The sequence below is a fragment of the Lacerta agilis genome, chromosome 11 (assembly GCF_009819535.1).
Source record: "Lacerta agilis isolate rLacAgi1 chromosome 11, rLacAgi1.pri, whole genome shotgun sequence".
Lineage (NCBI taxonomy): Eukaryota > Metazoa > Chordata > Lepidosauria > Squamata > Lacertidae > Lacerta > Lacerta agilis.
The window spans coordinates 55555966-55844323 of NC_046322.1; the positions used below are offsets into that span (position 1 = coordinate 55555966).

At 42.6% G+C, this 288358-nt stretch overlaps 4 protein-coding genes across 5 annotated transcripts in view; all 4 read left to right on the forward strand.

The window, feature by feature from the left end:
- Window positions 1-14691: 14691 nt before the first annotated feature.
- On the forward strand, window positions 14692-161279 carry FRMD3 (FERM domain containing 3). 2 transcript variants are annotated; one of them, XM_033163792.1, is made up of 15 exons: window positions 14692-14915; window positions 79659-79763; window positions 101613-101655; window positions 112352-112430; window positions 118129-118226; window positions 119823-119946; window positions 131402-131489; window positions 134153-134241; window positions 136380-136443; window positions 137195-137283; window positions 139377-139451; window positions 140717-140785; window positions 141576-141697; window positions 143428-143571; window positions 157310-161279. In XM_033163792.1, exons 1-15 carry the CDS (start codon window positions 14766-14768, stop codon window positions 157906-157908), a joined length of 1938 nt encoding a protein of 645 aa, XP_033019683.1. In that variant the 5' UTR covers window positions 14692-14765; the 3' UTR covers window positions 157909-161279. The 2 variants fall into 2 exon arrangements, with proteins under 2 accessions (XP_033019683.1, XP_033019684.1); XM_033163793.1 differs by lacking the exon at window positions 143428-143571.
- An 8056-nt stretch (window positions 161280-169335) lies between these two features.
- LOC117054912 lies at window positions 169336-210067 on the forward strand. Its single transcript, XM_033164144.1, has 14 exons — window positions 169336-171413; window positions 174767-174881; window positions 176394-176476; window positions 176821-176946; window positions 178417-178475; window positions 178773-178923; window positions 186185-186354; window positions 190482-190636; window positions 191127-191204; window positions 199599-199788; window positions 200876-201003; window positions 205072-205188; window positions 207630-207740; window positions 209814-210067. The coding sequence occupies exons 1-14, from the start codon at window positions 169391-169393 to the stop codon at window positions 209932-209934; spliced, it is 3627 nt and encodes a 1208-aa protein (XP_033020035.1). The 5' UTR covers window positions 169336-169390; the 3' UTR covers window positions 209935-210067.
- Window positions 210068-214531: 4464 nt separating this feature from the next.
- Window positions 214532-256139, forward strand: RASEF (RAS and EF-hand domain containing). The gene is made up of 17 exons (XM_033164145.1): window positions 214532-215041; window positions 229236-229382; window positions 230948-231038; window positions 232892-232987; window positions 236524-236601; window positions 238119-238234; window positions 238338-238406; window positions 239165-239249; window positions 240447-240538; window positions 242719-242953; window positions 243964-244101; window positions 244897-245044; window positions 249575-249656; window positions 251153-251267; window positions 252870-252989; window positions 253397-253473; window positions 255370-256139. Exons 1-17 carry the CDS (start codon window positions 214617-214619, stop codon window positions 255473-255475), a joined length of 2220 nt encoding a protein of 739 aa, XP_033020036.1. The 5' UTR covers window positions 214532-214616; the 3' UTR covers window positions 255476-256139.
- A 32204-nt stretch (window positions 256140-288343) lies between these two features.
- The window catches only part of LOC117054755 (telomere length and silencing protein 1 homolog), a 7911-nt gene continuing 7896 nt past the window's right edge, over window positions 288344-288358 (forward strand). Inside the window, exon 1 of the mRNA XM_033163804.1 lies at window positions 288344-288358. This exon is cut by the window's right edge and continues 100 nt beyond it. Coding sequence (XP_033019695.1) covers window positions 288344-288358 — 15 coding nt within the window.

The following is a 288358-nucleotide window of genomic DNA, read 5'->3' on the forward strand; positions in this document are numbered from 1 at the left end:
CCGCCCTAATAACATACTTGAGGGACCAGCCAGACCCCCTCGAAGTTGATGGGCATTGCCATACAAATAGCGTGTGCGCGCCTTGTCATGTGATCGATTGTGTGCGGCGGGGCTTACCTCCGCCCCATTTTATTCAAGTGGAAGGATGGCTACCTGCTGGCTTCGGTTGTTGCCCAAAGGTTACCAAGGCCTTAATAATAATACCGTGTAATAATAATAATAATTTTATTATTTATACCCCGCCCACCTGGGTGGGTTTCCCCCAGCCGCTCTGGGAGGTTTACAGCATATATAAAACATAGCAAAATATCAAACATTAAAAACTTCCCAATACAGGGCTGCAAAAAAAAATTTCTCCATCCTCTAAACCAGAGTTTCCCAAACGGGTCTCCAACTATTTTTTGGACTACAACAACTCCCATCATCCCTGACCACTAGTCCTGGTACCCAGGGATGATAGCAGTTGTAGTCCAAAAACAGCTCCAGACCCCAGTTTGGGAAACCCTGCTCTAAACAAGCCATGCAAGTCATCAATGCAACCTTAGCAACCATTGCAATTATAGGCAAACACAAGGCTGGATTAAGGGATAGCTCCGTTGGTAGAACATGAGACTTGTTGTCAGGATTGCCCCACGTTGGGCAAAAGATTCCTGCATTGCAGGGGATTGGATGAAATTACCCTTGTGGTCCATTCCAACTCTACAACGTCTATGATTCTAAAGTGGTTGGGGGGCCTGTTGCAATTCCTTAGGCCAGGGATGGGGCAGCCTGAGATTCCCCTCTCCCTTCCCTGTTGAACCCCAGCTCCCCTCAGCCCCAATGGGCAGCAGCGAGGGAAAGGGTCCAGTTTTGGTATGGCATGAGTCTCAATGGGCATGAGGTCCTTTCCCCCTAACCACTCACCACATACCAGACATATAAAGTAGAGGAGGTAGAGACCAGACTGGAGAACAAAGCTGCCTGGAAGTCACTGCCCATCAACTGATAGATACAAGTGGTGACCTGAAGCCTGACCAGCAGTGTCAAGTCCCAGCGATCATCATCTGACAACAGGTGATTGAGAAGTGGCTGGCCTCGCTCCACCCACCTACCTGTCAAATGAGCTTGGGAGAGGTAAGTGAGATAAGGATCTGGCCTGCTGGCATCTGGAGGACTACAGGGTCTCCATCCCTAAACTAAGGATATAATCTCACCCACTTTGGAGCCCCTTGAGCCCAGAGGGAAAAACCCAATATCAGTTTAAGCTGGAGACATTTTGCAGTAGTTTCATATGTTAAGTTGGAATCATTACCATATGACAAAATAAAAACTAGGAATGCAACACTGACAATAGAGTGTTCCAAGTCTGGCTGCTAAAACATATATTTCTAAAGCTGTTTTCTCCAACCTGGTGCCCTCCAGATGTTTTGTTTGACTACAACCCCCATCAACCCCAGCCAGCATTTACATTCCAAAACATGAGACAGCACCTGGTGAAGGCTGCTTTAAGGCTAGACCACAGAGCAATTACTGTAACAAGATTATTTGTTTTTGTTGCACAGATTATATTGTGGGGCAGTAATATATCTCAAATGGAAGGAAAATGGAAAAGATTAAGACATTGACTGATTTTATGCATGAAATCATTCACAAAGTGTTAAATTATACTCATAACGATATATTAAGATGCAATTTTTAATAATATCAAGAGTGAATTTTAATTATTTTTCTTATAATTTCTACAGTTTGTAGTTTCTTATATACAGTTTCTTATAATTTCCACAATTGCCTGTGATTTCCACAGTTTGTTCGGATTATATGCAGGTTTATCTAGGAACAGCTGCATATCATCCTAAGAATAGAACATATCCTCTCTCTGTCAATACTGCACTCCTGATCAAATTTGCAGGAAATGAACTTCAGTGGAAGATTTAAAGCAAGCTCATAATTTCCCCCTCTTTGGATGATGCTCAGGCAATAGCTGGAGAAAATTTAATTTTGCTGCCTTGATGACAAAGCACCTCCCTTTTGTTTCCAGGCTTGCTTGTGATAATACCCGGGGTTTGGCTTTTAAAAAATAATGGATTGAAATGGAATGCTTATCTATATATTTATTCATGAAGTCAAAGCCAACTTTGGATACGGTAATTTTTTGGACACTGTACTATAGTCATAGATAGACAAATGGAGTATCAAATTAAAGCACAGAACAAGGTTTGAAGAAAAATAATGGAGACCTTGTGAGGGAACATGGCAGTCCAGATGACCACTTGAAGTTGCATTAAAAAAAATTTATATTGAAGTAAAGACAGCTTTTAAAAAAAATAAAATAAAAAGTTGATACTGCCCTTCCTAAACAGTTCAGCCTCCAAAATCTCTCCTCCAGATTGATTTTCTCTTCCAACTTTCACCCACTCCCAGTCCCCATGAAATTCAGCAAAAAAGCAAAACAGAAACAAGCAGCTGTGGCATTATATCTGCTACATTTAAAGAAATATGTTCTGGAGCTTCCTCATCTCCATCAGGTGTGTGTTGGGACAAGGTTGTAAAGGGGAGGAAGTACTGGTAACTAAGTGACAGGCATTGTGAATGAAAATGAGAAAATGGAACTAGTCTCCCAGCAAACGCTCGATCATGTAATGTGCTGTTTTTAATGCACTCCAGCACAGAAGAAGACACAAAGTTGGTGGCAACATTTTAATTTGCTTATGGCACCTCAACCCCTTAGACTGGCCTTGGCCATGGGCATCCTCGGCAATCTGCAGAAGCTTAGTAGGAAAGGAAGAAATCTCAAGTGGTTGGAACCTCAGTTTTTTAGGGTCTGCTATATTTTCTATATAAGAACAAGCATTTGTCCAAGGAGTCAAGTCTTGCAATTTGCTGCTGAGCAGTCTTCAGCCTGAAACAATGCTGATAGTCTAATTTTGCATGAACGTTGGACTGGCTTGGAGACGACATCTCACACAGAAGTGCAATTATCCCATGTGTCAATTGCTTCTAGAATTGTTTTTAGAATAAATGTACTGCAGTAGAAAACAGTGAGTCTGCATGCTTTGTGTAGATGCACCAAAGGACTACTGTGGCTCACTTATTCGGAAAGGTCATCAGAATAACTGGGAGTGTGAATGAAGGGTCCTTTTAATATTTACTCAGCAGGATGTTACCTCAGATACCTCCCCTGCAGTCGCTACATAGTCAGCAGTTTGTGAATTGGGTTTGCTTTGGAACCTTTGAAGGAGAAAAATCCCCAAAGAAGGATTCAAAGAGCTGTGGCATATTGTGGAATGGAGCCTACAAATTTATTTTTGTCTCACCTGCTCCTGAGACCAGCTTGCTGCTCATTACTGAGTTGGTTCCCAGCAATTTTGGAGCTGATCTAAATTGTATGAGTTAGTGATCCCAGGAGCTGTACTAATAAAAAGATAACTGCTAAGATAATAAGGATGTCTTGACCATTATGCTCTTCACCCATTCAAATTCAATCTACTGGAGACTTGCATGAGCAGGTATTATCAAAGCAGACAAAGTTCCCTTCTGTTACTACAGGATTATTTGTTTATGCGGTTGAATATTGCTTTATATGATACAAGTTGTTTATTTTAAAGTTATTGTGACTTTTTGTATTGGATCATGTTGTTATTATTATTATTTGACATTAGCATGTTTTTATATGTGTTGGAAGCTGCCCAAGGTGGCTGGGGAAACCCAGCCAGATGGGTAGGGTATTATGAATGAATGAATGAATGAATGAATGAATGAATGAATGAATGAATTTATAGACCACCTTTCAGCCAAAGCATCTCCTAAACCAAATTAAGACAATGGTAAAACTATTTTTAAAAATCCTAAAGTAATCAAAGCGGAATGTTGAATTAGCTAAAACACAAAATAGAAGGCAGAATAACTTGCTTAACCTAAACCCAAAATGCACATCAAAAAGTGGTAAGTGCCTATTGTTCCCACTCCACTCCAGAACTAGAGGACAGAAACAATGCCTACTGAATCTCCATGGTGAAGGAAGTCCAAAGGACAGGAGCCACACAGAGAAGTCCCTGCATCCAGCGGAGGCCTTCTTAGCATCTACAGCCAGTGCTGCACACAGCAGGGCTTTACTGGGATATCTTAATGGCTACATTCAGACATGGGATTTATTGCATTAGTTTTATTGCAATGCTAGTGTTTTTGTCCCAATTTCTAACATTTCTTTTACACTGCATTATCTGGAACAGGCTTTTTGATTGATACACTGCCATGGCACACTACTTTGCATTCACACCAGTGGGTGTGCTGTGGCACAACAACAAATGTCTTCGAACATGTCACCACTTCTTCACCTTTTCCACACATGTGTCTTTTTGCCCCCCCCCCCCCTTTTCACTGCATAGTATCCCAAAATTTCATTATGTGAGCAGTGGACGCATGATCCATGAAAACCACTGGAAACTTAGAATGTAAAACTCCCACAATATTCTGGGTTTCCAGGTTTGCAAATGGGTTTTTTTTTTTTTGAATCATTGCAGAAATGAACACTAGACTATCTCAAGGTTCTGTGGGATTTCCAGAAGTGGATTTTATGTCTTATGAAAGATCATATAAAACACAAAATTTGCAGGAAACATTGAGGCGATAGACTGAAGTGTAGCCTGAATGCAGCTAATGTCTTGGGAAGTGGAGCTCATATGGGAGAAATAACTTCCTCAGACTCTGAGGACCCAGGTCAAGCAGAGCTCAAAGCTGTGGCTTTCCAGGTGTTGGACTACAACTCCCATCATCCCTGATCAGTGGCCATGCTGGTTGGGGATGAAAAAAGTTGGAATCCTAAAGTGTCTGAAATGCCACAGCTTCCATACCCCTGATTTAGGTCATTAAAGGCCAAGACCAGCACTTTGAATTGGGTGCATAAACAAACTGGTAGCCAGGAGAGATGTCTATACTGTAGATGCTATGTGACCATGAGGCAGCAAGTTGAATTCTGAATGATGTGAAGTTTCTGGACCATCTTCAAGGGCTGCTTCACATGAAAGTGTCTTGCAGAAGTCACCAAAGCATGAATGGCAGTAAGTAGCCAAATCCTCCTTTTCCAGTAGTGGGAGCAAATGGTGTTTCAACCACAGTTGATAAAGAAAAATGTCTCTGAGCCCAGTTGCTATTTCAGCATCCAGGAGTGATGCCAAATCCAGAACTGCATATTTGATCTCTAGGAGGGAGTATTTTTCCAGACAACTGGCTAGCTATCTTCCACATCTAACATAGATATGATGTCTGGACTGGCTTTCAGTTTAGTCACCTTCATTCAAGCCATCACTGACTTCAGGCATTCTTTAATGAAAGCCATAGCTCCTCCTGGATCTCATAATAGTGGGATAAATAGGGTGAGTGTTATCAGCATAATAATGACACTTGTTCAAAACCACGAGAGACAACGTTATCTCTGGAGGCAGCCAACGTGCCTGCCATGTAGGAGTGGAACCACTGCAAATTGGAGCCCAGGCTCCCAACCCACACAGACGTATTTGTTTGTATATGAAATTGCTATTTTGCCCTTTCTCCCAAAGGAGCCCAGGGTGGCAGACAAGGTAAAGGTAAAGGGACCCCTAACCATTAGGTCCAGTCGTGTCCAACTCTGGGGTTGCGGTGCTCAGGGGCATAGGGCAAACTTCAAGTCACCCCTCTGGGGGGGGGTGCGCAGCTCCCCAGCGCACACACCCTGACGTCACGACGCGTGCGCAGCCTCCTGGGTGGACTGTGCATGTGTGGACATGCGCAGTCCACCCAAGATGGCGGGCGCAATCGGCCGGCACCCCTTCCGTGCGGTGCGGCAACCTTTAAGGCTGCAGTGGGCGAACAGCAGCACAGACGCTGTGCTGCTGTTTGCGCGTTGCAGCCTTTAAAAGTTGCCGCGCCGACGGTGTCGATCGCGGGGGTGGGGCCTGCCCCCAGAGTGTCACCCTCCCTAGGGCGGTACCCGGTGCAGATCGCCCCCCACTGTCTTGCTCCGCCCCTGGCAGCGCTAATCTCGCGTTACTGGTCGAGGGAGCCGGCGTCAGTGGCGTAGGAAGGGCGGGGCGGAGGGGGCGCTCTGCCCTGGGTTCCAGGGGAGGGGGGTGACACTCCCTGGCCCCTCCCCCGCTGGCCGGCACCCCCGTCTGTGCTTTACGGATGGGGAACCCCCACGACCCGCTGCTCGCTCACCACCTCGCAGCAGCGCCGGCCGGGTTGTGTGGCTGCCCAACCCACCACTTGCTCGCCGGCTTGCAGCAGCGCCGGCCAGATCCACTACGCATGCCTGGAAATTCCGGGCATGCGCAGTGCATCCAACGCGTCATGGCATCGTCACGCCCCGCCCCCAGGGGGTGCCGCCACCCCGAGCAGCATGGAGGCTTCCACCGCCACTGGCCGGCATACAGCTTTCAGGTCATGTGGCTACCATGACTAAGCCACTTCTGGAGAACCAGAGCAGCACACGGAAATGCCGTTTACCTTCCCACTGGAGTGGTACCTATTTATCTACTTGCACTTTGACGTGCTTTCGAACTGCTAGGTTGGCAGGAGTAGGGACCGAGCAACAGGAGCTCACCCCGTCACGGGGATTCGAACCACCGACCTTCTGATCAGCAAGCCCTAGGCTCAGTGGTTTAACCCACAGCGCCACCTGTGTCCTTAGGGTGGCAGACAAGAAAGCAGTAAAAGCAATACAATTCTGATAAAAGAAAACATATTTAAAACAACTAAAAGCATTTAAACACAAAAAGAACATTTACGAACTTTGAAAAACAGCCATATACCCTCACAACTAATCATTTCAAAGCTGCTAGGAATGTATCTTTCACCCATCAAATGACCCAGAAGGGCACACATGTTTAATATATTGGGCATCTTCCACTATTTTTATGATTTATATATCACCTAACATGCTTACAAATTACAAAATACCAAAAGCAGTTGTACATCTTTCAGATTTAAGAAGTTATATTTAAGCTCCAGTTGCAAAAAGAACAATCCAACTGGTATGGGTTTTGATTGGGGAAGCGGTTAGTATCTGCTGATTGCTGCAACCCTAAATTATGTACATGTATTAGGGAGTAAATCTCATTAGACACAATGAGATTTGCTTCCAAATAAACAAACATGGGATTGCTTCGTAATCACCACCACATATATTGGTACTGTCTTTATGAATTCCATTTCTAGGCTGTTATCCCTGTTGAGTTTGCACAGTGGAAAAAAGGCAGAATGGAATTCTGAAAGCATACATACCGGTACATATGTAAACATCACTGTTGCTGGTGATGTACTGTTGTTCTGACTGTGCACGTCTTCAAAAATATTTCAGATTCCCAGTAAATCACACAGGAATAATTTAGAATCTCACACCCGAATATTCTTGTAATGCAACAGATTCCTGTAATACATTATTCCCAAAGGCCTTAATTGCTTTCAGATTCCTCTATACATCAATATATAAATCTTCCTCATATCTTCAGCCTAGATCAGAACACCCTGGAAACACATTCTGCAATCCTATGGGAACTCTGATGCCACTGATGCAATACTTGGTGGGGGTAGTTCTCTGAGGGCCACGCTTAATGAGAATGCCAGCCTCTAGGCAACAACACAGTGCCACTGCTGTTAATTAAACTTTAATATGTAGCATAAAAGAAGCGAGGGAGGAATGCATGACTGGTAGAATTTACACCAGAACAAATTTATGACGGAAGACCAGATCTCTCAATGTTTTTGAAGCATTCCAACTTCATCTAAGATCTGTACTAAAATAAGTATCAATGGTAGTCGAAGCCATGCAATTTATACTCTCACTTGTTGAGTCTGGGTTAGTTGAAAATGCAGAAGATGTTCTATGCAAGCTGTTAGAATGTCCTCATGTTTCCTCCAGCTTCCTCCCCTGCCTCCATCCACTATTCTTGCCAGAGACAGCTGGGATGGGTGCCTCTTCAGAATATGCAGCACAACTGCATATCAGCTACCTAAAGCATACAACAAAGTAACTGTTTCCTAAATGCAGTTTTCCATGGTAAATCTTTGTGGATATGATTAAATTTACAATCATCTGCCAAAGGTGTCCAGAAACATTAGAGGAGAGCAGGAATGGAAGCCCAACTCTGGCCAGAAGTATCATTTTTCTCACTTTGACTGCTCTTAAATTCTCTGCGTAAATGTTGTGTGTATATTCCCCTCCCTGCAAAGTACACATTAAGGACCTGTGTTCTGCATTGCAATGAGAGCGTTACTCCTGCCATATCTGAGAAAGAGAATGTTGAGCCAGATTTGAGCATTGTGAAAGTGGCTCAATAGCACAGAATAACTCCTGGGATATGAGCATATTTAATTGGTACAGAAAACATGTACAGTACAAAATAAATATCTCTATATAACACGTGACACCAGCCTGTTATTTGCATTCATTTTGTCTCATATAATCTGAGAGCACCACATTAATTCAAATGAATTCAGTGACTCTCTTTCAGCCTCACCTCCACCCCAGGGCTCCTTTCACCTATGTGAGAATCCAACATCTAGCACATGTTTTCCCACCAACACAGCATTGTGATGAGAGATTATGTTCCTGTGGAACTTCTGTCTTCCTCGGATGTTTTCCAGAGACATAAAACTTATTCCATTTGGTGATAGGTAGCATAATGTTTCAGCCAATCCTTGTGTTAGAAAGATCATTCTATTCCTATTAGGGTGGGCCACTTCCCAGGATTCTTTGGGAGAAGTTGTGACTCTTAAAAGTGCTTTGAATGCATGCTGTGGAATGCAGTGCCTTTATCCATTCAGTCCCAAACACTGAGGATCCTACATGCTGCCTTACTTTTGAGGTGACCCAACTTGTGTGTAAATATAGACTCCATAACCTCATCAAATCTTTAATGTTTGTTTGCTTTTTCAAAGTACCATCCTACCATGTCAGTAGGCTACTGGAGCAGAGCCAGGGAACCACCCTCCTGACATTGCCATCACTGCAGCTTATCTGGGCTATGCTGGTGTGAGGTGTTGGAGGGTGAGATCAGGGCTGGGGCGCGCGGATGTGCACTGCTGAAGTCCATCTGGCAACCCTACATAGGCCTAGCTTTCATCTTGCCCTGCTCCAACCCCATGCTATTCAGCTAAGCTCCTGCAATGCTGGTATTGGGACAGCAGCTTCATATTCGCCCCACTATAATGGCCACTATTACTGCTTTTAAAATATTTTTAATAAACATTCTTAAATTGGTCTTGAGCTTTGGCACATGTCTGCGACAGGCTTAAGGGATGATGTTTCTTCTAAAGTGCTCAGATTGCTTTGGCTCCATGCTACCCATGCCATTAGAGAAGCCTCAATGAAGGCAAGCAGATCCCTACCCTGCAAGAGACAGTGAGAGCGAGGCACTCTGGATGTTGCCTTGCATAAGTAAGCAATGTGCTGATACTGTTCTGGACTTCTGGGGAAAAGCCATGACTGTTTAAAGTGGAATGAAACTGTTTTAAATGTGTAGCGCAGATGAGGCTGAAATGTGTTCAGTGGTGCCTAGGTTCCCGAACTTAATCTGTTCCGGAAGTCTGCTCCAAAACCAAAGCGTTCTAAAACCAAGGCGTACTTTCCCATAGAAAGTAATGCAAAATGGATTAATCTGTTTCAGATTTTTAAAAACAACCCCTAAAACAGCAATTTAAAAAGAATTTTACTATCTAACGAGACCACTGATCCATAAAATGAAAGCAATAATCAATGTACTGTACTATAAAATAAATAAGACAGTAAAAATAAAAATTATTTTTTTTTCTTACGTGCACTGGTGATAGTCATTGTTTGGATGGGGGGCTTTTATCCATTTCTGCAGTTACACAATCAATCAGTAGCTGAACTGGGTTCCACACAGTCACAAAAATAAGTCACAAAAACGAAGTCACAAGCCACGGTCATAAGTCAGGCCCATAAAATGAAGAACAAGTCACAGTCAAAAAAATGAAAAAGCGACACAAACAAAAACGCAAAAAATAGCAAAACCAAAAGCTCCAAATATCGCCTCTGTCTTGCGTGGGTGCTCGGGACTCAACAGCCAACAGACTGAACAGGAAGCCTCTGATCAGCAGCAGGGGACTCAATTGACAAATAGAACACCCTCAACATGTTCAGCTTCCAAGGCAAAGTTCAGAAACTTGAACACTTACTTCCAGTTTTGCAGCGTTCTGTTTCCAAGTTGTTCATAAACTAAAGGTAAAGGTAAAGGTAAAGGGACCCCCTGACCATTAGGTTCAGTCACAGACAACTCTGGGGTTGTGGCGCTCATCTCGCTTTATTGGCCGAGGGAGCCGGCGTACAGCTTCCGGGTCATGTGGCCAGCATGACAAAGCCGGTTCTGGCGAACCAGAGCAGCACACAGAAACACCATTGGCAAGAGCAGGGACTGAGCAATGGGAGCTCACCCCGTCGTGGGGATTCGAACCGCCAACCTTCTGATCAACAAGCCCTAGGCTCTGTGGTTTAACCCACAGTGCCACCCGCTTCCTTGTTGATAAACTAAGCTGTTCTAAAACCAAGGTACCGCTGTATAGGATTGCAGTCTAATTCTCACAGACAGCAAAGAGGTGGTAAACCTGTATCTTAATTGGAGGGGGGTCATTCCTACAGATATTAAACTTATGCTAGGCTAGATTAAAATCCTCTCCCTGACATTATCATCTGTGCACGGATAGCTCAGTTGGTTAGAGCATGGTGCTGAGAATTCCAAGTTTGCAGGTTCGATCCTTGTATGGGACAGTTGCATATTCCTGCATTGCAGGGGGTTGGCCTAGATCAGCCTTTCTCAACCTTGGGTCCCCAGATGTTTTGGGACTACAACTCCCATCATCCCTAGCTAACAGGACCAGTGGTCAGGAATGATGGGAGTTGTAGTCCCAAAACATCTGGAGGGCCAAGTTTGCTTATGCCTGCATTACATCATAACTATTAAGTGCTCAGGTGTCTACTCAACTTTCATGCTAAGAGCAGAGAAGCTCAATGTTTCTAGTTGAATTCTGATGTCGAGGTCTCTTAGAGGACCAAGGATTGAAGCCCCAGTGTTTGTGGACTGTAGTGATGAGATACAGCATGATAGTATACCAGTATCTGATTTTAGCATGGTGCAGATGTGTTTTAAGAGTATACCTCATCTCATGGTTTACATATTTGATTTCGTGCAACATTGCGTATAGCATATTTGGGCTTGTTTACTCCTTCCTGGGCTCCTATATTATGCACATTGTCTGAGCAGAAGGAATTTGCTGCTTCATCCTCCTTTTGAAATGTTTATTACGTTGCCAGAATTGCACAGATGTGCACTTGTGCGATGTTGGGGAAATGTGATTGTGACAGCTTTCAAATTACTCCATTAACATCTTGATTGCCACTGTAATTAGCAACAATCTTGTGGTTTTGGAGTTCCACAATGTGAGTCCTACAAGTCAGTGACTCACTGCAAATTTGTTTTGTTGATAGTTCGACTTAGGTAAAAGTAGGAAAAGACAGACGGCAGACAGACAGATACGTACACTCCATAAAATTGTGAGTGACCAAGGTATACTTACTGATTTCTTTAAATAATTCATAAATGATGCACCATTTGAAAATATTGAGGCAGTGTAGAAAACAAAAAAGATAAAAACAATATATAAGATTTAAATAATGCATTAAATCCATCCATAAAACAGATATGAGAAGGGAGAAAGTAGGACGGCCAAGTGAGTGAGAAAGGACACACTTGCAGGACCATAAGGAGAATAATAATTGTGACAAGATCTTCCAGCTGTAGTTCTGGACAAGCACAGTGGTAATAACTGATTCCTGGCTATGCTTATACAGTAGTAAGGTATCAATGGAGACCAGGCCTTGAAACTGCACCTATCAGTAGAATAGATCTTAGGAGTCAGCTGATCTTTCTCATAAGCATCTATCTGTTCCGCTAATTATGCAGATGCACACAATGTCAGGCCTCTGGCCCATATCTGACCCCCTGGGGCAATCTTCTCAAGACCTGCACACAGTCCAGCAATTCTGATTGTTCAGAGAAAGCCTTGATGAGCAGTCACAGCCTGGAGATCTTAAAATTGCTCCTCCAGATTTAATGCAATTAACTCTTGTATATGATTGGGATCATGTATAGTAAAACCAGCACTTTATTAAATATTAACAGAAGCAGGGGTAATTAGCTTTTTATCCTTTCCACTCTGCTTTCGCCACTCTATCCTGAATTCACCAGGACATGGTTAGGTCTTGATTAATATACTACTATATCAACTGTTTACTGGGAAAGGGGGTTTAGCTGTACATTCCTCTCTCCCTTTCTTAATTACTTTACTATACAGTTGTCTGCTTATCACATCAAAGGAGAAGTGCACTGAATTAAGTACTTCTCTTCATCCTTATGCTATTTCCTGACTCTTTCCCACAGGTTGGTAAGGTAACAGCTGAAGATTCACAGTATGAAGCCATGACCCCATTCTTCCAGGCCTGATTTGGGTGCCAAGAAAGGCGCCAAGGAGCTAATAATATCAAGATTTACATCCTTCCACTTGGCAGAACAAGTCATTTTTAGGAACTGGGAAAGGCCTGCCCCCAACAGCTGCCAAACCTATTGTGTCTAGCTGTTACTCGAGTGCAACAAAGCAACTAAATCAGATGAAGGATGGGGTAGGGGACGAGTAGGAGAAAATGGAGAGGGTGCAAAAGAAAATGACCAGTAGACTTTTTATTGTTGCATTAGGTTCAGGTTGCGGATTTTTGCGTTGCGAACGCAGCAAACCCGGAAGTGTATACTTCTGGGTTTCGCCGCGCGCACACATGCAAAAGCGTTCTGCATGCTTCACACATGCGCAGGAGCACTCCATTGCGTCACGCACATGCACAGAAGCAGCGCTCTACTTACGGACTTTCCGGGGTGCAAACGGCACCCCGGAATGGATCACATCTGTAAGTAGAGGTACCACTGTATTTAAAATATTTATGCACCTGCCCTTACATTCAAAATTCCCAAGACAGTTTATAAGAACTAATACAAATTACTTTAAAAACAGTAATAGGCAGTACCGAAAATGATCTATGTCCAGGGGGTTAGGCAGAGGTTAATAAAGCCTGGGGAGATTAAAAAGGTCTTTAGAAGGTAAAGGATGAATGAGTAAAAGCTTATTTATTTGGCATTATTTGACTAATAATCAACAAATTCCTATGCCCCACAAATAACCCAGAGATGCATTTTAAATAAAAGCACACATTCTACTCATGTAAAAACACGCTGATTCCCGGGCTGCATTTAGAAGGCAATTGGGCCAGATCCAGCCCCTGGGCCTTAGTTTGCCTACCCATGGCCTAACCTCTTCTATAGGCCTGTTGCACAGATAATGGGGGAAAGAGAAATGTATGGGGAGGGAAAGATGAGATAGAAACCTAACAAATTACTAAATGCATAGGATGGGAAAGGTGAACTCTCATCCTTGGCCTCAGGCAGCAAAATGTCCTGCACTAGCCCTCAGGAGAACAGATCAGCTGGTAGAGCAGGAGACTTTCAATCTCAGGCTTGTGGGTTTGAGCCCCATGCTGGACAAAATATTCCTGCATTGCAGGGGGTACTTGGACCAACTCTACAATTCTATGAAATGCCCAAGCCCCATTGACGGTCACCACCACCCCAGTTTTTGCCAAAGAAAGCTTCCTTACTGCTTTCAGAAAGCAGTAGCCAAGGGAAGTGTCACCCAAGTGACTGGGTGGGTCTCCTCTGGGCGCCAAGGGAAAGGGAAAAGGGAATGAAGGGGCAGCAGACGACAGGCTGAAGACAATAAAAGGCGAGGAAGCGAATATGCGACGGAGGGAAAGTGGAGAAAACAAATGAAGGAATGAGGGGAGGAGAGAAAATAAAATAAAAGTTGAGGGAGGAAAATGGGCAATGGCGCAAGAAAGGGGGTAAAGTATGAGGGGTGGAATGGAGAAGGCTGAACAAGGAAATAAATCTGGGGCTGGGTTGGAAGAAATGGAAAGGACGCGAAGAGGAGCAGGAAAGGAGGCAGGGAAAGGGACAGGAAGCGAACGAGAATCGGGAGGAGGCTGAAGGAGACCGTCAGCGCAAAAGGAAGGGAATATGAGGAGCGAGGGGAGAGAGAAAGGGCGAGAAGGGGAAGGAGCGAAGGGGCGAAGGCGCGCGAAGGGGAGGGCAGGCGCCCGAGGGAGGGGCAACGGCGAGAGAGAGAGAGAGAGAGAGAGACGGCCGGGCGGGGAGGGAGGGAGGGAGGCTGAGGGAGGCGCGAGAGGGAAGAGCGAAGCCTGACGCAGCGGCGGCGGCGGCGGCGGCAACGCAGTGAGCAGAGCCGTCCCCACCGCAGCCCGCCGCTGTGAGCGCGCGATACAGGCGCTCCTCCTTCGCCTCCGGCGCGAGCGCTGCGAGCGGCCCCCTTTAGGCCGGGACAGGAGCTGCCTTGGGCAAGAGGGGGGGGGGGCAAAGGGAGCAACTCGGGCGGCGGGGACAGCAGCCTCCTCCTCCTCCGCCGCCGCCGCCTCCCCTTCTTCTCCGCTCCTCTCCTCTCCTCCCGCCCCGCTTCTTCCTCAGCATGATGTCCACCCAGCAACAGCAGCGGGAACCGCCGCCGCCGCCGCCTCGGGCTTGAGCCGCCCGCCGCCTGGCGAGGGAGGGAGGGAGGCGCTCGGTCCCTCCTTCCTTGGCTCCCGGGGTCTCCTCCTCCTCCATCTCCCCTCCCTGCGAGGAGGGGCCGAGGCAGCAGGGCTGGTCGCCGGGCCCCCCCGCTCCGGACTGCGGTGCATGTTCGCGCCCTGCGAGTGCGTGAGGCGAGGCGGCAGGAGGACCATGAAAATGATCCGGTTCCGGAGCTCGAGCATCAGGTCTTTGAGCCAGGAGATGAAGTGCACCATCCGGCTGCTGGACGACTCCGAGATCTCCTGCCACATCCAGGTGCTTCTAATCTACCCGGCTGGGATGCCCTGGGCTCCGAGGAAGGGGCTCTCTGGAGCAGGCACCCCACCCCTTCCGACCATGCTCCTCTCTGTGCAAAAAAAGGGTGCTGCCCGGCGGACGCCCCCCGGCATCCCCTGCAGGCTTCGTGCCACCCCCTCGCCCTCCTGCCGCCTCTCAAACTCTCCCTCTCTCGCGCACAATTCCCACGAGCGCATTCAGCGCAGGGAGAACTTACTCACAGGCGAAGGGTAGACCTTGGCGGAGGGCTGAGTACCACAAGGTGGGTGGGTGGGAGAGCCGCTGTTGGAAATGGAAAATCGGTGCCCCCCCCCGTCCCCCAGCTGTGCTAAAAAGCTGGAAAGTTAACCAAGGGAGGGCCTGAATCTCAAGCTATTGATTTGCAGCGCAGCGATTCCATAGCTGCCTGCTGCGCATTCCTTGCGTGACATCCAGACGTGCTTCCTCAAGAAAGCCTTTCTGCTTTGCAGAGGCTTCAGCTCTGCAATAGCAAAAGCTGCATGATATTGTTGCTTTTGGGGAAGGGGAGGGGATGCAATCCTTTTTTCCCACTCAGAGGGGCCATTGTGAGTTGGGGGGCTCCCTGGGTAGCATGGATGGCACAGCTCTGTTTGGGTGAAGCCCGTGACAATGCAGATGGCACGAGAAGCAACTTTTCTTCACCATTTATTAGTTGTGTTGTGTTTTCTGCTATAGGAAACTTGTGCATGCTGAATTTGACTCTTGGTCTGTCTGGGTGGTACTGATGATTCTGAGTCAGGGCGCTCAGCACTTTTTTATTTTTTAAGAGTTGAGCACTGCCTTACTGTGCTGTTCAAATACTGCACAGGAGTGGTCATGTAGTCCTTTGAAAGAAAGACACAAATAAAATGTAAGCACCACAAGAGAAGACTAAAGTATTCTGGTGATAAAATAGTGTGCCGACAATTTTTGCTCATTGAAAACAGGCTGTTATGGATAGAGGTAGGAGACTCTTGCTGTGCTACTTTCCTTTTGTGCTCCAGAATAGTGTATGGTATTTCTAGGGACATAGAATTCAACGGGATGCTGGAAGTAGCTGAAGTGGAAGGAGCTGCTGTATTTGGAAGGCTTGTAGACTTCATCCTACTGTGGGGAAAAGCTGGGTGGCTGGTCCTGTTGCCCGGGAGGTTTCAGAAGAATAAGGCTCTTGGTCTCTATGTATGGTGTCACTAGGTATATTGCAGCACAGTAATTCTCAGCCTTTAGATGCTTACTTATATTTACATTTTGCATCTGTATATCGGGATGGTTAGCAGCTTTCCCTTTTTTCCTGTGTGGTTAAAAATAAATTAATCTCCGACCAATACACAATCCAGCAACTGAATTAGGAGCTAGGGAACCCCCTGGCAGCAGCTCTAGCTGTGTTCAGTAATAGAAAAATATTTATGCAGTTTGTGGGGCTTAAGCAAAAAGAATGACCAGGGCTGGCAGCCAGACAGAGAATGTATAGTTGATTCCTGACAGGTTAAATCAATTAATTATTGAATTGATTACATGGAAATAAATTTTGTATATTATTCCTTTTTGAGGTATTGAAAGGAGTACAATATAGCTTATTAATTAATAAACATACGAAAAGCAAAATATCATGGAAAAATAAATATCCCAGCAAATTAAAACTAATTATCACTTATTAATCAACAAAACATTCATTTGAGTCATCTACTAGCCTAACTGATGAAATATTTCAGTTCTGTTCTAGAAGGAATGTATAGGAAACATAACCTCTGCTGAGAGTGGTTGGTAGACTGCATTTTTCAATGCCTCTCTGACAAGTGGAGATGGACAATGCAATTAGGAATCTATTACGGTAACCTCTTCCTCTCTCTTTATTTCTAACTGCCAGGTATTTTATTCCTGTGTGTTGTGCTGTTAACACACCCCAATGGCTTTCAACTGGACGATTTTGTAGCAGGCTCCATGAAATACAGGAATGGCTGAAATCTATTGAATATGAAAGCTACTATCTAGTTCCCCAAGGGGGGAATAGATTAGGGAACCACTATGCACTGTATACTGTAGAAATGGTTGATTGAGTGTGTATGGTGTATGGTGTATGGTGTAACGGAATTTAGTAGGAAAACATTCATTTGATATATGGGTACTACAGAAATGTTGATTTGATAGATTGCCAGAGAATAACATGAAGTGGTGGAGTTGTTGAAATATTGGTCATTTAAAAAATAGAGTACGTATCTGATAATGTTTAAGATGGTTTAGCACAAGTGGATACTTGAAGCAATTTGAATAAGCCTTTCTGCTTCTATGGAAGAATATTTTGAAAGAGATAGTTGTTTCTTTGTTACTTGCAGAGGTTTGGAGATATTAAGTAGGTGAGGCACTATAGCTTAAATCACTAACTTTTGTTTTTGTGAGTATATGTAAATGTCTGTGTTTGATAGCATTTTTTTTTCATAGGGCAGAAAAGAAAGAATCTTCAGTTATGACAGCAAATTTACTTATAGCAGATTACACAGTTAGCAGCTTGGAGTTTTCTTACTACATCAAATAAAAGAAAGCTGAGTACACTGATTGGGAGGGGGCTATCAATTGCTGTACTGACCCAAGAAGCTGATGTGACAACATAAGAAGAAGAAGAAGAGTTTGGATTTGATATCCCGCTTTTCACTACCCGAAGGAGTCTCAAAGCGGCTAACATTCTCCTTTCCCTTCCTCCCCCACAACAAACACTCTGTGAGGTGAGTGGGGCTGAGAGACTTCAGAGAAGTGTGACTAGCCCAAGGTCACCCAGCAGCTGCATGTGGAGGAGTGTAGACACGAACCCGGTTCCCCAGATTACGAGTCTACCGCTCTTAACCACTACACCACACTGGCTCTCATACATAGGGTTTGATCCTGTCCTTTGTACATAAAGATGGGCTTAAGTGCAGGGAATGGACCATTCCTAGGTTTCCTCATCACAGTTAGATGATCAAGTACATGAGGCCAAGAAGACCCTATTCACTTACTGGATGATGGAGAAGTCGGTGAGGATATATTGATCTGCAGTCCAGAGTCTATATTGGCTGCCCAAAGTACATATGCGTATGATACAGCAGCAAGTGGGCTTCCATCTGTACACTACACCTAGTTGAGGGGCGGGAATCAAAGCACATACTCCTGTTCATATTTGTTGTCACTCTGCACCATGCTATCTATAAATATGGGATAGAATCTGGATCATGCTCATAACATGGTGGAGTGGATGACTCAGCCTGGGTACTTGGTACAGCAGCAATGGCCAGGGAGACATAACCATGAAACTTCGTTCTCCTTTACCAGAACACTCCTTGACCCTGGGGCAGGATTTGAGGACCTGCGTCTGGTGTTGGGCCAACAAGACTAACGAGATGCAGCTTTCCCTGGCTTCTGATACCAGTTGAATGATTACTGGTTACTCTGAGTGTAAAAGTTGTTTTTATTGCTTCAGGAGGCAAGGTGCTACCAGTAGGCTGATGACACTCGGCTGTATTTCTCCATAACATCCAAATCAGTGCCTGGGCCAACGATGTTGGGATGGATGAGGAAAAAGAAGCTGAGCTTGAATCCTCACCAGTTGAAGGCACTGTGGGTCAGTAGTTCCTGTGTTTGGGAACTTGGTCAACTGCCTACCCTGAATGCAGCTTGAAGGAGCAGGTTTGCAGTTCCGGGTGATTCTGGATCCAGCTTTGACACTGGAGTCTCAGGTAGCCTCAGTGGCTAGAAGTGCCTCTTGACTGCCACTGTAATCAACAACAATCTTGTGGTTTTGGAGTTCCACAAAGTGATTCCTACAAGTCAGTGACTCACTGCAATTTAGTTTTGTTGATAGTTTGACTTAGATAAAAGTAGGAAAAGACAGATGACAGACAGACAGACAGATAATTACACTCCATAAAAACTGTGAATGACCAAGGTATACTTACTGATTTCTTTAAATAATTCATAAACGATGCACCATTTGAAAATATTGAGGCAGTGTAGAAAACAAAAAGATAAAAACAAAATATAAGATTTTAAAAAATGCATTAAATCCATCCATAAAACAGATATGAGAAGAGAGAAAGTTGGATGGCCAACTTACCAACAACAGTTGGTACAACAGCTACACCCATTGCTAGACCAGGAAGGCTTAGCCACAGTAGTTCATGCACTGGTTACCTTAAGACTAAATTAGTTTAATGTGCTCTGTGTGCACTTGATCTGGAAGCTGCAGTTAGTGCAGAATACTGCAGCACAATTGTTGACTGGAGTGAGATCTTGTCAGCATGCAACACCTGCGCTCACCTGGTTGCTAATTTGTACTGGGTCAGGTTCAAAGGGTTAGTATTGGTATGTAAAGCCCTTAAAAATTTGGGACCCATCTATCTGCGAGATTGCCTTACACTCTTTTGATCTGTGAAACTGGTACTGTTACAGGTGCCATGTAATACCTGTTCTGCAGTCGTAAGAAGTCGATCTTTTAATGTGGCAGAAACTACACTTCGGAACTCCATGCCTATTGACATCAGGCAGGTGCCTTCATTTTATTCTTTTCAGTGCTCGCTAAAACTTTTTGTTTCAACCAGCCTACCCAGATATTTAGAATGCTGATGGGTTTTTAGTTTATTGCTAGTTTTTAATTTTTTGAATGTTTTAATTGCTGGTACTAATAATCTTGTTGTTTTATTCTTTTTGTAAGCCGCTTTGAGGTTTTCTATAATCAAGCAGTGTATAAACTTTATGAAATAAATAAATATTGTTTATTTTATTGTTTTTCAGTGGTTTGTACCAAACGGTTTTGTTGAACACCGCCTTGGTATTATTTTAATAAAAGTAACATAAATATTTTGAATACTACTACTATTACTGCCACAAACTATAGCAACAGCAATGTTGCAAAGTTTGTGCTGATCTAATGGAGTAGAAGTGCAACCTTCATACAACTTTATTCAGTTTTACTTGGGTTTCAGTCAGTTTAGTTTCATTGAGTCAGGACAGTTGTAATTCATATTTGCCGGTGTAAGGGAAAGCTCAGGGATCACATTCTTTCCAGTCTTGGGGAAATGGTCCTTGTTCTGCAGAGGTTTTGTCATGGCTGCTGGTTTTTAAGAGGTTTCGCATCAACTTTTACTGTATGTTTTTTTCTACATGAATGGAAAGCATTCAGCATGTTTCCGTTAAATGTTCCTGGGACAAGTAAATGAAATAAAAATGCATGTGAGGTTATGTGTGTTTTACACATTATAAGTTACATAAATAATCTTTTCTGACTTGTGTTATTTACCATATATTCATGTTGCAGCCCAATACCAGCAATTCAGAGTTTGGATTCTCTTTTGGGGGAATTCTCCTATCTCATGCAAATTCTTGTGTGCTACTATTGATAAAACAGCCACTCTTTACGCTGCCCGTCCGTATTAATCTAATGACCTTAGTGGAGTCATTTGAGGACACTTCCTGACATTTTATGCTAGAAGAAAATACACGTACTTTAGGAGGTTCATGTTCTTGTAGCTCCAGCTGGTTCTGTTCCATGTGGACTAAATTCTCTGCAGATAGTGCCGTGAAGCATCATGCGCTGGCATGTGTTCACTGTCAGGCTGCCAAGAGGGTAAATGAATATGGAACTTGCCCCAGGTTTAGTGGAATGCCAAGCAATAGGAGGAGCAGTCTCTGAGACATTGTATGTATATCAACAATTATTTCATAATGGAATGTTATAGTGATGATCTCAAAGCTGACATGGGAAAGTGAGCATTAATGTCCTCCATGATGCCATTAAATGAAGCATTATTAGCAAAATAAAGTAAAACAGTCTCTAAATATAGGATTTGAAACCAGCTTTTCAGCTGTGCTTGTTTGGCATTGCATATTACTAGACTGTGGGCATGTTGATGCACATAGAGAATATGGGATATTGTGCTCTGGGAGCTGCAAAGGGAGATATATACTGGAAAGTGAGCATGAAGTGACTGGCTTCCATCCAGTGCAGATGTATATTATCCCTATGCACATCTTGCTTAGATGTCTGTGTTGTTAAATATAGAAAACTGTTACTTTCACAGTCACAAAGTCATTTTAAAAAGAGAATAAGCAGAAGAGCTGTGAAACCTGATATTATAGTACATGGTGCTCTTTGGTTCAAAATAGTCTGAATAACCCAGTCTGCTTTCAGATGCCCTTCAGCCAATAGGTGCTTTAGAAGAATATACCTCCCTTTTAAGATTTTGATTTACCCGTTTCCAACCAGAAGCACCACACAGCGACTAACTTTCAAAGCGTCCTTATGCTGTCGTTTAGCATTTTATACCAATAGTCTTTCAAACCAAACATCTGCAACGACTCTTATTTGCAGTGCATGTGAAGTTCCAGATAAACACTTATTTCAAAACAATCCCTCTCCAACATTACAGAAAGTGTTACAGCAGCATAAGGAGGTATAGCTCGGTTGGTAGAGCATGAGACTCTTAATCTCGGAGTCATGGGTTCGAGTCCCGCGTTGGACAAAATATTCCTGTGTTGGACTAGATGACTCGTGGTCTCTTACAATTCTACAATTCTACGATTCTAATATTAAATCAAAATAGCAGGCTATTGAACACACCAGAAAGGACATTATTGGTTATGTGGGATGTCTTTAGTTAATTCTTTTTTTTTTTTTTTTAAAGCAGCAACAGTAGTTTGCCCTCTCTCCCCAGTGTAATTTGTTTAGTGTTCCTGTGAAAGTAGCACTGGCACTGGAATGTTAATGTTCTTTGAAAATTGGATCTTAGGCACTCAAAAAGGAACGTAGTGCCTAACGCGGGTGATGAGGACTCCCTTTGTGGAATGACTGAGTGGGCTGAGGAATGTCTCAAATGAATCAGGCTATTAGGCCTACAGATTCTAACCAGCTGGTTAAAAGGCAGTAGCGTCATCATATAGGTTATTGCATGGCTTAGGGCTAGATTTCTTGACCAAAGGTCAACATTCAATATGCTGCTTTTTCATACATGGGACTTGATGGTTAGCAATTACGTGAACCAGGCAAGTGGCAGTGGAAAGGGTCAAGACCCACGGCAAGACTTAAGCAATCTTTCTGATGACATAGTTGCCCTAGTGTTTGATTTATTTCTTAAACCCCCTTGGGACTCAGCTGCCTTGCAGCATCGTTGAGTAAAACTGCAATGGCACAGCGGAAAAGGGAGACAAGTAGAATGAAAAATAACCTGAAATCATAATGGCCACAGTCTGTAACACGCAGACTCTTTGTAAAAGATGGTTGACCTGCCTGACCAAACGCAAAGCTAAAAAGATTTCAGTGAAGATCTCAAAAGATTTCAGTGAAGAGCAATTGTAGACAGACGTAGCTTAAAGCAGTGGAGGATTTTAAATCCCCTTTTCCTCAGCCAGGTTGGCAGATAGAAGTCTGCAAATACAGGAACAAAATAAAAAATTCTTTCCAGTAGCACCTTAGAGACCAACTGAGTTTGTTCTTGGTATGAGCTTTCATGTGCATGCACACTTCTTGTGCATGCACAAATACAGGAATTATAGAAAAACAAATCAAAGGCTTATTATTATTATTATTATTATTATTATTATTATTATTATTATTATTACAGTGGTACCTTGGTTTAAGAACAGCTTAGTTTATGAACAATTTGGATTAAGAATGCTGCAAACCTGGAAGTAGGTGTTTTGGTTTGTGAACTTTGCCTTGGAAGCAGAACATGTTCCGCTTCCTGTTGAGAGTGTTCCATTTTGTAAATTGAGTCCCCCGCTGCTATGGGAAAGCACGCCTTGGTTTAAGAAGGCTTTGGTTTAAGAACGGACTTCTGGAACAGATTAAGTTTGTAAACCAAGGTACTGCTGTATTATGATTATGATTATGATTATTTGCATTTATATACCACCCTATACCTGGATGGTAAGTTTGCCAAACCCATAGAGAATACATACTGGTATATTTCAGTGCCTGTAATATAAAGACCTTAATCTAGGGTGGGCAGTCTTCAAACTTGTAGGATCTTTTTTTAAAAAAATAAAAAATTGGTGGCCCAAAGCCCGCCAACTAGAACCAGGTGCACAGCAGTAATTGGTGTGTGTGCCAAAGGTGTTATTGAGGGGGGTGATGTCACGCGACATTGTGAGAAGTGCTGACATTACCACTCAAAATTGAAGGGTTCTCAGTCCTCTCCTTAAGAACTGGGGAGTGGGGTGGGCACAAAATGCTTCATTCCCCCCTAGCTCGTGCGCCAGGTATGTATGGGTACAGGTATACACTTAGAATTAAGAAACAGAATGCCTCTGGGCATGATTCTGTGCTATGATATTCTGTGTGCTCAGCCCAGGAATTTGTTTTCAGTACCACAGCTTACAGTCATTCCACTCCCAATTTTTTTTAAGATTTCCAGTTTTCCTGGGGCTTTTAATTTAGATTTGGACCAACATACATAGGTCGCTTCCAGAAGACTTGTTTATTGATCATTCATTCAGATTTGTTTGCAGGGAGATTAGACAAGGTTGATTATTAAGTGAACATTCAATCTGATTTGTTTGCAGGAAGGCAAGACGTTAAATCAAAGCAAGTGTTACCCCACAATTTCCACTGCACCCCCCATCACTTTTCTTATCACAAAATTCCGACCTTTTGGGGAAGCGTGTTTGTTGTGCAAGTCCTCCCAACCAATCTGAATTTGTGACTCAATCTTACCCCCAAAAAAGTGGCAGCCTGGAAGTGCCCTTGAGTCTCACTGCTCTTTTGAAGAGTGCCTGTCCTTTGTCCCACCACTAAGGCCAGCCAAGAAGTGCTCCTGACATTGACAGTGAAGGAGGGCAAATTTATAGTGTATAGTTTAATATCAAACAACACCAAACTAAATCTAAAGCATTCAGTGCTTGGTGTTTAATGTTGCCATATTTCTTGGAGGGATGTGGTGAGGAATCGACTTTAGAAATATCAACAGGGCTGTGTAGATTCTGCACTTTAAAAAAATCACAACAGTACCCTCAAAGCTCAATTTTGTGGTTTATATTCATTACCCAGATTAAGAAAATGTGACCATATTTGCTTATTCTGCATAACTTAATCTGCTGCTGCTGAATGTCGGGGAAAGGCTTCTGAGATTTCGTGAGCCCCATCCAACACACTTACAAGAACATCATCTTGTTTGTTTTTAAATAAAAGCTGTGATTTTTAGAAAGTTAAATTCCATGTCAGTACCAACTTCTTTGTTTATGAAGTGATCCAAAATGCACACAGCCATGCATATAAATAATTCAAAGTCATGTAGCTTTTTACATTGTGGGAATGCAATTCAATCTTCTTTCCTTTTCCTCTCTCATTTTGCATACTTAATTTAAACTATTGTCTTATGGCTGTGTGTGAAGAAAAGTTTTGTTTTGTTTGGAGAATGCACAGCTTAGCTGCCAACACCAAATTTAAAACAGAGGTTCTTAAGGAATTTGACAGCGCCGCTAGTATCTGTGGTTCAGGAGAATAAGCCCTGTTGAGATCACATTTAATCTGGCAATGGAGGATGTCCTCACAGTAGTTAATAAATTTGCTCCAGAATATCTAGACTGTAGGGAATTCCCATCACAGATGGTAGAGTGATCCAATCTGGCTACCCACTTTCCAACAAAGGGGACTTAATGTCTCTTTGATTATGTGCAGTCTGACAGGTGTTGTGTATACCAGTGGTTTAGCAGTTCGCCCTGGCAATTCTTCATGGAGATCAGCCTCTTGGCATTCATCACCCAGCTCTTGTTCCAGACTTCCTCCTCTAGTTTCTCATTCAGATCTGTGTTCCATGCCAGGGTGTGAAACCTGTATTTTCTAATGAAAATATCTAATAAAAGTAATACTTGAATGAAGGGGTTTTTGGGGGTGTGTGTGAGAGTTTTTCCAAGGCTAACTGAAGTAAGTTAAGAAGTGACTCCGACTGATTTACAGAGAGCAGCGCATTTTTGTAAGACTCTTAGTGTGTGTGGTGGTGGGGAAATCAGATTTTATTAAATCACCATAGATCATGTTTTCAATGTTTATATGGAAGCCTCACTCTATTCCTTGCTTGATTACTGATTATTCTGTGTGCTGAGGTAGGTTGCCTGGTTTATGTATGCTAGCCTAGTTGTAAAATGCACGTAAAAAACTCTCTTGACCTTCTTCAGTAGCAGACGTTGCACCAGAGCTGTGCTTTCATAAATAAAATACAGTAGTATTTAACATTCTTATAGGTTCATTATAGGTTATTTCTATTCATTCTGCTGTGATTGTGTGTTTAAATTGTTTTCCCTTAGGGGCAACCTGTGGTGTCAAAAATGAATATGTAGGATATTGTTTTGATATACTACTGCTAGTTATTGTAGAATTAATGTGAGATTATTTAGTTTTCTATTGTTTTTATGCAGTTTTATTATGTCCAGTTCTTACCTTTTCTGCACAGATTTTAATTGTTTAAATGTTCATATATATTTTTTTCAAAAGCAAATCAGATAATCAGTTACATTTGATGGTACATTTTCAGAACCATTTCCTGTAAACAGAGCATCTCGGCAGTGCACCTGATATCTGCTTGTACACTGTGCTCTGAATTGCACATAGACTGATCTTTTCAGCTTGCAGGTTATCCTCCTGGGCAGGAAACTATTTTGGAGGCAAATGTAGGATATGATGACCTTTGGTGGCATCTAACTCTGTTTATGACATTAGTCTACCTTTGAAGAGTACACCCTATGCCATTTCAAAAGCCAAGTTATTTATCTGCAAAACGGAACTTTTTATTATGTGTGTTCTCTGAGCAATAGGCAAGATACAGGCAATGACACAGTTGACTTCTGTCATTTTCAGCTGCACAGTTACTGTTGTAATCACCTACTCAGATGGTCAATAATTGTGTCATTTCCTAACTCCCAGTCTCTCCCCCCTCCCCGACTTTGAGCATTCATGGCTGTGATATGTTCTTTTAAAAATATTTATTTAGTAGTATGTGCTAGGATTCGTATCTTATGGATAGGTTCTCTTAAAAATTAGTTCCCTTTCTCCAGAATCTCTTATTTGAAGTTCCTCCCCTTAAGTGATGATTCATTGCAGCATATGTTGATGGCAGCCTTGAGGCACAAGGCCAGTGGTAGCTGGGAGATGAACCCCACCGTAAAGAGGTGACAGTCTGAGAAACAAGGAAGAATAGGAGGACAATAATGGGAATAGAGACCAATGGGGGCCATGGGTGTGTGTGCAGAAAAGTGCCTTGGACATGGGAAACAAAAGGTTAAAGGATTATGCAGACAGCACAGCAGGCAGGAGATTTAGTGAATATATTTATCCTGCAAGTGATGTCAGAACCTCAATAAACAAGAGCTCTGATCTGCTGTGACAGTTAGCTCATAAATAGTAGCAATATAAGAACATATCCTATAGTGGACATATTTAAAGATTGCTGCTGTTGCATGTTTTGCTAGACTCTGTGAATTCAGACCCCACTCTTTTCTCAAATAGCAGACGGAGTACAGCATTTCCCTTTTTCCAGTTTTAGTGCCTGCATGTTTGCAACTTATATTTCTCAACAAGATGCTCCACATGAGTCCATATTTTAGGATGAATTGGTCAAGCTGAAACTGTCCCCAGAGCCAGTGAGAAAAAAATTCTTGAGCTCTGAAAAATATAGCGCCCATAGGTGGTTCTCTCTCTCTCTCTCTCTCTCTCTCTCTCTCTCTCTCTCTCTCTCTCTCTCTCTCTCTCTCTCTCTCCACCCTCTCTCTCTCTCTCTCTCTCTCTCTCTCTCTCTCTCTCTCTCTCTCTCTCTCTCTCCACCCTGGGTTCCTTCAGGAGGAAAGGCAGGGTATAAGTGTAATTCAATAAATATGTTTATTTCAATTTATTACTGTTTGATTTTCTTCTCTAACTGACTTGCCTATTGGTTTGAATGTCAGGTGGACTTGCTGTGCTTTCAGGTCTCGAATGTCATAGTTCTGTTCTGAATGTGGGACTTTTCCTGTGAAATACAGCTATCTAACCACGTACAATCAAGCATAACAGTGCTTGTTTTCTGACTCATGCTGATGTCTGGGGAATAAATTGGGGAGATGAAATCCCAAAAGTGGACAGGAAAGAAGATTTTGGGGGGCCATGGCTTTTTTCCAGCCAGAACTCACTGGAACTCAGTTCCAGCACCTCTCAAGTGGATTCCATTGCCATTATAAGAGAACAAAGGTGGTGTTCATTATCAGTTCCGGCACCTCTTCTTCTAGAAAAATAGCACTGTTTGGGGCCAGCACACTTTGAATTAAAATTATTCTTCTTGGAAACTATGTGGACATCACTATGTTATTTGTTTGTATTGGGCCAATTTATTTTTCATTTTGGTGCATCCTTGATATTTTATCCCTCCTCCCTTCAGTGTAATTTGTGCCTTCCCTTTTTTGGTTTTCATGCTAATGGGTACCAACCTCTTTGTTGTTGTTGTTGTTGCTTTGATAGATTTGTTAATCTCATACATTCTGAGACTTCCATAGTAACATAAAACTGGGTAGACATTCTCACCACAGTTCAGCTGGTCTCTCTGTGTGCAGATTCTTTTATATTTTCGCTGGAAAACTTAATTACTTCACCTGAATCCTTGAATTAATTTTCATTCTTGGTATGACTATTTGTATCACAGAGACAACTCTGGGGGCTGCTGAGGTTTGAAGGATAAGAGTAATCAGTTCAAAGTTAAACAAAATCTACCCAGCTGAGCATAACAATATCCCTAGAGAAAAAGAGGCAGAATAGCTAAGTGAAATGTGAAGTGTAAATTGCACAGTTGCAGAGCATTCAGTTTCAATCAGTTTTAAAAATGAACCTTCTCACTGGCTTAATTCTTTTTAGGAGCAACAAAAACCTCTTGTAGTCAAATTCATTATATTGCAGGTGCAAGACGGACAACCAGAGTACATTCTATTTGATTATATGCAGTTCTCTTGTCCCTACATCACCATGAAATTTCTTTTGGAAGTCCAGCTTCTATCACTTTGGTTATTGTAAGAATATAGGAAATTGCTTCCCATTGAATCTGTCTCATGGTCAACCACTCAGTACTGTGAACCAGACGGGTAAAACTCTCCAGCTCACAATTGCATACCTTTCTTTTTTTTTAAAAAAAATGTTTTTATTACAGATTTCCTTGGCTTACAAAAGTATATCCCAGCCTTCAGGATCTTTAACGTTCAGTGTGTTTTTCCACTGAGCTTTTGCTCCTTCCTTGAGGTAACAACCCAAAGGACTGACATTGCCTTCAGTGGAGTTCCACTTCCTTTGAAGACAGGTTCACAACTTAAGTGTGCTTCTGCATCCAACTTTTGCCCAGGTTACAGCAGTGCAGCTGAGGCTTGCCCATCCCTTGAATTATCATACCCAGCCACAGTGTAACATGTCTTCTGGATTACTGTAACATGGTCTATGTAAGAATGCCTTCGATGAGTGTTCAGAAGCTTCAGCTGGGTCAGTTATCAGGATAATGAGACTCCATTGCTTCACTGACTAGAAATATATTCCTAGGCACAATTCATAGTACTGGATTTGAACTTCAAAGTCCTAGACAAAGTGGAAGCCGGGTGCCCAAAGTGGTGGCTTCTCCTATATGAACCCTACCCGGGTCTGAGAATTTATAAAACCTATATGCAGTTGGGGATGTCTCGGTTCTCTTTCAAAATCCCCTAATTATGTGGGCACCAGTAGCATAAGTTGAGCAGAGTTGCAATGGAGATAAGCTTCAAGACAGTATGCATCTGAAAAAACAGGAAATAAAAGAAGAAAGAGAGATAAATTAATTTGTTTTACAGGAAATCAGAGATCACGTGGCAATGGAAAAGAAAAGGAAGAAAATGCTTCTAAAACTGACTGAAACATGTGAAAAACAGAAAAAGAGCAATGTTCTTTAGACAAGTGTCTTCCTGCATTGGCTGGTCATGATGAAATATCAGGCAGGGCTCTCAAAACCTGCATCGCTCCAGGGGTACTTTTGTTCTCTGGGATTTTGATCCTTCAAGGAAACCATACACTTTACCTAGGTATCAGAAGCAAAAGCTTGACGAGAGAGAGAGAGAGAGAGAGAGAGAGAACTGAACTTGCTGAGTCCCACATTTTACATATAAAAGATCACTATTGACAAATGGTATCGGCTCCTATGGTGATTTAGACCAGCTGATAGCTTGCAGGCCCTCAGAGAGTCTGTAAGGATGAATGATGTCATCTCTGCAGTAAGAGAAATCTGCCCAGCAGTATTGCCCCTTCAGGTGGTACAGGGGGAGTCCTAAGAGAGGAACACAGGCAGGCAGAATTTATAACATTTCTTGACAAGGCCTATTTGAGAATTCGTTTTTCACATATGGTGAAAATGATGAGAGTGAGCATTGCCAAGTCCCACCCCTCCAGTGAATCAACTCTCCTTCCACACAACCAGAGGCGTAGCAAGGTCAGGTGGTACCTGGTGTGGAAAATTTCTTGTCACCACTCCCCATTGATTCCCCCCTCGCAAAAATGGTTTTACGTTATTTCATATTTTCTTACAAAGGAATAATAACAAGTAATAATAATAAAAAACTTTTATTTATATCCCGCCCTCCCCGGGATATAAATAAAAGTCAGGCTCAGGGTGGCTAACATCAGATACATAACATTGGTATAAAATCAAACAATAATTAAATTACCTCCTAAAAACATCTCAAAATCAAATTAAAGTCAAATTAGATGGCTTTCCACAGGGTTAGGGTTGGGAACAGTAAGTGCTCCACTGAACTGAAATTTCAGCCTTCACGACATAGGAAAACAGCCAAATAAACAGCTATTTTGGTGGAGGAGGGTCAAGATATTAACCGATATGCATGAAATTTCATATATAGCTATATAATCCCTAGTATAGTAAGGTAAGACCTTTGGAGCAATAAAAAAAATTATGAACCGCCCTAGTAGGGCACTAATTGTTCCTTGATGATTTGTCACCCCCTCCATTATGGAACGTGGGCGAACCGCTCCCTACGCCCCCCTTGCTACGCCCCTGCACACAACCCACTGTTCACAAATCAGAATTTGTAACAATATCTAAAGCTGAGTAAATGGTAAACAACTAATGATTTCTCTAACTGGTTATGCTGTGATACAAATAGAGGTCCCTTTCCCCCTCCCTGCCAAATCTGGCTTGTCCACTGAGAAACTCCCCCGGCTTCATTGGATTTAAATGGTGGAATATCAGCTTGTGAAATGCAGTCCAGTGAATGGGAACTTTACAGACTGTTGCAACTCTAATGCAAAGTGTTGCAATATGTCTGATGAGCAATCTTCATGCTGAACCAGCCTCACACAGACTGGCAAATGGTTGCCAGCAATTCAATTTGATTGGCTGGATACTTGTAGTTTTAATGAAATATTTATTATTTGATAGTGCTAATTATTATTTTATCATGGTGTCCTTCCTGTTGATATGAGACAAAGAGTTTCTTTCGTTAGAACATTGAGAACTGCCAAGGCTCTGATTGTTTTGCCTTCTTGCTTGTTTCTTTCCAAAGGATTTGTCAGTGGCTTTTGCCGGGAATTAGAGATGTGTTTCAGAGCATAATTGTGCCATTTTTGAAGCAGCCCAGTGAAAAGAAAAGTTAAACACTTCTTGTTATAAGCAGAGAGGTTGGGTCATAGAACATGTCAACCTCATAGGATCATTTGACTGGAAGAGGCCAGGTAGTTAGTAGTAGTAGTAGTAGTAGTAATAATAATAATAATAATAATATTTATACCCCACCCATCTGGCTGGGTTTCCCCAGCCACTCTGGGCGGCTTCCAACAAAATATTAAAATACAACGGTCTGTTAAATATTAAAAGCTTCCCTAAACAGGGCTGCCTTCAGATGTCTTCTAAAAGTCTGGTAGTTGTTTAGTGACTCTAGCTCAGAGGTGGCGAATGTATGGCACATGTGCCAGAGAGGGCACTCAGACCCCTCTCTGTGGGCACGCAGGCCATCGCCCCAGCAGGACCATAGCTTCCATGCTGCGGGTGGGCGGGGAGGAGGAGGAGGAGAGGAAGGCTTGCGCACGCCGCCCAAAGCCTGCGGCACCAGGGCCTGGCGAGCATTGAGGGGCTGAGCAGGCATTGACTTTTGATGTGCCAGGGCCTCCCGTCAGTCTTTTTTTCCTACTCGGGAGTAAGTCGCCTTGAGTTCAGCAGGGCTTAACTCCCAGGTCAGTAAGCATATAAATACAGCAATCTAAGAAGGGGCTGCTGGGTTTACATGTTCGCTGGGCTTTCCCGCAGAAGCCAACAGAGAAATTAATTCCGTGGAGGCTGCGATCTAGCAGCAGCCGAAGTAACGGCAAAATACAACAACAACAACAACAACAACAACAACAACAACAACAACAACATATTATTTATGACCTGCCCATCTGGCTGGGTTTATTTATTTATTTATATTTATATGTATGTGCGCACGCAATCAATATTATCTCATATTAAAAATTGGGAGAGGGTGGCTCATAGTACAGCCCTCCAGTATACACTAGTGGCCAGAATTGTGGAACCTTCTGGGGGGGGGGAATGTATTTCCGAGGTTTGATGGCTCACAACACCACTTTGTTTTGGAGTAATACCAGTGCTTTTTTTCCGCGGGGAAGCATACCCTTAAACATTTTGTGAATTTAACGGGAGAAGAAATTCACTGTATTTATTTTTCCCAATTTGAACTGTATTTCTTTTCTCCTGGTGGTGATTTTCTTGAGTCAAAATGAGAGTACCCCTAAACATTTTTTTTTAGAAAAGCAGTGAGTTATACCATAAAATTATATATCAGTGGAAAGATAATTTAATGAAGAATGCAATGCAACAACTTTCACGAAGGATTATTTATTACAACAGCAGTCATAAAGAAGAAATGTGAAACACAGGAAAAAAATGAGACATAGAGGTTAAATTGCCGTGTTGACACTTTGCGATAAATAAGTGGGTTTTGCGTTGCAGTTTGGGCACTCAGTCTCTGAAAGGTTCGCCATCACTGCTCTAGCTGTTTGCTCCCAATGTGGCTGTGGCCGGGGGGTGGGGGCCTGTTTGCCCTTCATCTGCTCCTCAGAAATCAAGATACGGTACCTAATCCAGACTGTGTGTTCTTAAAAGAGAACAAAAGTTAACAATGTGATGACAACTTGCATGTGTAGCAGCAGTGTTGGCTAATTCAGACAAATCATTTTAGCTACATGCTCACTAATACAATTCTATGAGTGTACCACATTTAGATTGCAAAGCCATTAAACTCAAGACTGGGTTGCATGGCACCTGATAATCAATACAGTGGTACCTCTGGTTACATACTTAATTTGTTCCGGAGGTCCGTTCTTAACCTGAAACTGTTCTAAATCTGAAGCACCACTTTAGCTAATGGGGCCTCCCGCTGCTGCTGTGCCGCCAGAGCACGATTTCTGTTCTTATAATGAAGCAAAGTTCTTAACCTGAAGCATTATTTATGGGTTAGCGGAGTCTGTAACCTGAAGTGTATGTAACCTGAAGCATATGTAACCCGAGGTACCACTGTATACAATTTGAAGGGAATAATGAGATATATTTTTCCTGGATGGTAGGTGAAAGATCTCATGTTTCTAAAAATAAATAAATTGTGCTTATAACCTTTCTCTGTAATATGCTTGTTTACTACAGGCGTGGGGTTTCTGAGATTTGGGGGATTGGGAGGGGCATTCCAACATGAGAGATCCACGACACACACTTCAGAGTAGCAACAGATACTTGGAAACTTTGCCCCATAGCATTCTGCTGCCCATGTGCCATAAAAAGGTAAAGGTAAAGGGACCCCTGACAATTAAACCCAGTCGCGAATGACTCTGGGGTTGTGGCGCTCATCTCGCTTTACTGGCCGAGGGAGCCGGCGTTTGTCTGCTTTCGCAGACAGCTTTTCCAGGTCATGTAGCCAGCATGACTAAGCCGCTTCTGGTGAAATCAGAGCAGTGCACAGAAACATTTACCTTCCCGCCAGAGCGGTACCTGTTTATCTACTTGCACTGTGTGCTTTCAAACTGCTAGGTGGGCAGGAGCTGGGACCGAACAATGGGAGCTCACTCCGTCGCGGGGATTCAAACCACCAACCTTTCAATTGGCAAGCCCAAGTGGCACAGTGGTTTAACCCACAATGATAATAATAATAATAATAATAATAATAATAATAATAATAATAATAATAATAATAATTTATTATTTATACCCCGCCCATCTGGCCGGGTCTCCCCAGCCACTCTGGGCGGCCACCTGCGTCATAGATAAGATTAAATACACCCTTCACTGATTATTTTTTTTTAAATCTCCCTATACAGGGCTGCCTTCAGATGTCTTCTAAAGGTTGTATAGTTCATTGTCTCCTTGGCACGGGTGTGTGTGTGTCTGTGTGTCACCAAACTCCATACCCTCCAACATTTCTCCAATGAAAATAGGGACATCCTAAGGTAAAGTGGAACATTCTGGGATCAAATCAGAAACCGGGACAGCTTCTGTAAATCTGGGACTGTCACTGGAAAACGGGGACACTTGCAGGCTCTGTACCACCACTCATTGCTTAATGCTATAACCATACAGTTGCTATAACCTTGGACTTATCGGCTCCACATAGCTTTATTTATCTTATCTTATTTACAGTATTTATATTCATATGACAGTTCTCTGAGCAGTGTACAAGTAAAAATAAAATCTGTAAGATACAAAGTTAAATAGTAAACATGAAATCTAAAACATAATAAAGACAGCAAAATCAGAACAAAATTAGCGGCAGAAAATAACATAATTAAAAAGCAGTGGAGGATTTTAAGATTCAAAAGGCTGGAAAAAATAACATGCCTTTGCCTGGTGCCAAACAGACCACAATGTAGGTGCCAGGCAAGCCTCTCTGGGAAAGGCATTCCGTCGCCAGGGAGCCACCATCAAAAGGGACCTATTCTTTGTATCCACCCACAACACGTTTGCACCCAGAGGAGGGCCACAGATGGCAAATGTACATAAAGCAGAGTCATTATGTTGCCATTCTGCTAATGGTGCTGCAGACTCTCTTTCCGTGCACTGCTCTCTCTTGCCACTTAGTGATGCTGCCAGAGTGCTAAAAGCTTGAATTCCATGGAGGTCCAACCTATTCCAAAATGTTTCCTGATTAAATAGGAACTTCTTAAAGTGCACCATTTGTGATACTGACTCCCTAGCTTTTAAATGATCGTTATCATAACGTAATAAAAACCACACATTCACATTTAAGGAACAGCACTTATTTAAAATTCTGGAAGTAATGCCCAGACATTACTGGCTCATTTACCTTGGATAAATACATAAAACATGCATGGCATCGTAACGGACGTTCTATTCAGATGAATGTTAGGAAATGGCAAAGTTATTATTTGTAAAATAACATTGCTAATATGTACTCTTTTCAGCAGCTGCTAAAAGCATTCATGTTTAGATTGCCTACCCAGATGCTTAGAAAGTTGAGGTAATTTCAATATTACAAAACCCCACTTTTTTGTATGTTTTGAAAGTAAAGCTGTGGGTTTCCCCTTATTTTACTGTTTTATCTTTTGTAAATCGCTTTGAGGTTTTGTTTTGTTTTGTCAATCAAGCGGTGCATAAATTATACCAAACAAACAAACAACGGGGCAGAATCACACTTTATTTAGGTTAACACAAAGAACTTCTCACTTGCAAAAGTATTTTTGGCATGCAGCCTTTGGGGGGGGGTCGCTTTTTAGGCAGAGGTGGGGGAACCCAACTTCCTTGGTTTGATTTTAGAAGGATGTTGACAAGCTGGAACATGTGCAGGAGGGCAACCAAGATGATGAAGGGTTTGGAAACCAAGCCTTATGAGGAATGGTTAAAGGAGCTGGGTATGTTTACCTTGGAAAAGTGGAGACTGAGAGGAGATATGATCGCCCTCTTTAAATATCTGAAGGGCTGTCACATGGAAGAGGGAACAAGCTTGCTTTCTCTGCAGAGGCATAGCAAGGTCAGGTGGTACCCGGTGTGGAATTACCCCCCCCCGCAACACCCCCCCCCAATATTGCAAAACAGATACACCTGCAGGTCACGCCTGCTAGTCAACACCACCAGCCCGGGGGGGGTGAGCACCGCCCCCCAGAACTGTCAGCGCCGCCAGCCTTGGAAATGATGGTAAAGGACTTCCGGTTTGGTGCCGAGTCAATGGCGGACGGGAGTCCGACGGCTCCGTCCTCCGTTAGGCGATAGGGAGCTCCGTGCCTGCGCCACGGGTCCCTTAAAGCCACGGGAAGAGCGTCCCGTGGACCGACGGCTTCGTGGGTCCCAGACGTGCTGTCTCCGCTCCTGATTTACCCTCGTAAGGGGGGAAATCGGGCGAGCGGAGCCCCAGCACGGGACTGAAGAAGCGACTGCCTGCGGAGGATCAAAGCAACGATCCCGCCAGACTTGAGCACCCGGCACTTCCTACATAGAAACTTCCAAAGAAACTCTGTAAGTTAAAATACTGGATTATTTTACAAGTTTAAAGAGCACTGCTTGCAGAGGAAACTTCAAAAGGAAGCCTGTTCCCTTTGAACTGTTTGCGCGAGCTTGGTAGCGCTAAAAGATCAAAGCCGCGGCTAACGGGAAAGTTTTGCGAACTCTGCCAAACTTTTTAAAAGTTACTTAAAAGTTGTTTAAAGGCTGTTTAAAGACTTAAAAATAGCTGATATGGCAAAAGAAGACACCGCTCCCCCTCTGGACTAGGATTCCGGGTCAGTAGCGGGCTGCAATATATTGTTGCCATTTTTTCTTTGTTGGTGTTCCAGTGTTACAGTGACTGTTTACCAGTGGAGATACTTTGACTCTTTTACAGCCAGATACAAGCTATTTTATAGACTTGGTGGTTACATTGCAAGTGAGAAACAGATACTGACTTGGGCTATTTAAAATAGACTCTTCTTGGCTTTAAGGAACTTATAACTTTTGAAAAATCTGAACTCTTTGCCTAAAAGTTGGATTACTGGACTGTTGTGGATTCCTGGCTCAGCAGCCTCTTTGTTCTCAGAAGCTAGCTGCAGGCCACCTGGTGTTTACTTTTGGGACTGTTGGTCTTCTGCTGTGAATGTCTGAGATAGTTACTACAGCAACTGGAGTGACCTTGAGATTACAGCTGCAGAGCCCACAGGCAATGGAAACTAGATCTAAAGGAACTGGCTCTGAAAAAAGAAAAGGCTCTGTTTCCTTAACTCTACAGGAACAAATGGAGAAATTGGTTGCAAGTGTGGCAGAAATTGCAGCAGGTTTGAAAAGTGTCACCGAAGGGTTGAAGCAAACACAAGAATCGGTGAACACTATTGGTGCATCAGTGAATACTACAGTTAACTCTGCAATAGAAAAACTCCAAGTGGATATTAAGGCTGACATTAAAACCTCCACCCAGACTTTAGAAAAATCAATTGGCCAAATTGAGGAAAATGTAAGAAAGAACAGAGAAGAAATTAATAAAATTGGGCAGGAGGTGACTACGTTAAAAAAGGACTCTGAGGAAATTAAAGTGGTCAGAGAAAAAATAAAAAAGGTGGAGGAAAAATTGGACAATTTAGATTTGGAGCAGATAGAAAATATCGGAACACGACAGAGAACTGTGGAAGAGTCTCTTGCTTTTCTGCAACTACACCAGAGAGAAGGAAACATCCGTCTAAGGGGTCTTCCAGAATTGGAGGGGGAAGACCTAAAAGCCTATATCGTGGAATTATTTTCAACTTTTTGGGAGTTAGAAGAGGTAAACGTCTCAGCACGCATAGTGAAGGCCTTCAGATTTGGACCAAGAGGCTCCAGAGGAAAGAAAGGCACTAAAACAGTCAGCGACTGTTTGATTGTGCTGCATGATAGACACGACAGAGACTATTTCCTGGATTTACACTACAGAAACAACCTGGTGGTACAGCAGAACAAAGTAATTTTTTATAAGGATATCCCCAGATTCTTTTTAGATAAAAGAGCTCCTTATAACGACCTGGTGACGGAGCTAAGAAGAAGAAAAATCTCCTTCAGTTGGGAATTCCCAGAAGGCCTGGCATTTACGTTTGAAGGGAAAAAGATAAGAATAAGGTCCCTGGCGGAAAAGCAAAAGTTTTTGGACAAGCATCTGGAATTCTTTAAAGGAACTCCATTGGACCCAGCACAGCTCTACAAGTTTCCAGAAGTATTCCCACCACCGCCGGGACTACCAGGACCAAGCCAAGATCCAGAACAAGACAAGAAAGGACAGGCAACTGGAGGAGAGGAATAAACAAAGAAATGGCGCTCAAGTTAATGACTTGGAATGTTCGGGGATTGAATCAGAGACCAAAGAGACGCAGAGTATTTTACAGCATAGAAAAGAAGAATTTGGATATAATATGTTTACAGGAAACCCACATAGTCCGGCGACACAGAAGACTACTACAGAACAAAAAATTAGGCCAGGAGTTCATATCATCGGACAAGGTCAAGAAGAGAGGAGTAGTGATTTATGCAAAGGAGAAATATAGCCCAAGACAGCTATTCAAAGATGAAGAAGGGAGATACATCGCAATTGAAATCAACGTACAAGGCGAAAAATTTTTGATTCTGGGACTTTATGCACCAAATGATGGAAAGTCGATTTTCTACAAAAAAATACACGACTTGCTGCTGGATTATTTGGACTATAAGGTAGTTTGCCTTGGAGATTTTAATGGGGCAGTTTCCACATTAATGGACAGATCTCAAAGAACAAAATTAACAAATGATGGGAAACTTCCAAAGACTTTCTTTGAAATGGTGGATAATTTGAATTTGGTGGACTCATGGAGATTAAAAAATCCCACAGAAACAGAGGCAACGTATTTCAGCGAATCTCAGCAGTCATGGTCGAGGATAGACTACATCTGGATCTCGAATGAATTGGCTCCAAAATTACAAAAGGCAGAAATCGGCCCTAAAACGCTTTCAGACCATAATCCGGTACAGGTAAACCTAAAAATGATTTCCAAGGACTCTTTTAGATGGAGAATGGATGACGCATTGATGAGAGATACCAAGCTAGTAGAAAGAGCGGCGAAAAAGATGAAAGAATATTTTCAGATTAATTGGACTTCAGAAGTGGAGAAAAGGATTGCCTGGGATGCAAGTAAAGCGGTAATGAGAGGATTCCTCATTAGTGAAAAGGCAAAAAAGAAGAAACAACAAAGTGCAGAAATGGAGAGATTGTTAAAATCAATCAAAGAAAAGGAAAAGGAACTAAGAGGACACCCCAGATGTGTCAAAATCCAAAAAGAAATCAAATACTTGCAATCCCAATATGCGAATATTATGAACCAAGATATTGAATGGAAAGTGAAAATGATGAAACAAAGAACATTTGAATCTGCTAATAAATGTGGAAAACTACTAGCTTGGCAATTAAAGAAAAGACAAAAGGCAAATGTCATCAGCAAATTGGTAGTAAATGGAAAAAACGTAGAGAAACCGGAGGAAATCAGATGGTGTTTTCAGAGATTTTACAAGCAACTGTACAAGGAGGAGAAGATAGAAGAAGTAGAGATAGACCGATTTCTGGAAAAGAATGGATTGCAAAAAGTCCCAGAGGAAAAATTAATAACTCTCAACCACCCAATATCGACGCAAGAAATAGAAGATGCAATAAACAATATGCAATTGGGGAAGGCTCCAGGACCGGATGGACTAACAGCAAAATATTATAAGACACTGAAAGATTGGCTATCGCAGCCGTTAAGAGAAGTTTGCAATAGAATATTAGAAGGAGATAGGGCACCAGAGACGTGGAAAGAAGCCTTTATCACACTGATTCCAAAACCAGATACAGATAAGACTCTAATGAAAAATTATCGTCCAATTTCCCTTTTGAATGTGGATTATAAAATTTTTGCAAATGTTTTGGCTACAAGGTTGAAAAGAGTGTTGAAAGACTATATACATAGAGACCAAGCAGGTTTCTTGCCAGGAAGACAAATAAGTAATAATACGAGAATTATTGTGGACATTTTAGAAAAACTGGAGAGAGACATAAATACAGATGCGGCACTATTGTTTGTTGATGCAGAGAAAGCTTTTGATAAAGTATCTTGGACATTTATGAAAAAGAATTTGGAAAAGATGGGAGTTGGAGAAAATTTTTTAAATGGCATTAAGGCCATTTATACAGAACAAAGAGCAAAAGTCATTGTAAACAGTGTGATATCGGAGGAGATCGAAGTAGAGAAAGGAACAAGACAAGGGTGCCCTATCTCCCCCTTACTTTTTATTACGGTCCTGGAAGTCCTTCTAAATATGATTCGGAAAGATAAACAGACAAAAGGAATCAAAGTGGGAGAGAAGGAATACAAATTACGCGCCTTCGCAGACGATTTGATGTTATCCCTGCAAGAACCAGAAAGCAGTGTCCCCAGAGCCTTGGAATTAATCGAACAATTTGGACTTGTAGCTGGCTTTAAATTAAATAAGCAGAAAACCAAGGTTTTAGGTAAAAATCTGAGTGCAGAACAGATCCAAAGAATACAAGAAGCCACAGGCCTCAATTTTGTTAAATCCGTAAAATATCTAGGTATCAATCTCACAAACAAGAACCTGAACCTGTATAAGGATAACTACGAAAAATTGTGGATGGAGATAAAAAAAGATATGGAGATTTGGACAAGACTTAAACTGTCGCTAATGGGAAGAATAGCAGTGGTTAAAATGAATGTCCTACCAAGGATGCTGTTTTTATTCCAAGCCATACCAATTTTGGACAAACTAGACTGTTTTAAGAAATGGCAAAAGGACCTATCGAAATTTATATGGCAGGGCAAAAAGCCAAGAATAAAATTTAAGATTTTAACAGACTCTAAAGAGAGAGGAGGCTTTGCCCTGCCGGACTTAAGGCTCTATTTTGAAGCTGCGGCCTTTTGCTGGTTAAAGGATTGGTTTAAATTAGAGAACGTTGATGTGTTGGACTTGGAGGGACATGACAACATGTTTGGTTGGCATGCATACCTTTGGTATGACAAGGTTAAAATCCACAGAACTTTTAAGTCTCATATAGTTAGAAAATCCCTATATCAGGTTTGGACTAGATACAAAGACCTGCTTGAGAGAAAGACTCCTAGATGGATCTCTCCAGTGGAGGCCAAGGCATATAAGAGACCGAATATGTCTGCAAACTGGTTAAGATATATGGACATATTGCAGCAGGAAGGGGACTCTTTTAAGCTAAAAAGCTATGACCAAGTAAAAAGTCAGGTCCCCGACTGGCTGCATTATCACCAGGTTCATGAAATATTCAAAATGGACAAAAAAGTTGGTTTTCAAGTAGAAAAATCAAAACTGGAAACAGAACTGATAGAATCAAACTTTAAAAACCTTTCCAAAATGTACAATCTTTTGCTAGAGTGGCATACAAAAGATGAATTGGTTAAATCGTCAATGATAGAATGGGCAAAAGATGTAGGACACAATATTATGATGGATGACTGGGAGAGATTGTGGCAGAAAGGTATTAAATTTACTGCTTGTCATGGTTTAAGAGAAAACATAATGAAAATGGTTTATAGATGGTATTTGACACCAGTTAAGATTGCCAAGATGAATACCAAAATGTCAGATGTATGTTGGAAATGTAAACATGCGAAAGGTACCTTTTTTCATATGTGGTGGTTGTGCCCAGCGGTAAGTGCTTTCTGGGATAAGATTTATAATGAGCTCAAGAAGGTAATGAAAGTTACCTTTTGTAAGAAACCAGAGGCATTTCTCCTGAGCATAACCAATGAAGAGATACCCAGTCAGGATAGAGTGTTTTTCATGTATGCCACAACAGCAGCTAGAATTCTATTGGCAAGAACATGGAAAGGAGAAGAGATACCAACGGTGGAGGAATGGCAGATGAAGATGATGGAATATATGGAACTCGCAGAACTGACCGCCAGAGTCCGGGACCAGAGGGAGGGGAAGGTGTCACAGGAGTGGAAAAAATTCAAAGACTATTTAGTTAAATCAGTCAAACTGAATATTTGAGCAGAATTAGACAGAATATCGGCTTTGGTAGATATGTGTTAGATATAAACGGTAAGAGGAATTATTGTTATGTGAAAGATGTATGTGTCAAAATATGTGAAGATAGGTTGTTAAGATAAGATACATAGTTATTAAGATATTTGACTAAGTAAAAGTTAAGTATATTAAAATTTGGGCAAATGTTAATTGAACAATATATAAAGCTACCTTGAAGAAGTATTCGTTTTTTGAAGACAGGGGAGGGAACGGGGGAAGTCCCCCAAATAGAGAAGTTAGAAACAAGAAATGTATAAAGATAGATAGAGGTTAAGGTTTGTATATGTTCTTTTTATGCTTTTATTGTTGTTATTGTTTTTATGTTGATTATGTTTATTGTTTATTATGTTTTGTGTTGATGTTGTATTTTGTTTTTTCTTTGTCTTATTGGAAAATAATAAAATCTCATAAAAAAAAAAAGGAAATGATGGTAAAGGTAAATGGACCCCTGACCTAGGTCCAGTCATATCCGACTCTGGGGTTGCAGCGCTCATCTCGCGTTACTGGCTGAGGGAGCAGGCGTACAGCTTCCGGGCCATGTGGCCAGCATTACAAAGCCACTTCTGGCGAACCAGAACAGTGCACGGAAACGCCGTTTACCTTCCCGCGGGAGTGGTACCTATTTATCTACTTGCACTTTGTGCTTTCGAACTGCTAGGTTGGCAGGAGCTGGGACCAAGCAATAGGAGCTCACCTTGTCGCGGGGATTCGAACCGCCGACCTTCTGATCAGCAAGCCCTAGGCTCAGAACTGCTTTGAGTGTGGCCCCTTCAGTGGCAGCAAAGCTTTTGCTTATTTTTTAAAAAAGGGCAAGGCTGTCTGGTGCCTTGCCTTAAATAACTGTAAGCAGACTTGCCAAAAACTCATTTTACATCACTAAAAATGTTTACACTTAATGACCATGCAAAGATGGGAAGAGGGAATATTTGGCCCCAATCTGCTTTCAAGTCCCTTGGGCTCTTCCATGAATTTGCTTTAAAATTACTGGAAAGTACAACAATTCTGGTGTGAACATTGCCATTTAAAGCATGAAAAAAGGATGTTTAAAAACTTATTGTTGAAAATGTGCTGTAGCAGGAAAATATAATTTAAATTGGATGCTGGAAACTCTTTTGATTCTTAGTTTTTCAGTCCTGACCAGCAAAGTGCTGACTCACTGCACAATAAGAAGTGCAGGTTGTAAGTGTGTTGGTTCAAAAGTTCTTAATGCTCTGAATAGGTGTCATTGCTTAGTCTGTTGACAATTTTCTTGGGAAAGAAGGGTTGTTCTGTAAACATAGTTTCTATGAGTAAAAATACAGAACAGTTGGCAGCTATCAGACTTTCTCAGTTTTGAATTTGTTTGGAATGAAATTGTAGGGCAAATGAAGCAGACTGACAGCATGGGCAAATATATCTCTTTTTTACGCTAATGTCAGGAAGTACTGCAGGTGGATTTGGGCAGAAGGGAGAAAATAAGAAAATAAGAAATGTTGTTTAAAAAATGTATTTTATAGCAGCAGTTTCCAAAATTAGACAAGTGCACAAAGGAAGAAAAGGGTTACAAGATTGGCAAATGAAGATGATGGAATATATGGAACTGGCCGAAATGGCTGGACGAATCCGTGACCAGAAGGAGGAGATGATAGAGCAAGACTGGAGCAATTTTAAAGTGTTTTTTTTAAAAGAATATTGTAATATTTGTTAAAGAGGAAAGTTTTTGGAAGAAATTGAGGCTTAAGTGTGTATTTAGAATTGGAATTAATTAGAAATTAGATAGTAAAATTAGATAAGGATAGAGAAAGAATGTAAATTAGAGGATTATAAATAAGAATGTTTAAAATGAGTTGGAAGACTGCTAAAGATGTACTATAATGAAATCAGCAAAGAGGGATTAGAGGAAGTCATGAAACAAAGTGAGAAAGAATAAGAAGGTTTTTTATATATGTTTTTATTAATGAGATGTATTTTTTCTTGTTATAGAAAAATAAGTTTTAATTGTTTCAATATGTGAAAATCAATAAAAAATTTATTGGGAAAAAAGAAAAGGGTTACCAACTTGGCGCTAAAAGAGAAATAAACGATTTCTGTGTAATACAGTATAGTAAATCTTCCCTATTAGACATTTAATGAGCAGAGGAGTGTAAATGTTTTTTAATGAAACTTTTACAGTTGATTTTTAAAAGCATAGTTTAATATGATTAAGGACAAGAATGCTACCAGATTGAATCCCAGAGATCAAAAACATAAAGGGAATTGGTTTCCTGCTTGTTCCATTATTCATATTCCACTCTAGGATATAATGTATTAAATTTAATGTGGCATTCATGAATTATGAAAGCAATTTGCTTATTTGCAACAGATTCTCCCATAGCTTTACTGACTGATCTATAATACCAGAAGTGAACATGAAAACCTCTGCAAGCATTCATTGCCAAATGAAAATCTTCAGGGTACTCAGAACTCTGAGTACAATAGCTTTTAAGATGTAGGAATGCCCCCCCCCAAAAGAGAATTACAGTGGACCAGATGTACCAGCACAATGTCTTTGCACCATTAACAAGAACGGCACTTTAATTGAATGGAAATGCTTCTAGGTGGTGTTTGGTCTGGAAATCTGATATAACATTAGTTGACTTGCCAATACCTGAAAGTTATGTTGGAAGCACAATCCAAATACTTGTTCTTTGCTTCCCAACATCTGTGGGAACTGGAGCATACACTTGCTTAGCCTGAGGCAGGATTACAAATGCTTAGGGAGGAAAATGAAGCTATAAAACTTTTTAGGAAGGTGGAGTACCTGGGATCATAGCTTTACTTTGTCAGACTTGCAGCCCAAAATCCAGGGCAGATGGCACTTGCACCTTCCTACAAAATATAGGGTATATGGAGAAACATTCTCCAGTGGAAATGCCATACAAACAGACATAGATAAGCTGGTGAAAAACTGCCAAGGAGTAAGTACCAGTCTGAAGGAGGGAAGCTTAATGGTTAGTGTTCCACCCAGCATAGCGTTTTGCAGTTGCCTGGACCTAGGGCATTCCTGGCCAGCTTCTTTTTCCAATGCATTGGACTTTGTTGTTCAGTCGTTCAGTCGTGTCCGACTCTTCGTGACCCCATGGACCAGAACACGCCAGGCACTCCTGTCTTCCACTGCCTCCCGCAGTTTGGTCAGACTCAATGTTGGTAGCTTCGAGAACACTGTCCAACCATCTCATCCTCTGTCATCCACTTCTCCTTGTGCCCCCCTCCATCTTTCCCAACATCAGAGTCTTTTCCAGGGAGTCTTCTCTTCTCATGAGGTGGCCAAAGTATTGGAGCCTCAGCTTCAGGATCTGTCCTTCCAGTGAGCATTCAGGGCTGATTTACTTCAGAATAGATAGGTTTGATCTTCTTGCAGTCCATGGGACTCTCAAGAGTCTTCTCCAGCACCAGAATTCAAAAGCATCAATTCTTTGGCGATCAGCCTTCTTTATGGTCCAGCTCTCATTTCCATACATCACTACTGGGAAAACCATAGCTTTAACTATACAGACCTTTGTCAGCAAGGTGATGTCTCTGCTTTTTAAGATGCTGTCTAGGTTTGTCATTGCTTTTCTCCCAAGAAGCAGGTGTCTTCTAATTTCGTGACTGCTGTCACCATCTGCAGTTATCATGGAACCCAAGAAAGTAAAATCTCTCACTGCCTCCATTTCTTCCCCTTCTATTTGCCAGAAGGTGATGGGACCAGTGGCCATGATCTTAGGTTTTTTTGATGTTGAGCTTCAGACCATATTTTGCGCTCTCCTCTTTCACCCTCATCAAAATGTTCTTTAATTCCTCCTCACTTTCTGCCATCAAGGTTGGACTACTTTGGATTTATTGGCTATCATTTTTTTTGTTCTCCTATAGTTGTGACTATCCTTTCCTTCAAATGAGCATGTATATCAGCTTTAATGACACACCCAGCAATATTTTAATTAAAAAATAAACTGGCAAGGTGTTGCTCCTATCTCAGTCATAAATGGTCATGAGAGAAGAGAAACAGACAAGGAGTTTATCCAGGACCTCTAGTATCGGAAGCAAGTGGCTGGTGGTGGAGGAGGAAGGATGGTGAAGATATTGGCAGAGGGAGAGGGAGACAATGTAGACAGGCAGAGTGGTGGTTACACATGATCACTGACTACTTGCTGGCCTTTGGTGCAGGGCAGATTCAGCCAACATCCAAGGCAGGCAAGTGGAGGGACAATTTTCTCTCTCACTTTAGCTGGAACGTGTGTGATGACATCTAAAGTGGGTAAGCTTTTAAGCTGTGAATGGTGTTGATATGCAGTTACCGAAATGGGGAAATATTCTTGAATGACGTTGAGACACCTTATAATGAATGTTAGATTCTGCCTCTGGAGTTGACAGTGTACACAGGGCCTATCATATTTTAGTTCAAAATGGGGGGAGGGAAGCTGTATGTGAAGCATTCCTGACACATCTGCCCCCATCCCTCTACAAAATAAAATAGCTGGGAGGAAACAACATTTGCATGTGGAAACATCTGAACATTCCTGTGGGCTGTATACTGCTTCCAACGAAGCAAACAGATATTTAGCGAACTGCTTATTTTTAGCAAGAAGCAACATTTTCTTCACCTGAAATATATACTGCCTGTCACATAATGAGAGGGTGAAATGTAAAAATATAACTTATAAATAAAAAAAAGTTAAAATTTGGCCTGTGGTGTTTTTAGTTGAAGATGATCTGCATTGCAAATCGAAATCTGGGGTATAGCTACCATTTAAAATAAAAAAATAAAATAAAAGTGAAGCAATACATACAGGTGATTTAATTCTTCCAGCTCACTAAGTTATAAAAAAAATACAATGCATTCGCATCTGCTCAGAGCAATGTCAGTACGTAATAAGCAGTGCATGTCAGGTCTGTTTTTACCAAGTGGATCCCTTTTCTATCCTGTTATAGATGTTAAGGTAGTCTGTTACTATAAAACGGCATGAGAAAAGTAAGTCAGAAATCTGATCTAAAAGCGTAACTATAAAAAAAAATCTTTTTGCATATTTTGCTTGCTTCGGAACTACAGCAGGCAGTTTACAGAGACTCCGCGTTTAAGAAACTGTTTGGAAATATATTTTGGCTCAACATCAAAGTATTGTATAGGTGATTAATTTGAACTTTCTCTCCATCATGTAGAAACCTGCCAAGAAGAGATCTTAGTGCTCTAACATGCTTTACGTCCTGAAAATTGGCACATTCACTATTAGTTATGCTGTGGTGGGTGTAGCTGTTAAAAGCCGTAAAAAAACACCGGTAGCTGTGAAGATATGGGTGGCCAGACTTCATTCGTGTTGCATCTACTTTTTTATCTACCAACTAGAGTAGCCCTTCTCAATCTTGGGTTCCCAGATGTTGTTGGACTACAACTCCCATCATTGCTAGCCAGTGTGGCCAGTCATCAAGGATGATGGGAACTGTAGTTCAAGAACATCTGGGGACCCAAGGTTGAGAAAAGCTGAACTAGAGTAAAGTGCAAAAAACAGCATTAAAGAAGAGGGTGCTTCTGAGCACCTTCCGAGCCTAGCGATTTGTTTCCAGTATCAGAACTGGACTGAATGAGTTTACAGTTATTTCGCCCAAAAGCCAACTACTGATTCAATTTATTCATTTCGGCAGCCCAACTTAGTTGGGGAAAGTATTGATGTTATTGTTAAATAATTGGAAGACAGAAACCCTTGGTAATATACTGAAAATCACCCTGGGATCTACCTTCTGCTCACCCTTGTGTTAAGAGGATGCAGTGTTGCTATAATCCAGTCATTTTTAAGTTGCGAGTTCTGACTCATTGATGGCTTGCTGAAGGGGCTGCTGGGGGTGGGGCTACTGCAGTATCCCCACCACCAGCATATTACTTGAGTGGCAAGGAGGCACACAATAATTTACTTTCTACTGTTTTGCTTATTTTGTTCTTCCATGATAAAGGAAATATATTTGGCAGTTTTAAGTTAGTCAAACTCTGTGAAGTATCTTAGTAAATAATGTGCATTAGGCTGGGGAAGAGACCTTAGAAACTGCAAGAAACAAACTTAAGAAGGATATCCTAAAGAGAAATAAAATATTTTTGGTGCCTTCCGCTTAAAGTAATGGCTCATTCACACTTGCACTTGTCCCACACTTTCTTCTGTGCTTTCAAGAGGTTTTTCTTTAGCCCCCCCCCATTTCCCCTGGGAACCCCCACTGCTTACCACTGAATCACAACAAACTTCAGTTTGCAGAAAACCTGATTGACATTTGTTATGATTCAGCGGTGAACAGGAGAAAGCAACAGGGCAAGCAAAAAACCTATTTGACCCGTGCCTAGAAAGCATGAGACAAGTGGGGATGTGGGCAAGCCATAAGAGGTTTAGAAATAAGAGGTCTGTTGTAGTATAATTACAACTACACTAACTGACATTATTTTGAGGTCACTCTGCGTTGCCTGGACTGCAGTCTGACTGTTAGAACACAACGTGGGTGTATAGGCATGCTGGATAATCTACTGTCATTTATTGTACAGTTTGGCTTGTTCTTTGGACTTGACTCATACCACTTCACTTTTCAAGCCTTTTGTGTTAAAATGGGTATTATACCTAATTCACAGAAATAGCTGCAAGAAATAACATGCAGACGTATAGTATACAGCAAATGCAAAAGAATTAAATTCTAGTGCTTGAGGTTTGTTGGAGTGTTTGCCTTCTCTACTCTCTTTTGTGTCCAGTGATCTGTTTGCACACATATGCAAACCTTGCCTGTATTTAATAATTGTGGCATTTGAATGAGAATCATTTCCAAACAAAGAGCATATGATCTGTAGTGAAATCTCTTTTGGCAGATATTAGTGAATACCTTTGAGGGGGGAAATGAGATGAGGCACTCTGAGCATATCAACTGCAGGCTAAAATGTGCTGTTGGGGTAAAAAAAGAAAAACCATTAAAGGAATGAATGCTACTGTTTGCTGCAAGAGCAATAGCTTGGTTTCTTTAATTGTGAGACACATAGCATTTGATTCGCTCTGCCTAAAGCAGCAAACCAGAGCTTGCTTGTCAAGTACTATGTCTGAGATGGCAATTTTCTGATTAAAGAAAGAGGACACATCCATGCAACTCTGTCCTAAAAATGCAAAAGAATTCATTACACAGACTTTTGTGGTGCATTGTTACCAACAAGCTAGCTCACAGCATACTAAATGAATATGCCAAGGGTTAGAAGATAACAAAGTTACTAATCAAATAATATGCCCGCAGAATAATTGGGTCAACTTTCCCAGTGAGATTGGATACAGTATTCAATTATACAATTTTAAACAAAAATATGTGGTCAGCTACCAGCACCTTCCCATAGTTTGTACTTCTTTTTTACAGCCAGCAAGTGGGGGGGTATGGCATGTTAGCATAATTGAAAGCCAAACACTTGACAACGGAGAATATTTTAATAATTGGAATGTAGAAAGTGGAAGCTAAGAAAGAGAGAAGATTTTGAGTTGCTGGTGGCATGACTGGTGTTCCTGTTGAAGCCCTGGCCAACCTAGAACATCCGAATGGCTCAGGTCCGTTTGGCTCCTGCTATACTCCAGAGCGTATGAGGAAAAAGGCCGGGAGATGGCTCAAACATGAGTGGAGAAAAATTCCAGTCAAATGCAATTGAAGAGCTCATCATTGAGACTATGTAGTGGCAATAAATGCAGCAAAGAAGGCATATTTTGCTGCCTCCGTTGCATTCTAATTGTGCTGTCTGGCAAAACCTTTCTGGGTACTGCGGGGCCTTTTACAGTCTGGCCCAATGGAGGTGACAGATGGTAGCTTGCTGTGACTTGTTTGCAAAGCATTTTGAGGATAACATTGCTTGCGTGTGCCGGGACATTGACTCCACTGTTACGGCAGATGAATCTCCAGGGGTGTCCAGAGCACAGTCTAGTCCTGTTATCATAGGAGCCAACTCCTAGGGGCTGGGGGTCTTTGGCGCCCTCAATAAAATATTTGAGGGGGCCAGCCCCCAATGTGGATGGGCATTGCCATTCAAATGGTGTGTATGTGCCGTGTCATGTAATCGATTATACTTAACTGCCCCTCCCAATATTTTATTCAAGTTGGCACCCCTGCCTGTTATGTTGGATGAGTTTCAGTTAGTAAGGCTCGAGGATGCGGCAAGGTGCTTGGATCAGTCAGGGCGACCACTTGGGATCTGGACCCTTGTCCCTCTTGGCTAATAAAAACTAGCAGAGAAAGGGACAGCTGTCTGGGCCAGTGGGGTGATTAATGCCTCCTTGTGAGAGGCAGTGGTGGGAGCACTGCTCAAGAAACCCTCCCTGGATTTGGAAAATCTTAAGTAATTACTGGCCAGTTGCCAGTCTCTCCTTCTTGGGCAAGGTTCTTGAACAGGTGGTTGTGGACCAGACCCAGGGGCTCTTGGAGGAAACTGATTTTCTAGATCCATTTCAATCGGGGTTTTGGCACAGAAATGGCTTTGATTGGCCTGTATCGGGGCGCCAGTTCCTGGGGGCTGAGCCCTTTTGGGCACCCCGATATGTTTGGGGTAGGAGCCAGGCCCCCCAATGTTCAAAGAGCACAGAGGTGAAGTGCAGAGCTGATTGTGGCACAGCTCCAGTGGCCAACTCCTTCCCCTCCTGCCATGGAGAAGAAGGAGACGGAAGCAGCCTCCTGCCAGTGGTGTCAGTAAGAGGAGGTGGTGGAGGAGCCGCCGACCATTGAAACCGTGTGGCCACCATGTTCAGCTCTGCTCCTGGCTGCTCGAATGTCCTGACGTCATGCCTGTGACATCTCCCCCCCCATCACCCTTTCAAGCTGGCACCTCTGCCCTTTATGGTGACCTCTGTTGGAGAAGAGCCAAGGGAAATGTGTCCGTGTTAATTCTCCTCTACCTCTCAGCAGCTTTCAATACCATTGACCATGGTATCCTTCTGGAGTGGCTGTCCAAGTTAGGGGTGGGTAGCACTGCTTTCTGGTGGTTCCTGTCCTACTTGGGTGGTCATTGGGATCGTTTTCTTGGGGAATGCTCTTCGGCCCCATGGAGCCTTCAGTGTGGTACTCCACAGGGTCTGATTTTATTCCCCCATGATGTTTAACATCTACAAGAGATCACTGAGTTGGATCATCCAGAATTTTGGAGTATGTTGTCATCAGTGTGCCGATGGCACACAGCTCTACTTCTCCTTTACATTTGCAAGTGTGGCAGTGGTTGTACTGGACCATTGTCTTGCCTCAGTAATGGACTGGATGAGAGCCAATAACTGGAGCTCAGTCCAGATAAGACTGAGGTACTGTTAGTGAGTGGTTCTCTAGACTACACAGATGGGAGATGGCTTGCTCTTGATGGGATCACTGTCCCTCTGAAGGAGAGGGCACACAAATTGGGATGGTACAGAGCTGTTGCTTGAGATTCAGGTGGCCTAAGTGGTGCTTCTCCCTGCCTGGTGTGTCTGCAGGTAACATGACATATTGCTCTGCCAGTTTCTCTTAAGTCCAAGTGCCCACCCCTTCTGTGAATATCACAATAATATAACATTTTGTCTTAATCTTACCTTACCTTCATTTTAAGCAACAAATTTGGTTGAGTCATACAGCATATTTTGATCAAGTTATCTCAATTTGAGATTCTAAACTGTCACTTGTTGTTTATTTTTTGGCATTTCTCCCACCGAATTTAGCATTCACAATTCATGAAGAAAAAATAATGAGTTGATTATTTAGGGATAGCTAACATAAATCTGAAGGATTGTATGTATGATTAAATGAATTTAGCTATGAAGAGCCAATTTAATGTGTATTAAAAATGGCCGTAATAATATCTATCTATCTATCTATCTATCTATCTATCTATCTATCTATCTATCTGAGTGAAGTCTACAGATTAGAAGAAAGTGTCTCATGTCTTCGCTCTCCAAGTTCAGCTTTTATTTTGTGCTTAAATGTGTTACTAGAGTTCATCTCTACATTGTATAATATAACAAGTCCATGCTGATTTTAACAGAATAAAAATGGTAGAAGAAATAGCCAACAGCAGAAGCACATCACTAGTGGATAACAGATCTTTTTGATTAGTTACACCCCCTTTTTCAGTCAAAAGATTGTTGTTAAGCACCAATTATACATCATTTATGTCAGTGTTTTTCAACCACTGTTCCGCGGCACACTAGTGTGCCGCGAGATGTTGCCTGGTGTGCCGTGGGAAAAATTGAAAAGTAATTATAAAATACTTTCTTTGTGTTTATTTGATTCCTATTCAAGAGAATTACTTTATATATAGTCAATATAGGCACAGAGTTAAATTTTTTAACATTTTCTAATGGTGGTGTGCCTCGTGATTTTTTTCATGAAACAAGTGTGCCTTTGCCCAAAAAAGGTTGAAAAACACTGATTTATGTTTTATTGAACTGCTTAGAAATTTATGATTGGGTTGACATCAAGGTTAATATCTTCCTGTGGAAGAGAGCTAAGTTAAAATTGCAAAGAAGTCCTGGAACCTAAAAAACCAGTCCCAGTTTGTTATTTAGTAATGGTAATTACATCTTCTTACACAATTTTGTGGATGTCTGTGGAGAATTTGTGATCTCCAGATGCTGTGGTAATCCAGTTTGTACCAGCCCCTGTCAATGTGGCCGATGGTCAGAAATGATGGGAATTGTATTCCAGTAACATATTGAGGGCCACAAGTCCCCTATCACCGAATTATGATAAATATGGCTTTATCCCTTCCCTCAAGCTGCTGCACCGTTCATTTTATCTTCTCATCCATAATATCTAACTGGATTTCCCTCAATCTATATTTCCTAGCTTTATCTATGCAGAACATTCTGATGTCACAGCTAGGGACACAGTCTTAAGTCCATTCTGTGTCAAGTTCACTGGCTCTGAATTATAGATCCAGTCCATCCCTTTTTGCTGACTTAGAGAATGCCTGAAAGATATGCTTGTAAATTGGACACATTTAGTATTTTAATATTTTGTTGGAAGCCGTCCAGAGTGGCTAGGGAAGCCCAGCCAGATGGGCGGGGTATAAATAAATAAAATATTACTACTACTACTACTACTACAAATACACATCTCCATTGTACATATTTCCGTGCAGTTCCCCTTAAAGTTCATATTTTATATGCATTTTAACATTTATGTTTATTTAACATAAAGGACGCAGGTGGCGCTGTGGGTTAAACCACAGAGTCTAGGGCTTGCCGATCAGAAGGTCAGCGGTTCGAATCCCTGCCACGGGGTGAGCTCCCGTTGCTTGGTCCCTGCTCCTGCCAACCTAGCAGTTCAAAAGCACGTCAAAGTGCAAGTAGATAAATAGGGACCGCTCCGGTGGGAAGGTAAACGGCGTTTCCGTGCACTGCTCTGGTTCACCAGAAGCGGCTTAGCCATGCTGGCCACATGACCCGGAAGCTGTCTGCGGACAAACGCCGGCTCCCTTGGCCTATAGAGCGAGATGAGCACCGCAACCCCAGAGTCATTCGCAACTGGACCTAATGGTCAGGGGCCCCTTTACCTTTACCTATTATTTTTGAGAGGCACTATTTTGGACCAAAGCTGGCTCAAATCCAGAGAAGTGTGGTATCTTACTGATAGTTGCATTCCAATCCACAAGCAAATTCAGGAACATCAGATTCCTGTGAAAAGTGGACTGAATGAATTCCTGCCCCAACCCTAGTCACATTATGAAGGGTAAGGGGGGACCTAGACATTCAAACTATTTGATGGCAGTTATGCAGTCACCTAATTTCTAGGTTGGCTAATGCCTAATTATTTTAGTATAGCTTAGTTCATATTCTGCCAATTGTTTTATCTCCGTTTTCCTGTTTTAGCTTTGGATGACTGGGCAGAATTTTAGCTGGTTTTTAATGCTCAGTTGAAGCACTGGAAACCTTTGAATCTCTTGAATCTCTGACGTCAATAGAGTTGATACAGAGCAGTACTGTATTATAAAGCTGGCAAGGGATGTACATCAAGTTAACTTTTGGTGAAGGGAAGGAACTGTTCAGCACACTTCATTCAGCACACACAGTTGCATGCAAACACTTTTGTGTGTGTGTGGGGGGGGGGTTTAGAATTAAGGCAGGTGATTTTTGCCCATCAAAAATATGTATGAGAAGATAGTGGAGACTGGAATTGTGACATAAAGAATAGGATTCCCTGACTAGAATTGTCATGCATAACTAAGCCTTAAAGGAGCTAGCAACTGCTACTTCACCAAACAAAGAAGGCAGTATTTGGCACAAACTCTTATTTTTTCCCTTTTAATAAACACATTATCCAAGGTCATGCTCTAAATAGGAATTTGTCCTAGCCATTGCCTTGGGGAAGATACAAAGTGGATCTTCTAGCTTATTATGAGATCTTGAGCAGTAATTTGATGTCAGATTTTTCCTGTTTGTTATTATAAGGAACATCAGATTAGAGTTAAAAAAAAACAACTTGATTGTCATGTTCAGTCCTTACAAATTGCTGCCAAGATTTGCACCCGTTTATTTGTAAATCTTCTTTTCCCTAAGTGCCTACTACTGCTTAGCAGTTAAATAATGTTATGAGTTTGGGTATTTGATTCTCCCCAAAATTCCTAGAGTTAGTAAATGCTACTAAATGCTTGGAGTCTTCACCTAGGTGCAAAAAAGTAGTGTAAAAATGCAGACCAAGCTGTTTTTCCTGATGGTGCATCTCCTGGGAGAGAAGCCATTAAGAAGAACAAAGGTGCTGATGGGCAGTCATCAGCCCATCAGGGAAAGAACAGGCAATGAGGGTTGCCAGGATTTTAGTGGGCAATGACATTGAGGCAGGAAAAATTGGGACCGTTTTTCAAGAGACTTGAAAAGCAGGGGAGAAGGGGGCCAGCAGAACTCTTGGCAGGCTTGCTGCAACAAGTTGAGGCAGAGAGATGGCGCTTGGGATACCTTTGAATTATTTGCTGTGCTGCTCCAGGGAGCAAGCCCCTCTGTAGATGTCAATGCTCTGAGCTCTCTTCATCTAGACGCAGGTTGTAAATATATGTAAATAAACCATATTTCATAAAGTCTCCACTGTGCCTATTTTCCAAAGGAAACACAAACCCTAGGGTGAACTTCTGGAACTCCCTGGAATCTTGTCACCACTTGTCAGAGATTGCAGGTGGCTTGTAACCCTGGGATCTGTGTTTCCTTTGCAAAAAAAAAAAAAAAAGGAAAGGGAAAAAAAGTGCACAGCGGAGACTGTAGTGTCTTTAAGATATATGGTTTTACTTACACATAGATACACCTGAATCTACTGTGGAGCGAGTTCAGAGCAGTCACATCTCAAGAAGGGCGTGCTTCCTGTAGGAGTGTAGCACTGGATTCTAGGGTAGCCAAAATGTCACCATTGTGTCCCTGCCTCAGCTTATCTTCTCAGCTCTCCTCCTTCTCCCCTGCTTTTTAAGCCTCTTGCAAAATACCACAATTTTTCCTGCAGCCTACAACATTGCCCATTGTAACCTTGGAAACTTCCCCCCAAAACTCTTCCCTTGTCCCTCTGAATGGCTTAACTACCAGGCGATGCCTCAGTCCAGAAAAACAAGCTCTGCTTGTATTATTGCACTGTTACATCATCTGGCATCCAAGTGAAGACTCCCAGCATTTAGTAGTTCCAAATATTCAGTAATCTCTGACATTTGCTAACTCTAGGAATTATGGGTGCCTTTGCACCCACCAACTCTGGGACCCGAACACATGACAGTATATAATCTTTAAATGCTTCAAGTTAAAAACATAAAAATTGCTTTTCTGTATCTGATGCCACATGCCCACCCAGCTTGCACTTGTCTCCAGTGGAGGCCAGAATTTTTACTGTAAAACTCAAGATTGCATATCATGCAGACAGGATAAAACTAGCTTCACTGTGTGGCTGGATGCTGGAGATTACCAGCTCTTCTATGGTTGTAGTCACTCTGTAGCTCTTTACATGACTTTTTACAGAGTAGGAAGCAGATCCGTGTCCCAACACAGGGAGCAAGAGGATGTGCTTGTTAGTGGTCAGAGGGACTGTATGACAGCCCTCTTCAAATACCCAAGGGGCCATCGTATAGAAGAGGGTGAAGACTTCTGTGCTGCCCCACAGGGCAGGACTACATCAGCTAGGCTTAAGTTAAAGAAAGGTTGGCATCAGTTGAAGATAGGGAGAAACTTCTTGACAACAATAGCAGTTCAACAGTGGAACCAGGTTCTCCTTTTGCTGAAGATCTTCAGTCAGAGGCCGGACAGGCATCTTAGACTAGATGGCCTACAAGACTCATCCAACTCCTGATTGTGTGAAGTTATTCATGTTGAAAGATCAGCTATCAAGCCATGTTCAAGGGTTTTGTTTATTAACATTTGAAGCCCTAAACAATTTGGGACCAGATATTCCCAGGATACTTCCAGTAGACCAAACCAATCTTTAAGGTCTTCCGAGGAGATCCAGCTTTACATAAGGAGGAGATTATCACTTAGTAACAACATAGAAGTAGGCTTTTTCAGTGATAGTACTCACCCTCTGAAATGCCCTCCCTTGGGTAATTTATAAGTGGAGATTGTAATGATTTTTAAACACACCTTATTGAAGCTTTCCTGGACTCTGACCCTCAATTTTTAATTCTTGTTTTGTACTCTACACAAATTTTATATTATATATACACTTGTGTTTTATTTTTGTCTCATTTTTATCTTGCTTTTAGGATATTTTATTGATTTTATTGTATTTTTATGTAAACAACTTAGAGATTTTTTTTAATATATGAAGTGATATAATTATAACTAATATATAAACCATGGGACAAATTACTGATTCAGCACCCTATTTGCTTTCTTGCTGCACTTCCTATAGGACAATTTAATTTAGGAATGCTTTCTGGGGGCAAAACCTAGTATATGACATCTTTAAAATGGCAACCATGGGTCCTGTTAACAACAGATGCTATAATGCAAATAACAGATACACATATTTCATGTCGGCTTTTCTGTGTATGCATTTTCCTTTGCTCTTAAACTGCTGTAAGAGTATTTTGTGTATGTGCAAACTCTGCTATTATTTCTCCTCCCTTCAAAGAGCCATAGCCAGCAGAGATAACAACAATATGTTTCTGAACTGACCAGAAGCTTAATCTTATTTTTCACATGTTCTCTCTGGATGATGAGTCCCCACTTTCTTTCCTGTATTACATCATCTGCTTACTTCAGCCTACTTGCTTAATGGAAGTTCTGGTGGGCAGCCGGGATCAATAAGTGCCTCATCTCACTTTCTGTCACCAAATCCTTTAATACCTTGCACTCCTTTTTCCTTTGTTGTTCTTTCTAGCAACGTTGCTCCTGTGGGGGCTCTTCTTGCAGCCTTTAAATTCCATATGCACACCCCTCTCTGCAGTGTCTATAGTTCAATGCTGTCCCATGAGGTATCATGTTATCTGGCTCAGGTTTAGAATTTGACAAGAGACACGGCTCAGTTTCAGCAGCTGATCTGAACCCAGTCAGGTATCGCAAATGCCTCTTCCTATTTATTTCTGCTCACTCAGTTTTGCTATTGTCAGTGTGCTTTTAATGGATCTTACTTAGTGTATAATCCATTGCCAAGTCTGTTTTTATCTTGTCAGTAAGCAATTTCTCCTGTCCTGTATTTCTCTCTTCCTCTTCATCTTTGCCACAGGTACACACAAGCAGAGAGATAAATTATGCCCTCGATCCGTGGCCTGGATGTGCTGCTGCACTCAGGCTTCTAGTGGGAACAGGATGCCGGGTTAGACAGGTCCTTGGCCTGATCCAGCAGGACTCTCCTTATGTTTTTAAATTAAACAACCCCATACAGAAAATGAGGGTGTTTTCATAGCACACCACTCTTGTCATCAGCGCAGATGAATTCTTAAGCTCCCCCAGTTTCCGTTGGTAGTGAATTAAATGTACACTTCGGAGGACAGCTCCACAGCTTCCTCAGAGGACTTGTTTGTGCCTCAGGGCTTGTATACACGCATGCTTCGTTTCCATGTTTGCAAGAAATAAATATTCATTAAATCACAACGTGCACAAGGCTTGACATATTGAAAGTATCTTGGGACCCCCTCTGTGAATATAAATGAAAACAAAAAGATATATCTTTGATCTAACCAGTTGAGTTTTTGATTTGATGTATTTTTAATTTTTCCATCAGTTGGTCTGGACTCTTAGTTCTGACACTCCCATGATGCTTCCATAGACTTAAGTAAATTGGACAGCTTAGCTACATTGGCTTCTTTCTTGCCTAGGGATGGGTGAGCTGAAATAGACAATATCCTGAAGCACATTGCAGTGTGGAAATAGTGATGTACAGATTCAAATAGGTAAGTATGTGAGAACACACAAATACACAATGTGCAAAGCATAATATTGGCTTAAAAGAACTTAGCATTGGTGGTCCTTGGGGGTCTCAAATTTCAACAGCACCCTGTCTGATCCCCAAATTTGGCACCCCCTGCCTTTCGCCTTCCATTCTACGTCATAGCTGACCAAACTGGTCACGTTTCCTTAAATCCGCCTCTGAACCTAGTCATAAGGTTTTTTGTTCTGTTTCTAAAGACATGATTTGGAAATTATTGTAGCCTTCCCTTGTCAAAGAAAAAACACCTATCTTTAGCAATGCCACACGCTGAAAAAGAAACAAAGAATAACACCTCACTAATCTATATGCTGGATGTTGCCTTGCTGTAGGGGGGCTGCTTCAGATGTTACAAAATAGGCATGTAAAATGTCATTTTTGAAAGGTGAAACCCTGCATGCATTTTGCAGATAAAAGCATGATTTATTTACATATGTTCCCATCATAAATGACATGTGCAAAGGAATAATTTCCTTGGTATGAAGTGTAAAGCAGCACCTGCAGTTGGGTAGAACTATGGAAAGGTTGATTTTTTTTAGTTGCTTAATTAGATTGCTCACTCATTCCAAGGGTGGGTGATGGTTGCAGCTCAGTCCAGCTCCTGTTGCCTCCAGCCTCAGCCAGCTGCTGGGGAGAACTGGATTGACCAACCAAAAATGTAAATCGAATGAACCAATTGTAGCCTTTTGGGAAAGCAGTGTTTCAGTGGTGGACTAGAACAGCCTTTCTTAACCTTGGCCTACAGCTCCCATCATCCCTGACCACTGGTCCTGCTACCTAGGGATGATAGGAGTTGTAGGCCAAAAACATCTGGGGACCCAAGGTTGAGAAAGGTTGGACTATAGAGGGAGCAAGGCTTCACTCTGGTCCACTGCTACAGTATATAAAGTAAAGGGCCGCTGCGCTGAGGGGTAGGCAGCACATTTGGTGATAGATATTCATGCAAACTCAAGCATCTGTTGCGTGGATGTTACATGTTCACAGCACTCAGATGTCAATGTGCGATTACTGCAAAAGATACAATTCACCCAGTCAGCTAATAGTTATAAAGCAGTTAGGATGAGTATATGGAATCTGATTGTATGGATGGGCACCCATTGGCTTTTCTCTGTGACACCATTTTCACCAGTAGGTTGCTTTGGTTGTATACTTTATATTTTACTTTCTTCAGTAATGTTTCATTCTGGGTTGTTCTATTTGTTGTTTTAATGTGTTGTAAACCACTGAGATTTTTTTTTCCTTACAAACATTTAGGGTGGTATAGAACTGAAATGAATAATAATAATATTTTTTCATGCTGAAAAGATACATTTTTAGACTCTAGGCTTTACAGCTATTTCCACTGGCTCAGCAGACCACTTGTGAATAAATGTGGGGTTTTGTTTTTTTTACTCCTTCTTGCTACCACAAGCCAGATAACTACTTTAAGTATGCTACATGGCCGTTACCCCTGGTACACTGCCAAATTGTTTCCAGATACTACCAACCCCTACAAAAGGTATAGAATTTAATGTGGTTTTCCAGTTTGCGGCCCAATATCAGTAGCAAGAACAAAACTGAGAAGAATGCTTATATTTATGTATTCTTTTGCATGCAATTTTACACTGAACATATGACTGGCTCTGTCATATGACAATGTGACACAGCCTTAGTCTTTTGCCAAGTATTTCTTACATAAGATTTTTATTTTGTATAATTTATCGGATATACTGGACGCGGGTGGCGCTGTGGGTTAAACCACAGAGCCTAGGGCTTGTTAATCTGATCAGAAGGTCGGCGGTTCGAATCCCCGCAACGGGGTGAGCTCCCGTTGCTCTGTCCCAGCTCCTGCCAACCTAACAGTTCAAAAACACATCAAAGTGTAAGTAGATAAATAGGTACCACTCTGGTGGGAAGGTAAACGGCATTTCCGTGCGCTGCTCTGGTTCGCCAGAAGCGGCTCTGTCATGCTGGCCACATGACCCAGAAGCTGTACGCCGGCTCCCTCGGCCATTAAAGTGGGATGAGTGCTGCAACCCCAGAGTCGGACACGACTGGGCCTAATGGTCAGGGGTCCCTTTACCTTTACCTTTTATTGGATATACTGATTTGAAATGGTTTGCTGTTTACTCGTGCCTGTCTTATTACCATATGCTTTGTTCAGTAAGTTGAAAAAGCTTTCTAATTTTTCTCCGTCTAAACACTGGGGAACCAAGTCTGGATCCTCCCACCAACTTTCCATCGGGGAAAATTGTGTGTTGTAGCCGTAGGCTGTCTTCCTGCCTTGGAGCCAAACTACAATTAACACATAAATTTGTCTTGCAGTTATAAAAGAGAGATACATTGTCTGTGATGGAGGTATTGCTTTTCTCATTATTTTCCATTTAGTAAAGCAAGACCATATGCTTTCTAGAGTGTTGCAGGTTGTTTTTTTTTTTTAAAGGTGAGCTGTCTGTTCAGTTTGTCACAGCTGTTGACCCAAATTCTTGCATTATGTATCTCTCTGTTGGGGTCCAAAACAACAGGGGAGTTTTTATCTTTCAAGGCAGCTTTGAACATTTGTGCAATTTAACTTGAAGATTTGGGCCACAATCCATATCAGAGTGAAGCATACTTTAGCCCATGGAAATAAATGACATTGTCTGTTGGCAATTCACATTGTACTTTTCGTACATGTCTCAGTGGGACTTGTCAGGATGAGCACAACTGTACAAGCATCCCAAGCAGTTGGCCATGATGCCAATATTTGGATTCCTGATTACATAGTCACACAATGTGATATGTAAAACTCAGGAGTAGACTACTGTTATGTACTGAGCTGAATAGGATCCAAACTGCAGCAGTCTGACTGGTCCCAGAACAATAGGATTGAGATTGCAGCAGTCTGATTGGTCCCAGAACAATAGGATTGAGATTGCAGCAGTCTGATTGGTCTGCAGGAGCCACCCAATCCAGCTCCAGGTGGAACTGAATCCGCACTCCGATTGGCATACAGGAGTATCCCGGAATTAGCCAATCACGTGGGGCCCATTGTGTAAATAGTGTATATAAAGCAAACGTTTTGGGGGAACTTCATTCCTCACTACTATGAGCTGAATAAAGAGCATGAAAGTCACACTGGACTCCGAGTATCTTTCAACTACACTAATCGGATCATGCCCAATCGGATCATGCATAATTTGGGAATTGCTCCCTGTCATTTGCAAGCTGCAAGGGATCTTAGGATGGATTTTCCAGATGGTGCTTGGGGCAGCAAAAAGTTTTGAGCCAGCTTCGGGGCTTACACATAGTTTCTAGTCAACGGAATTATGTAATTGGCACAGTCTACACATTAAATGATGTGAGTGCATCTCAGTACAAACATGCAAGTTTTCAAATCTGAAAATCCCACCTGATGTCATTTGTACTGAGGCCTAATTTTCTGAGCATGCTTTATTTGCTGGTAAAGTTTTTCTTTTTTAATTTTTTTTAAAAAATGAACCATTTGATTGGAAATGTTTTTAGCAAACATTTGTTTGTTTGTTTTTTAAATATTTTATTGAATTTTCCATACAAACATAAAACAAACAACACACACATTACAAATTAAACAAAAACAGCCAAATGAAACAAACAAACAAAAAAGCTATTTACTCTAACTTCATTTCTATTCTTCTTTGGGGGGACTTCCCCCGTTCCCTCTTCTGCGTTCAGTTCTAATTTACTTTAGTAACTTCTTAACTAATTCCATAAACATTCACCATAATTCTTCATCATAACCTTGAAACATCTTATCTCTATCACTATATCTTAATCTTATTACATTAATCTTATCATCTTAAGTTTCTATCTTATATTAACTTCTAAAATTTCCTTCAATCTTCACTTCTTACATACTACTTCAACCTAATATTATAATAGCTATCGCCTATTATATTCACTGATTTCACTTCAAATGTCCAATTTTTCACATTGTTTCAAATAATCTTTAAATTTCTGCCAATCTTCTTGCACCGTCTCCTCCCTCTGGTCTCGGAGCTTCGCGGTCAGTTCTGCGAGTTCCATATACTCAATCAACTTCATCTGCCAATCTTCCACCGTAGGGAGCTCCTCACCTTTCCAGCATTTAGCAATCAAAATCCTAGCTGTGGTTGTGGCATACATAAAAAACACTCTATCTTTCCTGTGTATCTCATGGTTGGTTATGCCCAATAAGAAGGCTTCTGGTTTCTTAGAAAAAGTGTATTTAAACACTCTTTTAAGCTCATTGTATATCTTCTCCCAGAAGTCCTTAACTCTTGGGCACGTCCACCACACATGATAGAAGGTACCTTCTACTTTCTTACATTTCCAACACTCATTGCTCAATCCATGATAAATCTTAGCTAATTTAACTGGTGTTAAATACCATCTATAAAGCATTTTCATCATGTTCTCTTTTAACACATTACAAGCAGTAAATTTAATACCTTCCCTCCACAACCTCTCCCAATCCTCAAACATAATGTTGTGTCCCACATCTTTAGCCCATTCAATCATAGCAGATTTAACCATCTCATCTTTCGTATGCCATTCCAACAACAAATTGTACATTTTGGAAAGGTTTTTGGAGTTCGTATCTAACAATTCTGTTTCCAACTTTGATTTGTCTACTTGAAAGCCTAACTTTTTGCCCATTTTAAAAACTTCATTAATTTGGTGGTACTGCAACCAATCATAAACTCCCTCTTTCACTTGTTCATAGCTTTTCAGCTTAAAACTCTGACCATCTTGTTGCAGTATATCAGCATATTTTAGCCATTTTGCAGGCATGTTTGGTCTTTTGAAGGCCTTTGCCTCCACTGGAGATATCCATCTACGGGTCTTTCTCTCCAACAAGTCTTTGTTACGAGTCCAAACCTGAAACAAGGCATTTCTAATTATATGGTTTTTAAAGGCCTTATGGGCCTTAACTTTGTCGTACCAAAGATAAGCGTGCCACCCAAAAACATTGTCATGTCCTTCCAAGTCCAACACCTCAGTATTTTCCAAGTTTTTAGCAAACATTTGTAAGCTCTTCTGTCTCTCATATCTTATTCTAGTAAGCAATTATAGAAATATATATCAAGACAGCACTTTTCTTATATATAAGAAATGGTCATATTTCTCAACAATTTTCTCAAATTACATTTTTCTTTCTTACTCTTGAGGATTTTTCATAAATGCGTAGTTCTCTGATCAACTTGTTTTAGAGAAGAAGTCTCTTTTATAACATTCTGACATTTCTCAGCAAGCTCTTATCTTGACAGATAGCACTATACATACACCAAAATCAAATGGATGCTTGCTGCATGAATAAGAGCGGTTTTAAAAAATCAGCTCTGTAATTTTGTCTTTGTTTCTTCCCTTCTTTCAATCAGTGGAACAGAGCATTCCCTGCTGTGTTTGTAGTTAGTAGTAATTCATTGGAAATGTTTCAGTGGTTTTACTACTGTTTCAAGAAGCCTCATTCAGCAGCCTGCATGTAGCGATGGATAAATGATGTGTTGTGCCTGAATCTGGGAGATGGAACCGTTGTGAGATTCCCTCAGCAGAAATTTCCTGAAACAACGGAGCTGTGCAAGGAACGATGATGCACTGCATATTACTCTCCTCCCCTCATATTCCTCTACCTGCTGTTTATATTAATTTTTAGATTGATTATGCAACTCAGATTATGCACATGACATTAAAAAAAAGATTTCAGAGTGGGAAAAAGAGGTATGCATTCAATCAGTGCTTCACAATGAGTAACACATAATCTTTTAGGAAACTCTGATCTACAACAATTTCTCAGAGACAAAGGGTGTAGAAGCAGGTAGAAGCAGTCACCTCCAGGCCAGAGGATACTCCTTTAAAAAGCCACACTCCTCAGAGAGGAGGTGGTGGAGTTCAGGAGAGGTATATCACACTCACGGCATACAATTTATAGCATATTTAAAGCATGTGGCTTCATTCAAAGAATCCTGGGAACTCACAGAGCTACAATTAGTTTGTTAAGTACTCCTAACAAACTGCAGTTTCCTATGATTATTTGAAGGAAAGCAATGTTCTTTATGGTATGGATGTCATAAAATGTGATGTATGTTGTGATTGGGGCAGGAGGACATATATGACCTCAGCCAGCCTCCACCTTTTGTTGTAGCACTTTGCTCACACAGAGATCTCCAAGGTGCTTCCCCACAATGTCCCATTGGTTTGAAGAATAGAGAAAACAGTGGTTAGCAGCCAAGAAAATCAGGTAATTGTGATGTTATATTTAAATCTGGTAAAATTGCTACATGTACACATGAGCCTTAGAGTTCCCTTTTAAGAGGGATTGGTTCTTAAACCACTCTGAAAATTGTAACTCTGAAAAGGGAATAAGGAACTCCTAACAACTCTCAGCATGCATAACAAACTGAAGTTCCAATGAATAGGGTGTGGGTGTGGGTGTGTGTTTGAGTGTGTGTTTGAGGGAAGCCATGACTGTTAAAGTGGTATAACAGTGCTTTAAATGTTTGGTGTGAATGTGTCTTTAACAGAACAGTATTACATACCCAGTACATTTGAATGTGTGTTTGTGTACAGTATATTGTTATTTCAAATACTGAATATATACTGGAAAACACTTATAATACATTTTACTAAACCAAGCAACCTAGGATTATATTTGCATGTTTTGCTCCAGGATAATGTATTAGTTGGTACATATGAGCAGCAATCATATTTTGGCATCCTGTTCATACTGGGCACTGGTCTACCCTCGAGTGAGTGTGCCAGGCAATGACCAGTGGGCACTGACTGGGAATAACAGAGGTGGCTGGCAGCCATTGCAAGTAGGAGGTGCTGCAGCTGGTTGCTGGAAAAAGAGTTGTAAGTATGAACTGCAGGACCCAGGACAGCTCCCAAACATTGGTAGAAACTGAATGGAACTTAAATGTACTTGCCTAATGTCTTAGTCAGTTAGAGTGAAGCCAAGACATGTGCCAAATGACATGTACCAAATTTTCTGATTGCACTACTGTAGTCAGTAACATCATTTAACAGAAGGTGTTGAGATGTACCCTGCACTGTGACTTGCCTCTGTTTGGAACAGTGTGAAATTCTCTGCCTTTGGTTCAAGGCTGATCTTTATCTAATCACCTGCTTCTTATTGTCACTCTGTAAATAGGATGATATTCTAGTTTGGCAAGCTGTTGAGTAAATGTGGGGGAAATGAGATAGTATTCACACCATTAAATTGTAAATTAGCGATAGAATTTATTGCTCAGAGTGCAATCTTACAAAGTAGGCCCCAAAGAGTTCTGTGGGGCTTACTTCCAGGTAAGGATTGCGACTCTGTTAAATCTGCCATCCAGTATCCAGATTTTCCCAATCCTGATGTATTCTTAAAGCATTAAAGTAAGTCCAGATGTCTTGGAATGATAATGTAACTAAAATATGACTAAATGCATCTAATATATTTTAGCCTTTCATTAACCCCTCTAGTCTGATTATTTTGTAATCTTGGCTGTTTATGAATTTGCTGAAGCAATTCCTTTCTAGAGATTGAGTAGTTTTGCTGCATTTCCCTATTTTTTAATTTAAAATTTTAAAATAAACCCAGAACTTCACCTTTAACACTAAAAACATTCAACACTGTTAAGGATGATGTCCATTGGGGGATAATAGTAGGTAACTACCAGGGCAGGTGTGCAAACAAGGGCCTCTGCAGTGAGGGTGGGGTAAATCCCCCTGCCTAATTTATAGAAAACTGGAGAAGGCTCTTCTGTGATCAAATTCACAGGCTCTGGGATAAACCAAGTGTACGTGAGAATAGTCACAGCCTTTTTCTCCTGCTTTTTCCTAAGCTTGGAACTGACAGTAGAGACACTGGGAAATAATATATGATCTGAAAAGTGGATATAAGAGGAAAATATACAACACCCCCCCTCCCTTGTCGAGCTTCAGGCCACTCTAGCCTCTGGTGTATTAACTCTTGTGCCAGCATTTCAGATAAAAGACTTAATCCAAATCCAAAACCCTTCTGCTGAACTGGCCACAGTGATAAGGAGAAAGAGATGAATTTGCATGAACGGCACATAATAATAATCAGTAGCATAACTAAGGTCTCCTGGCCCCTTTGGCCACGGAATAAACAATGCATTTATATAAGCTGGTTGCTGTAGGAAAAAAAATATGTAGAAGAAATTCTGAATTCAGTGTAGCAAATATCTCTAGTAATTTAATAAGCATACAGAATATGAATAGCCCCTCATTTAAAGTAAACATCATATTTTGTTCAAAATGTGTTTTGAAAAAGTATCCAAAAGAAGACAGAGAGTTGGAAGCCTCTGTTCTTACAACACCCTCTGTTCTTACAACATCAACATTAACTCTTCAAAAAAAAGCATGCAAAAACTATTACTTGAGAGCTAATTTTCATACCTAAACAAGCCCATACCCACAAACCATTATGTCTTGACAGGTAGCACTATACATACGCTGAAATCTAATGGATGCCTGCTGCATGAATAAGAGCGATTTTTAAAAATCAGCTCTGTAATTTTGTTTTTGTTTCTTCCCTTCTTTCAATCAGTGGAACAGAGCATCCCCTGCTGTGTTTTTAGTAGTAATTCTTGGAAATGTTTCGGTGGTTTTACTACTGTTTCACGAAGCAGCCTGCATGTAGCGATGGATAACCATGTGATGTGCCTGAATCTGGGAGATGAAACCGTTGTGAGATTCCCTCAGCAGAAATTTCCTGAAATAATGGAGCTTTGCAAGGAATGATGATGTACTGCATATTATGTCTTTGTCAATTAAAACTGTTTCCTTTTAAACTGTTCTGAAATTTCTAGAAGTTGAAATGCTAAATGTGGTTTCCAATTGTTGTTGTTGTTGTTGTTGTTTTTTTTTTAAAGATACCAGTTCTGCATTTGGTGGCTGGAAAGGGACTGTAATTCTGCAATGGTTTCTTCTTCGTAAAAATAATTTTGCCACTGGGATGATATTATTCAACCAAGGATGAAGTATGGTGCATGTCTCCGCAAATAGCATGAGCTAGGAACTGGTTTAGTGGACTAATTAAATGATTTCTTTGACTGGATTTCCTCTGATGCTTTACAGTGCAATTTTATGCACGCTTACACAGAAGTAAGTCCAGTTGAGGTCAATGGAACTTACTCCCATCCTAAGGCAGCCTTAGCAAAGAAGCTATTTGCCACTTGATAAATTTATCATATTTTGTCACTTGATAAATTTATCATATTTGTCACTTGATAAATTTGCCTGCAATTGCATGTGCTGTTTACACATGACAAGATAGTTTCAGATGTCTCAGCAATTTAATGCAACCTTGTTGTTAGGTGAGAACTGCAGCAGTTACTGGTCAGTCACATAAACTAGGCTATCTCATGTGGATGAATGCACATTACTATCATAGGGGCAATGTGCAATTGAAATGAGAAGACAAACAGCAGAATGAATAGCTTTCTCTCTTTTTTTTAATTAAAAAAATGAGTTTTAGAAAACTTGTTTAAAACACTCTCATAAAGAAGCCGAAGCACAACTATTCATAGCAATAAGCTTGTGCGTCTCCCCTCACCCTGCTCTCTGAGTCACTGCAGTCATGGGAAATTATTTCAGAGTGTTAAATTTAAGATAAGAACTGGGACCAGCTAAATAAGAGCAGAACGTATCTTCAAGGCAAACTTTCCTATTAATATGAATTAATTATACAATGTGACAGGAAATCTTGGCCTTAGCTGTTAATACTCTTTTCATCTAAACTGGTTTTCCACTGATATCTGTATATTAATTTCATGAAGTGTATTTATTTAAATTCCAAATTAATAAAAGTTTGCCACAGATGCTAAGAAGCATTTAATTGGCTTCCCCCCTATTTTTCACACTTTAGTTAAAAAGAAAACTGTCCAATTAATTATGAGCCACGTATATCTTCAATATTTGAATAGTAACAGGATTCAGATTTTTTCTTCAATTTTCTTCATGTAGTTGGGTAGTAATGTACGGAAGTGAGAGCTGGACCATCAAGAAGGCTGATCGCCAAAGAATTGATGCTTTTGAATTATGGTGCTGGAGGAGACTCTTGATTGTCCCATCGACTGCAAGAAGATCAAACCTATCCATTCTCAAAGAAATCAGCCCTGAGTGCTCACTAGAAGGACAGATCCTGAAGTTGAGGCTCCAGTACTTCAGCCACCTCATGAGAAGAGAAGACTCCCTAGAAAAGACCCTGATGTTGGGAAAGATGGAGGGCACAAGGAGAAGGGGACGACAGAGGATGAGATGTTTGGACAGTGTTCTCAAAGCTACCAACATGAGTTTGGCCAAACTGTGGGAGGCAGTGAAGGATAGGCATGCCTGGCGTGCTCTGGTCCATGGGGTCACGAAGAGTCGGACACGACTGAACGACTGAACAACAACAAGTTGGGTAACAGAACTAATATTTAATCCAAGGTAGTCCTTGTGTTTTGATATTCTGCAAACCACTCTTTCTCATCTGAAATTTATCACTGGTGTTGCTTTGCATGACACAGTCCAGATTATTTCTAATAACAAAAAATTACCCATGTATTGTTTTGAAGTGTGGTATTTCCAGCTGCTGAGACTATCCCACACTGATGAAGTCTGACAACTGCTGCTGTATGTAATTCTTTCTTAAGTAATGATTAAAACTTTTTAGGCCTCAGGTGCATTTAGGAGATGGTTTGCATGAACACATTTCATACAAATTGAGTTGTTTGTTGTTGCTACTGCTGTTGGAAGTCGCTGTATAAGTAAATGTTTGTCTTTTCTAAGAAATAAAAAGCAGAGACACCACCTTCCCAACAAAGGTCCGTATAGTTAAAGCTATGGTTTTCCCAGTTGTGATGTATGGAAGTGAGAGCTGAACCATAAAGAAGGTTGATCGCCGAAGAATTGATGCTTTTGAATTATGGTGCTGGAGGAGACTCTTGGGAGTCCCATGGACTGCAAAAAGATCAAACCTATCCATCCTTAAAAAAATCAGCCCTGAGTGCTCAATGGAAGGACAGATCCTGAAGCTGAGGCTCCAATACTTTGGCCACCTCATGAGAAGAGAAGACTCCCTGGAAAAGACACTGGTGTTGGGAAAGATGGAGGGCACAAGGAGAAGGGGACGACAGAGGACGAGATGGTTGGACAGTGTTCTCGAAGCTACCAACATGAGTCTGACCAAACTGCAGGAGGCAGTGGAAGACAGGAGTGCCTGGCATGCTCTGGTCCATGGGGTCACGAAGAGTCGGACACAACTAAACGACTAAACAACAACAGCAAGGAATAACTACTTCCTGACCAACATACATTTATGAAGCCTCACATTTCTGTGTTAACTAAAATATTGAGATAGGATAGGGAAGCTGGGAAGCTGGATCAGTGGTGGGTATTGTAATAATAATAATAATGATAATAATTATTATTATTACAGTATTATTTATTTATTTATTTATTTATTTATTTATTTGTACCCCGCCCATCTGGCTGGGTTTCCCCAGCCACTCTGGGCGACTTCCAACAGAGATTAAAATACATGAAAATATCACACATTAAAAACTTCCCTGAACAGGGCTGCCTTCAGGTATTTTCTGAATGTCAGGTAGTTGTTTATCTCCTTGACCTCTGATGTGAGGGCGTTCCACAGGGCAGGTGCCACTACCGAGAAGGCCCTCTGCCTGGTTCCCTGTAGCTTTGCTTCTCGCAGTGAGGGAACCGCTAGAAGGCCCTCGGCACTGGACCTCAGTGTCTGGGCTGGACAATGGGGGTGCAGACACTCCTTCAGGTCTACTGGGCCGAGGCTGTTTAGGGCTTTAAAGGTCAACACCAACACTTTGAATTGTGCTCAGAAATGTACTGGGAGCCAATGTAGGTCTTTCAAGACCGTATAATGCTCTTTATAAAACCTACATAATTTCTGTACCCTGATTAGAAGACTACCTTTTATGATAGAGCCACACCTTGAATGTCTTATCTCTTTCCCTGTCCTGGTTTTAGTATTTATCTCAGCCCTTCTGTCTTTCTTCACCCTTCACAAGTGCCATTGCATAAGTGTACCTGATTCAGTTCTCTGGAATGGCAGATATTTTGCTGAATGTGCCAGATACTCAGTCACAGCGCATATGCCCTTCTGGTACTAACTTCTTGCAAAGGTGACCAAGATAAACTTACTTTTGTGACCTTTGTATATAGAACAATTATTGCAGCACAAATGGATTCCATCTCTTCAAGATGTTGTTATGTTCTCTTAATAACTTGTGTTAACAAATATTAAATGAGGTCAGCATCTGTAAGTAATGGTGAGATTTGATGTTTTTTTCTTTTTAAGTTGCCTGCATTTTCCTGTTTACAAAAAGCATATGAAGTGACATGTAAATAGCATGCAGCTCTGTGCGAGTATTTGCAATGCAGGTGTCTCTTTTGTGTTGAGAATTTTGTAACTGTAGACCTCTTCCTTCCCACAAGGGGGCAAAAGCAGAACCTTACAATATGATGTACTTGCTCTACACAGTATACAGTATAAGAAAAAACTGTCTTTTCTGAAGGAGGAATTTAATATTGAAAAGATTTAAAACTGAAATAAGAACTATTGAAGCAAAGATGCCCAGAGTTTTTGCACTGACAGATTTAAATATGCCATAGGCCCATCTGTAACTTTAATGAGATTTTTGGACATTTTCTTTGAGGCTTTTCTGGATGAAGATTTTGGTGGGAAAACAAACCACAATCTGCCAAGTTACAAGAAGATCAGAACAAATGCTCTCTCACAGATTTTAGAGGATCAGGAGATAATTCTTCCCCTCTCCCCAACTGAATCCATGAATTAAAAAAACCTTTTTTTGTTTATTTTCTTCCTTATTTGTTGTAAATAAACATTGCTAAGGAACAGGGGGTTGCTATACGTTTACACAAGGATTTCCTTACACATAGCTTATTTCTTTTACAACTGTTAAGGAGAAAACAAAAATTGGGATACCCTACTTCAGTGTTTTTCAACCTTTTTTGGGCAAAGGCACACTTGTTTCATGAAAAAAATCATGAGGCACACCACCATTAGAAAATGTTAAAAAAATTAACTCTGTGCCTATATTGACTATATATAAAGTAATTTTTCAATTTTTCCCACGGCACACCAGGCAACATCTCGCGGCACACTAGTGTGCCGCGGAACAGTGGTTGAAAAACACTGCCCTACTTAAAGGGTTTCCCAACTTAGTCAGGATCTGGTTCTGTGGGTCCCAAATCTGTCAGGTTCAAGAAGAGACCGCAGCCAAGTTAAAGAGCAAAAGAGCAGCTATTAAGCCTGATTGTTAATTGTCACAACAATGTTTCAACTCCTAAGCAAGCAAAGAAGAAGAACCCAGAACAAAGGTTGCAACAACTTTTAAAAGCAACCACAAATTCCCACAATACATTTCAAGAAGCATCATAAAAATGTCAGAAACATGCCATAGAAGGGGTGTGATGACAGGTAAAAATCTGAGTCCCGTGCATGCCCCTTGTCACTCAAGGCAGTGATTATACACCTGTCTTGCATCTTTTAAAGAAAGTATTTACAGTTTCCTTTATCTTGAATCAGTTGGCATCATCTATTCTTGATGCACCTCTTGAATTCCCATCCTGAGATGGGTTCTGTACATTTATTGTTGAGTCTGGTGGGCTTCTGTCTGGCTCTTTGTCATGTGTGATATTGCCCAATCTGCAAATCAGGAGGAGGATTTGGCGATTATGGCTGACCCTGACCCAACCCCATGGCTACTCAGGTCTTCTCCCCTTTACGTATGTACAGCATCTTTATTACCTTTAGAACTAAATGAAACTATTTATTTGGCTATTTTGGGGTGAATTTCTATATTCCAGAAAATGGGGTTTCCTTGCCTTATTCTGGTAAGATGGTTGTAGGCATTAGTTCCTGAGGGTTTGGATGGGTCCACTGTGTATCCATTTGTGTACGTTGTTTCAAGGCCCTGCAACGCCTCTGATGCATTGGTTGCGTACCCAGGGCCGTCTTTACCCGGGGGTACAAGGGGTGTGGGGCACCCTGGCGCCGAACTCTGGTGAAAAGCAATGGAGCGAAAGTCTCCGCCCCCTCCTGCATCGTTCTGTTACTCCATAGCATCAAATATTCCCGACAAATCAGGAAACAAAAACAGGTTTTTTTCTGCTGCATTGTCGTTACAGGTGAGCGATTTATTGGGAGGCCTTTCATCCCAGCTCAGCTTCCTTAGCTTTCATTTTCACTTAGTACAAAATGGACTATGGAAAAGATTAAATGTTTTATCTTAAGCTCAAATGCTTGATCTTACAGATGTTTTATAGCCAACATGATACTGAGTTAGGACTTGAAAGACAGAAAGAAAAAGCTATTATTTCATCAATATTGCCCCAACTCTTGTGAGCAGAAAATATAAACAGTTCTGGCAATTATCATCTGGAGTTAAAGCTACGTAGCATTGGCTTCTCAAATCTTATCCCTTCAAAATTCCTTAGACGTTTTGGACACTTCATCTTTTCTCTACAGGCTTGTGTAAAGTTGTGTGTGGAATATGTTATTGCATAAGTCTTCATGGCTCCTTTCCTAGTAGTTCTTCCAAGAATAGAGCATTTATAAGCTCTACTGATCTCAAGTGGGCATAGTTAATTATTTTTCTCTGGTACACTTTTAATGGTTCACCATTGGTAAAGAAAGTGCAGAACAGGAATTTATTCTAGAAGGCTTTGCAATATTGTGTGAAAAATCTTTTGGATGCAGTGAACAGGCATAGTTTAAGGATACAGTGATTTGAAGCAGGGAAAGGGCCCTGTGATAGAGCATTTGGTTTTCATGCAAAATATTTCAGGTTCGATCCCTGGCATATTCAGGTACAATTGGGAAAGTCCCCCATCTTAAACTCTGGAGAGCCATTGTCAGTCAGTTTAGGCAGTGCTGAGAGAGATGGACCAATGGAAAACAGCTGCCGATATGTTCCTAGATGTGGTTTATGTGTACAACAGCTATCATGCCCCGTCAGTTCCAAAGAGGTGCCTAGAAAATAGTATTTTTGAGTGTTTGTACATTTCCAAATGAATAATTTTTTTTAAATGTGCAGTTTTGGAAAAAATAGTTCAATTCCATTAGTACTGGTGTTTTTCTTAAGGAAGCTGCTTTAAAAATAATAGATGTCACATGACGTGGTCTTCAGAATATTGTTCTACAGATAACTGCTCACCATCTTCATTATATAGTTTATTTTGAATGCTTTTACTAAGGTCCAGTCTTGATATTTTTCATGGTAGAAAAAAGGAATGTATTCTGTAAAGCACAATGAGAGCATGCGGGTGATTTCTGAACAAGTTTCAAATGTTTCCTGACTTTCACATTTGTAAAAAAACCCAAAAACCCTCCCCCGTTACACAGAGGCTGTCTCCACATAGGAAACCTTGTCCACTACAAAGCTCTCACCGACTGAAAATACTGTCTCATCATTTAGGAATCATGGAATTCCTAAATGTCTCAGTGCAACTCAGTACACCTAAGATATTGTAGCAGTTAAAGGTGTCTTAGTAGGAGTTCAGCTGGCATGTCATATACTAGCATGTTTCACTTGCCTACAAACGGTGTCATGTCTTGATGAATCAAACCAATTACTTTACAGCTTATGAGAGCCAGAGGATATAGTCATGATAGTAGTTCAAAACCGCCACATATCGGCTCATCTGTGGAGTAAGATTCATAGCCTACAGATGGCCAGGAAAGGTAACTCCTGTACAATGAAAGAATTCAATTGTCTCTTCTTTCAGGCTGTCACAAATGACTACTCCAGGTTTTATGCTGCCTGGCTGACATATCAAGATGTCTGTGTCTTGTGCTGATAACTTATGTGGACTTCGAATAAGATTTTATTTCATTTTTCTTTCATGGGTAAAAAGGCTTTTCAGTGGTCATTCTCTTGAGCATCAGTCTTTTGTGGATCTACTCAGAAGTAAATCCCACTGAGTTCAGTGGGACTTAATCCCAAGTAAATGTGTATTGCATTGGAACCCTAACTGATTTTGGTTTTCACTGCTAGATCTTAAAATAGCGACCACATTTGGTTTATGTAATTTGGATTAAATGTTACAGATGGGAAGAAATATAATCTGGTACTTTCAAGGTCAACAGACTCTCCTTTTTATATGAATGCAATTAATTTAAAGAGGATTTTAACCACATGAATTCTGTTTGGGACTAAAGTGTGCTGTGTTTTCTAGCTGCTGAATGGTCTAATAGAATCATTAATGGAATACTAGTTCACCACTGATTTCGAGGACTTGGATGTGATTGATGGATCTGATGTTTTAAGCGTGAACACACATAGTGAACTTATGTATTAACTGATGCAAAACTGGCATTCAATAGAAATGGACTGGATTTTCCCATCCCTATGTTGCCAGGCTGTAACCAGCTCTCTGATAACTGCCACAGAAAGGAAAGTTTGGAGACTGAGGTTATATCAACCATAGTTCTGGGCAGAGGACTAGAAAACTCAGCCCTTCACCACACTTCAGTTCCCAAAATTCTTTGGGGAAGCCATGACTGTTCTTTCGCACCTTATATTGGCAAAGTGGATAAACTGCATATGATGGCAAAAGGGGAGACAGGGATATTGCATTGCATGCCCTATGAATTCACATTGCGTATATCATTCTTCTTCCATTGTATAAAGTGAAATCTCATAGCCGATCAATACTTTTTGTGATTTTTCTTCCACTTCTGACACAACTCAGTACCTTGAACAATAGGAGGATCATAGAAACACAGGAAATTGTCCTGCCCTGAGTCAAACTATTAGTCCATCTAGCTCAGTATTGTCTACACAGACTGGAAGTAGCTCTCCAGGGTTTTAGGCTGAAGTCTCTCCCAGCCCTACTCGGAGATGCTGGGAATTGAACCTGGGAACTTCTGCATGCAAGGCAGATGCTCTATCACTAAGCTATGGCCCTTTCCCATGTCAACGTAGGCATCACTGGGACAGAAGTGTGAACATGTGGGCTAGGAAGAGCACATCTTTGTTTGAGACTCTGTCCTGCCACGTGATGCCCCAAATCTTCCTGACGCATATGGAAAGCATTGAGGCTTTGCTCCTGGCAGGTTTGTGTTGCCCATGGCTCACTTCCATAAAGCAGTGTGCTCAACACACAAGCCTGGTAGACCTTCATCTATTGGTCATTAGCATCATATTATTGTATACCCTTTTCAAGAGGCAAGCCATTTCCGTAGCTGCCTTACTAATAAGCTAGTCCAGCTCAGTGTCAATAGAAAGGTTGCTGGTTATGGTGGAGCCCAGGCAGACAAAATTGTCTACCACCTCAAGTATGTGGTCAGCAATGCTGATGCATGGAGTGCTGGTGATGTCCTGACCAAAAATGTTGGTCTTCATCAGGCTGATGGGGAGGCTAAACTCCATTCAGGTTTGGGCAAAATGGTTGATGAGCCTCTATAGAGCTTCCTCAAAGTGCACTATCAAGGCTGCATCTAGTTAAAACATAAACATCTATTTAATTAAGGAACATAACATCCATAACAAGTAGTCACTGTATACAGAATGCTCATATCCTAAGTCTTCTCCTTCACGACCATGCTAACTCCTTTACATATGCTTTCTTTAACTTTCTCATTGCATTCCCTGTGTCTCTCTGTCTCTTGTAGCCACTGTCTTTTTCAAAGCCCCTAATGGGACAATGCCTTTTAGGCCAACCATTGTTTACCTGTCACTCACTGTAACTCAGCCCAACGTTCTGTTCCTCTTGTGTCTCATTCTTCTGCCCACTCTTCTGCCACAGAGTCCTTATCCTATTGACAGTTCCCTTGAGGGTTTCCCTCCCCCCCACCGCCCAATTTCACCTGCAGGCTCTTCTCCTTAAAAGTTGACTGGGACATAGTTTCAGTTTCCTCTTCCTCTCTATCCTCCATTCTATCAACTGAAAATCCAATCATTCTCCTTGGGCCCCTTAGTCATATTCACAATTTAATACATCAAAGCCAGAGCAAAGCTGTTACCTTGTACTGTGTGGAATTGTTGGTCCTTAACAGGTTTCCAGAACATATTCTTTTCTACTGTCCATTGTACAACCAGCTATGTAAAGTAAGCAAGCAAGCAAGCTTTGGCTCTTTTTTCATTTTAACACAGAACTGAGTCTCTTAACATTGCAACCATACTAAATTGGACTGCATAAAGAGCACCTAGTTAAGATTCAAAGGACACAGGAATGTAATGCAGACATTTCATCCTTCCTCATCTTCTGTTGAACAACAGCACTCCTCACCATGCAGCAGCTTGGGAGAGTTTCAAAATTTGTTGTGGGGCATATGGACCTGCTGTTTGGTGAACAAGCTGAAAGCCTAATCGTGCTCATGCATGCATCTGCATTTTGCCTAAAGCGTTTGCTGGAAAGGTGGCATTCTTTCTGACATTTTAATAGACAATAGTGTGTGAAGCTGAAATTCCAGCCCCACTTAACCTGGGAATTAGCTCCATTAAATTCAATGGGACTTTCTTCTGAGTAGATAAGGGTAGGACTGCACTTTATCTGCATATGTTCAGATGATGAAGAAGCTCAACTAAAGTTATTTTTTGCTACTGAGCTAACTATATCATCCATTTTAAGTGGACTGGGTTTTTTGCACACTGCTTTATAATGAAGAGCTTCATTCTGACTGGACTTGAATTAGAACTCTTAAGAGTTCCACTTCCCTTCTTTGTTTGGTAAGGAAGACTCTCTCTACTTCCATGCCTCTCTCTCTTCCCCATCTCCTCTTGCATTTTATAGGAATGTAGGAAACTCTTATACAGAGTCAGACCCTTGGTTCTTCTAGTTCATTGTCATCTACACTACTGACAGCAGCTCTCCAGGGTTTTGGACAAGGGTTCCCAGCCCTAGCTGGATGATTCTAAAATGTGTTTTCTGAGTTGGAAGCTTTCATTTAAAATTGTACAGCTCAACTCCAACATGGGAAATAAAGGAATTATTTCTCTATTGTCCATTTGTAGATGCAAATCTATGAGATGAGGCATTTTGTTGTGGGAAGAAACTGTATATAATTCACATACTTTCAGATCAGTCTCCTGAGGAATGGCGCATTAGAGAAAAAAAATTAATCCATATTTTTTCCAAGCTGCCTCGTGAGGGATGACACTTTAGAACAAAGGCACAGCCATTTCCTTTTTAAGTTAGCAACATTAAATTGCCTGCAAGTGGGTGAGGAAGACAATACACAAATGAGCTGAACATAGGTCCTATGTCGGGAGTAAAAACTATATCCCCCCCCCCCAATGAACAGGTTTACCATGCCAAGCAGCTCTCTATAGTCCCACCTTTACATCTGTGAAAAGCTCCTACCCATTCACTGCCATGGGACAAAAATATTTTCTTTTCTTTGGCATTAAATTCACTTAAGCAGCATTTCAAGGTTGGGCTGTTAACTACAATATCCAGGGCGAGATGAGGAACTTGAGGCCCTCCAGATTTTGCTGGATAACAAATTCGATCATCTCTGTCCATATGCTGTGTTGGTTGACACTGATGGAGTTCAGTAACATCTGAAGGGCCAGAGGTTCCCCACTCCTGATCTAGGGGAACCAAAAGAAGTGTATAGAATGGATTTTATGAAGAGACCCTTAAGTTTGTAACAAAGTTTTCTCTTGTGCAAAATTGAGTTGTTGTTTTTTCAAAGCAAGCTTTGAAAGTTCAAAGCAAACTCTGAAAGTTCAAGCAAACTTCTGGCTTGAAAGCAGGATTTAGTCAGTGACCTGGTGACTATAGAAATGGAAGAGCACCAATGACTTGGTTTTATGGAATTATTCATTTAGGAATAGTCTCACTCAACTGACTCAGTGAGATTATTCAAGAAATGCAATTAACCTGCCTGCCTCTACTGCTCCCATGTGTAAACATGTATCTCACAGGAAATTGGTGAGGAGCAGATGTTAGGGGTCATCTATTGGCATTACTTGAAATGGTGATCTATAACTGAAATTGCCTGTGTGCTTATGACACTGGTAAACCTCTGGGAAAATATGTTGCAGCTCACTCTTTAATTATGCTTGCTTGGAAGCATGCTATATTTGAATCCTAAACTGAAGTAATGTAAATGTAAATGCAAAAGAAATGACTTCATATTTTAATGGACATAGAGGTGACTCTGAATAACAGTTTCCATAAAGCAAATTAAAAACTTTTATCTCTCAACACTTTCTAACAAGAAAGAGAGAGGAAATTTAATAATAGTTATCCAAAGAAGAAAACATTTCTTACCTCCCTACCTGTGGCTCAGTATTGGTGATTTTTGCTTTAGAGCCAAGGTTCTCAAATGTTCTGAGGAGGTGTCCAGTGAGTGGTCTTAGAACAAAAGATCCTGTAGCATTAGAGAAGCTAATCAAGTATGGATCTGGTTAATAATCTGAGATGGAGTCTATTGAGAGCTGATGTACATGCAGGATATACATACCTACATGTGTCTACTATATATTCTGGAAAGTTGTTTCTCTGTTCTCTAGGCATTTGGATGCTTTTTGAAATATTTCCACCCAATTTGTCATGAGGGTTCCTGTGGTGATTTGGGGCTGGATTGTGGGTCAGGAGTTCCCTGGGTCAGGCTGGATCTCCGGGTCTGGGGGGTGGGACTGTGCACAGCCGTAAAACTAACAGATTACAGTATTTATTTCTAAATCTCAATTTTTAAAATTTATGTTTGGTTCCTTAGAATTGCTGGCCAACACTGTGTACTTTCAGCTAGTGTTTGGGAAAGTTTCTTGCCTTTTTGATACGCATTTGGACACCATTTTTGTGGTGATGCTTGAGATGAAGGAGCAGTTTGGATATAATCATGTACTATTTTGAACCAAGGTGGTAGACTGAACCTTTTAAAAACTGCACTGATTTTAATTACTGGTTTCAAAATTGCATAGTTTGCTTTGTTTGTTTCTTATAATTTCAGAGCAACACCAGGTATAAGGCTGCTAATTTTAGACATATAATTTTTTTTAGACATATAAAAAAAACCTGCTGCCATGGGGAACTTCCCTAAGTTAAGAAAGATGTACATACCTTACCAAGAGAGTTTGAACATCTACTAAGTAGCTTGGATGCGGCTATGACTTTGCGGTGAAAGGTCTTCCAGTCTTTGCTTTACTCTGCTTCTCTCTCTCTCTCTCTCTCTCTCTCTCTCTCTCTCTCTCTCTCCCACACACACACACACACACTATCTGTATACTGTGGTTGCTGCTAGTGATCCTTGTCTGTCATGATCATCTCTTGTGTCTGACAGAGTACCAGACAGGCAGCTCACATAGCAGTGCACCACAGGGCAGCACTGTATGGTCTGCTCACAACTCTGCTGCTGGTCCTTATTGAGGAATTGGGGCACTTGGTTGCCTGCCACAAGCAACCAGACGTGGGTTAAATGCCAAAGCTCATATAGCTCTTCAAATACGTACTTGAGCAGGGGCAGCCAGCATGTTGTCCTCTTGTTGTTGTTGGACTATAGCTGCCTTCATCTCTGACCATTGGCCGTCTGTGGCTGATGGTGGTCCAACAAGATGATCTGAAGGGCACCACATTGGCTACACCTGTACTTGAGCGTAAAGGAGCTATCTGGTTGCATTTCTCCCTAGCTGCGTATAGATCCGGTATATACTGTATATACCAACTATATTTCCACTGAATGAGATTCTCAAAATGAGTGATAGGCTACTAACAAACTTGCCTCTCAGTCTTCGTATCTTTTGTTGAAACTTGTCTATTGCTCATGTACCTATTTAGTATAGCTTTTGGTTCAGAAGAAGAGCTTTGTTGTTGGTTTGAATAAAATGATTGCACTAATTAACTCAAGTACTCTGTGTATAGGGATCAGGAAGATTGATAATCCAATAAAATGAATGGATTAGAGAGTAAATCCTTGAACACTGTTGTTCTTGGCTTCATGCTTTCCAGGTGTAGTGCTTGTAAGATGTTTGGTTAAAAATGATATTTCCCTTCTAAAACTTTTTAGCTGCTTAATTAATTGAATAATTGGGCACTTTGCTAAAATATTTTTCACAATTCCGGATCCAGCAGGCTATTCTCACATTCTGGTGGTCTTAAGTAACACACATTCAAGCCCTTGCCTCTGAACCCAACAAGATGGGAGTTGGAGGGGGCAGAGTATCTGCATTCACTCTTAAAACTTTGTAATGCCTGAGGAGGACTTTAGACTGGTGAAACTGTGGTGCTGATTGAAGGAGAGAATAGATATTTCTAGTGGAATAGAATCCCCACTTCATGAAGCAACATAATTAATATATAAAGTGTGTTTAAATATAGCCATAATAATTATGTAGAAATAACCTATAGCCTTACTATATATATATATGTCCTTTTTCCTTTTCAGAGAGAGACCAAAGGCCAGTTTCTCATAGATCATGTTTGCAATCATTACAGTTTGCTGGAAAAAGACTACTTCGGCATTCGCTATGTGGATCCTGAAAAACAGCGGGTATGTATATGAACTCTGAACAGAGTGCATTTGTCAATTTGTGTCAGGTCTGTAAAACTGCTAAGGTGCCAAGCAGAACCAAGAATTTCTTCTCATTTTCTATCTGGTCTTTCATTGCCCTAGTATAGATTCCTCAAACTGTGATGCCGTAAGGGTCAGGGGTAAGTGTTAAATCCCCATTTGTTGTGTTGATGAGGAATATGCAATTCACTAGGACAAGTGCAAGAGTTCTCCTGTGTGGGATGGTTAGGACCCTGCCAGTCTCTGAGCTGAGATACATATTACAGTTGCCATGGGGATCAGTATCCCTGTGGTGGCTATAATGTGTAGCCTAGCAGTATCTCTTCCCTGTTGCTCGGTCAACCCTTTTTATAGCATGACCAGGGGAGCCACAACTGTAGAAGCTGAAGATCCACAGATCCGCTTCCACATTGTGCCAGAGCGTTTTGATGCTAGCCTTTTCATGGTCTGGAACATATATAAACAGTGCCGGATTTACGTATAAGCTAAACAAGCTATAGCTTAGGGCCCCACTCTCTTGGCCCCCCTCCCCCCCAAATTCACTATTAATATACTTCTTCTTAACTGTATTTCAGTTCAACAATTACTTTGATAAAAAACATATTTTGTTATGTGCAAATGGCTTGAGATACCTATTAGGTCCATAAATTACCATATAGCATATATTCAACACAAAAAACAGCGACAATTTGTTGTTGACAAAGGACAGCTGGACATATAAAGGGCCCCATTACCTCCAGCAGCTTAGGGCCTCATCAAACCTAAATCCAGCCCTGTATATAAATATGAAATGGACCTTCTAGGATTCTAATTATTGTTGCTTTTAACATTGGTTCATACCTTTAGAGCCACATTGGTATTTGGGATATAAGGTACCTTTGAAACTAAAATAATGGTTTCAAAATAGGCATACCAAGAATTAATTAATTAAATAATTTAAGTTTTGCACATTGCTCCACATTTTTAATCAAATCATTCCCCCCCCCCCACTGCTCTGGGTTAATCTTCTTAGATTATAAAAGTGGGGTCATGAATACATATGTTGTATTCTGAGAAGCTACAGCCTAGAAGCTGGCAAATGTAATGCAAGATTTGCAACTGCAAATAAATCACAGGAACAACAAGGCTGGAAGATGCAGCTGGCAAGTGGCTCTTGCAAGTCTTTGACTTGCGAACAATAGAATCCTTAGAAAAGCTTTCAAAGCATTTTTCAAAACTATGAATCTTCCAGTGAAGGAAGCCTCCTAGTTTAAGATTGTAACAATGAGAGGTGTTTATCACTGACCTCAGTAAATGACTATTAATAGACAAACATTTAGTTTTATACTGTGTAAGTGGCAAAATTCTGAGTGTTACTGTTTTGCATCACAGAGGTTGATGCACCCTTCCTGCTAAGGATTTAAAACTAGCAGTAGAAAAACTCCATCTTCTCATGCTGAACATCCTATTCATTTTAAATGAAGAAATAAAATTACTTCAATTTTTAGTGATTTTGCAAAAGTGAATTTTTAAATCTTCTTGTCAGGATAACCCAGGGTGTTGCTCACAAGTAACGACAGAGTCCTCTTACTCTAAAGACTACTTTATTGTGCATACTTATTTACAGTGCAGAGCTAGCTAAAAACATGACTGCTCAGTCACTTGCAGAATCTGGAAGTGCTTCTCTCCGGTTTCCCGCCCATCACCAAAGCCTCGGCACCCTGAAACGATATCTTCTGGGTCTCCTAGCCCCCCTATGCTGTGCCTGTGCCGGAAGCTGCAACTCTCCCTCCGATCGCGTCGGCTGGCGTGCTGGGTCTCTCCCTTGCATCCCTGACCGTCTGCTCCTCCTCCTCTTCTGAGGGAGAGAGCTCTAGCGATGGGCTTTGAGAGGAGTCAGATGACAGCAGTGGCTGGGGATCCCTGTACCTAAGCAAGACCTTCTCTCGAGGAAGTTCCTTGTCCCGATCCTCCCCCCTCGGAGGATCTCTTTCCCCTCTCTCCTTGCGAGGAGTACTCCCGCCCTGCCTCTTCTCACGAGTAGGACCACCGCCCGGGCTCTCCTTGCGAGGAGAAGGCAAATCCCTGACACTTCTGTATGGGGTTTTGATGTCCATTACATCTGTCTACCTAAAACCATAACACATATCAATCACTGCTAGTTGGAAACACTTTTTACCTCCCCGCCTTGGAAAAGGAACTTAAGCAGTTTCCATGTGTGGACTTTGTCACTTGATTTTGCATATATTACCGGTATGTGCTTAAATTCCCATTCTGTTTTTTAAAAAAGACAAAAATACATTGAGCTATGGCAATGGCTATGCATATTGGGTTGAAAGCAATATGCTTGTCAAGATGCTTCAGAGTCCCCCATGCCAATAAACATTTTAAATAATACATGGAGATGTACTTGCATGCTTTAGGTGACAAAGACTCCTATCTCTTGCCTTCCTTTACATGATCACTACAGAAGCAACTGGGGATATTCTTGGGATGGGTGGCAAATTTAAAAACAGATTTTTAAATACATTGGTAGAGTCTCCTGGGACTACTAAAGTTTTTCGCTGTTTCAGTACTTTGTTGCCCCCGCCAGCCTGCTCACCGCCTCTGATTTCTGCTGCCTGAGTTTTGGGTACAACCGAGTTTGCTTAATTGCAGTCTGTGCAGCTGCTTCTGCTTCCAGAACCATGTGGCTCAAACTCAGATTTATTGCTCATATTAAAGGACTCATCATGTTTATGAATGCATTAGTTGTTTGCTGAATTGCACAAAAGTCAAGGATCTTCAAATGGAAGAGCTAACACGCACACTTGGTTGGATAGCATTGCCTCTCAATAATATTTTTATATCATTGGCAACATTTATTCTTTTGAAAAGATTTCTGTCAGAGCTTTATTTCTCGCCCAGTTTGCCTCTTTTTCCCCTTATGATTTGTCCCTTTTCCTTATAAATTCATACAAAAGAATGTCTTGGTTTGGAGTAAAATTCACAAAAGTCTCTACAGAATTATGTACATAGGAGCTCAGGAAAATAATCCTTTGCACTGTTGCATTGACTGGTAATAACTATGCACAAAGCATATGAGTGGAGGAAGAGAGGAGTGCTGCCTGTGGCCTTTGCCCTAAGCTCCACAGAACATGTTCACAGCACTTAAAGGTAAAGGTAAAGGGAACCCTGACCATTAGGTCCAGTCGCGGACGACTCTGGGCACTCATCTCGCGTTACTGGCCAAGGGACCCAGCGTACAGCTTCTGGGTCATGTGGCCAGCATGACTAAGCTGCTTCTGGCAAACCAGAGCAGTGCACGGAAATGCCGTTTACCTTCCCGCCGGAGCGGTACCTATTTATCTACTTGCACTTTCAAGTGTTTTTGAACTGCTAGGTGGGCAGGAGCAGGGACCGAGCAACGGGAGCTCACCCCCATCGCAGGGATTCGAACCGCCGACCTTCTGATCAGCAAGCCCTAGCCTCTGTGGTTTAACCCACAGCGCCCCCCGCATCCCGACTTAGCATTTGCTTAATGTTGCTCCAACAAGAAGATGGAGATTCATTTGCTTTTAGAGCTGTCCAGTTGTTACTCATTTTGCATCTGTGAGGAGTTGGTCTTTTCATGTGATAAACATTAGGCAGGCCCCCTTATAAAACCATTTTAGATGTCTGCTAAAAACTTATTTAATTCCAGTAAACACACCCAAAAATTTCAGAATTTTCTATTTTGTTTCGACTATGGCAGACCAGCACGGCTACCCACCTGTAACTGGAACTATGGAAGGCACCACATTGAGCCGCATGAAATGGGTATCTGAAGAAGTGTGCATGCACACGAAAGCTCATACCAAGAACAAACTCAGTTGGTCTCTAAGGTGCTACTGGAAAGAATTTTCTACATGGATTTCAGTTAGTTACAGTTTGAAAACTATAGCCCTGGTCCCAAATAAAGAAGCAGTTGTGCAGTTAGCATTAAGTTTAAAATAAGCTTGATTTCATATGAGCTCAGAAACTACCTATGGAGACTTGTTCAAAGTTAATTGGATTGAGCATGCACTCTTGGGGACTTTTGCATCTCGTGAAACTTGGACATCAATAATGTCACTTTAGTTGATTTCCCCCCCCCCCCCCCTTCAATGCTGTATTTTGATCTATAGGGTCAGAAAACAAAACATGGCAGTGTGGAGAACTTCCTTCAGGGTCCCAGCCAGCCATTCTTTTTTCCAGGATCCTTCTTAGCCCAATGATGCCTCTCCCTTCAGTGTGTAATCCTGCTGTTTTGGCTGCATAAAGATTAGCACTTGAAAAACTGGATTTGCTATCGGTATATATGATGAGACTGTACGTACTTAGAATGGCCCAGGTTTCTTTAAAAGGTAGTATCAATTTAGCCAAGTGATAGCTGAGATCTAAGGTATTTCATTAAGCAGTGTGAGCGACTTTAGGTTACTTGGGCAACTTGCTTTCTCACCTGTACAGCTGACTGCAAAACAGCTTACGAAGTATTTGTTTGTGACCTATATTAATGCTCATCTGGACCAAACCTTTTGGAGAGATAGCTTTTGAATTTATGTAGTCAACTGATGCTTTATCTGCTTTTACGCAGCAGTAGTGGCACTGTTAAGAATAAAATGACAGCATGTGCAATTTCCCCAAGCCAGTAATTTTGGAAGACTCCTGCAGAGTAGCTAGAAGGAAGAAAGGAGAATAGTCTGCAGAAAACAGAAGTGAGAACACTGGGTTTCTGTCTATGATCAAACAATGTTATTTCTTTTACCAGTTTCCCAAGTGAAAAGAACACCTACAAATTGTAGCCACAGAGGAAGTGCTGCCTGGAATTGTGGGCTATAACAATGGGCACCATGTAGAAGATTCTCTCTCTCCCTCACCCCAAATTTCCCTTGTAGTGTGTATTTGCTTGGGCCATCACTTTGCCATATTGGTTAGTAGTTGAGGATGACTTTAGCAATTCTAAAGAATCTTTTAAAGTAAACATCTAAAAAAAATGTCCTGTGGTTAAGGTAACCATTTACACATTGTTGTTGTTGTTCAGTCGTTCAGTCGTGTCCGACTCTTCGTGACCCCATGGACCAGAGCACACCAGGCACGCCTATCCTTCACTGCTGTTCCTCCCCAAAAAAGAGGCAGGGGGAGAGAAAGTAAGAAAGGAAGGACAGAATGAAAGAAATCACCAAAAAGGAGGAAGAAAGAGGGCACAGACTGATATAAAATTGGCATATGCTGATTTATTTGTATAGATGCAAATTTAGAAAGCATTACTTTAGAAGGCATGTAGTTTAAACATAAATACAAGGCATCTCACTGTAGCAGGAAACGCTACAACCAGGAGGTGTGCGTTGTGCCTGTTCAGTCTGCTGTCCAAATGCTAACTGTGGATGGGGAACTTCAAGGCCTGGTCTCCTTTTTATGATTCTTCCTCCTGAAACTGAACTTGGAGCTGCTGGCCCTAAAATAGAGGTGTGGCCTCTGTAAAGTAAGTCACATGGTCTTCCAAACAAAGGCCAAGGTTTTTTGTGGACCAGAGCCTTCATCAGATACATATATTGGAAGTGGATTCTAATCCATGACAGCTTATGCTACAATACATATCTAAGAGGTTATAAGACTCTGTTTAAATTAGGGGTGGGGAACCAGTGGTCCTGCAGGTGCTGTTAGACTGCATGTCCTATCAGCCACAGCCAGCATGACCAATGGTCAGGGATGATGAGAGCTGTAGTTGAGCAAGTGTGTGTGTGTGTGTGTGTGTGTGTGTGTGTGTGTGTGTTTCTGTTGAAAGGGCACAGTGCAAAACAGATTGTGAGTGGCATTGCCTGTAAGTAATGCTGGCAATATTTCAAGTAGGTCTGGCAGTAATAAACAAGGCTTTTAAATATTTAGTTCCCACCAAGTGGCAAATCTATTGTGATGACTGTTAAGTTGGTATGCTGGGATTTCCTTGTTTCTACAGGTGAAACTCGAAAAATTAGAATATCGTGGAAAAGTCCATTTATGTAAGCAATTGTTTTCATTGGCTACTGGAGTTTAATATATGAGATAGACTCATGACATGCAAAGCGAGATATGTCAAGCCTTTATTTGTTATAATTGTGATGATTATGGCGTACAGCTGATGAAAACCCCAAAGTTGAAATTGTTAATTTGGGGTTCTCATCAGCTGTACGCCATAATCATCACAATTATAACAAATAAAGGCTTGACACATCTAGCTTTGCATGTCATGAGTCTATCTCATATATTAGTTTCACCTTTTAAGTTGAATTACTGAAAGAAATGAACTTTTCCACGATATTCTAATTTTTCGAGTTTCACCTGTATAATGCACCCTCTCATGGCTTAAAGCATGTTTCGCTTCTGAAAAATAGTGCTAGTATTTCTGCATAGTTTCCGCATTCCTGGGTCTAGAGAGCATTTTGAAATTCAATTTATTTTGTGTTTTCTAATTTGGAGGTGGGTTGTTGTTGTTGTTGTTGTTCAGTCGTTCAGTCATGTCCGACTCTTCATGACCCCATGGACCAGAGCACGCCAGGCACGCCTATCCTTCACTGCCTCTCGCAGTTTGGCCAAACTCATGTTAGTAGCTTCGAGAACACTGTCCAACCATCTCATCCTCTGTCGTCCCCTTCTCCTTGTGCCCTCCATCTTTCCTAACATCAGGGTCTTTTCCAGGGAGTCTTCTCTTCTCATGAGGTTTGGAGGTGGGTAGTATTCTTAAATGTTCTTAGATGTTCAGAAACCTCTTTAGGCACTTAGCTATGTTTAGAGCTTGACTAAGAATGCAAACAAATTTTCTGACTGCATGAAATGACAGGAACAATAAAACTTTTAAGAATTTTAAAAGCCATTCCATTTAATCCCAGCAAATCTTAAGACTTCTGCCTAGGATACTTTGTATCTAATTAACACTAATTAACAGTAGAGCTAGGAAATATCCCTTGACTGTTATCCCGGCCCCTACTTGGGAACAGTTCCTTAGGAAATGTTTCTCACAGGCAGAAGCTCCGGTTCCTCATCTGGAGCACTTGTTCGAACACCTACCCAGATGGCCGCCCACAGATCCAGGCGAAATATCAGTCCTAATATCCCAGTTGAAAGTGGGTAAGGCCCCCGGCCCTGACTTGGTTCCTGCAGAGGCCATTAAATCACATCCTGAGTGGTGGTCAGGAATCCTGGCCAAAACCTTTGACGCCATTAATGTTACTGGCTGTATTCCCAAGACATGGAAGGAAGCCATTATTATACCAATCTATAAAAAAGGTCCTCCTGCTGATCCAGGGAACTATCGTAGTATCAGCCTCCTTTCGACTATAGGGAAAATTTATGCCCGCTTGTTGCTGTCTAAACTGTCTCAATGGGCAGAAGAATCCAACCTGATTGGCCATGAACAAGCGGGCTTTAGACCCAATCGTTCCACCATAGATCATGCCATAATCCTTTATCATCTTGCAAGGAAATACTCCTTCCCCAGTCGAGGACATTTATGCGCTGCCTTCATAGACCTGAAGGCAGCCTTCGACAGCATCCCCAGAACCATTCTATGGGAGAAATTGGCGAGGTGGGGCATTGATAAAAGGCTCCTTTGGCTCATGATCCAACTGCATGGTGGATCCTCTGCCAGAATTAGACTTACCCCCGCTGGTGACCTTACAAATGCGGTCCCGATAAATAAAGTCCGACAAGGTTGTATATTAGCACCTTACCTTTTCAACCTGTTTGTCAGTGATATGAGAGAGCCTCTAAACGAGTCGCACGCTTACATTCACGCCCCCCGCATCGCAAACTACCGTTGTCCGCTGCTTTTATACGCAGATGATGCGGTGATCCTTTCTTACTCAAGGGTTGGGCTATGTAGGGCGTTAAAGATCTTTACTGCTTACTGTCAATCTAACCAATTGTCCATCAACCACTCAAAATCAAAAGTTGTAGTCTTCTCTAGAAGTCGGAAACTTTTTCAGTGGAAGCTTGGTGGAGTAAAAATAGATCAAGTTTTTAAGTTCCAATATCTAGGGATTGTTTTCCAATACAACCTGAGCTGGAAATCCCAAGTTCTACATCTACTTAACAAGGGCAAAACTCTATCGCATGCACTTCTCCAGTTCTTTTTCTCAGACGGAGCCCTACACGTGCCCTCGGCTTTAAAGGTGTACAACGCAAAAGTTATTACCACTCTTACTTATGCTGCTCCGCTTTGGGCAGCTCTGGTAAATCCGGCCCCGCTGGAGGTGCTGCAAAATCAGTTTCTTCGCCAGCTTTTAAAACTCCCTACGTGTGTTAGTAATGCAGCTATACGACTAGAATTGAAGATTCCTTCACTACAGACTCTCTTATGGAAACGAATATTCACCTACTGGTTAACTCTTTGGCATAGATTACCCAGCCATTATCTCGTCCAATGTCTTTGGCGTGACGAATTTGCAAACCCTTGGACTGGGAAAATCCACGCCAAACTTCTGTCTTTTGGAATCTCTCCTTCAGATTCGCTTAAATTAGACCCTGCTTCGGCAAAAAGATTAATCAAACAAAGACTGGACGATTTGGAGCTGCAGCGTAATCATATGCTGGGTGGGGGTGTCTGCTCGCCTCGGAATTTTGGAGTTACTCCAATACATCATGTCCCTCTATACCTATCCTCCCTCTCCACTGCTGGGCACCGATTCGCTTTCACCAAAGCGAGGTTTAATGTTTTTCCTTCTAATGTCCTGAGACATAGATTTTCCAAGGGCCTAGTTTCCGCCTTCTGTGATTGTGATAAAAAGTCGACGGAATCTCTCCATCATATAATCTTTATCTGTTCCCTGCATAGTGAGGCTCGGGCAAAATTACTAAGACCAATAACTCAGAAACTTACAGGTGCACCAGCTGAGTCACACCTTGCCTTACTCCTGCAAGACAATGACTCCTATACAACCTTGCAGGTGGCAAGGTTTCTAAACTCTGTCATATCTCAAAAAAGGCGCTGTGGCCAACTACACGACCACTAATTTTTTTGTTTTCTGCTCCCTGGTTGCAATTTTAAAACTTGTATTTGTGCTGTGGTTTGTTTCCCTATGACTCCAGGGTCTATGGTTTGCTGTAACTTTATGTCATATATTACATATTTTATGTTTTTATGGGCTTATAGCCGCAATAAAATTTGAATTTATTTAATTTATTTGTATTATTATTATTATTATTATTATTATTATTATTATTATTATTATTATGCCATTCCTAGGGAGAAAAAAATCTCTCATTGTTTGCAGTTGTAGCAAACCTTCATGAAACAACCACCACCATCCCATTTTATTTAACTGAATATTGAAACAAATCATTCAGCACTGCAAAATTCTGGCACTTCAAAATTTATTTAATATAGAACTTGTATCTTTGAAAATGAAATGTGAATGGAAGGTTAGATAAAGTTAGGTAGAATTTTTTTATTTTTTGTATTTTTGTAGTTTTGTAGTCTTTAGTTTGTGGTTGTTGTTGTTTGTTTCATTATATTTTATATTGTTTGTTTTATTGGAAAATTTAATAAATTCCTTTAAAAAAAAAGGAAGGTAAAGCAATGCAGTTTTTACTATACTGTATTTGTTACCTTCATCTCATTCATGCCACACAGCACCTTTTGCATAACACCAAAGCACGTTTGGTACATACTGTACTGACAATGCAGAATTCTCCTGGAGGTGTCAACAAAACTGTAGATGTGGTGACTGAGCAGAAACCGTATACCTGGATTTTTTGCAAGCTTTTACAGAGTTATTGTGCTGGCCCCAAGGGTTTGTCCATGAAGCGAGGTCCAAGTCCAGTCCTGGGTCTAGGGGTCCAAAGGAGGTCAGTCCGGCGGGGAGCGAGGCAGGGAGCAGGTCAAGGTCCAAGGCAGGTTCAGGCACAAGGTTGCAGGTTGAGCACACGCTTGCAACTATGTTGCTCACGCAACTTGGGCTGGGTCTGGCTGGCTTTTATCTGGCCCTATGCTTAGGGCCGCCCCGATCCTCTGGAGACTCGCCTCTCCTCCGGGCCTGGAGGCGAGCACTCCTCCTGCAGACACTTAACTCCCTTCGCCTCTCTGCCCTGAGCCTCTGTAGCTCAGGAGAGGCTGGTGGGTTACTGGACCCAGGGGATGCCTCAGCTTCCTCTGAAGAGGCTGGGAGTGGAGCACCTGCAGGCAATGGGTCCTCCCTCCCATCAGGAGCCAGAGCAGACTCTGCTGATGCCTGCACCTGGGGATCCAGCACAGGTGGGGATCCTTCAGGCTCAAGCCCTGGCCCCGGCTCAGCTGGTTCTGGAGGCGGGGAATCCTGTGCAGGCTGGGATCCCTCAGGTTCAGCATCAGAGTCTGACTCCCAGGCCATCACACCATCCCCCCTCCCAGGCCTCCCCCTCAACTGAGGGGCCGGACCAGGCTTGCTGGGGTAAGCTGCATGGAAATCACGGAGGCAGGCAGGTGCGTGGACGTTTTCCACTGGTTCCCATGAACGATCCTCAGGCCCATACCCCTTCCAGTCGATGAGGTATTGGAGCTTCCCCCTGCGGTATCGTGAGTCGAGAATGCGCTCCACCTCATACTCAGGCTCCCCCTCAACCAAAACTGGCTGCGGTCGTGGATTGTCTGGGTGGAACTCGTCGGGCGGGGCGACTGGACTAAGTAGGGACCGGTGGAATACTGGGTGAACCTTGAGTGATGGAGGTAACTGGAGGCGAAACGCCACCGGTGACACCTGCGCAGTGATGGTGAATGGGCCGGCAAACCGTGCATCCAGCTTTCGTGAGGGCCGAGAAGGATGCAGGTGACGGGTAGAGAGCCACACCCGATCGCCAACATGGAGTTCTGGCCCCTCCTGACGATGTCGGTCAGCTTGGGCCTTGTATGCGTCCTTGGCCTGGCGCAGTTGCTCCATCAATAATTGTTGCTGGGACTGAAGCTCCTGAAGCCAGTCTGTCACTGCGGGGACCGCGGAAGCTGGCAGCACGTCCGGGAACAAACGTGGATGGTAGCCGTAGGAGGCCTGGAACGGGGTCTGCTGGGTGGAGGCGTTCACTGCATTGTTGTAGGCGAACTCCGCCAATGGCAAGTGATCGACCCAGTCATCCTGCTGGAAGCTGCAGTAACACCGGAGGTACTGCTCCAGCACCGCATTTGCCCGTTCCGTCTGGCCATCGGTCTGCGGGTGGTGGGCCGAAGATAGACAGACCTCCGTCCCAAGGGTCTGGTGCAGGGCTCGCCAGAAGTGGGATGTGAACTGGACGCCGCGGTCAGAAACCACACGCTCGGGAAGGCCATGCAGGCGGAAGATGTGCTGCATGTACAGTTGAGCCGTCTCCTTAGCTGTGGGTATGGACGGGCAGGGGGCACAGTGCACCATCTTAGTGAAATGGTCCGTGAAAACCAGGAGGCAGGTACAGTGACGAGATGGGGGCAAGTCTACCACAAAGTCCAGTGAGACCGTGTGCCAGGGACGTGGTGGGACTGGTAATGGCTGGAGCAGACCGGGGGGTCGCCCAGTAGGACCCTTGGCCCGCCGGCAGACATCGCAACCAGCAACATAGCGTGCCACATCAGCCTTCAGGCGGGGCCACCAGAATTCCCGGCTTACCAGATGAGTGGTCCGGTACCGCCCAAAGTGCCCTGCTGCTGGGGCATCGTGGGACATCTGGAGAACCTCAGCCCGCAATGGTCCTGGTGGGATGTATAGACGACCCTGGTGCAGCAGTAGGCCCTGGTGCAGGGCCAGCCCTGGATATCGAGGGCATGACCCGTCAGACAGTTCCCGGAGCCGTTCCTGAGCCCAAGCGTCGACCCGTTGCTGTTCTCGCACCCGAGCCTGCAGTGGCTTGGCCTCCTGAGTGGCCAGGAATGTGGCTGGTGGTAAGATAGTCGTCGGTACTGCCTGCTGTACAGTGTCTGCGACGTCCTCGGGTTTCCGGGACAGGGCATCCGCTTTCCGGTTTTGGGAGCTAGGGATGTAGCGGATCCGGAACTGGAACCGGGAGAAAAACAGCGCCCATCGGATCTGCCTTTGGTTCAACTTGCGGGTGGTCTGGAGGTACTCCAGATTCCGGTGGTCCGTTCTCACTTCCACCGGGTGTCGTGCCCCCTCAAGATGATGGCGCCAGACCTCAAAGGCCACCTTGATGGCCAGTAGTTCCCGCTCCCACACGGTATAGTTACGCTCCGCCGGAAGGAGCTGCCGGGAGTAGTAGGCGCAGGGTAACAGTGGCGCATCGGGTCCGTGTTGCTGAGACAGGATGGCACCGAGAGCCGTACTGGAGGCATCAGTCTCCACCACGAAGGGACGAGAGGGATCAGGATGCTGTAAAATCGGCGCCCTCTGGAAACAGGCTTTCAACCCCTGAAATGCCACTTCAGCCTCCTCATCCCAGGAGAAGGGTGTCTTGGGGCGCAGCAGTCGGGTTAATGGGGTGGTGCGATGAGCATAATCTGCAATGAAGGTCCGGTAATAGTTGGCGAACCCTAGGAACCGCTGTAAGTCCTTGCGGTTCCGGGGCGCTGCCCACTCTCGAACCGCAGCCACCTTCCCAGGGTCCATCTGCACCCCGTCAGGGGAGAGTCGGTGTCCAAGGAAGTCCACTGACCGCTGGTGGAACTCGCACTTGCTGAGCTTGGCATACAGGCGGTGCTCCCGCAAGCGCTGCAACACGGACCGAACATGACTCTCATGACGGGCTGGGTCACGGGAATAAATCAGAATATCATCTAGGTACACCACCACGTATTTGTCTAGCAAGTCCTGGAACACGTGGTTGATGTACCGTTGAAACACGGCGGGTGCATTGCACAATCCGAACGGCATAACCAGGTATTCAAACTGCCCATACCGGGTCCCGAATGCCGTCTTCCACTCGTCCCCGGCACGGATCCGAATCAAGTTGTAGGCCCCTCGGAGGTCCAGTTTGGTGAACATCTGCGCCCCCTGCACCCGCTCCAGCAATTCTGCAATAAGGGGCAAGGGGTACCGGTCTGGGATGGTGATCTTGTTCAGGGCCCGGTAGTCATGGCAGAGGCGAAGCTCCCCACACTTCTTCTTAACGAAGAGTACAGGAGCGGCAGTGGGTGAGGTAGAGGGCCTAATGAACCCGCGTTCCAGGTTCTTGCGAAGGAAGTCCTGCAAGGCTTCACGCTCTGGCTCCGAAAGAGAATATAGGCGGCTTACAGGCAGGGGCGCCCCAGGCTGGAGGTCTATGCCGCAGTCGAAGGACCGATGAGGTGGCAGCTGGTCTGCTCCCTGTTCCTCGAACACGTCTAAATAGTCCTGGTACACGGCAGGGAGCGTTGACACAGCCTGCCCCATGGGGGCAGCTGCTACTAACTCGGACTGAGCATGGGAACCCGGGTCTGGGAAGCGTACAGTCCGATTGACCCAGTCGATCTGAACATTGTGCGACTCCAGCCAGTCCATCCCAAGCACCAGGGGAAACCGGGGCATGGTGGCAATGTCCAGGGTTCGCACCTCCCGGTGCTGCTGGTAGCACAGGACCAAGGGCTGGGTCTCCCGAGTAACCGCGCCCGAGCGTAGGAGCCGTCCGTCAATTGCCTCCACCTGTACTGGTTCCGGCTTGTTCTGAAGCGGCACCTGATGCTGAGTGGCGAAGGCAGAGTCCATATAGGAGCGGGTTGCCCCCGAATCCACCAGAGCGTGGGTGAGAATCCAGGGCCCACCGGGGGGGTATAGACGCACCGGTATCATGAGGTGTTGCAATTCCACTGGTGAGGGCCCATCATGCGATGCTTGGGGCCCCAGGTAGCCTGGGCCATCGGCTACTGGGGTTGGCCGTTTCACCTGCGGCTGGCGTTTCTCAGGGCAGGTTCGGGCGTAGTGTCCACTCCCACCGCAGTAGAGACACAGGTTCCCCTCCCGACGCCGAGTCTTTTCCGAGGGGGAGAGGCGAGGCCGCGCTGCCCCGAGCTGCATCGGCTCCTCCAATGACTCAGCTCTGGCCACGGAACTGCAGGGAAGCACCGGCGCTGGGAGCCCGGAGTGCCGGCGGCCCCGGGCCTGGCGACGGTCCTCCAACCGATCATCTATCTGCAGACTCCGTTGGATGAGGGCATCCAGTGTGGCAGGGCGATCCAACGTGGCCAGCTGATCCAGTACCTCGTCTGAAAGTCCCTCGAGATACTGGTCCCGCAGTGCAGAGTCGTTCCAGGTCAAGTCCTGCGCCAGCAGCCGAAATTCTGTGGCGTAGATGGCCACTGTGGACTTGCCCTGTTTCAACCGCCGAATTGCCCGATTGGCTTGACTCCCCTTCTGAGGGTTGGCAAACGTGGTTTCCAGAAGATTGCAAAACCCCGTATAGTCTGTCAGCAAGGGGGAGTCTTGCCGGAGCAGCGGCAACGCCCACTTGGCCGCCTGGTCCTTCAGCAAGCTGATCAGGAAGTGCACCTTGGTGCGGTCGTCGGGGAAATCCCGAGCTCGCCCCTGAATATACAGCTTGGCCTGGGCGAGAAACATGGGAAAGCTGGCTGGGGACCCATCAAATTTCTCTGGCAGGGCCACGGGGTACTTGCCAGGAGCTGGGGCGGCGGCCCCAGGAGCCGGTAAGGCATCCAAACGCTGCTGAAGCGCCGTAACCACATTGCTTAGCTGCTGCACGGTGTGGGTCAAGGCCTGGTTCTCCTGGGCCAATGCCACCAGCGCAGCCGCCTGGTCAGCCATGGCTATTAGTTCCTCCCGAACGCACCCCAGCGAAGGGGGAGTGCGGGTGTGGCGTGAGCAAACTGTGCTGGCCCCAAGGGTTTGTCCATGAAGCGAGGTCCAAGTCCAGTCCTGGGTCTAGGGGTCCAAAGGAGGTCAGTCCGGCGGGGAGCGAGGCAGGGAGCAGGTCAAGGTCCAAGGCAGGTTCAGGCACAAGGTTGCAGGTTGAGCACACGCTTGCAACTATGTTGCTCACGCAACTTGGGCTGGGTCTGGCTGGCTTTTATCTGGCCCTATGCTTAGGGCCGCCCCGATCCTCTGGAGACTCGCCTCTCCTCCGGGCCTGGAGGCGAGCACTCCTCCTGCAGACACTTAACTCCCTTCGCCTCTCTGCCCTGAGCCTCTGTAGCTCAGGAGAGGCTGGTGGGTTACTGGACCCAGGGGATGCCTCAGCTTCCTCTGAAGAGGCTGGGAGTGGAGCACCTGCAGGCAATGGGTCCTCCCTCCCATCAGGAGCCAGAGCAGACTCTGCTGATGCCTGCACCTGGGGATCCAGCACAGGTGGGGATCCTTCAGGCTCAAGCCCTGGCCCCGGCTCAGCTGGTTCTGGAGGCGGGGAATCCTGTGCAGGCTGGGATCCCTCAGGTTCAGCATCAGAGTCTGACTCCCAGGCCATCACAGTTATGTACTTCCCTTATACCCTGTGGGTTAGGCTGATTATGGGCCCAAGGCCACTCCGTGAAGTGTTTATTCTGCCAAGGGTGGCTGTTCTGCTGGCAGACTTTGTTGGATTTCATCACAGGCTATGAAGGCGTTCAGCTGAACCAACCACTATGCACCTTTTATTCACTCATCCTGTATCTAGTAATCCAGTTGTCTAAATCATGCTAAACATCAGGAAGAACTTTCTGATAGTCAGAGCTGTTTGACAGTGGAATGGACTCCCTTGGGAGGTTGTGGACCCTCCCTCGTTGGAGATTTTTAAGCATCTGGCCATCTGTCTTGGATGCTTTAGTTGAGATTCCTGTATTGCAGGGGGTTGGACTAATGACCCTTGGAAGAAAAGCCTTCCAACTGTACAATTCTATGATTCTATGATTCTATATCCAACTACAGTTCAGCTAGAAAATTCTTGCTCCCCATTCTCTTAAGGGAGCCGTGGTAAGATATCTCTATTCCTCCTTATTGAAAGGTGAGATGAAGCCTGACTGCTACCCCCTAAAAACTAGGAAGAAACAACTTCTACAAAACATATACATTTTAATTGAAATGAGCCTATCTATTATGGGATATGAAAATGGGTCCTCTTATGAATAATAACAGGTGAGAAGACAGGATTAAACAAACAGTGATGATAAAGCAGGGAAACAAATAGAAGATCTATTTTGGGGGGGTCTGGTGCTACTTAAGAGATCTGTAAATTAGTGAGGTAGCAAAGTCTGGAGGTGAAACAAAATGATTCAAGAAAGTAAATTTTCAAGCAGACTCAAGATTTTCAAGAGGTTCTGCCCAAACCTGCTGACCAGATAGCAAAATGGCAGATGATATTCCACATTCGGTACACAGTGCTGAACACCAGGGACATCATTGCAATCTTCACTTATTTGCCAATGGAATCTAACAAATAAAGGCTTGACATATCTCCTGCCGCAATAAAGGCTTGACATGTAACCTGCCGCAAAAATATCCATGTATATCCCCCCACCCCCCCCGGATTAGTTTCTGATGAGGCAACGATGATGCAGATTTTCTGTCCTAAATCACATTGGGACCTTATGATGATTTGAGGGACAATATTCGAAGTAGCATTTCTTCAGCATCATTTTCACTTCTAAGTATGTAGAGATCGGAACATCCCAAAGAATGACTAATTTAGATGCCGAAATAGCATATAAAGGCTCATACGGAGAAATGGCCATTTGATAATATTGTTAAATAATACTTGGTTTTAAGCTTTGTGAAATGACCTTTCCTTCACGGACATTTTTTTGCCATGGAGCCATGCATAACATATAGGCCTACTCAGCATTGTGGATAATCATCCTGAGGACACCTGGCCTGGTAAATGGCGACTCAGGGACATCGAAATGCTGATCCAGGATTAATACAAGTGCATAGAAAGTGAAGAACATTACAGGTCAGCGCACAGCAAGCAATGGGATACCATACTGCAGGTGCAGTTGCCACCCTAGTAAAAGAAGACAGAGAGGTCACGTTGCTTTAGCAATTAAAAAAATACTTCTTTAAATATTTTCAGTCTGACACCTTCACAGATATTGAAATTAGCTCATAATAATGCATTTATCCTATTTGATTTAGTCGACTCTGACCGTAAATACCATGGTTAATTAATTGAGCCATGATGCAAACCTGACATTTTCAAATCACTTCAGCATATGAAGGTTTGGGTTCCATGGTTGTTAATATAGCAGATACTGTATTGATCCCTGTCAGTGATACTCATTTTCACCTTTTACATTTGTTGCTATAATTTAATTTGCCTGCTCATGCATTCCAATTTTGCTAAATTTGTATTTGAAGAAGAGATGAGTGCAGATTGATAGTAGGAGAAACTTCATAGGAATAATTAATAAGCATTTTAATGAATTATTAAGTGGAAGTGATAGAAAGATTCCAGCTTTTTATCACATACCCTGAAAGCAAATTTCCAGCTTCTCCTGGGCAGTTGTAATAAATGATGTAACCTCTTTTGCCAGAAGCTGAGAACAAAAGAGGACAGATTGCATTGGTTGAGTGTTGGAACAGGGAGTCCCAGGTTCAAATCAGTGCCAGGCCTCATAATTTGCTGGGTGATCTTAGTCACTCACAAACCTAATCCAAAAATCCCTAACTATTTTGGCCTGGGAGCTCATTTGGAGATCTGTGAAGCTATTATGTGCACTGCCACAAAATGGTTGTCATGGGGAGCTTGTCTAGTGACAAAACGGGATCTCCTTCATGGAGAGCACGTGTTGTGGTGGGGGCCAGCAAGTCACCCCTCTGTTGCTGGACAGATGGCCATTACTGTGATTGGGCTCTGGGTCATTGGGGAGATTTCTATGTTGCAATAATAATAATAATAATAATAATAATAATAATTTATTATTTATACCCCGCCCATCTGGCCGGGTCTCCCCAGCCACTCTGGGCGGCCTCCAACAAATACCAAAATACAATACAGAGTCACAAATTAAAAACTTCCCTAAACAGGGCTGCCTTTAGGTATTTTCTGAATGTCAGGTAGTTGTTTATTCCCTTGACTTCTGACGGGAGGGCGTTCCACAGGGCGGGCGCCACTACCGAGAAGGCCCTCTGCCTGGTTCCCTGTAGTTTTGCTGTAGTTTTGTTGATGGACAGCCCAGTGACTATATATTGCTTGGCTCGCAGCGTGATATACCTCTTTGCTGCGTGCAACGGATCACCCCCCCCTTTCCCTATTATTATTAGACCTCTGCGTATGACCTTGCTATGCCTGTCATGGGGTCGTCTGCTTTTGGGGCAGGGGCCTGGTAGGGATTTTTCCATTTGGCTGATTGGCTGGTGCCATTTGGTTTTCGCCTACTGCGTAGCAATTAGTCACAACTTGTAAGGTTGGCGGTTAGGCATTGGTTATAAATTGGTTGGTGGAGGGGCAGGGATGGCTGTGCCTGCCCCTCCAATGCTGCTGCTGTGCGGGGAATTCCGTTAAAGGAATCCAGGGGCTCGCCATGCTTGTCCGTATCCCCCGGTCAGGGGCCAGGGCCCACGCAAGAGCCCCTGGGAGCATTAGGGGAGAGGCGAGGGTCAGACCCCCAGCTCCCATTCTCTCCCCAAAGTGTTTTCCCTTTACTGACAGGCGGGTGGATGACAGTTCTGTCCCCAGTGGGACCGACAGTCTGAACCAATGCCTAAGCAACCACTCACATATTTTGTATTTTAATAAAGTTGTGGCCAAAATTATGCCAAAAACCTTAAATTTCTGTGTGAAGTGTGTTTCATTTGAGGGGTGGTTTGGGGACCTCGACACGCAAAGTGATGGCCTAGCGAGTAGTCACAAAATGCAAATAACCTGTCCATGATTTTCAGTACCAGGCAGAGGTTGGGTCTGAGTTTCAAATACCAAACCACTATCCTCCCACCGGCGCATAACAAACTAAGCATTTTGCAAAAGGAAAACTGGTGGTGCTCAGAGAAACACAAATAAATACCACACATATGCACCTCAAAACCAACTGGCAAAATATCCAAACATCCCCCCCCCAAAAAAATGCGTGCCAGCTTCTTCCCCCTCACTGCCTCCTGGCACATCTGGCAGTTTTAGCTGCCCTGTCCTCTTCCAGCCTATGAAAGATGTCTCTGGGTCTACATGGCAACCAGAAACACTCTGCGGAAAAGAATGGAAGAAGCTGTCATGGCTGGAGGCCTACTCTTCACTTTCCAGTGAGCCTAGTCATTGCACAAGGTAAAAAAACAAAACACAAATGAGCTCAAGGCACCCTCCATCTGGTTTTGATTTTTTTAAAGGAGTTTTTGGTGTTTGTTTTTAAATTTTTCAATAAAGTTTTTTTGGGGGGGAGGAGTGGCAGAGGGCCTTGATTGGCACCAAGGAGATGGTTGCGGGTGGGGGCATCATGGCACTACTTTGGGGATCCTAATCTATTTCACAGATAAAATAGATGAGAAGAGAACCATCCATGCTGCCCTGTAGCTTCTTTGAGGGAGGGAAAAACAGTACCAAATGTAATGATAATAGAAACGTTGTAAGTGGATCATGCAGAAATTGTCCTTTGCTCACATTCCTTTGGACTCACTCCTGACATGCATAGTGTTTTGCAGAATGGACTGCAGTTCTTGCTGTTGCTGACTATCAGAGCTGTAGGCCAAAAATCTGGAAGGCAGTGCATTAGCTACACCTGGCGTACTTGATTGTGTCTGTGGTTGTACGAGGCAGCTATTTTTTTTCACCTGGCTTTCAGTGGAAAGCAGACCTCTTTAGACATGGCTTTGTGAAATCTAATCACCAACATTATTACCATCAGCAAATTTGCATAGTTGGTGGGAATTTGCACTACAGTGGTACCCCGGGTTACGCACCCCCCGTGTTGCGAATGCCCACAATCCGGAAGTGTTTCCGGAGCGTGCGCGGCCCGCGTGTGACCCCCAGATGCGCAGAAGCGTTCTGCGCATTTTGCACATGCGCAGGAGTGCTCAAATCGCGCTTCTTCCAGGGTTTTTTATTTTCCTTTCGTGCGTTTGTGATACGCACGCCCGCGTTACGTACCGCGACTCAGAACGGATCGCGTACGTAACCTGGGGTTTCACTGTATATATAAGCCACTGTATATATAAGCAATTATAAGAAGAATTATATTTCTTCTTCATGCAGTGTAAATACAGCACAGCTTACCTTTTTACATCAAACATTTGCCTTTTCAAAACACTGCTATAAATCAGCCTTGACTAACTTTCACAGTGGGGATTTAGAAGTGACATCAGATTTAAATGGGAAAACAATTTCCTATTTTCCTGCTAATGTATTTTATTCTATTATTTTTATTTATTAAATTTGTATGCCGCCCTATACCCGCAGCTCTCAGGGCAGTTCACAGGGTAAAATCAGAATATACCGTATTTTTCTGTGTATAACACGCCCCCGTGTATAAGACGACCCCCATTTTTTGGGTCTCCAAATTAAGAAAATGGGGGAGATTTCCCATAGTTGTTAAGCTTTTTTGGGGGGCGGGTTGCCGACAATTACTCACCCATCTCATCGCCACTGCCAACTGCATGCCTCGCCGAAGCCACCAATCGTATACCCACTCGCTGCCAGCAGCTGCAGTTTGCTCTAGAGATACTTTCTAGCAAATATACTGTATTTTTTTTGTCTATAAGATGCTCCTGTGTATAAGACGCCCCCTATTTTTGGGGACTCGCCAATCGCCAATCCACCCTCAGCACTATCAGTGTATAAGACGCCCCCTAATTTTTGACATTTAGGGGGGGAAACCTAGTCTTATACATGGGAAAATGTGGTAGTTTCTTGCTCTCATCATAACCTCTCTTACAGGGTTCTTTTTGAGGATAAAATGAGAGAGAAAGAACCTGTAAACCATTCGTGAGTTGCTTGGAGGAAGCAATGACATATAAGAAATAAATAATATATCGAGGTTTAAGTTTGTTCTAAGGAGCCTTCTCTAGCTCCCTGTATTAATAAGTTGTGGGTGGTATTCAGCTAAGTTTTACTCAGAGTAGAATAAGTTAGGCCCATTAATATAAATGGGTCTAATTTGTTTATCTAACTTAGTTGAATGCTACCCTGTAAATATATTTCTGTTCCACTACTGAAACCCCTGCTTGCTTCATCAAGAGGAGTATAGCGTCTAGATCAAGGGAAGTAATAGTACCACTATATTCTGCTCTGGTCAGACCTCACCTGCAATACTGTGTCCAGTTCTGGGCACCACAGTTCAAGAAGGATACTGACAAGCTGGAACGTGTCCAGAAGAGGGCAACCAAAATGGTCAAAGGCCTGGAAACAATGCCTTATGAGGAACAGCTTAGGGAGCTGGGTATGTTTAGCCTGGAGAAGAGAAGGTTAAGGGGTGATATGATATCCATGTTCAAATATATAAAAGGATGTTGTATAGAGGAGGGTGAAAGGTTGTTTTCTGCTGCTCCAGAGAAGTGGACACGGGGCAATGGATTCAAACTACAAGAAAGAAGATTCCACCTAAACATTAGGAAAAACTTCCTGACAGTGAGAGCTGTTCGGCAGTGGAATTTGCTACCAAGGAGTGTGGTGGAGTCTCCTTCTTTGGAGGTCTTTAAGCAGAGGCTTGACAGCCATCTGTCAGGAATGCTTTGATGGTGTTTCCTGCTTGGCAGGGGGTTGGACTGGATGGCCCTTGTGGTCTCTTCCAACTCTATGATTCTATGATTCATAGTTGATTCAGTTATTCCCATTCCTGTCCACACGGCCCAGACTTCGAACAAACATTGTGCATACTCTTACTGCATTAGCTATGCCTTTCACGTTCAACTGATTCTTTTTCATTACCCTTCCACAAGTATAAGCATCCCTTTGAAGCTCTTTGACACAAAATACAATAGAAATCACAGCTGTTATGAAAACTGCTTGTCAGTTTATTATGACCTTGTGGCAGTAAATAAAATTGATGTCTTTTGCAACGCTCTAACCATTTATCTCTGCCTCTCTTTTCTTCAGCACTGGCTAGAGCCCAACAAGGCTATCTCCAAGCAAATGAAATGTAAGTGTTGATAGCTCAGTTTAAAATGTGTCGGGCTAGTTTAAAAGTGCCATGTAGTAGCATGTTTCTATCCCCTTCCCCACTGTACGAGATGGTTTCTTTATACCAGCTATACTCTCTTGCTTGATTTCTCGGGCCATTTCACGTGACTGTAGTCATTTTGAACCCAGATCCAAAGAAGCGCCTGAGAAGTAACTCAGTTCATTCAGAGAGGGCTGTGAATTTTTGAGTAAAATAAATAAATGAGCGCCATATTCCCACCCTTTTGTTTTGGTATTCACAAACTTTATGCACTGGGAAATATTGTCCAGTTTCAAGAAAGAGCTATGCAAAATCTGGTCTAGCCCCAAAGGTGTGGCTCAGGGAATGTTCCCGGCCTTGACCCTGCTTGAGGTGTGCGTACGCAGAGTCCTTTTGAGCTCTGTCCATGTTCAGAGGCTGTATGCTTCATAATACCAGATGCTGGAAACCACAGGAGGGGAGGATGCTTTAGCACTTTGGTCCTGCTTGCAGGCTTCCTAAAAGCATCTGATTGGCCGCCGTGAGAATGGGATGTGGGATTAGATAGGCTTCTGTCTGATCCAGCAGGCTCTTATGTTCCAGTCCAAAACATCTAGAAGACAGCAGGCCGGTGAAGGTTGGTGTATATAGGATTGTGTTGTAGATTGTAAAGCAGGCTTCCTCAACCTTGGACCTCCAGATGTTTTGAGACTACAATTCCCATCATCCCTGACCACTGGTCCTGCTAGCTAGGGATCATGGGAGTTGTAGGCCAAAAACACCTGGAGGGCCAAGGTTGAGGAAGCCTGTTGTAAAGGATAAAAGTTGTGTGATTCTATTTAAATATTTCCTTCCTTCCTTCCTTCCTTCCTTCCTTCCTTCCTTCCTTCCTAAATGGCCACAACTACTGTCATTTGTTAGTGATTTGATATGATGCCTGAGACGAAAGCTAGTTTGCAGTATCTGAAGACTTTACTTTAGACAGTGAAATCTGCTGCTTGTTTTACTTATGTAGGTTGTTGTCAACGTGGTTAATTTATGAAAAGGAGGGAAGTTTTGTCCCTTTAGTAGCATTGTACATTTTCAATAGAAGCATAAGTGATTCAGCAGCTAGCAGTGTGTGACAGAATTTAGACCTGTATATCTGAACGAATAAAATCGAGGCTGCAATCTTATACCCACTTACCTGAGTGCAAATGTATAGAATTGCACTATGTATTTTTTAGTTTTCCAGAGGAGTCTTCAATGCTCTCCTCATTTCCTTAGCTCAAAATAAATAAACCCATAATTTTAAGAAGAAGAAGAGTTTGGATTTGATATCCCGCTTTTCACTACCCGAAGGAGTCTCAAAGCGGATAACATTCTCCTTTCCCTTCCTCCCCCACAACAAACACTCTGTGAGGTGAGTGGGGCTGAGAGACTTCAGAGAAGTGTGACTAGCCCAAGGTCACCCAGCAGCTGCATGTGGAGGAGTGGAGACACGAACCCAGTTCACCAGATTAATAGTCTACCGCTCTTAACCACTACACCACACTGGCTCTCTTTTAAAACAAGATGCACAAGAGACATAGACAACATAAGAAGGCCAATGTGTCCCATATATCCATTATACTGAGGGGGGTCTGCCTACAATTTTCCTGATGGCTTTCTAGTACAGTATGATGAACTTTCTTTTAAAGAAGTTTTTCTGTTTTTAGTGGCTTTCGTGAATTCTGTTTGATTAGCTAGAATTTGTTGAAATTAAGTGTTAATAGATGTTATCAGTCTCAGGGTAACCCCCCCACAAAGAAACATGTGTAATCTGCTCTTAGCATTCTGAAGGAGAAGCACGAGTGAAGTTAAATAAGCAAGCCGATAAATTAATGCCACTATCTGTGGGAAAGAGAATGATAGAACCAGAAGTGAAAGCCCATAAAGTTTAACAGAAATGTAAATCCCCTTTTTTATATAAAGAATTTATTGGTTTTTCCATAACAAAGAACAATCCAACATCTTCACCAACATTAACCCAAACACCCACCCACTACAATTATAACAAAACAAATACAGACACACCAACGATTCTTCTTCTTGTTTACATATTAAAAAAAAATTTCTTGGTTGAATCATTACGTTGACTTCCCCTGCTCTCTCTCCTTCGGCTTCAATTCCAAATTTTACTTTAATAACTTCGTATCTCTAAAATTAAATTCATATACAAATTCAAACCTAAACATTCTTCTTAAATTCTTGTTTTTTAGTTCACAATAGTATATCACTTCTTAACTTATAAAATCTAGTCATATTATAGACTACATAGTTATTAATAACAAAGCTTCATATCTTAACATAATATTTCTTAAAACAAATCATATCAAACATCTTCTTTCCCTTAAACTGCTGCTAATAAAAAAAAATTACAATATCTCTTCTCTAGTTCAAAAACTTAAAATCTTGACACACCGGCTTCAGGGTACCATAATAAACCATCTTAACTTTACCCTTAAAACAATTTATCCTATCCCTCTTCTATCCATTTTCCTTCTTTGTCTTACACCGAGGCCGCTCCTCAAATTGTCCTCCTTTCTTATATGTCCACAGATCCAGACAAAGTTCATAACATTCCTCGCATAGAGCATCAGGGTGCACAGTTCATCACCTTCCAGTTTCTCCGGTTCGATATTCCATTCTTCTTTTATTTGTAGACTTGATAATTTTTCCCCCATCACTCCCGAGCTCTCACCCCAGAAGTTGGATATAAAAAGCTTCCCGGTCCTGGGTCTGCCACCCCCGTAGGACCTTTCTTGCCGTTAACAGTTTGTGTATGGCTGTCAGGCTGCCATCCCAAAATACGATTGCAGTGACTCTTACTTGACAGTAAGGAAGAGATCTTTATTTGGGGTAATAGTGGTACCTGCTCAGCAGCAAGCGCAAGGCCCAGAAGTCAAGATTCCAAGGCATAAGAGCAAGGCAAGAGGTTCATAGCTGAATGGAAATTACAAAGATGTCCTGACAGCTGACACAGCCCTTCCAGCAAGCTTTTAAAGATGAGGCAGGAGGAGCTCACTCACAAGACTCTCTCGCCCTGTGGGTCTGAGCCCACCTTATGAAGGTGATGCCTGATTCTTGGAGATAAAAATGTCCTGCCCTTTTGCCTCCTGCCACTCCTTCCTCTGGTCCAGCATCTCCCTCTGGCTGAAGTTCTCCTTTCTCCCTGATGAGGCTCTGCTGCACCCCACAGGAGGAGTGATGGAGAGAGTTAGCAGATCTGCTTCCCCCTCTTTGATACCTTCCTTCATCCTTCCACCTTGGGTGCCATCCTTCCAGCCCTGCACCTGCTCCTTCGTCCTCCTCCTCCTCCTCTTCCGTATGGGGCTACTAAGCCATGCCAGTTCTTGGCAGAGCGGAGGGGCCCCTGACATCGGCATCTTGTTGGAAGCTTTTATCTTTCCCTTTCCTTTGTCTCTTGAATACTCTTGGTGCGTAAGCCAGCGAGTTATTAGCATCACTTTAAAGATGCTGCGCTGAATTCATTGCATGGTGTGTAAAATCCTTTTAAACCATTATGATTACGAATCCATTTCAGCAAAAGAGCTGTGCCTCAGATGACAGGAAAGCCTGTGACAAATCTTGGGCCCTCCAGTGTACCAGCTGGGCCTTATCTGACAGATAAAAAGGCTGTTCTGAAAGGAAGGGCTCACTGCTACAATAAACTTGATTATTTATGCTTCTTTTGAATGAGAATACTTAACCAAAACGACATCTTATTTTTCTTTTCCTGTTCCAGTTTTCCTTTTCAGTTCTTTGAGTGACTGCAAGGCAGTAAGTCTGTTGCACTGTGCATATGTATGTAATTTACTGGCCAGTGCTGTTTTTCTTATGAGTCACTAACCTTTGTCTCTCGTTCCATAGTCTTGTGCCACAGTGCCGCATTAAAAAATTGCAATACCTTGATAATGAAGTCCACTAAACATATGCAGTATGAGCCTTAGGACTACTGAACTATTGGACTATTGTCCCCTGCTATTAACATGGCAATCCCTGCAGCACTTTCTGTCCCAGTTACAACCTCCACAGTTGAATGACCCTTTAGCACTTTATGCAGGGTGAAGACAAGGCCATGTTCGATAATGGCTTGTGTTCGTTGAGTGTCCATAGAGAAAAGGCTATCCCAATGAGAAATTTATAGAAAAGGTTATTGCCTGTTCTGGTCAAGACCCCCGAAGACTCCAGTTTTTGTTTAAAGAATGATCCACTTTGTATTATATTTCCTTTTATGTTATGGATGGGCAAACATTAACAAAAAAAAGTCTGACTGCTTTCAGCTCTTATGCCTGACATTCACCAAAGCCAAGGCATATTCTGTGTAAAAAGGTGTGAAATTCAGCCTTAGAGATTTTGTTTTGTTTTGTTTTAGGGTCCTACATTACTGTTGTTCGATGGACAAATGGAATTGATAGGTCTTTTTAGTGCCTTACCCACAGTGCTGGGCAAACACTCTATATTATAGCAATATAATATAGCTACAGTATTTTAGTGCCTTTGGTATGCCTTTTTGCCCACAACTCATGCCAGGTAACAGATTCATCCCCAAAGCTTTCAATTTTTTAAAATTCCTGAATGGAATTGACATGGGCTTTAAAGTTTTTTTTTCTACAGTGTGGTGCAGGTAAGATAGAAGTAGTTTCAGTAAACTGTGAGTTGGTTGGTTTTCATCATTTCATCACTGAAACAAGTTCTCAGTGAGGTAATAAGTGAATCCAGGTAGGGAATGTAGGTGGACTGGTAGAACTCTTGCGTGGATTGGCTGGGATATTTGGCATGGCTTTTTCTGTTGTTTGGTTTGTCCGAGTGCTTTAAGTTCTACATTCACTTCATCTGTCAGTGTCTCTATTATTGTACTAAAGGTCTCCTCTTTAGCTTCTCTTTTTTTAAAAAATATTTTTTTATTATTTTTATACTAAATTACTACAAAAAATAAAATATACATTCACATACATTCTTTCAGTTTTGGCTAACATAGCCATGACTTCCCTCAGACCTTCCACATGGCATTCAGAATTACATTTTAGTGTTATACTTCTTTAATCTACCATTGCTTACATTATCATTCATCTCTTTCTCACTCTAACTACCATACTTACAATAATATTTCTACACATTAACTACAAAGCTTCTTGAAGTCCTATTAGCGTATTCAACTGCAAATTGTTTTTCAAATACTTCGTAAACTTTAACCAGTCTTTGATGAATTTCTGGTCCCGCTGTTCCCGGATTCTTCCCGTCATTTTATCCAGTTCTGCATATTCCATCAATTTCACTGTCCAGTCTTCTTTTGTCGGTATTTCTTCTTGTTTCCACCTTTGTGCTAGCAAAATCCTAGCTGCAGTCACTGCGTATTGGAACAGCTTAATGTCCTGTTTTTCAATGTCCGTACCTATAATACCTAGTAAAAAGGCTTCAGGTTTCTTAACAAAGTTATATTTCAACATTTTTCTCAACTCATGATATATCATATCCCAATATGCCCTCACCTTCTTACACTCCCACCACATATGATAAAAGGTACCAACACTCTCCTTGCATTTCCAACACTTATTATCAGACTTATACATCTTTGCTAGTTCTCCTCTTTAGCTTCTCTGTGCTGTTCCATTGTTCCCAACAACTCTTGTGTATGCGCTTTCATTTCTATTACATCTAACTGAACAGATTACAGAGCTTGGGTGTCTGGTTCTAGCATTGAAGAATATTTGCTTATGGTCACAAGAGGAACAATTAAAATTGATGTCCATGACGTACACAATAAGTGGTACAAAAGTTGTCTTGGCGTCGCTTGATCCTGCTAATTGTTTGAGATGCAAGACAACACTTGGGTAACTTTATGCAAACACAGGGATACTTATGTATCATTGAGTCTACTGTGTTTCACATTTCATTGGTACGTTAGATTTTGGATGTCATCTTTAGGTGCTCTAATGGAAAAAAACCTTTATAATGGCTCTAATTGTGATAACTGTGTTACACACATGATTACACTATTCAGATAATTTACAGTTAGATTAAGTCTATGGGATGAGCAGAGGACAAAGGTTGCCTGAGGATTGAGTGTCCTGATTTGTGCTTGAATCTCGCCTTCTTTTCCTGCCATGATTGAACAACCATCATATCCTTGTCCAACTAGCTTATTGCGATCTACTTCAAAAATCAGAACAAGCAGATAATATTGTATTTGGTATGCCTACATCAGTTTGGCCTGAGATTGAAATGAGCCCAATGATTCATTATGTATTCCCACCATTTTCTTCTATAAATCTTACACCTCAAGATGGTTCTTCTATGCCAGAAATATTCTCTTTCATCTGCTAAAACTGAGAATCCCATGGAAACACTGGCTTTCCCAACAATGCCTTCCTGCAAAATTTCACCACACAGCTTCATTAACTCATTTCCTCATTCTTGCATATGTGTACTTGGCCTTAACTGTCCCAGGTTTTTTAAAAAAAACAAAACACCCCAAAACAAAACAAAAATCATCCATTGAATTAGCACAAAACTATAAAACCTCTATCATGTTACTTGTTGTACTGGTCTTACCATGAAAAACATGATCATGTCGTCCACAATCCCCAGCGGTTGATATGATAGAGTACAGCTTTAGTTTATTTTCCTCTGGCTTGTATGACTTACTAAATTTCTGTTCAATTGACAGCTTTTTCCAAAATGAAAATAGGCAAAAACAAATGAAAACCTGTAAACTAAAGAGCAAACTGAAACATAAATATTCTAAAATTCTAAAATGTTGGCACTATATATGCCTTCTTGGGAACATAGTATGCTAAATATTGTTGAATGTGTCTGAGATGCTACCATACAAAAAGATATGTGTGAGAGTATTTGTTCTAGTAAATATTATTATGCTTTTTAACTACAAGTTAATGTTTATAGTCAATTTAACATGCAGACAGTGGAAAAGAGCTTCAGAAATGTGAAAGGAAATCAACACCCCTCCCTTCCTTCTGTATAAGGAGTTTCCAAGGAAGTGATCCTTACTGTGAGAATAGAGATATTAAAAATATGCAAGAGTGACTCTGATGTCATGTGTTGAGTGTTAAAGGAACTGCCATGTTTGCAAAGTCCAGATAATGTTTATTGTAAGGGATACAGGGTCAGAGAGGGGATTGTTGTACCTAAGATGCTGATACCACTAATCTGTCCACTTCTTTCCTCTCAGTAGATTATAACAATTCACAAATATAGTGACTTGCCCTTTACAAGTGAACTATAATCGCCCTTGGCAGAAAGTGATTTTTCATTGACAGCTCGGAGCTGGTTCTTAAAACCAGATGAGTCTTTCCATACATTTTAATAGACTTAGACCTGGTTCAGGATCAATTAACATGGATATTCACACATTGAGGTATCCTTGGCCAATACCAAGGAAACCAGTGATCCAAAACATACTGTCGTATTTGTGTACCTAATGAACTGAGCTAGCAAAATGAATTAAAATTTACACAACAGTCTGAATATATTACATTGTTCTTTCTTTCTTCATTCACTTGCTTCCTTCATCTTATTTATCCATTTGCAGCTGACTTTCACACTCTGCTTCCCCCCTCCCCCCTTTGCATTGTTTTCCCTTAACCTTCCCCCATTGTCCATTTTACAATTTGTCAATTATTTGCTTCATAGCAGAAAGTCAGGTCCTCAAAAGATGAAACTGAGAACTTCATAAATAACATTGCTGGTTTCACAAGAGCTGCCTAACTAGTTTTTAAATTATGTGTAATGATGCCATATTGACCCACTCAATCATTGTTTGACTGTCAATGCATTTAAGACTTACAGTTTCTTCTTAGAAATGCTTAAACTTGAATGCATATGATGCATATCACAGTAAAACATAAAAATACAAAAGAAGAAAAGAAGAAGCTTTGCCCCTATGAGAACAGCCTGGATGTTGTGTTTTATTATGGTGAGGGATGGCTTGACAGATAATTTGTTGTTCAATCATTCAGTCGTGTCCGACTCTTCGTGACTCATTAATAGCACAATCCTATTATGAATGCTTATTCAGTCTCCACTGTGTTCAATGAGGGTTATATGGAATAAAGTAGACATAAAATTGCATTCCTCCTATATACGTTTTTTTCACAGAATGCAATGGGACTTTTGAGTATGCATGCTTAGGATTGCATTATAAGACTGTACCAGTTTCTGGGTACAAGAAGCCACAAGTTTCCAAGAGCAAGTAAATATAATAAAATCTCAAAGCAGTTTACAAAGAGAATAAAGAAATAAAATTATCAGTAAAAACACTCCAAAACAACTATTTAACACATTGTTTTTTAAAAATCAAGAATAAACCAAAAACAGAAAACACACATAAACAGTCTACATATCAGGGCTGGTTTGTCTAAACAAAGACGTTTTGTCAGGATCTTCCCAAGTGTTGCTCATGAGTAACGACAGAGCCTTCAGTAGCTAAGACAATTTATTGTGCATTACTATTTACAGTGTAGAGCTAGTTCAAAACATGACCGCTCAGTCACTTGCAGAATCCGGAAGTGCCCCTCTCCTGTTTGCCGCCCAACACCAGAGTCTCGGCACCCTAAAACGACGTCTGCGGTGCCCCCCCCCCCATGCTGTGCAGGCGCCGGAAGCGGCAGTTCTTCCTCAGATCCTCTCTGGCTGGCAGTGCTGGGTCTTTGCCCAGAGTCTCCAAGCCTTCGCAGCTCCCCCTCCCTTGGAGAGAGCTCAGGCGAGAGGCTAGAAGAGGAGGAGGAGTCCGTCAACAGAAGCGGCTGGGGTTCCCTGTAACGTAGAGAGCCCCCCTCTCGCGAAGAGCTGCTCTCCCACTCCTCCTCTCAAGCAGGACCTCCAACCAGCTCCTCCTCTCAAGTAGTCCTCCTGTCCCTCTCTTCCTCGAGAGGAGGACCTCTCTCCCCTTGCTCCTCCCAAGGAATACCCTTGCCCCGGCTCACCTCCCGAGTAGGGCCTCCCCTCTCCCTCTCCTCGCGAGGAGCTGGGCAATCCCTGACACGTTTTTAGCAGGCGCCGGGAAAGACCATAGTAATGGCATTGCCTGGTGTCAATATGCAGAGCATTCCGAAGTGTAGGTGCTGCCCCTGCCCCAAAGGATTGATTTCTTGCACATTTGGAACGGGTATTATGTGGTGCCCATAGCGGTGATGGTCCTGGTAGTTTATTCAGTGCCAGTTCATTCAGAGACTTGCTTCTGGACAAACATGCATGTTGCAAATTGCAGCAGGAGCTGCTGCTTGCCAGGTGGGGGAGGGGAGGCATTGGCGAGGACACGGCTGCAAGGGCGTAATGGCAGGGGTGTCGGTGAGTCTGCACGACCCCAACCTCATCACCGCCTTGCCCCACAGTGACACCAATGCTGAGAGGCTCTTGCTGTACTGTATCTCCACTCCACTGGGCGGAAGCCAATTAGTAATTTAATTGCCGCTTGAGAAAGTACCTTGTATTTCTCAGTCCATCGCAACCTACATTCTTCACCACCACTAAAGACAATTTCATAAATAATAATGCAAGCAGTCTTTTATTTCCCATGTCTTTTCTACCTGCATGTCTAGATTACACTACACATGAAGTACCATATTTTTCTGTGTATAAGACTAGGTTCCCCCCCCCCCCCACCTAAAAAATCATGTTAAAATTAGGGGGCGTCTTATACAAGAATACACCTTCCCCCCATTTTCTTAAATCTGAGTCCCCCCAAATAAGGGGCATCTTATACATGGGGACGTCTTATAGACAGAAAAATACAGTAAATCGGCAGAAGTGCCAGCTTGCAAGGGAAATTGGGGGGAGCCAATGATGTGTGCGTGATGTCACGCGTGATGTCAATGTCCTGACATCGCGCGGAGCTGGGGGTGGAGTTGAAGGCAGCAGCCCTGTGGCTTCAGTAGCCTCCTCCTCCTTCTGGCACTGCCACCGGTGGGAGGCTGCTTCGACTCTCCTTCCTCCTCTCCGCAGCAGCAGGAAGAGGAGAAGGAGCTGGCCACTGGAGCCATGCCATGCTTGGCTCCACAATTCACCTTTGCACATTTTGTACATGGTGGGGCAGCCAAAACCACAACAATATTGGTGTGTGTGTGTGCAAAAGGGCTTGGCCCCTAGGAGCTGGTGCCCCTGCTCTCATGATATAGTTGCAAAACTGGTGTGTGAATTTACAGGTGCTACAGGCTACTGGGCCAAGTAATTAACGGTAAATGCAATATCATCTGAAATCTCTGGCGTGGCAAGGCCTGTCTCAGTACTGAGCACCTAGCCTTCTGTCCTTCTCTGCGCAACAAAACAGAACTTTCTGCCTACTGAATGTCTCCTGACTACAGGGTCATGGGTTATAAAGCACATTGTCCATATACGGCTCATTGCACGGCCCCTGGTCCAGCCCAGATACAACCAATAATTAGGATTTTAAAAAATCTTTATGGTGGCATTCTTTTAATATTCTTTTATTATAAAACGACAGGGTACACCTCTCTAGTTTAGAGTGACTATATTGTGCTTATGCTCTGATCTTCCTTATCACACGTTAGATCTGCTTTTTGCTTGTTTCTCTTCTTAATTTGCGGCACTGCATCTCACAAGCTGTTCTGAGAAACCAATGGTAACATATCCTGCAGTGCAAGAGAGGCCATGTTTTATGCTGCTTTTCTCATGCTTTTTCTTTATAATTTTTCAGCTCATCCACCATATACCATGTGCTTTAGAGTGAAATTCTACCCACATGAACCACTGAAGATTAAAGAAGAGCTCACCAGGTATTTTTTTTAATCCCTGTCTGTTCATTTAGTCAATATTTTGGGAGCATGGCTAACTCTATCATCACCTTTGAGATGCTAACCTTCTACACTTATCTAACTAAAATTTTTCACACATATGCTGGAAATTTTAAAAACTGCTTCTGGGAGCTAAAATTGGGCCACCAGTGATTCGTAAGGGAGTAAAGGTGTTTATATGAGGCACTAGATGGTGAGGTACTGGTAGAAAATGGGATGCGAAGCTAGATTCCTGGGCTCCTTTTCTTCTCCTCTAGCCCAGTAGGCCTCTTGTGATATGCTGCTTTTGAAATTCCTGAAGGGTTAATCTGTGGCATACTTACTCAGATGTAAGTCCCACTATGTTCAATAGGCTTTAAAAAGGTAAAGGGGCCCCTGACCATCAGGTCCAGTTGTGTCCAACTCTGGGGTTCCGGCACTCGTCTCGAGCGTTTGTCCGCAGACAGCTTCCGGGTCATGTGGTCAGCATGACAAAGCCGCTTCTGGTGAACCAGAGCAGCGCACAGAAACGCCGTTTCCCTTCCCGCTGGAGCGGTCCCTATTTATCTACTTGCACTTTGACGTGCTTTCGAACTGCTAGGTGGGCAGGAGCTGGGACCGAGCAACAGGAGCTCACCCCGTGGCAGGGATTCGAACCGCCGAACTTCTGATCAGCAAGCCCTGGACTCTGTGGTTTAACCCACAGCGCCACCTGGGTCCCTTTCAATAGGCTTTACACCCACTGAAATGTTCATAGTTTCATCCTGTTGTGGCAAGGGCACCCACCTGTGCAATGGGACTTCCTCTCCTTTCCTTGTGTGCCCTGTGTGCTCCCCCCAACTCTCTGGGGCAGATGGGGGGGCTGCAGAGAGAGGAGAGGGCAAGGAAATCCCTTTGCACAGGTGGAAGCCCTTGCATCAGAGGGATGACACAGTTGCATACAACCCACAGTTCAGGGTATTCATCTGTTTCAAAACAGAGCTATGGGGTTGGACAGTTCCACTGTGCATACGAATAAAAGCTATAGGTTCTGCAGCAAGCCTGCCGCCAACCAGCAGGCCAACTTCTTGTTTTCAATTAATTTTACTTCACTTGTTGTTTTATTTTCTTGCAACATCTTTATTTGCCCCGTCTATGAACAACCCTGAAAGTGCTAACATCGCAAAAAAGTAAAAAAAAACAAAAACAAATAATAATTAAAGTGTGGCCACCAACAGAAACAAAACAAAACAAAAAGCCAAAATGAAAATGGCCATGATCAGAACTGATTTTGCCACCTTCTTCTTTTTTTTAACCAAGTTGTGCTTCTTAGGAACACTTGCTTTATAGCTGAAAGTATGGAGCTAAGTAAACACAACAGTAGATCTTTGTGTTCGAAAAGCCTTACCCAGACTGGGATCTTCTGGATGTTTTATGAAAGTTTTACAACTCCCATGAGCCGTAGCCAGGAGACTTGTGCTGCCTGGGTCTGCTGGGAATTGTATTCCAAAATATTTGGAGGACACCAAGCCGTGGGAAACTCTGGAAGAAGCACTTCCCTAGCTCTTTCCATCCCTAATTTCTCCCAGCTAAAAACAGGATGAGATCTGCTTGCACAAGTGGGGGGGTAGATGCAGGGGTGTAGCAAGGGGGGGCAGGGGGAGGGCAGCCCTGGGTTCCATAATGGAGGGGGTGACAAATTATCAAGGAACAAAAAAAAATTTGGATTTTTTTTTTTTTGAAAATGCCTGCTCCGAAGGTCTTATCTTACTATACTAGGGATTATATAGCTATATATGAAATTTCATGCATCTCGGTTAATATCTTGACCTTCCTCCACCAAAATAGCTGTTCACTTGGTTGTTTTCCTATGTCATGAAGGCTGAAATTTCAGTTCAGAGAACACTTACTGTTCCCAACCCTAACCCTGTGGAAAGCCATCTAATTAGACTTTAATTTGATTTTGAGATGTTTTTAGGAGGTAATTAAATTATTGTTTGATTTTATACCAGTGTTATGTATCTGGTGTTAGCCACCCTGAGCCCGACTTCGGCCGGGGAGGGTGGGATATAAATAAAAGTTTTTTTAAATTACTTGTTATTATTCCATTGTAAGAAAATATGAAATAACGTAAAACCATTTTTGCGGGGGGGGGGGGAATCAATGGGGGGGGTTGACAAGAAATTTTCCGCACTGGGTACCACCTGACCTTCCCATGCCCGGGTACCAATTTACCTTGCTACGCCCCTGGGTAGATACTTCCTGCATTCCAGAGGGCTGGGAGACACCCCCAGACACATTTGGCAGAGTGTGGGTAACTGGGGTGGGGTGGGGGGGGTGGAGAGAAGTCTCACTGTGCAAGTGGATTTCCATCATGTGAGTGGGCTGAGAACACCAAGTTTGCCCTCATTTTTCTGCTGTGCCTTCCATGGGCATAGCCAGGATTTTTGTTAGCGGGGACAGAACTGATGTGATTGGTCAGTTAGTTAAATGTTCCTATTGTTTTACTTGATCTAAGGGGGACAGCTGCCCCCCCCTGCCCCTCTTGGCTATGCCCATGGTGCCTTCATGTTGATGTATGTTTTTAGATGCTGCCCGCTGCAAACTGGCAATTGTTTATTTTGAGCACTTCAAATTATTCGTAAATGAAAACGTAATTTATTAAAAAATAAAAAATACAACACTACGTATTGGCAGGAGATATTATAAATTATTTTTGTCAAGGGCATATTTGAAACAACGTCGGTCTGTCTGGGAAAAGAAAACATTGACATCCCTAGGGAGAGGTTGTGTGAAAATGATGTTTGTTTATTTTGACAGCACACTGTGTGTAGCAATTTGCTCTGTTGGCTGACAGTGACAACTAAGTGTTTTCCTCCATAGGCTGTAAAGATATTTCACTGAGCAATGGGGGAAATAGTTAAACACCTGGGAGCAAAGTTATGGTAAAGTCACAAATTTAGCAAAAGCAAAATCACCTTAATTTTTATCTCTCTTTCTCTCTCCTTTTTTTTTTTTTTTTGCACTGTATGCAACATTGCTAGCGAAGCCTAAAGGGTGCAAAATCCTTTACAGAGCTAGTGTGTTCTGTCAGGTTTCGAGAATGTTATTTTGGAATTTGTTACTGAAGAATCCTTTGTTACCCAACTTTCTAGTTGTCCCTAAAGCGGTAATGATGAGACATTGGCAAAGTAAATTTTGGAACAGTCAAATAAGCAAGGGAAACCTTTTAACACAGGGGGCTGCTTTGCATACTGCATTTTTATTTGGGACTCAGAAATTAATACCAGCATACATGCCTAGTATTATCATTATTAATAAAAAACATTTCTAAACTGCTCTTCATCCGATGGTTGCTAGAAAAATGTGCAGCAAGCATAAAAATGAATCCAAAATACGGTTATAATAGCCATCAAAGCAATTACTTACTGAGGGGCAACAAATGATTTTAAAAGCTAACGGCAGGCTGAAGCAACAGTTACGATGAATGACCCACTTCAAATAGTAATCCATGCATTTTGCATGCTAATTGCACAAGGAAAGCAACTTTTAAAGGATTGGACTGCTGTTCCTGTCTATTTTGGAGGTAAAACCTGCAGTTTATGCAAATGGATTCAATTCATACAAGATGTTATACATATGTTGTTATTTTCCATTTATTATATGCATAATATGCATTTTTATGTTTCAAAATGAGCTGCTGCAGTACTACTACTACTACTACTACTGCTGCTATTAATAAAATGTGGATACTCATCACACTACTGTGTTTTGCAGTGCATGAAATGCTGAATGAATATACTTTTTGAATTGTGGGTGATTTCTGTTGCGAGGGAGTATGAGTACTGTATATTTGCCTTCGTTTGTAAGTGAAGATGAAGGACAAAGTGTGCTTCATAAAACAGATGTAGGGATACTTTAATTCAGCATTTTCCAACTTATGGTTCAAATTGTATACAAATATGTGCTATCATCTGGTAGGAATTTGGTTTTGGAAACCTACACATTGTTTGCTGTCAGGCAACACTAAATGATTATGTCACCACTACTGATCTCTTCCTAAAAACCTTTTTGCGCATTATCTCACACTTGATCCTTTCTTTCAACCTTTGAAAACATCAACTTATAGCGATGGGGGAATTCAGTGTATCTTGTTTATAGAACAGCGTAGCATGTACTGAGGTGAAAACAGTAAATTCCTCTCTGTGGAATTTGTATCAGTTCTCACCAGAATGCAAACAGTTCCCCAAATGTGCTCTTTAGCCAGAGCAAATTCCCAGGGTAGTACAAACTGATTTACACAACTAGGAAGTGTTATTAAAACTCCTCTTTTTTCATTTAGAGGCTAGTGTGGTACCTGAAAGTATAATCATACTGTGGACTTATTTAGCACATTGCCATGTGAAGTAAAAATTTTTGTATCTGTTCACTATAGTGGAACAAATTTTCTCTCTCAAGAACCACTAGCACTTATGTAATGTGAATATTTCAAAGGAGTTTAATGAAATGTGGCTGGCCAAAGCTTAAATTAGGAAGATGCCACAAAAAGGGCAATTAGGAACGAAGCACAATAATAACGAGTTCTGCAGTAACCTTCCTTATTGGACCCCACCCCCAAACAACTTTTTGAACAATTAAAAGATTCCTGGATTTCAGAGTAGAGCTGGGATCCAAATTACTAGAGGATTGGGTGTGGGTTTTTGTTGTTTTTTTGAGAATCCAAAAGTCCAAAACTTCCCCTTTATGTGTGTGGAAATAGTTACACAGATCTTCAGATCCTAGTCTAGGGATGTAGTTTTCTAATAACCTATGCAAAAAAATGTATGTGGCACACAGTTGCGAATATATTTTCTCCTGTGTGTTTTTAGTAACCCCAGGAGGCAGCAATCTTGAGCAGAAGACCACTAAGAAAAGGAGGCTGCTTAACCCTTGCCTTTCCAGTCACTTCCCTCAAAAAACAGTACCTTCCCCCAAGCTCCTTTTTCCAGTTGTGGAGAAAAAAACATACAGTACAGATGCCCCTACCTTTTCCCACAAGGGGAGAAGAGAGCAGCTGGTTGAATGATTCAGAGTTGGAAAATGGCCAGAGGGAAAAAAGGTCAACCAGCCCATTCCTTCCCTCTCCTAGTCCTTTATTTAAGATTCAGCCTCCCAAGATTCACCTGCTTTTGGTTAAGAAAAAAACGCCATGGAAAATGATATCTGAACATGAAGTGGGGTCCAGCCACATATGAAAATGTGTTTTCTCTCCTTGCAATGTTCTTAGCATTTTGATTAGAATTGCATGGCAAACATCCACTTGAATGCCTTAGTCTGATGGCTGGAACAGAAACACTGAGCACGGTTTGACTCAAGAGTAGACCCACTGAAGTTAATGAACCCAACCTAGTCATTTTATTCCAATTGGTCTACTTTGTGTAAAATACCACCCTGTGTAGATTTATACATAGGAAAAAATATGAATGCACTTGCTGTCATCCTGAGAGTCTTCTGTAGGAACCAAGAATATATTGGAATCTTTTAAAGGCACAACTGTGATATAAGGTGTATAAATTAAACATTGCAACTCAGCTTTGTTCATAAGCAGCATGCTTAATGTCATTCTTTCTTTTTCAACACATGGCCCGGTTAGTAGAAAGGAGAAAATATAGGGTCCCCTCCAACTCTACAATTCTATGATTCTATGTCTGTTATATATAGTATTTTTCCTTACACCATGCAGGTACCTTTTATACCTACAAATCAAAAGAGACATTTTCCATGGCCGCTTGCTGTGTTCGTTTTCTGACGCTGCTTTCCTGGGTGCATGCATTGTCCAAGGTAAGTGAAGACAACAGCATCTTCAGACCTTTTCTCAGCATCACGACCAGATATATATATTGCAATATCAAAAACCTTATGAAAGTTTTATAAACTAATTTGGTTTGGATCCAGATTTAGTTAGTCCCATTGAAATTGATGTGGTCTTAGTTAGCAATAGCAGCTGCTGCTGGGGGTGTATGTGGGAGCAGGGATGTGGGCAGCGCTGTGGTCTAAACCACTGAGCCTAGGACTTGCCGATCAGAAGGTCGGCGGTTCGAATCCCCACGACGGGGTGAGCTCCCATTGTTCTATACCAGCTCCTGCCGACCTAGCAGTTCAAAAGCATACCAGTGCAAGTAGATAAATGTAGTGGAAAGGTAAACGGCGTTTCCATGTGCTCTGGCTTCCATAACGGTGTCTCGTTGCACCAGAAGCGGTTTAGTCATGCTGGCCACATGACCCAGAAAGCTGTCTGTGGACAAACGCCAGATCCCTTGACTGGAAAGCAAGATGAGCACCGCAACCCCATAGTCGCCTTTGACCGGACTTAACCGTCCAGGGGTCCTTTACCTTTACCTTATGTGGGAGCAGTCTCCTCCTGGCAACGGCAGTGTTGCATTTGCCGGTGTGGGGTAACGCAGCAGTGCAGGTGGTGGAGCTCCAGGTTGGTGGGAGTGATGCCATCTCTGGCAACCACTTGCGATTTTACTCTGTCCCACCCTATCCCAGTACAGTGGTACCTCTGGTTACGAACTTAATTCGTTCTGGAGGTCCGTTCTTAACCTGAAACTGTTCTGTTCTTAACCTGAGGTACCTATTTAGCTAATGGTGCCTCCCGCTGCCACTGCCACGCGATTTCTGTTCTCATCCTGAGGTAAAGTTCTTAACCCGAGGTACTACTTCTGGGTTAGCGGAGTCTGTAACCCAAGGTGTTTGTAACCCGAGGTGCCACTGTACCGGGAAGCAGTGGCATCACCAGGAGGAACCACTGCAGCTCTGCCAGCTAGATATTATTCATTCATTTGATTGACTTTTCACGGAATTGATAGACTGTTTCATTGAAATAAAAGCTCAAAGCAGATTTCTGACAGAAGAAAACAATAAGGTTATTTAAAAGAAATTAAGAAACGATAAGCTTAAAACTAAATTAAAACTCATGCTGGCTAACTTGTCCCATTAATTTCGGTGGGACTTCTGCATGACAAGCTTAGTCTGGAGCCATCCAAATTATAAATAAATATTTAGCTGAAATAACAGGTTGTGTGTAGCTTTTTCTGTTTCTCTTTGGGGAGAGCATTGCAAAGGCACCACAACCAAAAAGGCCGTCCCTTCAGTAGACATCTGCTTAAGATTTGAAACTGCCAGAGAAAGGCTTTCTGAATGGCATTAACTTTGCACAGGAGAAAGAACCATTCAGATATCCGAGTCACAAACTATATAGGGATTTGAAGTTAAGCACCAGTGTCTCAATATTATGTGCGGAGGTCTATTCATATATTAATAACAAATAATTCACTGCCAGTTTATTTTTTGTGACTAGGGATTCAATTTAGCTAACTGCTCACATATTTGGTACTTCTTCCCTAATCTTTCTTTGCATTTTTATCTGTGCAGCTGAGTTCGGTGACTATGATCCTGATGAACACTTGGACAATTATGTCAGCGAGTTTAAGATTTTCCCCAAACAATCCCAAAAGCTGGAGAGAAAAATACTTGATATACATAAAAACGAATTCAGGTAATTTTGAAAGCTGATTAAAAGACATATTAAAAGAGGATTATTTAACTATAATTTGTTAGTGCTTTCTGCAGATTGTAACTTACACAGGTAGAAAATAAAAATCTGTATTTTAAAGGGGTCAGTAGATGACAATGCAGTAGAATTTTTTTTTACCTGGATGTAGCAAATACTGAGCTAGCATATATGAATGTCACTGCTACTGACAAGTGGTAATTTTGGTTTTGCGGGTGAATTTTAAAGAAAAGAAGATGGTTTCTGTTCAAAGGTTTAGAACATACTGTACTTTGATGTTCAGTTACTTTCTGGTTAAACATTTTACCATTTCCTGAAGAGCAGCAATGTTAGTTTGTGGTGCCTTGCAGTAAAGGCTAACTTGTTTATTACTGCAACATATTCACAGGCAAGAGTCTACCTCTTTGTGTTCCCCCCCCCTCAAAAAATAATAATTTTATTTTTCATTTTCAGCTTTTACAAATATTTTGACAAGAAAAACAAAATTTTTAGACATCTAAATTACCTTCCCCTCGACTTCCCTCTCCTCCTTTCTACGGTTACTTATTTCATATATTTTTATTACAGCATATCCAATTCAAATATATTAAGTAATTTCCCCAAATCTCCCCCTTAATTGTCTCTTACTGCACATGTTTATATATCAGCCCCGCTAATGTTTTAATTTGTTTACAATATGTCTTCAAATAGTCAATAAATTTTCCCCATTCTATTTTTAAAAAGTCTCTCCTCTCGGGAGTCTACTTTAATTATAGTTCTCTTTCTTGAAGAAAATCATACGAGGGGCTTTGTTACTACTTTCATTTTAATTGGCATTCTGTTGATTTTGTGGTAATTATCCTTTGAAGGATATTTTCTTATTACTGTTGGATGAGCACTTTTAATGCACATTACAGTTTTTAAACATTGTTGTTTAGTTTTTATTAGTTTGAATATCTATTCTTGTTGCTTTGAGACTGTTCCGATGTAAAGCAACTCATAAATGTAATGAATATTAATAGTTTATCATCATCACCATCATATATATGTAGAACATTTCTCTCCTTTGACATATTATTTGATAACAAAACAGAATAGAGAGGACAAACCAATTCTCTCTTGCTATAGAGATTTGTGGCATCTTATTGTTTTGGAGATACAGTAAACGTTGTTTTGGGAAAGCCTGCCCCCTTCAGGCATACTTTTCAACTGAAGAATTAAGATCATAATTTAAATTATCCTGCAGTAGATGTGAAAAGTGTCATGGAATGTTATTAGAAAACCATTGGCTTTGTTTATTTAACACTTGCAATTACCAGCAGATTCCAAGACGTAGAAGTAGTCGGAAGTTCATTTAGGGAGAGATAAACTGTGCTAGCAGAATGCTGTATCCGAAGGCAATGGGCCAGCACAAGACCATGCAGGGAACAGTATCTGCAGCAGGAGAAAGCGCCTGGCCTTTCCGTTGTTAATGTGTGCATTTTTGCAGGATGGGCTTTGCACAAAATGACAAGATTGGTCTCCGTGATATAGATACACTACTAGGGTTGCCACAGTTGATGAGCTTTTTTAAAGGGGGGGGGGAAACCAAGTACAGGTGAAACTCAAAAAAATTAGAATATCGTGGAAAAGTCCATTTATGTAAGCAATTGTTTTCATTAGCTACTGGAGTTCAATATACGAGATAGACTCATGACATGCAAAGCGAGATATGTCAAGCCTTTGCTTGTTATAATTGTGATGATTATGGCGTACAGCTGATGAGAACCCCAAAGCTGAAATTGTTAATTTGGGGTTCTCATCAGCTGTACGCCATAATCATCACAATTATAACAAATAAAGGCTTGACATATCTCGCTTTGCATGTCACGAGTCTATCTCATATATTAGTTTCACCTTTTGAGTTGAACTACTGAAAGAAATGAACCTTTCCACGATATTCTAATTTTTCGAGTTTCACTTTGTAGAGCTTTGTTTCAAAATCCCATGCATTTTGCCAAAATCCCCTCTAGACGATATTTCTGGAAGGAAATTCCAAATGTAGGGCAACCCTATACACTGCCTCCGTGGTTGCGCATCTTGCTTTGCATACAGAAGACCCCAGGTTTTCAATCCTGGGCCTCTCCAGGTAGGGCTTGGAAGTCACCAGCCTGAGCCACCACCAGTCAGTACAGACAAGTATTGAGTCAGACAGGCCAGTGGTAAGTTTCAATGTAAGGCAGCTTCCTATAGTCCTGTGTTCCTTTGTTGTTGTTCAGTCGTTCAGTCGTGTCCGACTCTTCGTGACCCCATGGACCAGAGCACGCCAGGCACGCCTATCCTTCACTGCCTCCCGCAGTTTGGCCAAACTCATGTTAGTAGCTTCGAGAACACTGTCCAACCATCTCATCCTCTGTCGTCCCCTTCTCCTTGTGCCCTCCATCTTTCCCAACATCAGGGTCTTTTCCAGGGAGTCTTCTCGTCGCATGAGGTGGCCAAAGTACTGGAGCCTCAGCTTCAGGATCTGTCCTTCCAGTGAGCACTCAGGGCCAATTTCCTTGAGAATGGATAGGTTTGATCTTCTTGCAGTCCATGGGACTCTCAAGAGTCTCCTCCAGCACCATAATTCAAAAGCATCAATTCTTCGGCGATCAGCCTTCTTGATGGTCTAGCTCTCACTTCCGTACATTACTACTGGGAAAACCATAGCTTTAACTATACGGACCTTTGTCGGCAAGGTGATGTCTTTGCTTTTTAAGATGCTGTCTAGGTTTGTCATTGCTTTTCTCCCAGGGAACATTAATAATAATAATAATAATAATAATAATAATAATAATAATTTATTATTTGTACCCCACCCATCTGGCTGGGCTTCCTCAGCCACTGTGGGCGGCTCCCAAATGAATGTTAAAACAATACAGCGTTAGGTATTAAAAACGTCCCTAAACAGGGCTGCCTTCAGATGTCTCTTAAAAATAGGATAGCTGCTTATTTCTTTGACATCTGATGGAAGTGTGTTCCACAGGGTGAGCGCCATTACCGAAAAGGCCCTCTGTCTGGTTCCCTGTAACCTCACCTCTCGCAATGAGGGAACCGCCAGAAGGCCCTCGGCGCTGGATCTCAGTGTCCGGGCTGAACGATGCACACAAATCTGTCAGCTTCTGTCAAGTGTAAATAGATTGCTTATGATCTCTTCAGGTACTACTTCAGGGGACACCTCCCCCCCAAAAAATAATAATAATGTGTGGGTAAAATTGAGCAGGTGGGGAAAAGTGAATTAAAAAAAGGAACTATAGAGCCAGACAAGTTGATACAATGAGTGTGTTTAACGTGTCTTTATTTTTTAAAGAAGTGCTGTCTGTCCGGGGTTGGGAATCAGGATCCGGATGGTGGTATGCAGGGAGGGAGGGGTAACGTTGTCCCTCTGTGTCATAGTCCTGTTGAAAATGCGCCCGTCCTCGAAGCTGACAATGGAATGGAAGCTGATTTTGGTCTCATTGCAAGACTGACTGATAGGCAGATGAAAGCAAGACGATCTGTGTAGGGCTTCAGACCTCTAGATAAGCATATATTTCAGGAAATAGTAAATGAAAAAGAAAACAAGCTGCACAAAACAGCAAGTCGAGTCACATCAGATTGCAGGTAGTCCAAAGTTAAATCCTGGGGCCTGTGATTGGTAGAAGGGGCATAGAAACATTTTTACTTAATGCAGGATGCTTGATTCTAGTTCGGCAGGGGATCCATTGGTGCTTAGAGTAACTGTCACATATTCTACACTTGAAAGCCTGAGTTAAATGTTCAATATTTGTAATATTGCCACATACTCATTACTGGCAGATAAAATATTGCTTCCATCCTCTATCCTATGAGTTTTGAAAGACTGTCATGGGGCCTTGCCAGCTCAAAACATTTTTCAGATGTTATTTCACTGCTGGTGATTTTTGTTTGTTCATATGGCACACTGTAGCATATTTAATTAGCATAAAGTGCCTCTGAGAGCATTTGCAAGATCTCACTCTTTTATTCCACATTAGTTAATACACATTAGTAAATACTACCACCCTATATGTCTCTCTGTTCAAAATCACTATCACAAACTAGAATTATATCAGTCCACACTACAGAGTCCAGTTTCAATATCCTTTAATGTACTGTATATTAATTACTCTTAACGTGCTTTGAAAAAGTGTTGGTAACATGTTTCAGGTGGCTAACGAATGAGTAAAAATTGTCTTGTGCACATTTTCAGTGCTTGTTTATGGCAGCATTCTAACAATTCAGTGATGATACTCAATGCATTTTAAAAATAATTAGCCCTGAGTACCATCATTGCAAGGGACGTGGGTGGCGCTGTGTCTAAACCACTGAGCCTAGGGCTTGCCGATCAGAAGGTTGGCGGTTCGAATCCCCATGATGGGTGAGCTCTCATTGCTCTGTCCCAGCTTCTGCCAACCTAGCGGTTCAAAAGCACATCAAAGTGCAAGTAGATAAATAGGTACCGCTCCAACGGGAAGGTAAACGGCATTTCCGTGCGCTGCTCTGGTTTCGCCAGAAGCGGCTTAGTCATGCTGGCCACATGACCCGGAAGCTGTACGCCTGCTCCCTCGGCCAGTAAAGCGAGATGAGCGCTGCAACCCCAGAGACGTCCGCGACTGGACCTAATGGTCAGGGGTCCTTTACCTTTACCATCATTGCAGTGGTTGAGTTTTATGGAAACGCTGATCTCTGAGCCTGACTGCAACTGAATCTCCTAAGAAGGTGCTGGTAGGAGGCATGGTAGCTTTAGAATAATGTGATTAATTAGGCCTTGTAAGCTTTTCATCAGTTTGTCCACTGTAGTGAACAAAGTGGATGCTACCCTAATTGACTTTAGAAACTAGCAGGTGCTAAATTTCTGTGTGATGAGGGAAGTTTTAAGCAGATATTCAGCATTACTAGTTTTCATGTTGCCTTAAGAAGTATGACATAATGTATCTATGACAGAGTGAAATGAGCAGATCAGTACCCAGATGTTGAAAGTAGGGTAAATAGTCAAATGCTGTAAGTTAAGACTCAGTAGAATGATATAATATAATGTAGTATTTAATTCTGGTGGTTAAAAAAAAATCCAGGTACTAAATTTCTGTCTGCTAATTGAACATACTGTAGAAACCTCCTCTGGCAGCATCAGGATAACAATTTGTCATGGGTCCCATGGATACAGCAGGGCAAAATAAATTATCAGTGGACAAACTCCGTATCACATGCATGAGCTGCTAGGGAAATGGTAACTCACAGTGACAGGTGCCAAAGTGGGGAACAAGCATCTTTTTCAGGTGTAAGAAAATTTGCCCTTTTCTTCCTCATGAAGATCTATCAAAATGTGGAGCACAATCTTTGTGAAAAGCAAACAGAATTGGTGTCTGAAGGCTGTTCTGTCTGAAGTGGATGTCAGATTTCTAGCTGTACTTTCTAGAGGTACTTCTTGTTGTTTTAAATGCACCACCTTCTACTTTTATCAAAAAGAAAGTACAATTCACTAGAGTCATTCAATATTAAAGGCACACATTTTAAATAATGTGGACTTCCTTTCTAGATCTGCAATCCAGCTATTGGTTTATAATGTCTCTTTCCTGCTGAGGAGATGTAAAAGAGGGTGTTAAATTTGAAGGTGCCAATAAATCTGAAAAGGGTTTTTGTTTCTAGGTTGTTTAGAGTCCTGCTGTATTCTCTGTTTCAAGCTCTGATATATTTACAAATGCCATTTGAAAAATAGCAGTGTTAAGTCTAGAATGTCTCTTTCTACAGATAATGACCCCAGTTTGTAACTCGGGTTGTGAGAAATTAGTCCTTCTAACTTTTCTGTAGTAGCTTGCTGTACAGGTTGTAAAATGGTGTTTGTTTTTTACTGATCAACGTGGAGGTTCTGTAATTTCAGCTTGTTGAAATTCTGCTCTTTTTCTTCTCGAAAAAGATCTCAGTAAAGTCCATACTCCCAGCAAGATGTACTTAATGTTAAGAGTACCTATTGGGATGGTGTGCTGTTTAAGCAGCCCGTAGTAGCTACAACCACTCCTCTAAATTCCACTTACCCGGTTTTGATTGCAGCTCTTCTACTTTGATCCTTGCAACTTCTACATTTGTTTTTAATTCAAGTGTGAGACCAGCAGCTGTCCCAGATTCCAAGCCCATCAGCAAAGGCTGTACAGAATTTCCCCTCTCATGCTATTATGACACACTTAAGATCATTGCTCAGCCGCTGGCCCCTCAGTGGAGCTATAAGCAAGCATGATATTAAATCTAGCTTTTGGGCTGAATTGCTTAGACCCTCCAATGGCCTAGGGGAAATGTTTTCGTTGTATTAGTTTGAAATCATTTGAATCAAGGTCTGGCTTAACAATGTCTCATGCTGACAAGACAATAACTTTCTGTCCTTTTCATGTTACTAGAATGGTTTCCTAGGGATATTCCCCTAGAAATGAGGGTCTGGGGGATATTTCTCATGGCTGTCTGTGTGTCTCTGTGGTGGCACCTTCTTATAGTAGTTCCATCACCTACTGTGCCATGTTGCTCTTGCTTGCTACGCAAGTTGGCTCCCAATACACAGGTAGCCCGTATGCTGATGGCAAATCATGCTGCTGGCAGCTTGCATCAAGCTGGTACAAAGGAGATGCACAGGCAATAGTTGTTCCAGTGCCATAACTACCTGACACTGCAGTAAGTAAAATTATGCCTTAACCTCTGCAAGTGGAGAAAGCTAGAGAGTTCCAGAAAACATCTACTTCTGCTTCATTGACTACGCCAAAGCATTTGACTGTGTCGACCACAGCAAACTATGGCAAGTTCTTAAAGAAATGGGAGTGCCGGATCACCTCATTTGTCTCCTGAGAAATCTCTATGTGGGACAAGAAGCTACAGTTAGAACTGGATATGGAACAACTGATTGGTTCAAAATTGGGAAAGGAGTACGACAAGGCTGTATATTGTCTCCCTGCTTATTTAACTTATATGCAGAATTCATCATGCGAAAGCTGGACTGGATGAATCCCAAACAGGAATTAAGATTGCTGGAAAAATATCAACAACCTCAGATACGCTGATGATACTACCTTGATGGCAGAAAGTGAGGAGGAATTAAAGAACCTTTTAATGAGGGTGAAAGAGGAGAGCGCAAAATATAGTCTGAAGCTCAACCTCAAAAAAACTAAGATCATGGCCACTGGTCCCATCACCTCCTGGCAAATAGAAGGGGAAGAAATGGAGGCAGTGAGAGATTTCACTTTCTTGGGTTCCATGATCACTGCAGATGGTGACAGCAGTCACGAAATTAGAAGACGCCTGCTTCTTGGGAGAAAAGCAATGACAAACCTAGACAGCATCTTAAAAAGCAAAGACATCACCTTGCCGACAAAGGTCCGTATAGTTAAAGCTATGGTTTTCCCAGTAGTAATGTACGGAAGTGAGAGCTGGACCATCAAGAAGGCTGATCGCCGAAGAATTGATGCTTTTGAATTATGGGGCTGGAGGAGACTCTTGAGAGTCCCATGGACTGCAAGAAGATCAAACCTATCCATTCTCAAAGAAATCAGCCCTGAGTGCTCACTAGAAGGACAGATCCTGAAGTTGAGGCTCCAGTACTTTGGCCACCTCATGAGAAGAGAAGACTCCCTAGAAAAGTCCCTGATGCTGGGAAAGATGGAGGGCACAAGGAGAAGGGGACGACAGAGGATGAGATGGTTGGACAGTGTTCTCGAAGCGACTGGCATGAGTTTGGCCAAACTGCGGGAGGCAGTGGAGGATAGGCGTGCCTGGCGTGCTCTGGTCCATGGGGTCACGAAGAGTCGGACACGACTGAACGACTGAACAACAACAACAACTGCAAGTGGACAAAGGCATCCTGCCCTTCCAGACTTACCTGCAAATTCCTTTGCTTCCAGCAACAATAGTGCAAGGCTGTTTAGCTGTTGCCATCTTTGGGCCTTTAAAACTACCTTTAGATAAGATGTTGAGGTGTCTTGAAGGGGTCACTCAAAGTTCACTGTAGTACTGTGCAATGGTACTACCAAGAGAGCAGGGAAAGTGCTCTATTGCCGCAACATCCATGAAATACCCTCCAAGTGTCCCTATTTTCCGGGGACAGTCTTGGAATTACGAAACCCATCCCAGCTTCTGATTTGATCCTAGAATGTGCCCACTTCTCCCTGCCAGTGCCACCGCCACCGAGCTTGGGCAACTTGTAGTGGCTGCTGGAGAGCAGGTGAAGAGGAGGAGAGGCTGTCGCTGCCGAGCCCAGCCTTGTGTGACGCACCAACTCAGAGGTGCAGGCAGAGAGCAGGCCCACCCTGGATGCGAAGAAAGCAAGAGCGGAGCAGAGAGCAAGGAGTCTTGTTTTTTTTTTAAAAAAGTTTTGTGCACCTGCGTCTAACCTTGAGGAGGTTTGTGGAGGGTCAGTTGGGTGGGGAGTGAGAAATGCCCCTGTTTTCGTCTGAGGGATGTTGGAGGGTATGCCATGAGTTCCACTGAAAGAGTAATTTTACTGGATTTAGGTTCCGCGCATGTGAGTAAATTACCCCCCACACACACACACACACCAGGACAGGCATCTGCATGACTGATCCCATAAGTCAGTGCTTTAATGAGGTAGCTTGTTAAACTGGGCTATTAGATGAAAATCAATTAGTCTACTAGGTGCTTTTGTTGTTTTTTGTTTTGCTTAGTTGGACAAGACTACAATCTAATAGCCCAATTTAACGTGCTACCCTTGAGTACCCCCAGAAAAAAGCACTGCGTGTTGTAGGCCAGTATCAGAATTCTTCCCCCTCATTCAGTTCTATGTTTTACTGCATTTTTTTAATTGAGTGGGGTGGGTTGTTTTTTTTTTTTTGTGTCTTCTTGAGAGTCAGTGGGGTTTGCAGATTTACTTTTCTTCTCTTTCCTCCACATTGTTAGTGCATCCCTCCCTGGTACAAAAGCAGATTTGCATTTTTCTCTAAGAATTTCAGAAATGACCTCTTCCTTTAATCAACATCTTTGTCCCTTGCTGTCCTCACTCCCTTTTCTCATTTGTGACATGAACATTTGACATTGCTTATGAAGTGGCCAATTTCTTTACAGTTTGCCTTGATTAAAATGTTTTATTTGTTCTAAATCCAAAACTGATAATTACTAACATATTTTCATTTTCTTGGCTTTCTACCCATTCCAGTTCCAAATCTGGGAGGCATTACTACTTTAAAACAGTGCAAATGCATAACATAAATTCTGTCTACTACTATTAAACTGATTATTCTATATTTGACTGCTGCTTAATATTGAATGTTAGAGCATTGGCCCAACTAGTCTAGTAGTAGTATTTATATCCCACCTTTTCCCCTGACAGGGACTTAAGGGGGCTTACAGCTAAAAGAGAAGCAGCTACAAACATAGAAAAAAACTATTATTAAAAACAATTTAACATTAATCATATATAAATGCGTTCTATTAAAACATACAGACCATTCTGACTGGCAGTGACTCTCCAGAGGTTCAGAGGACATTTCTTAGTTTGGGGGCACAATTTTTTCCCTCAGTTGCAGATCCTGCAATTAAATCTGGGCCCATCTGCCTGCAGTTGCTTTACAGCAGAACTCTGCACAAATGCTGCATATTGGTGAATCATTCTGCAAAGCCAGGGGTGATCTGTTTGGTCCCTTCCAGATGTTGCTGGACAACAACTCCCATCATCCCTGACTGTTGAGCCTGCTGACTGGTGTTGATGGGAATTGGATCCCAGCAGCACCTGGGCACCACATTGGCCACTCCAGCACAAAGCAGTGTCACTTGGGAACATCAAAAGAAATCCACGATGTCTGCAGTACATACTTTGGGAAGACTTACCTTTGTTCTGATTTACAATTCAGTTAATCTGTAGGTGGGAAGCAGACGGGGTTGAATATCTCACACATTGAAAAAGTAGGTTTTTTTGCTTACTTTGGATAGTATAGCATGGAAGGAGAAGGATCTGTGCCCCCCCCCAATATCCTATTCCACTATGCAAATCCATAAAGAAGTCACTCTGTTCCAAGGAGAAGAAGAGTGAAATGAAAAACAACTTTAGAATTAATCATAGCTGTGCAAGTGTGCACTGAGAAGTAGCATCTAAAGTGATCAAATCAATTATGACGACCATTCAGTGGCACAGCAAGGGAGGGCGTAGGGGGCGGGGGCCCCCGGGTTCCAGGGGAGGGGGTGACACTCCCTGGCCCCTCCCGCCACTCCCCCCGCTGCCCGGCACCCCAGTTCCGTACAGGAGCAGCAACACTGGCCCGGATGCACTACGCATGCCCGGAAATTCCGGTCATACGCAGTACATCCGGCATGCGTTGTGATGTCACGACACATGTGTCGTGATGCCCCGCCCCCAGGGGCTTCCTCCGCCATTGCGACCATTCGGTCATTGAGAGCAAAATAAAGGAGAAAATTTCCATCTCACAGATTTACTTCCACCTGCCCCAGGGCAAAAGGCTGAAGGTGGCGCAGTAAAGGAAACCAGAGAGGAGGGGGCCAAACCAGTTCTGCAGGATCAAACTCATTCCTACCATTAATTTTAATGATCTTGCCACACTGCTGGGTCACATGGCGTGTGGAGGGGAGCTTGCCAGATGGAATTATCTTCTCGCCACCCCCCACACACTCAGGGCATGGGAGGAAGAGATGGGGCGGGGGCAGGGGGGTACCTTTCTGCACAAGTAGAAGTCATTTTGCGGGGCTTCCGCTGATGGGGAATATTAGGTGATTCCTTCCCAGTGGGTTTGTCAGGAGGCTGGAGGTTACAAATGCCTCTGCTCTCTGTGCATGGATTACTGCATAGCTTCTGGCGGCCTTAATTATGGCTAATGCTAACGGCTTTTGATAATATTCACACTGCCACAAAGCATTTATGCAGACACTCTGTGCAGTAGATTTATCTGAAATGTGTATTGCTGTTTGGAAAAACACACTACCGTTGTGCCAGATCAGCAGGTATGCATGGCATGGTTTACCATTTGGATCGTGTTTGTGATTTGGATACACGCATCGTAAAGTCGAGTGTTCCGCAAGAATGCCGGCAGATTCAAGTCTAGGCCTGGAGAGGCAGCCGTGACCAAAATATCCTTGTTTATTTGCTTGTTTATTTCCAGAGCAGGAAAGAAATGCATCTTAATAGGAGTGCTTCTTTAAAATGAATTTAGGAAATAGGTCATTGGAAACCAAGACTGCCGCTTATTTCTTACTAAGCTCCAACTGTCCCATGTGCACCAGAAGAGAGCAAATATTTGAAAGATACTTGATAGCCCCTGATTAACTGCACAGCTCACTGGAGTCCCGAGAATATGTCAAGAGCATCTAGGCTTAATCCAAAGGGATTAGGTGCTGTGAGAGAGCACAAGCAGAATCATATGAAAGATCTCCTATTTCCCCTCTCATGATAGATACCATTGGCTGATTTTTTTTGTATTTTATTTTTCATTATGCTTTTTTTTAGGGGTCAGAGTCCAGCTGTTGCTGAGTTTAATTTATTATTGAAAGCCCATTCTTTAGAAACCTATGGCGTTGATCCCCACCCTTGCAAGGTAATGTATTTTTTTTTATTTTTTTTAAGCACAATGAGTATTTTCCATATTTAGTACCTGTTCAATCCCTCCCCTGTCTATGCCGTTAAATATGTACTGGCCTACCATGGGTGGAGCTCTCTATATGCAGCAAAAATGCCAGTGGTCAGTGGTAGGCACCTCCATGTGCAGTCAAGCACAATTTGGAGTATATGTTGGGAGACTGATCATTTTAATAGTAAATAAAGAGCCATGTATTGCCTTTTAAATGTATTTGTAAGAGGAGGGCACTGGTTTACTTTTGGATGTTTTTGTTGTTGTTACGTAATCTGCGTTCTCATTGAGTGTTTTTATGTTGTGAACCCCCCTGTGATCTTCAGATGAAGGTCAATATACAAATTTAACAAACAAATTTATGCAATACATTGTGTAATGAAGTACATTAAGTAGTCTCTCTTTCTGTAGTATGATAACACTTAAACTTATCTTTCATTGTAACTGTAAGGTGTCTTCTACTGGACAGAAGGGCTGGGAAAGAAATTGTAGCATTTCTCTTACTGTATTTTGCTTCATATATTTCCAAACTGCTTTTTAAGGCCAACCTTACGAAGGCATTAAAAATGCATACTTGGCTTCAGACAACAAAGGCCAGCTTGGTCCTATCAATTTCAATGTTACTAAGCCAGTTTGAGTGTTAGAGTGCTAGTTTAAGTGGTTTGTTTATCCCACAAAAATTACATAGTACCAGACATAATGCATATATATATATATATATATATATATATATATATATATAATCTGCAAACTGTGTTTCAAGTTGCAGTCTAATTGCCAACACAGACATTTCCCTTGCCGTGCTAATTTGGGGGCTGGGTAGAAATTTGAAGGGGGGAATCTGTGGGTAGGAGGAATGTGCATAAGCCCCCCTCTACTCTCCTGCAAATGCCCTCTTGGGAGTAGCCCTCCGAACTAGAGTATAAAATTGGTACTGACCCCATTTCAGCAAAGAAAACTAGTGACATTTATGTAGGTCTAATGAAAAGACCTAGCACTCATTCAAAAGCCAGAATCAGCAGATCAGCATTCCGGGCCAATTTTTGACTGAGCGAAATGACATCAGCATGCAACAACTGAGATGACCCTCAGGTAAGTGGGGAGTTTGTCACTTAAAAGCAGCTCCCAGTACATCTAAAACACACCTCAGTTGGAGTCCAAACTGATGTAAGCTGGATGTCAACATGGAAAATGACGGGGAAGGTTCACAAACAGGTTCCTGAATAGACCAAGTGGAGCTGATTAGGAACATTAGTAATAATAATAAAAAAATTTATTTCTACACTGCCCTCCCCGACTGAAACCAAGCTCAGGGCGGCTAACACCAAATATATAAAGGTAAAGGCAAAGGTACTCCTGACCGTTAGGTCCAGTCGTGGACGACTCGGGTTGCGCGCTCATCTTGCTCTATAGGCTGAGGGAGCCGGCGTTTGTCCGCAGACAGCTTCTGGGTCATGTGGCCAGCATGACTAAGCTGCTTCTGGTGAACCAGAGCAGCGCACGGAAACACCGTTTACCTTCCCGCCGGAGCGGTAGCTATTTATCTACTTGCACTTTGAGATGCTTTAGAACTGCTAGGTGGGCAGGAGCTGGGACTGAACAACGGGAGCTCACCCCGTTGCAGGGATTCGAACCGCCTACCTTCCGATCGGCAAGCACTAGGCTCTGGTTTAGACCACAGCGCCACCCGCGTCCCTTTTTAACACCAAATATATATGATACATTAAAAAGACAAAATAAAACGATTAGTTTAAAATACAATTCGAATCACATTTAAAATCAAAATAAAATTAAGTGGGAACCCACAAATCAGAACCATAGGAGTAAGGGATTCAAATTTCACCAGGCCCGGCCACTCGTGCTGGTCCCATATGGGCCGATAGAAATAGCCAAAGAGGCCACTTACATACAGTGTCCCATAGAGAGAAGGGGGTCAGAGTGGGCCCGGACCAAAGGCCTGGCGGAACAGCTCCGTCTTGCAGGCCCTGCGGGAAGATGTCAAATCCCGCAGGGCCCTGGTCTCTTGTGACAGAGTACTACCTTGGGTTCATGGGCGTAGCGGAGAGGGGGCAGCTGCCCTGCTGCCCCCATCAAGTAAAGAAATAAAAAAAAACTAACTAACTGACCAGTCACAGCATAGATAGCTCAGTTCTGACCCCCAACATATATCCTGCCCCCTAACATAAATTCTGGCTACGCCCATGCTTGGGTTTGAAGGGCGGGGAGAAATCACTCCATTATTTTTGCATAATAGTGTAGTGCCTCTGTAAAATTTGAAACATTCTTCACTGTTATGTGTCTCTCCATTGCTACAAAAGTGTCTTGCACTGGTATAAACTATAAAACTTAGCAAGAGAGACTATCATATAAATGTACTTACATTGCATTTTTATGCTAACAATTATATACAGCCATTGTGTTAATCCTCCTGCGCTGCCCACTAAACCTGATTATATTCTGGCAAACTGCAACAAACTTAAACAGTTGGAACACCAGCTTAAAAGAAAATCCATAGGATCTTCTACAATACAAGGAAATATATGTAGCCAAATACAGAATATTCTGCATGTTTGAACACCCCCCCCTCCAGTTTCTAATTCGTTTTATCTTTTTCCCCCCTTTCTTTCAAGGATTCAACAGGGACCACAACATTTTTAGGATTCACAGCCACAGGTTTTGTTGTTTTCCAGGGAAATAAAAGGATACATTTGCTAAAATGGTGAGCTGAAAAATGTTTAACTGAATATGATTTTTAATGTTATAGCATGTCTTGGTTTCTTCTTCCAAAAGCTTATGTTGGAAAGTCTTGCTATTTTTTTCCCTATGTATTCATTGTAAAGCGCTTTTAGTGAAACAGGATTATTAGTCCACGTTTAAAACATGCATTTCAGTTTAGCTGATGGGGGTCCAGGGATTGTGTGGTAGAGAAACATCCGGTGGTGAATTGATAAAAAGAAAGGGGATGTGCTTGAACCTTCCTGGAGGCCATGCCTCCTGCTTTCTAAGTCATGCTTCCTCATCTAGATGTTTGAGAGACTGTGATTAACGTATGAGTAAAGTCCAGATTTAGCTTGCTACCAACCACCACGTCCATTCACCCTTGTGTCAGGACAGCTGATGGGGGGGGAGCCTGGATCGAGGTGGTCCAACATGCAGCCCAAGAGCCAGTTTTTGGTGGCTCTTGGCAACATTTTAAAGCCCTAAATGGCCTCGGTCCTGTATATCTGAAGGAGCGTCTCCACCCCCATCGTTCAGCCCGGACACTGAGATCCAACACCGAGGGTCTTCTGGCGGTTCCCTCACTGCGAGAAGCAAAGCTACAGGGAACCAGGCAGAGGGCCTTCTCAGTAGTGGCACCCGCCCTGTGGAACACTCTCCCATCAGAGGTCAAAGAGATAAGCAACTACCTGACATTCAGAAAATGCCTGAAGGCAGCCCTGTTTAGGGAAGGTTTTAATCTGTGACATTTTGATATTTGTTGGAAGCCGCCCATTACTTTTAAGTATCAACATGGCACAAGTCTTAAGATCTTTTATATCTCTCACACTGAGAAGTAGTACTACATATACAAACATAATTTCTCCTTGACTTCCAGACTCATCACCAGAAAGAATGGGCTTCTCTACAACAGGGAAATCCTTTATTTAAAAAATGTAACTCAGATATGGATCAGGCATTACTCCTTGCCCATAGGGAGGGGAAGAGCGTGCCCGAGACTCATACTCGATTGAGTGTAACATTATGCTAGCTTTTGAAGCTGATTCCAATTTACTGCCCTGGCAAATCCAGTCTCAGATTAAGCACTGAAGTGGCTTCGTCTTCATTTCTGCTTGTGAAAGTGACCTTGCTGTACAATTGTAGCCATGGCACAGGGCTGAAGTACACCAAAGTTGTATTCTGAACCATATTTAAGTGATTTACTTTTATTTATTTGAATGCTTTATAGGCCACTTACAATCAAAGTGGTTTACAGAAAAAATAAACACACCCTGGTACACATGTATGCAGTAAGTATATGCTCAACTATTTAAGAAAAGAGAAAATCCAGGTCAATAGATATAACATTTTTTTTTTTTCAAAATATAGTCCGGCCCCCCACAAGGTCTGAGGGAGAGTGGACCGGCCCCCTGCTGAAAAAGTTTGCTGACCCCGGTGTAGAACCTTCTGACTTTTGCATGGCTGCATTTTAGCCTAATGTACAAAGGTTAAGAGCCACATCTATTTTTCCACCCACTTTTGCCTTTGGCCCTGGCCACCCCCAGAATATGTCCCTTTAAAGTTGCCCATGCAGGAATGTGGCCCTTGGGGTGTAAAAGGTTCGCCAACCCAGCTTGCTTTTTTGTTTGTTTGTTTGTTTCATTTCTCCCATGTGTTATTTGTTTTGAGTTGTAGCCAATGCTGCTGTTCTGCTTCTACAATGAAAAACCCCCCTTCTCTTCCCTGCAGCCCACTGCACACCTTAAACATGTGTTTTAGGTGGCTGAGGGACCCCCTGGAGCAGATTTGGGGGGCATATGGGGAAGTTCAGTTATGCAAGCAGAACCCTGTGCAGGGTTAGATATAAGCCACTATAGATATTATTCTCCTTGGAACCATTCAAAAATTAAAAATAATGCCCCTACCCACAAGTTTTCAATCCAATTTATTGAATGCACAGCATTAAAAAAAAATATTGAACTGTTCAGTTTGTCTTATGCTATGGGTTTTAATAAGCTGTCCTTACTCTTCGCACTGAAAAATAATTCATTTCACAGCAGCTTATTCTGAATGTTTATGAATTGGCTATATATTAATGAAACTGCCAATTGTAAAAAAAAGGAATGTATTTTCCTTATTTAAAGCGCTTTCTTTTTATAGGTGCGATGTCTGCAAATTAAAGTTTGAAGGAAAGACCTTCTATGTGATTGGAATTCAGAAGGAGGTTGGATATTTTAAGTTCCCTACATACTAAAATATTTTAATTTGACATTTGTGCATTTTTAATGGATAGCAAGCATGTTTGTTCTTGATCTTACAAAATAAGCTACCTTGCATATGTGAAACAGTCAACTTACGCTTTTAATTAAATATAGAATTTCCTTTTATAAAATGTAGCCCAGTTTTAGACAGAGAAAAATGCAACTGAAAAAAACTTAGGAAATCTATATAGCCTGTTGCAAATTATTTTTCTTTATTGTCTAATTTTATGCATATTCATTATTTAACTTACACTTTATATAAGAAGAGTTGGGACAATAATCTTTTTAGTAGCAAATCTTCAGAAATGAAACCATGTCAGCACTATTACGAATTAGCCAATTCAGAGTTTCTGTGTCTGGACTTTTTATGTTTTTCAATAATCCCAACTGGGAAATCTATACAAAGTGACACAGCAGGAGGCCAGGGGCTTACCAAGGTACACCCTAGACCTGCTCCAGGAAGGGGGTCTAGAAAAAGCAGAAGGAACCAGCTTCCGTGTTGGGTAAACATGGAGGCAACATGGAAGGGCATCAGTACTCTGTGGGTGGAAGATCATGGAACTCTTAGATTTGGAGACTTTGGGAGGGGGGGGACCGAAGACCCAGTGGATCAGAGAGCCTACACTTCAAATTTTCTAAGTTGTAGGCCCTTCCCCCAGCTTGAAGAAGTCAACTGTTTATCTACTTTTGTTTAATTTTTCTTTGAACACATAGAAAAAGGCTATGTTGTCATTCCATACCTCTACACCAGCAGCCTGCAAACATCTCTGGAAGTGTGGAGTGGAGAACCAGGCTTTTTACAAGTAAGCAAATCTATGTAATCCCAGGTTATAATGCAGACTGTGCAGATGAGCAGAGGGGAGTGAGAGATTCCTTTTGTGTTCAGTGACCATGCTGTAATAGCAAAAAGCACTTTGATTGTTTTGCACATCAGCTTAGTGATGGTGCCCAAGGTGATATCTACACCAATTCCTTTCAAATAAACTAAAGTTTGATTAGGTATATTCAGTCCATATTCTTTAGACACAGAGCAGAATAAGTTTTCGGTTTTTTAAAAAGTGATATTTTTAAAGGATCACCACACACATGCAACAATTTAGAATTTGCCACCCAGAGTTGTCACAGTGCTGTTCTGTCTCCGAAACTCTGAAAAGAAAAGAAAAAGGGATTTATGGCACATGTTAGCATGGCAAAGGGTTAAAAGGAGATAATCAAAGCAAGGAAATCATTGGAGACAGGAGACAGCCAAGCAGTATTTACAAGAAATACTAGGCTTGGCATTTGTACATTGCACCAAAGCATCACCAGTCTCTGCCTAAAGCTCCATTGTGCCTATAAATCATAGAATCATAGAGTTGGAAGAGACCACAAGGGCCATCCAGTCCAACCCCCTGCCAAGCAGGAAAATGAAGTCAGCGCAAGGAAGTCTGAAAGTTATGACATATACTGTTGAAATGAGCAAAGCAGAGACATGGTTTTCTCCTCAAATGTGGTGCAGTCTGGGAAACCAGTGGGCCGTTGACCATTTCAAGTTTCTAATGGTCTACTATGGCAGACCATTTCAAGTTTCTGGGATGCAAACCATACCTTCTGGTTTGTGTAACCTCAGTTCCTTATTACATTTTTCATACCTACATGGAAATGCATGTGTATCTTGGCACGTACCTGAGCAAGAAGTCACCATTGAACACCAGGAGACCAAGTTTCAGGCTGTTTTCTTCCTAAAGACCTTCCACTTAGGAAATGCATGCAATGACTCTGAAAATGCAGCAGATTTGGTTGACAGAGGACTGAACCCAATTTCGAAAGGCAGAACAGGAGTTGCACTGGAACTAGCACTGTCTGCACGCTGGCTTTTATATACCCCTCCCTCTAATAGTGGGGGGCGGGGAGGTGGCAACTTGCACATAATGAAACAGATTATTAAAAATCATTCAAAGCACATGTACTCTGTTTGTAAACATTGCTTTGATTTTCTTACCTCTCAGGAATTTGAAACAACATAGCAAGGAGTTTGCAAGAGATAGGGCTAACATTTATGTATTTGTAGACTGTCATTTTTGCTCTATTTTTGGATACAGAATCTGACTGGGGCAATGCAGAAACACCACTAATAAACTGGTGGGGCAGAATGTCTAGGTCTGGGTACCACATCACCCTCAGACACCTGCAAGGGCTCCCTGCTCCTCTCAATTTAAAAAAAAGGTTGGATTTGGATATTTGGTTGTGTTCCCTGTGGTTTTTTTTGTAGAGGGATAGATGTTTTTGCTTGTTTGTGGAAATTTCTGAGCATCACCAGTTTTCCTTCTGTGAAATGGGTGTTTGTGGTGCTCATGACAGTTCATCAGATAGCCAAATGTGCTCCTGGGCCCAAAAAGGTTGGTGTTGCCTTGCCTACTTATTCCAAGGGTTCTCTCCTATGCCTGAACTGATTGGTGCTGACTGGCTCGGCGAAAGAACAGCTCTGCTAGACAGCTGCTAAAAATAAAATATACATAGCCTGGAGCAGAACCAAACCAAGGCGCAGCACTTAAAAAAACAAACCCAAACCATAGGCATGTTGGCTGGAAGGGGGCGGCACAGGGCAACCTGAGGTGATGCTGGTTCCGGCCCAATCGCCTTCTAAATCTGGCCCGCAGACGGTCAGGGAATCAGCGTGTTTTTACATGAGTAGAATGTGTGCTTTTATTTAAAATGCATCTCTGGGTTATTTGTGGGGCATAGAAATTCGTTCTTCTTTCTTTCAAAATATAGTCCGGCCCCCCACAAGGTCTGAGGGACAGTGGACCGGCCCCCTGCTAAAAATTTTTGCTGACCCCTGTATTAACGCATCCCTTCCCCCCCCCCATCTTCCTGGAAATGTAACTGCCTCTGCTTTGCCTTTCCTCCCCTGAAGGTATGCAAAATCAAGCCAAATCAAGACAGTGTCAAGCAGCAAAATATTTTTTAAAGGCAGCAGATTTCGATACAAGTAAGTGTTCTTATCCTTGTAGCAGTGTCTGGGATGGGGCAATGGGAGCTGCCAGGGCAATGGGAAACTTTCCTTCTGTGATCTTCCTTACCTTAGTTAGGGTAAGTTACCCTAACTTGCTGTAAGGTTCGTGTGAAGGTGCTTCACGAGGAACGGAGCAGGAGCCCAAACAGTCTTTTGCAGTTTTATTGTGCAAACTATTTGCAGTGCAGAGCTACAAAAAGCATGTCTGTCTCAGTCGCTGGCAGAATCCGGGAGTGGCCCCTTCCGGCTTCTCCCCCAGCATAATAACTTCGGCACCCCAAGTCTCCTCCTACCCTCCTTGCCTTTCACCCCTCTGCGCAACTGGGGTGCCGGAAATGGCATGCCTCCCTCCTGACCAGCCAGGCGAGGTGAGTGCAGGGTCTCAGCAACATCCCCAAGCCCTCTCCCCACCAGGCTTGTGGCTCCTGGCTAGAAGAGGCGCTGGGGCTCTCAGTGGCATCCCTAAGCCCCCTCCCCACCTGGCTGGTTCCTTCCCCCTCCTCCCCACTGGAGGTGTGGCGGCTTTCCCCGCTGGAAGAGGGGCTGCTGCTGAATTGGCGTTGGGGATCTCTGTATGCTAACGGACCCTCCGTTCCCCTCAGAGGGCCAGGTTGCAGTTCCCTGACACTTAACCTTAGGATCTATGCTTTTTTGGCATTTACATTTTAGTTGCTTTATTCTTTTTTGTAAACTGCCTTAGGGAGATGATTGAAGGATAATATAAATATTGGAAGGGGGGGAGTAAACGTGGAGACCAAGACTATAATTCTACACACATTTACTTGGGAATAAGTTCTGTTGGACTTAGAGACACTTGCTTCTGAGTAAACATTCCTTCACCAATTATTCATATGAAATGCCTATGAGAAGATGAAGGCACATCATGTTTGGTAGGCAAGGGCTGTATTGTAACCAACCTCTGCTGTAAATCAGAAATCAGTAAGCTGTGGTCTTCCAAATGTTCCTGGTCAACAACTCTCCGAACCACTGGCTACTCACACTGGGGCGTGATCAAAGTGGGGAGTCCAACAGCATTTGGAGGGCTGAAGTTTCCATATTCCTCTTGTAAATAAAGCTGGGATTTTAGCTGCAATTCTTTGAAATGAGTTGAATAAATTTTTAAATATAGATCACTGTTATATAGGCTAATATCCACTGGTTGAAGTATTCAGTTACCCTACTGCACATAACATCTCAATCTTTCAAATAGCTCATATGTTAAACTTTGTGTTTTGTTATAGTGGGAAAGTTGCAAAAGAGGTTGTTGAAGCAAGTTCTAAAATTCGGAGGGAGCCACCGGAAGTGAACAGGTACTTTGTCATCTAAATTCTGCTAGCTCTTGCTCTTGGCTGCCAAATTGGTCATCATCCTAGTTCATGCCAGAATTGTCAATGTCACCTATACTTTCTAGACCAAAGAACTGAAGTAAAATTGGCATGTATTCTCAAATAAAGAAGTCACACACTGTATATTTGATTGCCGACTCATTGGGTAGGCAGTTGTTCAAATGCCTACTATAAGGTTTCTTTTTCTGTTTTCTGGCCCATTCCTGCAAAGGAACCACAACCTCGTAACTTGGAAGCCCAACTTCTACTTCAGAAAAGCCCAATGCTTCCCAAAACAAGAAAATAATAATTGAGCAGAGCCACAGTCACTGGCCACCATAAACACTGCATTTGGCCAGAAAGTGGTGAAATGAATCTAGACATAAACCTCTTTACTGCCTAGGAGGGCTAGGAAGGTATGAAAATAAGGGCGAGCATATTTGATCTCACTAAAATCTATACAGTGAAGACTTGGCTCACCATTGAATTTCCCCCCCCTCAAATTGCTATTTCTTTACTTTTCATTATTTCACATTTTACATACCAAATTTTCCTGCTGGCCAAATATCACACAATAGTATTCTAGGGACTGTGTAAGGGTTGACCTTTACAAAATGCTCTTAATGTATTTCTGAACAAAGAAACACTATAAAGAGAACAGACTGGCACCAACTGGCCCTGCCATGCCTTTAGTTATGTACTTTGAAATATTGGAGTTTTATTTATTGGCAAGTGTTTATTGGTGAATAAGGTCTCATTTCCCCCTTCTTCTCAGAACCAACATTACTCAGAGTCGCAGCTCTCACTCTTTGAACAAACAGCTGATAATTAACATGGAGCCTCTGCAACCTCTCCTTCCAGCCTCAAATGATCAGGAAGATGTCCTCTCTGATGAAGGCAAGTCTGTTCCTGATACAGCTTCTTTCTTTCTTTCTTTCTTTCTTTCTTTCTTTCTTTCTTTCTTTCTTTCTTTCTTTCTTTCTTCACTCTCTTTCTCTCTCTCAAACACACACAGCAAACAAAGAATAGTCCAAACCAAGCAGATTTTGTGCATAGAATTCTAATTTAACTTTTGAGAGATGTACAGCAATACTGAACGATCCTTTCCATTTGGAGTAACAGGAAACAGCACCACCACTTTTAAAATAAGTATTTTGTGTTTGAAAATGAAACATTTCAGCTGTTTTGGCTTATATTAGAGGCTGATTCAGGCCTAACATAAAGAGTAGGAACTAGGACTCCTTCGTTTGTATCATAATCTTGTGAAGTAGAACCCTCATTCTATAGATGCAGGACTTAGGCTGAGGGATTACAAATTGTACAAATTGACTGAACTGGGATTTGAACCCAGAATCTGAGACTTCCATTGTCCAGTGAATGCATTGGCTTTTCTTGTTTTTCTTGTTTTCATGGTGAGAGTGCAGTATAACCACATTTACTCCTATGGGCACAAATAGCCTGGATTTTGTGTACTTTCAAGTGGATTCTGTTTAGAAACCTAATAGGCCCAGGGGGAATTGGGAAAGTCCATTAGAATATCAGGTGGCACAAGAGTGTCTTCCTTTTGTTGGAGGCTGTCTAGTTCTGAGTACGAGATGCTGGAAACCGCAGAAGGGGAGAGCGCTCTTGTGTTGGGGTCCTGTCTGCTTCCATGGGCATATTGTTTGCTCCCATGAAAACCAGGTGCTGGCTAGATGCGCCGCTGGCCTGATTCAGAAGGCTCTTCTTCAGTTCTTTTGTTTTCAGTATCAAAGGAAAGGTACTATTAGTTTGTTAGAAAGAAAGAGTTAGGGCTATTTTAGTAAGCACGTGATATGCAATAGGAGTTTGCATAGGCTACTGAAGATGGTTGGGGAGGAAGGTTTGTATGTGAACTGATACTAACTAAGCACCATCAAAGTAGAACTGTGCTGCTCCATCTCTTTCTCACCAGCTTTAATGGGGAGCTGCAACATCTAAACTTACTTGTTTCACAGGGTGGTATAGGTGGTGGTAATATTGTGCTAACTTCACAATTCTCCAAATTATTTTAGTTACAGGTAGGTAGCTGTGTTGGTCTGCCATAGTCAAAACAAAATAAAATTTAAAAAATCCTTCCAGTAGCACCTTAGACACCAACTAAATTTGTTCTTGGTATGAGCTTTCATGGTATCTGAAGAAGTGTGCATGCACACAAAAGCTCATACCAAGAACAAACTTAGTTGGTCTCTAAGGTGCTACTGGAAGGATTATTTTATTTTATTTTGTTTCTCCCATTATTTTGTTATTCCTGGGCTGAAGTCCGACAACACCCCCTATTTCCAGCTTTCATGATGTGGATGTATGTGACTGAATTTCCCCATCTCCAGCCCTCCCTCCTTTCTCCCCGATCTTCTACCTTTGTCCCTACATGAAATGCACAGTTTAATGAGAGCTTAGGTTTTCTTTTTAATGTGTTTCTTCAGAGCATGCAGCTGGTATTATTCCTATCCTGAAAGCCTCCTTGGCTTTTCTTTTTCTTTTACTGGTTCCTTAGACCTTCCTAAACTTTTAAAAAAAAGTCTTCAGCTTCTTTAGCTGGGTGGCTGAGAAGCTTCTCCTGCTGGGATCTTGCTCTCACTGCTGCTGCTCCTTTTATACTCTGGCAGGGGAAGACCCTGCCATCAGTTCTCACCTGGTCCAGCATGACCCCATCCCTGTGTTCCTCCCGGGAAGCCTGGCAGCTTGGGAACCTGGCTCCTTCTCCGTACCGCATGATCCTCCCTCCTGTGTTCGTGCCCCCAGGTGTCTCGGTGAGTGATGCTTTGGGGTGTCTTGGGCATTTGGTGGACAGAGGAGGGTTGACTAAATAACTACTGTATATATATTGCAGGTACTGTGTATATGTGTGTGTGTGTGACTACTGGGTTTAAAAATGCATTTGTTTGTGTGATAGAAGAAGAACCAAGCAGACATTGAAACATGGTCATGATTAAGAGTTTAATGTATTTGGGGACTGGGTTTATGGATTACTCACAGTGGTATTTTCCAGAACCTTGAACTTTTCTCTGAAGATTGCTCCTTGGGTTTAAACACTGGTCATTTGGGGAATAAGAGTAGTACAGGATTTTAGGCATACTGCATTCCGGCCTTGCTATCACGTTTATTCCAGTTGGGTGCAGGGGGGAGGGCTATAACTCAGTACTAAAGCACCTGCCTTGTATGCAGAAGACCCCCAGGTTCATTCCCTAGCATCTCCTGCTAAAGCTGGGAGAGAAGCCTGTCTGAAACCCTGAAGACCTGCTGCTGAGCTGGATGGACCAATGGTTTGACTCAGCAGGAGGCAACTTCCTGTGTTCCCATATTTACTTCTGCAGACTGGCGTGAATAAATTGGCAGTATATTCTCCCTTAGTCACTAGATTCGTGAAGCGCTTGGTGCTTTTGAAATCTCTATCCAAGAGGATTCTGTGAGTCATGAACTATTAATACAGTCCTCATGAAGCTGCTGGAATCACCTTGGATCTCTGTGAGCTCATGTTCCTTATAAAAGGTTGTTGTCCTGATGACAGGGACTTTGCTGCTAGTCCATAGTATAGATACACGCAGTACCTCCCCCCTTCTCAGTTATTTGGTGGGTTAACCTCAGTCCTGCAACAGAAAGGTGATAGTTAATTGTACAGATGCCTTGGGATACCTTGCAGCAATAGGAATAGCCTTTGCCTCTTTTAAAAAGTGAAGATGTGCACTTCTAATTCTGGAGAGTGGGAGCAAAGTACATATTTCAATGGACACCCCCCCTCCAACCATTAATACACATAAGGAAATGTTCTTGAAATAGTAGGCATTGCTGCAGGATGGTGCTTGTGTAGCCTTGGTTTAATGCAGTTGTTGTTAAGGATCTAGACGACATTCACAAAAATAGAGCTTGCATTATGGAGAGCTCTATATGTATTCAGCAAAGCTAGCAAAGAAGCCACATTTAAGCAGCAAGATACTAAGGCAAGCCTTTCAATAGCTAAACGGAGCAGAAATGTCCCAAAGCAATATGTCTCTGAATACCAGTTGCTGAAGGGAGCAAAACTATAGGTGTGTGCATGTGTGCATGCAGACACATGCATGTGCCAATAGCAGTGAATTTTCAAAAATATGAATTTTCCTTCAAAAAAGAGAGGAAAAAGTGGCAGTGAATTTTCAAAAATATGAATTTCCCCAAATAGAGAGAGAAAAAGTGGGAGAAATCATTAGCAAGCATTACCTAAAAACAGAGGGCCACATCTTCCAAAGAGACAGGCTAAAACAACAGATTTGTTGGCTGTTGTTTCTGAATGAGAGCTAAGGTTATTTTAGCTCTGCGGCTTCAGTGAGGGTTGTTTTCTCTCTGTTTGGTGTCACTGAAGCAACCAGGCCTGAACACAGATGACAGCTGGAATTCAGTCACCAGAAATGTCTCTTTGACACCTGACTGCAGTAATGATTTTCAGCACGATGAGTGCATTTGAGAGGAGAAAGGATCTGTTCCCTGCTTGTAGACAGTTTGATTTAATGGCTATGAATGTGTGAGGCTGACTCAGCTGTATGATTTCAAGCTATATGTTTCAGCACAAATTCTTCAGCCCTCCATATGTGGGTTTTTCCATGTAATATGATATGATTTATTTATTTATTTATTTTACACAAGTGTCTTTGTTGACCTTGAACATAATTCACCACCTTCATCGATCCATTTGCTCACCTCGGGAGGCTTGTCTATGAATTAGGGAACATGTTAATAACTTGGTGAGGCCCTTATGATTTTATGCATTATAAAAATAGCGCATCAGCACCACTTGTTGGCAGTTAGAAGCTTGCTTTTTATAGCCTAGAAACTGCTCCAAGGGGTGCATTTTGCATCACAGGATGACACAGGGGTGCTGTGTCTAAAAATATGACACAACAGTCCAAAGCAGTTGTTCCTCTTCCCCAGATAATGGAGAATCTACTGAAATATTCGAGTGGGAAATGAAATCAACATAATTTCTCATGTACACTCTGAAATTTGTCTGTGTCTTTACCTATAAGGTTGCCTAGTAGAAATAGAGGTTCCTAAGGAACATGGTGTGCATAGTAAACAAAATGTGGGAATCAACATGTCTTTTGCTGACTTGCAAAAATGGCATTGGTTCTGTCTTATGGATTGTGGACAGCATGATAATTTTGAGTCAAACATTAACCACCTCTCTTCATTCTGCATCTAACCTGACCCCTATTAACTTTTCTTTTGAGATAGAATAATTCATAAGAACGTAGGAAGCTGCCACATTCCAAGGTGGCATTGTCCTATTAAACTATTTGGGAGTGGCTCTCCAGGTTTTATCTCTAGTCTCTCCAGGAGATTCCGGTGATTACACCCGAGACTTTCTGCATGAAGCTACAGATGGGAAAATCCCTCAGTTTCAGTTTCTTTCAGATTTTCATTTTTAAAACCTTAAGTTTGGTTCTTCACATTTCCATGTAAGATTGCAGTTTCTTTTAAAGTCCTCATGAAAACACTTCAGAAAATTCCTCCTAATTTTTCAAAGCAATTCTGCCTGCTCTGCATTTTTTTTAACCAGGCAATATCTCCTAATGTAACACATTTTAAATATTACTAATATATGCATTTTTATCTACTGTTTACCCTAGTACATGCATTTTTGTACACATTACTTGGCTGGAAACCTGCACTGCAAAATTCAAAAAGGTGTGAATCTTGAAGCATGGCTGCATTTCGGTTTGCATATTGTTTTGGAAAGTGTAAATTACCGTATTTTTCGCTCCATAAGACGCACTTTTTTCCTCCTGAAAAGTAAGGGAAAATACCTGTGCGTCTTATGGAGCGAATGGTGGTCCCTGGAGCTGAATTGCCCAGGGGCCAAAAGCAGATTGTGCTTTTTATTTTACAAAGAGAAAAGGGAGTGTTGAAAGGACCCCGCTCAGCAGCTGATCAGCAAGAGATCGGGAGAGAGATAAGAGTCCCGGCTCCCTTTCAGCCGGGCCCTCCTTTGTTAAATGTGCTGCAGAGGGAGGTTGTTTGTTTCCCCAGGACATGTGACTGGCTGATTAGATTATCTGTCTGCAAACAGTAGAAATGGCTCCCTTTCCTTAAGATTTTTTCAGAAATGTGAGTTAAACCCCATAAAAATGGGGCTTTTCCTCTTTGCTTTTCCCCCTTTGCAAAAGGAGCTTTGCTTTCCCCCCTTTGCAAAAAAAGCTGCAAAACCTTTAGCTGATCCTCAAAAAAAAAAAAAAAACCCAAAACAAAACAGGGCTTTCCCTTTTGCAAAAAAGCTGCAAAACCTTTAGCTGATCCTTAAAAAAGGCCTTTTGCCTTTGCAAAAACAGCTGCAAACCTTTAAGCTGATCCTAAAAAAAAAACCCCCAGGGCTTTTCCCTTTGCAAAAAAAAGCTGCAAAACCTTTAGCTGATCCTAAAAAAAACCCCAAAAAACCCCCCACAGGGCTTTCCCCTTTGCAAAAAAGCTGCAAAACCTTTAGCTGATCCTTAAAAAAAGGCCTTTTGCCTTTGCAAAAACAGCTGCAAAACTTTTAGCTGATCCTCAAAAAAAACAACAACAACAACAACAACAAAACCAGGGCTTTTAGAGGAGGAAAACCAGAAAAAAAAATTTTTTCTTGTTTCCTCCTCTAAAAATGAGGTGCGCCCTATGGTCCGGTGCGTCCTATGGAGCGAAAAATACGGTAGGTAGGTTCAAATTCCCCCCCCCCCATCCCTACGCACAACACCTGTATCCTACCATTGTGCTGTAATCCTCTCCAGGAGACTCATTCAGTCCTTTTTGCACTTCTAATTGCAAAACTCTCAATGATTCAGCATAACAATTGACAGATGGGACACACAGATGGCCCCAGATTCTGCTGTATTTTACCCCGGCCAGATTTTTGCCTTCAGCTAATCAAGAAGCATCAGCTCATCAGAGTGTGCTTTCTTCCTAATGTCTTATCTCTTGCCAAATTTTATTTATTTATTTGCCTATATTATGGGCTGTCCCATGAATCCACTGGATGACATCGCAGAAGACCGTTGCCTCAGGAGAGTGAGGGAAATCCTCAGGGATGATTCACACCCTGCCGGCACTTTCTTCATCTCCTGCCCTCGGGCAGAAGATATAGAAGCATGATTAGAAAAGAGCCAGTGTGGTGTAGTGGTTAAGAGCGGTAGTCTCGTAATCTGGGGAACCGGGTTCGCGTCTCCGCTCCTCCACATACAGCTGCTGGGTGACCTTGGGCTAGTCACACTTCTTTGAAGTCTCTCAGCCCCACTCACCTCACAGAGTGTTTGTTGTGGGGGAGGAAGGGAAAGGAGAATGTTAGCCGCTTTGAGACTCCTTCGGGTAGTGAAAAGCAGGATATCAAATCCAAACTCTTCTTCTTCTTCTTCTTCTTCTTCTTCTTCTTCTTCTTCTTCTTCTTCTTCTTCTTCTGTCTGTGGGCTGTTAGGCTACTGAATGAAAAGATAACAACGGGGTGACTGACTTTTGGATTAAGTGGGTGTGCGTTAGTAAACGAGGGGCATTAAGACAAAGAGAGCTGAGTAGGGGGTGCTCGTGTAATCTCGCTGTATACAAGTTGTACAAGTGACAATAAAGTATTTCAACTTCAAATATGTTCCATTTTTCTTCATAGGAACTTAAGGTGGCATACATGGTTCTCCCTCATCCTCACAACCATGGGTGCCAACTTGAATAAAATATTGGAGGGGGGCAGGTAAGCCCTTCCCCCATAGTAAATCACTTGAAGCGGTGCACACACAGCATTTAAATGGCAATGCCCGTCAATTTTTTTTTGGGGGGGGCCTCAAATATTTTATCAGGAGGTTCGAAGACCCCTTGCCCATAGAGATTTGGAGCCCAGGGTTCTTAATCACACAGGAAACATCCATGATTACAAGAGGTCCTCACTTCAGAACCTTGCCCTCCAACTTGTGCAGGTTGGAATTTGGTGTGCTTGTCACTCCTTGTGTGTTAGTTTTACATATAGAGTGTCACATGCTGAAGAGATGTCCATATCAGTAAACAGTGTTTCCATGTGCTCTGGCACTCGTCATGGTGTGCCGTTGCACCAGAAGTGGTTTAGTCATGCTGGCCACATGACCCGGAAAGCTGTCTGTGGACAAACGCCAGCTCCCTCGGCCTGAAAGCGAGATAAGTGCTGTACCTCATTGTCAAGTCTGACTGGATTTAACCATCCAGGGGTCCTTTACTTTACTTTTACATATCCAACCCCTTTGAGGTGAATAGTTTGGCCTGACACCCAAACTGGAGCAGAATTTCTGTCCATTGCAGATTAGTTCTTTCTCTACAATGCCGAATGGGTTTGCTCTATGAAATGTAGCTGATGTCACAGCCATGTCCTGGCTGCTTTGCTATCACTCTTCACTTTGCACAGGTAATTTTTTTTCTGCACAATATAATAAACTTCAGATGCCAGCCTTTTCTTTAGCAGTTGCTAGTAAACAGTCAACGCTGCACTGACTTCTGTTTCAGTGTATCTGAAGAAGTGTTCATGCACACAAAAGCTCATACCAAGAACAAACTTAGTTGGTCTCTAAGGTGCTACTGGAAGGAATTTTTTTATTTTTTATTTTGTTTTGACTATGGCAGACCAACACGGCTACCTACCTGTAACCCTTAAATATGGTTACTGTACCAAAAATCACAACAATTGAAAACCTGCTAATATCCAAGTCTCAATTGCTTCTCTAACATTTTAGTGATTAAATGCAACCTTTCAATTTCTTCGTTCATTATACCTTACCAATAGAAGTTTTAAATAACAATTAAAGAAAAAGAGCCTGCTGCTTAGTCAGAATGCTTGAGAGATCAATACAATTTGCTTTTACTTAAATATTAGAGTTGTGAACTTTTACTGCCTGTTGATCTGCTACTCTGCATGATTGTGCAGTAAACTGGTTTAAGGGCTTTAGACTGCTATGTGCAGTGCAGCTGTTTACTAGCAACTGCTAAGGAAATGGTTGGTATTTGAAGTTAATTGTATTGTGTCTTATAAGACAGTCGGAAAGCTCTAAAAATAGCCTTTTACTCTGTTCTCTGGTGGGCTATTTCTATTGGCCGTGTTCGAAGCCTGTTATTTGATTCATTCAGCAGGACTCTCCCAGGCTGAACGCAGTGGAAACTTAGCAAAGGTCACAGCCAGTATGGCTGACTAGTTCATAAGGCTGCCACAGAAAATACAGCAATTATTCAATATGGTGAAATGCCTAGTAAAAATCCAAACCAGGAGAAGTATTCATTTGCGAATGGTTAACCATTGTAGCAAAGATGTGTGCATTCGCCTGCTGAGACATGGGTCTAGGATCACAGCTACAAGCGCTGGTAAGTTGAAGTGCAATTTTTGCTTAGTTGTTTTATGAACAGAAAGGTCTGCTTTCCTCTCTTTCAGTTTGTCATACTAAAAAAAGGTCCACGTTTTGTGTGCAGTAAGCTATAGTATTAATATCTGAACAGTCACCCCCTCTCCCCCCCCCAAAAAAAACCTGGCACAGAATAGGATAGGAGAAGTGGGGGGGGGGGAAGGTGATATAGAAGTCATCCTCAGAGTAGACACATTGAAATCAATTGACTTAAGATATCACCCAAAAGTTTCAGAAGTAATTGTTTCTTCAGTGAGGCGATTCAGGAGTAAATGAAATCATCATTCCATCCAACTACTTGAGTTGACAAAGAAAAATAACCTATTGATACAAAGTTTTGTTTTTAAAAAAAGTTATTTCTGAAATTTAAATACAGAACTACGAATCTAAGAAACTGAATTCAACAAACCATGGACTATAGATGGTTCACTCCCGTGGCATTTAATGTTTAGCCTTGGAATTCTATACAACCAAGCACAAAGAGCTACAAACTTTGATTTTGTGCTGAAAACAAAACTCTCACAGAATGCATTAATTAATACTAACTTATCCTAAAACTACATGGCATTGAGAAGACAGTTTTGAGTTGAGAAATAGCAAAAATATTTCCAAAAACATTACAGTCTATATGTGGAAAAAAATACAGCACTCTGTGATGAAGTCTAGGATGTTTTATTCTCCGTGGAATAATATTAAAATCACTGTGATGTTCTACGTTTTCATTAAAACAAAACCAAAACCAAAAAAAAATCATGATCTTAGTCAAAATTCAGATTTTGTCAAATGTAGTTCACCAAAGCTAAGAGATATTTTAAAAAGAATTTTTTAATTAATTAATTAATAGTAACATATTTTTATATTAAAAAACCCCAACCCAACAAATTTGCAGGTCAAATTAAAGGACTGGTGCTGTTTCTTGTCATTATGTAACAGAGCAATCCAGCCTCCTTTGCAGCAGGCTAGGAGTGTTGATATTAGATTAGTTGGAGGTGTTCCTCCAGTTCTTCTGGATCAGCACCCTCTCCCCCCGCAATCCCCTATATCACTCTGTCAGAGGGGCACTCTCCCTTTGGCCCACGAAACATGCAGGCAGGAGTGCCGTCAGTGAGATGCCCACTAGAGATTTATCACCAGAAGATCTTGAAACAGGGCATTTTGAAGGTGGGGAGGAGCTAAACTAGTTTCACTGCCATCGCATGACAGCATTAAGCCCAATCTGGATCTGATTGCTGCACCAGCCCTAGACTGTCTTAGCAGTCTTACTCCCCCCACCATCTGCCTCTGCTTCCATGAGTGGCAGGGCGCCATCCTATAAACCCAGGCAGGGGAGGTTTGAATTGCAGCCTAAAATATCAGGGTTGTAAATATTGTTTATTGTGAGCTAAATGAAATCCGCCTGCTTCTTCTTAAGACAGAAACAGTAACACAGAACCATATTACAACAATAAAAGTATATTTCAAATAATAAAAACAACAGCAGCAGCACTCCAAGTGAAGGAAGCAACATCTGATCAAAGCGGGAGGGGTATTATTAATTAATTAATTAATTAATTTAATTATTATTACCAAAAGAGAAGGAGCAACCAAGCAGTCCTCAACTCTCTCCAAAGGCTACCATGTACAGTAAGCAGAGCTCTTAGTGTTGAAACGTATTGAGTGCTGAAGCTGTGAAGGCCAATTTAGGAAGGGGAATCCAATTTTGGTCCTAGAACTTGTGCTCCTTTTAGAGCAGGCATAGCCAAACTTGGCCCTCCAGCTGTTTTGGGACTACAACTCTCATCATCCCTAGCTAACAGGACCAGTGGTCAGGGATGATGGGAATTGTAGTCCCAAAACGGCCGGAGGGCCAAGTTTGGCCATGCCTGTTTCAGAGAGACCAGCAAAGTCCAGAGCAGAGCATCAGGTTGTGAGAGAAGATCCCAGGCAGAAAGGACTCAGTGAGTGGGAGTTGGGCAGAGCTGCTCTGATGGGAAGATGTCTGGCATGTTGTGGCGGAATAATGCCTGGTTCATCATGGGTTAACCTATCACTCCCATGTTAGGTAGGTGTTCCCTGGGAGGCGGAGCTAGTTGGCATTCTAAAAGGAGGGGGAACAACCGTTGAAAGGCAGTTGGGGGTTTGGCAGTTGGGTGTGGAGGTTTAGAAAGAGAAACTGGGAGGTTAGGCTTTGGGGAATGGGAGGAAAGGTCATTACCATTGCTAACGGGATGCAGGAAAGATTATAACTGAGCAGAATTATATAAGAAGATTTGTACCAGTAATAACTCAAGACATCCATGTTTTCAAGTTACCTTAATAAAGTTAAAAGTGCTTAAACGTTCGTGGACTCTGGCAGTGCGTCAAGTGCCTCAAGAGGTGTGGCTGAGGGGAAAAGCACTAAGGGTTTCCTGTGACAGAGGGAACGGGTGGCTTATTTTCCTGGCATACAGAGGACTGGGCAGGGAAGCCAAAGGTGCCACGCAGTTGCCAAAAAGGGAAGGCAAGCTGCAGTAGTTTGGGAACCCAGGGAGGGAGATCCCAAGGTGGCAAGAGTTGTTTCAAACGTAAAGCACTGAGGTACCCCAGAGACAACTCCCATATAAACACTGAAGGATTCATCCTAGTTGGCAGAGAAACTTAGGGAGAGTCACGGTTGGGGAAGTATCGAAAGGGGAGGGAATAGGATCCCTCACACATGTCAGATGGAGCTAGCCTCTTCTTCAATGTCTGTGTCTAGAATCCTCTATCCATCCATTGTTTTTGTCTAAAAATCACACAGGTATTTCCTGTATCTGATATCTGGCCCCATCAAAGCATATACAGTTACTGGGGTTGCATGAGTCAGGCAAACACACATGACACCCTGTTGCAGCTGTCAGTATCTCTTTAGAAAAGATCTCTAGCTAAGGTCCCCTTCACATATACTGCCAGCAGTACATTGTTTCCCACTCACACCTTAAATAAGGTCATTGTAACAAAGATGGAGAATTCTGATGCTGCACTAGTGCTGGTTGCTGATGGAGAACGTTGCCCACTAAGCGCCAGTATCTCACATCCCCATAAGGAGGTGGAATATCATGGATGCTAAGTCTGGATTCAATTGATAGGAAATGGTGTTTGGATAAGCACGATTCTACCAATTCATCTATGGAAAAGCAGTGTTGTGGTAGAATGCACTTCATGGTGTTTATTAATGCTTCATCAACTACGTCACTGTGCAGGGAATTAATAATTGCCGATTCACTGCACAGCACCCACATGAAACAGCTGAGAATGCATATATGCCTATATCAGAGACAGAAAGGTTTGAAATCTCAAGATGAAAGCCAAATGAAACTGTTGCTGCACAAAGTAGCAGTGTGACTACAGAAAATGTTTTAGACAATGAGAAGATGTAATGATAGTAGGAGAATTTACATCTAGGTCAGCAGCCATTCTGAGATAATTTATAAGTTCAGTTTCACATGTGCCATTTAAATGATTGATGAATCTGTGGTGTGTGTGTGTAAGACAGAAATACAATTTTCAGTGACTCTGCATAATATTTTAATTTATGGTATTGCAGGTAGAAAAATGCATGTACAGTTCCACTTCAATCTTCCTTTGAACAGATGCATTCTGCCTGAAATGCTTCATTAGCTCTCTGCTTCTTTCTCCATATAGAACTGTATACATTTGGGGAAAGCTGTGGCTCTGTAAATTTGACATGTCATTGGAAAGCATCAGTTATATGCTTTAAATACACCAGTTATTTCCTTCACTCTCCCTTGCTCTGGTCTCCTGAAACCAATGTGGTTGAAAAAAATCATTATCATTTTCAGCAGTGTGTTTTTGCCATTGAAATGGACATGTGGGCCTATATATTCCCACAGACACTGGTATACATACAGGTGAAACTCGAAAAATTAGAATATAGTGGAAAAGTCCATTTAAGTACCGGTAAGCAATTGTTTTCATTAGCTACTGGAGTTTAATATATGAAATAGACTCATGACATGCAAAGCGAGATATGTCAAGCCTTTATTTGTTATAATTGTGATGATTATGGCGTACAGCTGATGAAAACCCCAAAGTTGAAATTGTTAATTTGGGGTTCTCATCAGCTGTACGCCATAATCATCACAATTATAACAAATAAAGGCTTGGCATATCTCGCTTTGCATGTCATGAGTATATCATATATAAGTTTCACCTTTTAAGTTGAATTACTGAAAGAAATGAACCTTTCCACGATATTCTAATTTTTTGAGCTTCACCTGTATTTATATCCTTTTTTGGGGAAAACACTGATAAGGCTTTCTTTGGAGTTTGTCAGTTTCACCCACAGGCCAGAGAAGAACATGGATGAAATTGACAATTGTCTCCACCCCAGAGACTAGACTGGAAGGACAGTGAGGGAAATGGCAAGAAGGATAGTGGGCAGGTAGTATAGAAACCAGTTTGCACATAACACTAAACCAAACTATGATTTAGCATGAATGTGTAGGCTTCCAGGGAGAAGAGTGTGGTCACTTTGCAATGTGTTTGGTGCTATACTTTAAGCCATGGTATGGCATAGTGCTCTCACAGAACCCTGGCTTGTGGTTTATCTCAATTCAGACAAACCATGAGCTGTAACCAGAGGTGTAGGAAGGTCAGGTGGTACCCGGTGCGGAAAATTTCTTGTCACCCCCCCCCCCATTGATCCCACCCCCCTGCAAAAATGGTTTTACGTTATTTCATATTTTCTTACAAAGGAATAATAACAAGTAATAATAATAAAAACTTTTATTTATATCCCACCCTCCCCGGCCAAAGTCGGGCTCAGGGTGGCTAACATCAGATACATAACATTGGTATAAAATCAAACAGTAATTAAATTACCTCCTAAAAACATCTCAAAATCAAATTAAAGTCTAATTAGATGGATTTCCACAGGGTTAGGGTTGGGAACAGTAAGTGCTCCACTGAACTGAAATTTCAGCCTTCACGACATAGGAAAACAGCCAAGTAAACAGCTATTTTGGTGGAGGAGGGTCAAGATATTAACCAATATGCATGAAATTTCATATATAGCTATATAATCCCTAGTATAGTAAGATAAGACCTTTGGAGCAGGCATTTTTTAAAAGTTTTTTAGTAGGGCAGTAATTGTTCCTTGATAATTTGTCACCCCCTCCATTATGGAACATGCGTCAGACTGCCCCCCTTGCTACGCCCCTGCCTGTAACCAAAGTTTCATGATCTGGTCTGGTCACAGGGCAATATGGAAGACAAGTGTGAGAGTAAGCTGAAGAAAGTGTAGAAACAGTTGAAAAGCATAGCTTTTGTACATTGGGAAAACGTTCTCAAGTGATCATTAAGTACTTGAAAATGAATGTGTGAGTTTTGACTTAGGACCTGCAACATCTCGCATAAAGTTTATTTCTTTCACTATCTATTCTCCTCTTTCGCCATCTAAATAGTTGCATTTGTATAAGTGGCATTCTAACAAAACAGAAAACAGTTATTCCTCCCCGCATTGTACTGTGCATACTCAGATAACTGATCTGAAAGAATAATAATTCATCATGTTTATGTGGGGGCACATTTGTAACCTTAATCTCATGTTAATCATTCAGGAATGGTAACTGATGATAGGATCTAGGAATTCTGCCAAATTTATGCACAACATAGTTGGTCATGCAGTTGCTTCACTTCAGTTCCATCTGGAAAAAACAAAACAAAAAACCCTGTTCTCCGTAGTTGGGAGTCTAAACATTTCTTTTGCAGAAGCTGAGATTGGGACAATGTTTCTGCAGTTCATGACTAGTGAATGAATGTAGATAATACAAGCTGAGATTTTTAATTGCTTTGGGTGTGCTTTCTATTAGTGCTTATCCGAGTTTAATGTTTCCCTTACATAATTAATTCAAATGGAGCAGTGTTATGAAGTTTGATGCAAAAAAAACCAGAGCTTTCAATGATTTTTGATTTCTTGAACTTTGCCTTTGAGCTTTCTTCTTCTTTCCTATTGCCTAACGTAATGTACAAGAGGGCATGATGGGGGTGGGAAGGTATATGGGATGAGTACTGTTTTCATGGTACTAATGAAAATAGCTAAGACATGATGCAGACACAATGCTGAAGGGGGAAGTGTAAAAGCCAAAGTGAAAAATAACCAAAATGTGTTGATATCAAATAGTTCTATAAAGATTTATTTAAATTCACAATTACTGAAATATTTACAAAACTATAAACAAATAATTTCCCCTAAAACTCTTACAGCAGAGGTGTATTGTTGCATTTTAAACATATTGCTAGTAGGATTACAGATCACACTGAAATGTAAGCATTGTGGATTAAAATCCAGATTGGCAGACACATTTAAACTTCTTGGTCTTCTTTGGTGGCCAAATACAGAAAACGGTGTTTTCTCCTTCAAAGTTCAGAGTTCAGGTTTGCATTCATTCATACATGTTTTCTTTAAGAAAAACATATGTCATATTTTGATTCATCTTTTTTCATGTCTAAGGCACCTTAACAATAGTCTCTACACAGAGATGTATAATCTTACAAGAGGGAAGCAGTTTTTTTTAAAGTTTATTTTTGAATAGCCTTTTTATCAGATCCCTTATGCATAGAACTCTTTTCAGTCACGTTTGAAGTTAAAAGACAGAAGTACGACCTTAATGTTTTGTTGCATTCAATACTGTATTATGTAGTATCTTGTCACATGGAACAGTGATTTATTGTTCTATCTCGAGATACAGTATCATAAAGTTGAGAGAATATCTACTTTTATATGTACATATTGTAACCAACAGATGCTAAACTAATGCTGCATATTACCACACATTTTTCAGCAGATACATGTTGAATGCTTCTGACAACACAAAGAACCGCTTGATTTAAAAACTATGGTTGCTGCAAACTGTGCAGTAACTTAACATTACCTTCAAAGTTTGCAAAATGTAGATTTGCATTTTGATTTTTTAAATATTCTAATATATACATATCACAATAGATTGAGTTGAAAAGTTGAAAAGTTAAGAAGTTCCATTCATGTAAGTTTGAATTTTGAGCTCAGTAATTTTTCATTTTATGAACACTTGTTTCTGGAACCTTTCTTGAACTATTTTGTTAACATTTTTGAAATGTTTCATTGAGAGCTTAAATAGTCTATTTTAAATCTATTTTATAGGTATCCAGCTGCCCAAAGAAGATGATGTATCAATACCTATGATATCTAACTCTCCTGCTAAGGAGGCAGATGATAGTTCAGATCTTTCTATCGAGGAGGATGAGAAAATCAAGGAAGAACCTTTGACAATATCAGAACTGATGTACAATCCAAGTAGCAGCTTGCTCCCCACTCCTGTTAATGATGAGGAGATTGATCTGCTTTTTCAAACCTCCCCAAGGGCAGATCATGAAAAAGAAGATACAGATTCATTTGAGGAACTGGAGGCAGATGAAAATGCATTTTTGGTTGCAGAAGAGGAGGAGCTGAAAGAAGCCAGGAAAGCACTTAGGTGGAGCTATAACTTTTTGATGGGCAACATGAAGATAAATGCTGTCCTGAAGAGTTTTTCCAGACTTCTTCTTGTTGGGCTTGGAATAATGCTGGTTGTTTTCCCTCTTCTACTTGTGCTCTTGGAATCAGATCTCGATATCTCCTTCCTCCATGAAATCCGCCAGACTCCAGAGTTTCGGCAGTTTCACATTGAATATTACTGTCCTCTTAGGCAGTGGGTTGCCTGCAAAATAGACTTTGTTAGCCATTTGCTTGGCAGCTCCTAAACATTTAAGAATATGCGACATGACTAAGGGCTATATTCAAAACTAGTGAATTTCAGTCAGTGCTAGGTGCTCATAAACATATTTAAGGCCATCAGCAAGTAGTTCTTCATTTTTAATCCATAATGGACCTATGAAGTTCTTAAGTTTCCTTTTCATAATTGAATTATTGATTTAGCTACATGGTGGCCTTTCAGTAACCAAAAAGCAGTTATTTTTTTCTTGCTTTTATCAATGACTGAATAGAACAGAAATTTATCATCTCTGCCATTACAAGCCATGATGTACTAAATTTAATTAGTGACAAAAAGAGGGTGACGCGTTTGAATATACTCCTTAGTGAAACAATCTCCACTAACCAATGCCTATACAAGCAATGTTGATTGCTGATGTTTTCTTTCTTGGTTTGAATTTTCATTAAAAAGAATAATATTTTTATGTGTTTACAAAATTTTGGTAAATTTTTAGCAAAGTCAACTTCTGAAGATATTTAAGTGTACAGATTACTAAAATAAATGCACAAAGGCATGTCATGATTTTTAAAAATGTTTTAGCAAAGTTTTTTTTAAAAAAGATTGAAGAATGAGGTTCTCAGACATCTGCACAAGATGGTGAGTAAATGAGGGGGAAAGTAGGCAGGGTCTGCTATATAGAATTGAAATGACACCACCATTTTCTAAGGTCCAAACTACACATTGCAAAGCAAACATGGAATTACTATAGAATGGTGATGCAGGGGTTTCTTGCAGGGTTGAATTAACTGGCAGAAAGAAGTACTTAAGCCTTCGTGTGCCCAACTGTTCTCTCTGGTACCATGGTCATTTTCCTATGCTCTCCCACCTTGGTGGACTCCAAGACTCGAAGATGCCCAGCTGTATGGGAAAACAGCCTAGAGTGAAAATATGCAGGAGAGAATATTTAATTAAGCTCTTCTTTCTGTTCATTGATCCTGCCCAGCAAAATCTCTCTTGCCCCCTGCAATCACGTCAGCTGCCAGATATATTGGCTTTCCAAGTGCATGGCATATAATGTGTAGTTCTGTCCTGGCAGTTCTAAAGCTGAAGAATGGTGAGGACTTTTCAGAAGATGACAGTTCAGCTATTCCTGTGGTTCAACACTTGACTCAATGGTAATGAAAGGTCTTTGCAGGGCAGTGGAAGTACAGTTCTGTAAGAGGTTTAAGGATTAACTGTAGATTGTTGTACATAACATAGAAACATGCAGATATAAAAAACAAAAAGTCTAGGTAGGCGTACTTAAATATATAGAACTTAAAAACATACTGCTCTCTAAAAACAGAGACAGGCTTTATTAAATGCATCCTACCCCCTGAATCTCAAGCATCTAAAGATGATTTTCTTAATTCTTGATTCCTTTTATTGCTATTTCATCATGATGTATCCCAGAGTTCCTTAGTTCTTGATTCCACTCATTACTGTTTCATCATGATAAATCCTGAGTCACCATTTTATGTTATTATTTCTTGTGCATGCTATCTCCCTTACCTAATATAAGTGACAATGAATGCACATAGTTCACTCATAAATGTGTCCCTATGACAGTGGTGTGTGGTTATCTTTGTTGTCTTGATGTGCTGGAGGTTTTGTGCCTGTGTAGCTCCAAGTACTTCTAAGAGGCTATAAATGCATAAAACCTCATGTGTGTAGAAAAGATCGGTAAGTCCCAGTGCCCAACTTTGGAAAAAAAAACCAAAACAAAAATATTTTGTATTCTCCAGTTTGGATTTCCTGACACAGGATTCTCCCCCGGTATCTAACTGTATCAATTGCTGGACTCTTGAAGCCAATAGACTGATTTCCTGCCAGTATGAAAAACACAACATTAGTTCCATTACTGCTGTAAGAACTGCTGCTATTTATGATTTATATGGAATTTATCAGTGTATAAAGTACTCAATTTTTTAAAAACCACTTCCCCTCACAACAACCTATTGTGGTAAGGTTATAATGTTGTTGTATATCATTTAACCAATTGAGCCTTCGTAGTGTTTCATCCATGAAGAGTGTGAGTCACGTTTAACATGTGAAAGCAGAACAATGTAAGTCACAACTGAACGTGATTAAGCCCTTCTTGTTCATCTGCAACCCATAGGTGCTCAACTGCACATCAGATTGTTTCTGTAATTTGCCCAATGAAGGTTTAACAATTCTTTCCTGGGGAAACATCAGGCACTCTGGTGAAGCTTCATATATATTCTCTAGCTCCAGAGAATGTAAGTAGCTGTTGGATCAGGAGGTAAAACTGCAATTTGTTTCCTCTTTTTGTGCAGTTGGCTACTTTAGATTTTTTTTGGGGGGGGGGTTACATTTGCTTTCCCCCTATGCCTTTAAAAGGTACCATATATCTTTTTAGAATAACCATCAGTTCCCTTGCAAACAGTTGCTGATCAATACTTTTTAGTGCATATTTAATTTTTTAACAACTCCTAGCTGAATCCTTTCCATTGAAACATAAATCCACTTAGGACACATCTGCCTTTGGTTACCAAAACAAATATAACAGACACCTGCATTTTAGGCACTATGATGATAGAATTAGGCAATACAGACTTTGCATAATGTACTAAAATAAAACCAAGTTCTGTTCTGAGTCCTACAGATATATAAATTTGCTGAGCCCCTTAATTATAATCACTTAGCTTCCTGGCTTCTAAAATGTAGTCTTGTTGCTGTCATAGAGCTCCAGGAACATTAGAAACATTTGTTTTTATGATTTGATTAGGGAAGGGTTGGGTTGCATGAGGAACAGATTACCTCAGAGAATGGACTGTGCAATAAGGATACATGTAGGGTTAGATGCAAGTGCAGGTACATGAATGTCTAGATGTATATACACGTCCTTGATCCTGTAGAGCTTCCCCAAGGTGAATTCTACGGAATTATGGACACACCTTTTCTACATAATAGAAAGAACTGGGACCGCTGGGAGAGTGTGTGTATATCATCAACAGCATGTACTGCATAGACTGAAGCAAAGTCTTGTCTCCAGTACTGGAAATGTCTGGCATATGAAGAGTCCATAGGTACAGTATTGTGTATTTCTGTCTGTGCTTGGAATATATTGTAAAACGTTATGTACTTGAAATCTATTTTGTGATTTGTCTAATATTTATAAACACAACTCTGGGAAAGAATTAAATAGGGTTTATTTCGTTAAATGCAAACACACTAAAAAATCTAGGGGGAAATATACCTGTAAACCTGGGCCTTATCTTTGTAAAGTTCACATTTCTATGTCAACATCTTGATTGTTTTATATGTTACTATAATGACAGGACTCCCTAATAAAAGTATGTTGAAAAAGCCATTCTTCAATGTTATGTTCCTTATTGTGCAATAAAGTTCTTTGCAGAAGGAGAGTAGCTGTGTTATTATGGCTTGCATCACAATCATCACATTTAGAGGGGAAAACACATTAATGGCACAGTCCTCAGACTTAATATGCCAGCATGGGGCATAGGATTAGGTGTGCTGACAGTTGTAACAGCCTATGTCATTATGTCACTGCTGGAAGATACAACAGCAGTATTTAGAGTGAGACCGTAATAAAGCTACACCTAAATGAAATTAAACTCACACCATATTATTCTCGGCAATTATGTTTACTATATTTCAGAAACGGCCACTCAACCTCTTCAAATCATTCCATCTGCGCTTTCCAGGTAGAATTATTCCCCCTGTCCTCCCCCTGTGTTCCTCTGGGGGTTCCTCTGACACACACCCCAAGCCAATTTGGGGGGCTGTGAGGGGCTCATGGGGGGAGCAGAAATGCACAAATGGAAATCCTTGCACAGAGCTTCTGATGATGGGGCTGGTCCTATGCAAGAGGAACTCGCTTTGGTACCTTCTTTATTTATAACTAATAGAAAGTGGCCAGCATTGCTTGGGAAATCTAACAAGAAAGAAAATCAGTGCAATTTTGAACCAGTGGTTAAAATCTGTGCAACTCCGAAAAGTCCAGTCCATCATCTTTATTCAAAATGGCATCCAAACAATGACAAAAAAAACCTGCTCCTTGATCTCAGGAACTATCATGCAAAACTTGCTTGATAGCTTAAAAGGTGTGAAAATCCACAGGGAACAGCCAAAGGAATGACACTTTCCAAAATATATAGTAGATACCTATTTATATTTATTACATCCAGACTTTCTTCTAAATAGAACCCCATCCATTCTATCCTCCCATCGATCTTTGGTGCCTTAGGAGAAAATATGCTAAAAGTAATATGTATCAGTATTTGAGAGTTAGGTATACTTGGCAGTGGCATCCTGACAATGAACCACTCATGGTTTTACTTGTTACAGGTGGGTAGCCGTGTTGGTCTGCCATAGTCAAAACAAAATCGAAAATTCTTTCTAGTAGCACCTTAGAGACCAACTGAGTTTGTTCCTGGTATGAGCTTTCGTGTATCTGAAGAAGTGTGCATGCACACGAAAGCTCATACCAGGAACAAACTCAGTTGGTCTCTAAGGTGCTACTAGAAAGAATTTTCGATATGGTTTTACTTATCATACTTAAAATGTTTAGAGAAGAATCAAGATAATATGTCTTTGTAAAATGGGGGTGGTTCCACTTCAGGAATTTTGTTTCATGAAAGCATCACACAGATGGTAAGTGAAGCCAAACAATGATGCCGTCTTCTGAATTTTTAGCATAATCCTTGTCCAATGGATGCTGATTACATTTATTACCCAGCCGTCACCAGCTGATGTTTTAACTAAGGTTTGTTATGAGAAGTCTGAAGTTAATTTTTTTGTGGGTTAGTAGTGAATTTTAGTGCTAAAGATTTAATTAATACAAGCCTTAGTTTGCTGAGTTTATATCTTATATATTTTATACACAATGTCTGTTCTGAAATTGTCTGGTCTGTTATGCCTAATAAAGGTTATTGAATTGGGAAAAAAAAGTTCCAGGGCAGGTTATAACAGATCACAATCACAAGACTAACATAACATCCATTATGAATACAGTACCAAGAACCATCCTGGATTAATATATTAGGCAATTGGAAACCCTTAATAAAAACTGGCAGATTTGAAAATTAGGATTTGGATGAATTTTGATAAGCCCTACATGGAGATGCCAGGGATTGGGACCTTCTGCATGCAAATCAGATGCTCCACCACTAAGCTGTGACCATTCCCTCAGCTTCTCCAAGATGATAGGGATAAGGCAAGGGATGGAACAGAGGCAGTCGAGATCACCCAGTAGTAGGCAACCATAATAAACTAGCTGCAATCCTATTCATGTCTATTCTGAAGAAAAGTCCCATTGAGATCAATTATTCCCAAGGGGGTATAGTTTTGTAGCCTTAATGGCTCAGAACTGGAGTTTGGTCTCCTTCTGTTTAGTCATTTGGTACACATACAATTTTGACATTTTATATTTTGGAGTTAATTTGTAGAACACATTTTTATCTGCAGGATTGGCTCTAAGCATGCATAGATAGGTGCTGATACCAGTGCTTTTTCTGGGGACGGGGGGACGGGACACAGGGGTACGCATACCCCTAAACATTTTCTGAATCTAAGTTTGGCCTCATTGAGGGGCAGTATTTCAATATGAGTAGGAAAATGAGAGTACCCCTAAATATTTTTTTAAGGAAAAAAAAGCAGTGGCTGATACGATATGATAAACAAGTGCAATGCATGGACTGGGGGACTGCAGTTGGTCAGCAGCAACTGGCATTGTCACAAAAGCTGCAGCACACATGGAATTTGCTACTGACCATCGGTGATTCTTTTAAAGGAAAAAAGGTGCCGGTACTCACCATGAAGTTGTTATAGTAAGTGCCACACTTTTAACACACTTTCAACATTGTCCAGTGATAGTATGGAACATGAAACTGCCTTGTTGTTGTCCAGTCGTTCAGTCGTGTCCGACTCTTCGTGACCCCATGGACCAGAGCATGCCAGGCACCCCTATCCTCCACTGCCTCCCGCAGTTTGGCCAAACTCATGCCAGTCACTTCGAGAACACTGTCCAACCATCTCATCCTCTGTCGCCCCCTTCTACTTGTGCCCTCCATCTTTCCCAACATCAGGGTCTTTTCCAGGGAGTCTTCTCATGAGGTGGCCAAAGTACTGGAGCCTCAACTTCAGGATCTGTACTTCCAGTGAGCACTCAGGGCTGATTTCCTTCAGAATGGATAGGTTTGATCTTCTTGCAGTCCATGGGACTCTCAAGAGTCTCCTCCAGCACCATAATTCAAAAGCATCAATTCTTCGGCGATCAGTCTTCTTTATGGTCCAGCTCTCACTTCCATACATTACTACTGGGAAAACCATAGCTTTAACTATACGGACCTTTGTCAGCAAGTTCATGTCTTTGCTTTTTAAGATGCTGTCTAGGTTTGTCATTGCTTTTCTCCCAAGAAGCAGGCGTCTTCTAATTTCGTGACTGCTGTCACCATCTGCAGTGATCATGGAACCCAAGAAAGTGAAATCTCTCACTGCCTCCATTTCTTCCCCTTCTACCGGTATTTGCCAGGAGGTGATGGGACCAGGGGCCATGATCTTAGTTTTTTTGATGTTGAGCTTCAGACCATATTTTGCACTATCCTCTTTCACCCTCATTAAAAGGTTTTTTAATTCCTCCACACTTTCTGCCATCAAGGTTGTATCATCAGCATATCTGAGGTTGTTGATATTTTTTTCCGGCAATCTTAATTCCGGTTTGGGATTCATCCAGCCTAGCCTTTCGCATGATGAATTCTGCATATAAGTTAAATAAGCAGGGAGACAATATACAGCCTTGTCGTACTCCTTTACCAATTTTGAACCAATCAGTTGTTCCATATCAAGTTCTAACTGTAGCTTCTTGTGGTGGCCCTGCATGGCATAGCTCATAGCTTCCCTGAGTTATTCAAGTCCCTTTGCCACGACAAGGCAGTGATACATGAAAGAGGAAACTAGCTTAAACAGGGACAACTGGTCAATCCAGCCCAGTCTTGCCTCCTGTGGCTCTAGGAGGCTTTCACAAGGACCCAAGCAGAAATCTCTCCAGGCCTGTAGCCTATGATCCTTTTAACTGGAAATGCAGTGCTTGACTGGGAAATCTATATGTACAGCATGGGCTGAACCCCTGAGTGATGGGTCTTCCCCACTTAGAAAAGCAAGAGAAAAACAAAGCTACCCGTCCCAACATTATTTTGAAACAAGCTTTTAAAAATGCATGCAACAAACACACACACAGAAAGACCACTCCAGGATTGTCAAAGAAATACACCACTGTCTTTGGTAAATCACTGAAATGCCTGTGGAACAATTAAAGTGAAATACTGGTAGTTTGATGCTGTGACTACTAGCAACAATGGCCTAAATTGCAAATGGCAATCTTGCTGTGGAAATATTGGATAAACAGATTACATAGTCTATAGCAGATTATATAAATCCAGTTACAGGTGGGTAGCCGTGTTGGTCTGCCATAGTCGAAACAAAATAGAAAATTCTTTCCAGTAGCACCTTAGAGACCAACTGAGTTTGTTCTTGGTATGAGCTTTGCACACGAAAGCTCATACCAAGAACAAACTCAGTTGGTCTCTAAGGTGCTACTGGAAAGAATTTTCTATTTTGTTTAGATTATATAAAGTGAGAGAAAAATACTGATGTCTGTACTTGTTTTGGAATTTGAGCTGAAGCTTGAACTCCCACATAAGAAATAAACAGAAACTGGGGAGGGGTGTTCAACTAAGGTTTGTTCAGAAGAGACCCCGTGAAATTAACAGACTCATCTTAGTCATGTTCATTAATTTAAGTATTTGTGCACTACTACAGCCAGTCTTTACGCAGGACTCCGGGGCCCTTGGGTTCAAAATGAGGAAGCACAGCCGTCTATGGTGGAGGCATTTCTGACAGTAATGGCAATCATAGGATTAAAAAAAATAAATGAGCCACTCTGAGCACCTCTCCCATTCATGCTTCCTATAATTTGGAGATATTAGACGAAGTCTTACAGGGGCAAGACGGAAAATAAAAGCTGCCCATCTCATACTGCCATTGTGCAAGTGAATTGTGCAACAAAACCATGTCCAGTTCTGGTTGCCTCGCCCAGAGAGCTGGAAAAAAGGTTCAGAACAGGGTAAGCAAAATGCTCAAGGGGTTGGAGGAAGGGTTGAGGCACCTGGGGCTTTTTAGTTGGGGTGTGCGCGCGTGTTACAGGTGTAGACAAGTTACGCAAGGAGTAACTCTCTCACCCAACTGCTTATGACCGTTAACAAAGTGGAAGAAGAAAGCTCGTTTTCTTTGTCAGGGTCACGGCGCCTCCTAGTGGAGCCAGCAGGCCTGTGCTAGTTTTTATTCCCTTTCCTCGAAGCCCCTCGAGCCCCCCTCTCCTCAGCACGTCGAACTCGCAAGAAAGTCCAATGTGTTCCCAGGGAATTTGGCGGCACCCCGGCAGGGAAGGGATATAGGACGCCCGGCGGCGGCGGCGGCGGCGACTCCCCTGCGCCATATGCCAAGGCAGCTCGACCCGCTTTCCGGAGCGGGCTGGAGCTGGCGACCGCTTCGCGGAATGGGACCGCACACGAAACCAGCGCGGGGAGCAACGGGGGAAACGAGCCCCTGAAACGAGAAGCGCTGAGGAAAAGCCCGACGTCCCTCTCTGGAGACTAAGCCGCCTCCCCGCCTCCCGAGTCCCGCCCGCTTTGGCGACTCCACCCCCGGCGGACCGTTTCCACGGGGACAAGAGCGCCGCGCCGGAGGCAGGAGAAGGCGGCTGAGGCGCCACCCGCAGCCTCCCTCCCTCCCTCGCTGCTCCTGCGGGTCGTGGGCTGGAGAGGCCCCGCGCGGGACGTGGCTGCCTGCCTCGCGAACTGGGGCGCCCTTCTCCCCCGAGGGAGCGCCGACAAGGAGCACCCCACCCCGCTCTTCCCAGGCGCGGCGGCCCCGGGAGTCTGGCCTCTGCCGCTTGGTCAGGAGGTGCGTTTCCACTAGTAGCCCCCCCCGTCGGGGCTGCACCTGAGTGCAGTGCCGGATTTACGTATTTAAAGGGGGGGGGGACTGGATGTACATTTCCAAAATATAAGATAAAAAAACAACTTCTTAATTGTATTTCAGTTCAGCAATTACTTTGATAAACTATATAGTTTGTTTTGCGCATATGGCTTTAGATAACTATTAGGTCTATAAATTACCATATCACATATTTTCAACACAAAAAAACAGCAACAGTTTGTTGTTGGCAAAGGACAGCTGGACATATAAAGGGCCCCATTACCTTCGGTAGCTTAGGGCCTCATCAAATCTAAATCCGGCCCTTCCTGAGTGCATTCACTGAACTTTGATATATATATATATATGCAGCACAGTGCTCTTTTTCTAGAAAAAGAGGTGCCGGATTTGGCCACGAACTTCTCCCTTGTTCTCTTCGGATGGTGGAGCTGAGCTCCGGCTCTTTAAAAAAAAAAAAGCCCTGTTTATATGTTACGGAGTTGCAGCATATAGTATTTATATATAACCTCACACAGCCGCATGTTGGCATATGGAAAGGGTTTACACAGCACACAATGGCCTCATTACCAGGGAATTTTGATGCTGTGAGACATGTTTTCCCCTGTCTTTAGATCCAAGTAACAGTGGACTCATTGCCTTCAGTTGTTAATTAGCGTAAGGCAATCACGACAACATGAGTTCATCTAACCCTCTTTTTGAAAAGTCACTTGTGCCTTCTGGGAAACGAAAAAACAAGCTGTACGCATTGTTTTTTTGCCTGTCTTCTCCAAATCACCCCTTGATGCCTTTGTTTCCTCATCTTTGTCTCTTCCTCCTAGACTTAACATTTATTTCCCACATGGGCTGCCCTTCTCAAAATTGAAGCAATATTGAAAGTGAACTGAATTAATATCCTGTCTACAATATTGTATTAAAACAGGAGTACAATCAAGTTACACCTTTAGGTGGCAGCTTGAGACTATATTTTATTTTGAAAATGAATACACAATTTTGTTCATCTGTAATTACTATATTTTACATGCGAGACATGTGTCCAGTTTTGATTTGTTACAGCCTACCTTTTCTTTATTCAGGAAAAGGAGACCTGTGCTTTAGGTCAAAGCAACCAGCATTACTTAGTCAGTTAAACGGGGAGATAAATGACCTGCCCAAGATGACCCAGTTGGCTTTGTGGCCAGGTGCATAACTGAACTTAAGCTTCCACATAGCTCAAATTGCCACTGCACCATACTGTTGTCTTTCTCTTCTTGATTATGTGGTTGAAGTACGGTAGCTTAGTTTTCTTTTAAAATAATTTCTGGGCCTCAGTCCTGAAAAAGGTGTGTTCAGATATGAAGCTTTCATGTTGCAGGCAGCCTATACTGTACAATGTATTTATCATTGCCCTTTCTAGTAGTGACCTCAGGTGCTGAATGCTGACAAGATTGTAACAGAATCAGGACTACTAGGAATCAAGAAGGAGGTACAGTGTTGTTTGGGAATTCCTGATTCTTGGAAAAGGACAAAAATATTTTTGGGGAAACACCTGAAGCCCACCCCCCCCCAAAAGCCTCCCTTAGGCAAAAACCAAACCCACCACTGAGAACTGGTCAAGCTCACTTGCCCCAGAATGTGACAGCTAGAAAAGAAAATGTGGGGTGGGGTGTGGAGAGAGAATAGTGGAATGTCCTAGTTCCTCTTAACTTATACTATTCAATAGGTGACTCAGTGAAACATTTTGTTTCATGCTTACTTGCTCCTTCTAATAACAATCTTTGGTGGCTGAGTGCCTATACATTTAGCAGTGAGACTCAGTAGCAGAGAATTCTGCATATCTAAAGAGTCCCCCAACAAATAGACTCTCTCTCTCTCTCTCTCTCTCTCTCTCTCTCTCTCTCACTCACACACACACACACACACACACACACAGCCACACACAGCACAGTCCAATAAAGACCCATGGGGTTCCAGCAATATTGATAGCAGTTGAGGCTATATTAGGACTAGATCTGCTTAGTTTCAGAAAAACTGCAACATTTGTTTGAATGATTCATTGGGCTCTTTCCCATCATATTGTTTGTTTTTTCATGCATGGTATTGATAAGCCATCTTACAACTACGTTTTTAGGACATCTCACTACAAGAGATTAAAACAATTTAAAATGCATAAACAACGGATTTGTGTTCTTCTATTAACCTGACTCTGCTTGACAATTCTCTCTTGATTTTCAGTGACCTGGTTTTTGCTACAATCTTGTTGGTGATCCCTACCTATTAGACAAATGCAAAGGTTAAGAAGGTGGCCCTGACTGTAAAATTTATGATAGAATATACATTTTACCCATGTGGCCTATCCTGTTTGACTGCCAATAAATAATTAGAATAGCTTTCATGTATATCTGTGTTTGTTTCAACAGATGGAGCACCTGTCTCCTAAGGTAGAATAACTCCTTGCTGGAAGTGAAAATGATATGGCGTGTACACAGAACCTGACATTCTTATGACATAAGCGGCTAACTTTGTATGGAAGGACAATGTCTGGCTCTGTTGGTGATGCTAATAGCCCAAATTCAGTCAAGACCAAAGGTATCCCATTACATTCTGTAGCTAATGCTAGAATGGGCTTTCAGCAGCCCAACAGGTCGCTAAGCAGAGGAAATCATTCAATTCAGAGACTCTCTAGAGTGAACTATCCAAGAGCAGAACAAGAAACAAGTAACACAAATGAACCAACACACAGAAAATGTTTAAGTAGTACCTACATATCAAAATTGGATAATCAACTACTTGAGGATGCAAGCATTCCTGAGACACAGAAACTCAGAATGGTTGCAAGCTGGGCAGAATTGTTTCATGATACATCTGTTTTTGGGGACAACCTGCCGGAAACTGGAAAATCTACTTTGGATTATGATACAATGGTTCAAAGTAGCATTGGTGAAGATGCCATAAATAAAAATGCTGACGATTTGGAAATGGAGCTATTACATGCACATGTTTTAAATCCTTTCATAGCCTCTGAAAATACCTCAGCGGATGCTGAAAGATGTACTCCTCCTGTTTTTTTATGTTGTAATACATCACCTCATCCTTGCAAGAGTTCTGCTCAAGCAACTAAGCCTGAGAGAGAAGGAAGGGATATTATGCTTTCCACCAACATTTCAGAAGAATGTGAAGTTGAGGGTGACATGCATAGTAGCACAAGAGAAGCCAGTTCTTTAAATGCTCAGAATGTGTGCAAGCTAGATGATTCATGTACAATTACAGTGGACCTGCGCAAAAATGAAACTTTCTTTTGGCCTCCTCTCAGTGATAGTTCAGATGAGGAAATTGCAGATGTGAAGATAGATTGTCTAAAACTACCAGAGAGCAAGGAACACATAAGCCCTCTTAACGGTGATGCCTTATTTGAGGCAGAAAATATTAAACTCATCAATTTATCTGTGCTGGAAGGCAGACACTCCTTCACGAAAAGTTCTGACGTCTGTGAAAAATGGAATCCAGGAACAGAAAAGCTCTTGGAGATCAAAGAATACAAATGCAAGGATTCCATGTGGACTCTCAAACCTAAAGCTTCCAGTGGGACCAATGGTGTTGGAGGGGCTACAGACGGAAACATCCCTTTTCATCTCAAAGTAAAAAAAGATGCATTAAGAGATAGGATTTCAGACTTTCAGCCTCTAAAGAAAGGTGTCAATCAGAGAAATGCATTTAAATCTGAGCATATGCTAGGGGTGGTTAAAACTCTAGAAAGGAAGAATATCACAGAAGAACAAGCAAATAGTACATCTAGTGGAAATGACTGTAGCAGAGAAGAAACGGAAACAGAATTTAAATTCCTGATGAAAGATCCAGCCATGCAAATTAAGAGTTTCTGTGGGAACACATTATTGAACCCTTCAGAAAACAGTACTTCAGTCTGTTTGAATCACAGTTATAAAAGCACTTACTTGGGCAGTAGTAGCGACTGCGTTTTGTTAGACATGCTTCTCCAGTTTACTGATAGTGTAGAACATAAGTCCACTACAGTTCCAATATATGTGCACGGTGATGTACATGAGAATATTTCTGAGGGTGTTGCAAAATCAGTAGCAGGTTCTAAAAATAATACAGAAGAATTTCTTGTCCCAATAATAAAAGCTGATGGTGATGAGAAGCTATTTTGGAATGACAAATCCCACTTTGATTCCAACCACAGTGATAGTGTTTTGGCAAAATATTACTTCTATTTGAGTTATCTCAATAAGTCCAAAAGGCTTCAGCAAGAGGTTGGTGGCAATCTTCTCTCTTGTCAACAACATTTTGGAATTTCCAAAGAAGCAAAAATATCTGCACTCGACTACCGTAAGGGTGGTAATACATATGAGCATAAGGCTACTGAATATATGAACAATGACGTAAGCTACTGTGAGGATAAAAGTTCTGAAGTTATAAAACAGCAAAGCCTTCCTGAAAAGCAGAAATCAAAGTCGTCTTTTTCATGTAACGGCCCTGAACATTTATCTAATCTATTATTGATGGAAAAGAAACAATTGGAGAATGGACACATTTTGAAAGGTAAAAATAGGCTGATGTTGTCTAGCAAGAGTGTGATGTATAGTATGATTTTCCCCCTTTTGCATAAAATAATGTGTCAAAGTAGCTACATTGTTGTGAACATGGAATATAAGTAGATATCTGCCAAATTTCATGGAAATGGCTTTATTTCTATACAGGCTGTGTGGTCTTAGTTTTATGTGTTACGAACATAGCCTTCAACCCGTTTGTAAACCCATAAACACACAAAATATGATTTATTGTTTTAAAACTTGTAGCCTACGCAAAGGCTGTCAAACAACCTAGGCTGCACTTACTTAACTGAAGAAGTATCTGAAGAAGTGTGCATGCACACAAAAGCTCATACCAAGAACAAACTTAGTTGGTCTCTAAGGTGCTACTGGAAGGATTTTTTTTATTTTTTATTTTGTTTTTACTTAACTGAGTGCACGCACCACTGAAGACAGTGACACTTCTGAGAAGATGTATATAGGATTGCACTTTCCATATGTTGCACGTCATACAAAGTGCCTTCAGTTAAGCTTCTTTAGGATAGGAATAGGATAGGAATAATTTATTGGCCAAGTACATTTTCCAACATACTGTACTTGGAATTTTGCTTCGGCTACATTGCAATGTAAACATACCTTATACAAACACTGTTCCACTCACAATACAATGACACAGCACAGAAACCCCACCCATAACTGGCCTCCCCTTCCACTACACAACTACGAATTTAACAATTTAATGGCACAAGGGGAAAAACTGTTCCTGTGACTAGCCGTTTTTGTGTATAAAGTCATGTAGCGATGTCCAGATGGAAGTAAGTCAAACAGATGATGACCGGGATGCAAAGGATCCGCAACAATTCCCTCTGCTCTCTTCCTAACTTGGGTAGCATAGAATGTCTCTATTGAAGGCAAGCTAGCACCAATTACCCTTTCTGCAATTCTTACCCAGAGGCTACTATTTGTGTGCAAAATGAGTCTGAAAATTGCTCTAATGATGACGTGCCTCCTTTCTCAGGGACTTTGTATGGGGGAAGAGATATCTGCCTGTTATCACCAGCCCCCAGGCTTTCTAGCCACTTGGAGTGGCTTGGACCTTCACAAAAAGATGGAGAACATTTTAAAAAGGCAGCCCTTTGACCACCTCATAATAACTGAAGAATGTTTTAAAATCCACATTTTTATGTGGATTTCCAGAAACAACCAGTAATATGGGGCAGAACATACCTGGAACTGGCCACATGCAGAACTGAGACACACTGTAAATAGACTGATTCATCCATTCCTAGCAAAAGTTGGCATTTATCAAAATAGGCTAGGAAATGCCGGGAATTATGAATGATCTTTCCCAATATATTATTTATTTGTTACGATTCTACATAATAACATTAGAAGAATTCTGAGTGACCTGGTTCCATGCTACTCTGGTAATGTTTATAGCGTGGAACCAATATTGTGTGGTGTGAACTAGATGGCGCTGCCAGCTCTGGGTTCATTTGAGGCTGTGTCACATCATGGAAATGGCTCCTATGCTTATGCAATAATGCATAGGCAGAAAAAGAAGGCAAAGAACAAGCAGCAGTGCATGGCCAAAACAACTGTTTACATTAACAGGTAGGTAGCTGTGTTGGTCTGCCGTAGTCAAAACAAAATAAATAAATAAATAAAATCCACGGGGCCACATTCAAGAGTTTGGTGCTAGTGGAAGACACAATAATGGGTTACTTGAGAGACAGCTGTGGGAACTGTAGTTTGCCAAGGATGCTGAGAGGTGTTACGAGACCCCCTATTCCCCCCCAGGGAGCTACAATTCCCAAAGTTCCCCGGGAAGAAGACTTGATTGTTAAATCGCTCCTGGGAATGGTAGCCCAGGAAGGGAATAGGGTGTGTGTCTCCAAACAACTATCTGTGCCCTCGACAAACTACAGTTCCCAGGATTCTCCGGGAGCAGCCATGAGAGTGAAGGGGCATTTCAACCCTGGTCAGAGCAAGTGGCTTACTTGGAGCTCTCCATGGTGCTGACTTACCCTATGAGCTCTTCTATGGGAGCCAGAACAAGAGAGGGGTGCCCCTTGGGGTTACACAGGGAATGGCACTTGAAGAATGAGTTTGCCATTCGTACATAGGACTTGGACTAAGAGATCCCCTCCAGAACAACTCCCACAGGGGGACAGCAGTCTTCAAGTGTGAAGAAGTGTGCATGCACACGAAAGCTCATACGAAGAACAAACTTAGTTGGTCTCTAAGGTGCTACTGGAAGGAATTTTTTTTTAAATTTTGTTTTGTTTACATTAAGATCAACATAAAGCGTAGGAAGGCTGGTTTCAAGCCAGACTGGTTATTGCTTGGTCTAATTGCTATGACACCACTCTTGATAACAGAGTAGGGGTGGAAGTCCTCTTATGGTCACTCATGTAAGGAGAAGCTGAGTGTGTGGCACTGCTCTACATTTTCTGGACCAAAACAAGTGTGATGTGGGAACTCTGTGGTCTGTTCTCCCAACGCTTCATCATAATCAAGAAGCAGCTGCATCGGAGCTCTGTTTTCGATTGGGACAGAAGGTGTGCTCAAAGGGAGTGCAGTTTACCCTTTCCCTTTCTGCAGTGATTTTGTGACTGAATCTCCCTTCAACTCCCTTTATCATGCCTGTTTTCACCTCCCAAGCAGAGCTAATAGCAGTTTGGAGAGGGGAGATTGATTGTGGAAGTAGTCAGGAGAAGAGTTAAACATTATCTCCCTAGCACCACCTCTGCTGTCAAAATCAGAGCATCCACAGCTGTTTTTGAGCTTTAATTTTTAATTTGTTTTATTGGGAGAACCTACTAAGGATCTCATGGACCATATCTGTTGTTTTGGCCATTTTAAGTTGCCTTGTGTACCATCCATACCTTATGCTTGGCAGTGAATTAAAAGAGAAGATGGTCTGAATGTATATTTGGGAATGAATTCATATGTAAATATTGGCCCTGTGGTCTAAACCACTGAGTCTCTTGGGCTTGCCGATCAGAAAGTTGGCAGTTCAAGTCCATGCAACAGGGTGAGCTCCTGTTGCTCTGTCCCAGATAAATAGGTACTGCTGCGGTGGGAAGATAAACGGCGTTTCTGTTGCACCAGAAGCGGTTTAGTCATGCTGGCCACATGATTTGGAAAGCTGTCCGGCAAACGCCAGCTCCCTCGGCCTGAAGTGAGATGGGCGCCACACCCCATAGTCACCTTTGACTAGGCATAACCATCTAGGGGTCCTTTACCTTTACCTCATATGGAAATGCGCATCCATGTTTGTAGATGATTGTGTCATAACCCTTGAGTCTGCTTTTATTGTTATGACTGTGGAACTACCTGTGACTGCATCGTCTTTTGTAGGCAAGAAGCTTTTGGGGGCCATGAAAATCAGCACAGATGTGGTAGGTCTTAAGAGGTGTTCCGAGAGATCCAGCACTGTATGTGCATCTTTCACACAGAGAGAGCTGAAGCCAAGGTTTGCCCTTTTGTTTTAATATTTATCATCCAGTGAATGTATTTTGTTGGCTTTTGAAAGAAGGACGGGTTTACCCTGATTCCCTGCAGATAGCCTAAGTGAAATGACTGTGCTAATTTCCCATGATGTCAAGATTAAAGTTTTACAAAGGAACTAATAGACTAGCCCTTATAAACAATGGTTTATGTCTTAAAGAGAACTTTGATTTACTGTGGTTTTTTCCTGCAGATCTCTTCTCATTTAATTTAAAAGGCTAGTTGGGAATGAGTTTCATTAGAACTGATACAAGAAACCCTAATGACAGTTGTAATAACTTTCTACACCTACAGTATGTGTACATCTTTTCAGCATCATAATTATGTGTTATCAAAATGTATGGGCTTCATCAGTGATGAATATATTCATGTTTTGTGCTTACATTGGCAGAAGTTAGCTGATCATTTTTTTTCTTTTGGAATATCTTTTGTGTGAATTCATTTAAGCAATTAAAATACATTATTTGCCTTTTAACTGATTAATTATAATTTAAATAAGTTTGTGTTTTACCAAAACAGCAATATTAGGTGTCTTTTGCAATCATTAAGGATGTGTAAAGTATCTACTTACAATCTAATCCCTGCTACTATACAAAGCTATGTTTAGTATTTTGTTCTTTTCTTATAAAATTTAATAACTTCTCAAAGATAAACATGTATGTTCTTAATCTGTAGTTTGCCCAACTGAAAGTCCTTCTCCACAAAAATGTTGTAAGAAAGGTCACTATTATTCTTTCCTTTTTGATAGTTTAGAGGGGACAGTGGCTCAGTTCAGGCATGATGATTTTGAGCTGATTAAACCTTGGTTTATTGGCCACGTGCCATCCTCTCCTGCATATTTATTTATTCATTGTATTCCATTTGTTGCCTAATTTGAATGTGTCCAGGTGACCTACACACACAATTAAAAAACAACCATCCTTTTTAACAATAAAACAATACTTTGCTTTGGCACGTCTATCTCTTGATTACAGTTTCCTGTGGCTTCTGAACCTGGTTTTATCTTCTGGTTTGTAAGTCCCAACTAAACCATGGTTTCTTGGTTTCTTGGTCCCAACTAAACCATGGTTTCTTGGTTTGGATGTGAGAAGCAAGAATAGACTCATACAGGAAGGGACAAGGAAGGGGAATGTGGTTATATATATATATCATTCTTTGACTGATAGCAAATGATAAGCCATGGTTTATGTCTGAACTGTGTCACTGTCTTAACCAAGAATGAGAAAGGAATTGAAGCCATATATCCAACATGATATCATCTTTCCCCAACCTGGTGCCCTCCATATTCATTTTGTATTACCTCTCCCATCATCCTGACTATTGGCTATGCTGGCTGGGGTTGATGAGAGTTGAAGTGCAAAATATTTAGAGGGCCCCAGGCTGGGGAATGCTTTTCTGAGTCAAACACTCTATCCATCCACATTGGCTCTTGTGGAGTATTTTTTCATTTAATTTTGTTTTTTCTTTGTTTCAATAGATCACAACATACTCAAAGACCAGCACAGACCAGTGAAAGAACAAGGAAAGGAAGTTATAAGTCTCAGAGCCGCCCATCTTCAGGTGTGTGAAATCTGGAGTGACCTACTTGGTGTCAAAACCTCTGTTCTCATATTTGTTTCCATGCATTGCATGTGAAAGGCGTGCAGGATTGTGGCAGTTGGCACTGTCCTTGCAGGAAACGAGAGCTGACCCCCTTGTTTCCTCATGCTTTGCATTGTGGGAGGCTTCAGATTGAGTGGCAGGAAGACATGTGTCTGCTGTAATTCTAGCAGATGATGTCAGACATCCTGGATGGTTTGGCTCAGAATATTTTTCTTGATCTTGTACCTAGATGTCTGTAGAATAGGATATATTTCTCCAATAAGCCTCCCCCCTCCCAGTTACACATTTCTGCTTTAATATAGGCTGCAACCCTTGTAAACAGACCAGTATGTATTCCGTCTCTGAAACAACTGTACCGTGTAAAGATCAGAAGAAAACATCTAATAATCAGAACAAAAGGAAAAGTTTTCTTAAAAATGCAAATGCATGTAAGTTAATGCCTGTATATATATTGTGAACTGAGTTACAGCTGTCAATCATTCTGTGGGGATTTTTTTGGGGGGGCATATCTCTTGTTTGTTTCATAGAAGTGAAACCAATTGTATACAGGAAAAAAAACCCAAACCCCAATTGGGTATGCATAATCTACTGGGCCTCACCTAAAGCAACTCAGTAGATTTTGGTCCTAATGCATTTAGCATGTTATATCCATCATTGGACAATCTGCACTGTTCACTTTAGTGAAAAGGAAGATGTGTATGTGTGAATCAGTTGGACAAGTAAAGTGCCTTTTGATCTGTTGGAAATATGATGAGTGTGTATTTTCTAATTTCTCTGGAAGAGTAACCGCATCCAGAAAATCTACGGTCCAAACAAAAGACATGTGCCTGCTCTCACAGCTCTCTTGCTTGTGTAAGCTCCTCCATTTATTTCAGTGGGGAATTTTACTTATTTGCAATGAATTAAGTAGGAAAACATGGTATGCACACCTCAGCTTCTGTGCCCATAAGAAATATCTGAATTATGGCATCACTATTTCCTTTTTTGTGTATTGAGGTAGATGTTGGAAAATGAGAGTACCCCTAAAAAATTCTTTTAGGGAAAAAAGCACTGGGCATACATGTACAAAGGCTTCAGGGTGGGGCTGAGAAGCTGCACTCTGGCGACAGGAACACAAGAAGCCATCTTATACCAAGATGAAGGGTCTATCTAGCTCAATATGGTCTGTTGACAGTCAGCAGCTGCCCAGGAATTTGAACACGGGTCTTCTTTTCTCCCTCTTACCCGGAGATGCCATGGTTTGAACCTGGGGTACCCACAATACAGTAAGTGCTCTACCGTTTTGTGGAGGTGGGTGACATACCTGCAGAATATTATTCTGTGATCCTTGTTGATCCCTGCATGGAGAATTAAATGGAGACAAATGTGGAGCACGAGGGTGTTTTTGCATCCAGCACTTCCATCGATTAATTGATTATTTATTTATTTATTTGGAGCATGTCACTTCCTCCTCCTCCTTGCTTTGCCAGAGCCGAGTTGATCTGCCAATGAGCTCCTGGAGCAAGCAGGTGTCCTGTGGGGGAAAAAAACCACACCCAAACCTCTCCTTAGGTAAAGGGCCTACAATTTTTTTTTTAATTTTTTCATGGTAATTCAATAGATGAACTATACATAGTCATGATGTAAAAATGGACACGATCCCATTTGAATACTGGGCTTTTCTAAGAGAGCTTCACTATTTGCAGTTATAGTGGAACCCATTGCTGTGCAGTAATTCTTACAGGCTTATGTCTGTTATAGGCTGGTATTAAAAATATTGAGGCTACAGATTTTTTTGAGACACAATGCAATTCAGATAATGTCAAGTTATGCAATATTTTGATCAAAAGGATTCTGAAAGGTTTGCCGAATTAGTGCCGATTTAGGGGATCCGAAGTAAAATCTTTTTGCTTCCACAGGGACAGAACTCGGACAGGAGCACGAAACTGCTGTTAAAGAATATGATGAAATAAATATAGTAAGTATATTTTATGGTAAGTATATTTTGTGTGCTGAATAACATAGAAGTTAGAAGTTTTGGAAGCAATTTTTTAAGATAGGAGACTGACGTGTTTCTGTCCCATCAAGAATAGGCTCCTCATAGTTGCTAGTGAGACAAAGAAAATACAGTTTTGAAATTGGACCAACTGAGTTTTATTTCATTGCTGTCTTGCTCAGGTGTGCGCCATTACTTTGTAGTTGACTGGCTGCATTCCGCCCCCTGCCCCCCCTCCAATTATTTGGCACAACACACAGGAATCTTTTTGATTTTCAGGAATGGCATAATGACAGCAAGCTCTTACCTTGGCTCCTTCTTCCTGATGAATTGTGGCTTTGCATCTTCTCGCTGCTGACTCATAAAGATATTACTCAGGTTTCCCAAGTTTGTCAACGTTTTTATCGGCTTGCAGGAGATGAGTCCTTCTGTAAGTACCTTTGGGAAGGGATAAATAGTAAGGTAACCAGTCTGGCAAATTCAGGCACCATGTTGCCTGCAAAGATTTTCACAGGTTCCCTGGGTGGGTGACCCAGGCTCTGAGGTTTCATGGGGGGCAGGGAGTCCCTAGTCCTCCTAAAAAGAAAGTTTATTGAGCAAAATGTGAAAGCACCTTCTAAGCAATTTCTGTGAAATGAGATCAGGTATGGGCACCTTGTACTGATTCTGAGGAATGTTCCTTGCTGCTATTAGATAGCAACAGCATCAGTGTGTGTTTGTGTAAATCAATATTCAGGAACAGTCAACAATCAGGACCAGTAGGACATAGCTGGGTTAGTATGGTAAGCATAAGATTGTCAGGGAGGCTGCCTTGTCTAATTTTGTCTTACACCACATACTCCCTGGCAGCCATTTTGTTATGTCACATCTCCACATAGCAGCTATTTTTTGACTGGCGCCTCCACACCCTCAAAATTTGATATGTGCCTGTTGGTTCAGAAAGATCCCCGCTCCCAATTCTACACACAGAAACTGACTATATGGGCATCTGAGGGCAAAAGGCTTGCTTTCAGGGTGCCAGGCAGCCTACATGGTGCACACAGATCTGTGTCCTCCCCCACCCCATTGACCCCCCCCCCACTCACTTATCTTCCTGGTGCTTGCTCTCTGCCAACTTGGAACATATACTGTAACGTGACACTAATGGTGTGAGCAGGCATCGCATTCATAGAGCAATGCCTGTGATACCTGCTGGAACCTGTTGCATGGCATCCATTGTCAGTCATACTCAGAGTAGGCCCATTGAAATTAATCTGCATGATTAGCTTAGGTCTATTAATTTCGGTGGGTTTACTCTGAAAAGAATTAGCACGGTGATACAGCCAGTTATATATACTGTGTAAATTTTCCTGCCTCAAAAAAATAACAAATCCACATCTATCTATTGTCTACTTATCGTCAGCAAAAATCATTTTTCTCCAGCAGAATCCTTTGCCGGATCCAAGTCACTTCTATGAACAGAAAGATGCCTTCTGTTTACATAAGGTCTGGATCCAACCTGCCATTAGGGGTGGGGGGACAGAGCTGCTATACTACCTTCTGGGCAGGTGGGTTGCTACTGCATCCAGGGAGGCGGGGGGGGGGGAGGTTGGAGTGGTGCAAATGCACTGATGAAGCCAATCCAGCACTCCTGCTGGTGTGTTTGCACTGTGCCAATCTCCCTGCCGCTTTACCCCTCCTGCTCCTACTGTTGTTGTTGTTCAGTCGTGTCCGACTCTTCGTGACCCCATGGACCAGAGCACGCCAGGCACGCCTATCCTTCACTGCCTCTCGCAGTTTGGCCAAACTCATGTTAGTTGCTTTGAGAACACTGTCCAACCATCTCATCCTCTGTCGTCCCCTTCTCCTTGTGCCCTCCATCTTTCCCAACATCAGGGTCTTTTCCAGGGAGTCTTCTCTTCTCATGAGGTGGCCAAAGTACTGGAGCCTCAACTTCAGGATCTGTCCTTCTAGTGAGCACTCAGGGCCGATTTCCTTGAGAATGGATATGTTTGATCTTCTTGCAGTCCATGGGACTCTCAAGAGTCTCCTCCAGCACCATAATTCAAAAGCATCAATTCTTCGGCGATCAGCCTTCTTGATGGTCCAGCTCTCATTTCCGTACATTACTACTGGGAAAACCATAGCTTTAACTATACGGACCTTTGTTGGCAAGGTGATGTCTTTGCTTTTTAAGATGCTGTCTAGGTTTGTCATTGCTTTTCTCCCAAGAAGCAGGCGTCTTCTAATTTCGTGACTGCTGTCACCATCTGCAGTGATCATGGAACCCAAGAAAGTGAAATCTCTCACTGCCTCCATTTCTTCCCCTTCTATTTGCCAGGAGGTGATGGGACCAGTGGCCATGATCTTAGTTTTTTTGATGTTGAGCTTCAGACCATATTTTGCACTCTCCCCTTTTACCCTCATTAAAAGGTTCTTCAATTCCTCCTCACTTTCTGCCATCAAGGTTGTATCATCAGCATATGAGCAGGAGCTCCTACTGTTAGGCAAGAGCAACTTTCCTGCTGAGAAGCTAGAAAAGAGCAGCTTCCCCACTGTATGAGCCATTTCTCGCTACAGATCCATGGCTTCTTATCTTTGGATAATGGAGGGGCCTTGTAATTTTTCTACAGAAAAATTACGCTTCCTGCTCATTTTACTACGAAAACAAAATGATGTTTGTTTCAGGTGCCAGATCCCATTGCATGAAAGTGGGCCAGCTCCTGCTGGCAAATTTCTGAGAAAAGGAGCATGCTTGGGGCTGTGGCTAGGGAGGAAAACAAACTGAAGGTCAACTGCTGTAGCAGGTACACCTGCGCTTGTGTCACATTCCCACACTGAATTCCAAAGCAAATACTGTACACCTTGGGCAAACAAAGGTGGGCAATTAGACAAAGCCAAGTGCTGCAGTTCACTAATGCTGCATAAATGTTGTAGAAGTAAATGCCTCTTTCAGTTTTGTGCTTTGTTTTTAATAACCAAGGATGTTAAATCTTTACAGAAAACCTCTGATTTGTTTTGTTGTTGAAGCAGCAGCTTGTAAACAAGAGAGAAAAAAGAGCAAATTTATGGCAAAAGTTTTAAGGGGAGGGGATGGGTGGACTTATGTATGAACTTCAGTAAATAAGCCAAACAATAAAATAAGTTTGGTTTCCTGGAGGGCAGGTAATGCAGAGTTCATTGACCATTGTGGTGAACTTTCCGGTAACTTGGATGCAGCCAGGATTGCCCTACATATCTTTTATTTCTTTTGATTTTCTGAAGTGAGTGCTTTCTGCATGGTTGGTGTTGCAAACAAGGTTTAAACTTTATGGGAAGAAAATTGAAGGAAATAATGATTGCGCAGGAGGAAACAAGGAAATAACTTTCAAGCAATATGATTGCCAGGGCCCAAAGAGGCTGACATGAAGCTGGGAATACACTCTGAGCCTTACCTTCCATACACTCACCACTTTCAGTGCGGCATTCGGATTGAGGCCAAAGCTGCACCATGCATTAAAAACACTATTATACTACTTCAATAGTTGAGGATGCTGAGAGTTGATAGGGGGCCTGTATTACTCTCACAGAGCTACAGTTGAGCTACAATTCCCAGAGTTCCATGGGAAGAGGGATCAGTTTTTAAACCAGTCTGGAAATGGTAGCTCTGTGAGGGGAATAGGGAAGCCATGATTGCTAAAGCAGTATAAATACTGTTCTAAATGTGTGGTGCAGATGTGGCCTAAATTGTACCTAAAACAGCACTCTTCTTTCTAACAATTGAATCTTGCTTAACAGATTCTGAATGTTTTCACAGAACATAAAATGTTAGCAGTAACAGCCAAGGCAAAGGACAAGGCTACAGAGGGTTGCTTGTGCTTTCATGGGCTAGGAGTGGGGCCAAAGAGAAGCTTTGGGGAGCACTCTACCATGGAAAAAGCAGTGCTGGAAACAGCCATAGATGGGACAGGAACAGGAGGAGGCTTCTATGAGTCGAAGACCATATTAAAAAAAAAAACAAAGGACCCCAACACCATCATACAAGAGGGTGCTAGTGTACAAAAAATGTCCCCTGATTCCACCTTCCACACTAAGGCTGGACTGCGGGTAATACCTTCCCTCCCTCATCTTTTCTTGTTTTGGAAAAGCTAAACTAATAAGTTGGTAACAGTTTGTTTGCACAGCTTATAACAGATGACTCTGCTTTGAAAGAGCACTTGATCTGTGAGCTGTTTGTGCCAAGCAAAACTTCACCCCTAAATACAACACTCTTGAACACAGGAAGATGATTTGCAGCCCTAAAAATGGTACTGGTTCTCACAGAATAATGTTCATTCATGCAGTGAGTATTTGTTGTGAAGCTCACTGGGTAAACTTGAGATGGTCACTCCGGCCGCACCTACCTCACAGGATTGTTAAGAGGATAAAATAAGGACAGTGAAAGACTATGAATGCTGTCTCTGAGCTTGGATGAAGTGTGATATTAAAACATTCAAACTTCAGTGGAGGGTCCACATCCCTTTGTAGAGCCACAACTGCTCCTGGGGGAGTTTATATGGTGGTGTGATCAACCACAAACCAGGAAGGGCAAAGATGGATGAATTAAGAGCTGTTGAGGCTTTGAGGGTGAGCCAATAAGACACATGATTGGTATACAGGAGACCATTGCCAAAATAACATGGCTCTGCCCCAGCTCTTGAAAAGAGCCAGCTTCAATGCTCCAAACTGGGCTCCTGACCATCAAAATATACAGAAAATGGTTTAATCTCAAACTGCATATTTCCAAACCATCTTATCTGTACCAATCCATACCATCAACCCTGGGATTCATATTCAAATTATTTATGCATATATAGAATATCTCCCCCCCCCTCTTTTTTTGAAATAGACAGGATCAAATGCTGTGTCAGATGATTAGTCACTGTTGGGAAACATGGGTGTAGCCAGGACTTTTGTTGGGGGGGACGGATGGACAGAACCGACGTGATTGGTCAGTTAGTTAAGTATTTCTATTGTGTTTTTTTGCTGTAGGGGAGGCAGCTTGCCCCCCCCCTGGTCCCCCCTTAGCTACATCCATGTTGGGAACCGATCTATGAGTTTTTTAATGTGTAGGGCACATAGCGATTTTCATCAAACGTTTGCTACCTCCTTGCACTGTTTTCTTGGCCAAGTCTCTTTAACAGTTTACCCAACAGATGAATGCTAATTCCGTTGCTATGTACACTAGCGAGTGACGATAACAGGACACACATGAGGAGAGTCAAACCCTTCAAAGAGCCCTTTCCTTGCAAAGATGTCTGGATGACTTACTCAGCTCTTGAGAATCTCTTCCCACAATACTGCTGACAACAGGAATCAAATGCCCCCCCACACACATTAAAGCAGTTTCATTAAAACAAAGTGTTTAGCTCTTTCCGCTTCGTGCTAGGGATGCTAAGGCCTGGGACTTTTATCTCTCTTTCCTTGGCCACAGCACATGTGGGGGCTGCTAGTCAGTCACCTGTAGCTTAACATATCCTGACTGAAGGAGCTGGGTTCTTAAAACACAAGAAAGAGACCGGGGAAATACAAAGGAGGTATCAGCTGGGAGTAAGCCACAGGGAACAAAATCATTTTCATCAGTTGAGGATTAAAAGCCGTTTCCCCTGAGAAGGGTGGTGGGCGGGGGAAGGCTTGGGGAAACAGACACTTTTGGATACTGCCAGGGTTGTATTTGGCAGGAATGCTGGGATTTTAACAAACCTGAGGCTATGTGAATATGAGCATATAATTTCAGGTGGTTATTCTTTTTTTTGTTGGGGCGTTAATAGGTTTTTTAATGCTAGGGCTAATAAGCTGGGTCTTGCGCACAGAGTCAAGCAGTGCAGAACTAATTAGCTGACATCATCAGTGCTGTTCTGACCGCGGAGGAAGTTGATACAAGGGAACTGAACAACAAAATCTGATTTTGGGAATGAAACCGGGCATGACCGATGGCTCAGCTATTCTTCACGCAAGGCTGGACCTAGTTGTCCTCAGGTTCCTCAAATCTGATTAGTTTGTTAGGCTGCAAACAAAGGTAGCTATTGTACTATTTTTTTTATTTATCTACTTGACAAATTTACATACCAGCCTTCATCAAACAGATTCCAGACTGGTTTAAAATAAAACAAATGTAAGCCACAACATGCAAAAACAGAAGAATTTTAAAATCAGCAGTGAAATGTAATAAAGAAAATGTTTTACTGCTCTTAAGATGTATTGGTCCTCATGTGAAAACAGTGATGGCATAGGTGAGAGACCATCAGTATGTACAAAGTAAGAATTTGTCAGTTTTTGTTTCTTGTTTTTCCAGTGTTAATTTCATATTGCTACATTTCCATATCAACTTTTTTTTAAAGCCTTCACAAAACTTTACTAGCATTTTAGTGCACAATTGTTCTAATAAACCTTTGTTTGCACTTTTTCTTAATAAGCACATTTCTTCAAATAATTCCCCAATACAATATATTTTGAGTGCTTGTTATTGCTATGGACATTTCCCCTAGTATATTAATTTCTGTACACATTTTTTCTGAGAACTGCACCACAAAATTCAGATAAATGTGAATTTTGAAGGATAGCTGCATGTCAGGTAGCAGATTGTTATGGGAAGTGAGAATTAGGTAGAATTATTCCCCCTTCCCTAATAATATGAGGTGCAAAGGTTGGGAATTCATTTCCTAATTCCTGGGTTTGAGACCAGGTAGCCTCTGTATGTTTGTTAGTTACGTTTCATATTGTCCTATATCCTTGAGTCATTGGTCCTCATATGCTACTTTGTTCTGTTTATAGCATTTTATCTGGAGTAGAGCATCTCTTTTTATTATGACAAAATGTATATTGTTGCATTCTTACACTGCTGCCTGTTATATTTAAAATGCATTCACTAGAATTTCCTCCCTGCCCAAGACTTTTGTTTCCCCCACGTGTTTTCTGTTAAGTTTCTATGATAGGTATGGGTTGCCTGCTCTCTCTGTGCTAGTTGTTGTGCTTTTCAGAAACTATTTTCATTGGCTTATCCATTTTTATATACAAAAAGTGTCTCAAACATATTTGAATGAATGAATGAATGAATGATGGATCACATAGGATGGCGTAGGCCTCCTTTCATGCCTTCTGTCCCTTTTTTTATCCCCACCCCCACCTTGCTGCAGGTTATCCATAGGGATGATTCCCCATGCTGCTTCACAATTCCAGGAGCGCTTTCCACAATTCTGTATCCTCTGCTCATCTGCACTACCACCACAAACAAAGGCCTTTGACATAAACTGTAGCATTGTGAGAACCTCTGTTTTGATTTAAATCAGCACTCCAGTGTGTAGCCCTCTTCAGGTTTTCAAACTAGCTTGAATCTATGAGCTGGAGCGAAGTGGAGTTAAAGATCAAGCTGTTGTGGCTATGCTTCTGAACGTACTGTATGATGTGATTGTGTATTTGCCATTGATGTCAATCAATCCTTAGGAGTAATAAGATTTGGCATTGGAAGCTACTTGACTAAATAGTAATATGCTATATTGATAGCATATTCCAGGAACACATTATTCTTCTAGACATAAATTAACTCTTGACTTGTCTTTATTTTTCACTTTCGGGGCAAAGCCTTTGTTTGCCTCAATATTATTTCTATTGTTTAGTTAAAAAGTAATAATAATAAAATGCTATAAGTATCAGTCTGCAGATTAAAAAAAAAAACCTGCCTTCTCTATCCCCAGGGAAGGAGATCCATCTGACGAACTGCCACTGCTTGAATGATGAGTGGTTGATCAGTTTGGGGAGTCGCCACCCCCAACGTTTCACTCTTGATCATTGCCACGATGAAGCCCAGAGAATTACTGATGTGGGATTAAAGCAGTTCTTCCAGCACTGTGGAGAATCTCTTAAGGTAGCAATGTGCTTTTGGAGAAACATCATTTTGTCTCTGCAATTGCTGTAAAACTTTAATAATGGATAACATTTTTTTATTATTAGCATTTTACTAAGAGCTTGGACTGTGGATTTCTATGTGAACTTAATTTTATTATTATTATTATTATTATTATTATTATTATTATTATTATTATTATTATTTAATATTTTATTTACTTTATTACATCTATACAAAGGGGAAAAAGAACATTGAATAAAAAACAAACGATAACCAAAGAATAACAATGTTAAAAGATTACATGTTGAATTCTTCCTAAAAAACCACAAAATGCATTCAGTTAATGCCTTCCTATATTCCCAATAATTCCATTGTAAATAATACAAAGCAAAACATAACACCCAATTCCATATTCATATAAATCAGTTCTACTAATCTTTAGTAATACTTCTTTCTTCCTTTCTTCTGTCCATACTTGTCCATTTCTACTATCTGTTACTTCCCCTTCCCTTACGGCTTCCACTTGTCTTCCTCCCAGGTTGTCGGTCTATCTCTTCTAGTTTACTACGTGAACTTAATTTAAAAAACCTTTAGAAATAATTATCTATACCATGTACATCAAAAGTGGGGTACCAGAGCCCCCCCCAGATGTTGCTGCACTACAGCTCCCATCATCCCTGACCATTAGTCAGGCTGGCTGAGGCTAATGGAAGCCCCACCACCTTTTAAAGGCATGTTTTCCTGGAGGGGCAAGAGGTCTTCCACACAGTGGTTTGCTGAAATGCTGTATGAAATGTTTCCCTACCCTCCAGTAAACAGCTTGTCAGGTCCTGCCTGCTGTCCCTCATGCTGCAGCTGGCGTGGCTGCCTGTTGGTGGTGACAGTAACAGCAGAGTGTGACGGCATCTTACATAGAAAGGGAATACATAGTATTCCCTGTTGAATATACACAGTTGCAGTAAGTGGCATCCTTATGTGGATATTTTCTATCATGTATTTTTAAAGTTGTAAATTTTATACTGGTCATGCCATAGATGTTTACTTGCAAATTTTGTAAGTTTTAAAGTTGACCCATTTGTAGCCACACAGATCTCCATCATGAGCACTCTGAAGTTTTATGAATATTGGTTTAGCAATTAAAAGTTAGAGCCTAATAGCCTTCATTAAAAAAAAAAACACACATTACTAATAGCTAACACTAGGGGAGAAATTTGATTAAGTTTGCATTTAAAGGCAAATCTACTTAATTTCCAGAACAACAAACTAACCAAAATACATCCTTCAAAATTTGCAGTTATATGAATTTTGCAGTAAAGTTCTGCAGCCAAGAAAATGTGTAGAAAATGCATATGTTATTTATATTATTTATTAGATTTGTATCCTCCTCTTCCTTACAAAAGAACCTAGGGTGGCATGTGACTATGGTAAAGTGTGCAGACAACTGCATTTATTAGAGAAAATAACATACAAAAATTCATTTTAGAAATATTAGAAAAATATGCTTTGCAAAAATGTGAATATTGGGATACATTTGTGCTGACTAATATCCATAATGACTTTTTTGAAAAATAAATAAATTGCAAACTCATAAAGAAATGTGGAGAACTGAATTTGAGAATGGGAAAATGAGAAAAACCAAAGTGGACAGATTCACCCATCCCTACTGATAGTGAGGGACGCGGGTGGCGCTGTGGGTTAAACCACAGAGCCTAGGGCTTGTCGATCAGAAGGTCGGCGGTTCAAATCCCCATGACGGAGTGAGCTCCTGTTGCTCGGTCCCTGCTTCTGCCCACCTAGCAGTTCAAAAGCACGTCAAAGTGCAAGTAGATAAATAGGTACCACTCCAGCGGGAAGGTAAACAGCATTTCCGTGCGCTGCTCTGGTTTGCCAGAAGTGGCTTAGTCATGCTGGCCACATGACCCGGAAGCTGTACGCCGGCTCCCTCGGCCAGTAACGCGAGATGAGCGCCGCAACCCCAGAGTCGTCCGTGACTGGACCTAACGGTCAGGGGTCCCTTTACCTTTACTGATAGTGAAGTCACTGGATCTACAGCTGGCTGCTAAGAAATAAGTGAAGCTCCAGCTAGCATAAAAACAAACCAAAAGAGGCCAAAGCACTGGCTCAGCTCCTCTATGGAACCTTTCTTGGCCCGTCCTCCTCCTCCTTCTCTCCCTTGGAGTGAGTACAATCTAAATTTCTCAGAGCCCTCCTACACGTCCCCAAATGCGTATCCAACGCATGGATCAGACTCGAAACGGGAATGACGAGAGTGGAGGCTCTAATATGCCTAACATCAATATATAAATGGCTGGCACTAAATCTGAAACCCCAAGGGATTTCACCATTGATCCTTTGTGACCAGTTTCAGTCCGGGTGGCAGCTAGCGGTTCTGAATTCTCTCCAGAATATGGGCCTTGCCCCCCAAGCCCTCTTAAGGATGGATCTAAGGCAAGCTAAAGCAACGGTCAGACAGTGACTCAGTGACATTGAAAGACAACAGGACTGTTCAATTTCAATTTCAAACCAAAAGAAATGATGTTTTACTTCTTGATTGGAAGGACCCCAGTTTTGTATTTTCTTATGCTTTTTACAATATAGTATTTTCCTGATCCATAACATAAGAATTATTTATTGTTAGCTCAAATGAGGGCAAGCAGCGTGTTTGCATGCGTCTGCAGTGGAAACATCTTAATGGAGCATGACTGAAGCAGAGCAGGAGATAACAATTTGATATGCAAGCCAACAAGATCACTTTGTTTTCCGTGAAATCCGAAGAGCCATGAAAGTGCTGAATATTCGCTGCAACTCACAGTTGAGGCTGAAATTAGTGCAGTGGGAATCTCAGTAATATTCATTGATCTTGCAGACATCTCATTTATGATAAGGCCATGGTTTGGAGGCACATGAGCTAAGCAGGTATAGAGCTGGTCAGTGGCGACAAACTAGGAACCCTATGTATGCTACCTTGGTTGTTGTTGTTCAGTCGTTCAGTCGACTCTTCGTGACCCCATGGACCTTGGTAGCATTATATAAATAAATAAAGCCTGATTTCATAAAAGCTTTGCCTAGGGTCTAGGTAAAAGGAAAATGTGCTGTATAAAATACATTGGATTGCATGCAGTATGTCCCTATACTGATGGAAGGCACTTTGATCCAATGAAGGCTTCCTTCAGTGGGGTCTGGAGGCCTGTGTTGGGTTGGGGATTTGTGTGTAAGCGTGTGCCAATTCCTCCTTCACTCCTGCAGCCCAACCACATCTCTCACAAATCTGCTTCAGAGAATTGAGGCCCTTTGGAACAATGTGGGAGGTACAGTGGGGAGAAGGGGATGAATTAAAATGGCTTGCCTCCCTTTTCTGCTGATAGAAGCCTCTGTCAGTAAGAGGTCACTGAATATCACCTCCTCTCAGTGGCGTAGCGAGGGCGGGGCGTAGAGGGCAGGGCACCCTGGGTTCCAGGGGAGGGGGGTGACACTTGGGCTGGCCCTGCCCTGCCCCACCAGCAGGCCCCGAGCAAGCCGCAGAGTGAGGCAGCCTCACCCTGCAGCCAGCTCGCAAACCTGCTCGGCGGCCTGCAAGCAAGCCACAGAGCAAGGCCGCTCCACCCCACGGCCCATCCGGGGCCCACCTGCCAGCGCCACTATGGGGCTGCTGCGTGCAATCGGAGGCTCATGGGCCACTGCCACTGCTGCTCCCGTGGCGACCTTGCGAGCCACTGAGCGATCGGCAGCTCGTGGGGCTGCTGAGTGCGAGCGGCGGGCGTAAGGCCGTGCTGCTTTTCGCGCGTGGCAGCCCCATGAGCCGCCGATTGCTCAGCGGCTCGCAAGGTAGCCGTGGGATTTCACGCATGCGCACTCCGTCCTGACGTTGCGTCGTGACGTCATGATGCAACGTCACGACGCCCCACCGCCAGGGGGTGACTCCGTTTGCCGCCGCGGGTAGCGAGGAGGCTTCCAATGAACCTGCCACGTCTTTATTTATTTAATTCTGGCATTTGTAACCCCTAAATGAGGTTGCTTGAAAGTGTTATGACAATATTGAAAAGCATAATAATAATAATAATAATAATAATAATAATAATAATAATAAATCAAAGAAGAAAAGTCATTTTAATGAAGCCACACTTGTAATTTTCTTTTGCACATAGGAACTGAATATCAAAAGCTGCTGTGGTCCTGGATTTAGAGGGGACAAAGTTCTGCTTCATGCAACCACCTTTTGCCATAACCTGACAACTGTAGATATTAGCTGGACAGGAGCCACTGATTCAGGACTCATTGCCTTAGTAACATCATCTATAAGGTACAATTAAAAACCCAGACATTTGTTGTTCTTCATACTGTTGCGCACAATTGGGTACCATTTTGTATAATGTAGAAACAAGGAGATTAAGGGGTCCTCCAGACTAGGATTTTTTTTAAGGGTGTATATTGCAACATATTCTGCATTTAACAGGTGAGGATGGAACATGGAGGCTGAGAGATACATGACTAGCCATAGCAAATAATTTGTTAACTAAAGGCCAGCCATAGTAAATATTTTGTTGTTGTTGTTACTTGCTGTTGTTAAACTGTTGGGATTCAGAAACCCTTTCTATCTATTTCAAGTCTTTGAGAAATCTACTAGTCTACCATTTGCCCCTGATCTATACTACCTTTCATGCTTCCAGGTGTCTTCCTATGTAGGTAGAATATCTGTGTAGAGAAATATCATAACATAAGCTCAAATCTGGGCTGCATATTGCTTAATTGCTCAAATAAAAGAAGATAATTGTTGTTGCTCTCTGTTTTAGATTGCAGTGCCTTTCTACTAACGGATGCCGGATTACAGATGATGCAGTAACTGCCTTGATTGAAAAGCATGGGAAATGGTAATTCATATACCAGGAGTAACTGCACCACAATACGAGTATTTAGTGCTTGTTTCATCACCATAGCTATATATGGTTCACAAGGTTGTGCATTTTCTCTCTGAAAACACTGCATTTTATTTATTTGCTGTTGTTGGCATACTGGTAGATAAGAACATAAATGGGCCTTGCTGGATCAGACCAAGACCTATCTAGTCCAGCATATTGTTCCTGCAGTAGCCAACCAGATGTTGATGGCTCAAAGTAGAATATAAGAGCAGTAGCATGCCATAATTCACAAATTGTCATCAAAGAAGCAGCTGATATTGTAGAGACATGCTTTGTTGCTGCTTGGGCAGGTGAAGGCGTCTGGTTGTGCTGATGTGGATACACTATGGTGTTTCTTCTTTCTGCACTCCTTCCTCCTCTGGTCACTGCTATGCATACATGACTTGACTGTCTGTCTTCAGGCACAGAAGTCATCTGCAAGGGATTACAACAGGGGTCAGCAACCTTTTTCAGCCATGGGCCGGTCCACCATCTCTCAGACCATGTGGTGGGCCAGACTATCTATCTGTCTGTCTGTCTGTCTGTCTGTCTGTCTGTCTGTCTGTCTATATATATGGGGGGGGGGAATGAACGAATTCCTATGCCCCACAAATAACCCAGAGATGCATTTTAAATAAAAGCACACATTCTACTCATGTAAAAACACGCTGATTCCCGGACCGTCCGCAGGCCGGATTGAGAAGGCGATTGGGCCGCATCCGGCCCCCAGGCCTTAGGTTGCCTACCCCAGGATTACAACATGGCAAGGTTGGTGTTGCCAGCTTTCATGTCATGTAATGCAGACTTGGTCTGCCAATTGGCCTAGTGCCTGAAGCCAGCTCCTCGTAGAGCACATCCTTGAGGATTCTGCCATCTTCCATTCTTTGGACATGACCAAGCCAGCAGTGGGCTTGGGAGAACACATCTTTGTTTGAAACTCTATCCTGCCATGTGATGCCCAAATTTTTCCTGACGCAGCACATCTGAGGCATCACCCCTGACGGTTGTAAGTTGCCCATGACTCACTTCCATAAAACAGTGTGCTCAATGCGCAGAGTCTGGTAGACCTTCGTCTTGGTGTTGGATGTTAGCATCACATTCCCTCATACCCTTTTGCTAATTGCCCTCACAACAATGTTGCATTATTGAGGGCTGGTGCCTTAAATTAGCACAAACTTTCAATTGCAAAAGTAGCTGTTTTTTACATTTTGCTTTGAGCTGTTCCTTGGGAATAGTCGTTTGACCAATTCAATGCCAAATTATTAAATCTGAAAGTATGTACAAAGTTTGTTCTGAATCTATATTTAGTTATAAAAACGAAAAGGACAAGATTTCTTTATTTCTTTCTTTTTAGAATTCACGCTAATTTCTCAGGTACAGTATTTGCAAGTTTCATTTGGTTGTGTGTTTGCCTAGAAAGTTTTAGTCAATAAATACTGTCTGTCTCAGGCTGGCTATGACTCATATACAGCAGGTGCCTGCCCAGGGGAACAAAAAGTTTAGTGGTTAATGTTTTAAAATTAATTTTACCCCTATGATGCATTTTATCCAAGGTGTGCTAACAAGACAAATGAAGACAATAAACTTATTAAAAGGCATGTAATATCATGGGAAATGAATACAATGCAAAACCATTGTTAACAGATGGTAGCCACTGTCTGTCAAAGCTTTGCTTATTTCCTTCTCTCTTCAACCTCTGTTCATTTTGCCAGTTATAAGCCAGTCAGGATCTATATTCTGTAATTACAATTTTCTTGCAATCCCCTTTACTTTATGCCTCACCCAGTGCTGTCTTGGAACTTTAAAGAGAATGTGCAATAAATATTTCCCTTAGCATTAACCTCTGACCTTCAAATCATACTTAACGTCTATTTTTCATCATCACATGAGCCCTATTCAGGTGTTCTTCAAAATCATGTTGGCAAAGTAACAGTGGGAGAATTCTGTTTCCATTTACTTGGCAGTCCTGCATGTGTAATTGGGTCCATGGATTACAGGATTTATGTTATCGTCTATGGCATCCAAAAATAGAAACATTTAGTATTTGCGTGAAGGTGCAACTCCCAGCAGGTTCAGTAACAAATCAATAAGAACTAAACCCATGCTATACCGTGAAATCTGGAAGGTAAGATATGCCAAGGCTGGACAGTTAGGCTGTTGTTATATATGTGCATAAATAAACAAATATGAGTTGTGGGTCCATCCCTCCTCCTCCACGTAATTCTAGTTTGTTTGTATTTCATTATATCTTGGGTACATAGTTGTTTTTTCATAGTGCTTAGAAACAAAACCATCATTACACACAGTCTGTAAAGATCTGGCTGCTCCAATTATTTGTTGTATGAGCTCATGCCCACATATACTTCTGCATTAGGGGGAAAAACAACACCCTTTTTCTTGTCCATTAAGAGGCATCTTGATTTAGGTGGGTCTTTCTACTTAGGTGGTTCATTCTGCTTAATATGTATGAAGTATCTGAATCCAAGAGGTTCTTTTGTTGTTCAAGCCTCTGGACTTTATGTTCCGGTTGTTTATTTGAGACTCTGCACAGGACTGTCTGGGAATTGTTTTTTGTACTTCTCTGTGTAATCTGTATTGATTTGCTCTAATTCCTTCAATGTTTTCAGAATGCTGGCTCTTTTTCCACTTTGGATAATTTATGCTGAAAGAATTGTATTTTATTATTTCCTGTGAGTAACCTTTCCTATTTTTGAAAACTTACTCATTGCAACTAATAGCAAAGACAACAACAAAACAAAATACAGGAGGTTTATCTTTTTTAAATGAAAGAAGAAGGTATTTCAAAACTGAGAAATGGGAGCTTTCATCCCAAGGCAAATAGCAGCTCCAGAAGAGTGATTTTCATCAGGACCACAGCAGGGGAGGAAAAGATTAAATGCTCAATCAATGCCTGCTACAATATTGATAATTATAAACCCCCCCCCCCGTAGCTACTATATTCATTTTAAAAATGCACATTAAATGTAAATATGTTTTGAATATTTTATGTCTAGTTCAAGCTGTAGCGACAGGGGATGGGACTCGCCAGGTTTTTTGCCCCAGGTAAAGCCTCCAGAGGGTTGCCATTGAGGCTCCCAGCCTGTGTATGTGTGTACACAAATGTGCAAGGGAGGTCTTTGACCTATGTGAAATAAAGCCTAGTTTTGCCTCTGTTCAACCATTACTTTGAAGCAGAATTGCAAAGTATGAAGAAGTCTCTGTAGCATCAAATACAATCGAGCAGTGTTTAGATATACTTATGAGCACTGTTCCTCGAAATATCTTCCCCCATATGAGAAGGGTCTAAAATTTCAGTTACCTATGACTTTGCTGAAGAAGTAACATCGAAACAGTGCACCTTATCCAGAATCGCTGTCCATTCTCTGTCCACTTCAGCCTCGTTGGAACATTACATGACCTACTGTTCCATCCATGCTACAGAGACTTTTTCAAACTTTGCTATTCTGCTCGATTGTATTTGATGCTACAGAGACTTTTTCATACTTTGCAATTCTGCTTGATTGTATTTGATGCTATTGTATATCATTGGCATAACGGAGTTTTTCTAGAACTGATATGTTGCTTTCGCTCTGGGTCTCGTGTTGCCTTGTTTGTTGGTTCTCAGTTGAGCTGCAACACAGGGGTTCATTTTGCTTCTTCAACCATTACTTTGCACAGGGCTTTTCCCCCCAGCAGGAACTCACTGGAACTCAGTTCCGGCACATCTCAGGTGGGTGCCATTTCCATTATAAGAGAACGAGGTAGGCGTTCATGGTGAGTTCCGGCACCTCTTTTTCTAGAAAAACAGCACTGACTTTGCCATTTAAGCCATTGTGCCAGTAGTCATAGGGTCAGGGCCCAATGTTAGGGAAGACACTGTTCCCTTCTAATACTGTAGCACCTGACTTCAAACTTAACATGGCACCAGCAGCTATGTGAAGTGACATAGAGCCAAAACAAGTTTTCCATGATATCTCGAGCATCAGATTTACAGGAATATAATCTGCTGAGAAGTTACTTTTTGATTGCCATGGCTGTAAAATTAGAACAGAGCAAGACACAAAATACCCTGTTTTAAGTGGCTTAATCAGTATTGGCTCCTTGCCTTGATTGTTAAAAAGATGCCCTCATACCATGACTGATTTCAACAAGGGCTTCTTTCCCCATCGTAATTTGACTGTTCCTTTTATTGCAAAATTTCAGAGCACAGAAGAGTGCGATGATTCTTCTTGCTGATGTGTTTACACATGGCAGATGCACTTTAATGATATGGAATACTCCAGCTGAGTGCAATAAAAGCATATGATGAATTTGTGTTTCAGCACAGAGTGCAAGTATGACTGCGAAGACATCTGCAATAATGCGGGAAAATATAACAGAGCCGCTTAAGACATGGTAGGAGCAACAGAGCCAGGAGCTACTGATAAATAAATCAGAATGCTGCCTGCCTGATTTGCTGTCACACATTTGTTTTTCTTTCTATTATTTTCCCAGAGTTTCCTTAGGTTTTCACTTTATGAAAAATATTTTTAACTTCCTTTGTGGGTACAGCCTACATGGATTCTTTGGGCCCTTCCAAGAAGTTGTTTATTGCAGAATCTCCTACAGATTTTTTTTTAAGTAGCCACACAATGTTGTTGGCATCAAAATGTCAGGCTGTATTCTCCCCTCACCCATTTAATCTGGATTTAACCTCTCTGAGGTAAATACAATAAAAATATTAAAAAACCCAGTTGACAACGAATCACTTGCAATATTTCAGTTCGCAAATTAAGCCCCATCTGGAAGCGTTATTTCAGCATATCTGAATTGCTTAACTGCACATGTTCTCACATTAATCTACCACTTTTAACAGAACCCACTGTGTGTCACCTGAGGGCCAAGCTAGACAATATGCAAAATGTGTGAATGCATTTTATGTATCTGGTTTTAAAAGTAAATAAACAGCAACTACTCAGAATTAGAACTATGCTGTGTTGGGAGGGGTGCATTAGTCCTTTACCTGTGCATGTTGATTTTGGTAAAAATGCCCCCCTCCCAAAGTTGTTATTCAACCAGAGAGAGAAGCTGCCATTGGCACTTTGTAGGATGTTGAATAGGATGCAGTTTTCCCCATGTGTTCCATGATTTAATATATCTGTTCTGAAGTCCATGGCGTTGCACACGTAACAGATATGTTACACAAGCTATTTACTGTTAGGGGACTTAACTGTCTCAGTTCTCCCCAGCTTATACCATGCTGTCTGCCTCTAGCTTCAAATGAGGAGATTTTCAGGGTTTCATATAATGGTGGTTGGCAAGTCAATGAATTCTGGTGAAAACCTTCCTTGTAAAAAATTATTGTCTCTGTGTTGTTCCAGTTATTGTGATGCCTCAGCTTGGGGAAAAAGGTGTCACAATTATAATATTCATTAAGGTGCAAACCTTTTTGAAAATGGTGAGACTTCTAAGTAAACATGAAGCTGGTTGCTCTGTTAATCAGTATTCTTGTTGATAAAGGTTCAAGTTACCAAAGCATATTATAATTGGAATTTTATGAAGATATGCAAACAGTGTTAGTTATCAATCTACCATGTTATATGTCTTCACCCACATCAAGATAATTTTTACCAGAGGAAATTCTGGTCTGTGGGTCGAAAGAACAAAACTTGAAATTTGGACTGCCTTGACCAGTTTTCTACTGCAAATGCACATATTCACTGAAGTGCAAAAGTCTGGAGGAAAAATGCCCAGCTGAGCTTTCACTGATGAGATATGTTTACTGATATGGGCACAGGCCACAAGCACAGAAAGTTGTGAGATTTGAAGTTTTGAAGCTACAGTTTGCAGCTTAGATTTTCATTTATTGCTGCCTCCTCATTTTAGTCCTAAAGTGATGCTTCCTCTGCAAGTAATGAACTATGAACTGTTGTGCCTTTTTTACAAATGAACGAAGCGAGAGTTCATTCAGAGTCACTTGGTTAAAAGGTATTATATTTCTGTTCGCCTCCCTGCTCTTGTTTTGATGTAACATCAGAGCTTGGATACTAAGCCACATGACTATAATGTACGGTCATTTCCCATGCTTGGTTCAATAAATCCAGTGGCTCCCAGACTTTCTCCCTCATGGACCACTTGACATCTGCTGAGGGCCTTTGCAGACCACTTGATGACTGGTCCACCCGCTGTAGCAATTGCGCTAAGATGCTGTGTGATTTCAATTGTGTTTTTATTGCTTCTTTTATTTGTTTTTCTTTATTCACTTCCTCTTGCTCTGTTTTTCGTGCTCCTAATCCCCTCTGCTCCTTTCCAGTTGATTGCCCCCTCCTCCTTTCACTTCTGTGCCATCCTGCTCACCTTGCGGGTGGGCTGCCAGGTTCCTTGAGCAATGTAGCAGCCATCACACCCACGGTTCACAGCGGCAGCTCCTGCCGTTCTTCACAGACATGCTGTGGGCCACCTGAGTGAAGCTCGTGGATCACAGTTTGGGAACCACTGGCATAGTTAAAGGGGAAAGGTTGCTTTCCCACTAACCATGTCCTTGAGCAGGGCTGACGTTGGGTATCCAGCACCTTTGGGCACCTGCCTGGGCTTTCACCCAGTCCCTGGAATCTCCTGATCCTGTTGTGCCATCTCATAACTCTTGCTGCCTAGGCGCCTAAGCCAGTTGTCCGCACCCCAAGTTAGCCCTCACCTCCTTCCATCTATTTATGCTAACTATTTACCCGCCAACCTGCTGTCTTTAGATGGAAGCAAATACATGTTTTTTCCTGGTTAAACCAAACAAACCCTTTACATCATTGCACGTCATTCCATCCCACCCTAATGTTCTAAAATTTCTCCCCCTTGAAGTTTACTCTAATCTTTGCAGAGTATTTTTGCGGTATTGAAATACCACAATCAATCTGTACCCCAATACAGTGGTGCCCCGCTAGACGAATGCCTCATCAGACGAAAAACTCGCTAGACGAAGGCATTCGTCTAGCGGGAGGCTGCCCCGCAAGACGAAAAAGTCTATGGGGCTGCCTCACAAGACCAATTTTTCCGTTTTTTTTTGTCTAGCGAAAACCGCGGTTTACGTTGCCGCTTCGCTAGCCGAAAATACTCGCAGAACGAATTATTTTCATCTAGCGGGGCACCACTGTACTTGGTTACAGGTAGGTAGCCGTGTTGGTCTGCCATAGTTGAAACAAAATAAAATTTTTCCTTCCAGTAGCACCTTAGAGACCAACTAAGTTTGTTCTTGGTATGAGCTTTCGTGCATGCACACGAAAGCTCATACCAATAAGAAACTTAAGGTACCCCTGGCAGTTAAGTCCAGTCACGTACAACTCTGGGGATGCGCGCTCATCTTGCTTTACTGGCCGAGGGAGCCCGTATACAGCTTCTGGGACATGTGGCCAGCATGACTAAGCCGCTTCTGGCGAACCAGAGCACCACACAGAAACGCCGTTTACTTCCCGCCGGAGCGGTACCTATTTATCTACTTGCACTTCATGCTTTCGAACTGCTAGGTTGTGGCAGAAGAATAACATACTTAGTTGGTCTCTAAGCTGCTACTGGAAGGATTTTTTTTTATTTTGTTCCCAATACTTGGGTCTGCCACCAGTTAACATTCTAAGCTGCTTCAAATGCTGATCACGTTAATCAAATGGGCAGCCATTTATTGACTATAGCAAGGATTTGGGGTTAATGAAAATATATTGCGGTTTTACTCTGTTTTGAAGTCAGGTTTGGTGAGGTTGGTTAAGATTTATTCTGTTATTAAAAGGGTTATGACACAGATTCTGTCCCTCCCTCCTTTTTTCATCTTGGTTAATCCCTTTTGAAATAAAATTCAATATTGTATTTAATTTCACAGACATTTTGTAATTGTAATTCTGCAGATATTCTGTTTAAATTTGTTCTCTCCCGCACCCCCCATATTCTGGAAGTGTAATTATAACCATTGTTTTTATTAATAATAAATGGAGGAAAAATATACTAAACATATAACATAAGCCTTCTATATTGTATATTTAATAGCATAAGATGCCTCATATTTTTATAGCACCAGAAAAGTAATAGCTGGTGTTGCTGGTCATGGTGTGGACATAGGGTTATTTATTCTTTTTACAGCATTTCCAATTTGTGAAATTGCACAAATGAACCTATTTAGAGCATTTGAGATACACTTTCATTAACTCAGTAGTTTTATCAACTACTTCCTTAAGCTGCTTCATGTTGGAGTTGTGGAATCATTACAGTTATGATACCCATATGAATCCTTGTTTTTTTTTAAATATACAAACATTCTGAACAAGTTTATTAAACAGTGGTGGTTTTAATGATCATTGAACTGATAATATTAGAAAACCATGTTACTTTTCTCTATCGTGTCTTTTCTAGCCTCAAGAAGCTGGAAATATTTGGATGCCATGCTCTTACTGACAAATGCTTGAGATCCGTGGCTGTGAAGTGTCCAGATCTAGAGGTGCTGAACATTGGCAGAATTCACAAGATTACTGAGGAGTGCTTGGCGAAAGTCATAAGCTCTATGAAAAAGCTAACTAGTGTTAACCTTACAGGGCTCAGTATGGTAAGCAGGTAGTTTCTCTCTCTCTCTCTCTCTCTCTCTCTCCCCCCCCCCCCCCGTTCCCTGTCTTCATTTGTGTGGAATAAATTGTTATGTATGTGCTGAGTGTGGGCAAAAGAAAGACATGAATCACAGGTATTCATGAATTCAAGGCTCACGTGTACAGGTTACAAGTTCTTACTGGAAATCTGAAATTCCACTTAACACTTTTAAAAACTTTTCAGTGTTGTGAAGTTAGGTTAGAAAATGGTGATAGCAAGGTGGGCGGAGACTTCTAAACTAGAGGGCGAGTTTTTTAAAAATGGCCACGAATGTGATATAACAGTTTTCATTGGAATTATGCTTGTGACTATATTCAGCAGTGAATAAAATTTGCTTGTGGCAAACTGTGAATGGTTTAAAATCAAAGTTTGTCACAAGTTGAGTTGAATCCAGCACAACGCTGATTTATTATTAAATACAGCATATTGTCCAACTGTGATATAGCATCAACCATGTTCATGCGCATGGAGTGCAAATTAGGCTAATTGCATTTAACTTGCCTGCCGACGGATGAAGTATTTCCAGCATGAGGGCTCTGTCTGCTGAAGCCACTGCAGAGGGAAGATAGATGTGGTGGTTTATTATAATTATTGCTATAATGCAAAAGTCATGTTGATATATATACTTCATGTTGTCTGTGATTGTGTCAGAACTGCGGAGGAGAAAAACGGCAGTGAGATATATAAAAGTTTATTGCCATATGACTGTGCATTCTCAGTATTTATTTTTTTAACAGCTGCTATTTTGCCATCTTATGCCAGTACGTTTTTTTGAGTAGGTGGTTTTTTATTTCACAGCAGAACAAATCTTGAAGCAACTCGGGGAAAGTGCCTCTTGTTTTGCGTAGGACTGCTGTTGTGGTTGATAAGACTGTCACAACTAGCATAGCCAACTATTATATATTGATGCATTCCTTCCTTTTCAATTGGTTGAAACTGCAATAGAGAGGCCTGCCATGACAGTGGCAATAAGGTTGTAGAGCTGCACTAGATGAAGAGTGCTACCCAAATTGTTGTGTTTCCTTTTTCTCTCTCCTGTTGGGCTGCAGGTGAGGGATTCTGTTGTACATTTAATTGTGAAGAAATGTCCTAAACTGGAATGTCTGGTTCTCAATTCATGCTCCCAAGTAACTGATACAAGCCTTTTAGAAATCAGCATTGGCTTACCAACAATCAGGTATGTTTGAAGACTAGCTATTGTAAATGCATCTGTTATTCAATGGTGCGAGCAATCTTTCAACGCTGGACTTAAAGGTCTTACAGGCCACCAACACACCAGACTTAATAGTCTAATGTTGTTGTTGTTGTTGTTGTTGTTGTTGTTGTTCAGTCGTTCAGTCGTGTCCGACTCTTCGTGACCCCATGGACCAGAGCACGCCAGGCACGCCTATCCTTCACTGCCTCTTGCAGTTTGGCCAAACTCATGTTAGTAGCTTCGAGAACACTGTCCAACCATCTCATCCTCTGACGTCCCCTTCTCCTTGTGCCCTCCATCTTTCCCAACATCAGGGTCTTTTCCAGGGAGTCTTCTCTTCTCATGAGGTGGCCAAAGTACTGGAGCCTCAACTTCAGTCTAATGAAGAACCCTTTTATAATACTGCATACTACTTCACTTCTTTTTTTAAATGTGATAAGTCGGTACTCACTTTGCTGACTGGGGCTCCAGACCTCTCCTGCAAAGTCCTGCCCCGACTGCATCATTATTGTCCTCAGGTGTTTTACATCACGCTGTCACCTTTGGGTGATATGGTGTTCCTGCTTACAGGAGCATTGCATGATTCAGTGTTTGTGGTGGATGCCATATAGGCTCAGAATGCAATCGTAAAATAAAAATATTCACTTTACAGGAGAAGCATGCAATTCTGTAGCAGCCAAACAAAACACTGCACATTTGGTACCTCATTACGTGACACTTGGAAACGCATGGCAATATACAATTATTAATGATTTTTAAAAGTAGTTCAGGGAATCTTAGATTCTAGATGCTAGCTTTTGAAAAGGAAATCTCATTATAGCAGGGGTGTCAAACTTAAATTCATCGGGGGCCGCATCAGCAGTTTGGTCACCCTCAAAGGGCCGGTTGTATCTGTAGGACTATGTGTCCACTCTTTATTATCATAAATTATTAAATAATAAAGATTAGCGAATGAGTCGCTCCTTCTCTCCCTCCCTCCTTGGGTGTGCACAGGCAGGCACCGTTGGTAGAAGCGATCAACACCAAATCACCCCCGCCAGGCACGATCATCATCCCCTGCAATGCGAGGGGGGCTCGGAGCGGAGGCGTCTGCACAGATTGGGGGGGAGGGGTAGCGCGCGTGGGGGGGGTAAGGAAGGAGGAGCGGAAGGCTGCAGCAACAGCGGCAGCAACAACGAGCACCGGAAGGGTTGTTGCAGCCGGGCTCATTGGCTGCTTGCCTTGGCTGAGATCCCGAGCTGCGATGTGCTCCTGGGGCCGCAGCCAATGCTCCGGCCGTCCCGCCTTCTGCTGCGGTCTCCCCACGGAGAGTCCCGAACCTCCCCCACCCCGCCTCGTTAGGAATAAAGAGGACATTGACTAAGAAGCCAGGATGCGCTCGCGCTGGCTCAAGAAAGACACCCCCCCCCAGCCGCCAGATTCGGAAGTCAGTCCCGCTGTGTAGAATGGGGATTGCTCCCAGGTAAGCGCGCACACGGCGGCAGCGTCTCTGCCAGGATTGGGGCTGCCCCGGTGCTAAAGCCGCTTGCTAAGGATTGACACAGTGTCACTTTCTGCCAGGTAAAAAAAAAAAAAGGGTAGCGAGGCTGGCGCTGCACTAAAGGGGTGAAGAATCTTGGCCACCAACTGCAAGCTCAGACTTCTGTCTCATTTCCTTGTTACGTTCCAGATGTCAAAACGGTTCTTCTCTCACCAATCCCGCACCAAGGAAGCTGCCAGTAGCCACCAGTAGCCCAAAAAAAAAAAAGGTAGCGAGGCTGGCGCTGCACTAAAGGGGCGAAGCGGCTCCCCCCACAGTTTCCCTGCCGCTACTTGTAAAATCCACAAGCCCTAAAAGCCTCCTCGAGCTCCCTGCTCCGAGGTGACTGCCCCCTCCACCCGCTAACAAGCGCCTCAAGTGCTTTTGCGCGACGCGCTCTAGAAACGCGGCTAATCCCACTCCGAAACCAGGGCAGATGGATCGAGGCTGCCGCCTTCGGCACGCTCTGAAATCTCGGGAGTGTTGCGGCTGCTGTCTGCTAGAGCAGCGCCGCGAGGCTGGAGGAGGTGGGGGGTGCGGAGAAAAGGAGGTGGGGGAGTAAGGAAGCGGCTGGGAATCCGGCCAAGCGCCACCCACTGCGCATCTCCGGGCCCGGCTTCGCTACGCGGGCCACATGACGAGGTCTGGCAGGCCGGATTAGGCCCCCGGGCCTTGTGTTTGACACCTGTGCATTATAGTGTTCAAGTTGGAGTGCTGCTTGAGAGTGAAATCTGCACTGCAGCTAGGGTTCCCAGCATCATTTAATGTCCCATGATACAGCTTTAAACATATAGTGCAGCTGGGGCCTAACAAGGGGAATTTGTGTGAGAGATTGGGATGGAGAATATGCTAACAAAACCCATTCTCAGGGTGGGCATTACACCGATCTTCAACTTACTTTGGTGAAAGGTGATTCCCCAATAATGGAAGTCTTTGGAAAGCCCAAAGACAGTGTTTGGTGTGTGTAGAATGACTTTTTAAGGAACCATTTATCTTGCTTCTAAAACAGAGTTAGTCAGTTATTTGAGTAGCATGGGATTTTGTCAGCATTATTACCACTTAATCCTTGAAAGATTGGCTTTTTCCTGGCTGATGACCAGTTGTAGTCTTAGATTGCCTTTGACTTCACAAGTTCATGATGATAAGTTTGAAGGGTGGATAAAACTGGCTTGTACTCATATTTCATTGTTTTATTTTATTCAGTGCTCTTATTTGATAACTCATTCAATATATTTATTTGGACTGAAGACACACCATCATAATTATTTTATGCATCATCTCCTAATTGGTTAGTTGTCCAACATACCATGTGGTAGAGATAAAGTTGAAAGCTTTTACAAAATCATTATGGATTATTTACAAAATGCTTTACAGCAGAGTGTTTTATTACAGCTTTATAATTTTACCTTGCAATATGAAATTGTTCAAATTAATACTGCAGACAAGAGAATCAAAAGCCAAGTTTGGAGATTTGCTTGTGCAATGACCACAAATGAAACAAATGTACTTTAATTTAACTTTCTCTTTTTTCCATTTCCTTTTTGCAAGAAATGAGAGTTTTGTACTATAAAAATAATTATCAGTGTTACAAGTGGCGACACAGGAAACATGAACTTGCGAATCTCCTCTTTGTTGAAATGTGTGAGCTCTGTGCACATCTGTGCAAATTCCCGCTTCCCATCTTACCTGGGAAGTGTTAAAAGGGGAAGCTCAAGTTATTCCTCTGTAACCACTTATAAGTATTGTCAGGAACTGCCCTGACACCATTTCATGACACAATCGGTAAGGTGCACCCAGTGCTGTCAAGTATCCCGGTTTCCCGGGATTCTCCCTTATTTTAAGCAGTTTTCCGCTGCTCTCCCTTATTTTTTATTTCCCTTAAATTTCCCGTTTTTAATGGAAGCAGCTCCTCCCCTGCTGGCCAGGGACTGGGTGGGAAGACCTCGCCTACTTGGAGAGAAAAGCCTCAGCCCTCAAAGCAAGTGGGAGCCGTTTCCCGCGCTTACAGGGGGGGTGTATTCCTCCCCCTGCATCAGCCCCTATCCGCTGCCGCCGAGCCCCTCAGCCGGCCAATAGGGTTAGCTGGCGGGCGGAGCCCGGCTGCTTTTGAGCAGCTGCTGCTTCCTGTCCTGTTTTGATGGGATCAGACAAGAAGGCAATGGGGCTCCATCGCGCGGAGCACATGGCTGCCCTCCTCTTTGCTCCGCCCTGAGCCCGCTTGAAGTTTACATTGCTGCTCCACCCACTTTTGCTTCTGGCTCCACCCACCACCAACATGTGACTGTCCCCGGGATAGGTGAGACTGCTGATCCCTTATTTTCAAATCTGAAACTTGACAGCTATGGGTGCACCCATCCTTATATGCGTACTTGCTAGTTTAGTCTGCTATGGGGTTGGATCATAAACACCAACCATGTACTAAAGGGAGCTGCCATAACTGCTTTAAACACTTACCTCTGATCTACATAATCAGCTGATTGCTATATATGGATGCTGGTTTTTTATTTTTATTTTATTTTTTATTGCTGCAGGTACCTGGATGTCAGTGGTTGTAAAGAGGTCACTGACGTTGGAGTTCAAGCTTTGGCAGGGAGATGCCGGAAGCTTTCTTTCCTTGATTTAAGTTCCACTGCAACCAGCAAAAGAGGGTAGGGTGTTTGAGGACATTTTGCAAGTGACGTGTTCAAGGAAACATGCAATAAAAATGTAACCTGACCTTCAAACAGTAGCAGCCAGTAATGGTACGGTGGAGCTGCCCTCCTGACACCCATGCTGCTGCAGACTGCCTGGGGAACGAGGCAGGGCGGGACAGTTCAGCTCCAAATTTGTAGTTTGAACTGATTTATTTTCAGGAAAAATTTGGAGTTTCACTGTCTCTCTTTCAGGCTACATACCTTGTGCTACTGACACAGGCTATCATATGGCTGTTGTAGAGCATAAAGTCTATTTCTGATTAGTTTATTATCTACATTTAAAAAGGAGAGTGGTTTTTGTTGTTGCTAAAGTAACCTGGTGTGCATCAGCGGCTAAGCTCCAGTTGTTACCAGTAGGTGCAATTTGTAATCTCTCTTTTCATCATGACTGGATTTCCACTCCCAGAACCTGAGGATCTGCTAATTAAGATCAAGAGTGGAGAGTAGACAAAATAGCCTAAGAGCTTTTCCCCGAACCCTTCAATTTCCCATTCTGATTTGCAGAGCATTAAGACTGTTTCCTAGGTAGCTATGGCAACAGCTATATAATTGTGAGTGCTTCATGTTCCTTAGATGCAGTCTAGTACTGCTGGACTATCTGGGCTTCATCTGATTGGTCTGCTCTGTTTAACTTTTTGATTCCATTATTTTCAGAAATGTTTCCAGCTGCTTCTCATATAGCTATTTTTCTTCTATGAACTAAGTAGATTTAAATGTCACAGCACTGGAACATGTCCTCCTTGCAGTTATTCAGACTGTAGCACATTCAGATAAATTGCTGTAATAATATTGATGGACGTTCTCGATTGCATTGCCCTCCACTCCCACTGGCTGCAAGCAGATCAGTATCTTGTAGCAACAGGCTCTGAAATGCTTGAATAATATTATTCTTATTAATTTATTAAATCTCATCTGTAAATCTCAGGACATTTCTCAATGTAAAAATACAGGATACAAAAACACACAAAATTCATAATAAAAAGTTCAAAAATAAACCAATAATCCCTCTCCCCCATACCTGCATCATTGTTAGGTATATCGAAGCAGATGGTTAATGAATGTTTTGAACATTTAATCCAGAGGTTGCCAACCTGGCACCTCTGGGTGCTATGACACCCACAGAGGCCTTCATTGGGACCTTTAGGCTAGGCCTTCAGACTCTAAACTAGCCCTCCTGGAAAGAAAGTTATGAGGTGAAATGTGCAGGTGCCCTTCTAAACCATTTCTAAGCAATTTAGGTAAAATGAACTGGTCTGGCTGTTCCGCAAACGAGTGGAGTCAGAGATGAGTTGTTTGGATACCAGACAGTAGAAATCCCTGGGGTCATAAGAGCTTCTGTTTTCTGCTCCCCATTAGTATGCTTTCCCTGCTTCCATCTTATGTTTTTTAGCAGACCTTGGGATCTCCATTATTTCCCTTCCCTTTTTCTTGGCAACCAGGATGTACTTTTCCTGTGGTGGTTTTGGCTGAGATCAGGTACTCCTTAGAAGTTTTTTTTTGGGGGGGGGGCAAATACTAGCACACAATAAGTATGGGCGAATGTTAAAAGAGGACCTTCCCCAAATGGCAAGTGCAAAATGTGAAAACTTTGCAACAAGACTCAGGGATATCCCCTACTGTACATGAAATGATGTTCCTGCACTCCTTAAGAAGTCACTGTAAGTTACAGTACAATGGTATGCATTGTCTACTTCAGAAATAAATCTCCTTAGGTTTAATGGGGATTAGTCCCTGGTAACTGGGCACAGCAGGGCAGCTGAGCTTTTGGTTTAGGATTGGCATTAGGGAAAGCTGAGCACTTGTGACTTTTAACAGCTGTATGTCTACAATCAGGACCAGCAGGATATAATTGACTTCCTAGGATAAACATGAGGTTCTTGAGGTGGTAGAAGCAGCAATGACTATGCTCTCTAATGCTGTGTTATACCATGCTCCCTATGGCAACTATTCTGTGACTGGCACCCAGAATTCAAAATGTACCAACTGGTTCATAAAGGTTGGTAACCCTGGTGTAGAAGCTAACGTATTGTATGTGGCCTTCAGAAGTGAACAACAAAATAACTACTTTATGGAGAAGCATGAGACAAAGTTAAGAAAATGTGAAGTGTGGCTTCTCATACAGCAAAGCCTTTCAGGAGTGCAAATGCATCACATCCTGTAGAATACATACACCCCAAAAATGGTTGAATCATCTTGCAAATAAGTAGCTGATCTTTAAAGCATGAAATAGCTTTTCACCTAGTGCTGTGTCTATCAGGAATAGGTGACCTTTGATGGTTTAGAATGTGCTGTGTACTTAATCCGAGAAATGACTTCATAAGAGCAAAATTGCTTTTCAAATCTTACTTCAAAAGCAGAACTTAACTTGTAGCTTGTGTCTTGTTTATGAGCTTCAGGGTTTGCCTGTTGGCTAGCTTCTGCTTCAGGACTTTGGAATGTGTGAAGCTGAGCTTCTGCAAGAATATCTCCCTGGATGCAGTTGTGAAATTATGCAAAAATTGCAAAAGGTGAGTGTGACTTCCTGAAATAAAATCCAGCTATTGATGATTTCATTGACTTAATAGTAAAGGGATCAACAATAGAAGCCTGCTGGAACTAAGGTTTAAGTACAGTGGACACTCGGGTTGCGAACGTGATCCGTGCGGGAGTGCCGAAACCCGGAAGTAACCCGTTCCAGTACTTCCGGGTTTGGCGCGCCCGTAACCCGAAAACGCGCAACCCACAACAAATGCAACCCAAGGTATAACTGTATTTGGAGAGTAGCATGGAGTATCCTGGAGGAAGGCATGGCTTGATTGGAGCAGAAAGCCATTGCACTGTTTTATTATAGGTTCCATTTGTTTGCCATAATGGCTAAACGGAGCCTCCATGTGCAGAGGCAGAATGAATACCAGTTGATGTGGGGCAGCAGTAGTGCTATCAGATTCATGCCCCACTGTTCGCCAGAAATTGCTGTCGGAAACAGAATGCTAGATTTGATGATCTTTTGATCCATCTTTAGCTGTCATTTTCAGTGACAATGTGGGCAGGCGGTGGAGACGGAATGCACCCCTAGGGCTTTGTGCCCCTTGAACCCCATACAATTGGACTTCCCAGGCTGTGTGTGGCCATATGCACGTAGGGGCCCATTTCATGCATTCAAACGAATGTGAAGTTGCTGAGGGAGAGGCATTGTCAAAGTAAGGATCCAAAACAATGTTCAGTTTACTCAAAACTGCATTAGGAAGAATTCATGTGTGTGCAGATTTTAATGCCCTGTAGTCAAGATTAAAGGCAGTGAGTGTGGTGTCCTATTGCATTCCAGAGCAATTTCCATTCCAGACCTTTATTGTTTGTTTTATTTTGTAGTGTGAGTAACCTTAGTCTCCTTTGAGGTAAATGAATGGTGAAACCTCCATTAAACATTTCCTCATTTAACAAATTCTTTAGCGATACCGTAATGCTAGCCTGCCTTTTTTATTTTTCACTTGATGCTGCTGTTCGGCTATTTGCTGGCTGGCCGGGGATCAGGACAATTTAGGTGATTTTGATATTACTCAGTTGAAGAAATACAGTTCTTACTTTTTGCAGTGCTTCAAGTAAGTTTTTATTACCAGCGGAAGAAGAGCTGTTATTACAGGAGGAGACCTGGCAACAAGAATCAAGAATGACAATCAAATTTTAGTTTTCTTGTGGATAGAGCTTAACATCTCTCAAGGGGATAGGTTGAGAATTCCAAAAAGTGCTTGCAGTCTTCAAGCAGGAATATTTCAGGCTCCTGTCACTGGATTTGCAAGGAGTTAACACATTTGTTTCTCCAGAGATATTGGGCTCTGTAAAGTAGGAAGCACCTTTTAAACATTTATTTTGTTAGGGGAAGAAAGAGAGCTTGCCTCCTCCCCTCTGCTTCCCTTTAGTTTTCTTTCTAGCTGCCAAACTGGCTTCAAACTGTGTCTCTGCCATCTCTCCCAGCTCTGTCATTTATTACCCAGTGAAGGCAGAATCCTAGTCCATCAGGAAAATATGCCTAGCTGTTAAGAACATACAATGCTGCCTTATATCAAATCAGACCCTTGGTCCTTCTGACTCAGTACAGCAGCCTTTCTCAACCTGGTGCTCTCTAGATGTTTTGGGCTACAACCTCCATCAGCTCCAGCCAGTGTAGCCAGTGATCAGAGATGATGGGAGTTGCAGTACAAAACATCTAGAGGGCATCAGGTTGGAGAAAGGACATGTACACCGACTGGCCGCAGCTTTTCATGGGTCTTTTTCAGCTGTACCTAGAGATGCTGAGGACTGAACCTGGACCTTTGGCATGAAATGCCTGTGGTCTACTCATTCTGTCACCACCCCAATTAAGATAAACCCATTAAAAGATGATAAAACTCTATAAACTCCCAGAAAGTCAACAGCTATTTGGTAGAGGCTTCAGAGGCGCACGTCATGCACGTTTGTCCTGCTGTCTGCATCTTACAAGAAAGGCCCTCTGGCATTTTTTAAAAGGAAGCAACATATTTTCAGGCACTTATTTTCTGTGGCTGCCAGAGGATTAGTAAAATAAATTAATGAACTATCTACAAATGTTGTATTTTCCCCCCCAGACTGAAGATACTTCATTTATATGGTTGCCACTTTGTGCCTGATCTGGACTCCATTAAAAGAATCAATAAAAACATTGACGTGCTGCATGACCTGACAGCTACTAAATTGTCACCTGAATGAGGAACTTCACAAAAAAAAACAATTTTGATTCAGCAAAGAGATATTCTATTAGTTTTTCCTGCTCAGAGTTTTATTAAGAAGACTTGTACAAATTTTTACTTGGGCAAGGTATAGAATCTACCTCCACTTAGCTTTAATCTGTGAAGTAAGAGAAGTGAAACGTATCTTTACACAAGGCTGTTGCAAGAGATACAGTTCAACATAATTTGAAAAAGTACAATAAACAATAAGCGTAAATTGTGCTTAAAGTGTTTGACTTAATTCATATTTTATTCTTTATTTAAAAGTATGTGTAGAAGAAATATGAGGAATGGAAAAGTTATCTAGACCCATATGAACCTGCCCCATACAGAGGTCCTACTTTCTTCCAAACTGACATTTGACTTGAACCAATGAAAAGGCTTTCTCTGTTGATGCACTCAGATTTTATATTATATTATATTATATTATTTACACACACACACACACACACACACACACACACACACTGACTTACCCTGGTTAATTTTTTAAAAACTAAATAAATAATGATTTTCACGTTAGTTGCATTTCTTTCTGTGCAAAGAAAAGTGTGGTAGATCTATTTTAAACAAACAAACAAACAAACAAACAAACAAACAGGACAATCCAGTTATGTAGGTAAAACTCAGCTAGGGAGCTGAAGCAGATCTACTTTTTTTGTATGTGCTTAAGATGTGTGCAGGAAAACATGGTGAATATAGCCAAAAACACATATTTTTGAATTGTGAATCACAGGTCGTGGGGCCACATATAAGTCCTGATGATTGCAATGAGTGAGGCAAAAGAAGATAAAATAAGAACTTTAATATATATGTTAAGAGTTATTTATTTATCGACTTTTTTCTGGATTGCGCTTACTGATCGTGATTTCCAACCTCACAAAACTGGTGCTAGAATCATCCAGTACTTGGAAGTTCTAATGTTGAGCATTGGGGTGCCTAAATATAGTAAATATGGAGTAAAAGTGGCAATGGGTCCACAGAAAGTGCGCTAATGGTTACATGTCTTATTTGAGATCACAAAATTGGTGCCATGATTGCCTACATGAAACACTTTGAGAGATTTCTGAAAGCTTCATTATACCTTTTAGGCAGTGCTTTTTTTCTTTTAAAAAAATGTTTAAGGGTACTCTCATTTTGACTTAAGGAAATCACCATTTTATAGTTCAACTTGGGAAAAATAAATACAGTGAATGGACAAAAGTACAAAGATTCACAAAACGTTTACGCATACCCCTGCGTCCCCCCCAGAAAGAAAGCACTGCTTTTAGGTTCTAAAGCTAGTTGAGTTTTTAAACTGGAATTTTATTTTACAGTGAAATAGGATAGAAAAAAACGTATTACCTCAATGAATGGTTGGTTTGATATCTACCTACCAGAATTACTCTGCCATTGAATTCAAAGAGGGAACTATGTAGCCTACACTAGAGACCAAATCTGACACATTTTTAACATTTAGTTTAAATTGGGGCTGCATTCAAACTGCTATCTCTTGCCCTCCCCGCCCCCCAAATGTATAAGACACCTCGGAACAAAGCTTTGTTTTCTCTTTTCCTGTTGAGAGCTGCGTCTCCCAACGCCCACTCTTACTGCTCATAAAAATAAATCATCTTTTGTTGGGTGGCTTTTCTGCCAGTTGCTTGAATAGCCTGGGGTGGCGCCTGTGGCTGCCGCAGAAGTGCCAAGCCTTCATAGGTGGAAATTGGCAGCCTGAATAAATACAACCAGTGCCATCCATTTTATAGGTTACGTCTCTGTGACAGTGCTCAATGACGTCATATTTGATCTTAAGAAAAGAGCCAAGGGAAAGGGCTGAATGGTTGGGACGGGATGTTTTCAACCCTTGTTTTGTAACCCTCTTTCAGCCCATTCCTGAAACTTGGTTGGAGTGTGCCAAAAGATGTGTCACCCCACCATCTCACAATCCTGGCGTATGCCAGTGCTGCGCATGCAGTATGTTGGCCTGAGTGGTTGTGGGGCTGTTCATCTAGCTATTGAACGCATCTCCCCATGTCTCTCAAGTTCCGTTTTGAATCCAAGACTCTTTCTTAAGAGGGCATGCACAGCTGTTATGTTAATGTAAGCCTGCAAGTTTAAAACCATTATTTTGCCTGTTCCTTGAAGCAAAAAAATCACAATTGTTCTATAGGTGAATACAAACCAAAATCACAGCAGCATTATGTGAAAATAATTACAGTCAATTATGAATATATTTTGATTAAGGACTCATATTCCAGAAAATACATTGGCACAGTTTCTGTTTCAACAGACAGCTAGTCTATTTCTCTCCTTGTAATATATGTAGGCAATACAATCTAAGTGATATCTGTTAACTGTAGTTAGAGCAAAGAAACCTGTTCAGCAAGTGAGCCCTTTCTTAGCGAATCCCAACCTCGCAAAACCAGTGTTGCAACTCTATGCCACTTCCTTTCTCTGGTTCTCAGGTAATCTATTTTGAGCACACTGTTCTGCAAGCAGAAAGGTCAGAGTGTTTAATGTTTAGAAGCTACACACTTGTAAAGTAGTTGGGGCTGTTTGGGGGGGGGTAAGGGAACACTGTATTTGATTGCTTGTATTTGATTATATGTTCTTATATTCAACAAATAAAATATTTTTTTAAAGGACCCCTTATATTAAGGAAAAGAGGTTGGATTCCTTTCAGTTTTTCCCTTATATTCAGCAATAATCCATACAAGATCAGAGTTTAGTGGCACAACACATGGAAAGGTCTACTAGGTCCTTTGACCAAGTTTTTGACCAAAGCAACTAAAATATTTCAGACTACAGGAGCACAGGGAAATATACGGTACATGAGAACTTACAAACTGTGGCTAGTTAGACCAATGGTCAGCCACAAATTAAAAGGCAGCTCCTTGAGCATTTTGCTTGTAGCCTTCAATGCGTTTTTGGTCCCCAGGATGCATACACTCCATTTTAAAACTCATAGAATCATAGAGTTGGAAGAGACCACAAGGGCCATCCAGTCCAACCCCCTGCCAAGCAGGAAAGATTCCCCCAAAGAATCTTGGGAACTGTAGTTTGTTGAGGGGGTAAACTAGTGTCCTGGATTCTTTAGGGAAGTCATGTGCTTTAAATGTATGGTGTACGCAAAAACTCCCAGCAGCAGCACCCAGTCAGGAATTATGGGAGTTGTAGTCCAGCAGCAGCAGCAGCAGCAGCAGGATTACAGGTCCTTTTTTATACGAAGGTAATGTTCTTGAAGCTACTAACATGAGTTTGGCCAAACTGCGAGAGGCAGTGAAGGATAGGCGTGCCTGGCGTGCTCTGGTCCATGGGGTCACGAAGAGTCGGACACGACTGAACAACTGAACAACAACAAAAATTCTATTTCACCTAAACCTATTTAGATAAGTCTACCTTTCCCAGATTCTCCACATACATATCTATAAGGAAACTGTCTCTTAACAAAGACAAAATGCTGAAATGCAAGTGGGATAAGGGAGGAAAAACAATGTCTCCATGGAAAAGATGCCTCATGGTGAAAATTCCATGCAAGTTTAACACACTCCCAGTAGGTTTAATGGGACTTAGTTCTGAGTAAGTGATTTTAAGTTGAAGCCTAAGTAGGCTGCAGTCCTATGTGTGCTTATTTGGGTATGAGCTAGCCTCACTTGCAATACAATCCTAAATGCGTTTACTCAGAAGTAAATTCAACTTGCTTAGGATTTTATTTGGAAGCGAGTCTCATATGCAGTTGGACTTACTCCCGGGTAAGTGAGCGCATAACGGCAGCCTCAGGTATGCAAGAGAAATAACGCCCATTGTGTACAGTATTTTGCGCCATTGAAAGGATTTTCCACGGGTGGCTTTATAGGAAGCAGTGAACAGGTAAGTGATTTTTGTCCAAGATAAAGAGATTCTCAAAGCAACCATCTCTTTTTGGGCAGAAAAACCTCCCTGGGCAAGAAAAAGCGAAGTCTGTTTAGAAAAGTTTCGGGTGGAAGAACCCTTATAAATTAAGCTGGAGTGTTATAAGAGGGATCATACATTGCTCAGTGATGAAGCTCAAGGTCCCACGTTTAACTCCCGGTACTTTCAGCTAAGAGGAACGAGGTAGCCGGTGCTTTAAGAGGCCAACCGTGGATGGGCTATTAGGCGGGCTACTTCTTATATTCCCTACACGGACTACAACTCCCGTCATCTATGGCCCTTGGGTGGGGGCCGCAGGCTGCCTAGTTTGGATTAAGCGGTTTCAGCAAACCCTGAAATCCACGCCTTGGCGTCTAGTCCCCGCACTGTGTGCGCTCTGCACCCTTGGCTAGTCCTAAAATCGAGACGGAAAGGAAAAGAGTCGGAGGCGTGCGCTCCGACGTAATAGCCCAGGGCGCGTTTGCTGCCCCGTTACCTCCTCCTGGCCCTGCGCCGCTCTTGGAAGGCGTCGACGGCGGGGCCGCCTCTCCACCTCCAAACGCAGCGCTCCAGGTGGCCGCCGGGCGGGAAGGGGCGGGCGCGCTGCATCGCGCTCCACTCTCGGAAGAAACTTTCTTCGCCGAGGGGGTGGAGCGCGAAGGGGCGGCGCAGAAGGTAACAAGCACCAGTGGCGACTCGGCGCGGGCAGGGTGGCTGGGCTCCGTCGCGGGTGCTGCTGCTCGTCCCGCTTCCGATCGTCCTTCCGAGCCGGATCCAGCCTCCGGGTGCCCGATGGGCTCCCCCGGGGGAGAGCAGGGGCCCTTGGACGACGTTTCGTGGCTCCGCTCGCTCTTCGTGGACTGCGACGTGAACGGCTCGGGCCGGATCGAGCGCGACGACTTCGGCGCGCTGTGCGCCGAGCTGCGGGTCCGGCCGGCCGAGGCCGAGGCGATCTTCCAGCGCCTGGACACCGACCGCGACGGCGCGATCACCTTCGCCGAGTTCGCCCGCGGCTTCCGCGGTTTCCGCGGCGCCACGCAGCGCCGGAGGCGGCAGCGACGGCGGGACAGCGCGCAGGAGCCGTCCGAGGACGGGGCGGACGAGCCGGGGCTTGGAGATACCCACGACGTCCTGAGCCAGGCGGCGGCGATGGAGCCGAGCCAGGCTTGGAGGGAATTCGAGCAGCGGCTCGGGGACGAAGCCGGCTTCATCCCCAGGTAACCCCCGCCATCGTCCCCTGTCGGACTGGGGGGCCAGCGAGGAGAAAGCCGCGGGGAGGAAGGCAGGCAGGCAGGCAGGCGCAACCTGGCCTCGGCGCCCGAAATGCCACAACCTCTTGTCAGGCTAAGCCCTCGGATGTGCAGGGTGTCATTAATGGTAAAAGGGCTTCTGAGCATGTGCCGTGTAGCGTTGTTGGCCTGTTCCCCTCTGGCAGCGACCAATTTCAAAGTAGACAACGGTAGGAATTCCTATGCCACCTTTCCGCCGGGAAAACTTGTCCGCCTTTCAAGAATGATGGAGTGATGGGGAGCCTGTGGTCCTCCAGACTCCCAAAGCCTCTCAGCCCCTGTCAGCAGGGCCAGTGCTCAGGGATACAGAGAGCTGTAGTCCAACAACATCTGGAGGGCTGTTACCCATCCTAAAGTGTGCACAGGGACATCCTGCTTGGAACAAGGCAGCATCCTTAAAGGGCAGTTTACCTTTCCTCATGGATCAGCTTGTGATGTACTGTATTTTTCGTGTGTAAGATGCCTCCTATTTTGGGGGACTCAAAATTAAGAAAATGGGGGGAGATTGCCCCCCATGTATAAGACTATCCCCACTTTTTAACGAAATTTTTTAGTAAAAAAAAACCCCTAGTCTTATACACGAAAAAGTACGGTATTTATTAGTTACAGGTGGGTAGCTGTGTTGGTCTGCCATAGTCGAAACAAAATAGAAAATTCTTTCCAGTAGCACCTTAGAGACCAACTGAGTTTGTTCTTGGTATGCATGCACACGAAAGCTCATACCAAGAACAAGCTCAGTTGGTCTCTAAGGTGCTACTGGAAAGAATTTTCTATTTTGTTTCGGTATTTATTAGTTCTTTATTTGTGTGTCCTCCCCCACCTCACTTCCTCTGAAGAGCTCAAGACAGCAGTCATTCTCCCCACCCCACCCCCATTTTATCCTTACAGCAACTCATTGGGGAGAAAGAGTGTGACTGACCCAAGTTAGTTATTCTAGTGGACCTTTCAACCTGGGATTCCTCAGGCAATCATTTGGCACTAGCCACTGAACAACACTGCCTCTAAGATAAAGGGATCAAGATACAAAGCTTGTAAGTCAAAGCATTTAGTTTCTAGGCACCCTCTTGCAATTTCAGAAATTAACTGGTGGCAATGGCACACTCCAGATGTATTTTCTGTGCACATTTTATGTGTGTGTGTTTTTAAAAGAAAAGAAAACACACACACACACACACACACACACAGCCTTTTCTCTGCCCCCCCATTGTTTGACATAAAACATTAGGCAGTGGCCATCCAGTCAGGCTGCAATAGTACTGGGACTGGGGGGAACCAATAATGATAGAGGCCCTTAAGAGAATATTTTATGATGCAATCCATATCTTAGAAATATCCTGTGCTACAAGTCTGCAAGGTGCCATGTCGCTTCTGGACTCTCTTTTTTTGTCCATTACTGCAGGCAAACGGTGCTACTCTCTTGGTGGGCTCCAGGTCTTTTCTCTTATTGCTTTAGAAACCCCAGAAGCAAGCAGCAATGGTTATTTGAAGGCATCCTAGTTCTGTAAAAGTTTGCAGAACACATTGCGAAGAAGAAGAAGAAGAAAGTGTACCTTGCCACTCCCTCCCTATTTTTTGGAGCGGACAGTTGCTGCCCAGCTTACAAGGAAAATATTGAACACAAACAAATGAACAAATAAATCGTTATCTTTTATTGCATCTGTTCCTGTTTAGGCTTGGGGCTCTATTTATAGCTGGAATAGAAAGGGTAGTTATGTGGGTATTTAAGGCAGGGCAGGAAGTTCACCGTTGTGCTGCTTTGGCTCTTGTGAAAATACTGCCCCTTCCCCCGTCTGTAGATGATCCATCTGCTATAGCAGGCCTGTCCAAATGGCAGCCCTCTGCACTGGGGTAGGAGCAGTTTTGGAACAGGCTCTTCTCACGCCACACTCCGCGTCTTTTTTTTTTGAGACTTTGATATGCCACTTCCCACGACTTCAAAGCAGAGGCTGGAAAGCAGCCGGAAAGAAAGAGTCAAATTTGGTATAGAGAAGTGCTTGAAACTCCTATTGTTCTAGGCACATTTTGTGACAGGGAGTTTCATTAGCGCGAGCAGTTTCTGAACTCTGGGTGCAGTACTGCACTGTCCCTCAGACCTTGTGAGGGGCCAGACTATATATTTGGGGGGTGGGGGGGATGAACAAATTCCTATCCCCCACAAATCACCCAGAGATGCATTTTAAATAAAAGGACACATTCTACTCATGTAAAAACATGCTGATTCCTGGACTGTCCACAGGCTGGATTTAAAAGGCGATTGGGCTGGATCCCACCTCCAAGCCTTAGTTTGCCTACCCGTGGCCTAAGGTTTCAGATCAAAACTGCAGAGTGGAAGGAAAGGAGGACCTTTTTTCTGCCTCTCCACTTCCAGCTACTCTCTGAAGTCTGGAGAAGAGACCCTCTTAAGAATATTAGGGGGACGGGCAAGGGAAGGACTGGACCATGTGAAAAATGAACATAACATTTTAGCTGCAGTTAATTCATTTTCAGCTTTGTATTCTTGCTATTTAAAAAAGTGTGCCTAGACATTCCATTGTTGTGCCCATAACCTCAGTTTAAGGTGCCATTTAGCCCCTAGCTTTCATATCTCAAGTTTCTAACACTGGTATAAAGGCAAATTCGTTCACTCTGCAGAGCAGTGAAGTCAGAATTTTGCAACTGTTTTAATGCACACATTAAAAGGTTATCGGCCAGAAATAACTTTCATATGTGAAATGAACAAAGCACCCAAAGGTTCCTCTCTATCACATCGATGGTTTAAATTGGAGGCAGTTAGGCTTCTGAATACCAGTTTCTAGAAGCCACAGGAGGGGAAAGTGCTTTTGTTCTTGGGTCTTACACCCGGTTTCCCGCAGACTTTTGGTTGGCTACTGTGAGAACAGGATGCAATCTACATGGGCCGTTGGCAATGCAGCAGGCTGTTCTTAGGTTTGTGTTCTCTCCCTCTCCCCATATGTATGACAATAACACAAGTTTCCATTCAACTTGAATTGCAATTCAGTTTGGGGAAAAGGGCATAGCTCCGTGGTAGGGCATCTGCTTTTCATGTAGAAGTTTGCAAGTTCAATCCCCGGCAGCTGCAGGTAAGGCTGGGAGAGACGCTGCCACTCCATGTAGTGTACCGGTAAATAGTACTGAGATAGATGGACCAATGGCCTGACTCACTATGAGGTAGCTTCTTATGCTCCTGTGGAATCCAATGTATCCTATGTACCTGGGAGTATTAATGCAATCCTGTGCATTTCAACTCAAGTCCTGAGCAACAAAGATGCTAGGTTGGCCTCAACTAGGGCCAGGGCTTTCTCAGTATTGGCCCCGACTTGGTGGAACAGTCTATCACAAGAGACCAGGGCTCTGCGGGATTTGGCATCTTTCCGCAGGGCCTGCAAGACGGAGCTGTTCCACCTGGCCTTTGGGTTGGTTTCTGTTTAATATTTAGGCTTCATTCTTTTATTGGTGGGTTATTTGAATATGAGACTGCAGTTTTAATATTGAATTTTTAAATTTGTATTTTAGTCTGTTATTTTAAATTGATTGTGTTTGTTTTTGCTGTGATTTTAATTGGTGTTAGCCGCCCTGAGCCCAGTTTTTTTGGCTGGGAAGGGCGGGGTATAAATAAAAACATTATTATTATTATTATTATTATTATTAAGTGAGTCCTGCAGAGTTCAGCAGAGCATACTTACAGGATTGCGTCCTCAGGCCTATTGAACTCGGTGGGCTCTCCTTCTGAGTAACAAACACGCATAGGAAGTGGACTCTCTGGGCCCGCAACAGATATTGTCGAGAACAAGGATTTAGGCTTAGCATTCGTAATCCTGCGAGGTGATAAATTATCTCGTGACAAGCATATCACATTCCCTGTTTGCCTTTATGGATGGGCCCTGTGTTTGCGCAGTAAGAAGGCTCTGTTTGTGATAGCTGATCTACGATAGCCATTTCACCCAACCATGCTGTGACGTGAAATGGTAACGGTGACACCCTGGGATGCCAGAGGAGGGAGTGGTCATGCTAAAGAAATGCATTTCTGCATCGCAAGCTTCTTTCATCCGCAATAATTGGTTACCATCATTTAACTGTTGGGCTTTCTGTTCTGAGTAGATTATTTGCTGTGAGTGGCGTACTGGCGTAAGGTCTCTTCTGACAGATTTCAAAGGCCATTTTGCTTTTGCTGTACTATTGACCTTTGTATGACAGAGAACAGCAAAGATGGGCTTTCCTTCCAGCTGTATATAATAATTTATACTGCACTTCCTTCTGTATCTTCCAAAAGCTTTCCCCCTTTTTGGCAGCAGGTAAAGCTGTTTGTCTGGGCTTCTGCAGGATGGTATGGGGCTTCAGTTAAGGAGTCATTGAGTGGCTCTAAGCGGTTTTATGGACTGTGATTTTGTTTTATCTGCTCTTTTAATAATATTGGAATTATTTATGTATTGATCATTGTACTGTACCCTGGGGTCTTAGGCTAAAGGTCAGACTTCGAATGGTTCTTAATAGATAAATAAAACACAGTCAATCAATTAAAGAATTAGAATTAGTTACATAGGAATAGATGTTTAGGTTTCGATTAAGGTTCCATGGGCAGGTAACCTGTCATATTGGATTCCAGTTCCCATCATGGCCACTGGTTGGGGAGTCCAGCAAGATCAAGAGGGCCAAGGGTTAGCCAGCCCTGATGTGGCCCAACAGCCTGCTTTGGGTATTTGTTAGCCAGATTCCTCCTTTATTTAAGAGCCATCTACTTCTTCTTCTTCTTTGGCGATCACTTTTGGCCGAGTAAGATTGTCTTCCATAAACACGGTTTTAACAATGAGTCCGTAAGTGACTGTGGAGGCCAATTCTGCATCCACACGTCCTTCCACAATGGGGACATTGGTTTCCGGGCGGGAGTTGATCACGGTGTGGATTTGCCAAGCGTGCCTTCCTCTTAGCACGTTTCTCCTTGCGTCCTGAGTTCGAGTGTCTTCAAAGCCCATGACACCTTTGGTAAATGCTGTTCTCCAACTGGAGCGCTCGCAGGCCATAGCTCAGTGACAGAGCATATTATCTGCATGCAGAGGGTCCCGAGTTCAATCCCTGGCATCTCCAAACATCAAAGGTCAGATTTATGTGCTTTTCTAGATAGCAGCAAGAAAAAAACAGGCAGTACAACTTAGCTTAAAAAATGGTAAGAGTTTCTAAATTATTTGTATAGAAACACAAAGATGGCTTGCTAAAACCATGTTGTCTAAGCTTGGAAAATCCAGCTTAGACAGCCTTACTAGTTGGATTCACTTGGTGGAAGAGAACAAAGAATGAGAAATAAGAACTTGGTGACCCTTCCTCCCAAGGTGAAAGGGTGTGACCTGGCAGGACAGCTGACTCTATGGTTTTAACCCCTTCATGCATTAATTGGAGGAGACTTGTTCAGTCGTCCCCATGGACCAGAGCATGCCAGGCATGCCTATCTTTCACTGCCTCCCGCAGTTTGGCCAAACTCATGCTAGTTGCTTCGAGAACACTGTCCAACCATCTCATCCTCTGTCGTCCCCTTCTCCTTGTGCCCTCCATCTTTCCCAACATCAGGGTCTTTTCTAGGGAGTCTTCTCTTCTCGTGAGGTGACCAAAGTACTGGAGCCTCAACTTCAGGATCTGTCCTTCCAGTGAGCACTCAGGGCTGATTTCTTTAAGGATGGATAAGTTTGATCTTTTTGCAGTCCATGGGACTGAACGACAACAACAAAATGCATTAATTACACTTAAGCATGTTGGTTATATGAGGCTGCTGAGGGGGCAGTTGATACTGCTTGTTATGAAGAGGAACTGAGATGTCAGATTTTCAAGCAAAGGTAAAAATTATCATTGATTTTCTGGAACATGCGAAAAGGGATCATTGCATTGCTGTGCTGCCTTATACTAACCACTTTTGTTCACTTTGACACTTGAGTCTTGTAACTTGATCCCTGTATCGATTTCCATGGTGTTCTGAGTGGGCTTAATAAGGCCCTGGCTCTTTCATACAGAATCACATTAGAACACCGTTTCTCCTACCGGTAGTTCTGGATGCTCCTTTGACATGAAGTGTGAGAGTGCAAATTATCCACCAGGAGGCTGTTGAAAGGGATGCCAAGAGAGTTATGCTCCCTTCTAAAGAAAACTAACCTTTAGTGGTGAATGTACAACAAGCAATGCTCAGTGCTAGAAATGCAGTGAGGGGGACTCAAGAGTACACTGGGAATGAATCTACATGAGACAAGAATTTAATTAAGCTTAGTATGCGTTTGCCATATAAATATTTAAAACAAGCTGCTTACACTTGCCAGTCATTTCAGTAGCTTTGCGGCCATTGGTTAGGACACTGGAAGATTGGTTCAAATTTCATTCTTACAAGCTAGAACACTGTAGCTTGTCTTTTCCTTTATATTCCTGAATGGAAGGGCTAGAGGGTTCTAGGCTCTGCTTCTAGTTAGATAAGCACTGATGTGTTTCCATGGCCTCTTTGTAGCCTATAATGATTCTAATATAAACTTGCAAGAGCTGCGTAATTTATATTTCTGTTTTATTGAATCAGAAAATATTAACTGAATATAGATTGCAGTTGCCCATTTGAGATATTGGGCTTATGTAGAATAATGCAGACGATCAAGAACTTTATAGGCTGTTCATTTATCTATTCAGTATCTTACAAAATTGTTATAGCATTATTTTTTTAAAAGATTGGAAGGACAATTTCCCTAAAGTCTTCATTTAAATGTGTGTGTGTGTGTGTGTGTGTGTGTGTGTGTGTTTTAAAATTAGTTGGTCTCTAGGGTGCTACTGGAATTTTTTATTTTATTTTATTTTATTTTTAAATTTTTTTTATTAAACAGCAGAATCATACACATAACTCAACAAAACACATGACAATTTCAGAACACAAAAAACACACACACTTCTATATACAACCCATACATAATTTAACAATACTAAAAGAATAGTCCTAAAAAGGGGTCAAAAGACAAACAAAAAAGGAATAAAGAGGGAATGGGAAAGGGGAGGAGGGGGGAGGGAGAAGGGTGGGGAAGGAGAAGGAGAAGAGGAAAAAGAAGAAGAAATAAGAAATCTACATTAAAGTTACAACTTACAACATTAATACAGTATACAAATAGATAAGTTTCACTTCCGTTTGCACTCTTTGTTCCTTTATCTTAACCCTTTTTTAATTTTTTATTTTATTTTGTTTTGTTTTGACTATGGCAGACCAACACAGCCATCTACCTGTAAATTAAAATATATAGATTACGTGGGTGTGTTGTCTTTTAAACAACATACTAGTCAGAAAGGTTTGCAGAATAGGTGTTTTTAAACTTGGAAGGGAGTCCTTGGTTTGCCCTGCTTTCTGAAAGGAAAAGTGCCTTCTTTCTGAAGTTACATTTTTGTAAGATGGTGGTTGCTCAGGTATAGCAGATTGCTGAGTTGGTGGTGGAATGAGGCATGTGCAAAGAGAGCTTGTGTAAGCATCTGCCTCCCTTTCAGCAGCTGGTCCTTATCTCAGTGCCATGGATACAATGTTTGCCATAGCACTTTGAATATAGTCCAGCTGCTTAAATGGGTGGTAGAGTGAATTGCCATAGCTTTGTTTGGCGCGAGTGTGCAGATGCCTGGTTTGATTCTACTGAATGGTGATTCTCATGCATTGCTTCAGACAGAGCGATGGTCAAAATGGGGTAGCTGAGGTGAATCGAGACACATGACAAAGTTAGGCACTTGGTGGTGCAAGCCAGTCTAATCTGGGCTCAGGTTCACTATCCCACGTGAGGGGAAAGAAGTGCTTGTTATCTCCAGCCAAACATCATGCTCACCTCCTACTTCCTTGGGTGTGGGCTGTGCACAGAGTAGTAATAATGGGGGAAGATGTACTGATGCTTAGTCATAGTTTTGAGTCTTTTTTCTGTATTATAGTGCAGCAGGACTAGTCCAAGATGCTTGTAGCCTAAGGTGAAGACCAAGATGACAAGCTCCCATTCCATGACCAGAAACTGACTGAGCTGGTAGCTGGATCTTGTTTTAACTCTGGCAACAAAACTTGGTTTTCTCCTGCACTTGAGGGCAACAGACTAGCTTAGGGGACTCAGAAGTGGCACACAGCTCTGTCATTCACCATCTCAGTGCCACTCCTCACTCCACCATGATGGCTGGGAACTTTGGTTGGGACAGCTTTTAAAATGACTTTGTCCTCCAGCCACAAGTTTGTGTGACTCAAGTTTCAGGTTTGACCGCTGAATGTAGATTTTTCATTATCATTTCATTACCTGGAAATGTATTTGAGTGTCTGTGGATCAGAAATCCCTTAAAGTGATTCAGGTGTTTGGATTTTGTTTCTGACTCGTCTCTGATGCAGAAGCAAACGACAAAGTTAATGGGAACTTTGAATGGACTAGGAAACCTTTTTTTAAAAAAAAATAAAACCTAAGTAAATAACAATGGGTATTTTGCTCCTTAATAATTCATTTTCAGCAAATGGTCACAATATTTGGCAGCAGCCTTGGTGAACCAACTTGCACATATTTCTCCCGGAATATTGCAGTCTTTAAGTTACCAGCGTGCCATTTTCAGTCAGTTGAGCTACAGTAAGAGGTAATGATAATCAGGGGTAGAGGTTGCTCTGAAACAATAATCTCAAGTGATCTGAAACATGGGGTTATATCCTGTCTTGGTCATACGTGCAGTAGACCCATTGAAGTTAATGGACATGATTAACTTAAGTCCATTAATTTCCATGGTTCTACTCTTACTTGGATACAAACTGCAGGAGGAAGGAATGACTTCCACATGCCCCTTCCTCTAAATGCCCCTTGCAATTTCATGGACTAGCTAGCAGAGCAGTAGTCTTCAACATTTTTGAGCACCTGCCTTTAATCCAGGCATAGGCAAACTCGGCCCTCCAGATGTTTTGGGACTACAACTCCCATCATCCCTAGCTAACAGGAAGAAGAAGAAGAAGAAGAAGAAGAAGAAGAAGAAGAAGAAGAAGAGGAGTTTGGATTTGATATCCCGCTTTATCACTACCCGAAGGAGTCTCAAAGCGGCTAACAATCTCCTTTCCCTTCCTCCCCCACAGCAAACCCTCTGTGAGGTGAGTGGGGCTGAGAGACTTCAAAGAAGTGTGACTAGCCCAAGGTCACCCAGCAGCTGCAGGACCAGTGGTCAGGGATGATGGGAGCTGTAGTCCGAAAACATCTGGAGGGCCAAGCTTGCCTATGCCTGCTTTAATCCAAGCATGCATTTCGGAACCCAGCTCTTTTCCTTTCTTTCATATATTTGTCTGGTGCTGCTGCTGCTGCTGCTGCTGTGACCGACCTTAGATCAGGCCACAATCTGAAAGTGGGACTCAACCCTTGTTGAAGACTGGGCTGCTTGTCAATCTGTTTTTCTCTATTGCAGGGGTGGCCAACTCCCAAGAGACTGTGATCTAATTACAGAGTTAAAAACTGGCAGTGATCTATCCCCCTTTTTTGGAGTTCAGATCAAAGTTGTTGAGCTTTTTTAGGGAGAAGGAAAGCCCTGTTTTTGGGGGGCGCAGGGCAACAAAGAAATTGAGCTTTTTTTTAGGGGGCCAAAGTTGTTGAGCTTCTTTGGGGGAGCCAGTGACCTACCAGTGATCTACCACAGACGTCCAGTGATCTACCGGTAGATCACGATCTACCTGTTGGACGTGCCTGCTCTATTGCTTTGTAAACCTCTATTTCTGGTGCCCTGTGAAGGTGCTGTGGAGTTCCTGTTGAATGGCCCATACAAATGCCGCCCCCCACAGAAGCCTTTAATTGGTGGCGTTACCATTGACTCAATATTAACGGTGTCTTTGCCTTCCCATCTGGCTGTAGTTAAAAAAAACTTCTTTGTTTCCAAAATGGCTCTGGGGCTGGTGGTAGCGGTTGCCAACGTGTGCTTTTAATTTCAAATCTCATTCAGCCTTTTTGTATATAAGCTGTCGCCTCTAATTTAAAAAGATTCCGTCGCCTCCTTGTGACTCCCGGTGCTTCCGGAGAGGCTGGCACTGTTGCGCTTGCCTGTGGTGTGTTTTCTCGCTCCTTCCACCTGACTGGCGCAGCGTAAATGTAGGCCGCCGGAGTCTGCTGGATCAAGCTCTTTTGACAGTTGTAATTGGGCCAGTGAGGAACAATGAAACCATATTGTGGTTTTTGAGATCAAATAAGCTGAGCAAACCCCCGCAATTGCTGCCATATGTTTGTGACAGCAGCGGCTCCTCCTAGCTGAGCTCAGCAGGCGCAGACCGAACAGCATGGCTGGGGGGGGGGGGAGAGCCTTAAGCTTTCAACCTCCCTTCTTTCAGGCTTCTTGTTTGTTTAATCTTTGAAGCTGAAAAATCTCCAAGAACAGCAGCTGTGACGTGCTTGAGAACCAGAACAAAAGGTAGCACTGTCAGAATAGGGCCTCGAAGGCTGTTCCTCAGCTCCCGAGGATAGGTTTACAAGGACTCTATGGAAAGGGGGGGGACAGGGCTCTGGCGAGATGTGTATTGTGAAGTTAAGATGGTGGGGTGTAGCATAAATAAATAAATAAATAAAGGGTGGGTAACAAATAGCCTCTGGGGTTTCACCCGTCTCTTCTGGCTACACCCAGCACAGCTCTGATGCATGCAATGCCATGGGCCATTATGCAGAAGCAAAACCCGTTGCTTCCCCCTGAGAAAAATCTTTAAAAGCATTTGACCCACAAAGCGGCTTAAACATGCCTGACAACAGGTGGTTAAAAAACAACAATAACAACTTTTATATGCCATCATCATTAAATTAGCCTGGTGCCTTCCAGGTGTTTTGGGCTACAGCGCACTATTCCAATTCAAAACATTTTCTGGGAACTAGGTTGGTGAAGGCTGAACATTTCTGAGCTATGAAGTGGAAGCTCCTTTTTCGAATCTCACCTTGGCGCTGAACCCCCTAAATGACTGTATGCAGGCCCTTATCTCTCCAGAGATTCAGTCTTATGTACCTAATAACTTTGACTGAATCAAAGCTGTGGTGATTTTTATGCGAGTAGGTTGTTAAAAAAAAGAGAGGAAAGTGTGGATAGTTTTTTTTTTAAGTGAACCTACCTTCCTGCTTTTATGGGACGCGGGTGGTGCTGTGGGTTAAATCACAGAGCCTAGGGCTTGCTGATCAGAAGGTCAGCGGTTCGAATCCCTGCAACGGGATGAGCTCCTGTTGCTCGGTCCCTGTTCCTGCCAACCTAGCAGTTTGAAAGCATGTCAAAGTGCAAGTAGATAAATAGGTACCGGTGGGAAGGTAAACGGCGTTTCCGTGCGCTGCTCTGGTTCGCCAGAAGCGGCTTTGTCATGCTGGCCACATGACCTGGAAGCTGTACGCCGGCTCCTTCGGCCAGTAAAGCGAGATGAGCGCCGCAACCCCAACGGTCAGGTGTCCCTTTACCTTTACCTTCACCTTCCTGCTCTGCTTGTTGAAAATGATGTCACGATATTTGATGTCTCTTATAAGGCCAGTCCGGAAGATAGTGTCGCCAGTAAGATGCTGTTCTCAGGAGATTGCCTGTCCACCAGTGTGTGAGGGAAGCTGCACAGACACTTCAGACGCTTTCTCTGAATATTCAGAGCGTTCAGAAAGATATCAACAGGCCCAATAACCGAGCCAAATGCCTTGGCCAGACTTTGCTTTATCCAGCCCAGGTGCCAATTCTTTCCACATATCTCCTCAGGCCGCACCGCTGTTCTCCTTCATATCATCAGCCATGCCATCCAGGGTCGGCCTCTGGCTCATTCCCCAACGCAGTGTGTGCTTGTCTCAGCATTGCTCCTCTGTGGTCAACGCAGGACAAACAGGTCAGTCTCTGCACAAAGGAGCAAAGGGGAAGCGGAGCCGACATAAAGAAGCGGCCACATTCAAGCAACAAGTGGGCAAACGTTTCAATCTCCCAGGACACACTTTGCTCACTGACCTGGCAGTTGTCATTCTAAAACAAAAGGAACTTCAAAGGGAGACCACAGTGTGAAGTTGTTGGATTAGTATTTATTGGAGAATTTGATTCTATTTATTTAGCCTTGAATGGAGACAATGGCATCCCCTCTCACTACAGGGGTGAGTTAACGAACTGCCCTAGTGAATCGCCACTTGGCTTATCTTATATACATTTGAACGTCACATACAATTGTCTCAGACTGGCCCTCTCGCTGCTGTTTTGCGCCACTGTTTATATCCTCCCTCCTTCCCATTGTGCATACTTGCCAACTGAGCAGAACAGTGTGTGCACCTGACAAGGCTGGCCCTAGTCCACAGAATTTTATGCCACGATAAATCTGTTAGTTTTTAAGGTGACGTAAGACTGTTTTTGTTTTGTTTTTGCGGCCGCCAACTGACACAGCTACATGTCTGGACAATTTTACGGAAGATGCGCCGAGAATTTGCTTATCTCCCTGTAAAAATAAAATTGGGCACCCGCCCTGTGGAACGTCCTCCCACCAGATTTCACAGAGAAAAACAACTACCAGACTTTTAGAAGACACTTTTAGAAGGCAGCCCTGTTTAGGGAAGCTTTTAATGTTTGACGGATGATTGTATTTTAATATTTTGTTGGAAGCTGCCCAGAGTGGCTGGGGAAACCCAGCCAGATGGGCGGGGTATAAATAAATTATGGTGATGATGATGTTTTGCCATGAAAATTGGCCTCCAAAACCACCTCAGTCTTTCACCAACAATTCCAATGAGTATTTTGGTTGCAGTTCCTAGATCATATATATTGATTATCTTTAATTATCCCTACAGGAACGCCAGTGGCATCCAATGGTAGGTTATCGGTTGAGTTAAGTTTCTTTTCGTTACAGCATCCTAGAGAAGCTTTTATTGTGCTGCCTCTCTTACTAACAGTGCATGGGAGTGTGCTTGCTGGTTTCTATCCACTTCTGGTTTATCCTGCATCTAAAAACTTGCACTATATATATTCTTCACACAATTATTGGGGAGCAGAGCTGGCCCCTTTGGCCCTGGCTAGGCGCCCATGCATTGGGGCACACATCTGAATTGGCAAAGCCTGTGCTGGAGCAGCTGCCGGGTGTGTGGTCTTCTACACAATGAGGCCACCCATGGGATCAGGAGAGCCACTTGCATGGAAGCCTATGAGCAAGCAGCTGCTCACCCAAAGGCTTCATAAAGGCAGGTATCTGGTCCCACGCATGGATGCCTAGGAGGTGGGGCCAGCAACAGAGAATCAGAGAATTCTAGAGTTGGAAGGGTCTATAAGGATGTAGTCCAACCCCCTGCAGCGCAGGAATTTTGCCCAATGTGGGGCTCAAACCCACGACCCTGATAAGTGTCTCCTGCTCCACCAACTAAGCCAGGGGTTGGCAACCTAAGGCCCATGGGCCACAAGCGGCCCACGGGGGTCATTTAACTGGCCCACAAGCCACCCCCGAATTGAGCTGCCCGCTCGGCGAGTCACCGTGCACTGCGCTAAACTGGCGCAGCGTGGCGTGGGGACTCACTTCCTCAGTGCCGGAAATCGTGTCTGTGCATGCGCAGACGCCGGAAATGATGCGTGCGCGCACGATCTGGCCCACGGAGGGATCTCCGCTGGAGTGAACCAGCCCAGGCGAGCTAAACCTTGCAGACCCCTGAACTAAGCTATCGCAGCACATGCCTGGACACAAAACCAGTATCAAAGTTGGCATTTACATGGAGCAAACCGTTTTCTACCAAGTTTACATAAGCCAGTGGTGAGGAACCTCGGGCCTTTGGAGCCAGATGTGGCCCTCCAGGCCTTTCTGTTTGGCCCTCCAAACTCTCCCCAGGCCACACCCCTCACTGGCCCTGCTTTGCACCCCAAAGAGTGTTTGTCTGGCTGCAATTTGCCTTTGAATTTCCATTATTCCTCTTGCTTGTCTGGATGGAAGATAGAGATACGTCTCAGGAGAAACTAGCCTACTGTACAATGGCAAAGAATTACATTAACCAAAGAAATGCTAACAATTTTGTAAGGGTTAAATATAATTGGTTTGTGGTACTAAAGCCTAACCCGCGAAAACTGAATAGGAGTGCTTTTTCCTTCGCCATTTCAACAGCCATCTCTGCATGAGATATAAACTGATTATTTGTGAGAAAATCTGCAGTATGCTTTAATTAGTATTTCCCCCCTCTTCCAGGCAAGAACAGGTCAGTGTTCTGTATCAGAACATCAATATTGTGGAACCACGATTAATTCAACCTTATGAGCATGTTATTAAGAACTTTATTCGAGAGATCAAGCTTCAGAGTGCAGAGATGGAAAACTTAGCCATAGCTGTAAAAAGGTAAGAGTCAAATGTTTAGTACTTCACAGTGAAACAATTACCATTTTTGTCTGCAGTACATGGTGTTGTTTAAAGTCACATGATATTGTTAATGGCAGCATTCAACTGCCAAAATTTCACTGTGAGTTGGGTGAGGCTAGCGGGTGTGAGAAGTAAAAATTAGCATTGGTTGTCCTGGAATCTCTGAGAAGCTGAATGAAATGCTTAAGATCGACTATTAGCCTAATGCCATTCTTTTTCATGCTATGTTTTCCCCTTGCAATCATGGGGTTATATCCTCAGAGTAGACCCACTGGAATTAATGGACACAACCAACTTAGGTTCATTCATTTCAGTGGGTCTTCTCTTAGTATAACATGGCTGGATACAACCAAAATTCCTTCCTTATGGAATCAGGATTGTAACTTTTTAAAAATGTGCTCTCAGAAGTCTGTTTTTCTTTAAAGTTGTACCTTTGAACACACACATATGTAAAAGGAAATAGTTATCAGTTATAGACTGTTTAAGCAGTGTGAAACCCAGGCCGATATGACTGGTGAAATGTGTTTGAACTTTTTGTTGCTGATGGTGTATACCCAATATTATTCCATGTGAAGCAACAGTTATAGGGCCCAGCTGATTTACCTTTTTGTGGTAACACATCGTAGGAAGTTGGCAGCAGAGAGGGAAGGGGAAAATGAAGCTGCCTTCCTGCTATTAGAAGATGTTCAGAATGGTGTGTGGAAAACCAGTTCACACACAGTTCTGCACATCATTTGCAGTCACAGCCTTGGTAATTGGATGTCCTAAGCAGTTATAATGCTTGGGGTATCCATGTAGCATGAACCATGCTAAGAGAATTGGGTTGCTTTTAATCTCAGTAATGAGAACCAGGTGACTTTAATTTGGAGTTGCCGATCTGCACTATACATTTAAAGCAGTATCATACCACTTTAAACAGCCGCGGCTTCCTGCCTGAGAACTGCAATTCGTAAGAGGTGCTGGGAGTTTTTAGGAAACCTTCTGTTCCTCCCAAAGTGCCACGATTCCCAGAGTTTCCTGGGAAGAGGGACTGTTTGATCAACTACTCTGTAGATCAGGCATGTCCAAAGTCCATTTCAGGGGCCTAATCTGGCCTGCCGGTCAGTTAAATCCGGCCCCTGTTGGAGTTTATTTCCTGGGGTAAAATCCTAAAAAAACCTCAACAACTTCAATCCTAAAAAAAGCTTTGGTTGTCCCTTTGGTTGTCCCTCATGGCCCTTCACTTCATCAAATCTGGCCCTCCTTGAAAAAAGTTTGGACTCCACTGCTGTAGATTGTAGCTCTATTACTGGCATAGGGATCTCAAACTTCAAGCACTCTTTACAAACTACAGTCCCCAGAATTCATTGGGGGGGAGCTGTTATTGTTTAAAGTGGAATGGTGCTGCTTTGCAGATGAGACCAAGGTCTTTGTTCACCTTTCCCCAGATGCCTGACTTGGAACATCTTGAGCCACTGATTCAGGTTAGGGATGGAACAAACCATGTACTCTCAATTTTCTTTGAAGTTTCTCAAGATGGCCTTGTGTGAATGCTTACATTTTAGAGCACAAGATAAAGCAGCAATGCAGCTTGGTGAACTAGAAGAGGAGATGGACCAGAGAATACAGGCTGCAGAGCATAAAATCAAGAAGGAGGTGAATAGTTGATGTTTATAGCCCTAATATTTTTTTTAGAACTGGCTTCTCTGCTTAAGAAAATTAGTGAAGAGATTCTGGCTTCTGTGCCCGAGGCTTCATGCATGAAACCTTTCTCTGCATTCTTTCTCCTCCAATTTGCCATGGATATGAAAGGTATGAAGGTCAGAGCTTTCTCCACCTCAGTTTTTGGGTGGGGAGCATTAATAAGGAAAGGGTGGCTGGGGTGGTGCTGTTTTTAGTGCCTGTGAGAAACTTTTTTTTTTAAGGCCAGATAGAGGCTGATGTACATTTTAACTGGGACTTTTCTTTTCTTAAATGTACATTTTTAACTACTGGTTGTATCTATACCAGGGGTTTTCTTTTAGCTCAGCTTTTGTGTCTGTGACTCTTTTTTTTTTTTTTTGAGAAATTGCCTGATCCAAATGATGGACAAGCCACTTGCCTGCTGTGTGGCAGCAGTTACCATACAGATCCCTTGAGCGTAGTGGCTCTAAAACTGGCCCTAATAGAAGAATTAGAACCAGTTGTTTTCTAACCGGTATTAATATAGAAGTTTAAAGCTGCTGCATTTCTGTGTTTCATTTCTAAGTACTCTTCCTCCCAGCCCTTTCGATTGCTTAGTTACTACTCATTGAAGGAGCCTCCGAGTTGTCAAAGGTTGTGCCCACAATCGAGAGGGCTATCTCAGTTGCGCCTAAGGTGCAGATGATGAACATTGGGCTCTTCAGTTACTGCTGGACTCCAGTTCCCATCTTCATGACCAGTAGCAAGGGATGAGGGGCGTTGAAGTCCAGCAACATATGGAGGGCCACAGGTTACCTGCCCCAAGCCTAAGACAATCTGGCCCACGTTGTGACTTCCTTAGGCAATTGACCCCACCGGCCATGCATACCAAGGTGTTGATAAACCTCCTCCTTTTGCTGTCTTCCAGGAACTTCACATTGGGGGCTTGTTAAGCATCTAGTTAGGGCCCACTTACCTGAGTAGCAGACTACTTTTCTCTTGTGATGCGTGTGCACTGTAGAAGAAATCTGAAGTTGTGCAGGCCAGCCCTAAGAGCTTGTGTGTGCCCAAGTGATGGAATGGCAGGGCTGCACACCTGACCACATGTGACTTCTAAAATGTCCCCGAGGCTCTGAAGCATTTTGCTACGCTGTTGAATTAGTAGGGGGAGGCAGTGGGGTGGAGGCTGCTCTTTGTGAAGTCCAAACCGCAGCTGGTAGTTCACAGCTGATCCCACAGATCTCTGAGCACTGGCCTTACCATGGACTTTGAACCCACCTTATAAATGTATCAGTATTTCCGAAATATACCGTACTTGGAATTCAGCTCAGTACATAACAATTTCCCTAAGAACACACACACACAATGGAATGTCTGAGTTGATAAGCATCTTGCTAAGTATCAGTCAATTTGCCACCTAGATAGAAATAGCAAGGCTGGCTTATTTCACTTATCATTCACTGCTGCTCGCAATTTTAAGAAGTGTGACACCCCAAATGTAAATGCACTCCTTCAGTGATATTTACTTTGTGGGTTAGTACCGAACTATAAATTTTAATGGTAACCATGTACACAGTTATTACTGATGCAAGGCTGACTTATGACACAGTCACATTATACTTGGGATTTCCCTGCATTTCTTTTCATATTGTGGGTTGCGCAACATGTACCCAGAAGCGTATGTCCAACTCTCACACATGCATAGCCACGTGTAGAAACATCAAGGGGAGCCCAAAACACTTTTGTTGCACTGTAATGAGAAGAGATGCCTCCCGGACACGTGATGGTGTAAAAGTACATTGCTTAAGTCTGCCGTTTGTAATTTAACAAATATATCGTGCCTGTAGGAGAAGCGGAAAACAGAAGAGGCTCTGAATGACCTCAAGCGCCAATACGAGGCTGAAGTGGATGAGCTCCAAGGGACGATAAAAAAACTTAAAATGGTAAGTTGCACTGACTTTTGTGGTGTAGCGTTTGTGACAAATTTATTGGGAGTCGATCCTCTGGTACGTTCAATGTTATCTTTGAAGTAATTAAGGGCATATCACACTCAGAGGATGAGCCTGGAACTTCATCTGGCTGGAAGATTGTTTATAAGATTGAAGTGGATGGAATAGGATGCTGCCAAGCCGTGCTTTCTGAGAAAGGAAGGAACCAGTTGCTTTTAGAGTGCTTTTATAAACGATGATGCCAGGTCTCAGTGAGGGTTTCGCTGCACTCAAGACTGCATCTCTGGCGCTGTGTGTGTGTGTGTGTGAAGGAGAACTGTCTGAGAATTACTGTTTTATACTATCCAAATAAATACATAAAATTTTTCATGTTCACAGTTACTAAAGCAGACTTTAAATAGCCACCCACCTATTGCCTGTGATGGGCGTGAATCCCCTTTAGCTAACCAGATGGGGAGACGTTCCTTTCATGAATGGAAAAGCAGTCAGTTCCTTGCCTTTGTAGGTTATTGGCACACCGCTGTAGCTCAGAGGTAGAGTATCAGCTTTGCATGCAGAAGATTCCAGGTTCATTCCCCAGTATCTCCAGTTAGTTCTGGGAATGTCCCCTGTCCTGAAACTTTGGGGAACAGCTGCCAGTCTGTGTAGACACTAAAGAGGTAGGTGGGCCAGTGGTTTGACTTGGTAGAAGGCAGCTTCCCATGTTCCATAAATGGGCTAAAGTGGCAAAGAGCAGGCAAGCTGGCAAGGAACTGTTTTGTGATATAATAATAATAATAATAATAATAATAATAATAATAATAATAATAATAATAATTTGTACCCCACCCATCTGGCTGGGTTTCCCCAGCCACTCTGGCGGCTTCCAACAAAGATTAAAAATACATTAAAATGTCACACATTAAAAACTTCCCTAAACAGGGCTGCCTTCAGACGTCTTCTAAATGTCAGGTAGTTGTTTATCTCTTTGACATCTGGTGGGAGGGCGTTCCACAGGGCGGGCGCCACTACCGAGAAGGCCCTCTGCCTGGTTCCCAGTAGCTTTGCTTCTCGCAGTGAGGGAACCGCCAGAAGGCCCTCGGCACTGGACCTCAGTGTCTGGGCAGAACGATGGAGTGAGGTGGAGATGCTCCTTCAGGTATACTGGGCCGAGGCTGTTTAGGGCTTTAAAGGTCAACACTAACACTTTGAATTGTGCTTGGAAACGTACTGGGAGCCAATGTAGGTTTTTCAGGACTGGTGTTATATGGCCTCGGTGGCCGCCCCCAGTCACCAGTCTAGCTGGCACATTCTGGATTAGTTGTAGTTTCCGGGTCACCTTCAAAGGTAGCCCCACATAGAGCGCATTGCAGTAGTCCAAGCAGGAGATAACTAGAGCATGCCCCACTCCGGTGAGACAGTCCATGGGCAGGTAGGGTCTCGGCCTATGTACCAGATGGAGCTGGTAGACAGCTGCCCTGGACACAGAATTAACCTGCGCCTCCATGGACAGCTGTGAGTCCAAAATGACTCCCAGGCTGCGCACCTGGGCCTTCAGGGGCACAGTTACCCCATTCAGGACCAGGGAGTCCTCCACACCTGCCGGCCCCCTGTCCCCCAATAACACTACTTCTGTCTTGTCAGGATTCAACCTCAATCTACCCTCCAACCGCCTCCAGGCACTCACACAGGTTCTTCACTGCCTTCACTAGTTCCGATTTAAAAGAGAGGTAGAGCTGGGTATCATCCACATATTGATGGACACCCAGCCCAAACCCAGTGATGATCTCTCCCAGCGGCTTCATGTAGATGTTAAAAAGCATGGGGGAGAGGACGGAACCCTGAGGTACCCCACAAGTTTGGGCCCAGGGGTCTGAACACTCATCCCCCCCCACCACTTTCTGGACACGGTGCTGGAGGAAGGAGCAGAACCACTGTATAACAGTGCCCCCAGCTCCCAGCTCCTCTAGACGGTCCAGAAGGATGTTATGGTTGATTGTATCAAAAGTCGCTGAGAGATCCAGCAGAACTAGGAAAGAGCTCTCACCTTTGTCCCTAGCCCGCCAGAGATCATCAACCAATGAAACCAAGGCAGTTTCAGTCCCATGAAGAGGCCTGAATCCCAACTGGAAGGGATCCAAATGGTCCGCAACCTCCAGGCATGCCTGGAGTTGTTCAGCAACCACCCGCTCAATATGGAATGGAAGATTTGAGACTGAGCGATACTTGGCCATATTGGCCGGGTCTAAAGATTTTTTTAAAGAAGCGGTTTAATGATCGCCTCTTTCAGCAGGTCTGGGAAGGCTCCCTCACAGAGAGAAGCATTCACCACCCCGCAGAGCCCACCGCCCTGCCCTTCCTGGCTTGCTTTTATTAGCCAGGATGGGCAAGGATCAAGGAGACAGGTGGTTGGTTTCACACGTCCAAGCAGCCTGTCCACATTGTCGGGGGGTAACGGATTGAGATTGATCCCATGTAACATGACTAAACAGGACTCTAGCACTCTCCTGCCCTGGCCCTGCTCCCACGGTGGTGTCTACCTCCTTCCGAATATGAGCGACTTTATCTGCAAAAAAGCTTTGCAAAATCGTTGTAGGAGATCTTGGGATCTTTACAAGTCCCTGATGGTAAGGGTGGTTCCGTTAAATTGCGAACCACCTGAAAGAGTCTCCTGCTGCTATTTTCTGCGGATGCAATAGAGGCGGTGAAGAAAGTCTTCTTTGCCGTCGCTGTCGCCACTTGGTAGGCTCGACGTTGAACTCTAACCCATGTCCGGTCCGATTCAGAATGAGTTTTCTGCCACCGGCGCTCTAGCCGTCTCAGTGATTGTTTCCTCACCTGCAGCTCCAAAGAAAACCACATGGAGCCTGGCTCCATGCAATCGGAGAGGGCTCTTCGGAGCCAGACAGTCGATAGCCCTGGTTAACTCCGCAATCCAGCTTGGCCACCAGGGTGTCAGCTGAAAGGCCATCAACATGGGATAAGGCATCCCCTACCACTCTCTGGAAACCATTTGGATCCATTAAGTGGCGGGGACGGACCATCCGAATCGATCCCACCTCCCTGCAGAGGGGAAGGGTCGTGGAGAAGTCCAGTTGCACCAGGAAGTGATCTGACCATGGCACTTATTTTGTTTCACTTTTGTTGTTGTTGTTCAGTCGTTCAGTCGTGTCCGACTCTTCGTGACCCCATGGACCAGAGCACGCCAGGCACGCCTATCCTTCACTGCCTCTCGCAGTTTGGCCAAACTCATGTTAGTAACTTCGAGAACACTGTCCAACCATCTCATCCTCTGTTTCACTTTTACTTAGTGCCAGATCACCCACGTCACTAGAGGTGAACACCAGGTCTAAGGCATGTCCGTGACTATGAGTCATTTTTGTCTTATTTTCAAGGCTGTACTGAAATGCTTTGTAGTTTGTCTGGTTTTTTTTTTTAAACCCACTGTACTTTCATGTACTGCTTGATTCCTTTCTACTGCTGTTCATGCATTCTAATGTGTCCATCAAAGGTATTTTGTTACATCAATCACACTGTCTTTACTGTTCCAGCTTGAAGAGCAATCTAAAAACATTCATTACAAAGAAGATTTGGTGGCATTAAAGAACAGGATACACGATCTGACCTTGGTATGAGCTGCATTATAATTTTCCTACTCGGGGTGGTCATTGCGCCTGTCGTGTTTCGATATGATCGGTATCTTTACCACCCATCATATTTAAGTAGCTTGTTGGGCGATGGCATTTTCTTGAAAATTGTCGAGGTTGTAAAGAAGGATGACTGGCATTTCAGAGGGAGAAGAAATTACACTGTTTAAGCTGCATATATCATGCTTGGGTGTCATTTTCACACATTAGCAAAGGAGAATGTATCGTTATTATAGGACTCTGGCTTTTCAAAGTAAGAATAACTTTCTCATTTTTTTCTCACTGAAAATATTTTCGAACAGTTCTGTTCTGTGGTGGACCCAGTTTCTTAACAAATATTGCCTTAAGCTCTTTAAGGGAGGTTGGGTTAATATTAACTGATCTGGGGCTGGCTAGAATAACTTCCGTGTAGTCACTTCTTCATATTGCAAACCTAATTGGAAAGTAAGTAAGTAAGTTTATTAAATTTGTGAGGTCCATGCCTTTACACAAAATACCATATAACATTATTAAAAAGATAAACAATAAAATTATTAAAATAAGTTAAAATCCCTGCTGTGCTGTCCCAGCAAAGGAGACAAAACCCAAAACCCCCCACCATACAGGAAAGAGGATACAACAACAGGTTAGGAGAGCGATGGGAGGGCCCTCACTACATCATCCAGGAACCCTACCCTAGTTTTCATAGCCCTCGCCACAAAGACCGCTACCACGTGGGAAATCCGTGGGTCAGCGTCCACCAGCAGAAACTTTACTTGGTCCTCGGAGTTGACTATTGATTTGGGAATAGTTTGTAAGATCACATCCCTGAAGGCCGAGTAGATGGGACAGTGCAACAAGTAATGTGTGAGATCCTCTTTGGTTCTCATGTGACAAGGACATATACGGTGCTCTACCGGGATTTTTGCAAATCTGCCTGACAGATAGGCCGTAGGGATAGTTTGAAAATGGGCCATGGTGAAAGCTCTCCGAAGGGTGGGATCGGTGATATTCGCCAAGTAATTGGCGCAGGTTTTGACTGTTTTCAGTCGGGGAAACGAGTGGGAGGATCCAGGGTTCTGTATATTTGTGATGTCTAACAGGGCGTCTCTCTCCAGGATCCATTCCCGAACTTTGTCCTAATTGGAAAGTGTTATGTACATGTTGGGTTTAGTTTTCATTTCATGAAATTTCCATGCTGCCATCACTATTAGCAGACATGGGAACTTACAGCAGTAACTGGAGACACTGTCATGTCTTAGTGGCATTATATGGTATGTCTTCTCTACAGATGTTGTTTGTGGGTGAGTCTCCATGTAGGACTGTAACATGTAGACCGGCCTCGAGGCATTTATGCACTTTAAATGGGCTATGAGTTTGCACTTTAGGCATTTTCATATTATTATTTCATAGTTAGTAGCAGTGAATATTTTATTTTTAGATATTTTTTGAATGTGCATTAAAATATGTAACAATTGATTTTTAATCAGTAATATTGTTTTTCCCTGGTTTATTTTCAGGAAAACCAGAAACTTAAGAAAGATCTCATGGAAGCACAGACAAATATCGCTTTCCTTCAGAGCGAGTTAGATACTTTGAAAAGCGACCTTGCAGATCAGAGCTTGAGTTCAGAAAGGTAAGAGTCTTCAGTAGTCGTGTTTGTAGAAAATTGGTTATTTAGTTCCCTGTGTATACTCTGGTCAGTAAAGAAAAATAATTGTGCAAATTTTGTTTTGTAGAGATCTAGAAATGATCAGAGAATACACGGAAGACAGAGATAGTCTGGAGAGGCAGATAGACATTCTACAGTAAGCTGCCAATAAATCACTTTTTATTTATGGAATTTTATACTTAAAACTTGGGCACCTATAATATAATAAAATGAGAGAAAAGCAGATGTACTTGGCTGTAAAGTTTTGCTGGTTCCCTAACCTGCATTTCAGCCTTCCCATTTGATATATTAAATATTATGGCCAGACGGTTAAGCCTTTGGACTGTATTCCTTGAAGGTTTTTTGTTCACATATCAAGAAATCATTGATTTAGTTAGTTATTTAGTGTGTGTTTTTTTACATTTATGGGGTCTTTCAGACCTGCAGTATCTTAATTATGCCTTTTTGCTTTCAACTCGAAATCAGCTTTGGCTTTGAATTTAGGGAATTGCTGGCAGGTTAATAATGCCTTTATATCAGCTGCTGCATCACATGCCAAAGGAACTTGCAAAGTTAAAAAGAACAAGCTAGACCCCTGAAAAATAACAGATCAGTCAACCTCCGACCTCCCCATTGTAGGACCATTCAGGGAGCATCACGTGATATATGAGAATCTCCTCCCCTACTTTGGGGTCACTGTAAGAGTCTAAATGGCATTAATGTGATTCCTTATGCTGTCTTTGATGCAATGGTTTATACTGATCCATTGTGCCACTATCACAAAAGTCAAGGTCACCTCATTAAATGCCCTGCTATCTGTTGGCTTTCAAAATGCCAGATGATTAAAACTCTACAATCTAATTCTGATACCTTCTGAATGTGAATAATTTTGTTTGTCCTGACTTGTTTTTTTAGGTCAGCCAACAGGAAACTTCACGACAGCAACGATGGCTTAAGAAGCGCATTGGAGAATAGCTGGAGCATGTACAACAGATCACTGGTAGGCAACAACATTGCATAAGCAGTATGTTTAAATCATTGTGCAGTAATATAAATATTTGCTCTTGGTTATACCAATATAAGCCGTAAGATAATGATGGAAATAATGTAGTCATTCTGGTTTGATGCCAAAGTAACTCACAGCGTGATCCTGTGCACCTTTACTCAAAAGCAAGTCCCATCAAGTTAAATGAAACTTAAAGGTAAAGGTAAAGGGACCCCTGACCATTAGGCCCAGTCGTGTCCGACTCTGGGGTTGCGGCCCTCATCTCGCTTTACTGGCCGAGGGAGCCAGCGTACAGCTTCCGGGTCATGTGGCCAGCATGACAAAGCCGCTTCTGGCGAACCAGAGCAGCGCACGGAAACACCGTTTACCTTCCCACCGGAGTGGTACCTATTCATCTACTTGCACTTTGACGTGCTTTTGAACTGCTAGGTGGGCAAGAGCTGGGACCGAGCAACGGGAGCTCACCCCATTGCGGGGATTCGAACCACCAGCCTTCTGATCAGCAAGCCCTAGGCTCTGTGGTTTAACCCACAGCGCCACCCGCGTCCCTGTCCCTGAAGCTTACTCCCTGGTAAATTAGGGATTATGGTTGCCACCAGAGAGTATATGTTGTTCTCCTCTGCAAAGCTAGTGTACTGGAATTTTTCTCCATATAGATTAAATTATGTTTCAGTCACATAAGGAAAAACAGGTGGGCAACAAACAAACAAAAAACCCTCACATGGAAATCTTTCATTACACTGTTTTGCCCCTGATTGGAAAGGGGCTGAATGCTGTTCAGCTAGTGTAGCTCTTGCTTTGCGTTTTATCTAGTGCTGTCTGTGCCAAAGTGGACCAGACTTCTGCTTGCAAAGCAGGACTTTACTTTCTTCTCTTCACCCCACATTTGTTAAATAAAGAGTACAGTGGAACCTTGGTTTACGAACTTAATCCGTTCTGGAAGTCCATTCTTAAACCAAGGCATGCTTTCCCATAGCAGCGGGGGACTCAATTTACAAATGGAACACACTCAACAGGAAGCAAAACATGTTCTTATTCCAAGGCAAAGTTCACAAACCAAAACACCTACTTCCGGGTTTGCAGTGTTCTTAATCCAAGTTGTTCATAAACTAAGCTGTTCTTAAGCCAAGGTACCACTATATGTTGTAAGCCAGGTGTTCTGAAAAGCCTTTCTTTACCTATGTTTTTCAGCGTCTGACAAACACTTCCCCAGGAAACACTCTCTCCAGAAGCAGTCCCAAATGCAGCGGTGGCCAATCTCCCCAAAATCCACGATATGACAGGTAGAACTGACACAGGCGTTACTTTATTTTCCCCCAGATCTTAACAATTTAAAGGGTACCTTTCAGGCAGTGATCCTTAAAACACATGCGCTTTGTGAAAATACAGTGGTGCCTTGCAAGACAAAACTAATTCGTTCCGCAAGACTTTTCATCTTGCAATAATTTTGTCTTGCGAGGCACGGTTTCCCATAGGAATGCATTAAAATTTAATTAATGTGTTCCTATGGGGGAAAAGTCCAGGGGCGCCAGCCGATCGCGCCTGCCATCTTGGGTGGACTGCACATGTCTGTACATGCGCATGTCCACCCAAGATGGCGGGCGCGATCGGCCAGTGCCCCTTCCAACCGGCACCGGACCGCGTCGCGTTTTAAGGCTGCAGCGGGCGAACAGCAGTGCTGCTGTTCGCCCGCTGCAGCTTTAAAACACGGCGTGGCTCCGGTTGGAAGGGGTGCCGGCCGATCACACCCGCCATCTTGGGTCGATTGCGCATGTCCACCCAAGATGGCGGGCGCGATCGGCCAGTGCCCCTTCCGACCGGCACCGGACTGCGCCACACCGCGTTTTAAGGCTGCAGCGGGTGAACAGCAGCGCTGCTGTTCGCTTGCTGCAGCTTTAAAATGTGGCGCGGCTCCGGTCAGAAGGGGTGCCGGCCGATCGCGTCCGCCATCTTGGGTGGACTCCCAGCTCCGCCTCTTCCGGGCTGCCCGGCACTGTCCTCGGCGTCCTCGCCGCCACTGCATCCCCTCAGGCGGCGGGGCGGGAAAGGGGCCGCCGCGTCCTGACCAGGTTCGGAGCCAAAGGTAGGGAGGGAAGGGCGGTGGAGCTGTGCCTGAGGGAGCACCCTGCTTCTCCCTCCTGAGCCGCCGCTGCAGCATCCCCTCAGGCTGCATCCCCTCAGGCTCCCTCCGAGAGCCGCACTTACAACCAGCTTACAGTGGTACCGCACAAGACGAATGCCTCGTCTTGCGAAGCACGGCCATAGACAAATTCGTCTCGCGAGTCAACTAAAAAATCACAAAACCCTTTCGTCTTGCGAGTTTTTCATTGTGCGAGGCATTCGTCTTGCGGGGTACCACTGTACTTTTCACTGAAGTTGATGAGACTTGGTTCTAAGCAACTGTGTTTTGGATACTGGTGCTGTCATTTCTTAAGTGCGGTATAGTCTAGGCCAGGAATGCCAGCAAAGCATCACAGTTGGAACAAAGTTAAAGCTAAGCTTCTTCCCTCTGTATCAGTTCTGTTTGTGTGTGATGGGGGAAGCCACTGTTCATTGGAACTTGCCCTATTTAAATCTAGGAGGACCGGGAATGCTGAATGCCTTTCTGAGACATGTAAAGAGCACAGACTCACATCCCTAATCTTCTGTTTTAAGTGATTAAAGCTGCTGGTAGATCCAGATGCATTGATTGCCTGCCTTACCCCATGCTGCTCTCTAGTGGAGTTAAAGATCACCGAACAACAAGAGACATGCTTCTGCCAGCTGGCTATTAGGAACAACTCATTTGGATTTCATCCAGAGTAAAGTTAGCACTTCTCACACACTAACTGTTCTCGGCATTTCTACCCCGATGAATAATTTTGCAGACTTGGGGTTGGCACCGCAAGAGTTTCTAGAATATCACGCCCAGCTTCAAGGACAGTGAGTGTTCATTGAGCTTCAGCAGGGTCCTTGCAACCTTCTATTGTCCCCTGTTCAGTGAAGAACTGCAATAACTTTTTCATATCTGCGGAAAGCCAAAACATTAACCAATCCTCCAGCGGTTTACCATTATGCTTTCTTTAACGTTTCCTTAGCAAAGTGTATCTCAGGGAATTTGGAAACGGATCTTCCAACTCTACAATTCTGTGATTCAGAATTAGAAGACGATTATCCATGTGCATTAGATTTGAACTAAGAGGTGACGAGGAAAGGAAAATGAGAGGGTGGTGGAAGCAGAGACTCCAAGGTAGCAGAGTGAGAACTCGAAACAGTGGCCCGGCTTGAGTGATCGTGTGTGTGTGTGAGAGAGAGAGTAGGATTAGTGGGGGAAATGGAAGCAGGGCTTGCAGTTGGGTGTTCTGGAAAGGCAGAAAAATGGCATACAACGTGTGTCTTGTAGCTCTTGGGCACACCAGTATTATTTGGCTGTAGATAAGGAACTTGGTCAACCAATGTTATGGAATGTTGTTTCTCCATTCAGGTCATACCATTCGTCCTATATGGATGAAGACTACGATTCCCTGGCCCTTTGTGACCCTATGCAGAGGACAAACTGTGAGGTTGACAGCCTGCCCGAAAGCTGCTTTGACAGTGGCTTGTCTACCTTGAGAGATTCAAATGATTATGATTCAGAAGTGGAATCTAAACACCAAAGGATTTCTCAGAGGCCACAGGGTCTGCGTGAAAGCTTTACGGGTGATGCTTCTGATACAGATGTAAGCTCCAGACTTAACTGCATTTTAAATAGAGACAAAATTACTACAGTTTCATATAAGTAAGAAATAAAGCACCGGGTCTGAGTTATTACTGTGTATGCACAGACCAAAAGGGGGAGGAATCCATATGCATAAGGTGGCTGTGAGGCTTATTTCGTGGAACGTTTGCTCACACACGTCTGATTTGTGAGCACACAGAATGGTTTTTGTAGAGACCTGATTAAAATAAAATAAAACTCATGGATGAAATGTATGCTAATCCACAAAGTGCTTGATACGGCAGTGATCTACTCAAGGCCTACATATCAGAGAGAAGGATAACCATCTATGGTCATTCACAAGCCCCCAAAAAATCAAGATTGAGGAAGCCACTTCTTAGGGATTATGCAAGTCTTCTTCATATGTTTGAAGGATACTCCACATGGAAGAGGAAGGGGGCTGTACTGTGCCCCATCCCATAGATCATGTAGCTCCTTGGCCCTGTGTCTCTGGCCCTCCCCCATCTCCATTCATTGAGTATGGTTCTCTGAGTAAGTTGCAAACCCTGGACATCAGAGGGCAGGGAGAAAATAGCCTTCCCTGCTCTGCTAATATTTTACCTCTGTGTCAGTGTTTCTCAGTCATTTTTTAACCCTTGCCCCCCTTTTAGCCAACAAAAACTCCATGACCCCTTAGAACCTGGCTCCCCTAATTGTTTTATTTGGATTTTCAAAATGATTAAAATAACGTGACTTTTAATTATTTCTACTTACGTTGTACACATTTTGGGAGGAACACTCTCTCACACACCACCCCCTGCCTGAAATCTTGTCGTGCTTCCCCTGGTGCGGCTTGCCCCACTGGTTTCAGAGCGCCGCAATGTTTATATCCTGTCTCTGTTGAAAATGCAATGTGAAGTTATTTACAAAAAAAGGAGAGAGACACTGCTGTATGCTTTGATCCACCTCTGCCCTTCCTAAGGCTAATTTGACGTTATTGTGGAAGTTGGTAACACTTGCTGGTCTCTGCAGGTCCCAGATATCCGGGATGAAGAAGTATATAGTCCTGATGACGTTGGCACCGTGTTGGACTGGAAGCCCACCCACCCAGTCAGTCGAAGCAGCTCAGGAGCTTCAATAAGGAAATGCATCCCTGTCATGTCTCCACAGGTGTGTCTCCACAGGTTTCCCCTTAAAGCTGTATTGACTGGGACCCAACAGATTCTTTTGACCTGGGGTGGATAATTTTTTAGCCTGAGGGCTAGTCCTGGAGCATTTGGCCCCCAGGCTTGAGGATCCCCATTTCAGCTTTAGACATATCTAAGGGCTTGAAGGACGCGGGTGGCGCTGTGGGTTAAACCATAGAGCCTAGGGCTTGCTGATCAGAAGGTCGGTGGTTCAAATCCCCGCGACGGGGTGAGCTCCCGTTGCTCGGTCCCTGCTCCTGCCCACCTAGCAGTTCGAAAGCACAAAGTGCAAGTAGATAAATAGGAACTGCTCCGGCGGGAAGGTAAACGGCGTTTCCGTGCGCTGCTCTGGTTCGCCAGAAGCGGCTTTGTCATGCTGGCCACATGACCCGGAAGCTGTACGCCGGCTCCCTCGGCCAGTAACGCGAGATGAGCGCCGCAACCCCAGAGTCGGACACGACTGGACCTAATGGTCAGGGGTCCCTTTACCTTTAAGGGCTTGAACAGTTTAATATTTGACTAGTATTCTTTTAAATGGCAGGTTTCCTCCCTGTCACCCTGCTGCTACCTCATGAAATTTAAAAACTCATGCTCGGTTTCTAAAGACATTTGCCAGGTGACATGAAAGGCAGCTGTTTAAGGAAGACAGGTCAGACACTCCATTGGATGGATTGGAATAGATGCAAGCCACCGTAGGAATGAGATTGTTGACTCGAGACAAGAGGTGGTTTGTACGCTTTCATGAATATTAATCTTACGTGTGTTTGTTTGCCCTTAGTCGGACTCCCCAGACTGCAGCTCCAGATACCCAAGCTCAGAGAAAGCTTACAAGATAGTTCTTGCTGGGGATGCAGCTGTTGGAAAATCTAGCTTCCTTATGAGGCTTTGCAAAAATGAATTTCGAGGGAACACCAGTGCAACTCTAGGTATGTTCCTTGGAGTTTCCGCTTCTGGGGTGTCAGCAGCCTGGTCACAACAGACTGGAGTGATATTGCATCACTTTTGAAGGAGGCTTGAGCCAAAATCCTAGGTTTAAAATACAGGTATAAGCAGCAGTGGGTGTGTTCTGCTCCCAGTGGACGCAGTAGATATGTTTGTAATATGTAATATCTTAACTTGCTTTTTTTTTAACAAACTGCAGGCAACTTTCACTGTAAAAGCAGCAATTCAGGATGGGAGACTTTTTTATTTAAGCAGCCAGGGATCTTTGGGGGGGGGGCGTGGAGTTCTCATTGGCACAAATGTTTTTTTTTGTTTTTTTTAAAAATAATATTTATTAGGCTTTTTCCAATTATGACCAAATTACAGTCAAATTACAGCACATGATTAAATTTTTCTAACCCCCCTTTCTCTCACCAAGAGGAGCATACCAAATAAACCCCCCTCTCACTGGGGTGAACACTTATGATTTGCCAATTTAATCACTTACAATACACGTATCATCATAGCCTTGTGGACTTCCCCGGCTCCCACCCGTTGACTCCATGCAAAAACCTAATTTACAGTTATTACCAATTAAACCCAATATTATTTCCTCTCTTTCTTACATTTACCAATATTTCTTACAAAATACTTTTCCAATTTATAAATCTAATTCATCATTTTTAACTATCCTCCACATTCACTGTATTTCTAAGCTTTCATTGTTATTCCCCAATCTATTATAACAACATATTTAAAATTGAATTTACCTTAAAGTCCTTCCCCCCTTTATCTCATCATTCATTTTAAGACCATACCATTATCCGTTAACATACCATACGTCAAACCATAATAGCAAAAAAGTTTCCACAAAGTTCATAAGTTTTTCAACCCACCCCCTCCCTTTCAAATACCATAATTCCACAGTCCTGGGAAACTGGTTTGTACTCCATTCTTATTTCATATGTCCTTGAGAGTTTTTCAACAACCAGAGTCTGTACCGCCTTCCTCCGGACACTCTTTTTTCCTACAGATTTTTTCTTCATGTTGTTTTCTGCCTCTTAATTTTCCTACTTTTCCTCGACGGATTGAATCCACCTTTTTTCCCTCCAATTTTCTCTTCATTATACCATAATTGTCCTTGTAGCTCTCACAAAAGGCCTTAAATTCCTTTTCTTGCACAGCTAAGTCCGCAGCTAGTACTGTCCCCGTTAGCTGATTTAGCTGGTTGAATCCTTCTGTTAAATTGCACAAAAGTTCCAAGACTTTTATTTTGAAATCCTTAGACCATTTCCTTTTGGGCATCCTCAAAGTCCATAAAATCCATAAAATCAATAAAGTCCATAAGGTCAGTAAAGTCCATAAAGTCCAGCAAGCTTATGCAGTCCAAATAATATCTCAGAGAGAGAACAATTGTATCTTAAAAGCTTCAGAAATTTTCTATTTACAAAATCCATAAAATGCTTCAGAACTCAAAATTACACTGCTTCCTCCTTCAACGTTTAGGGAACTGACTTCCGTTTTTAGAGTTCCCAAAACTTCCAAATTAAATCAAATTTTTTGTTATTTTTTAGCAAATTTGGTACTTACAAGGTCCAATTAGCCGAATCCCAGAAGAATTTGGCGCTCTCCCCCGCCGGCTCCGCCGCTTCCCGCTGTGAAGCTAGCGATGAACCCACAGCCCCCACGCCTTCAAACCTCGCTCGTCACGGCTGCCCTTACTAGGGCAAAACGGAGAGCAAGGGAGGCGCCTCATTGGCACAAATGTAAGACCACTCGCCACCTCCATTCTAATCTCTGGCAGGGGGTTCGACTCTATAAATAATTTCTCTTCCTGACATGCTGCCTTTATAGTGAAAATTGGGCTCCCTGTCCCTGCAGTTAGTTAAGAAAAAACAAGATACAACATAGCTGGCCTGCTACATATGTTAGGGAATAAGAATCAGGCTCTCCTGCACCAGTTAAGGAAGAACAATGTACACCAGGCAAAGGCAAACTCAACCCTTCAGATGTTTTGGGACTACAACTCCCATCATCTCTGACCACTGGTCCTGTTAGCTAGGGATGATGGGAGTTGTAGTCCCAAAGCATCTGGAGGGCCGAGTTTGCCTATGCCTGATGTACACAGTTGCCTGCTATGTGTATCTGAAGAAGTGTGCATGCACATGAAAGCTTATACCAGAACAAACTTATTGTTGTTTAGTCGTGTCTGATTCTTTGTGACCCCATGGACCAGAGCACGCCAGGCACCCCATCCTCCGCTGCCTCCCACAGTTTGGTCAGAGTCATGTTGGTAGCTTCGAGAACACTGTCCAACCATCTCGTCCTCTGTCGTTCCCTTCTCCTTGTGCCCTCAATCTTTCCCAATGTCAGGGTCTTTTCACAGTTGCCTGCTATGTGTATCTGAAGAAGTGTGCGTGCACACGAAAGCTTATACCAGAACAAACTTAGTTGGTCCGTAAGGTGCTACTGGACAATTTTTTATTTTTATTTCACCTGCTGTACAGTGAGAGTGTCTAATTTGACCTGGCTGCCATTATTGTGAAAGGAAGTGGACCCTTTGTCCTATAGCAGAGATAGAGGAGGAAAATGGCAGCCGTCCAGGAGGCAACAACTACTTGAAGAAACCATGGTTGGAATGGGGATGGGGAATGAAGCCTCCCAGTAACTTGCCATTAGCCAAATATTGTGAGACTTCCTCATGAATATAGGCTTCCCCACTCTCAGCCCTGGCGGCTACTTGAATTGTGTAGGGGAAAGGCACCATTTATATACTCCAGCCCTTCTTTAACGGCTGCAAGTGGTGTGCATTTTTACTCTGTTATCTGTATTCTGTGCATGTGGATTTTGTAAAGACTGTTATCTGTGCAATGATAAAATGCACTTACGGTCTGTTAATGGAGAATCTCATTTGAGTCACTGTTGGAAAACAGCATTCCTGTCAACCAGTAAGTGTCTGGGCGGGGCACTTAACATTGACTTTGCTAAAACCACCTCACTATTATTCACTTGTAATTGCATCAGCGATGCAGTTTTTAATCTATGCCAGGCATGTCCAACAGGTGGACTGCGACCTTCTGGTCGATCACGGGGTGCCTGAATGAATCAATGAATAGTAGATCACTGCAGTTTTTTTATACTGTCAGTAGATCACTGTCTCTTGGGAGTTGGACGTGCCTGATCTATGCAATCTGAAAATGCCAGTGGCTTCTTGTATGTTTCTTTCTCTTAAAGGTTGTGTTAAATATAAGTACAGGTGAAACTCGAAAAATTAGAATATCGTGGAAAGGTTCATTTCTTTCAGTAATTCAACTTAAAAGGTGAAACTAATATATATATATATATTTAAAATCATATTTATTGATTTTCCAATATATATCTCCAATTACCAATCAAATTAAAATCCAAATTAATTATACAATTCCCAATTAAAACAATTCCAATTGTGCCAAATTTTTTATAATTTGTGGACTCTCCATGTCTCGGACTCCGGAGCGCTTTTCTCATCTCTTTCAGTTGCATTCACAGTCCAATACTTCCACAGCCTCTGATATATGCCAGCAAGCAGACACGATTATAATAAGTAATGTCTCTGTATGGATAAAGTCACTCTCATTCCAAATGCCACATTCCGGCCGGCGCCATCTTCTCCCTCCTATTACAGACCGAACTTCTGACACAGCTCTCTCCCCCCGCGATCCTTCCATCCACCCCTTTCCAGGAGAGCCAGACACCTCCATAAATTCCACTATCAATCATCCGTCAAGGCTGGCTTCAAAAGGTGAAACTAATATACGAGATAGACTCATGATATGTAAAGCGAGATATGTCAAGCCTTTGCTTGTTATAATTGTGATGATTATGGTGTACAGCTGATGAGAACCCCAAATTAACAATTTCAACTTTGGGGTTTTTCATCCGCTGGACACCATAATCATCACAATTATAACAAACAAAGGCTTGACATATCTCGCTTTGCGTGTCATGAGTCTATCTCATATATTAAACTCCAGTAGCTAATGAAAACAATTGCTTACATAAATGAACTTTTCCATGATATTCTAATTTTTCGAGTTTCACCTGTGCTATCAGTATATGGAAATGGTGTCATACCTGTGCCAAGTACTGAAAAATGTAGTTACTATATAATTATTTCTGTATATATTTTAATATTTATTAACAGGAAAGTAACTTTAATCAGGTGTGGCCAACATGGGCCTCTCCAGCTGTTGTAGGCTCCATCAGACTCAGAAAGCAGGGGTGATGGGAATTGTAGTTAAGCAGCAGCTGGAGGACACCATGATGCTCACCTCAACTTAAATTAAATATTGCCATCACAATTGTTGTAGAGTTATGTCAGAGTGTCTTCCACATATTATTAGACTCCGAGATGGCATGGCCTGCGGTCAAGGATGATGGGACTTGGAGTCTAACAATATTTGGAGGTTGGGGAAAAGCTGCACTAAGTTATTCCTCTCCCTTTGTTTACTTCTACTCTGTTAAAGGATATAATGGATTCTGTTTTTTTTTTTAAGGTGTTGACTTTCAAATGAAGAGGCTCATTGTTGATGGGGAACCTACCGTGCTGCAGCTGTGGGACACGGCAGGACAAGAGAGGTTAGTATGACCTGGGGTTGTACCTTGGGGTTAGATCTCATACCAAATTTCAAATGGAGAAGCAACAGTTAAGCTCAAATCTGTGAAAATGAAAGCCTCAGTCTTGACCTGTACTTGCATAAAAGTGGATTGAGTTTGCTGCTGTGCAGTGAATCTGGTTGAAGATAAGCTATAATGAATTGGGATTGTTATTAATTTAGCAGTATGGTCAGGGAGATTCCAACTTTTCTATAAACATTTTCCCACTTGTGTATTACTAGGAGGATCTGGGGGTGGGAAACCCATAAGATCAATATAATTCATTATATTCTTGCAAATTTCCTTTTCCCTTTTTTTTGCCATTCCTACCGTATTTCTCAAAAGTTATGTACAGAAAGGCATCCTAGTTCATCATAGTATATTTACATTGAAATCCTTCAGCCTCGGATGCTGAATGCCTTGAGGCAGCATACCGTGGTTTTCATCAATTTCCCTTTCCCATTATATTAAAACTATTTGGTACAACGCAGGATATTCATTCAATGGAATACATTTATACATAAAACATGAGTGGTGGCATGTTTCAGGGAGGGAGAGAGACTCCCAAATTAATCACACATATGACTCTGTGGAGGTGTATTAATAACTAAGTCATCTTTAGACAGAATGGCATCTCTGCACCAACTCAGGAAGCTTTCAGTATAGCCTTAACTATATAACCATATAAATGGGCACATATATTTCCCATTCAGGTTTTTTATCTGTATAATTTAAGGATAATTCTGGCATGTTAGCCTTTAAAGCCCAGTCTGGTCCTGAGCTCCCCATCAACAATGTTTGAATCGTGCCATTACTTTCAATGCCTAATGACTGCAGCTTATACAATCTACATTTTTAAAAAAATAATAATGAGGTGCCGCCTTCCTTAATTTTAAAAGTTAGCACAAAAGTTTGTACATCTTGCACTAGGTCAGTAATGATGATGCTAATACGGTGGTACCTCGGGTTACAGACGCTTCAGGTTACAGACGCTTCAGGTTACAGACTCTGCTAACCCAGAAATAGTACCTTGGGTTAAGAACTTTACTTCAGGATGAGAACAGAAATCGGGTGGCGGCGGTGGGAGGCCCTATTAGCTAAAGTGGTACCTCAGGTTAAGAACAGTTTCAGGTTAAGAACGGACCTCCAGAACGAATTAAGTTCTTAACCCGAGGTGCCACTGTAGTATCCAAACCAAATTCTTGCTACCCATCAGCATTCATGGGTCCAGACACTGGAATGCTCTATTTTTTGTTTCCTTGGAGGCAGGTTCTTATCTTAGAAGACTTGGCCACCCACTTCCTCTTGGGAACCAATATTTCCCGTGGCTGCACAACAAATGGATTGAGGTCTCAGGGTCTGGCCTACTGAGTTCATTGAACTTGTGTACAGATCAGACTGGAAAAAATAACAACAAAAGAGTTATTATTAGTGTGGTAAAACCTAGTGTGGTTTTAAATGCAACTTTCTCTTAAAAGGTTCCGAAGTATTGCTAAATCGTACTTCAGAAGAGCAGATGGGGTACTCCTGCTATACGACGTTACCTGTGAGAAAAGTTTCCTGAATGTACGAGAGTGGGTGGACATGATTGCGGTAAGGATTTTGGCCATGTGAAACCTGTGGAGTAGGCTTCCAACTTGGTGTACGTAAGATTCCCACTTAAATCCAGCGAGCTCATTCTGGAGTGCTGTCTTTATTTGTGAGACGGACACCTGACCAAATTCAAAGGAGGTCACTGTAACAGCCAATAAGCTGACTGGCAATTACAGGGAGACCCTTAGATGACTTGAAGAAGTAGCTATGATTCAAACTACTTTCTCCAGATGCAACATTTTCTCCTCTGCGGATGTCTGGGGGTGGGGGTGGGGGAGCTCCTTTGTAGAGCAAGTGGTTGGGATTCAAACTGCTTCTCCCAAATGGAGAAAGCAAACATGCTCAACTGTACCAGGGAGTTCTCAACTGGCAACTCCCTAGTGCAACTGACCCCAGTGGGGATCCCTGTCAGTGCCCATCAGTTCCTTCACAGCTGTGGCCACACCTGCCCCCCCCACACCTCAAATTACACCTGACATCAGGAGTGGGACAAGTGGGCAGGGGCGTAGCTAGGTAAATTGGTACCCGGGGGCAAAAAAAATTTTTGTCCACCCCCCCCCAAGGCATGGGAAGGTCAGGTGGTACCCGGTGTGGAACATTTCTTGTAAACTCCCCCCATTGACCCCCCCTTGCAAAAATGGTTTTACGTTATTTCATATTTTCTTACAAAGGAATAATAACAAGTAATAATAAAAAAAAACCTTTTATTTATATCCCACCCTCCCCGGCCAAAGTCGGGCTCAGGGTGGCTAACACCAGATACATAACATTGGTATAAAATCAAACAATAATTGAATTACCTCCTAAAAACCTCTCAAAGTCTAATTAGATGGCTTTCCACAGGGCTAGGGTTAGGAACAGTAAGTGTTCTCTGAACTGAAATTTCAGCCTTCATGACATAGGAAAACAGCCAAGTGAACAGCTATTTTGGTGGAGGAGGGTCAAGATATTAACCGATATGCATGAAATTTCATATATAGCTATATAATCCCTAGTATAGTAAGATAAGACCTTCGGAGCAGGCATTTTAAAAAAAAATCTTTTTTTTTTTTACAAAAACTAATTTGTCACCCCCTCCATTATGGAACCCGGGGCGGCCCGCCCCCCTCGCCTCTCCCCTTGCTACGCCCCTGCAAGTGGGCATGGTTCCTCACCACTGGTTTAGGTTGTGGGAGAGATTTGGTACACAGGTAACTGCAAGCATTGCTCTGAGCCACTATTGAGTCACAGGAAATGTCTTGGTTCCCTGGATAAACAGCCAATTCAAGCATTGACTCGACCCATGTAGGCCAAGCACTTGCATCCATTAATAAAGGCTAAATCAAACACTGGCCAGGAGGGTTCAAGGTGGGATGTTCTTTTCTGTTTTTTTTTTAAAATGGAAACTTCCTTTGTTTTTTAAATGTTATAATCAGATAATTCCGTTCCAGTGTGGTCACCGTATTCAATAAAGCTTGATAAATGTGCCTGTATAATCTAACTGACGTCCCTTGAAAGTTGACTTTGTACTTTTTGACAGCAGAAGTTTAAATGTTTAATTGGAGCTTAGTGTCTCAAGCTCCAGCAACCCCCCAAAACCGAAAACAAACTCTGTTCTTGCAGGATGCAACTCATGAAAACATTCCAATCATGATGGTAGGAAACAAAGCCGATCTTCGCCAGGTGCTTGCTGAGCAAGGACAGAAATGTGTGCCAATAAACTATGGAGAGAAGCTGGCCATGGTAAGAACTACAGAACCCCTCGCTCACAATCGAGAAAGACTTGGCAGTAGGAAGTGGAGGATTGGATGAATGTATTAAAATGGTAGTGTCAGAGCTTGGATTTATGAGAGCCAAGTCATAAAGAACTGAGATTGTAATTCACTTAAAAACATTGGTATTGGATGACACTTAATAAGTGCTTAGTTTGAAAATTGCTGCAGATTTATGGTTTGTCGCTGGCTAATGTGTTGGCAACCTTTATTCAGATAGGTACCTCAAAGCACGCAGAAACAATTGTGACTAGTGAACTGTACCTCCTGTAGGTTAGCTTCTTCTCTGGTGTTCTCATGGCTTTTAATGAGTTTATTGGAAGGAAAACTTCCATGCATATATCCATAAGCCTCTTCTGCGTTTGTTTTTCCACCTAGACCTACAATGCATTGTTCTGTGAAACAAGTGCTAAAGATGGATCTAATATTGTGGAGGCAGTACTTCATCTTGCCCGGTAGGTTGAAAGATACGAATTACTTTTTCTTAACCCCATTTACACTGTTTCTCTTTTTTGGGTGGGCTGGGGGAGTCAGATCTACTAAATGGCATTTCACATCTTTTTTTTTTTTTTTTTAAATCTGCACAGATGTTCTTTATGTGTAAAATGAACATGAACCTCGCATTACATGCGATGGTGTCTCCCCGAGAGCTGCTTCCCAGGAGGACGTCAAGTGCGAAATACCTGTGTGCTCTTGTTTCATGTGCTGAGCGATGCACTGTTTTCTCATGCGTTCCCGTGTAGAATTGCTTTCTGTGCAGGAACTTTGTAACTTCGGAAGCAGCCTCAAAGGGCTTTTGAAACCTTAAGCAAAGGAACATACTGTACCCTAAGCCTCTTAATAATTGTCTTCCAAATTGTAACAAATGCTGTTTGTTTCAGTACCCAAACATAAATTATTTGTCCCTATGCTGCTTGAAATATATGGCCTTTCATATGAAAAAATTAGGTAATTTCTGGAATCATTTTTCTATATTTTATGGCAAGCTGTTTTGTTTTCAAAAGCCCTTCTTGAATTAATTGAAATAAGTATGGGATTCCTGGAAATAAACAAAGCTGCTTGTTCATTTGGAGCACAGAGAAAACCCTTATCTTCCAGTGGCAACAGGTGCAGCAGAGGTGTAACAATCCACTTATCTGGAAGTATCAATTCAAAGTTAATTGTTGCCTTGTGGTATGATTCATTTCCAGGAATTTCCAGGCGCTACCCTTTAAATAGCGCAGTGCATTAGAGATTTCCAGGGACCAAGTACAGAGCAATTATATAACCCAAACAGTTGGTGGAAAACAGGCCTCTTAGTTCTAATTTTCAGACTACTAAGTGAATTATTTGAGACCTGAAATGTTCTCCTCTTTATGACAAAATGGAGATTTTAACCATTTTGTTCATGCTAGAATGGGAAACCTGTTTTCTGAGAGAGGTTGCGGACCATGAACAAACATACTCTAAAACTCTGGAGGTTCTTTAGTGGTGATCTTTCCTGACTGCTTCCAAACAGAAGAAAACAATTTGCTTGCTCCAATAATGTTTCCAGGGGAAGCCGAGGAGGTCTCCTCCAGATATTGTTGAACCAACTCCCATCAGCTCCAGTCAGCATGGCCAATGTCAGCCACGATTAGAATTGGAATACCAGCAAGATCTGTGAGGCACAACATTGGTTACCTCTGCCACAGCCTTTTGAGCATGTGGATTATAACACTGCATTTTAATTTCTCTACTTTTACATGGTGAAGGACCATAGATCAGTGGCAAGGGCCATTGTGCATGGAATGTCCCAGGTTCAATCTTTTGAGTTCTCTTGTTGAAAGTATCTCAGGTAGCAGGTATTGAGAGAGGCTCATCTCTCTCTCAGACTATGAGAGCTGAACAGGGAATGAATGGGGAACATGAATGGGGCATTTGTGGTTCTTCCAGATGTTGCTGGACATGGCCAGTGGTCAGGGGTAAAGGGTTTCCCTATCCCTGGAGCAAACATTGCCAGGCCAGATGGATAAATAGTCTGACCTGGTGTAAGCCTGCTTCCTACGTTACTAAGAGCAAGTAGGACCCAATATTCACAGGACGGCAGAAAGTAAAGGTAACCCAACTACATGTTAGAGCAGTACCTGGTATTAGGCCAACCAGAACGTCACAAAATAGTGTGCAAGTGTTGGAGTTTTCCAGAACTTTTATGAGGCTAGATAGTAAACAACAAGGGGAGAGAGAGGAAGCGAAAATCCTGGCTGATAGTGAACCCATGACATGTGAAAAGCAGCTAGCAGACTCAAAACTGGGCTCGGTTGAGTGCTTAGGCTGGTTTTGGGTTGTAGTCAGGTCTGCTAGTAATCATACCAAACCATTATGTTTTGCAGAGAAGTGCGAAAAAGGAGTGACAAAGAGGAGGACAAGTCTGTAACAAACCTGACTGGCACATCATTAAAGAAGTCGTCTCTCACCAAAAGCTGCTGTGGTGTTTAAAGATAACCCAGCCCTCTTTTTGCCCCCAAAGAAACAGATTTCTGTGGCTGGGGCAGAAAAGGAGTAATGAAAGATTTAGGCATAGGTTGTTCCGTAGAGAAGGACTGGAGAACCATTACTCTTGAGTTGCCACATCCATTCAGCAGCTTCAGGTGCTTTGGAACCCTGCTGAGCAAAACCAAGCCAGGGAGTCTGGGACCTTCAGTCCAGAAGCAGAGTCAGACACTCCTGGGACATCGGTTCCTGTGTGCAAGAACCAGCTGCAAACCGCCTGTGCCTTTTGAAGACAGCCTGCCCAAGAATTGTTGAAGCAAGGCATAATTCTTACTCTAAATATATACGTAAATAGTAAGCCCATTCTCTGACCTCCTGGGAGACATTTGCTGCTGTTCGTGAAATTTCATCTCCAACTTGAAACTTGCCCCATGACTATTTCGAGTGGAGTATCTGCAGTTCCTAACTCCCCCCTGCATTCTGTGATGGATCGGGTTCTCGCAGAAACATGGTGACAATCAACTTCTAGGCAAATGAACCTGCACTGGAAAGGAAAATGTGGCTGTGTCAAAAGCTAAACTAATCATGCACCCCTGATGTCGTTTAGGAACTTTGGGGAAGAATTAACCATTCAATCTTGCTTCTCCTTTTAGAAGCCGTACATGTCAGTTGATAGGAGAAATGAAATGTGTCTTATCTGTGGTGATAAACCCGTGTCTGGGCTGTACAGCTTTGGAGTGCTCCCGGTTGCGGGGTGTGTGTGTGTGTGTGGTGTAGTAAAATGTAAATTAGCATGTTTTGAAGAAGGATAAGCTAGAACCTCTTTCTCCCTCAGGCATCTTGTTTTCTGGGTGGAGAAAATGATTTGTATCCAACTGAGTTCTACTCAGAGTGGAGCCATTGGAATTCATGGGTGAAAGTTAGTCATTCCCATCAATTTCAATGACTCTGCTGTGAGGACTAACAATGGATACAGTTCAATTTTTTTTTACTGAAGAGAGTTAATTTGTATGCATCCCACACCTGAAGAGGTATAGCCCAAGCATAGGCTCGTGACCCTCGTGAGAACTAGTGCTTAAGTCAGTCATGTGCCCTTTCTTGAAAGACCTGCTCCCCCACATACCAGTATTCTCATAATGCAGTGGAGTTAAATATGGGTGTTTTCTTCCCACCTTCAAAATAATGAGCTCTAATGCTAACTGATTTAGATAAGCAGCTTTCACAGGCTGCACCCTAAGTGGTCTGTACTTGGCTTAGGCAAACAGCCGATCCAAACCTCTGCAGCTCATCTGGAAAGGGTTACTGGTAACTTTGCAGTGGGCCTGAGTTCAAACAATCTAAAGGGAAAGAAGGGAAAAGGCCCCCCAACAGTTAAAACAATGGAGAACAAAAGGTCTTGCATACAAAATTAGAGGGTTGATTCTGACCTCTGTTACTGATAACTACCGGTAATACCTGGGAAGAGCGGTTTTTCTAACCCATAGTTGTGCAGATGTGGAACGGGAAGTTGGTGGAGATTTGTACATGCAAAAGTTTGTTGACTGAGCTAAGAAACTTGGGCTCTTTTATATACATGTTAAATATTTTATTGCATTTATAGGTTCATGTCTTTTTCCTTATAACTAATTTATAAAAACTAGTCTATTTTTTAAAATAGATGTATAGATTTTATTTTGCTTTTCTGTGCTTTATCATAGTTTGGAAGTGAGGAAAGTGTTTGCAATTGGAACATTTGTTAGCCATTCATGTCTGTGAAACTTACAGCAACCTAGAAAACTAGTCTAAATTCTGCAAGTCTCAATAGAACTGCCTGGGTTGTGAGGGGTGGGTAGGTGCATTGCTTTACCTGTAGCCCTTGGAATGCTGTTGGACTTCTGTTCCCTTCAGCCACAGCCAGCATGGTCAGTGGTTAAAGATAGCAAGCTCTGGAGGGCTACAGGTGCTCCATCTTGGTGTAAGCAATGTATCCAAGGAAAAACTGCAAACCAGGGAATTGGGGACATTTAAATACCACCAAAACTCTATATTTCAAAGCAGACGTACCAGTGGAAATGTTTAAAATTGGGGTGAAATGGAAATACGAATGTTTGTAATTCAGCCAACTCAGTTGCAAATCTGTGTCGAATAGGGCACCGTAAGTGATTTGCACGTTCTCTTTATATATACATACATTTATACTCAGTCCTAACAATCTCGCCCAGAACTTCCAGTTTTCGCAGGTTGATTTATTTTAAAGATTTCTAGGTGTGATTTTAAAGCACCAGTAGCGGTAATCTTGAAGCATTCATGGTTACGGGTTCCAAGTCTGAGATGCAAACAAAAATTGAAGTGTTAAAATAAGTATCGACTACTCAGCATTGCATCAGGGCTTATACAAGTCTTTGAAATGCCTTTGCAGTAGCAGCCCCCTGCCCCCCCCCAAAATATGAGTACTGGTTTTGTTACTTCGACAATAGCCAGCAGTTTAAACCAGCATGATTGCACTTTTGCAACTTTAGTTTCTCTTTCTGAAGTTGCCAACTTCCAAGCAAATCATCCTTTATAGATTGCAGTGGTGCAAATACGAATCCTGCCATGTGCCAAGAAGTCCCTGTCAATTTCAATGGAAAGAGCAGTTCCATTTATGCCATGAAATGTAGTACAGGATTGGGGAACCTGTGTTTCTCCAGGTGTTGTTGGACTACCACTCTTTCCATCCTTGACTGTAGCCCTTGCTGGCTGGGCCGATGCGAGTTGGAGTCCAATAACATCTGGAGGACGGCGGGTTCCCCATCCCTGCTAGAGTGCACGGAGTTCTTTCCGTTCTCCTCCATTCACAGCAACTCATTGCACAACGTGGGACACTGGACTGGGACATGTCAGTCCTGAATATGTTTGTGCCCATATGTTTGGTTAGCAGAGCTCAGCCACTTTGTAAAGCTAATTTTCTCGTTGATTTGTTGAGTACTTGTAGCGTATGTAGTCTTAACTGCAAAAGTAGTCTTTATTTATTTAGTGACCATGTTACCATATACATGTATATTTATTTTTGATGGAAAATCTTTATATGATTTTGTTTCTCATAAATTATGTACATAAGATTTATTTTTATGCATTTAGCACTTAAATACCATTGTTTGTCACTTACTGTCTTTAGCTTCTGAAATGTTAACACATACCACATGCTGTTTTTAAAGCCAACGATCTTTGTGTTTTGGCCTCCTTAAATAATTGATCTGCTAGCAAAGTGCTTTGGTAGCTGGCCTTTAAACACATGCTAATAGTTTTTATGAGCCAAAATATGCCGCACCAAAATGTCTTAAAATTAAAATGCTCTATAAAACATGAGTGAGCACTCTATTTATTGAAAACGTCATTTTTGAAGTCTTTCTAATATGGTTCTGTTAGGTAGTTGCAAACATTGTAATCCTATGTTTTTGCCGATTCAGAAGTTAAGTATTCTTAAGTGTTCGATGGGACTTGCTCCCAAATAAGATAGTCTAGGGTTGCCATCTTAGTAAGCGTGCCTAATTAAACCATGTGAAACTGAACTATGTTCTGTAAGTCAGAGGTCAGCAGAATCTCAACTAGGAATTCCTGGTGGGCCTCTAGGTGATTTGAAGTAGATTGGCATTGGCTTCTGGCTCCTAATTGTTTAACCATGATGACAACGGACCCCACCACAGAAGAAGAAGAAGAAGAAGAAGAAGAAGAAGAAGAAGAAGAAGAAGAGTAATCAGGAGTGGATTTTTTTTAATTTTTAATTTTGGTATAGGACTGTGAGTTCAGTCTAAAATTCTTTCATTCTAAAAATTCTTTCATTCTAAGTGTATGTCTTATTTATTTATTTATTCATTCATTTATTTAAATAATGAATTAGGATTCATTTCACTTTCACAGGACCATATATTTCCCCCCCCCTCCCCCGACCAAGTTGTGTCTCTGTGTATGGATATTCAGTGACTTCTGAGAGGGGTGGGCAAGAGAATTTGGAGGAGGTTTGTTTCTTTTAAGTTACTGGTAGGTAGCCATGTTGGTCCGCCATAGTCAAAACAAAATAAAAAATAAAAAATAAATTCCTTCCAGTAGCACCTCAGAGACCAACTAAGTTTATCCTTGGTATGAGCTTTCGTGTGCATGCACACTTCTTCAGATATCTCATACCAAGAACAAACTTAGTTGGTCTCTAAGGTGCTACTGGAAGGAATTTTTTTTTTGTTTCTTTTAAGTATAAGATGGCGGAGGGTTTGGTTCCTCTCAGCAGTCCCGCTTGAGTGGAACAGCACTCCACCCCTCTGTGCCATAACATGAACATGACACCCCTCCTTCCCCAACACTCAGCTGTGTGGTTGGATGGATTGGAGGTTGAGGAATCTCTGTGAATCGGTTCCCCCTCCACAAACCACCCAGCTATTTGCCCATGTCCTGCTCATCCGTTCAAAATGTGCGCACGGATGGATGGATGGATGGAGAGGTGTGTGAGAGAAAGAGGGCAATTATCTTTCCTCTCTCTCATTCCATGTATAATGTACATACACACGCATACAAACACACTCTGGGGTGGGTAGGTGTGTGCACCCAAATGTGTGAGTGAGGATTGGCATCTTGATCTACAGTGAATGCAGATTTAACTTGCCTGCGCCCTGGCCCTCTCCCCTTTTGCATATATGCTTTTAAAAGCATAGTAGATGGTAGATAGCAATCACTACAAAATACCAATTGGCAATCTTACCTGAGTGAATAAAGAAACTAAAGGCAGGGCTTTCCCCAATTTTTCTCTCCTTGCAATTTTTTTTTATCCCTACTAAAATTATCAATACAGACATAATTCTAAATCTAAATGGTTTCATGTTTCAGAGCAGAAATAAGTTTTTTTAATGGTGGTTTTTATTTTTATTTTTTAAACTGCATTTTGTCCTCTCCAGTACTATGCAATACACTTTTTTTGGGGGGGGGGGGAATAAATGGACAGGTTTTTCCCTTCCTCATGAAGGCTCTTTCCTTACCGAAATACACACACTGCACAAAGATGTTCCACTCCTTTCAAAATACAGATGCATCAATGATAAATTCAGATGTGAAATAAGTTGCAACCCAACAACTTGTATATTCATAAAAGGTTTAGGTACAGCAGTAGCTGTTTTTACCCTGACGCCCAACCTGCAATCCTTTGCTCTTTTTCATCTTTCAATGCCCAATCCAATATGGACTCTTCGTTCATTGGCAGGGCCTGATCAAGACATTTTGGCAGCTGAGGCGAACCACAAAATGGCACCCCAACCCAGCCAGGAAAGAAGGGATGAGTGGGTGAAGACCTACACTGGGAACGAGGGGGCAAGATCAAATCAACAGTTTGTGGGAAAGCCCAGGAGGTGTTGTGAGCGGGAATCACTTCCTGTGTCCGCAGGGGGGAGTGGCCGCCCCCCTGCATCACTGGAGTCCTGGGCCCGTGTCACGCACTCCAGCCAGCCAATCCGGTGGGCTGGTGGGTGTGGTTTAGCTATTTAAAGCGGCCATGGGCCCTACCAGTTGCTCCTTCTTGTTCCCGGCTTCCTCAGATCACCCAACCGCCCGCCCGCCCTTTAGGCTTTGCTTCAGCACCTGACCTTGCTATGGACCTCGGTTGGTCACCTTGGTTGGCCAAGGGGCCTGGTAGGAATTTTTTTCCACTTGGCAGATCGGCTCCAGCCACTTGGTTTTTTGCCTACCTCGTAGCAAATCGCCACAACCTTGTAAGCTTTGGCAGTTAGGCATTGGAAATGTGTGTGTCGGAGGGAAGGTTGTGGCCATCACCTACCACTCCCCTTGAAGGGTATTCCGTTAAAGGTGGTTGTGGTTCCTGTCCGATGCCCAGGTGGTGGCTAGGGCCATGGCACGACCCTCCGGGGACTCTAGGGGAAAGCTTCCAGTTGATTTTCATCAACAAGCTCCCCCTACAGGTTGTTAACCCTTGTGTGACTCCCTGTAGAGCGGGCAGGAGTCAAGGACACTCGTACCTCGTGTTGCGTTTGCTGAGGGTTGCGAACAGCATGGGTTACGAATGTGCCGAACCCGGAAGTACCGGAATGGGTTACTTCCAGGTTCGGTGGTTTGCGCATGCACAGATGCATCAAATGACGTCACGCGCATGCGCAGAAGTGCTAAATAGCAACCCACACGTGCGCAGAAGCGGCGCTGCGGGTTGCAAACTGCTCATGATGCAAACGGGGCCCCGGAACGGATCGCGTTTGCATCCAGAGGTACCACTGTATAGTCTGTTCGGCTCCAGTGCCTAAGCCAATACCACTCACATTCTGTAACCAGTAAAGCTGCGGCCTTTTTTTAGCCCATTAACCTAAAATATTTGTGTCCATGTGTCTTATTTCAAAGGCTGCTATCAGAATCACAGTGGGTGGGTGCAAAGTCCAGGAGACCCCAGGGGGCTGCCCCAACCATTTCCTCTCTAGGGATGGGAGGAAAACAGCAGTGCCTCCTATTTACCGAGAAGCCCCTGTAGGAGCAGAATTGGGGATGGGGACTGCCGAGAAGGTGGAAGATCCGGCCTCTATGGAGTGTCATCGTCACTCCAGCTGCTGCAGCAGGCAATGGATTCCTTGGAAGCTGGATCTGCTGCCCCAATGAATTCTGCTGCCCAAGGCAACCGTCTCATACTGCCACTTCCCCGTTTGTTTTTGCAATCCTCCTCCATGCTTTCTTAAATAATTTCTTTTCGGCCCAGATGCTTTGCGAATCTCTAGCTATCTTCAGCCACGCAATTTCTTCTGCAGGGTGGTGTGTAGCTCGCCCCACCCTGCGACAAACTCTTTTCTCCTTTTACAATCAAATCTAAGACCACATGGAGTAATTCAGCCTTTCAGAGCAATCAATTCAGAATGATTTTCTGTCATTGCGATGCAGGCAGCACATCAAACCTTTCAAATCTCACCTTGCAGCGCTTGTAATGAAAATAGCCATGCAGAGAGAGAGAGAGAGAGAGAGAGAGAGAGAGAGAGAGAGAGAGAGAGAGAGAGAGAGAGAGAGAGAGAGATGCTTTTGGCTTCTACAGGGAGCCCCTAGCATCATTCTGTGTAATACAGACCAACCTGCAGCTTTGCTCACTTACTCTGGTTTCACATTGCTGCCATGGTTTTAGTCAGATTTGCAGATTTTGCTTCCTTTAAAACTTATACAGGCTAAAACTCCCTTCCAATTTTAGATATAGAGAAGTTGTCCTGTGGTCCAAAAGAACTGAATTCTGCAAATGACAACCAAGGAATTTCAATGGAATAAAAGCTTATTCATTTATTAAATATAGTATATAAAAATGCTACCACATGAGGGCAGCATTGCCCAACTGAACCCCTTCTTTTCCAACAAAGATAATACCTCAGGACAGATAGGCATAAAGGAAAATAATCATTAAAATATGTTTTTTTTATTAAAAAAAAACTAGGTTATTGCAGAGAAATGTTTCCAGCTAAAAGTCTTGTCAGGCACCCCCTCTCCTTCTGAAGGATATTTTTGTTTAACCATTTGACAATAAAAATAAAAATGATGTTTTGCTCTAGGCAAAGCTTGGCACATAATATATTATGTTATTGGCACATAACATATAGTTATTGTAACCCTGTTTGATCAGGTTGGTTGGGTGATTAGAGATATTGAATGTGCATTTTCATGTTTTTGCTTTAAAAACACTGTAGACGTACTGCTGTTGTAAATACTGGTTGTTCTTCAGTCATTTGAATTGTGGGGTGAGAGGAGGAATCTATTTTGGGGTGGCATTCAATCACCTACCCAAAAAATCAGGTTGCAAAGTGAAAGTTTATTGGCAGGTCTTGAGCAACAAATCCACTTTTTGCTTTAGGTAAAGTGACACAGGAAGGTGCACTGGAAAATGCGGGATAATGCCCTTGTTTTGACACGTCGTCTAACCTCCCTGCAGACAAATCAGAATGAATGCTCATTAAACAACCAACCTTGCCTAACCTCTCAAGGTCGAATGTGCAATGAATCTGGAGGTAGCCTGGAGGAAAAATACTACTGTGATCCAACTTGTGGTTGACTGTGCAACATTGCAAGCACATTGCCCAGTAATGGTAGCTTGTCGGTAATATGTGGTAATGGCTTCTTAGTTAAATCATTCTTGTTAATAATAATAAAAATAAAATCCTTATTGTGGCAGTGTTGATAGGTTGCTTTAATTAAATCTGGTCACTTGTAGTGCAACTGACCAATCTCTGCTGCTCTGCAGCTTTTCATTTTAATTGCATGTAGAGCACTGAGAACTGAAATGATCAACCTTTAGGGTATTTTCATGAATTACTGGAAAGTCATCTGCACAAATTCTCTGCATCTGTTTTGATGATTGCACTGCCAAAGCATTTTGTTGCTCAAAGCAGAGCCCAAGTCCTTGCCACCAGGGGTCACTATTCCCACTTATTTTCTGTTACAAACAGGGCTTTTTTTCCCCAGCAGGAACTCAGGTGAGTGCCATTGCCATTATAAGAGAACAAGGGAGGCGCTCATGGTGAGTTTCGGCACCTCTTTTTCTAGAAAAACAGCACTGATTACAAGTATCGTTTTTGCACTGTGTATAGCAGTGTGCGAGGGTTGTGTGTGTGTGTTTGTGTATCTTTTATAATGATCAGACACAGGTAGGTAGCCGTGTTGGTCTGCCATAGCCAAAACAAAATAAAATAAAAAATTCCTTCCAGTAGCACCTTAGAGACCAACTAAGTTTGTTCTTGGTATGAGCTTTCGTGTGCATGCACACTTCTTCAGATACATGATCATCTTAAGATTTAGTGTCAGGAGTATAACGTATTCCTGGACACCGCAGAGTTAGACGCAGACTTTTCTGGAAGCTTCTGGATGTTGTGTAATTGACTGGACAGCACAACGCAGGAACTCAGCAACTCACTGGATAACTATATACAGTATTTATTGAAGCAACTAGCATCCATAAGTTACTATTTACAGACTTTACAAAATAAAAGAAACAAAACATAAAATCTTTTCCTCTCTGTCTCTCTCTCTCTATACTGACCACTTTCTTCACCAACCACACACTAACCACAAAGCTCTCACACAGAGCTGAGTCTTTAAGAACTCATCGACCAATCACAGGTCGTTGCTAAGGGTCTGAGAGAGAGCAGATCTGGGCTTTCTGCCAACTAGTTAATTGCTTGGAGATAGACAGCTGCAATTCTGCACGTAGGCAACTCTGAAATCTCTAACAGATCAGACAGTAGTTGTATGTTGGGCGCATCTTTTGGTCAACCTTGTTACAGCAGTTGTGCTTTATGCGTTTGGTGTCTTTAAGTAAAAGATGACTAAGCTTTTCATTCCTAGGCACCTCTCAAGCATTAACTGCAAACGTACATTATTTGCATTAATTGCAAATATTAAGCTTTATCGACTGATAAAAAGTACAGACCAGTTATTATTATTTTTAATATGTATGAGCCAAAATGGACTGCAACTAGAAAATAAGATCAATTACAATAGGTTGAAAAGCAACAGCTGAATCAACAAATGGAACAGGCAAGCAGCAAGTAGCAATGATTGAAAATGGATCAGCAGCCTTGCCAATAATTCACTTAAGAGTGGGTGGGAAGGCCTCTACTAAAATACCTAATGGAAGTAGCTGGTGGATCCCTGTCAGTGACACATTTAATACTGGTGCCGCCACTGAGAAGACCCTGCATCAAACACTGAGCTACACTCAAGCATCAGGAAGATCCCTATGGGATTAGGCACTTCCTGCCAAGCCCTCAATAGAATTTAACATCTCCTACATTGTGGTTGAGAGGCTGGAGACCATTCTATTGTTTGCAAAAATGCCTGAATGTGCTGGCAAGCAAAAACGTCAGCTGAAATTAATGATTCATTTTTCAGCTTCATTTGCACGCCCTCGGGTTTTGCACTTGCTTTTCGGCACATAGTCTGGGCCTGGTTTATTACCGTATGCCATGAATGATTGGTCTGGACCAAAGGAAAATCCCTGTGCATCTTTTGTTTCTAATTGTCACTCCTTGATTATTATTTTTTAATTTTTAAAGAAGGAAAATTGCTTTTTCCTCTTTAGCAGTGGGGGCAGTCAGAGGCCTCTGGGTAGTGAATGGCTTTTCCCTGTTTCTCTATTTTTAAAAAATGAGTTGCATGGGAGACCTCAAAAAGCCATGTTCTGTGATTGTTTTTGCATTGCTTCAGTAACTCTAGAGCATTTATCCATGTAATAGCATGGTCTTCTGCTTCACTGCCTGCACAGGCCTCATGCTTCAGTAACTTTGCTTGATAGGATTCAGATGGAACACTGCTTAGTATATTTTATGTATCTGGATGAATATTACAGCAAACAAGACATAATCGGCTTGACTTGGAGGCTAATTAGGCTTTCACTTTAATATATAAAATTACGTGAGTCTGAACCATCTTGTTTACGTGGAAATGTTGCCATTTGTTGTCATGTGTTCGAAACGTGAATTATTGGCAAAAAAATATGGAGAAAAATTCAATAATAATGCCTTTTTGCTTTGAAAGCGTTTACAAAAAGAGTGTTAATTTCAGTGTCAAGATTTGGCCTCTGGATTGCTAATTCTATGCATAACATTGCTGGCACCTTGAAAAGATTCCACAGGGATGGATCAAATAGGCAAAGGGTAACTGTTCGCATTTGGATGGCAGAAGTTGTTAGAGGGCAAAAAGTAAGGCTCTGGCATAGGGTTGCGGGAACCTGTGGCCCTTGAGATGTTGCTAGCCTCCAATGCCCATCCTTCCTGACCATTGGCCGTAGTAGCTGGAGCTGATGGGAGTTGGGAGTCCTGTAATATTGCGATGGCCTCAGGTTTCCTACCGCTGCTCAACACAAGCTGATTTCCTAATGCTAGACATGGTGACTGTGGATTGGAGCTTCCACAGTGACACCCCAGATTCAGCTGAGCCCTGAGCCAAATTGGACCTTTTTGGAGGGACTTGGGTATAAGAGTCAGGGACGGACAGCCACAAACCATCAAAAGTTGGGCTGGATGGCCAAGAGCAATCCATGGCTGTCAGGGTGGGAGAAGAGGCAAATATCTAGCAGGAAGATGTCAAAAGGCCAAGATCTACCCTGACTGCTGGCTGCATCTTCCTGAGAGGAGCTGCCTGTTGGCTCTCCTTCCTGCTTCAGGCCTATCCTTGAAGCTGTTAGGATTCCTGCTCCGTGTTTGCAGTCATGAGATTGATGTCTATCACATGATAGTGTATGTTTTCATTCCACAGTGTAGGACATGACAGAGACAGGATGTTTTGTGCTACTGTGTTCTGGGATGTAGGACTATTGTCCTTTGTTCTCTCTCTCTTTGCTGTCCGATGAGAAAGAGGAAGGAGCTAAGTCAGAATGCTCCGAGTGTATTATATGTAAATAAAAGTAGATTAGCCAAAATGCTGTGCTGCCGATTTCTGTTACGCAAACTGCAAATACTCTGCAGGATGGTAAGTGTGCTGATGCCTTTTGGCATCAGTTGCTGTGATGTTTGGGCTGAAGAAAGCTTTTGAAGCTCCCGAGCGACAGACCAGGAGGGAGAGAACATGCCAGTCAGGCATGTGTCTCTACCAGGGTCCTACATGCGAGTAGGACGATCCTAACAGAAGCATCACCAAGCAGGATCAATGGCCGTCTCTGTGGAGACATTGATGCAGGGCTGGTGCAGGGCTCTCCTTTGTAAGCAAGGGTGAAGTAGGTGATCCCTGAGTTGCCCTAGGTTGGGTCAGCCTGACTGGAGACTGCCAGCTCAGGGTGGATTGGGAGGGGTGGCTCATGCACACAGCACTAATACAGTAGTCCATTGGCCTGCTTCTGTTTATTTGTCAGATGCTAGGTGTGAACAGCTGAGATGGTAATCGCCACCTTGGTCTGCTTGCATGTGCTCTAGCAGGGCCACCTGGCCAGTCACTGGTGGAGACACATACCTGGGTCAAAATGGCAATTCTGAGGGCGAGTGCAGACTGAAGCATTGCAGTGCTCTTCTTGCCCTTTCTGGAGGCCAGTTAGGGAAACAGTGACTGAAATAATGACAGACCACAGAATCTGAGAAATGTACTTGATACGGCAATTAGACACCCTCCTTTCGCAGAAGTCGAGAAAGGGGAAGAGATCTTGAATCGTGAATGAGTTTGAAAATATTGTTGACACTGCAGGGAAATCATAAAACTGATTATTAATGACACTTAGCATTTATACGGCACTTTTCATGTTAAAAAGCACTTCGGAGTAATTAACTAATTACTGCAATCTCCTCCTCCAAACTTAGCACTGTGTTCCTGCCATCAGCCCCACTGGCCTTCGTTTAATTTTAATCTTCTTGATTTCCTCTCTGTTTCTCCCCACCCCCCCTTTGCATCCCTTGTTTTTATTTATGGACTTCCTGAGCCTTGTCTGCCTCCCCACAAGAATCTCCATTCTAAAAATACATCTATTAGAAGAGGGCAGGTCATAAACCCAGTTTAGAATATAACATTTAATTTACTGCGTTTGCCTGTGCATCAGATTCTAGCAAATTAACCGTAAATTTCTATGTAGCGATTTACAGTTGGTGCTGGCGTTAACACTGCCGATTTATTGAGAGTTTACTGTGTATAAATATTCATGGTAAATAAACAAATGCATTATACAGATAATGCTAGCTTTAGCGCTGTTAAAAACAACTCCAAAATTTGTAACTGGGGGAGTGTGCAGTCAAGTATTAATAAACCGTTATCATAAAGTTTACTGCTTGCATCATAAATGGTGTTTTATTTTAATTGAGATCACTGAATAAGAATAGAATTAACCCAATTCAGGATGGGTAGGCCAGATATTAGGGCTAAACATGAGTAGGCCTGATGGCTGGAGAATCAGCAACTATCTGCCTGCAACAGGGATCTGTTAAAAACTAGATAGTTATTTATTTTACTTATTTAAATATTTAGAAAGTGCGTATTCATCAGAAATAAAACAAGGTGATATATCACCTCAACAAAAGCATTGGTAAAGACAGGTTGTTGTTTTTTAAATACCACATTCCAAAGTCTGTCTGAACGGTGCACTTTTAAAAAAGAAAGCAGGGATGACTCCTGCCAGACTTCAATTGGCAAGGAGTTCCACAGGTAAAGGACTGTTGCACTAATGGCTTGGCCCCTGATGGGCTGACTGAGCCTTAGGGGCCAATCAAAAGAACTCAGCAATTGAGTTGCAGCATAAGGAATCAGGTACATTAGGCCCAAGTCGTCTGGGGCTTTTTGAATTAAAACAAGAACCTTGAACCTGTCCCAGGAGCATAGGTATAAGAAAAGATATTCTGAAGTTTATTAAGGGTTGCTGGAAATTGTAACTGTGAGGCGTAAACTACAGTGCTCAAAATTATTTGAGGGAAAGGAAGTGCTTCAAATGTGCTTTAACGGCCCAGTTGTGTGCACAGCCTTAATCACAAGGGGTGGATTAAAAACATTTGCACAACATCCCTCTCTTTAGTATTGTGGACATAAAATGGAGTTTTTCCTTGTATTGCATCCCCATGCTAGTGGCCAGTTGGTCAGCTCAAGTCAGGGATGATGCTCTGTCATTGAGTGACAGCCTTTCCCTGTCAGCAAGATGTGGAGCTCGGCCAGCATCCGTTGGACCTAACGAGCTCACTGAACACTGCAAAGGGCAGCCCAAAGCCTACCGTATATTTCCATCTATAGGACGCTCCCATGTATAAGACGCCCCCTATTTTGGGGGACTCAGTTTCAAGTAAACGGGGGGGGGGGGGAAGAGAAAGGAGATGTATACCTTGTATAAGACGCCCCCTAATTTTTGAAATTATTTTAAAGGGGAAAAACCCAGTCTTATACACAGAAAAATACGGTACATAAAAATACATAAAAGGCACAATCCTTAAAAACAACAGCACAACAAATCACTAAAGAGCAATGACTAATTGTAGCAGCAACTCATATATTTGTTTAATGAAAAGCCTCCCAGAAAATTGAAATTTGAGGCCAGATGCACCTTAGAGAGCCAGTGTGGTGTAGTGGTTAAGAGTGGTAGACTCATAATCTGGTGAACCGGGTTCGCTTCCCCGCTCCTCCACATGCGGCTGCTGCATGACCTTGGCTAGTCACACTTCTTTGAAGTCTCTCAGCCCCACTCACCTCACAGAGTGTTTGTTGTGGGGGAGGAAGGGAAAGGAGAATGTTAGCCGCTTTGAGACTCCTTCGGGTAGTGATAAAGCGGGATATCAAATCCAAACTCTTCTTCTTCTTCTTCTTCTTCTTCTTCTTCTTCTTCTTCTTCTTCTTCTTCGGGAGTGGGTTCAATGTGTGAGGAGACACCACAGAAAAAAGGCTTTTCCCACCCCCACACCCCACGTACTTCATCTTGGGAGTGGGACCACCCACAAGGGCTTCTCTATCGTTCCTAAGGGAGGGGCTGGTCAATTTGGAAGAAGGCATTCTTACAAATCTTTGGGTTCTTGGTCGCTTAAGTCTTGGAGGTCTTTGGGTTCCTGCAGATACTAGACGGCACCCTGGCAAAGTTTCACTCAGGCAGGAAAACAAAGAAACCCAATGCCTTGAATTGTCCGTTTTGCCTCTTGGCATGATTGTTTGGAAACTTTCAAAAGATGTGATTTATGCTTCTCGTTTATTATTAGAAGAAACAGCGTGGAAATGGAAGTGTTGGTGGCTGCATACCAAGGCGACCTAACTCAGCATAACACTTCAGAAACAAATTATGTAGGATCATTGCAAATAATTAAGCAGTGTCATTCTTGATTATCTTGGTAATGAAGAGGCAAGCCAAGTGCTACTTATTACACCTCCAGGGCCTGGCAATGCTGCCTTGTGTTTAAGCCCTAATTGATTTTTGATTGTCCTACCTGAAGAAAATATCTCATTTTCTTAGAACGGATCCTTCTAGCTATTTGTAATTATGATCCTGATCCCAGTGAGACTCGTTCTTTCTCAGATAACAGCAGAGGAATTATCGGAGTGAGTAATACATGTTGCTCATCTTAAACCTGGCATAGGAGAAGGATGTTGTGAGAATTTTAGATGTGTGATCAGAAGTTCACTGGAAGTCCTCTCCCTGGCGTAAAGTTGTTAGAATGCCTATGAGGGCCATAGCACAGGTAATGGGTTATTTTGAATTCCAAGAACCTAAATATATGTTACACTGAGGACCTGTGAGTGAATCTCATGGTATGTTTAGCCCTTTCCCTTCAGCTGCTTGTATTTCCTCCTATCTGAGGATGCAGTTTAGATCAGGGAAGTGGCACAGGGGGAAAGGAATTAAATGCCCCTTTCTCTAGGGCCTCATTTTTGAAGCCCCCTGAAATGTTTGGAATGCCACTGGTTTTTCTAATGGTTCCAACTTACCACAGTCTGATGTAGTTCCAGCCCAGGTTTTACCTCAGATTTTCTCCTTCTGCACAAGATTACAGTAGGCAGAGGGCCTTCTCGGTAGTGGCGCCCACCCTGTGGAACGCCCTCCCACCAGATGTCAAACGGAAAAAACAGCTACCAGACTTTCAGAAGACATCTGAAGGCAGCCCTGTTTAGGGAAGCTTTTAATATCTGAAGGACTATTGTATTTAATATTTTGTTGGAAGCTGCCCAGAGTGGTTGAGGAAACTGAGCCAGATGGGTGGAGTATAAATAACATATTATTATTATTATTATTATTATTATTATTATTATTATTAGTGCTACAAGTTTTTAAAAAATAAAAGCACACTACTCTGGATTGTTTGTATGTCTGCATTTCCTTGGGCACATGAAGACTCTTCATCCCACCATGATGTATGCTTCCATCTTTCAAGTAAAAATTAAACCACTGGGAGATCCAGTCATGGATCTCCTGTGTAATGTGTAGTTTGGGATGGAGATTAAATGAGATGAAATGTTTATTCTGTGGCCTTATCTATGGTATAAAACCATACGTAACCATTACCGGTATGTGTGCTCCCTGGAAGGACAGATCCTGAAGTTGAGGCTCCAGTATTTTGGCCACCTCATGAGAAGAGAAGACTCCCTGGAAAAGACCCTGATGTTGGGAAAGATGGAGGGCACAAGGAGAAGGGGACAACAGAGGATGAGGTGGTTGGACAGTGTTCTCAAAGTGACTAGCATGAGTTTGGCCAAACTGCGGGAGGCAGTGAAATATAGGCGTGCCTGGCGTGCTCTGGTCCATGGGGTCACGAAGAGTCAGACACGACTGAACAACTGAACAAAACCATTATGTAACAGCATAAGACCACTCTCTTGGAAGTTAATATTGAGAACTGTCATTTGTTGAGAGTGCTGAGTATTTGTTTTCCCTTAGACATTATTGGCCCCTATGTTCTTTCAGAAGATGCAATGCATATCAAGCCAGTTTAAGCCTTTGCTACAGATGGAGCCTATAGAATTTGAAATGGAATGCAAGTGCTCTTTTCTGCTACAAGTACACTTAGGGTATTGTGTGAACTGATTTGGATGTGTGAGGAGAGGTCCTATGTACATGTGCATGTGTGCGATGTTGTGGGTCCCCCCCCCAGATGCACAACTTAAATAGTCCACAGGTGACCTGCTGTGTCCTCCTGCCATCTTTGTATCTGTTGAACATAGTTAAAACATTTGCAAATGGAAGTCTAAGAGCATGACTAGATGTTGTTATACCCTTTGGAAACCCAAAAGTGCCTGCCCTCTTGAATCTCTCTTGGCTAGTGAAAAGAATTCTGGCTTCACAGCTCCAGTGTCAGTGATGTAAAGCCATAATCAGCCGAAACGTGGTACGTTTTGAGCAATATATATTGCACTGCAGGGTTCATGGGTAATAATCTCTAAATGCTCTCTAGCAAAAGATAGTTTCCTGAATAAATGAGGCACAACTGGGCATTGTTCCAATGAAAACGTTGGCTAGATGCTGCTGCTCTGGCTAAAGACATTGTGAATGGAATAGCTTCAGGCCACTGCTGCGGAAAAGAACGGCATTCCCCCCCAATCCAAAGGGAAAAGAAAATTGTAAAAGTGTGAAGTTGCTCATAAATTTGAAGATGGGGGCGAAAAAACCAGGAGCTGTATTTTGTGGCATGAAGTTGCTAATCAAGCAGGAATGCTGGAAGCAGTTGTGTACATCTCAGAACTGTTCCTAAATTTGGGCTGGTAGTCATTTTCAGGTATTAAATATAAAATGTAACACACACACACACACAAAAAGAGCTTTTCAATTCCTGTTTGGCAGTGGAACAGAAGAAGCATTTGTAGAAGAGATTAGAAAAGGCATAGCCCAATGCAATAGACCACAGAGCTGTGGGTCTGAAAAAGTATGCATGTTATATAGGTTGTGTTTGGGATGAGCAGCACCTCATAAATTGTTTCTCATGCATCGTATTTCACCGTATGAATGAAACTCCCTGATCCAAACTCAGTTAATTTGTCTACAAAACCTGGTGTCGTTCACCCTGACTGGCAGTGGGTCTCCAAGGAGACAAGCAGATGTCTTTCCCAGCCCTCCCAACTTCTTCTCTTTCCTCCACTTTCAACTGGGGCTGCCCAAACATGCCAGATCCTGATAGAACTGGTGGGGGGCGGGCATGATAGCAGCTTCCTCTACTCTCACAATGTGAAAATTCAAAGTGCTGACAAAGCCCACACAATCCCTTAAAAAGTCTATATGAACATGTCCTTAGGAAGAAATAGAGATGGAGAAGACGTGCCAATTTAAGAAGGTGATTTTTTAATTTTTTTTGGCAAATGCAGCTCCATGCTGCTGACACTACCATTAATTCAGAAGAGATAGGGCTAAGTGATGAAAAATGCTTGGCTGGAAACATGAAGAAATTATGTTGAGGAACTCATGTAATAGCAGAAGGTAGTCACAGGTTTATGGTCTGTATTGATTAGCTAATAGCAAGGAAAGGCAAAGATCATGATGCTGCAGAAAAGAGTTGGCTACCTGAACCAGAAAGAACCGTGTTCCACTGCCAATTTGCAAGTTCTTAAGAAGGATCAGTTTCTAGAACAGGCACAGGCAAACTCGGCCCTCCAGATGTTTTGGGACTACAACTCCCATCATCCCTAGCTAACAGGACCAGTGGTCAGGGATGATGGGAGTTGTGGTCCCAAAACATCTGGAGGGCCAAGTTTGCCTATGCCTGATCTAGAACAACTGAGCCTGTAAGAGGAAGGAAGGATTTATGTGTTGGCACCAATTTATGAGATGTATTGATGGTCATGAATTTGGATGGCTTTTAAATGGGTTCGGGTGCATTAATGTATCTGAATACATTAATAAACCTACCAAAGGCTAGAAGCCATGATGGATGTATACTACCTCAAGTGTCAGCACCTCTGAAGGCCAGTTCTGAGGAGGACATTGCCTTCATGCCCTGCGTATGGTGGACTTCCCTTAGGCATCTCGTTGGTCACTGTGAGAATGGGATGCTGGACTAGAAGGGCCTTTGGATATTTTTTATGCTCTTATGTGGCTCTGCAGCAAACAGAAAGTACCGGTATGTCTCAACTTCAGACCTTCCCATATGACAAAAACTTAGCAGGAACTCAGGGCCAAACTAGACATGTGTGAATACAATTGATGCACCTGTCCTTTTCTTTTTCTTCCTTTTTGGTGGTTGTCATGTACATAGCAGCCTGGAAACCATGGGGTGTGGGGTAGGGAAGAGAAGTTTACCTTTCCCCCACCCTGCCATGATCCTAACACTTATCAGGAGCTGTGATCTCTTATTTCAGGCACCATGGTGGCTATTTCCACAACAAAAACAGGCATGCTAATTTCATTTGCATCCAGTGCAAGTCGTTGCAGTGCCAATGCCTAGTTCCAAAGCGATGGAAGAAAGGTCATCCTTACTCCAGAGGGGACTGTCATGTTTCAGGGAATGGAAAAAGTGTGGGCTATTGTGGGGGAGGATTCTAGAGTAATGCGTAGCCTTTTTTGCCAGCGGTGTCTCCCTCTTCATCACCCACATTTACGAATGTGTGAGTGCACGAGGTCACTGGTGGTGCTGGTACAGGTGAATCAATTCTAGGGAGAAAGCAGAGGTCAAGGGCTGCCCAGGGACCACTTCCTCCAAAAGAACCCGGCAGTAGCTCTGCAGGTGTAGGGGAAACTGATATCTCTACGACAAAAGTGATTCTGCACATTTATTGCACAAATGAGAGGTTGTCAGATTACTACAAAATAGTGATATATAAAGATAGCTTTGGTGAATGTATAAATAAACCCCAAGCATAGCTATTCTGGGATTCTATTGGACTCTGCAGTAATGCAAGCTTGGAGTGGCTGCCAGCCTCTAACATGCTTCAAACACACATTCACCCTGCGCTGCTATGTGGATGATAATAATAATAATAATAATAATAATAATAATAATAATAATAATATTACCTATAGCCCATCCATCTGGCTGGGTTTTCCTCACCACTCTAGGCAGCTCCCAACATAATTTTAAACAGAATAATACTCCAAACATTAAAAAATTCCTTAAACAGGGATGCCTTCAGGTGTCTTCTAAAAGTCAGGTAGTTGTTTATTTCTTTGACACCTTGTGGGAGGGTGTTCCACAGGGTGGGCGCCTCCACCGAGAAGGCCCTCTGCCTGGTTTCCTGTAACTTGGCTTCTTGTAGCGAGGGAACCGCTGGAAGGCCCTCAGCGCTGGACCTCAGTGAACGATGGGGGTGGAGACGCTCCTTCAGGTATACTGGGCTGAGGCCATTTAGGGCTTTAAAGGTCAGCACCAAGACTTTGAACTGATGCCTTGGTGTATCTGACTTACGTGTAAATCAAACCCACATTTGAGTGTGATTTTTGTCCCGAAAGTGACCTATGGATGCATTACCAAAAATAAAAAGCATAGGTCAAAATGGAGACTCCTGAAGGACTACCTGTTTATGCAAAATTCATCTGGATTTGTTTGCACAACTTTTTTTTTTGGGGGGGGGGGGTTATGCAGTGTCCACTGTTTATTGAATATTTGTTTGTGGGGAGAGAGTACAATGTTGCATCAAGCAACTGTCATTCTATACTTCCCAGTGCAGCTCCCCATAACTTTCTTTACCACCAAAAACTTATTTTTTAAAAAAAGCATGTTTATTGTGCATGTGTGCTAAATTCACCTTCATCACACAACCTGAATTTGCCACTATGAAACCCATCCACAAATTAGCAATAGCCTTGATGCATCTTTGTTTAGCAATACTGTACAGCAGGGGTGGCCAACTTCCAAGAGACTGCGATCTACTCACAGAGTTAAAAACTGGCAGTGATCTACCCCCTTTTTGTTGAGCTTTTTTTTAGGAAGGAAAGCCCTGTTTTGGGGGGTTCACGTAAAAGTTGTTGAGCTTCTTTAGGGAAGAGGAAAGCGACATTGAGGGGTTTTTTTAGGAAGGAAAGCCCTATTTTTGGTGGTTCAGGTCATTTTAGGGGTGCAGGGCAAAGATGTTGAGCTTTTTTTAGGGGAGCCAAAGTTTTTTGGCTTCTTTGGGGGGAGCCACTGATCTACTGGTGATCTACCACAGATGCCCAGTGATCTACCGGTAGATCACAATCTACCTGTTGGACATGCCTGCTGTACAGTATAGTTAACTTCAGTTCAAGTCATTAAAGCTTTTTTTTTAAAATAAAAAAACAACAACTGGGATCCTATTTCCCTTTCAGCCAAGCCACCAACATCCTGAAACACCAAAGACAAAGTGCTCCCAATTTATCAACGCCATACCTGTCCTGAGAGGACTGCAGTTTTATATTACTTTTGGCCGGGGGGGTTCATTTTACAAATCTGCTTGTGCGTATACATTTCTTTAGGTTTAAGAAACCCAATTCAAATGCTGCCTTGCCGGAGAATCTTTAATCTTGCTTAATATGTCAGCTACGCTAGCAGAAAAACGAGACCACCCATGTTTGTATACTACAACGGGAAAACCAATCCTCTCTTCATTATTCAAACCATCAGCCCATAGACAAAAGGGAGAGACAAAGAAACAAATCACTACAGTGACACCCAGATCTTTCCTATTTTATCTTGACAGGATTTTGTTTCTGCTGTGTTGCCTCCCTCCCTCCCTGCCTCCCACCCCTGGCTATTGCCTCCTGTTTCTCTTTATGGTAATTGAAGCTGGACCCAAAAGCCCTTTGAGGCTTGTATCCTCTCTTCACATGAGTGACGCTTCAGTGATAAACTTGAACTTAAACTTACTGAGGTGTAACTGAGGGTTCATTTGATAGCTAGTGGTTTTCAGCAGCGCTGCAGGGCTTTGGGGGCTCGACGTGCGTGAGATTGTTAATGTCCTGTGAGGGGAAAACAATAACACATTTCATTAATGCGTTCATGTGTGAAGCATCCATTAGAGCACTCTAGGTATTAATGACGTTATGCTTTAAAATGACATGTGGGGCATGACAGGAATTGCAAGGTCTGATGAAAACAGATGACAAGATAGGCAAATATTTGAATGGCTTCATTTGCCTGCCGGTCAAAGGATGGGCAGAGGGGAAGTGAGCAAGGGAAAACCTGGAAATGATTCCGTTCCGTCTGTGTGCGGATTGAACTGAGTGGAAGTCGGAGGGAAAGGATTTAGCACCGATTCAGGAAAGGATTTACACAAATAGCTATAAAGCTTTTAACGTGTATGTGTGCATATCTGTCTGTATATATGCTTGTATTTATGTACGGTATTTATTCCAGAAAGACAAAGGGATGGGTGATATCCAAGTAAGTCCTACATTGCAGGGGATTAATTAACTTGAAATAAATACTATCTCTTTATTACAAGGGTTAGGTTCTATGCACATTTCCCTGTGAGTATGACCCAATGAGAACAATGGGACTTACTCCTGAGCAGGCATCAATGACTGGTTCACTTTTGGTTGTTTTTAGTATGATGCAGAGAGTAGAAAGTGGAGAGCCCTCCCTGTTGGCACATTTAATTTAGGAGTCTGGAAAACTCAAGACTCAGTGTTTGGGTAACTTGTGAAAATGCTCTGAAAACAGAAGGAAACAAATGCGAATTGTCAACATATTTCCTTGTATACATAAATTAAAAAGTACCAAAAGTATAGCGAAGCAGAATAATTGCCTTGTTCAAACAGCATAGTTAATGGTCCAGGGTGAAGGGAGTTGGAGTTCTGCAATCTTGATATAGGCCTGCCCAGCTAGTACTTCAGCTGACAGGGTCTTAAAGAGGCAACCTCTTGACTTGGAGCCTTGAACTTGTTGCTACCATGTGGCTTCTGCATGCCAAATCAAGCAGAGCCTAACAGGGGAAGGAAGGAAGGACTCAAGCGCGTTTGTGCACTGAGATGAAAAGAGCGTGCAGACTCTGGGTTAGCGAGGTCCAGCTCATTTGACTCAGGGTCAAAGAGAGGCCTTCTGTTTCAGGAGCTGTGTAGGCTATTCCCCGTCCGACTGGTTTCAATGAGCTTGGAGGGTCTGGGAGTTCCCAAAGCAGGCTTCCTCCATTACAGGCTGCCTGAGGCCAGGGGGTCAGGACACTAATATGCATGCAATAATGGAGATTATACCAATGGGGCTGGGGTTGTTCAAAGGAAGAACCTAAAGCCAGGGAAATTATTTCAGTGGACAGGTTCACCAATAGGTCACTAGACAGCACTGAGACATTTGTCGATGGGAAGCTTGGGTTAATATCCTTCCCTCTCCAACCCTTGATTCTGACTCTTTTTGTTTTGCTTTGTCAGTTTGGGTTTTCGTGATAAATTAGCAGATAAGCCTAGCTTGGAACACGGCTGGGTTCTTGCACAAGATTCGGGAAGAAAACGGATGTGACAGCTGCACAAGCCAGTCTTTGGACGACAGTACTGCACATCTCAATGCCATCAAGAATAATTTAACATGAATGATCTGACATGCTTGGCAGAGTCTCTGAGAAAGAAGGGGAGGGAGGGACAGTGGGGGGAATGGAGAAGGCACAATGTTTTGCTAACTCTGATCAAAAAGACCTTCTATGGCTACAATTTTTCGATTTAGCCCCAGAATAGAATTCTCTGCTTGGTTAACATCATGCGGCCCACATTAACAGACTGTGTGTAGCTGCTGTTGACTAGGAAGAACAAAGGAAAATACCCCCCCCCCGGTCTTCAAGAGTTAGTCTTCAAGAGAATTAATTGCATACTTGAAATATTCAGAAGTCATCCACAGTCAGGGTGAGGTTTGGCCATACACTAATTCTCCTTTATTTTCCTTCCAACCAATCTTGATTCCAAACCCAGGTTGAAGACATTTGTTACCCATATCAGACCTCACTCCTGCCCAGTTAATGATTTCAAACATTGTTCAGCTTTCTTTAAAAAAAAACCAAAAAAAAAAAAACCAACCACCTTTGTCCAATAATGTTGCCTGCAGATTTTATATAAAACAACTTTAAATGGAAATAAGCAATCCTAACAAGCCCTCAAATGTCAAAGTAATCATTAATGGCGTTGTTCTCCTTTTTAGTCATTTTTATTTTATCTGTAAGATGCCTTGAGTCCCTTTCAGGGGAAAAGGCAGCATATAAATACCACAGCAAAAGCAATAACACAATAATTTATTGTGATAACAAATACATATCAGAGGTTTTCCATTCATAACATTTTCCCACCAAAGTTAGAAGAAAATATGACTAGGGAAGAGGATTTTACTAAGATTTTGATATCCATAAATTTCAATGTTTCTTTGCCTGGAAGGGGCTTGAGGTTGCATGTAAACCCCTTCATTAGTATCCATTAGTACCTAATTAATTTAGAATTAATATCTGTTAATACCTACCTATTAAAGATTACCCGCAACTGTAGTATGGCTGATAGAACTAAGCTTTGTGATAAATTGTTTTCATATTAAGTCAGTGCTTTACTAGGTATTAGTTGCTATTATTATTGCAAAACATAATATACCATTTTTAGATAAATGAAGTGATAAAATATAGCCAAATAATGGGCATTATTCATCTTAAGAGTTGCTCTAGTGGAAGCCAGCACAATGAGTCCTGCTAGTGCAATGGGGATTTCTCTGCTCTCCTCTCCTGTGCCCCCCAAATCTACTCTGAGGGGACAGGAGAACCCCCAAAATAGCACACAGAATTTGTGTAGGATTTGTCCTTTCTATGTCATTGCAGGATGAGCACTTTCAGCCAATTCATGTCCTTTATTTTTTTTCCCAATTTATATTAAAATTTTATCATGTATGCTTTTACAACTAACAATAGTAACAATAATAGTGTGTGGAAGTTCTATGGAAAATTCTGTCATGCGCCTCTGCTTTGGGTTTTTTAAGGACATAGCAATACTCTTGATGCTAAGATAACTCACGTTACATATGGTAACTATTGACTGATTGAATTGTTCTGCTCCTTTACAACATGTCTCAGAGGCTGTCCCGAGTAGGAATGCTTAAAATAAACCAAATTTATTTTAAAACAAAGCCCAGGTTCAGAGCCGTCTCATCCATAGAAGCCAGTGGCGCAGTGCGCCAGGGCGCTGGGTGCCCCAGGGGCGCCCCCGCGAGCCCGCCGGCATACCGGGCTCCTCCCCCCCAACCCGCCCCCGCCCCCATGGGCAGGCGGGCACTCGCGCGCCGGCGGGCGGGCTGTAAGCCGCCCGCCCTCGCCTCCCAGAGCCCCAGCTGGAGCGCTGGAGCGGCGCGGGGCTTTGCGCGACCTTCCAGCACTCCAGCTGGGGCTCTGGGAGGCGAGGGCGGCCGGCTCGCGCTCCCGCGCGCAGCCGGCCGCCCGCCCAATGCAGCGCGAGCTGCCCAGCAGCGCCACGCCGTCCAGCTGCGCGCGGAGCGCGAGCTGCGCGGGAGCGCGAGCCGGCCGCCCTCGCCTCCCATCCCGGAAGCGCTGGAAGGGCGCGCAGAGCCCCGCGCCGCTCCAGCGCCACGCCCCTCACCCCCCGCTCGCCCACCCCCCTCCCAAGGGGCGGCAAGCGCGGGAGGGAGGCGGCGGAGAGGCGGCATGGCGGGGGCGCCGGAGGGATAGCCGCGCCAGGGCGGCAGATCCCCTTAAGACGGCTCTGCCCAGGTTATCACTTTTAAAAATGAATATACCATAACTTGATAAGCAGAACATTCCTGGTGCCTACATGAAGAGAATGCTCAGATCTGTCTGGTCACCGCCGATGGTTCTTCTAACACAGCTAGTGATGGAGGCCATTATGCAATGTTGATTTTAAATATAAACACTGAATATACAAGACGAAGAATAAAAACACCCTCTCCGTATGAATTATCCAGTGGCCATAGAATAGCACCTGAGATATTTTGACCTTTCGAAGTAGAAAATCACTAAGGGTAAATGGCAAGGAGCTAGAGGCAAACCATGACATTCATGTACAACGTAGCTGACAACTCTTTCTTCACATTGCATACCTTGCAGTAGAGGAACGACATGTATGTTATGGACCGATATCCCTGATATGGTTTCAACCCAAATAATTCCTTAACAGTGTTGCCTGTTAAATCAGCCAAATTAACCAATAGGATATGCAGAAGTAGCTAATGGTATTGTTTCTTTTTTATTATTATTTGTTGGCTGTCTTTCTTATGAGAAAAACGATGCATCGGGATTTGCATGATGGACTATTGTGGGTACCTAAGAAGGCATGACAGTGGGATGTGGGTGGCGCTGTGGTCTAAACCAGAGCCTAGGGCTTGCCGATCGGAAGGTCAGCGGTTCAAATCCCCGCAACGGGGTGAGCTCCCGTTGCTCGGTCCCAGCTCCTGCCCACCTAGCAGTTCGAAAGCACGTCAAAGTGCAAGTAGATAAATAGGTACCGCTCCTGCGGGAAGGTAAATGGCGTTTCCGTGCGCTGCTCTGGTTCGCCAGAAGCGGCTTAGTCATGCTGGCCACATGACCCAGAAGCTGTCTGCAGACAAACACCGGCTCCCTCGGCCTATAGAGCAAGATGAGCGCCACAACCCCAGAGTCATCCGCGACTGGACATAATGGTCAGGGGTCCCTTTACCTTTACCTGTAGGAAAGCATGAAATATAAGATTTACCAATGTGTCTGATTACTCAACTTTCTATTTGGCATCAGTATTTGAAATCCAATGATTTTTGATGTTGGAATCCAGCCTTGAACAGTTGTCACTTATGTATAGAATATTTCCCTTGATTAATCTCTTAAATAAAAATTCCTATTACCAACACCTCAGTACAGTGGACGTGCGGGTTGCAATTCACCCGTTCTGGTACTTCCAGGTTTGGTGCGTTCATATCCTGTGACGAACGCAACATGCAGTGTACGCAACCCAAGTATGACCTTTCTGAGACACTGATGATAGAGTGAGATAATTTGCTATTTAATACACAAAGGTACTGTTATTTTATTTACACTTGGCATTTTATATTGCCCAATAAACCATATATTTCTTTGCACAGTTTTGCATTGTCAGAAGGTACCATCGTTTTTAATATTTTGTTTTCATTCTCTGTCACAATAACATACCAAAGTCAAATTAATACCAAAAAAACAAGCACACTTCAAGCTGTTGGCTCTTTCAATTAAAATTGGCCTTCATCGGGCCCACCTGATTAATCAACTAAGAGTGAAATTCCATCCATGTCTACTCAGAAGCAAATCCCAATTAATTCAACAGTTATTCCCTGATAAATGTGTGTAGGATTAGAGGCTAAAGTTTTAGATAATTAATCTACTGCTTAAAATGATTTAAGTTTGCAGCTCTAACTGACAAAAATTGATAACTGACATGCAGTATGGCATTTTATAGCTTACATTGAATGGATTTAGTATTTGACAAGCATTATTGGAACTCTGACAATATTTAATAAGTGGGAGTTTAAGGCATTTGGTAATTTACACTTGACAACAATAAATAAACAGATATGAAACTGCCAACACATTTATAGAAGATCCTTTTTTTAAAAAAAAAAAAAAAACCCACTGTGGTCAAATTCAAAGTTTGTAATGTAAAATCTCCATTTATGTATAACTCTAGTTCAGATTTAGATTGTTATGCAGATTACATGGAATTACAACAAATTTAAGTCAAAAGTAATGAAATTAGGCTTTTTATTTCTCCCCTCTTAGTCAGTTCTGAAGTTCTCCCGTATTTTACCTCTTCACCAAGTTTTCCCTCTTCTCCACTAAAATTATTCTCAAGACAACCTTTAAAGCAAAAACCTTCCCTAAAGCATCTCAATATCACTTTGTGCCTTTTATAACTGCATGACAAGCAGAACTTATTAACCCGGTGAACCTATCTCCAATGACAGCTATCCCTGTCCTCTGACTGAATACGCAACATCTCTCTGGATATGAACAAAGATTAATAATACTCTAACACTGAAACACAAACAATGGACAATATACACACAACTTTCTGTGAACCTTCACCTTCATTCACATGCCTAGTCTTACCCTTGGACAGAAAACTGTTTCGAATATGACATAGTAGTTGGTGGGGTGGTGGATAGTTCAGTTGTTCAGTCGTGTCCGACTCTTCGTGACCCCATGGACCAGAGCACGCCAGGCATGCCTATTTTTCACTGCCTCCCGCAGTTTGGCCAAACTCATGCTAGTGGTTTCGAGAACACTGTCCAACCATCTCATCCTCTGTCATCCCCTTCTCCTTGTGCCCTCCATCTTTCCCAACATCAGGGTCTTTTTCTAGGATAGTTGATAGCCCTGGTTAACTCCACATTCCAGTGGGCCACCTGAAAGGCCATCAGCATGGGATAAAATATCCCCTACCACTCTCTGGAAACCATTTGGATACATTAAGTGGCGGGGGTGGACCATCTGAATCAATCCCACTTCCCTGCAGAGGGGAAGGATTGCTGAGAAGTCCAGTTGCACCAGGAAGTGATTTTACCATGGCACTTATTTTGTTTCGCTTTTACTTAGTGTCAGATCACCCACGTCAATAGAGGTGAACACCAGGTCTAAGGCATGTTTGCAACTATGAGTTGGGCCAAACCTATTCGGGGACAGCCCCATGGAGGCCATGCTTTCCACAAACTCCCAAGTGGTCCCTTGTAAGATTGTGTCGGCATGGATGTTAAAATTCCCTAGGACAACCAAACTAGGTGTCTCCAGGAGAACATCTGCCATGACCTGAATCAGCTTGGGCAGGGTATCCTTGGTGCAGTGGGAGGGTCAGTACACCAAAAGGAATCCTGTACTGCCCCTATTGCCCAACTTCGAGAACATGCACTCAGAAAACTGGGTCTTCTCAATAGGACGCCTGGTGTAAGCTAGTAACTTCCTAAAAATCATTGCAACGTCCCCTCCCTGCCCATATGACCTGGGTTGCTGTGCGTACGAGAAACCTGGTGGACAAGCAGTGGCAAGGACAGGCCCATCTGCTTCATCCAACCAAGTCTCTGTCACACATGCCAGGTCAAGTCCTTCATCCATGATCAAGTTGTGAATGGCAGTAGTCTTATTAATCATTGACCTGGCATTGCACAGGAGCACCTTCAGGTCATGTGGGTCTCCCTTGTTGATTCCAGTATCCATCCGGTCCAGACCAGACCTGGAGGCAGGGATAGTCTTCAAACAATGACTGAACCTGCCTCCTTGGTAATGACATGGTCTGGTCATAGCGTAACTCCTCCTCCTACCCGTGATTAATGAGATCCAGTGCCCCAGTGCATCCCACCCCCACCCCCCGTGGAACCTGTCCCAGCCATTCTGTTGGCTGGGGCCCACTCCCAGGCAGCCCTGACCCTCTCCCCTTAAGAACCAAATACAAACTATATAAAGCAATAGAAACTAACAAAAAACAAACAAAAAACAATTCAGTTATATTAAAAATTAAACTAGTCCCCAGACCCAACGAAGAAGAAGAAGAAGAAGAAGAAGAAGAAGAGGAGGAGGAGGAGGAGTTTGGATTTGATATCCCGCTTTATCACTACCCGAAGGAGTCTCAAAGCGGCTAACATTCTCCTTTCCCTTCCTCCCCCACAACAAACACTCTGTGAGGTGAGTGGGGCTGAGAGACTTCAGAGAAGTGTGACTAGCCCAAGGTCACTCAGCAACTGCATGTGGAGGAGCGGAGACGCGAACCCGGTTCCCCAGATTACGAGTCTACCACTCTTAACCACTACACCACACTGGCTCTCTAAACGTTAATCATACCCCAACAGAGCAAAAACCAAACCATAAACCAACTTTTAAAACACCGCAAATTAAAACTATTTTAAAACATTTAAAAGCAGTCACTGAAGTAGGGCAGGGTGAGCCTGGGCCCCACCCCCTGGGCCAGATGGGAAGGGCCTTGTAGGGAGCAGCCTTCAGCACTCACAGCTGGTAGGTTGTTATGTTGTAAGCCAAAAATGGCTTATCTTCTGAGTTACACCAATAAAACTCAGAGACAAGAGGAGCTAGGAGTCCATTGTTGTTTATTGCAAAGCAATAGGTTACAGTCGAATATTTTCGCAAAACTACAACCCCACCCAGGGGTATTTGTAACATTTCAAACAAAGGATTTCAATTTTAACCAATCATGTACACCATTACCTCATTTCATGTGTAATATACATGTGCAGTATGCATTGCTAACTAAACTTTGGTCCTCACCGTGATCTGTTACATTGTGTTAGTATGCATGATGGGAACCTGTGTTACGTGTAGCCATTTGCACCATGTAGCAACTTATGTGCTAGTTTATGAGCTGTATCTTTGTGATTGACGTATTAGCTGTCCTTCTGTCCCAGTGGGGGACGGCATCTTGCCAAATCATCAGTTTCTTAAAGCAACAGGTTACCATAACTTCTGTATTAGAAGCATATTCAAGGATTTACAGGGGGTTCACATTATCACATTCATTATGGCCCTTTGGGCCACTGCCACTGTCAGACTAAGATCTGGGTGACCTGAGTTCTAGTTCCCATTCAGCAATGAATGACCTTGGGGGCAGTCAGTGTCTCTTGGCCTCACAGGGTTGTTGTGAGAATAAAATGGGGGAGAGGAGAACCACCTTGAGCTCCTTGGAGAAAGGTCATGAGAAGTAACAAAGATGAATAAATAAATAGATCTTGCATCAGATTTTCCACTACCATACAGAAGACTAGATTGGATAAGCATGTGTTTATCACTTCCTCTCTGAAATGGATGTGACTTTAAAGTGATTTGGCTGTCTGCTGTGTCATATCTGCTTGGGGGGGGGGGAGGGATCTGGATATGAAAGCTGCATGCGGGAAAGAACACACCACTTCCCTCAGTAGTTTGTTCCAATTACCTTGGGTATAAAATTTGTTCCTGCCAGCCATTTTGACTCCCCCACCCACTAGCTATAATTTCTAACTAAATGGATGGGTGAGTCTGTCCTCCCTGGCAGAGAGTCTGCTTGAGGAAATGGGATTAGGGAAACCATCTGAAATGTAAGTCAGAGATTGAGTACCACCAGCCCTTGAAAATAATGGCAAGTAGTTTAGATTTGATTAACCGTGCAAAGAGGAGCCAATGGGAGGTGTTCAATGAAAAGAGTGAAAGGGTCAGCTCAGCAGCAAGAAAATAATTACTCGCTAATTGACAACACTCAATAATTGGTAATACGCCTCCCAAGATTAATATGAGTTAGCAAGGCACTGCTTCTTCTCCTTTTATTTTTTTAAAAAGATCAGCTTTATATTCTGAATTCCCATTCAGTAATGGAATGATCGCCCCTGTGAATATTTTTCTTGATTCCTATTTAGAGAGAAGGCAGCAATCCAAGCACAGCAACCTTGTCTACTGTGCCACGGCATTTTGTACTGACAAACATTCTAATAAATCAACTGAGGCATAGCATATTTCATTTGGATCCTAATTGCAGCTCTCTCTCATTATTGATATTAATGACCCAGTGGTTCTAACAGTTAAGTGACGAACTGAGCAGACAGTATGGTCCATAAGCTTAGCTGCTTTCTTTCTTTCTTTCAAAGATTCAAATGTGAATTAGAATATGCATGCAAATTGGAGCCTAAAAGAAATGGTTGCCTTTCAGCACTATTGAGTTAGCTCATTTTATTGGAAATCAAAGTAACATTAACAAGGCAGTGTGTCTCAGCCACAGCATTTAATAGTGCCTCATCTTCACCGACTGCACTAGGTGTCACTAAAGGAGCTATTAGCAGGCTCCATGGTGTAACAAGGGGAGCTTTTTTCTTGTCTTCTTCTCAATTCTCTTCTATTTCTGTAATTAACAGTTTCCATTATTATTTTTTTAACTTAGTGGGAGAAAACCAAATTGCTGCTTGAATGCAACCCTCTCTTGAATACACAAAAATAAATTTCCTTAGGCTAGATTGAAATCTATCCCCACTGAAATATATTGCTAGTTTTAATGAGCCTAGGCAATTCTGAATTTGAAACCTGCATTGCTTATATAAGGGGTTGTTGTTGTTCAGTTGTTCAGTTGTGTCCATCTCTTCGTGACCCCATGGACCAGAGCACGCCAGGCACGCCTATCTTTCACTGCCTCCCGCAGTTTGGCCAAACTCATGCTAGTCGCTTCGAGAACACTGTCCAAACATCTCATCCTCTGTCATCCCCTTCTCCTTGTGCCCTCCATCTTTCCCAACATCAGGGTCTTTTCTAGGGAGTCTTCACTTCTCATGAGGTGGCCAAAGTACTGGAGTCTCAACTTCAGGATCTGTCCTTCCAGTGATCACTCAGGGCTGATTTCCTTCAGAATGGATAAGTTTGATCTTTTTGCAGTCCATGGGACTTTCAAGAGTCTCCTCCAGCACCATAATTCAAAAGCATCAATTCTTTGGCAGTCAGTCTTCTTTATGGTCCAGCTCTCACTTCCATACATCACTACTGGGAAAACCATAGCTTTAACTATACGGACCTTTGTCAGCAAGGTGATACCAGGGGTGGGCAGCCTTAAAAAAAAGAAAAAAAGTTGAATGCTGCAGTACCTTGGAGGCTGAATACTGGGATTGGAATCAAAAGTAGGCAGGGCTGGAGTCAAAAGTGGGGAGTGTTAGACTCCCTAAATGGGTGGTGCTCAGACCAAAAGGGACCACCCCTTTCTCTCTCCTGGCTGTCACCCTTTTTTCTCTTTCTGGCACTCCTCTCCCTCTCCCTCTCTCTTCCTTCTGTGTCATCCCTCTTTCCCTTCTCCTTGCCAGCTGCATCTAATTAGGCCAAGGGCTGCATATGGCTCTAAGGCTGAAGGTTGCTGACCCCTAGTCTATGTAGTTAAGCAGAAAAATGGATGTGATGGTACTAAGCAATATCCTTATTTACACACAGCTCCATGGCTGCATTTTTACTTTTGCAGCTCTGCTTTTCTGCCTGTTCTCAGATTTAATATGAGTTATTAGGTGTTGCCACACATGACAACTGTTTTACAATCTTTCTCTTCCTGCTTGAAAATGCAGACTTCCAGGAGGAATGTCCCATGGTTCTTCTGGTTAATTTGTGCCGTGTCCAGCTGTTCTACCAATGTCTTGAAATCCAGTATTTTCAGTTTTCTGCAACTAGTCCTTTAAAGGTGAACATGCTGTGTGACTGGGTGAGGCACTACTGTGTAGTGCAACAGTGTACTGGTGGCACTAAATGTAAGATTTATTTATTATAACAGGATCAGGTTACATCACGTCTACTAATGCTACATCATATCTTAAGATAGATTCCTGTATTATTATTTTTTAATAAAATCTTCTTTCACATTTCCTAAAATGTAGAGTTCAAAACTAGATTTAGTTCCTTTCTTGATCCATTGAGGTCATTTTGAACTTTAACACTTGAAAGCTACTTCGTTCCTTTCCAATCCTGAAACCTGCAGTAAAATATTTGCCAAGCGTTTTTGCTGAAGGCACTGATGTTCTGGTATACTCTCCCTGTGGAGATTCATCAGCTTTGCTCTTTACTATCTGTTAGAAATAAATGGAGAATGCTTTTATTTCCTCAGGCTCTTCATCAGGGCCTGCCCAAGAAGTTTTGCTTCCATTGATGAAGGCCAAGATGACACCCTCTCGA

Bases quoted from the DNA above. Each gene is read 5' to 3' on its own strand.
- FRMD3 (XM_033163792.1), top strand. From the start codon at position 14,766: ATGTTCGCGCCCTGCGAGTGCGTGAGGCGAGGCGGCAGGAGGACCATG. The intron at 79,764-101,612 runs GTATGTATATGA...TCTTTTCTTCAG, and splicing joins TGGATCCTGAAAAACAGCGG to CACTGGCTAGAGCCCAACAA. The intron at 137,284-139,376 runs GTAAGCAAATCT...CCTCCCCTGAAG, and splicing joins GAGAACCAGGCTTTTTACAA to GTATGCAAAATCAAGCCAAA.
- LOC117054912 (XM_033164144.1), top strand. From the start codon at position 169,391: ATGTCTGGCTCTGTTGGTGATGCTAATAGCCCAAATTCAGTCAAGACC. The intron at 178,924-186,184 runs GTAAGTACCTTT...CTCTATCCCCAG, and splicing joins TGCAGGAGATGAGTCCTTCT to GGAAGGAGATCCATCTGACG. The intron at 205,189-207,629 runs GTAGGGTGTTTG...TATGAGCTTCAG, and splicing joins ACTGCAACCAGCAAAAGAGG to GGTTTGCCTGTTGGCTAGCT.
- RASEF (XM_033164145.1), top strand. From the start codon at position 214,617: ATGGGCTCCCCCGGGGGAGAGCAGGGGCCCTTGGACGACGTTTCGTGG. The intron at 229,383-230,947 runs GTAAGAGTCAAA...CTTACATTTTAG, and splicing joins TTAGCCATAGCTGTAAAAAG to AGCACAAGATAAAGCAGCAA. The intron at 244,102-244,896 runs GTGTGTCTCCAC...GTTTGCCCTTAG, and splicing joins TCCCTGTCATGTCTCCACAG to TCGGACTCCCCAGACTGCAG.